This window comes from Lynx canadensis, chromosome D3 (assembly GCF_007474595.2).
Source record: "Lynx canadensis isolate LIC74 chromosome D3, mLynCan4.pri.v2, whole genome shotgun sequence".
Classification (NCBI taxonomy): Eukaryota; Metazoa; Chordata; class Mammalia; order Carnivora; family Felidae; genus Lynx; species Lynx canadensis.
This window is the reverse complement of record NC_044314.2, coordinates 86531401-86780536: the sequence shown is the minus strand read 5'-3', so window position 1 is coordinate 86780536 and position 249136 is coordinate 86531401. Positions and strand designations below refer to the sequence as shown.

General features: G+C 44.3%; 6 protein-coding genes and 3 non-coding genes across 11 annotated transcripts; 4 read left to right on the top strand and 5 right to left on the bottom strand.

Annotated features, from left to right (window-relative positions):
• Nucleotides 1–13702: 13702 nt before the first annotated feature.
• Nucleotides 13703–13890, bottom strand: LOC115498883. Its single transcript, XR_003964000.1, has one exon. It is a non-coding gene; the product is annotated as a U2 spliceosomal RNA (small nuclear RNA).
• Nucleotides 13891–31325: 17435 nt separating this feature from the next.
• On the top strand, nt 31326–158138 carry CLIP1 (CAP-Gly domain containing linker protein 1). Its single transcript, XM_032595412.1, is given in 27 exon segments — nt 31326–31419; nt 67881–68075; nt 72161–72732; nt 90114–90238; nt 90922–91144; nt 95852–96049; nt 96667–96770; nt 99585–99645; nt 100922–100954; nt 104018–104122; nt 107914–108858; nt 110655–110771; nt 113363–113420; nt 114166–114249; nt 115204–115360; nt 116694–116859; nt 116957–117172; nt 123519–123635; nt 125686–125710; nt 125713–125798; nt 130678–130797; nt 145297–145349; nt 151406–151523; nt 151608–151758; nt 152322–152371; nt 155436–155560; nt 155856–158138. Coding segments are annotated over 26 exon segments (4320 nt in total). The 5' UTR covers nt 31326–31419; nt 67881–67990; the 3' UTR covers nt 156082–158138.
• Nucleotides 41237–41309, bottom strand: TRNAK-CUU. The gene has a single exon. It is a non-coding gene; the product is annotated as a tRNA-Lys (tRNA).
• On the bottom strand, nt 59612–59697 carry TRNAQ-UUG. Its single transcript has one exon. It is a non-coding gene; the product is annotated as a tRNA-Gln (tRNA).
• A 1290-nt stretch (nt 158139–159428) lies between the features above and the next one.
• On the top strand, nt 159429–183791 carry VPS33A (VPS33A core subunit of CORVET and HOPS complexes). The gene is given in 14 exon segments (XM_030336180.1): nt 159429–159553; nt 161329–161394; nt 161843–161970; nt 162847–163033; nt 170491–170607; nt 171446–171522; nt 171524–171618; nt 172392–172585; nt 174199–174325; nt 175441–175508; nt 176093–176230; nt 178670–178807; nt 180874–181042; nt 181413–183791. Coding segments are annotated over 14 exon segments (1791 nt in total). The 5' UTR covers nt 159429–159448; the 3' UTR covers nt 181595–183791.
• A 1911-nt stretch (nt 183792–185702) lies between these two features.
• DIABLO (diablo IAP-binding mitochondrial protein) lies at nt 185703–204287 on the top strand. Its single transcript, XM_030336183.1, is given in 8 exon segments — nt 185703–185923; nt 186775–187449; nt 188318–188379; nt 188382–188443; nt 192410–192541; nt 193289–193399; nt 193575–193671; nt 203527–204287. Coding segments are annotated over 7 exon segments (711 nt in total). The 5' UTR covers nt 185703–185923; nt 186775–187399; the 3' UTR covers nt 203724–204287.
• A 167-nt stretch (nt 204288–204454) lies between these two features.
• Nucleotides 204455–208748, bottom strand: B3GNT4 (UDP-GlcNAc:betaGal beta-1,3-N-acetylglucosaminyltransferase 4). Of its 3 annotated transcripts, none has more exons than XM_030336181.2 (3): nt 208302–208748; nt 207902–208003; nt 204455–205751 (listed from the first exon to the last, which is right to left on the bottom strand). In XM_030336181.2, the coding sequence occupies exon 3, from the start codon at nt 205741–205743 to the stop codon at nt 204682–204684; it is 1062 nt and encodes a 353-aa protein (XP_030192041.1). In that variant the 5' UTR covers nt 205744–205751; nt 207902–208003; nt 208302–208748; the 3' UTR covers nt 204455–204681. The 3 variants fall into 3 exon arrangements, 2 of the variants coding, with proteins under 2 accessions (XP_030192041.1, XP_030192042.1); XR_003973188.2 differs by having other exon boundaries at nt 205472–205546; XM_030336182.1 differs by lacking the exon at nt 208302–208748 and having other exon boundaries at nt 207902–208118.
• A 390-nt stretch (nt 208749–209138) lies between these two features.
• Nucleotides 209139–243721, bottom strand: LRRC43 (leucine rich repeat containing 43). Its single transcript, XM_030336888.1, has 12 exons — nt 242587–243721; nt 226309–226569; nt 225211–225321; nt 222711–222850; nt 220323–220561; nt 219522–219709; nt 218682–218920; nt 216580–216721; nt 216294–216449; nt 216000–216185; nt 215635–215668; nt 209139–209343 (listed from the first exon to the last, which is right to left on the bottom strand). Exons 1-12 carry the CDS (start codon nt 242602–242604, stop codon nt 209216–209218), a joined length of 1842 nt encoding a protein of 613 aa, XP_030192748.1. The 5' UTR covers nt 242605–243721; the 3' UTR covers nt 209139–209215.
• On the top strand, nt 234257–236211 carry IL31 (interleukin 31). The gene is made up of 3 exons (XM_030336891.1): nt 234257–234272; nt 234444–234592; nt 235897–236211. Exons 1-3 carry the CDS (start codon nt 234257–234259, stop codon nt 236209–236211), a joined length of 480 nt encoding a protein of 159 aa, XP_030192751.1.
• Nucleotides 243722–249136: the final 5415 nt, after the last annotated feature.

The following is a 249136-nucleotide window of genomic DNA, read 5'->3' as shown; positions in this document are numbered from 1 at the left end:
ATTTTACGGGAGGAAGCCTCCCCAGAACGAGAAGTAGTCGCCTTAGGAAGATGCCCTATTTTTCAAGTGTGTGTTTGAGTATTATGGAGAGCGATGGGTGGAACAGTAAGTTGTTGTGCGGACTTGTCTGCACAGTGACAGATCACCAGGTGTGGGGAGGTGAGGTCATAAGCAAACACTTGTACTTCAGGATGGACTTGGAACAGGGCTGGGGACCGGTTTCTAATCTTTGCCTTGGGTTAAAAGGAATGTGGATTGTAACACAGGTTGCTAAGACAAGACCAGCTGTCATCTCCTTGGGCAGGTAAGTGGGAAAAGGGCACTGCCCTTAGTAAAACACCAAATAACCAATTTCTTCTTTTGAAAGGTTGCATTTCCTTAAGTGGTCAAAAATAGCCTGCTTTCCACTAACAGTGGGATCCTCCTAATTGGTTCTATTCTTCAAGTTTTCTGCTGGAACCATTTGGCCTTTCTGTCTCCTACTTTGTAGGTTGTCATTATCAGGCAAAGCCAACAAGGGTGTTGTAACAATTTTGAATACCCAAATGGCTTCTTGTAAGGCATGACTCACTTTCCCAGAAGCCAATGTGTCCACATAACCTGTGTCTTTCTTCAGCAGTTAGGAAAGTCCTTTTTTTCTTCAGCCTAATGTATCCATTGATTTAATGGTCTAAATTCACTTCAGAATGCTCAGGATGAAATTGTTTTGTTGATGTGTTTATAAGTGTTCCCACTGACAGAGCCATTTCTATATTCTTAATAAATGGGAAGTCTCTGAACAGGCATGTTTTGTAAATTACCAGCAATCTGGTTACAATGTTTATATTGGACTATTAGAGTGGAAAGAAAATGTGACAGCTGTTTAAAAAAGAGGGGAACTATTTATATTTATTTAGGCTCCTAAAGAAATAACTACATTTTGGGGAGAGGGTAGGAGTGGAGGGAGAGTGTAAACTTAAGGCTAAGCCGAAAGACCTATTTATATAGTTGCAGAGTGTGTGTTTGTCATTCATATTTAGGTTTTGAATTCGTGAATTTTATAATTTAGAAAACAGTCCCTCTGTAAAATTCACATCCCATAGCCGCCTACTAGCCGATGTTAAATGTCTATGCATTAGATTTGCCTTCTAGCACATTTTTAGAAGTTTTTTTTTAATGTTTATTTATTTTTGAGAGAGACAGAGGGTGAGCGGGGGAAGGGCAGAGACAGACGGAGACACAGAATCCAAAACAGGCTCCAGGCTCCGAGCTGTCAGCACAGCGCCTGACGCAGGGCTCGAACTCACGGACCGTGAGATCATGACCTGAGCCGAAGTCAGACGCTTAACCGACCGAGCCACCCAGGTGCCCCATAACTTATAGTACATTTTCATTTGCAACTATACCCCTTCATAATTACTTAAAGAGTAAAATGAGAGACTTTTCTTTAAAATCTTTACTTTTTGAATTGTAAGCAGAAGTAACAAAGCCATCAATTTGAAGGGAAACCTCCCGTAAAGAATGCCCACACCATTTTTCCTCATACAGTATAGAATTTTTTTAACCCAATTTTCTAAACCCCAAACTGTTTTTCTTTACCAAAATGGAAATTCTTGATTTTTTCTGATTATAATACATATTTGTTTTATAAATCCAAACAAAACAATATAAAGTCCTTCATGATCACAACATTGAGAGAAAAAAATCATTGTTCAGGATTTGGTATACCTTTTCCTGAGCAAATATATGTTAACTAAGAATTTTTTAAAATGTGTTATAGGTGTGTCTTGAGTGGCTCAGTTGGTTGAGCGTCTGCTCTTGGTTTTGGCTCAGGTCATGATCTTAGAGTCGTGGGATGGAGGCTGGTGTCGGGCTCTGTGCTGTGTGTGGAGCCTGCTTGGGATTCCTTCTCTCTCACCCTCTGCCCCTCTACCCTGCTCACACTTTCTCTGTCTCTCTCTGAAAAAAAAAAAATAATAATAATTAAAAAAATAATAAAATGTTTTATAAATGTGTTTCAGTAAAAGTGAGATTATACTATACCTGTCAGTGTTTGAAATCTAGTTATCGGGAGTTTTAAGGGTTTTTTTTTGTGTGTGTGTTTTTTTTAAATAATCTCCACACCCAATGTGGGGCTCAGACCTTAAGATCAAGAGGTCCATACTCCACTGACTGAGCCAGCCAATCTCCCCTCTAATTCTTCTTCTTTTTTTTTTAATGTATTTATTTATGGGGCGCCTGAGTTGCTCAGTCAGTTAACCATCTGACTCTTGGTTTGGCTCAGGTCGTGATCTCATGGTTTGTGAGTTCAAGCCCTGCACAGGGCTGTGCACTGCTGGTGCAGAGCCGGCTCGGGATTCTCCCTCTCTCTTTCTCTCTCTGCCTCTCCCCCACTCTCTCAAAATAAATAATAAAATGTTTTTAAAAATGTATTTGTTTTTTAAATGTTTATTTTTGAGAGAGAGAGAGACGCATGCGCACCATGAGCAGGGGAGGGGCAGAGAGAGAGAGAGAGAGAGAGAGAGAATCCCAAGCAGGCTCCGTGTTGGCACAGAGCCCGATGTGGGGCTCGACCTCACAAACTGTGAGATCATGACCTGAGCCCAAATGAAGATTTGGACACTTAACCAACTGAGCCACCCAGGCGCCCCACCCCCCTCTAGTTTATTCTTAATGGCTACAAGGTAGCACACCACATTTATTCAATATTGTTTATGATATTTTGTTGTTAACAGTGCTGCAGTGAACATTTTGAAAGGTAAATCCTTCACTTGATCTTAGCCAAAAGGCCGAGAAGCGATGAAAGGTAAATCCTTCAATATTTGTGGAGGTCTGTTTATAGGATGCATTCCTAGATTATCAGATTGGATATCTTATGGGGTTTCTTGTAATTTTCATTTCTTCTGTAGTCTTCATATCCCTTGTTTGTTCTATTTGTTTACTTAACGATACATAGTAACATCATTAAAACATATATATCTTTTGGGGCCTCTGGATGGCTCAGTTGGTTAAGTGTCCAACTCCTGGGTTTCGACTCAGGTCATGATCTCACAGTTCACAAGTTCGAGCCCTGTATCAGACTTTGAGCTGGGCGTGCAAAGCCTGCTTAGGATTCTCTCTCTCCCTCTCTCTGCCCCTCCCCTGCTCACGCTTTCTATCTGTGTCTTTCAAAATAAATAAATAAACATTAAAAGAAAGATAAAAAATATCTTTTGTTAGGCACGCTGCAAAGTTGTGTTTTTAATCCGTCATGTATATTTTTACTTGTTTATGGCACTTTTTGTAGAAGTTTCAAATTGTTATGAGGCAGATCTTGAAATCTTTTCATTTGTGAATGAATAATTTTGGTGTGATCTATTTTCCAAAAGACTTTTTGTTTTGCAAGTTTGCCATCCAATATCCAATAATGTGGTTATTGATTGAAACCGATACTGGAACATTATTTCTGCCCCAGTATTTCAATTGTGTGACCAGTAAGACTGTCTCCCCTTGTAATTCTGCCAAGTTGATTTTCACATAGATGAGTTTATTAATTATTATCTATATTTGGTTCATACTATGCCCTAATAAGTCACTATCTTTTGGATTTTCTTTCTGAATAAACTGAAAAGACAATTGTCTTTCCTTTTATTGGGTTGTTTTTTTCACATATGGATTAAATGGAAAAAAAAAAAAAAACTAGAATGACTAGCAGAATGCCAAAAATATTTTACAACCTAACCTAAAGAAAGAACAGATCATTCAAAAAAAAAAAAAAAAGCTTAGGATCCTAATCCTTTTCTTATATCTGTGGTAATGGGAAATTCTATATAATCACAAATTCTAGATATCAGAAATGCATTTTTCAACAATTAACTATGGCCGATCTGGCTCTATTTGGAATTTCTATAATACAAGGAATTACAGCAAATGACTCGACTTTCTATCATGCTAGACAGCTGAGATGGCTCGTCTGTAGGGCTGACATCATACCGGAGTGAGTGCTTACTGTTTTCAGTGGCAGAACTAGTCCATCAGCCAGAAGCGAGAATGACAAATGAAACTGGATTGGGACAGGTTGTGGGATTAGACCCAGGGCAAATTTCTCACGGGCTCCTAACAAGTTTCTTTCTGTCCCTACCACGTGCCTTCAGTGCCTGTCCAGACCTGTGGTTCTGTAAACCAGGTACAGTTCTGCTTGTTGGATTGTTTCCGTTTCAATTTTTCATACGTGGGGACGCCTGGGTGGCTCAGTTGGTTAAGCATCCAACTCTCGATTTCGGCTCAGGTCACGACCCCAGGGTTGTGGGATCGAGCCCTGCATTGGACTCTGTGCTGAGCATGAAGCCTGCTTGAGAGTCTCTCTCTTTCCCTCTGCCCCTCTCCCCTGCTTATGCTCTCTCTCTCTCTCTCTCTCTCTCTCTCAATTTTAAACAATTAAAGTTTTCGTATAGGAACATACGGAGAACTACTGTGACCCTACTGTATGAGAGAGGTGGAAACCTAATACAGGGTCATGACCTTGAGAATCAAAGATGAGGACAGGGCACAGGCATGTGGGAGGAACAGAATGTGTTGCCTGCACTCCTAACAAAGAAGTGAGAAGTTCTCCCAAGTTCTCTCCAAAAGGTCTGACTCACCACGAAGAACCCGGCATTAGAGCGTCCAGAGGAAAGGCTTCTCAGGCCTGCGTAAGGCATTTGTTCTGACTGTTTCCTCTGCCTGACTGTTTTCCTCCTGAAATCCAAATGGCTGAGTCCCTCAGTGCCTTTTTTTTTTTTTTAAAGTTTATTTATTTGTTTTGAGAGAAGGAGAGAGAGAGCAGGGGAGGAGCAGAGAGAGACAGAATCCCAAGCAGGATCCACGCTGTCAATGCAGAGCCCCACTTGGGGCTCAAGCTCACGAACTGCGAGATCATGACCTGAGCTGAAATCAAAAGTCAGACGCTTAACCCACTGAGCACCCCAGGTGCGCCAGTCTCTCACCGCCTTCAAGTGGGTGCTGACATCTCACCTTCTCAGTGAGACTACCCTGACCGCCTGGTGGAAAACTCCACACACGCAGGCACGCCACCAAATCGCTCCCAACGTCCCTTGACCTACTCTCTCTTTTCCATAGCACTTTTCACTCTCTAACATATTACACGATTACTTGTGGTTTATCATCTGCCTTCCCCAGCTAGAACTTCAGTTCCACGAGGTAGGGATCTTTGTCCACGGATATGTTCCAAGCGCCTAGAGACGTGTTTGGCACATTAGTAAATGCTCAATGACGTTTTGTTGATTAAGTGACTAGATTTGGAAGTTGAAATATCCCACCTGCTTACGGTAATGGAGACGGGCTAACACCCTGGCGGAGAAGTGGCTTCACGCGCAGGTAAGATTCTGACCTCTAAGGTCCCTGCCAACACAGAAGTTGCTCTGTTTCGTCCTCATTTAACCTTCCTTCACCATGAACTGCATTTCATTTTTGGCAAACCAAAGCAATTTCCTAACCTCATTCTTTATTCCGAGTGAAATTATCATCATGTTTAATGTGCTTTGTGTGAATGATTCACTCCTGGGTATATTTAGGATGTACAGGCAGACATAAACCTTACTGCACTCTTAAGAAGAAGTTGTAACCAAGTGTATTTTACAAAGGATACATAAGTAACTGCAGGCACAGAACATAAATGATCTACTGAATATTCATCAGTTGTGAGGGGAATGAATTATGTTGATTTCCTAGTTGGTTTCTCATGAAGCAGTGTTGAATTGTGTCAAATACCTCTTCTGTATTGACATGGTCAGTAGTTTTTCTCATTTATTCTCTTGATACAGTGTATTCCATTAATAGAATTTTCATTTGCTAAACCGACTTTGCATTCTTGGGATAAATCCCATTTGATCATAATGTATAACCCTTTTTCTATATTGGTGGATTCAATTTGCTAGTATTTTGTGGAAGATTTTACATCTATATCCATAAAGGTATTGGTGGGTAGTTTTGTTGTTGTTGTATTGATTTTTTTTTTCTTTTTTAGTTTATTTAAGTAAACTCTACACCAAATGTGGGGCTCGAATTCACAACTTGAGATCAAGAGTCCTGTGCTCCCCTGACTGAGCCAGCCAGGCACCTCTGTTGTATTGTTGTTGTTGTTTTTTCATTTTTTTTTCCATTTATTTATTTTTGAGAAACAGAGCACAAGTGGGGAGGGGCAGAGAGAGAAGGAGACAGAATCCAAAGCAGGCTCCAGGTTCTGAGCTGTCAGCACGGAGCCCGTTGCAGGGCTCGAACTCACAAACTGTGAGATCATGACCTGAGCTGAAATCGCGATGCACGACTGACTGAGCCACCCAGGCGCCCCTGTGGTATTGATTTTTAAAGTATAATGAAGATTAATGAGTCTGTGGGTAGTAATCCAACTGTGTGAGAACTTATATCCTTGAACAATTAAAACAACAACAGCTTTCTTATCCTTTCATTTTTCTGAGTTTTTAGCTGATTATTAACCCTAAAGGCAAGGATATGTTCTCCTAGTATATGGTGATCACATATACATACAAAAGGCACCTAGTAAGTTTATTTCTAAATTTCACATACTTATTATCTTAGTAGATTATTTAAATTCTTTAACTCGCACTAATTTTACCTCAAACATCTGCTTTGTAGGCATTTTACTTTTCTCATTTTTTTTTTCAACATTTATTTATTTTTGGGACAGAGAGAGACAGAGCATGAACGGGGGAGGGGCAGAGAGAGGGAGACACAGAATTGGAAACAGGCTCCAGGCTCTGAGCCATCACCCCAGAGCCCGACGCGGGGCTCGAACTCACGGACCGCGAGATCGTGACCTGGCTGAAGTCGGACGCTTAACCGACTGCGCCACCCAGGCGCCCCACTTTTCTCATATTTAAAAAAAATTTTAAATGTTTATTATTTTAAGAGAGACAGACAGAGTGTGAGTTGGGGAGGGTCAGAGAGAGAGGGAGACACAGAATCCAAAGCAGGCTCCAGGCTCTGAGCTGTCAGCACAGAGCCCGACGCAGGGCTCAAACCCACGAACCGTGAGATCATGACCTGAGCTGAAGTCAGACGCTTAATCGACTGAGACACCCAGATGCCCCTTTTTGTATTTTTTTTTTATGTTTATTATTTTAGAGAGACAGAGCGTGAGTAGGGGAGGGGCAGAGAGAGAGGGAGACAAAGAATCTGAAGCAGGCTCCAGGCTCTGAGCTGTCAGCACAGAGCCCGATGCGGGGCTCAGACTCACAAACTGTGAGATCATGACCTGAGCCGAAGTCGGACCCTTAACCGACTGAGCCACCCAGGCGCCCCTTGTATTTATTTTTAAAGATTTTATTTTATTTATTTCTAAGGTTTTTATTTATTTTTGAGAGAGACAGAGACAGCGTGAAAGGGAGAGGGGCAGAGAGAGTGGTAGAGAATCCCAAGCAGATCCTGCACTGACAGCAGAGAGCCCCATGTGGGACTTTAACTCACCAAACCATGAAATCATGTCCTGAGCTAAAACCAAGAGTCAGATGCTTAGCCAACTGAGCCATCCAGGCCCCAAGATTTTATTTTTAAGTAAACTCTACACCCAACATGGAGCTCGAAGTCACAACCCCGAGATCAAGAGTCACATGCTCTTCCAAATAAGCCAACCAGGCACCTCAGGGCATTTTACTTCTAATAATGTATTTTCTTGATATGAATCATTGATATTTGGCTAATAATTTAGTAATGTTTGATGATCTGTTAAAGACTGTGTCTGTGTGAGTTGTCTGTTGCTGTGTGACAGATGATCCCAAGATTTACCGTCTTGAAACATCAATGATTCATTATATCTTGCGATTCTGTAGGTTGGCTGGGCAGTTCTGTTCATCCTACTTAGATTCACTCATGAGGCTACATTCATTTGGTGGCTTGACTGGGGACAGAGGGGCCAAGATACTGCCCTCCCATGTCTGGGGCCTTGGTACTAGTTGCCAACTGGGCCCCTCTCTCCAGGTGATCTTACATCATTGGATAGTCTACGCTGAACTTACTCAGAAGTAGCAAAAGCATTTGGGGAAGGCAAGAGCAGACACCACAAGGCCTCTTGAGGCCTAGACTGTGACATTCACACAGTGTTACTTCTACCGCATTCCATTGCAAGTCGGCAAGACCAGCTCAGACAGATCCTACCTCTTGAAGACACGAGCTGCAAAAGATTGGGGCTATTTTTCCAAAATCTACTGCCATGCATATTTCAAGCAAAGTATTGTAAGTCTCTTCAGTTCTTTAACTGAGAATTCTCATGCATTGTGTAATCATTGAGTGCAATCTGTAGTCTTGGCAAATATCAATAACTTTTTTTTTTTTTTTTTTTAAGTAGGCTTCAGGCCCAGTGTGGAGCCCAATGCAAGGCTTGAACTCACGACCCTGAGATCAAAACCTGAGCTGAGATCAAGAGTCAAAGGCTTGGGGTGCCTGGGTGGCTCAGTCGGTTAAGCCTCTGACTCTTGATCAAGCCCCACGTTGGGTTCTATGCTGGCAGCATGGAGCTTGCTTAGGATCCTCTATCTTCCTCTCTCTGTCCCTCCCCTGCTTGTGCTTTCTCTCTCAAAATAAATAAATAAACATTAAAAAAAAAATAGAGTCAGAGGCTTAACCAACTGAGCCACTCAAGTGTCCCAAATGAGTGTAACTTAAAAATAATTTTTTTAAATGTTTATATATTTTTGAGAGAGACAGACAGAGCATGAGCCGGGAAGGGGCAGAGACAGAGGGAGACAGAATCTGAAGCAGGCTGCAGGCTCCAAGCTGTCAGCTCAGAGCCCGACGCTGGGCTCGAAATCATGAACTGCGAGATCATGACCCGAGATGAAGTCAGACGCTTAACCAACTGAGCCACCCAGCCGTCCCAAATGAATGTAACTTTTAAACTTGTTTTGAAACTCATCTATTTTGAAAATATCTGAGATTGAAAATAGGTACTTTCCAGAACAGGAAAAACATTAGCAGGATAAGGTAGTGTTTAAAATCAGAAATCACTGAGATAACGTCAAATAGTAACATTACTGAATCAGCCCAATTTTAGTGCACTACAGTTTAAAACAAAATTTTTTTTAAACATTTATTCATTTTTGAGAGTGAGAAAGACAGAGCATGAGCAGGGGAGGGGCAGAAAGAGAGGGAAACATAGAATTTGAAGCAGGATCCAGGCTCTGAGCTGTCAGCACAGGGCCCTACACGGGGCTCAAACTTACGGAGTGTGAGGTCATGACTTACAGAGCGTGAGATCGTGATCTGAGCTGAAGTCTGATGCTTAACCAGCTGAGCCACCCAGGCGCCCCTAGTGCACTACAGTTTTAAAGCACTCTACTCTTACCCATTTGGTCTGCAAGAACAGATCTCACTTCCAAGGAATTATTTGTTTTATGATTGGCCCAAAGTACCCCATTCAACCAATAGGCATCAGTTCGATAAAATTCAAAGTTGAAGGGCACTTGGGTGGCTCAATCGGTTGAGTGTCTGACTTCAGCTCAGGTCACGATCTCATGGGTCATGAGTTCAAGCCCCACATCGGGCTCACTGCTGTCAGTGCAGAGCCTGCTTCAGACCCTCAGTCCCCCTCTGTCTCTGCCCCTCCCTCCCTCCCTCTCCCCCACTCTCAAACATGAATAAACATTTAAAAAATAATTCAAAGGGTGTCTGAGTGGCACAATTGATTAAGCGTCTGACTACGGCTCAGGTCATGATCTCACAGTCTGTGGGTTCGAGCCCCTCATGGGGCTTTGTGCTGACAACTCAGAGCCTGGAGCCTGCTTCGGATTCCTGTGTCTTCCTCTCTCTCTCTCTCTCTCTCTCTCTCTCTCTCTGCATTCCTCCATTTGTGCTCTCTTTCTCTCTCAAAAATAAAATAAATATTAAAAAAAATAGAAAATTAAATTTAAAAAATTCAAAGTTGACACAAATTGAATCCTACCCGTATGAATAAGGTAGGAGATTGTGTGAATATTTGTGCAGCACCTACCAGGTGTAACACACTTCCCTGAGACCCCATTATGCAAGAGGGAGAAGACTTCTAGTCCCTGGAGGAAGGAGAAAGCATATAATTAACTATTAGATGAGGCAGGACATGGTAAACGTCCTATGGTCACTGCAGAGTACCACTGAAAATTCAGAATAGGCTGAGAACACTACCACTTAGTTGGGATGCACTTGATGTAGGCGAAATAGAGATAGGAAGCCCCTTAAGAGTAACCTCAGAAGAAGATCAGATTTCTTGAAGTCATTGGACAGTGGAAGATATGCTTGTTGACATGAACACCTTTTTTAAAAAATAATTTTTTAAGTTTATTATTTAGAGAGAGAGAGAGAGAGAAAGCACAAGCTCGTCAGGGGCAGAGAGAGAGAGAGGGAGACACGGAATCCGAAGCAGGCTCCAGACTCTGAGCTGTTAGCACAGAGCCTGACGTCGGGGCTTGACCTCACGAATCGCGAGATCGTGACCTGAGCCGAAGTCAGATGCTTAATTGACTGAGCCACCCGGGCGCCCCAAAACAGACACCTTTAACAGTTAGAATTGGTCCTCAGATACTGGGTGTTGGACTGTGTTCCTGAATATCCTGAGAGGGGAACACACAGTTGGTACCAGAATCAGAGTCAGCTTATATTTGAAGATGTTACCACTGACACTACCCACTGAACTGGGTTGAATAGTGTCCTCCCAAACCCCCGCTCGTGTGAGGTTCTCATCCAGAACCTCAGAAGGTGACGTTATTTGGAAATAGAGTTGTTGCAGCCATATTTAGTTGTGATTAAATCACACTGGAGCAGAGTAGGGCTTGAATCCAATATGACCGATGTCCTTACAGGAGGGAAATTTGGACACAAAGACAGAGACACACAGAGAGGAGGCCACGTAAAGATGGAGGGATAGATCGGCATGATGTCTACAAACCAAGGAATGCCAGCAGATACCAGAAGCAAGAGAGAAGCATGGAACACATTATCCCTCCAAGTCTACATAAGGAATTCACCTTGCCAGCTTCCTGCTTCTAGTCTATCAGAGAATAAGTGTCTGTTGTTTAAGCTACCCAGTGTTTTGTACTTTATTACAGCAGCCCCAGGAAACTAACACGGTTAGTCGATTGGTATGCTTACAGACCTCCATTATCAGGGACCCACTGCCCTTCTTTGTTGGTGCTCTGTCAGTCACGAGTGGTTTTCCATTCGGGGTCAACTTAGTGATTGCAGCTCCAGCCATCATGTGTGTATTCAGGTCAGCATGAAGTAGAAAAGAAGAGTAAGAGTTTGCTGTCTCCCTTTAAGAAGACTTCCAGATGTTTCCACAGGCTACTTCAGCTTGGCTAGAACTTAGTCTCATGGCCACACCTCACAACACAGGCAGCTTGGAAATATAAGTCTTCATTGTGGATGACCATATGCCAGGAAAAATCAGGTATAGAAACAGGGGAGAATGGCTTTTTGGCGGGAGGTGGGGAGGGACATCTAATAGTCTCTGTGATAGTCTTTGAAAATCAAACCAATGTATGATGAATGGATAAAGAAGATGTGTGTGTGTGTGTGTGTGTGTGTGTATATATGTACGCACACACAATGGAATACTATCAGCGATGAAAAAGAATGAAATCTTGCCATTTGCAACAACATGGATGGAACTGGAGGGAATTATGCTAAGTGAAATAAGTAAGTCAGAGTAAGACAGATACCATATGTTTTCCCTCATATGGGGAATTTGAGAAACTTAACAGAAGACCATAGGGGAAGGGAAGGAAAAATAAGTTACAAACAGGGTAGAAAACCATAAGAGACTCTTAAATACAGAGAACAAACTGAGGGTTGATGGGGGGGGGGGGGCGGGGAAAATGGGTGATGGACATTGAGGAGGGCACCTGTTGGGATGTGCACTGGGTGCTATATGTAAGTGACGAGGAACAGGAGATAAACTTCAGAAGCCAAGACTCTACTGTATATAACGTATATTAGCCAACTTGACAATAAATCATTAATAAATAAATAAATAAATAAAGGTGAAAGAAAAAGAAAATCAAATCAGTGTAGTGAATATAGAGAATGCAATACTCACTTTACCCTGATTATGGTATGTTCAGAATGGGCAGACCTGGGCCAATTTGGGCCAATCAGAGGCTAAGAGAGGCATGCTGGAGGGTGGTGTGTGTGTGTGTGTGTGTGTGTTTAGAAGGCCACCTGAGAACTTGAATGAGGAAACGTATAATATCCATCGCTCTGGCAACATCTTACAACCAGTCTTAGGATGAAACAGACTGCAGGTAGCAGTGAAAGTGAAGAAAGTGTTTTGGGTGCTTGAGAAAATTGTTGAGTCACTGCATCAACCCACCCTTGAAGCCCAACCCCGCTCCAAACTTCTTGTTTTGTGACCAAAAAATTTCCGATTCTTTAAGCGAGGCTCATTTGGAGGAGGTGCTGAAATCATGCTTACTGATGTAAACGCTATTCAAATGTAGGAGAATTTTTGAATAGAGTATGAACCTTAACATAGGAGCAGCCTCAGCAGATTTAAGGACTCTTCTTTTCACTTTAGAAATTTCATTTGGGACTCCAATAGCTGTATCTGGCAGGAACAGATGCATTGTTATTTCCAGGTAGCCTCTGATGGCCTGGTCTGTGATGGAGGAATATTGGTTCTGCATTTAGGAAAGATTCAAGGGGAGGGGGGGGGGGGGGCAGAGGGAGACAGACGTTCTCACACGTTGTTGGGAGGGATGTGAATTGGGACAATCTCTTTTGGAGGGCAACTAAAAAAAGAAATTTCTATGTGCATACTTTCGATTTAGCGTCTATAATCTAAGAACTAATCCTACAGATATATTTGTATAATGCAATTGTTAAAAAAGAAACAACAGGCCCCAAAAAGGAGTCACTGGTGCTAAATCCATGTCAGCAAACCAAAACTTAATACCTGATCTAATTGCAGTTTCAGCCCCTCCCAGGGATGTAACCGTTGACCGCCTCAGGCTGGAATTACCTGGTGAATACTAATGAGGTAATACGGGCAGACCCCTGCAGTCCGCCATAGGAAGGTGACCTTGCCAGAAACGATGCACTCTATGCTAAAAGTTTCTTCCTGCCCCTTCTGCTTGTAAAAGCTTTCCATTTTGTACAGCTCCTCAGAGCTCATTCCTTCTAGATTGGATGCTGCCTAATTCATGAATTGTCGAATAAAGCCAATAGGAGTTTTACTGAATTTCGTTGTTTAGCACAATATGTGTGCATACACTTTGTATTGATTGGAACAGTACATGTAATAGCGAACACCAAAAGTAACCTAAATGTCCATCAGTAGGAGCCTGGGTAAATTGTACTGCACTCATTACCCTGCAATGCAATAATTGAAAAAGAAATGAAACATTCTGTATCTTCTGATTTGGAAACAGATATAGCTAACTCCCTAACGTATGTGTTGACTGAAGAGTATGTGTATGAATATATGTATGTTAGCGTATATTACAGTCCCCAACTATTATGGTTTGAATTACAGTTTTTTTTTTACTTACGGTCGTGGGAAAGGAACACATTAGACACCATACTTCGAATCTGGAATCTGGGTTTCATCCCGGGTTAGCGCGGGACATCTCCCGCGATGCTGGGCAGAGGCCGCAGCTCCCACTCAGCCACACGGTCGGGAGGGCCAACGGGTGGTACACGGACAGCCACCTGCAACACACGCCCCGTTTGTCACTTTCAGTACAGGATTCATCATTACAGGAGACAGTCAAAATTTCCTTATAAAATAGGCTTTGTGGCAGATGATCGTGTCCAACTGGAGGCTCGTGTCAGTGTTCTGAGCATGTTTAGTGTGGACCAGGCTGAGCTACAGTGTTCGGTAGGTTAGGCATATTAAACTGATAAGAACAGATACTACACTTGATCTTAGCCAAAAGGCCGAGAAGCGATAGGTTAGGCATATTAAATGCAACTTTGATTTACGATATTTTCAACTTATAATGGGTTTATCCGGATGTCACCTCATCTAAGTCGAGGAAGGTCTGTATGTATTTCTATATAAATTAATATATATATAACATGTATACATAATATATGTTAACTATCATATTGTAACAATATACATGTTAAATTATATGCATATATGTTAAATTTTATATCATCCAGGAAATATATACATTGTTAGTTGCAATACACACGCAAGTTTAAACACTTTTGGTTCTCTGCCTCACTTCATGCATGAAAATCTACCCGAGGAGAATAAAAGATTTAATGTAAAAAGCAAAACCTAAAAACTTTTATAAGAAACTATAGGGGAAGGGCACCTGGGCGGCTCAGTCGGTTAAACATCAGATTCTTGGTTTCGGCTCAGGTCATGATCTCATGACCCGTGAGTTCCAGCCCTCTGCTGGGCTTTGCTCTGACAGTGCGAAGCCTGCTTGGGATCTCTCTCTCTCTCTCTCTCTCTCTCCCTCTCTGCTCCACCTGAGCTCTCTCTTTCTCTCTGTGTCTCAAAATAAATGAATAAACTTAAAAGAAAATATAAGGGAATACTTTGTGACCTAGAGTTTTAAAAACATCTGTTCATTGAGGGGCCCTTGGGTGGCTCAGTCAGTTAAGCGTCCGACTTTGGCTCCGGTCATAACCTCACAGTTTGTGAGTTCGAGCCCCGTGTGGGGCTCTGTGCTGACAGCTCAGAGCCTGGCCTGCTTTGGATTCTGTCTCCTTCTCTCTTTGCCCCTCCCCACTTGTGCTTTCTGTGTCTCTCAAAAAACAAATAAATGAAAAAAAAATTTAAAAAAATCTGTCCATTGAACAGCACTATTTCTTTTTTTTTTTTTCAACGTTTATTTATTTTTGGGACAGAGAGAGACAGAGCATGAACGGGGGAGGGGCAGAGAGAGAAGGAGACACAGAATCGGAAACAGGCTCCAGGCTCTGAGCCATCAGCCCAGAGCCCGACGCGGGGCTTGAACTCACGGACCGCGAGATCATGACCTGGCTGAAGTTGGACGCTTAACCGACTGCGCCACCCAGGCGCCCCTGAACAGCACTATTTCTTAAAGAGTGGAAAAAATAGGCCATAGACTGGGAAAAAAATTTATACGTATATCCAGAATATATCAAGAACTTCTGCAATCACTTTAAAAAAGTGAAAGACAATCCAACAGAATAATGTACAAAAGATATAAAGAGGCAATCCACATAAGCAGATACATCAAGTAGCCATATGGAAAGATTCTCAAGCTCATTAGCAATAAGGAAAATGCAAATTAAAACCACAAGAGATGATTTCAAATCTTTCAGATGGTCAAATACTTGAACGTCTGATCATACCAAATGTTGACAAGTATGCAGAGAATATGAGGGCTGGGGTGGGGGATGCCCCCTCAAGGTAGAATGTCTGGGGCGCCTGTGTGGCTCAGTTGGTTGAGCCCCGACTCTTGATTTCGGCTTAGGTCATGATCTCGAAGTTCATGAGATTGAGCCCCGAGTTGGGCTCTGTGCTGACAGCAAAGAGCCTGCTTGGGATTCTCTCTCTCTCTCTCTCTCTCTCTCTCTCTCAAAATAAATAAATAAAACATTGAAAAAAAAAAGGTACAATGCCTGAGCCCTATAAAGATCTGAAAATGTCTTGTGTTAGGGTATGTTGCAGTTTTAAAGCAGTCTATATGTGTTTTGACCCCCTGTCTTCAGAAGAGGGAGCTTACTTCCTCCTTCCTTGAGTGTGAACTGGGTTGAGTGACTTACTACTAATGAATAGGTTTTGTAAAGGTGAGGGGATGAACTCCAGACCAGATTATAGAAAACATTGCAGCTCCCTCCTTGCTCACTGTCCTAGATCACTCATCCTGGGGAAAGTCAGCTGCCAGGTTGTGAGGACAGAAGAAGCTGGAAGAGAGGCCTGCATGGCAAGTGTCTGGGCTCCCTACCAGCAGCCATGGGAGCGAGCCCTATCAGGAAAGGATCCTCTAGCCTTGTGTAACTTACCAGGTTTGGGTTTTGTTTTTTTTTGTTTTTTGTTTTTGTTTTTTTCTTTTTTTAGAAAGAGAGAGAGTGTGCTCAAGAAAGGGAGAGGGAGAGAGAAAGAGAGAGAGAGAGAGAGAGAGGAAGAGAATCTTAAGCGGTTTCCACACTCATGCAGAGCCCGACTCAGGGCTTGATCCTATACCCCTGGGATTATGACCTGAGCCGAAACCAAGAGTCAGATGCTCAACCAACTGAGCTACCCAGGCACCCCCTGTTTTTTTTATTATCATCCCCTGCTATAGATGGAATGTTTGTGTCCCCCCCAGAATTCATATGTTGAAGTCCCAAGATGGTGATATCAGAAGGTGAGGCCTTTGGTAATTAGGCCATGAGGGTAGAGTCCTTATGAATGGGATGAGGGTCTTTAAAAAAGAGACCCCCGAAGAGCTCCCACACTCCTGCCACGTGAGGACACAAGAGAGGGAATGGCAGCCACGAGCCAGGAGACAGGCCGTCACTGGATTCTGAATCTACAGGTGATCGGATCTTGGACTTCTAGCCTCCATAACTGTAAGAAATACATTTCTGTGTTTTATAAGCCACTCAGCCTGTGGTCTTTTATTATAGCAGCCCAAACAGATTAAGACGCTCCCTTAAAGAGAAATGTTAAATTATATTAAACTTTCAATATACTCATATTAATTATTTAATTTCCCTCTAATAAGAGAAAGTAATTACTAAAGAATAAGATTTTGTCAGACAAGGTTGAGCTCTAGAGGACCACAAATCACTGTAATATCTGAGATTGTTTTGTTTTGCCCCCACCCTTAAGAACAAATTCTCACTCCCTTGGGGGAAGTAAACCCCCCCCCCACCCCACTGAGAATGTATGTTCTAGCCCCAGTCAAGCCCACCGATGACTACAGCCCCAGCTGATGTCTTGATTGCAATGTCATGAGAGCCTTTGACCCGAAAGATCTGGTTAAGCCTTTCCTGGATCCTTGACCCTCAGAAACTGTGTGAGATCATCTTTATGGTTTTAAGCCACTGCAGTTTTAGATCAATTTGTTACACAGCAATAGATAGTTCAGACAAGGGGCAGTGGTTCAACATATAACGTGTACCATCTCAACTTACCTAAGAGTCAAGCAAAGGACTGTGAAGGACCTTATGTTTTGGATAATGCTACAAAGAAAGGAGATACACTGCTTTGGGTTTCACACAGATACCATGCCACAGTAAGTGTGAGCAAATTATTATTAGGTTAAACCATATGAAGTTGTGCTTTTTTTTTTCTAAGATTTTATTTTTTAAGTTATCCCTACACCCAACATGGGGCTCAAACCTACAACCCCAAGATCAAGAGTCACGTGCTCTACTGAGCCAGCCAGGTGCCCCTGAGGTTGCCATTTTTGTACCCCAAAATAATCAAATGCTAGCAATTTCATGTGGTTCAACCGAACAGTTGCCAAGAATCTGATTACAGAAAAGCACACTCGTCAGTTTTGTAGGAAGGCCTATGAATTCTTTAAGTTTTGATTGTGGTTGACTCCAGTAGCATTGAGCTTTTAATTTACCTGGTCTCAGTTCCCTGATCTGTGAAGTGGGGATAATAACACTTTACTTCCTGTTCTCAGAAGGATACAGTATTACAAGTAATTAGCCGTTGCTGTTCAGATGCAAAGATCTGGAGCAGTGCCTTATTGCTTGTTAACACTCTGGGTGTATTTTTAGCTTGAAGACATGGAAAATATAAGTGGCTGGCTTTCCTGGCAGGTGGTTTTCTTTTCTCTTTTCTTTTTTGTTTTTCTTCTCTCCAGTCCTCTCCTTTTCTTTTCTTTTCTTTTCTCTTTTTCATGTTTATTTATTTTTGAGAGAGAGCGCTGAGAGAGAGGGAGACACAGAATCTGGAAGCAGGCTCCAGGCTCTGAGATGTCAGCAAGGAGCCCAGTGCAGGGCTCTAACTCACTAACCGCAAGATCATGACCCGAGCCTAAGCAGACACTCAACCCTCTACCGACTGAGCCACTCAGGTGCCGCCTGGCAGGTAGTTTTCTAAGGCAAATTTTTACAGGTATGAGTAGCTGGAAAGTCAAGTTTTCTGCACAGAAGAGGTTGTATTTTTCTTCCCCTTGAGCAACACTATTTGACCATCTTCATTTGCTCTGTTTTCTGAAGGAGATGTCATATGTAAATCAATCACTTAGAATTTGTCTTACGACTTTATGCATTTAGCATTAAAGCCTGTGTGTGTGTGTGTGGTCGTTGATCATTTGTTTGTATTTGTACTGCCAAACCAGAAGCACTATATAAAAGATTATAGAATGGAAAAAAATACAAACTAATTTTCTTTTGCACTTAAGCTCCTTGAAATAAACACAGAAATGAGAATTAACTTCAGCAGCCTGAAGCCTTGCTCTATAATGACAAAAGGAACATTCTGAACTAAAATTAACTTCCCCACCAAAGGTGCTAATTTTTGCTTTTATGGTGTCCACATAGTTACAAAGGAAAAAGCACCGTGGTACCACATTTAGAAAATTGACTGAGGATGCCGAGAAGACTTGTGGGTCCTAGGGCCCTGTGGACGAACAGTAAAATGGAAGATTTGATGTGATGGGTTCTAATCCCTGTTTATGATTTTTGATAGAATAACGATAATTTAAGAAATTAAAAAAAATCTCATTAAACTCATTAAGTGATGGAATGTCTTCCTGAGGGGAACAACATGGAAATCATCCTTAACATTTGGGGAAGGTTGACATTGTACTCTAACCATTTTGACTGATGAGATATTGATTCAAATACAGTAGTTGTCCTTATGACTGCTTTGAACTGCAATGTTTTGCTCTTAGAAAGGGACGTAGACGTTTATCCTTTCTGGCTGCCTAGAATCCAAACGCCATTCCAACTTGGGGAATCTTGAGCTAATTCCTAAGCCCCTTTTCCCGATAGGGAACCAAAAAGGCAACGCTGTGCCCTCTCCTGGATCCCCGGCATCTGCAACACAGCCTGGCGACCTAGGCTGAGCCAATCGGATCACCCTGTTGGGATTTAGAAACTTCAGGAAGGAGTACAAAGGCCCAAACCTGGCCAAAAAAGATACCCTGTGGAAGAAAGAAGAGAGTCCTAAAGAGGCCACAAGTGTCCAGTGACACGAGGCCCTGCCGTAATTCATTCCCATCGTTTGCAGTACCCGGTGTCTCCAGTGATCAGCTTTCCCAGGGTCCTGCACCTTATCAGTATCCCCTCTGAAGTTACTTTAAGGTTTATTTTCTCTAATAAAGGCAGGTGTTCTATCTGCCTTCCAACCTCCAAATATACACCATGGGGAAAGGAAAAAAAAAGTACCCTGTTGGCACCACTCCTGTTCTCTTTGTCCTTATTTTCATCTCTTTTCTATGATTCTCCTAAGATTTAAGAAGGCAGTGGCGAGAGGGGCACCCGGGTGGCTCAGTCGGTTGAGCGGCCGACTTCACCTCAGGTCATGATCTCTCAGTTCGTGAGTTCGAGCCCCTCATCGGCTCCATAAGAATTTTAGGATCAACTTTTCCATTTCTGAAAAAGTCTGGTTGGGATTTTGATAGGAATTGTGTTAAATCTGGGAAGCTTCAAGGGGATTCACCATCTTAATACTAAATGTCCCAATGCATGAATATGGGACTTTTCACTTATTTAATCTTTAATTTACTTAATCAATATTTTGTAGTTATTTAGTGCAGAACAGTCTCCTTTATTTATTTTTTCAATTTTTTTAATGTTTATTTTTGAGAGAGAGAGAGAGAGAGAGAGGCAGAGTGCAAGTGGGGGAGGGGCAGAGAGAGAGGGAGACACAGAATCTGAAGCAGGATCCAAGCTCCGAGCTGTCAGCACAGAGCCCAACACAGGGCTTGAACTTGTGAATTGCAAGATCATGACCTGAGCCGAAGTCGGACGCTTATACTGACCTGAGCCACCCAGATGCCCCTGTCCCTCTGCCTTATAAAAAGGTCTCTCTGATAACAAGGCAGATAAGGATTGAAGTCCATAACATGAGTCAGGAAGACCAACAATCAAACGTTGCTGTTATCCAGAAGGAAGGACATTACTTTTTGCATTGCAACTGTCCCATAATAATGGTGGTCTAGACTCCAGTGGCAGGAAGGGGAGAGAGGTATAGATGGATTTACAACAAATATGATAGAATTGACAGAACTTGGTGATTAACTGCAAGAATTGACCTGCTTGCACATGGATAGGAATTAAGGAATTAAGTAGGTACGGGAGGAGTTAGGAGTTCTGTCCTGAATATGTGTAATTTGTGTCTATGACATAATCGATAAATATTTACCGAATAAATTGAAGTGGAGATATCCAACATCCACTGGTGTTTTAAAATATTTCATATTTTAATATTTGTTAATATTTTAATATTAATAATCTCAAGGTCAGGAGCTGTGAGATCATGACCTGAGCTGAAATCAAGAGTCAGAGAGGCCTAACCGATTGAGCCACCCAGGCGCCCCTCCAACATCCATTTGTACATACCAATTTGAAATTCAAGAATTAAGGGCTGGAGATGTGGATCTGGGAATTGTTTGTACAGAGATAGTAATTGAAAATAAGTAAATTGGTGGGATTATACAGAGAAAAAAATGGGTGGCAAGAGAAGAGGGAACTGAACAGATCCCTGAGGCACATCAATATTAAGGAGTAGGTAGAGAGAGTCTTGAAAAAGAGATTGAGGAGGAATAGCCAGTGAAGAAGGAAGAAAACAAGAAGGGTGTGATACTGTAGAAGACACAGGATGAGAAGCAGATATGAAAGGAGGATGTATCAGTTAGCTATTGCTAAGTAACAATCCATCTCAAGACGGGATTAAAACTGCAACTATTTATTTAGCTCATAATTCCGTAGGTTGGAAATTTAGACGGTGTTTATTTGGGTAGTTCTTCTGGTCTCAGTTGGGCTCCCTGAGAGTCCCTAACTGCAGCCAGTTACAGGTTATCTAGGTAGCTCTTCCAATGGATTTTGGCATGAATAATTGTCGCTGCTTTTGAAATATACCACAGAGGGAATAGCCAACAGTGAAGATGCTGCTAATAGATCAAGTAGGTGAAATTCTTGCCTCCACTGCTCAGCTGAAACTCCTATTGCCAGAGTGATCAGTAATAGCCACGTCACTTGGTTCACTAAATGACCCAGTGGTCATCGATGATATTGGCAGTAACAACTTCTAAGCAATGTGGGCAAAAGCCAGATTGCAGTGGGGAAACAGGGACATCAGACATAGAAAGCTTGTTCAAGAAACTTGGCTGGGATGGGGCGCCTGGGTGGCGCAGTCGGTTAAGCGTCCGACTTCAGCCAGGTCACGATCTCGCGGTCCGTGAGTTCGAGCCCCGCATCAGGCTCTGGGCTGATGGCTCGGAGCCTGGAGCCTGTTTCCGATTCTGTGTCTCCCTCTCTCTCTGCCCCTCCCCCATTCATGCTCTGTCTCTCTCTGTCCCCCAAAAAATAAATAAACGTTGAAAAAAAATTAAAAAAAAAAAAAAAGAAACTTGGCTGGGAAAGTGCAGATGTGTTGAAGGAGAGTCTTGTTCTGTTTCACTTGGTTTTTTTGTTTTTTTATTTTTTAATGTTTATTTATTTTGAGAGAGAGAGACAGAGACATCATGTGTGGAGGAGGGGCAGAGAGAGAGAGAGAGAGAGAGAGGGAGACACAGAATGTGAAGCAGGTTCCGGGCTCTGAGCTGTCAGCATGGAGCCCATCTTGGAGCTTGAACTCACAAACTGTGAGATCATGACCTGAGCTGAAATCAGACGCTTAACCGACTGAGACACCCAGGCACCCCTCACTTTGTTTTTAAGATAAAGGAGCTTGATATATTTACATGTTAACAAGGAGTCAGTAGAGACAAATAGGTTGAAGACACTGGAGAAAAAGTATATAATTCATGGGGTTGGCATTAATGTTCAATCTGAGACCTACCCAGGTATGCCAAAAGTTAAACAAGAATATGGTAGGGGTGCCTGGGTGGCTTAGTCAGTTAAGCGCCTGACTTCAGCTCAGGTCACAATCTCGTGGTCCATGGGTTCGAGCCCCTCATCGGGCTCTGTGCTGACAGCTCAGAGCCTGGAGCCTGCTTTGGACTTTGTGTCTCCATTTCTCTCTGCCCCTCCCCCACTCACGCTCTCTCTCCATCTCTCAAAAATGAATAAATGTTAAAAACAATTAAAAATATCAACAAGAATATGATAACCTACCTTCTCTAGCAAATTTCAGAACAATGAGATGATTTGTATGTGAAAATACTACACGTGCTTGTAGATGGATTATGTGCATTACAAAACTTCAAGGGTCACTCGAGGACTCTCCACTGAGGAAAAACTCCTAGAAGCAGCTTTTTGTCTCTCCCGAACCATGTTTACCTTGGAGCAGGACTCAGAACTATGTGGCATCTCCCAAAAGCAAAAAATTTTTTTAATGTTTATTCATTTTTTTTTAATTTTTTTAACGTTTATTCATTTTTGAGACACAGAGAGAGACAGAGCATGAGCAGGAAAGGGGCAGAGAGAGAGGGAGACACAGAATCCAAAGCAGGCTCCAGGCTCCAAGCCGTCAGCACAGAGCCCAACGTGGGGCTCGAACTCACGAACCGTGAGATCATGACCCGAGCGGAAGTGGAACGCTCAACCAACTGAGCCACCCAGGCACCCCAATGTTTATTCATTTTTGAGACAGAAAGACAAACAGAATGCGAGTAGGGGAGAGGCAGAGAGAGAGGGAGACACAGAATCCGAAGCAGGCTCCAGGTTCTGAGCTGTCAGCACAGAGCCTGACGTGGGGCTCGAACTCACTAACCACGAGGTCCTGACCTGAGCCGAAATCGGACGCTTAACTCACTGAGCCACCGAGGTGCCCCCCAAAAGCAAATTTCAAATTCACAAAGCATTAACAAGTGGTGTACGTTTTATGAAGAATTTGGAGTAAGATACAGTTACACACAACATACAGAAAAGCAATGAAAATCCTCAGTAACCATTTCTAGTTTCTTCATAAAGTTCCTTTTCAACCAGTCTGTTAGCCCTTGAATATTTATTTTATTGTTCTAAATAGCTGTTTTGGTTCTTATCAAATATTTTCCCCTGATGAATAGGTGTCTTCCCAGGAGAGGAATTTTTCAGTCTTTCTGTTTGGCCACCTTGGCCTGTTGGGTTTTGTCTTCATGCTCATTAATTACCTCGGGGTAACAACATAGCTGCTTTGGCTCCAGATAGCACATCTGTGTTTGTCTCCATTTAACAGGGAAGGAAAAGCTTTCCCAGAAGTGCCTCTAGCTGACTTTCTTAGGGAAAGTCTGAGTAAGTGAGCATAAATTCTTGGGCACATTGCCATGTCAAATATAATCAGGGTTTATTAGGTAAAAAAAAAAAAAAAAAAAAAAAGGGCTAAGGGATGTTGGGGAGGCAATCGGCAATGTCAGCCACAGCTGAGTTCTTGGGTGGGTGGCTGTCCTGGTTCTGTGTCCAAGTGTGTGCTTGGAGTCTGCAACTCACATATGCTCTTTCTTGGCTCAGTTAGGACTCCGTGCCTCCTCCCGCTGACTCAGCCTCCCCTCCTCCCACCCACACAGCAGGCACCTCTGAGCCTCTGCCACGCTGCGATGCTGCCACAGTGGCTCCCAGAGCAGGCACACACACACTCAACCGGCCATTCATGCCACCGGGCGTCCAAGGGAGGCCCAGAAGCGCAAACCGGATCTTCCTCGTGCCTGACCTTGGCGGCCATCTTGCTAACAATGTCGGCGTGGAGCTACCACGCTGCCTAAGGGGTTTCTTCCAGACTCTTAAATGTAGACTGGGGACAAAGGCTTCTCTTCTTTGCCCTAGATGTCAACCTGTGGGTCTGCCGTCCTCCCCTGACTCTCTTCTTCATTTCTTCCTCATCAACTCCCAGGCCTGGAAGTACAGCCTTCTCTCCTTGTTCTTCTCTGCCACAACCCCTTTCTTCCCATCTCCAGCCTCCTGGCTAAGCCTTAATGCTAGACCAGGGTTTTTTCTGTGCAACACAGCAGAAAGTCGAAAGTCTTCCAGGCCCTTGGTATGACACATGGGAGGTAAAGGAGTTTTTGATAATCCTTTCTCACTTGACAATGCTGGACTATCAAGCCATTCTTCTCTGCAAAATTCTGTTTTGGGTTGCACAACGTGGTGACTGCAACTAATGTCCCCGAGTCATACACTTAAAAATGGTTAAAATGGCAAATTCTTGTTCTATGTTTTTTTTACCACAATTAAAAAATTAATAATGTAATATACTAAAAACCATTGAATTGTATGCTTTAAACGGGTGAATTGTAGGGTGAACGAATTACCTCTCAATAAAGGTCAAAACCTGAATAGTAATTCCTTCTTTTTCTTTGCTCTTCTCAGGTAACAACCCAACTTAGACTCACTCCCATCTCAGTCACTGCAAGTGGATGCCTTAGGCTGTCTAGGCTCAAGCTCAGGTATGACAAAAGACAAGAAAATCATATTAATATTTTGCTTTACGTAAATACTTCCATTAAACATTTGTGTAGACACCTCTCCCTTTCTTATTTAAAAAAAGGGCGCGCCTGGGCGGCTTAGCCAGTTAAGCGTCCATCTTCGACCTAAGTCACGATCTCGCCAGTCCCGAGTTCAAGCCCTGCGTCGGGCTCTGCACTGACAGCTCAGAGCCTGCAGCCCACTTTGGATTCTGTGTCTCCCTCTCTCTCTGTCCTTTTCCCATTAATGGTCTGTCTCTCTCTCTCAAAAAAAAAAAAAAAAAAAAAAAAAATTAAAAATGGCATATTATACACAGTTTTGCCTCTTCTTTTTTGTTGTTGAAACTATTTCCTCCAGGAAAGCCTGAGAACTGTCCCATTGACAACCATTAAGAGTATCCCAAGTGGGGGCGCCTGGGTGGCGCAGTCGGTTAAGCGTCCGACTTCGGCCAGGTCACCATCTCGCGGTCCGTGAGTTCGAGCCCCGCGTCAGGCTCTGGGCTGATGGCTCAGAGCCTGGAGCCTGTTTCCGATTCTGTGTCTCCCTCTCTCTCTGCCCCTCCCCCGTTCATGCTCTGTCTCTCTCTGTCCCAAAAATAAATAAACGTTGAAAAAAAAAATTTTTTTTTAAATAAAATAAAAAATAAATAAAAAAAAATAAAAAAAGAGTATCCCAAGTGTATCCAACTGACCTGTTCACAAGAAACAAACACACCAAGAAAACACACACACTTATCCTCATGTAGCCCGTGAGGCATGAAGTCAGGGAGGTTAATATAGTACTACAGAGTTAAATAAACTAGTTTTAATCTGGTATTAACATTAACCATTTTGGTTTTTTTTTTTTTTGTTTTTTTTAACGTTTATTTATTTTTGAGACAGAGAGAGACAGAGCATGAATGGGGGAGGCTCAGAGAGAGAAGGAGACACAGAATCTGAAACAGGCTCCAGGCTCTGAGCTGTCAAGCACAGAGCCCGACGCGGGGCTCGAACTCACGGAGCGTGAGATGATGACCTGAGCCGAAGTCGGACGCTTAACCGATCAAGCCACCCAGGCGCCCCTAACCATTTTGTTTTTATTAAATATTCTTTTAAATGTTTATTCTTGAGGGAGAGAGAGACAAAGTGTGAGTGGGGGAGGGGCAGAGAGAGGGGGACACGGAATCCCAAGCAGGCGCCAGGCTCCAAGCTGTCAGCATAGAGCCCGACATGGGGCTCGAACCCATGAGCCGTGAGATCAGGACCTGAGCTGAAGTCGGACGCTTAACCAACGATGCTTTTACTGACCATGTGCCCCGTAAAATTAACCATTTTAGAGCATACAACTCAGTAGCATCTAGTACATTCACAATGTCGTGCGACCACCAAAGCTGTCTAGTTTCAAACATTTATATCACTCCAAAAGGAGATCGGCACCCATTAAGCTGGTGCCTCGGCCTCTGGCAACCACTACCTACTTTCTATTTCTATGTGTTGACCTATTCCCGATATTTCATATAAACAGAGGCACAATATGTGCCTTTTTGTCTGGCTTCTTTCCCTTAGCATCATACTTTCAAGGTTCATCCACATTGTAGCGTGGGTCAGTAGTTTATTATTTTTTCTTTTGGCTGGACAATATTTCATTGTATTTATGTACCATACTTTACCTATTCATCTGCTGATGAAATTTGGCTTATTTCTACCTTTTGGCTGCTGTGAACATGGGTATACATGTATTTGTTTGAGTGTGCTTGATTTTTGCTGGAGATAGGAGCAGCTTTTCATGCACTCAACAAATATTTATTGAATTAGGTTTGAACGGCTGCATCAACCGCCGATTTCGCAAATGTTTTGCTTTACTGGAGAAAAGTCACAGAATCTTAAAAATGTTTGTGGTAGGAACTTTATACGTCATCTTATTCAACCCCCTCATCATGAAACTACACGCACTCAAAGCACCAGTCTATTTAGAAGGCCTTAAATACAGTTTACATCATGATGTGTGGCGCCCTACTGATATTGTTCTTTGTTAACTCGACGTGTACAATACAGCTTTTGTTGTCACAAGATGGCTCCCTTTGAGAAGTGATGACAGGAATTTAAATTTAGCTTGTCATTCTTGCATTTCGCTTTTCGAAAAATTCCATGGAACCACTATCATCAGCTTTCTTTCTTTCTTTCTTTCTTTCTTTCTTTCTTCTTTCTTCTTTCTTCTTTCTTTCTCTCTCTCTCTCTCTCTCTCTTTCTTTTTCTTTCTTTCTTTTCATCAGCTTTCTTCTACCTTTTCCTTTCTTTCTTCTTTCGATCTTTTTAAGTAATCTCTACACCCAAAGTGGGGTTTGAACTTACAACCCTGAGATCCAAAAATTGCATTCTCTACCAGCTGAGCCAGCTAGGTGCCCCCTGTCAGTGTTCTTTGTATAAAGTAGATATAGCAGTCTTTTTTTTTTTTTTTTTTTTTTTTTAATTTATCTCCACACCCAATGTGAGGCTAGAAGCTCATGACCCTGAGATCAAGAGTCATATGCTCTATGGACTGAGCCAGCCAGATGCCCCCATACAGTCTTCATTGATTCAGTGATAAAATTACTTTTTGGCCCCAAATAGTGTGTGTCTGCATCATATATTGTGGGATTTATTTTCTGTGTCCTTTCTTTGATGTTGAAGACTGTTTTGCTCCGGATTAGTACCCCCAACCCCCACCCCCCGCCTTTGAGCTGTTGTTGACATATAACATTATATTCTTTTCAGGTGCACAGCATAATGATTCAGTATATATATGGGATAGTCACTTTCTCATTAAACAAACCAGCCATAGGTCCTTACCTTTGCAAGGGAATGTAAATATTTCCTTAAACATTAAAGTTAACTTAAATGTTTTTCTCGTATCTCATTTTGTAATTTTCTCTCTAAATTTTTGGCAGAGCTGAATGAAACTGACAAAAGGCATGGACTGGTGCATTATACCCACTGTGGGCATAAAGCCAGCGAATTCATGGAACAGCGATTACTACACCTTGACTTAGCAAACCAGATAGCAGTAAAAGTCAAGGCTGGAGGACAGGACTTCTCTGCTGTCCCTTCCCAATCCTGGAACGGTGCTTGGGACACAGTAGGGGTTCAGTAAATATTTTTTGGATGAATGAAACTAATTTGACTCTGGTTTCTGAAATAACACTAATAAAACTAGATGTAATTTAAAAAATAATATAGGGGGCGCCTGGGTGGCGCAGTCGGTTAAGCGTCCGACTTCAGCCAGGTAACCATCTCGCGGTCCGGGAGTTCGAGCCCCGCCGTTCAGGCTCTGGGCTGATGGCTCAGAGCCTGGAGCCTGTTTCCGATTTCTGTGTATCCCCTCTCTCTCTGCCCCTCCCCCGTTCATGCTCTGTCTCTCTCTGTCCAAAATAAATAAAAAACGTTGAAAAAAAATTAAAAAAAAATAACATGGTGAAATGATTATTTTCATTTAAATAAAGATTATTTAGATCATTAAAGATTATTTTCATCATGGGACTATCTCTTATGAGTTACATTTTTAAATTATATATAAGTATATAATTTAATTATTATTATTTAATTATCTATCATGGTTCAGGAACTTAAAGAAAAGAAAAAGAGAAAGAGAAAGAAATTTACTTTTAATTTAAGGGATGTTTTTGTTTTGACGGACTTTGTTTCATTTTCTATTTCAGAAGCTCTATAATCCTCACATCTTTATAGCAATTTACAAAGGACTCTCCAACCACTATTTTATAGTGTGTGTTGTTTTTGAATGGCGGGAAAACTATTCTTAAAAAAAATTTTTTTTGAGATTTTAAAATATTCTAAATAGCAATGAATTATTAAATTTCTTTAAATGTTATTTTTGAGAGAGAGAGAGAGAGAGAGCACGAGTCAGGGAGGAGCAGAAAGAGAGGGAGACACAGAATCTGAAGCAGGCTCCAGGCTCTGAGCTGTCAGCACAGAGCTGATAACAGGGCTCGAACCCCACGAACCATGAGATCATGACCTGAGCCGAAGTCAGATGCTTAACTGACTGAGCCACTCAGGTCTCCCCTTTAAAAAAAAGGAGAAAATGCAGCAGAAAATTCCCCCAGTTATTTAGAACCTGAAGTCTTAACACTCCATTTTTTTTAAATAAGAAAGTGTTATTCTGGGGGATGCAGCTAGAGCAATAAATAAGAGTCAACAATCCTTGCTCTCTTGGAACTTACATTCCAGTAGAGGATGAGTAAGGACAGGTAATAAAATAATAAACCTGCAGTACTGTGGAAAACTAGCACAAAAAGAATTAATGCTAAGAGCTGTGTAGAAACAAACCACCAACATCTATCACTTTATAGAGAATATCCTTACTCATTTTAGTTGAGGATCTTAACTTTTTTGTGTGTGGGGGGGGAATCAAGAAATGCATGCACATGGTTTAAAAAATAAGCATATGAGAGTTTTATAATGAAAAGCAACATTGTTCTGCCCACCTTCCCACCCCATCTTACCCAGAAAACATTATTATTATTTTTTTTACAGATTTTATTTTTAAGGGGCGCCCTGGGTGGTCAGTGGGTTAACGCATCCGACTTCCGCTCAGGTCATGATCTCGTGGTTCATGAATTCGAGCCTGCATTGGGCTCTGTGCTGGACACTCATTGCTGGAGCCTGCTTCAGATTCTGTGTCTCCCTCTCTCTCTTGCCCTTCCCCTGCTCTACTCTGTCTCTTTCAAAAATAAATATTACAAAAAAAATTTTTAAGTAATCTTTACACCTAACATGAGGCCTGAACCCATAACCCTGAGATCAAGAGTCACGGTCTTTCCCCAGGTGAGCCTACCAGGTGCCCAACTTCCCCACTTTGTAAAAGGAAGATTGGGAGACCCTACCAGGCTTTCTACTTCTGCTACTTCCCTCCATCTTCCAAAGTCTTGTCTATTGAGCGTTCTAAAACTTTTACAAAAGATATGCATTTAAAAGGGTCAGTGGCTAAATCTAAAAATGGAATAATGTAAATGTTTATTTTGAGGTAGGCCTGAGCATTGTTCTTTAGTCTTAACACCGTCACTCTGTGGGACAGAGCAGTCAGTGTTCAGGTGGCAGGGCTGGGGGTAGGCCTTGGTCACAAAATTTAAGGGGCACTAAACTCACTAGTTTAGAGAAATAACCTTTAATGCAGTATTAAAAAATAGAGAATTAATGCAAATACCTATAAGGAACAAAATATCAGTGTTTTAAAATAAAGACAGGCTCAGTAGAATGAGTAAAGAGACAAACAGAAAGTAATTTATAGTTGCACCTCACCATTAACAATGACCTCATTCTATGGCATCTATGATTATATAGGTTGCTTATTACAGCTGAAAAGCCTTCAGATGACGGGTGTGAGGTGAGCTTTCAGATTAGGAATATGGATACTGGATTTCAGGGGTGCCCCCACCACTTTGACCTGGAAGCTTGCAAATGAGGGCAGTTGTTGAATAAGAAATATAAATTTTGGGGGGCTCCTGGGTGGCTCAGTCGGTTAAGCGGCCGACTTTCGGCCCAGGTCATGATCTCGCGGTCCATGAGTTCAAGCCCCGCATCGGGCTCTGTGCTGACAGCTCAGAGCCTGGAGCCTGCTTCAGATTCTGTGTCTCCCTCTCTCTGACCCTCCCTCGTTCATGCTTCGTGTCTCTCTGTCTCAAAAACAAATAAACGTTAAAAAAAATTTAAAGAAATATAAATTTTGTTATTCAAAACGTGAATCGAGGGGAAGGGGCAGCAGGTAAATTCACTTTGTTCAGAACTTCCAGCAATGCCAGTGTGGTTCCCTCCCTTTGCTCTGGGCGAGCCTGTTGGTCCAGCTGAACAGTGCTTTGAATAAAGGTCAGCCAAGAGGTCGCCCTCCTGATTATTCTTTTCTACCGCGGGGAGGAGGAGGGGGCCCTGGGCCCCTTATCCACCCCTGAGTCGCTGCAAAACCCTGGGCTTCCCTGACAGCTGCAAATTCCTCCCAGGAGCCACAAAGCTTCTGGGGTTGCCATGGTCCATGAGAGTGAAATGCTGGCCGCCCTCTGCTGCAGCAGCCCTGAGCAGGCTGTTGCTGCCTCCTCTCCAGTCCCTTTCAAAAGCTTTTAAAGGAGATCCCTGCGGGGAGGAGGGAGGACGGGACAGTAACCAGGGCTTTCGTCCAAGCGGCTGGGGCAAATAAAAGAGGCTTTTCTCAAACGAATGGAGCAAGTGCTGGGCTTGTTTCAAGGGATTTTTAACACCCGGTCTTTCCCTGGAGGAAAGGAGAGTGCAGAGATGGTCCTTCTCAAGCTTCAGTTTTTGTAGGCAGCTCCTTTCAGTTTTTTCCAGGGATTCCGCACCCTGGGGCCTTCCCCGGAGGGAGCGGAGGGCAGAGAAGACACTCCCTAAACTTAACCTGCTGTGGGCAGCTCCTCCTAGCTTATTTCCAAGGATTTCTCACCCTGGGTCTGGTGAGATAGATAAAAGAAAAGAAAAAGAGAAAGAATCAATCAGCCCCACGCTAGCAGGCTGCGGTCAGCACTGAAAAGAGCTCTCGGGTGTGACTTGCCAATTCTGGGCACACTTTTCAGAAAACGCGCAACTAACCGAAATGACCAGAAGCCCCAGGCCTCGGGTCTTCCTTCACACCTTCCTCCCATTCCGGTCCTCAATAGAGTCTGAAGGCCGGACGGCGGGCGGATGGAGATCGGCTCCCGGCAGCGGCGGGTGGGACAAAGGGGCGCGGGGTGCGGGGCTCAGGGGGGTGGGTCGGGGCGGAGGAGGGGGAGGGAAAGGGGCTAGAGGAGAGGGGAAGGGGGGGGGGAGCGGAGGCCGAGCGCGAGGGAGGAGCACGAGGAAGAGTTTATTGGCGGCGCGCGATGCCGGCCCCGGCGGCGGCGGCGGCGGCGGCGGCGGCGCGTCACGCTCTCCCCGCCCCGAGCCGAGGAGCCGGGAGGCGGCGGCCGCGCGGCTGCTGCTGCTGCTGCTGCTGCTGCTGCAGTGGGGCAGGTGGCGACGACTGGCGGCGACCGAGACGGCGGTGAGCGGGGCGAGGCGCGGGCCCTCTCCCCTTCCCCGGTGCCCTCCTCCCCTTCCCCTCGCGCCGGGCCGGGCCCGCTCCCGTCCTCCGGGCCGGGCAGTGAGGGGCCGGGCCCGGCGTCCGGGAGGGCCCCGAGTGCCCTCGCGGGGCCGCTCCCGAGGGGAGATCCGAGGAGTCCCGAGCGGGTGGCACTGGAGGCCAGCGGGGGGCCCGGGGTGCCCCCCACCGGAGCCGGAAAAGTGGCCGGCCCTGTCAGCGCCGAGCCCGGCCTTCCCTTCCTCCGTCCGCCTCAAGATGGAGCTTGGAGTCCTTGCCCCTGCGCCGCCCCAGGCGCCGCTCCCTCCCGGGCACCCCGCTCCGCTCCCCTCGGCCCTGGGGGTGGGGGTGGGCGTTGGGGCGGCCCGGACCCCCCGGGAGGCCGAGCCCCGGGGGGACCTGTTGCCCCCGGGCGCTGCCGCCGGTCTCCCGAGCGTTCCTCGGGCCCTGCCACCGGGTGCCCGCGAGCCGGAATGGAGGGCACCCTGGCCGTGGCCTCCGTGCGTGCGCCGGCCGGCGGGCTGGCCGGCTGGCCTCGGGCCTGGCTGGCTATGGCTTTTGTCCCCCCACCCCGCCTCCCCTAGGTGGGACTGATTGTCGGAGAAGGTGGGTGACAAGAGGTGACCGGGATTTCTGAAATAACACCACTGCCCCGTAACCGGAGCCTTCTCCCTCCGCAGGGGATTCGCTCGGAAGACAGATGACACTTGTTTAGAGGTTATTTTAAAAGCACAGCCTTCTGATGCCTCCTACTTCGGAGGTCCTGTGCTTCAAAAATGTGATTTTGAATTGGGGATAAACCCTGAACTCGGCTGTTTCTCCACTTCGTGTGGCTTTTCCATCTGGCAGGAGCCGAGCACCACCCCCTCCTCCCTTCACAGCCCCACCTCTTTGGTATGAAGAAATTACACGTCAAGTCTGTAATCTTCTACCTGCCTGTTTTTAGCAAAAACTTGGCGGCCAATTACCGTATTTAAAAAGGAGGGTGGAGAAAATTGAATTTTTTTTTTTTTTTTTTTTTTTTTAAGCAACCTTGCCTTCTTCCTGTTTTAGGTCAGGACAGTGCCTGGCCAGTAGGAGCTCAGTATTAGTGTTGCTGCTGTTGTGGTTATGATTCTGGTTCCTGTTACTATTTCATTATTACTATAACCTGTGGTATCCACAAGTCAGGCGAACAAATGTGTTTGACTTTTGGGTTTAATGATGACCTTTTGCAAGTTGTGTTTCTTCTCAGCCTTGGGGCATTTTTTTTTCCCTCTGGAAATAATAACAATTAACATTTATTGAGGGCTTCGTTCGTCGGGCTCTGGGCAAGTCTTTTATGTTTTATCTTCTTAATCATCCTAACTCAATGAAGGTGCTATCATTATCCCCATTTTACAGAAGAGGCATGGAAAGGTCAAGTCCCTTGCCCAGGGTCATACAGCTAATCAGTGGTGGTGTCAGGATTTGAGCTCAGGTATTGACTCCAGGTGCTTAGTTATTAGATTCGTATAGTGAATCTCTGGCAAGGAAAAAGGCTGGCTTTTATTAAAGCAAAGGAAGTAGGTGATTGCTAGGACAAGGCTGGTGCTGGGTTTTTGAGGTTCAGAGAATGTGTAAAGTATATCTTAGGCCCCCTTATTCAAAGGAGTGAAAACCGAAACTGGGTGGGACCCTCAAGTAGGTATTGTCTGCAGATAAAGATCATGCCCTTCCCTACCTTTCCAAGAATTGCTTAAGCTTCTGCTTGTGCTTAAGCACAACATAAGCCGATCTGGCTTCTGTTCTTTAGGAGTTTAGAATTTGGTGTCCTTCTTATATTTAAAACATTTTTTTTTTTTTTTACCCAGTGTCTAACATTTAGTCTCTTGCATCCCATGTGACCCCTGCATAAATTCACATGAACGTAACTCAGTAATGTTTGACCCCCCCCCCTTTTTTTTTTTAATATGTTTCCCCACTTAGTGCGAGTGAAACAGAGGCAGAGAGAGGGAGGGAGGGAGAGAATCCGAAACAGGCTCCCCACTGTTAGCTTGGAGCCAATTTGGGGCTCAATCCCATGAGTCGTGAGATCATGACCTGAGCCAAAATCAAGAGTTGAATGCTTAACCGACAGAGCCACCCAGGTGCCCCTTGACCCTTGCTTTTTAAGTACTGTCTCTGTTGGGATTCTAAGCCCAATAAATGGTTAATTAGAGATGAACTGGTCCTCTTGTGCTCCATACAGAGGCAGGCATCTTTGAATTTGTCACTTATTGGCTGCCTGGTGTTATTATTTGTAGATTTATTTCTGGCTATATATATATATATATATATTTTTTTTTCATTCTGGAAATGTATGTGGTAAGGACCTTCCACTTTATTTTTCACTTTATATTTTATTTATTTAAAATTTTTTTTAATGTTTATTTTTGAGAGAGACACACACACACAGAAAGAGAGCGAGCAGAGGAGAGGCAGAGAGAGAGGGATACACAGAAACCAAAGCAGGCTCCAGGCTCTGAGCTGTCAGATCATGACCTGAGCCGAAATCAGACGCTTGACTGACTAAGCCATCCAGGGATCCCTATTCTTATATTTTTTTAAGTTTATTTGTTTTGATATAGAGAAAGTGAATGGGGGAGTGACGGGGGGAGTGAGAATCCAAGCAGGCTCCCCGTTGTCAGTGCAGAGCCCCGTGTGGGGCTATTTTATTTTTTAAGATTTTTTTTTTTTTTTTTAAGTAATCTATACACTCAGTGTGGGGCTCAAACCCACAACCCAGAGATCGAGGGTTGCATGCTCTACTGGGGCACCTGGGTAGCTGGTCTAAGTTCATCTGACTTTGGCTCAGGTCATGATCTCACTGTTCTTGGGTTCGGGCCCCACGTCAGGCACTGTGCTAACAGCTCAGAGCCTGGAGGCTACTTCAGATTCTGTCTCCCTCTCTCTCTGCCCACCGCCCCCCCCCCCGCCTGCTTGTACTCTCTCACTCTCTCTCAAAAATAAACATTTTAAAAAACTTGCTTAAATTATTAAATAAATAAAAGAGTTGCATACTCTACTGTCTGAGCCAGTTGGGCCCCCCTTGTATTTCAGTTCATAGGATCCTCTGCAGGATTCTGTAGAATCCTGTGTTCGGTAAATATTACTTAGTTGATAGCAAATATGAGGTTCATAGGTTGTTGAGGTTGGTTTTATAGGAGTCAAAGCTCAAGAAAAAAGCAGAGGGTAGTGTGGTAAAGTTACGTGGAGATGGCTTAATATTTCTTAACATTGAAAGGAAATTTTATACTTTAACCATACTACTTTCCATTTTTCTATTTTATCCCAGTTTTCAGTTTCTTACTTGTACAAATGAGGTGTGGGGTTGAGTGTGTTTTTCAGATAGAAAGAATGGACAGTGGTGTTGATTAGTTGTGACGGGCCTATAGTTCTTTACAGTATTTTTGAAGTGTTGTGATATTCTCCCCAAAGGCAGCAGGTGGGGCTCTGGAGTACCTATCTCTGGGCTGTATTAAGTCTCATTTGGTATTCACTCAACAGATATTTATTGAGCACTGCTGTGTGCCGTCCTGGGTGCTGATGATATAGCAGTGAATAAAACTGAAATCTTTGCTCTCTTGGAATCCCCCCTTCAAGTAAGGGAGGCATACGATAACCATATTAATAAAATGTATGCTGGACAGTGACACATGGTAAGAAAAAAAAAAGTCAGGGAAGGGGAAATATGCAGTTTGGAGACAAGAGTTAGGGTAATGGAAATTTTAGATAGGATGGCAAGAGGAGACCTGGCTGACTATGTAACTTTAGAGATCTAGAGGAAGTGAGGGAATGTAGATCCTTGAGGGAAGTGCACAGGAGGAAGAGGAGTAGTAAGTGCAAAGGTCCTGAGGTGGGAGTTTGGGAGGGGACAGGTAATTTAAGACTATATAGGTTATAGTCCTTAAAATACGTGTTTATTAAAATACTTTAAAATAGTGAAAGATACAGAATAATAACATGTTATTGGTTTTGTGGAAGCAAAAGTTAAATATGAGGGAACTGAGGCTCAAAGAATTTTACTAATTTGTCTAAAATGCCGCACAGCCAGTGAGTACAGAGCTAGAAATTGAACCCTGCTTGATGGTATTTTAAGCAATGTGCAGAGTTTGTTGGCTGTGGCACCTTAAATGGCTGGCAGGCCAGACCAGTACTTGATGTTCAGCCTTGCTAGTGAGTGTGTATACTTTGTTTGCTATTTGTATGCAGGATCTTTGCTCAACCCTGGGAGGCCTTGTAACTGGCATTGCATATATAGCTTTTTCCTGGAATTGTGCTCCTGGCAGCAAAGCCTTCCTTTTTAGTCTTAAAAGTTTCATGTTCAAAATCTCTGTTTAATACAAACCTTCATGTAAGTCTCTTCAATCTTAATTGGAAAGTATTGTCAGTATTTCTCTGGATATGAATTTTTTAGATAACTACTTAGGGGGGCTTTAAACTATTACAGTATCTTACATATTTTTAATATACATAGTGTATGTTTCCCATGTAGATGTAACTCAGAGAATCCATATGCTTTAAATCAGCATTTGAGTTACAATGCTCTTTTAAGGGAAAACATATTGACTGATGGTACTGCACAAGAATTTCAAGTAAGAGTGACCTCTTCAGATTTCAATCAGGGGAACAAAGGATTTTTTTTTTTTTTTTTTTTAAGTTTGGCAGATAGTAATTAACCAACCTTGAATTTGGCTAGGACATCTGGGTTAATATCCTGGTCCTGGCACCAAGTACCAAGGAATCTTGGCCACAATTAGTAAAGAGCTTTTTTTTTTTTTTTAAATCTCCATCTGGCACTTCCAGAAGGACACATTCCACTAGCACTAACTCAATGGGTGGGTCTGGTTTTTAATTGTCTATCTTAAGTGGTTCAGCAACAAAATCTTAAAAGTATTCTTCGTAAAATCTTTGAAAAGAAGAAGTAGCCCCATTACAGATCCATAGTTGGAACTCTCTTGGGTATCTCTTTCCCTGGGGAAATGTATTCTCTACCTCTTCTCCAGAATCATAATGAAAGTATAGATATTTTGCTGCCCTAATGTTTTATGTAAGCCTAAGGTCTAATATACTTGTGATTTGAATTAAGTGGTTTGATATTTGTATTCTCTTTTGCTTACTTATATCTGAGTATAGCTTGGATAAGAGCCCAGTTTTAACTGCCCATTTTTTACAATTAAAATTGCTGAGTCCTTGATTTAGTCTCTGAAGTTAAAGACCTGAAGATCCAGATGTTCGGTGTGCAAATCATTTAAAGTTTGGGTTCGATATGTAAAGGGATGGCAACTTTAATGAGTTTTTTTTCCCCCGGATTCTACAAATCCCTTGTCATGTAGTACGCTGAAATATTTGGCATATTTTTCCCCCTCTCCTCTCAGGAAAGGTAAGAGATATTGGAATATTTCCCTAAAAATCTTTTAACCAAGTCTTTTGACCTCCTGCCTTCTCTGCCTTAACTGATTTACTCCTCTAAGAATGATTTCTTATTGGAGACGTTATGTTCTAATACCTTAAGGCAGGAAGGATCCTATTGAGACTTTTCCAGACTGTAGAATAAATAAACTTTATAGGCTTGGTAATTTTTTTATGGCCTGAGTGAAAGAAAACTATTATCACTAAGTATCTTTCACACATGGGTGACTAGAAAAAACGTGTGTGTATCATGAAACCATATTGCTGATTTCTGTTGTAGGGCATATATGGCTTACCTAGGCTGTTACATTGAGAAGCTATTATCAGAGTCAACTTTAGATTTTAGAAAAAAGTTTCTAAACATTTATAATTAAGTGAAGTGATTATTTTTCGGATATTCTCAGGTGTTATTTTCCGTATATACCGGTTTTAAATGGTCCTTAACATTTTAATATATATTAGTTGTCTTCTAATATGTGGATTCAATGCATAACGTATAAAACAAACACATAATACAAAAACACAGAAAAAAGCAAATTACCTATAATCCTACTGCCCAGAGAAAATCATTTCAGTATTTTAGAGTCTGTCCTTCCATCTTTTATCTTAAAATTTTTTTTATTAAAGATTTTTTTTTGAGTAATTGCTGCACTCAAGATGGAGCTCAAACTCAAACCCCGAGATCAAGAGCCGCATACACACCCTCCCCCCCGCTTTTTTTTAATACTTAAAAAAGTATGTCTGGATTTATATTACTATTTTTAAGTAATTAGAAGTGTAATATTTTCACTGGAAGCACTCTCAACAAACCAGCATGGGGAATCAGAACTACAGTGAAAAAGTTTGAGGTCCTGGATTTGCTTTAGCCCCAGCTTGGGCAAGTTGTTAGCCTTTCTCTATATGCTTGTTGCTCTGTAAAATGGGGGTGACCACTTGTCCTGGCCACCCTAGGGGTTTGCTGTATTGATGCAAGGGATTTGGCTTTGTTGAACTGGAGAGCTCTAGATAACCTTGTCAGGCGGGTTGGGGTAAACAGTAGTGCAGAGGGAGTTCGTGCTTTCAAATACAAACTGGCCAGAGAACATCAAAAAGGCCAGTCCTGTATTGCTGCTTGTCTGTTTTGTTTTGTTTTGTGCATGGTTAGGTTTATAAAAAAGCTTTTCAGGTAGATGTGACTAATAGAAAGTGTCCTGTGGGGTGGCAGAGAGCCCCAGAAATGCCCGTTCATCAAACATGTGTTGAGTGCTCTGAAGGCCCTGCTGGGTACAAGCAGCTCTGTGTCTTGCAAGGTGAGACCACTACTATGGGTGAGGTGGGACGGGACCCTGGAAGATGATCAGTTCATTTGGCTTGAGGGTGTGTGTATGGGAGGGAATCCAGGAAGGCTTCCCAAGTAGGAATTAGCGCTTGTGTTTGGCATTGATGGAAATCTGGGGTTTCGAGGCAGAGGTAGTTTAGGTAAGACATTCTAGGCCAGATTGGCATAAAGGTAGCATGTTGAGATAGGAACAGATAGGCCTGTTGCTCTATTTTGAGGGCAAGTACAGAAAATAAAACTAAGGAGTTTGAGTTATATCAAGGAAAGGCCTCCCTGCCCTGATGAGGAGTTCATCCTGTTGGTCTTTAGCATTTTCTAATCACTGAGTTGTCTGTGAGTCTTTTTTCTGTTGTTTGGTCAAAAATACCCGGTTGTAGGTGATAAACAGGAAAATCTGCTGGGTAAACGATCTTCTTCGTGCAGATCATGCAACCATCACCACGATCAATTTTAGTATATTTTCTTTCTACCAAGAAGGAACCCTGTACCACCAGCCCTACTCTCTTTCTATAGACTTGCCTATTCTGGACATTTCACATAAATGGAATCCTACAATGTGACTGACTCATTCCACTTAGCAGAATGTTTTCAGAGTTCATCTGTGTTGTACCTGTATCAATACTTTATCCTTTTTCGGGTTAAATTCTATTCCATTGCGTGGATATACCACATTTTGTTGTTCGTCAGCTCATGAACATGTCGGTTTCCACTTTTTGCCTATTACGAATAATGCCGTTCTGAACATCAGTGTATAAGTTTGTGAGTGGACATATGTTTTCATTTATCTTGGGTATATACCTAGGAGTGGAATTGCTGGTTCATATGGGAGCTCTACCTTTTGAGGAACCACGAACTGTTCTCTAAAGTAGCATCATCAATGAATGAGGTTCCATTTTTTCCACATCCTTGCCAGCTCATGGTTTTTTGTTTTGTTTTGATTACAGTCATTCTCGTGAGGGTGAAATGTGGTATCTCATTGTTATTTTGATTTGCATTTGCCTCATGGCTAGTGATGTTGAACACCTTTGCATGTGCTTATTGGGCATTTGGGCAATTGTTTGGAGAATATACCAATTATCTTTTATTTTGGCTTTCAGAATTTAAGTGTAAAGTAAGTGCAAACAATAGTATGTTACTGTTTAGCAGAAAAGTATACAGAAGAATGCCAAGTATCTTTTTTTGCTCCAATTGTTTTTATTGTGGTAAAATACCTGTGATGTAAACTTTACCATCTTAGCCATTTTTAAGTTTACACTTTGTGTACATGAAGTACATTAGTGTTGTTGTGCAGCCATTAGCCACCATCCTTTTCCAGAACTCTGTTCATCTTGCAAAAGGTGAAACTCCATTAAACACTAAATCTCCATTTCCCCTTCTCCCTGGCAACCGTCATTCTACCCTTCTGTCTGTATGACTTTTTTTTTTTAATAAAAAAATTTTTTTAAAGTTTAGTGTGGTGTGGTGTGTGTGTGTGGTGTGTGCCGTGTGTGTGTGTGTGGAGAGAGGAGAGAGAGAGGAGAGGAGGGAGTCCAAAGTAGGCTCCACGCGCTGTCAGTGCAGAGCCTGACGTGGGCTGGAACCCACGACTGTGAGATCATAACCTGAAGCTGATGTCAGAGTTGGACACTTACTGATTGAGCCACCCAGTCACCCCTCTATGACTTTAAGTACCTTATATAAGTGGAATCACAAAGTATTGTCTTTTGTGAGTGACTTGTTTCACTTAGCCTAATGTCCTCAAGGTTCATCCATGTTATAGCAGATGTCAGAATCTCTTCCTTTTTAAGGGCTGAATAATATCTGTTATATGTATAGACCATATTTGCTAATCCATCATGTGTCAATAGGTGCTTGGATGCTTCTGTGTTCAGCTGTTATGCTTATTGCCATGAATGGGGCTGTACAAACACTGCTCTGAGGCCTTGCTTTCAGTTCTCTTGGATAAATACCCAGAAGTAGAATTGCTGGGGTCGTATGGTAATTGTTTTCAATTTTTTTGAGGAACCCACCGTACTGTTTTCCACAGAGGCTGCACAATTTTGTATTCCCACCAGAAGTGCGCAGGGTTCCAATTTTTCCACATCATTACCAACACTTGCTATTTTCTAATTTTTTGGTGGTAGTCATCGTAATGGATATGAGGTGGGTCTCCCTGTAATTCTGATTGGCATTTCCCTAAAGATTCGTGATGTTGAGCATCTCTTCATATGCCTATAGGCCATCTGTGTGTCTTTGAAGAAATGTGTATTCAGGTCCTTTGCCCGGTTTGGAATTGGGTTTTTATTGTTGTGGAGTTTGCCAATTATCTTTAAATTTACATACCCGTCAGTCACTTACTGAGTACCTGCTGTGGTGAGGCACTACCCAGATGTTGGAGATACAAAGTTGAGTGAAACAGGCACACCGTCTGCTCTGGGGGAACCCAGAAGTGGTAACGGAAGTCGGGTCACGAACAAGAATTCAGTCCTTTTGCCTGACAAGAGATCCTGGCTCTGTTACTTTATGGAAGACCTTCTACAAAGTGCTTAACCTTCTGGAGCTCAGTGTTCTCATCTGTAAATGGGGGATAATAGCCACTTCGTGTAGTAGTTGCCATGCAGATTCAATGAATTAATGTGTGTAAAACTCACTGAATGTTAGAAGTCTTCTTCCCCTTCCCTTCGGTCCGTTGTGTCTTCCTGGCTGCTCATTGTACAGAAGGGGGGAAAGACCCACACTTACCAGTATGGAAAATTAAAACCTTTGTTCCTGGCCGTGTTTTCAGAAGTTAATTTGAGTAGGAGTGTCTTGCCATTATTAAAGGGCACATTTTTAACGAACAGTTGTCACTGAAGAACTTGTAATTTATGAGGAGTTAAATATTCAGCTTGGAAAAGCATCTCTTCCTCATGTCAGAACTTGTGCCTTTTGCCAAGTTTCAGGCAAATTTGTATATTTGTGATGTTTGTCAGTTTTTATATTGTATATTTGTATATTTGTCAGTTTTATTTCCCAGAGTTTAATTAAAGGTGTGTGTGTGTTTTTTTAAGATTTATTTTTAAGTAATCTCTGTACCCAACATGGGGCTCGAACCCACAACCCTGAGATCAAGAGTCTCATGCTCTGCTGACTGAGCCAGCCAGGCACCCCAAAGGTGGGATTTTTTCCTTCTCAGGTCTGATAGAACCTGCTGTGTGTCTCTGTGGAAGATTACCTAAGCATGGAAAAATAACCAACAATGAAGCTGGTGTTCAGATCCAATGAAACCATGTCTTAGTCTCTGTTTACAGCATCTAGGATGGTTGTACAGAAAAGCATCTTAGGGATTCGGGAGGAAAATTAGTAGAGTTGTATCTTCTCTTGAAATAGCCAGGTATCCCTCAGTACTCTGAAAACAGGAATGTGATTTTTTTTTTTTTTCCATTGAATCCAAAGACCTATAGCAAATGTTTAAACTTGCTTATTTGCAGAGTAAAAACAGAGAGATTTTTATAAGAGAGAAAAAAAACCCAAGTAAGCAAGTCATTGTTTTGTGAGTTAACCTTTGTGCCGTTTTTCTTGTTCAGAACAAACAGCTGGTATGTGTTTGCTTTAGTATGGGCAATGTTTAGACTATTTAAGGGCAAGCAACAGTATTTATTCCTTTGTGAAAATTGGAAAGGGACACCAGTTTTTAACTTGGCTGGGGATTGACTCATCTCATTACTGTATATAAACAGATCAGAGATTTTATTCATCAGTACACTTGAGGGGCAGGAGTCTTTAATATGGAGATTGAAGGTTTTATGTTCCAAACTGTTAAGTGACCTTAACAAGTGATTTCACAGGGCACCTGGGTGATTCTGTCCGTTGAGCGTCCGACTTCAGCTCAGGTCATGATCTCACGGTCATGGTTTTTGAGCCCCGCATCAGGCTTTGTGCTACCAGCTCGGAGCCTGGAGCCCGCTTTGGCTTCTGTGTCTCCCTCTCTTTCTGCCCCTCCCCCACTCGCACTCTGTCTCTGTTTTTCTCAAAAATAAGTAAATGTTCAAAAAAAAAAAAAAGTGATTTTACTTTTTAGAATCCATTTCCTTCAGTGGTAAAATGAGGAAGTTGAACTAGATTGTTAAGGGTCTCTTCTGATGCTAAAATTTTATGGTGCTATATTAAGTACATTTGCTCCTTTTGACACATTAGTATAATTGACTGCTCTCGACCTATTAAGTAAGTTCTTCTGGGAGATACCAACCAGGCCTAGTAGTTTTTGTCCCTTTGAAGATCTGCCTGTAAGCTGGTGGTATTAGAGTTACAGAGTCATAGGAATTTTGTAGAAACTTGTGTAAATGAGAATAGCTTAATTTATTCAGCTTTCCATGTTCCCTTTTTAAAAAATTCTTTTGCAGATGGAAGAACTTTGGAGGCTGCTTATTTTCTGTTAAGTAGCAAGAACGTAAATCTTCACTCAAACTGAGCTGTGTAAAGGCATTCGTAATTACAGGCGGTTGCATCATGGCACAGAGTTTCATCTTCTAGAAAATCACCTAATGCTCCAGATCTCTTTGCCTGGTTGGATTTCATACCCCTCCTTCTCCTTTTTAAAACTGCTATTTTGAAAAAAAAAAAATTAAAAAAAAAAAACAAAAACAACAAAAAAAAAACTGCTATAGACTGTGAAGTTCTGGGCGCAACTGTATTGTGCCCTATTTCATACATTGAGTCTTAAAAATACACACTTTTTAAGCACAGAATAATTTTTGAAATGGTCATGTCTGTCTATCGATACCCTGTTCTGACTTCATTCAGCAGACATCCTGAACTGAGTCTTGAATCACTTATGTTCTACTTCTGACTTTGATAGAGAGATGTGGTAAAAGTTTCTGCATTAGTATCTTATTGTATGATACTCTCAAACCAACACTTGAGATTGGTAGACTGATTTCATAAATTGCTTTGTAAGGCCTCTACCAGTTAGAGATTGGAAGTACAATTTCCTTATGGCACCTTTTGAATTAAGGCATCAATGAATCTTCTGACCCTTCCTAAAGGACCCTGTGTCCTTTAGTGTCTAAATGTGGTTTTCACATTGATCAACAAACAGTGACTATGCTGTTTACTTATCTTTTATCTCTTGTACTCTATCCTTGCTAGAGATATGCACTTTGTGTTTTGAATCTTTATGCTAATTTTAAAGCTGTTTGACTCTGGCTTATTTAAAAAGTTATGTGTTGTGTATTTTGTTTTCTCTAAGTCTTAGGCTCATGCTACTATATATCAAGCATTTTTTTATACTGTGTCTCAGTATTTCATGATATTCTGTGAAGAACACCACTGTTTTCAGAGGCTCTGGCTTCCTGAACAAGTTGAGACCTTGCTCCACCCTTTTAGGCATATGCCTTGGAAAGACAGAGTCAGCTCTCAGGAAGATGGATTCTCTTTCTTTTCTTTCCACTTTGGAAAATTGTTCTCTTCTCGCGTGTATTAATTTCTGACAGGGCTGCATGGCCTTTTCTCCTGGCTGGTGTTTTTCATTATTCCGAGTATTTTAATCCTCTGCTGGAGATGGCGGGCTCAAACAGAGGGGGTGGTTTGGAGCGTCCCTGTCATCGCAGGCACCAGCCTCCATAGACTTACGTGTCATGTTTAAGATCCTGTTGGCCGTTAGGCCAACCTGCTGGTTGCTGCTGAACCAAGTGGCTCCAGAACCCTGCTTGCTCTTCTCTCTAGTTTACCTCACTTGTTACTGCACTGATTTGAAGCAGTGGGTCTTGTGTGGCCTGTGCCCTCCACTGTGTTTGGTGGCACCTTGCACATTTTTCCCTGCTCAAGGGGCAGGCTTCTGGGAGGCCGGAAACCAATGAGGACCTTCAGCAGCTTCGTGTCACTCATCATCAGTTCATACTGACTGACTCTCACGCGCTTGCTCGTGACATTCTGCTCTGGAGGAGATGCTCTCCATCCCCTGACCAGCGTTCCGTGTCTTCATTCAGAAGATTAACAGAGTTTCTCAAAAGTGAAAATGTGAGAGATTTTTTAAATCTTTAAAAATTTTTTTAAATGTTTTTATTTATTTTTGAGACCGAGAGAGACAGAACATGAGCAGGGGAGGGGCAGAGAGAGAGGGAGACACAGAATCCGAAGCAGGCTCCAGGCTCCGAGCTGTCAGCATAGAGCCCGACGCGGGGCTCGAACTCATGGACTGTTAAATCATGACCTGAGCCGAAGTCAGATGCCTAACCGACTGAGCCACCCAGGCACCTCTGGATCTTAAATCTTAAACTATAGCCGCTAGACTGTTTCAAAGTCAGACAGTTTACTAAAGTTGAGGGGGAAAAATACCAGATTAGTAAGAAATGAGTAGCTGACGCTGCAGGTGCACCCTTACCCTCTCTTACTGCCCTGCAGTTTTGCCCTCCAGTCCCCAAGCCTCCCTTTCCGTGTGTTCCTACCGGCCGTTCCTCGCCTCTGCCTTGGTTTCCTGCCGTCCAGAGGGTAGCAAGCGCGGTGCTGTGCTGCTTCAGTAGAAAAATGCTCTCACTCCCTTCTTTGTACTTGAAATGCCACTCCGGCCACGTTGGCCTTAAACCTGCCAGTCAGTGATTCTCCGGTTCCTCTCGTGTATCTCGAGACACGCTTATTAAATTTTCATATGTAACTCAGTACTGTCTGTAGTGTCTGTGCTTTGCTTTGAGTTTTGTGTGGGTTATTTTCAAACTCGTAGTATTGAGCTATCAGGTTTGCTGGCCTGTGCCCCGTGCTATAAGCAAGACCTCTTTCTACATTACATATCCCCGGTCAAACATATTTTAAAGATCCTGTTACTGCAGGTGCTTACCCCTCCTCTTATCTTAACGATAAAATTACTCAGTTTTATATTCAAGATTTTACATTTTTCCTTTTCCTCACATATGTTAGGAGTTAGGAAGGTGAATATTGCACACACGGGGAGATTTTGGGGCACCTGGCAACTTTATTATCAGTGCCAAGAGGAAGGCTATTTACTTTGTATTTTGCCTTAAGCACGTATTCTGGACCTGTCCAGTCCAGTAGCCACAAGCCACATATGGCAGTTGGGCACTTGAAATGTGCTAAGTCCAAGCTGAGATGTGCTCTAAATATGAAAATACACAAAGGGTTTCAGAGACCTAGTAGGAAAAAAAGTAATGTGATACAGCCTATTAATAATGCTAATACTGATGACATTTTGAAAAATTACTTTGGATATATTTGGTTAAATAAAATATTACTTCAGCTGTTTTTAGTTTTCCAAATTCTGTTACTAGAAAATTGAAAATTATACATTTGTCTCACATTATACTTTTATCACACAGTGCTGGTCTAGAAAGTATGGTACTGTCAACATAGGTAATGATCTAACTTGATACTTACAACTGTGGTGTCCCACTCACTGGAGGTAGTAATCGAATAGTTTGCCTGTAGCATTGTTGGGCTACTTTTATTTTATTTTTATTTAAAAAAATTTTTTTTTTCAATGTTTATTTATTTTGGGGACAGAGAGAGAGCATGAACGGGCGAGGGGCAGAGAGAGAGGGAGACACAGAATTGGAAACAGGCTCCAGGCTCTGAGCCATCAGCCCAGAGCCCGACGCGGGGCTCGAACTCACGGACCACGAGATCGTGACCTGGCTGAAGTCGGACGCTTAACCGACTGCGCCACCCAGGCGCCCCATGGGCTACTTTTAAAAGAAGCCCCTGGGCTGGGAAATTCTCTATTCCTGTCATCTTTGTCAAAGGCTTAGAGAAAGTGAGACAGAATTACTTGATGCTTTAGTTTGAAAACTGCAGTATCGCGTCATTTTACGGGTTTTTGTTTGGATGTTGAGTCAGTTCAGAACTTTTTTGTACTCTTACTACGTACTGGGTACTTTCTTAGGTCCTTTGGATGCAAAGACAGATCTTACCCCTGACCATGAGGAACTTAGTCATCGCATACTATGAGGACGAGACAGGAGTGTGATGCATCGTTCAGTAATAGAAGAGCTCCCAGTGGCTGGTGTAGTGCAGAGGAGGAGGAGGTAGGGCAGGGACAGTGGTCAGGAAGGACCCCACGAGGAGGTGATGCATCTGCTTAAATTCTTTTAGCGAACGTCCCAGAAGCCCTGCCCCAGGGGAATGCTCAGGGTGGTGCAAACACAGACCATCCTCGGGGTGTGAGGCGTGACTGTGCAGTTCCCACCCCAAGAGTGTAAGCTCAGGTCAGCCAGGAAAGGAGATGTGTTGAATTGGCCCCACACAGGCCCATCAGCTTATTGATGGGGTTTTGATGATCGTCTTCGCAGTTGAAATACTTGACCTTTCCTGTTTTACTCAAGAATTGAAGAAAATATGTAAATGTTCTTCAGTTTCATCTTCTCCGTTTTTTTTTCTGTACATAGATGTGAAGGTGAATGAAACTGAAATGGGGGAAAATTGAATGACTTGCCTTTCTTTGGTGGAAATACGAACAGTTTGGAAAGCTACCAGAGTGTTGTGTAAGCGTGTTCAGTGGCTGAAGCAGACCAGCTCAGGTTACACTGCATCTCCCGTGTTGGGGGTGGGGACAGCGAGTGACACAGCATACAACGGACACTTACATAACCATGACTCCAGGGGATAGGATTAAGCTGTGAATGGACCTCCCAAACTCCGGAATATGATATTAGAACACAGCCTTTGAATTTTTCTCTCAAGCTTGACTTGAAAGTGAGCTTCAGAAACCTATCAAACTAGACTTTCCATTACTCTCGGACCTTCTTTCCCCTTCCCTTCTGTTATTAAGTTTGTGAACTTTGATCATTTTAGAATTAAAAGGCAGCACGGAAATCTCCGAGTGCAGCTGTCTCTAGGTAAGTCATGTAACTTGTCTGGTGCTGGGTTTCCTGCCCGTCCCCAGCAAAGCAGAGTTGAAACCTGGGTCTCCAGATGCCTCTGTCCTTAGCACACAGCCGGTTTCCAGAGGCTCAGTGTCCGACTCCCTCTCCTGGCAGATTAACCTCATTGCAGGTTCTTCAGCTGTCCTTTGCCTCCTGACGGAATTTCCAGAGTTAGTAGATAAAGGAGGATTTTTGTTTGGCTCGTGGGGCGAAGTGCACCTCGAGGGGACCAGGTGCAGCATGGGATGTGATTTGCCGGGGAAGACACGATGCCCTCCTGGAGGGTGCCAGGTGTGCCGAGCTTGCGGGAGCCTATCTTATCAGAGGAGGCTTCTCTTCACAGGTGGCAGGGTACTCTTACTTTGGCAAAGTTACAGCCACTGTGGCTTTCCTTTCACTTTGGATCCTTGCCCTTTCACTTAGGGAGTTTGGATTTGAAATCCAAAATAGTCAAACCACAAAAGGGTGGGGTTGGAAATGGGTTTTACTTAGTAACCTCCAGTTCTAACTGAGGATACTGAGGTCTGGAAAGGGGTTAAATGCTAGTGCAAGGTCATCCAGCTGGGACGGAATCCACGTGTTAATTTCCCAGTCTCTCTGTTGATACTTTTATTTTTTTAAGTCATAACATTTTTTATAGCAGTAAATAAAAACAACAATAAAACAAAAATGAGTAAACTAAGCCTTAAAAGAATCAGAGAATTATGAAGAACATTATTGCTTTCATTTGAACATGGTTTATATCATGCTTATTTTTGGGAAATTGCTTATTTTAAGGAGTCTCTTGTTTCTGTAAATTGCTTAAGCTTTTTTTAGGTTATAAGGGAGAAGGCGGAGTTTAGACATTACTAAAATACCTCCTATAATAAAAACTTTATATCATGGAGAATTTCAAATGTGCACAGAAGTAGAATACTGCTGTCATCTAACCGGACAAGTTGTCAACTCATCAGTCGTAGCTCACATAACTTTAAGCGTGCTGTAGTCAGACTTGTGTATTTTTTACACCTATTTTGCCCTTGCCAGTAAAATGTCTTTTTGCTTTTAAGAAAATATGGTACTTTTATTTATTATTCATAGAATTATGCTCTTGTGGTGTGAAGTATTTCTATCTCAAGTGCTTATCCTAAAAATGTTTAGAGAGAGCATGCTTGCCAATGGGGAGGGGGCAGAGAGAGGGGGAGACAGAGAATCCAAAGCAGGCTCCATGCTGTCAGCACAGACCCCAACATGGGGCTCAAGCCCACAAACTGTGAGATCATGACCTGAGCTGAAGTCATTTGCTCAATAGACTGAGCCACCCAGGCACTGTATCCTAAAAATTTCTTTGAATTGACTTGGTCGAGATGATTCTAAAGCAGAGTTTTTATCTTTGTTACCACATTAAGAAGAGCTAACTTCTGTGACAGACCCCATTAATTTTAGTAATTAGGTAGAAGGGTTTTTTTTAAAAAATATTTATTTTTAAAGACTAGTTAAGTTTATTCATTTATTTTGAGAGAGAGAGAGAGAGAGAGTGAGTGTGAGCAGGGGAGTGCAGAAAGAGAGAGAATCCCAAGCAGGCTCCACGCCATCAGCCCAGTGTGGGGCTTGAACTCATGAACTGTGAGATCATGACCGGAGTCAAAACCAAGCATCAGATGCCCAACTGACCGAGCCACCTGGCCACCCCAATGTTTATTTTTGAGAAAGAGAGGGGAGGGGGGAGTAAGGGGGAGAGAGAGAAAGAGAGAGAGAAAATATGAGTGGGGGAAGGGCAGAGAGAGAGAGGGACAGAGGATCTGAAGCGGGCTCTGCTGACGGCCAGAGGGCCTGAGGTGGGGCTCGAAGTCAAAAACCACAAGATCATGACCTGAAGTCGCACACTCAACCAACTGAGCCACACAGGTGCTCCGAAACAGGTAGAAGTTCATTTTCAGTTATGGGAAAGTCCAGGGTGGGTTTTTACTGATGGGCGAATAGGAGAAGTGATTCGGAGATCCAGGCTTCTTCTGTGTGGTGACCCCACGATCCTCGGGCCATGCTTTTGTGGTTGCCCAGTTCGCCTCCATCAGGCCATCAGAGGGCCAGGATGGGGGTGCATAGGGGAAGATAGTAGGGGCTAGGCCTAGGAGTGACCGATGGGCCATGTGTCTTCACAGCCCATTGGCTAGAACTCAGTCATGTGACCATGCTAGCTGCAAAGGGAGCTGGGAAATGTGGTCTGTGACTCCAGGAAGACAAATCAGCTTGGTGAACACCTAGCCACCGTGTGGGTGTGCATATGCACCTCTCATGCTGGCCCTGTGTGCTGCATTCATGTTCTTGTGTGGAAGCAGCACAGCAGAGTGTTTTCTTTGTGGTTCAAACCATTTTACTGTGGCCTTAAAAATCATTAGTGTTTTGGGGCGCCTGGGTGGCGCAGTCGGTTAAGCGTCCGACTTCAGCCAGGTCACGATCTCGCGGTCCGTGAGTTCGAGCCCCGCGTCGGGCTCTGGGCTGATGGCTCGGAGCCTGGAGCCTGTTTCCGATTCTGTGTCTCCCTCTCTCTCTGCCCCTCCCCTGTTCATGCTCTGTCTCTCTCTGTCCCAAAAATAAATAAAAAACGTTGAAAAAAAAATTAAAAAAAAAAAATCATTAGTGTTTTTTCCTTCTCAAGAAATTACATCTATTCATTAAATAAAATTTGAGAAACCCAAGGAAACACAGAAAAGATACAAAAACTACCAATAATCCCATCACCTGGAGATGATTATTAATTCTTTGTTACATTTCCTTCCAATTCAAGAGGTTTTTTTTTTTTTTAAGTTTATTTATTTATTTTGAGAGAGGGAGGGAGGGAGGGAGAGAATTCCAAGCAGGCTTCATGCTCTCAGTACAGAGCCCAGTGTGGGGCTTTATCTCATGAACTGTGAGATCATGACCTGAGCTGAAATCAAGAGTCTAATGCTTTACTGACTCAGGCACCCAGGTGCCCCGAATTCAAGAGTTTTTAGCTGCTTAGAAATAACAGTTTATTTTTTTAACATTTTTGAGAGAGACAGAGCATGAGTGGGGAGGGGCAGAGAGCGAGGGAGACACAGAATCTGAAGCAAACTCTAGGCTCTGAGCTGTCAGCACTCAGGCTCAAACTCCTGAAACGTGAGATCATGACTGAAGCCGAAGTCAGATGCTCTACCAACTGAGCCACCCAGGCACCCCTAAATTTTTATTCTTTTTTTTTTTTTTTAATGTTTTATTTATTTTTGAGAAAGACAAAGTGCAAGCTGGGGTGGGGGAGAGAGAGACAGAGACACAGAATCTGAAGCAGGCTCCAGGCTCTGAGCTGTCAGCACAGAGCCCGATGCAGGGCTGGAACACACAAGTGGTGAAATCATGACCTGAGCTGAAGTCGGACGCTTAATCGACTGGGTCACCCAGGCTTTTTTTTTTTTTTTTTTTTTTTAAATACTAATTCTTACTTTGTGCTGACTTGTGAACTCTAAAATTCATCAGAGGGCGAAGCTACAACAGTTACCAACGGCCTGGCAATTTTGCCTTTTCTTAGCAAAAAATACACCATTGCAGAGCTGTGGTGAGGCTTTGTTTACACTTTTGGCATTTTCAAAATGAACTTCTAGGGGCGCCTGGGTGGCTCAGTCAGTTGAGTGTCCAACTTCGGCTCAGGTCATGATCTCATGGATAGTTAGTTCGAGCCCCGCATTGGGCTCTGTGCTGACAGCTCAGAGCCTGGAGCCTGCTTCGGATTCTGACTCCCTCTCTCTCTGCCCCTCCCCCTCTCATGCTCTGTCTGTGTCTCTCAAAAATAAATAAACGTTAAAAAAAAAAACAAAAACCCAAAATGAACTTCTAGTTTGCACATCATAATCTCCTCTTAGTGAATAGAGTAAAAATTGGGGCTGGTGAAGTTAGATTGTCAAGGCAGAAATAACATTTTAAGTTTATGATTTGCTTCCTACTCAGTTTTTAGAATTCTTAAGAACTGCTTAATTTTGCAGGAGAGAATACTAAGAAAAGGTGTTTGAAAATGAGCCAAAATTAAAACTTACCAGCTTGAAGTATATATGAATGTGTTTCTGGTGCTGAGCTGAGAACTTGGGTGGATGTGCTTTTCTCTACATACCTGCACTGTTTATCCTGGTCAGCAGTGCAGAAAGGTGTTACTCATCTGAGGTGGGAGAGCCCTCTGCATATCTTGTCATCAGCTCCAGATTCAGGGATCTAGAACCTTCAGGGTTTCCTTTAAGGTGGTGAGGTTGCATCCTAGAGGTAGACCTACATCAGAATTCCTCTTTGTGATATCATCCTCATGACCTCACAGGCAGGGTTGCTCAAAATGTTTGTGCAACTTTTGGCAGGATATGAGCTGAGACCTGGCCCGATTCTACAGACACCATGAGGTACCAGATTGTCTCATATTGGTAGATGGTACTGACTTTCCTGCGACTTCTGTAGATTAAAAAAATAAAGACATTAGTGGTAGGCCCTCTATATTTTACTGAAGCTATATAATGGTAAGAAAATCATTGTTTAAAATATCCTCTGGCAGGACATTTAAAAACAGAAAACTCAGTAGTAGAGCAGAAGGATTTTACTGTGAATGGGTATGTGGTTAATCAGTGGCTCTATTTGCTATGTAATTTATCAGTTTTTCTGTTTCCTGCAAATAGTCCTGACATTTTTGTTGTTTGAAAACTTGCCCTGATGCTGAAGATGGAAACAATTTGAAATGATTAGACTTGGTGATCAGACTTTGTGTACATTATGACCCAGAGGCTTGCTTGAATTCAGACGCATCACAACAGAGAAGTTGTCATCATTTGTTTTTGAATATATTGTTTTGCTCTTTGTACTGGTTTTAGTTGGAGTTGGAAGAGAAAGCATTGCTTCACACAAATGCCCAGAAGTATAGTCTCTGATGGTTAACACATAGAATTTTCTTTTTTTTTTAAATTTTTTAAACACTTACATTCAAATTAGCTAGCATATAGTGCAACAATGATTTCAGGAGTAGGTTCCTTAATGCCACTTACCCATTTAGCCCATCCCCTGTCCCATACTCCCTCCAGTAACCCTCTGTTCTCCATATTTATGAGTCTCTTATGTTTTGTCCCCCTCCGTTTTTATATTATTTTTGCTTCCCTTCCCTTATGTTCATTTGTTTTTTATCTTAAAGTCCTGATATGAGTGAAGTCATGATATTTGTCTTTCTCTGACTAATTTCACTTAGCATATTACCCTCCAGTTCCATCCACATAGTTGCAAATGGCAAGATTTCATTCTTTTTGATTGCTGAATAGTATTTCATTGTATATATACACCACATCTTCTTTATCCATTCATCCATCGATGGACATTTGGGCTCTTGCCATACTTTGGCTATTGTTGATAGCGCTGCTATAAACATGGAGGTGCATGTGCCCCTTTGAAATAGCACACCTGTATCCCATGGATAAATACCTAGTAGTGCAATTGCTGGGTCATAGGGCAGTTCTGTTTTTGTTTTTTTGAGGAATCTCCATACTGTTTTCTAGAGTGGCTGCACCAGCTTGCATTCCCAACACACACATAGAATTTCTTAAGGATTGTCCTCCTTTAAACAAAAACTTCAAAAACCCGTTCTTCCTATATAGTAGGTGCAAGCACTTGATAAATTAACCCTCCCATCTTTTTTAAAGTAGGTATTGGGACTCTTCTAACTTTGATTCTGTAAGCCATGTTGAGAGATTATTAGGCGATCAAAAAATTTTTTGTTACTGCTTTGTCCTCTTGCAAAGCATGTCAGTATTAGACTCAACATCGCATTTTTTGAAGTAGATTTCTCTTTAAAGTGTTGTCCTATGTATTTCTCTCTGTAACAGCTGTATGTCCCAATTTTCTTAAACATGTAGGACTTACAGTCTTAAAACATTGACTTTCTTTGAGACTAGGAGCCCTTCATGCGTCCTCTAGGTGTGTTCCCTTTCAAATGTCTCTTTAACTGGGACGTCTTTGAGACAGCTTCTTAGAAATGAGCCATCCTGTAAACATAGGTTATAGATACTTGAAACTGCAAATTTGAAGTGAATTTTAGCTACAGGGACATTTAACTGCTTTAGATTAGTTTTCATTATTACAAACATTTCTGTGTTTTCAAGATATATTCTTATGTAGGGAGAATGGAACTGAATATTTGATTAAAAAACTTTTTTAAAATTTATTTTTGAAAGAGAGAAAGAGAACGAATGGGGGAGGGGCAGAGAGAGAGGGAGACATAGGATCCAAAGCAGGTTCTGCACTGAGAGCAGAGACCCTGACATGGGGCTCAAACCCAAGAACCATGAGATCATGACCTGAGCTGAAGTCAGACGCTTAACTGACCGAGCCACCCGGCACCCTGAATCTTTTTCGAATTCCTATTCCCTCTGCAAGATCTCTTTCATGGAAGGGTTATCCAGGTGGGGTCTGAATGGTAGTGGGTCAGTCATAGCAGAGGGGGAGTGATCCCGGAGGTATCTTACAATGACAGTTTGGTAGTTTCCTGGGGCACTTGAAACAGTACTTGCTCATTGTGCTTTGCATAGTGTTAGATGGCTCTGGCTTCACTTCCAACCTTGGAATTGATTAGTCATGTTTTTATTTTGATTTTTCTTCTTTCCAAGGTATTGGTAATTAACCCATTGGTTTTTTTCCTAAAAGCAATTTTTATCTTTATCTGGATGTTTTTATGAGGCAGAGATAGCTTATTAAAAGGAGTAACTGCAGGGGCACCTGGGTGGCTCAGTCAGCTGAGCGTCTGATTTCTTCAGGTCATGATCTCATGGTTTGTGAATTCTAGCCCCGAATCCAGCTCATTGCTGTCAGCGCAGAGCCTACTTGGAATCTTCTGTCCCCCTTTCTCTCTGGCCCTCCCCCAGTAGCATGTGCATTGTCTCTCTCAAAAATAAATAAACATTAAAAAAATGCTCTCTGTTTAAAAAAAAGTACAGTAAGCTTATTGTTCTATATTTTGAGAAGGGTGTTGTCTTGAACTGTAACCACCATTTCTGGAAATCTGTTCAGAATGAAAGACTGACATTTATGTAATTTCCTGTTAAAATACTGTGTAGCAAGAGAAATTCTATCTGATAGGAAAGTGGGGTGCTTGGATTCTTAGAAATAATAGCTATTTCGGTGCTTACTATGTACTGGCATTATCCTAATCACTTGGAACTTCCCTAGGTGCTGATCTTTTCCAGTATCTAACATCTAACACACTAAACAAATGTGTACCAAATCTTGATTTCCCAGAGGGTAGAACACATTTTTTTGTTGGGTGGAGGAGAGTATTTCTACTTTCTGGAATACTAACTTGGAGTAAAGCTGACATTCTCAAAACATGCAAAGCACACTTCTTTTTGGGAAATACGAAAGAGGATAAGTCTTCTAAGGTTATTTGCTTCCCTGAAATAAATATCTTGTCCTTTTAAAATTTGTTATTTAGGTCAGATCTCAGAGTTAAATCATGAACTAGGATATTAATCTACTTCAAAATTGTTGCTTGAGGCCTGACTTTTTTTTTTTTTTTTTGTCTCTCAAAATAAACCTGTAGGTTACACAGGGAAAAGAACAAAGCCCTGTTCCTCTCGTGTTGATGTTTAGCAACAAAGCTTCCAGTTAAGTGAAATGTAAACCTTTTAATGAGAAGAGAACCAGAAGAGTTGGTGCCACCGAACCATCTATGTGTCCTGGATCCCTCCCTGCATCTCCCATTTGAGAATGTACTAGCAAAATAGTAGCTATCTTTGTTCAGAAGTGAGTTTTAGCGATAAGTATTTTACAAATGGTTCTTCGCTTGAAAAAATACTGGAACTATGGCATTAGTCAATGATGTAAATATAGGATTCTGGGGGTTAGTGTATAGTCTGTTGCAGTATTATGGTTTGGAAATTGAGATTATAAGTAATGTGACTGGCTTTAAAAATGGGGCACCTGGGTGCCTCAGTTGAACATCCAACTCTTTTTTTTATTTATAAATTCAGGTGATTTGGATCAGTTTTAGGTCTCCCATCCCTACTTTTTTTTAAATTTTTTTTTTTTAATTTTTTTTTTTTTTCAACGTTTATTTATTTTTGGGACAGAGAGAGACAGAGCGTGAACGGGGGAGGGGCAGAGAGAGAGGGAGACACAGAATCGGAAACAGGCTCCAGGCTCTGAGCCATCAGCCCAGAGCCTGACGCGGGGCTCGAACTCACGGACCGCGAGATCGTGACCTGGCTGAAGTCGGATGCTTAACCGACTGCGCCACCCAGGCGCCCCTCCCATCCCTACTTTTAAAAAAAAAACTAATTTAGTTTTAAATTTATATCCAAGTTAGTTAGCATATAGTGCAACAATGTTTTTAGGAGTAGATTCCTTAATGCCCCTTACCCATTTAGCTCCCCCACCCATAACCCCCCCAGTAACCCTCTGTTTGTTCTCTATATTTAAGAGTGTCTTATGTTTTGTCCCCCTCCCTGTTTTTATATTATTTTTGCTTCCCTTCCCTTATGTTCATTTGTTTTTTTACCTTAAAGTCCTCATATGAGTGAAGTCATTTGATATTTGTCTTTCTCTGACTAATTTCACTTAGCATAATACCCTCCAGTTCCATCCACATAGTTGCAAATGGCAAGATTTCATTCTTTTTGATTGCCTAGTAACACTCCATTATATATATTATGTGTTGTGTATATATCTTTATCCATTCATCCATTGATGGACATTTGGGCTCTTTCCATACTTGGACTATTGTTGATAGCGCTGCTATAAACATTGAGGTGCATGCACCCCTTCGAAACAGCATACTTGTATCCCTTGGGTAAATACCGAGTAGTGCAATTGCTGGGTCATAGGGCAGTTCTATTTTTAGTTTTTTGAGGAACCTCCACACTGTTTTCCAGAGTGGCTGCACCAGTTTGCCTTCCTACCAGCAGTGCAAAAGAGTTCCTCTTTCTCTGCATCCTCACCAACATCTGTTGTTGCCTGAGTTGTTAATGTTAGCCATTCTGACAGGTGTGAGGTGGTATCTCATTGTGGTTTTGGTGCGTGTTTCTCTGATGATGGATGTTGAGCATTTTTTCATGTGTCAGTTGGCCATCTGGATGTCTTCCTTGGAGGAATGTCTATTCATGACTTTTGCCCATTTCTTCACTGGATTATTTGTTTTTTGGGTGTTGAGTTTGAGAAGTTCTGTATAGAGTTTGGTTACTAATCCTTTATTAGTCATTTGCAAATATCTTCTCCCATTCTGCCGGTTGCCTTTTAGTTTTGCTGATTGTTTCCTTCCTGTGAAGAAGCTTTTTATTTTGATGAGGTCCCAGTAGTTCATTTTTGCTTTTGTTTCCCTTGCCTCTGGAGACATGTTGAGTAAGAAGTTGCTGCGGCTGAGGTCAAACAGCTTTTTGCCTGCTTTCTCCTTGAGGATTTTGATGGCTTCCTGTCTTATGTTTAGGTCTTTCATCCATTTTGAGTTTATTTTTGTGTAAGGTGTAAGAAAGTGGTCCAGGTTCATTTTTCTGCATGTTGCTGTCCAGTTTTCCCAACACCATTTGCTGAAGAGACTGTCTTTATTCCATTGGATATTCTTTCCTGCTTTGTCAAAGATTAGTTGGTCATATGTTTGTGGGTCCATTTCTGGGTGAGCATCCAACTCTTGTTTTTGGCTCGGGTCATGATCTCATGGTTTGTGGGATTGAGCCCTGTGTTGGGCCCTATACCGACAGTGTGGAGCCTGCCTGGGGTTCTCCCTCTCCCTCTCTCTCTGTAAGTAAATAAATATTTTAAAAAATGAGAAAAGGGGCTCCTGTCTGGTTCAGTCGGTGGAGAATGTGGCTCTTGATCTCAGGGTCATGAGTTTGAGCCCCATGTTGAGTGTAGAGATTACTTAAATAAATAAATAAATGAAAAAAGTACACCAGAACTTAGGTTTTGTCATCTAGGGAAGTGTTGTTCATTTATTACAGTGATAGAGCCATTAATAATTCTGGGAACTCTTGGAATTTTCTGTGTGCCTTGGTTACATTTTTGCTATGTTAAGTAGTTGCACATCTTATTATTTTTTTGCACATCATATTTTAAAGTTTTTTTTTTTTTTTTAATTCAAATTTTGGAAACAGCCAGTAGTGTTTTTTTTTTTTTTAATTTTTTTTTTTTTCAACGTTTATTTATTTTTGGGACAGAGAGAGACAGAGCATGAACGGGGGAGGGGCAGAGAGAGAGGGAGACACAGAATCGGAAACAGGCTCCAGGCTCTGAGCCATCAGCCCAGAGCCCGACGTGGGGCTCGAACTCACGGACCGCAAGATCGTGACCTGGCTGAAGTCGGACGCTTAACCGACTGCGCCACCCAGGCGCCCCGCCAGTAGTGTTTTAGAGTCAAGTCCAATGAAGAGCTTTGAGAGATTGAGTGGTCATTACCACTTTGGGTCACCAGTAAAGTACAACTTAACAAACTGTCTCTGAAGTTAATTCTAAAAGAGGAGTCAAGGATACTTTTGACCAAAGCAGTATTATTGAGATAACCTTAAAATTTACTCAAGTGATTACATTTGACGTGGAGATCCTTCCTGGATGGAGGAGGTTCTAGAACAGTGCTGTTCAATAGAACTTTCTGGCATGGTAGAAATTGTTGTATATGTTGCGCTGTGGTTATTGAGCACTTGAAATGTGGCTGATGCGACTGAGGAGCTGAATTTTTATTTCATTTTGTAAGAATTTAAAGTTTAAACAGCACATGTGGCTAGTGACTACCATCCTGGGTAGTGCAGATCTAGAACATTTAGCTTTCAGTGTGCCTTACAGACCAACATGAACAGTTGATGGTAAGACACTCTAAAAATCTTTTTTTTTTTTTTCATTTTTTTTTTTTTTCAACGTTTATTTATTTTTGGGACAGAGAGAGACAGAGCATGAACGGGGGAGGGGCAGAGAGAGAGGGAGACACAGAATCGGAAACAGGCTCCAGGCTCTGAGCCATCAGCCCAGAGCCCGACGCGGGGCTCGAACTCACGGACCGCGAGATCGTGACCTGGCTGAAGTCGGACGCTTAACCGACTGCGCCACCCAGGCGCCCCTAAAAATCTTAAAACAGTTATTTTACCAGCAAAAATGAGTTGATTCTGGAATAGCAGAGAATTGCAATTCAAGATAAGCAGGCGGTAGCAAAAACCATAGGCCAGTCCAAGTAAGCACGTTATTCTATGGAGAAGGTGGAAGTTGGGAAGGGTAAATTTTTGAGAAGAGTCCATTGGAGAAAGGTAAGAGTTCAGGGTCATGACTGTTCCTCATTGGCTGAGTGAGGTAGTCAATTTCTTGGAGGAGATGCTGTATACATCTTATGCTGTTGGGGCCTGTAATTGAGGATTCTTTCCTGTTGACAATTGTGTTGGGATTGGTCATTGACAATTCGTGACTGATACTGCTTGAGAACTCCCCCTCCTGGCCTCCTGACTCCATGTTAGTGAGGTTTCCCTTTACTCATGTTCACATTATCAAGGCAAAGTAGTTCGTGGGATTTCTGGTCTGCCCTACCATACGTGCAGAGTAGTAGAAAGGCCAGAGTTGTCATGTATGTTCAGTGGTATCTAATTTTTATAGCCCCTGCAAATTTATCCTTGCTAAGGTGTTATGTATGTGAAGGATTTGAGATGAGAACCTTCCTCTGTATTTCCATTTTGATCACTGACTTCAGATGCTCATGGCTCCCCTTCCTGAAATTTAAGACCTGCCCCCGGCAGCCCCCATCTGTTACTTGTACCCACGGTTTGAGTGAGTGAAGACTTGGCATGCCACGAGAAAAAGCCTGCCAACCCTTGGTTTAAATCTTTGCTTGACAATGATAGCCAGGTTAAGATCACTGAAATGAACAACTGAAATAAATTTAGGGTTTAAGAGGAAACTCCAGACATCTTTCATTTCCTACCACTAGAATCTTGAAGTAAAAGCTGATCATAGTAAATTTTTTTGATTGAGTTCTAAAGCTCTTGTCTAACTTGATTTATTGCAAGAATCTTCTGATGTTAGCCAAACCAAGCTGCTCAGTGTTTTACCCACATGCTTTATACCTTTCCTCCTCCTTCTTCTCCTCCTCTGAAGTCTTTTCTCTGGGACTTCTTAATATCCTGACTGCTGACACCTGTACAAGGCTGTTACTTTCCTTTGAGCCCTTGCTGAAATCCTTCCTTGCCATGAAGCGTTTTCTTTCTGCCTTAATCCACTCCATCCTTCCATCTTCTAAAAACACTTCCAGGATCATTGCATGGTTTGGTATTTCTTGTAAGTTACATTGTAATCTTAGTTATTTTTCATGTATGTGGGTCTTTTCTTCCCAACTACATTATAAACTCCTTGAGTTTAGGTCTATGCCATGTATTTTTCTGTCACCTGTAGCAAGCACCAAGTATAATCTTTTAAAATACTGATACACTCTGACTGGTGTGCGTGTAGAATTATTGAAACAATTAAGACTATTTTCCTCATTCATTTTCTTTTTTTCTTCTTTTAAAAAAATTTTTTTAATGTTTGTTTATTTTTGAGAGAGACAGAATGCAAGTGGGTCAGGGGCAGAGAGAGGGAGACACAGAATCCGAAGCAGGCTTCAGGCTCTGAGCCGTCAGCACAGAGCCCGATGTGGGGCTCGAACCCACAGAGCTGTGAGATCACGACCTGAGCCAAAGTCAGGCGCTCAACCGACTGAGCCACCCAGGCGCCCCTCATTCATTTTCTTTTTTTTTTAATTTTTTTTTTTACATTTATTTATTTTTGGGAGACAGAGCACAAGTGGGGGAGGGGCAGAGAGAGGAGACACCAAATCTGAAGCAGGCTCCAGGCTCTAAGCTGTCAGCACAAAGCCTGACGCAGGGCTCGAACTCACGGACTGCGAGATCATGACCTGAGCCAAAGTTGGATGCTCAACCGACTGAGCCACCCAGGCACCCCCCTCATTCATTTTCTTTAGTGAGCATTGTTTATAAAGTACTGTGGGGAATATAACAATGACTAAAAGACAGTCTGGTGGAGCGCATAGATGACACACACAACTTAGTGTGCCAGGTGCTAGGAAGAGGTACAGATTCAGTACTACAGGAAGTTACACATTTTCATTGGTGAGCATTAGAGAAGGGTTTGTGGGGCAGATGAGTGCCTGAATCTGCCCTTGTGTAAGGTTTCAGCAGATGGAGGTAACTAGACTTGGAGAGGGCATTCAAGGCTGAGTGAACCACCTGAAACGAAAGCACAGAGGAGTGAAACGCTGAGGCTTCTGTAGTGGTATTTGGGGAATCGGACACGTGGATGGTTCATGTGCATGTAATTGAGAAAATGAACCTCAGGTGACTTTTATTGATTGTTCGGCAGTGAGTGGTTCTTGAATGTAAGCATCAGAATCAACAGAAGGGCTAAAAATACAAGTAGTTGGTCCCCCACCCAGAGTTTGTTTCAGTAAGTCTGGGGTGGGGGAGGGCCCTGATAAGTTTCTAGGTGATGCTGATGATGCTGCACATTTTAAGAACTAATTTGGAGTACCATTCCATCTGATAACCAACTTAGAGAAATGCCTGGTTTACATATATAAATACCCCAATATTAATGGATAATTGTGTTCTTTTTGCATTATGTACGTAAAGTCTTCCCACAAATTTTAAGTTCAGTTATATCACTCACCCGCCAGCACAGCGCTGTGCCAGTGGTAATACAGTAGTAAATACTGTACTTGCTAACTTGGCGTCCGCATCTGTGACTGTCTGAGCCAGAAGCACATGCTTCTGGAAGCCCTTAGGGAATGGGGGTTTTCAACCTTTGCAACTCTAAATACAAAGCACAAATGGATAGAACAGCAGTTCTCAACACTTTTTTCCTTAGGACCCTTTTACATTCTTAAAAATTATTGAGGTGTCCAGAGAGCTTTTCTTTATTTAGGTTTTATCTATTGATGTTTATACCATTTAGAAATTAAAGCTGGAAATATTACTTCATCAGAAATTAGAAATCCATTACACGTTACATAAATTTTTAATGAGTAACTTTCTCTAAAATAAAAAGTTGAACGAAGATGGCATTGTTTTTACATTTTTGCGAATCTGTCTTTAATAGAAGACGGCTTAATAGGAGACAGCTGCTTCCTCATTCGATCTGTAGTGAATCGTTTTGGTTGATGCACATGAAGGAAATTGGCCTCAACGGATGAAGAGGAAGGGAAAGGAGTATTTTTAAGAGCATTTTCATTATGGATTTTCTTCTACCAAAATTTGATAGGTTGTAGTTTATTAAAAGTGGAATCTGAAACCATATGAATGAACTTCTATTGTTACATAACAGTCCATTGGTTTAATTTGTGCTTTGAATGAATATTTTACCCATGAGTGATTTTGTAACATTATGCATTGTCCGTTGAAAAAGATTGATTCACTGAGTTACGGCACATTTCCATATTCTGGCACATTTCATTATAATATCAAAAAATTACATTTGTTAATCCTGTTGATTTCATCAGAGAATTCTTCAGTATTGGGAAACTGTCAAGCTCACAGTGGAGGATATGTTTTCCAAAATTTGAAGTTTCTCTTGAATACCTAGAATTTATCTTTGTTTTTTTTTAAATCTGTGCTTATATTTTATTTAATTTATTTTTGTAATTTTACATCCATGTTAGTTAGCATATAGTCCAACAATGATTTTAGAAGTAGATTCCTTAATGCCCCTACCCATTTAGCCGATCCCCCCCCTCCACAACCCCTCCAGTAATCCTGTTTGTTCTCCATATTTAAGAGTCTCTTATGTTTTGTCCCCCTCCCTGTTTTTATATTATTTTTGCTTCCCTTCCCTTATGTTCATTTGTTTTTTTATCTCAAAGTACTCATATGAGTGAAGTCATGATATTTGTCTCTCTAATTTCGTTTAGTGTAATACCCTCTAGTTCCATCCATGTAGTTGCAAATGGCAAGATTTCCTGCTTTGTCAAAGATTAGTTGGCCATACACTTGTAGGTCCATTTTTGGGTTCTCTATTCTGTTCCATTGATCTGTTCCGTTGATTGTTTTTGTGCCAGTACCATACTGTCTTGAAGTATGACTTCAAGCTTCTTATACAGCTTGAAGTCTGTAAAATTTATCTTTGTTAACAAAGATAACCCTTCCTTGAAGGGACAGGGTCACATAGTTCATTTTCAAGAGAATGTCTGCCAGATTACCCAAGCCTCAGTAGCCATAGTTGACCAGTCATTTTTTTCAGGTACAATAGATGTTCCCTAAAGAAGTGGCTAATTGAGCGCGTTTCTCTGTTGTACAAGTTCTTCTTTGAGACGCAGTGGGGCACAGCTGAGGTGCTTCCTGTCTACTTGCCATGTTGCTGCAGAGTATTAAAAAGGCATGTATTTAAGGGTTGGATTTCTTTTAAATTTTTTAAAATTTTAGTTTATTTTGAGAGAGAGAGTGCACAAGAGCATACTACCTCTTCATTACAGCGGAGGACGGATAATTTCATACTATCTCTTCCTGTGCTTCTGGGTTCACCTCATTTAGCCCAATTCTTCACTCCTTCTTTTCTTCCCAAACTCGAACTCACCTTCTGTAATTCAGGTTGTAATGATCAGTCTTCTATGTCCCCATCCTCTTCTGTGAACAGTCTCCTTCCCTCCTTGCCTTATCTGACACTTGCCTCTGAAGACTGCCTCCCACCTCCCCTGTAGCCCTCAGGGAGGTAACTCAGGGCCAGGCTGGTGTGATTGTTGGCCTAAACTGCTTCTCAGGCCTTCAGAAGCCCCAGCTCGTCTACCACCTGGTGTACCCCTGCAGCTGACTTGCCCTGACTTCAGTCTCTCTCCCTGATTCCTTTTAACTTCTCCACTCCCTTTATCCGTGGACTCCCTGGTCCTTTGTAAAATCACTTCCACACTCAGGCCACTGTGTTCCATCTCCCTGGTCAAAACCTTGAAGCTTCTCACTCTCACCTCTTATCTCTCGACTCAAAGGGGAGGGAGCATTAGTATCCCTTGGGAGTGTTAGCAGAACCCGAGGCCCCATCCCAGACCTGCTGAGTCAGAATCTGTAGTTTAACAGGATGTCCGTTAAAGCACCTGGTACCCTCGTGATTACCACCCTCCATCCTGTTGAGGTGTCTCATCCCTCACTACTTTTCGCTGTCAGAACTACCCTATCTTCACTTTCCTTCACCCATCTCAGATTCCCTGTCTCATTTTTTTTTTAAGATTTATTTATTTTAAATTAAAAAATATTTTCATTTTTTTTAAACGTTTATTCGTTTTTGACAGAGACAGAGTACGAGCGGGGAACGGGCATAGAGAGAGGGGAGACACAGAATGTGAAGCAGGCTCCAGGCTCTGAGCTGTCAGCACAGAGCCCGACACGGGGCTCGAACCCATGAGATCATGACCTGAGCTGAAGTCAGAAGCTTAACTGACTGAGCCACCCCCGTGCCCCTAAAGATTTTATTTATTTTTTTTTTAATTTTTTTTTTTTTTAACGTTTATTTATTTTTGGGACAGAGAGAGACAGAGCATGAACGGGGGAGGGGCAGAGAGAGAGGGAGACACAGAATCGGAAACAGGCTCCAGGCTCTGAGCCATCAGCCCAGAGCCTGACGCGGGGCTCGAACTCACGCACCGCAAGATCGTGACCTGGCTGAAGTCGGACGCTTAACTGACTGCGCCACCCAGGCGCCCCGAGAGATTTTATTTTTTTAAAAGTAATCTCTACACCCAACATATGGCTTGAACTCACAACCCTGAGATCAAGAGTTGCATCCTCTGCTGACTGAACCAGCCAGGCATCCCTCCCTGTCCCTTTTTAATCGCTCCTTGTTTTTCCCTTCCATTTTAATTTAACTGGCAAAATTTTGATTATGAGTGAACTTAGCTCCCCACCTTTTTGGTACCTGTGCCTGAGCAGAAGCTTGTTAGTGGAAGAAAAGGTTAGTAGAGGAAAAGGGAGGCTGGTTTCGCTTTAAGTTTGTGACCGCAAATCTCATGTTCACTCTGCTGCTTGGCGTTCCTGCTATATTTCCCCAGTAAGCTCCCATTTCTTGCTTAAAGACAAATATTTTTTGTGTTCAGCTTTCATTCTGAGCCTCCCAGAGGTCTCCCTGCTTTTTGCATGGGCCCATGAGAAAATGGAAGAGTGCCTTTTTCATAGTAGTTTCTCAGGAAATGTTTGTTGAATGAATGGATTACTCTCTTGGAGGAAGATTGCCTTCAGAGAGCTGATCTATTAGGCAAAGCACAGGGTCTCAAAAGTGCCACCACCACTTCTTTGAGTGACCTTGAGAAAGCCACTTAACTGCTCAGACCTTCATTCTCTTTGCCCATGAATGGACAACCATTGATAACCGGTCACCCACCTTCCAAGTTATTTTGAGATGCAAGTAACTCAGTGTTATCTTTGTGCTTTTGGCACTCTTGCTCCTCTACACGTGTCTGTCATCTTAGTAAGACTGAGTCCTAATGTTTTTACTTGTGGTGTGCGGTCCTTCCTAACTTTGAATGTTAGGTTCAGTGGAAAGAACTTGGGATTCTGGAATCAGGCCTACTTACTGTTCATATCTCTGCTGCTCAGCCAAATGACCTCAGGTGGCCAGTCATTAACAAGTGAGGAAATACATCTGTTAATCTGAGGTGTTGATTCATTTGTTACGAAAGGACAGTAATTGTTGATCCATAGAATTGTAAGCCTCAAGTGGGATAATAATATGTATACAAACTATTTCTAGATTATAATACTGTGTCTATTATGGTTTGTACATTTTGGGAGGGTTTGTACAGAGGAGAAGGGTGGTTTGTCTTATTTTAGGTCCAAAACTCTTGAGATTCGGTAAGCACGAACATCAGAAATTCAACTACCATCAGCATATTAGAGAGTCAAGAATGCCTTTTTTTTTTTCTCTCTTTTGCATGTATTTTGGAAGTGATTAGTTTTAAGGTGACATTCACTGACCTTGAAACATTATATGGAGATGTTGCTTCTTGGTCATTACGATTTGTAGGTACCATGACCAAGACTTTGATCTTTTGTTTCTCAGTGAATTGATTTTTTTGAAGTAAGCCTGACCTGCCATTCATTAATAATACATGAAGAAGAAACTTGAATTGGGAGATTAAAAAACCCAGCATTGGTCGTGGTGTTACTAATTCTTTTATCTAGACAGACTAGACTTTTCTCCTTTGTTATATCTTGGTCACAGTTCCCTGTTTCGGGATTCAAATGACTCGTATGGACCAAGAGGCAGAGGCATTCAGTTAGGCCACAAAGTCTAGACTTCAGGTTTATAGCTAGCTAAATGTAGGTTCCTAATAACCACATGCTCTGTTCTTTTGACTGTGGCTTGTAGATGCTCAGATTTTTGTGAGCTCAGGGTGTTGAGCTGCAAAGTTTGAAATTGGCCGAGGCTTCCTTGTTGCTGATTATGGTGTTTTTCACAATCTCTCTTGAGGGAGGAGTGCTTGACCAGAGCCCAAGAACTCACTGTTCTGCCTGAGTGGAGTATTTTAAGGAGCACGTCATGCTCTCTTCTTACCATCGTAATAACTTCCCCAGGACCATTGTGCTCTGTCTGTTCTGTTCTCACCTACCTGACCCTTTCACCTTATAATGTTGGACCAGGCAGTTTCTGACCTTAGCCTGTCCCCACCCTCTTCAGATTCTCTGCACATGTCAGTAGTCTTTTTCAGCTTACAGGGGACTCAGCCATTCCCTTCCACCTAAGGCAGTAGCAAGAACAAGTAAATCTGCTTGAAACTTACAGGCTGTGTATGGTGAGGGTCTGACAGTAAAGCAGGTGGCTTCAAACCTGACTCTGAATCAGCTCCCCACCCTGGCACATGGACTCCCACACCCATTGCCACCATGATGGCAGGGATGATGATGATGGTGGTTATAGAAAGGAGTCCTGGAATTTTGTATTAATAGTCAAGATTGGCAATCATTGTCTTCCAGTAAACAGTGGTTCTTACTCTGTTAATCAGAATCTTCAAGCCACACAATTTACCTTTCACATTATTAAAAACACCTTGTACCATTTTGGACCCTTTCAAGATTCATGGGGAATCTGCAGATGGAGCCTAATGAGGCAACTGTCTTGGTTTGATTTCTGTCCAGTCTGATTGTCTTTGAACAGAAAAGCTGACATGGCTGTATTCGTTTCCTAGGGCTGCCGTAACAAATTACCACAAACTGGGTGGCTTAAAACAACAGAAATGTGTTCTCTCACAGTTCTGGAGGCCAGAAGTCAGAAATGGATGTGCCAGTAGTGTTGGGTCCTTCTGGAGGCTCTGAGGGAGCATTCCTTTCAGTGCCTGTCCCTGAGATTTTGGTGGCTGTCGGCTATCCTTGGCTTTGGACACATCACTGCAATCTCTGCCTCCATCTTCTTGTAGCCTTCTTGGTGTGCTCTCTTGCTCTAATAAGGACACTCGTCATTGGGTTTAGGGCCCAGCCAGCTAATCCCCAGGATGATCTCAAGATCCTTAACTGAATTACATCTGCAAAGACTCTTATTCCAAATAAGGTCACGTTCACAGGTTCTAGATGGATATATCTGGGTGGGGGAGGGGTGGGCACTGTTCAGTCCACTCTAGGGGGCATAGCAGGCTCTTCTGACATCCCCGGCCAGATTTTTTGCTGCTGCTCGTCATTGCTTGTAAGAGAGACAGACTGGCAGGGGCGCCTGGGTAGCTTAGTCAGTTGAGTGGCCTACTTCTTCTCAGGTTATGATCTCAGAGTTCACGAGTTTGAGCCCCATATCAGGCACTGTGCTGACAGCTCAGAGCCCGGAGCCTGCTTCAGATTCTGTGTCTCCCTCTCTCTCCGCCCCTCCCCCACTTGCTCTCTGTCTCTCAAATAAATAAACATTAAAACAAAACAAAAAGAATGGCAGAGTGACATCCATCTGTGCTTCCTCATCCCAGCTCTACTAGCAGAGAAAAGTGCAAAACAATCATTTGACAAGAGAGTCAGTAACATTTTTTTCATATTCTGTTTTTAGGTGTTATGTCTAGAAATCTTTTCTCATATTCCTAAATTCCTAAGTTTTTCTCCTCTCTTAGAATAAGACAAGATCCTATTTTGCCTGGGCCCAAAATTGCAGTTTCATACCTGGTCTTGAGTAAATCAAAAGTGTATTGTGTTTCTCTGTAGATAGGACAAAAACAATTTTCTTTCACTTCCCAGATACAGCTTTTTCTTACAGAGTTGGAACCTCTCTCTAGTTTGAGATGTATATGGTTTTGTATTGAGCTTTGCATAATTCTGTGAACTTAAAAAGGTACATTAATACCAGCTTGTGGTCATAAAACTTGAGCAATATACAAATGAATGCAATAAAAATTTGAAAGCCCCCTTCTTTTCCTTTTTCACATTTTTCTGAATCCTGTTATGTGGATGTGTGGATTTTAGGCACTGTACTGAGCTGGTAATATTAGGTAAAGAAAAATGAATGTATTGCTAGGCTCGACTACTTGTTTGTAGGGTGGTAAACTGCTTCTAAATCCATTTCAGCCGCATCTTGGTGTCTTTATCTAGAGTTTTCTAGGTTACATGTGGAGATAGTGTATCATTATGTATAAAGAAAAGTTTAGCTTGTGAAACTGCTTTAATAATAGATGTTATTTCAGGGTGCCTGGGTGGCTCAGTCGGTTGAGCGTCTGACTTCGGCTCAGGTCATGATCTCACAGTTAGTTTGAGCCCCGCATCTGGTTCTGTGCTGACAGCTCAGAGCCTGGAGCCTGCTTCGGATTCTGTGTCTCCCTCTCTCTGCCCCTAACCCGCTTGCATTCTGTCTCTCTCTCTCAAAAATAAATAAACATTAAAAAAAAATGATACATGTTATTTCTACTTTCTTCCTCCTATAGATTCTAAATTCTGTTTATATTTTTCTTTTTGCAGGTTTAACCCAGAGACTGACTTCACCATAGAAACACCCATAGTTATATCAATGGTTGGGGCAAGATAGTGGCAACAGGCAAAGGAAAAATAGCTTTGACATCCTAAGGACAATGAGTATGCTAAAACCAAGTGGGCTTAAGGCCCCTACCAAGATCCTTAAACCTGGAAGCACAGCTTTGAAGACACCTGCTGCTGGTAAGGCTTTCTGTTTTCCCTTAGTAGAAATCAATTAGAATCCTATTTGAAAACTTTAAAAAGACAGCCTTATAAAACTTCATATTCTTGAAAATATTTGAAAAAGGTTTAATTAAAAGACCTGGAATTTTATATCTAAAAATCTTAAACAAATTTTTTTTTTAATGTTTATTTTTGAGAGAGAGACAGAGTGCGAGTGGGGGAGGAGCAGAGGAAGAGGGAGACACAGAATCTGAAACAGGCTCCAGGCAGAACCTAATGAGGGGCTCAAACTCATAAACCGTGAGATCATGACCTGAGCCAAAGTCAGATGCTTAACTGAACCACCCAAGTGCCTGTATGTCTAAAAATCTTAATAAAGAGTTTACTTTTCTTGTAGGTTGTCTTTTTTTTTTTTTTTTTTGTAACTTAGTTTATTTAGGGGTACTTGGGTGACTCAGTTGGTTAAGTGACTGTTGGTTTCGGCTCAGGTCATGATCTTGTGGTTCGTGAGTTCAAGCCCCACATCAGGCTCTGTGCTGGCAGCACGGAGTCTGCTTGGGATTCTCTCTCTCCCTCTCTCTCTGCCCCTCCCGTTTGCTCTCTCTCTTGCTCAAAATGAATAAATTAAAAAGAAAATAAACTTAATTTGTTAAGTGTTAAGATACACTACTTTGTTTTTCTCCCTATGTCATTTTGAACTCATCTGGGCCTTTCTCCTTGGGGTTTAGGGTTGTGTGGAGAAAACAAAGACGAGTCTGGTTTAAGAGATTTAATGACACTAACCGATCTGAAGTTGGCCATTGGTTTCAAGGGAGCAGGCAGTACAGTGGCCCAAATCTGGCTTATGCGGGAAATCATCCCCATTTCATAGATGAACCCATGCCCTTGACCATCTTCAGCCTCTTCCTCCTCTGTTCTCCATCTCCTCCTCCACCATTTCAATTTATATCCCATAATGGCCACCTAAGGTCTTTAATAAGAGAGACAGGAGAGGGTATCTGATGCTTGCTTTTATGGTCTTTTAATGTGATTTATACACTATTAGATAGGTTATCAGCCATCCCAGACAGATGTCCACCGTAAAATATTAGTCTAACCTTGTTTCTTTAAGTTTTTCCATAAAACCTCATTGATCTTTCATGAGGGCAGGGATCTTTGTTGTGGTTTTTTTTTTTTCCCCACTACCCAAATCCACCCACATACGTGGAACATTGCCTAGCTCATAACAGGAGCTCATTAAATATTTGTTGACTGAATAAAGGTCCCAAATTATTTACATTTTGTGTAATGAGGATAAACCCATGTTTTCCTGTGTTTTTATCAGAGAAGCCATAAAACATCTTAGATGAGAGGCAAGCTTTGCTTTGGCATCTCTTATTCTCCTTCCCCTCAAAATCCTTTCTCTCTTTAGGACCCCTTCAAATGCTGCCCCTTCCTTGAGCCCTTCCACAGTTATACTCACCCTTGTTTTAGACAAATTAAAAAAAAAATTCTTTTAATGTTTATTTATTTTTGAGACCGAGACAGAGCATGAGTGGGGGAGGGGCAGATTGAGAGGGAGACACAGAATCCGAAGCAGCCTCCAGGCTCTGAGCTGTCAGCACAGAGCCCGACTTGGGGCTCAAACTCATGAACGATGAGATCATGGCCTGAGCTGAAGTCAAATGTTTAACTGACTGAGCCACCCAGGTGCCCTCTCACCCCTGTTTTAGAATTGTCTTTTTCACTTTTAGCATTTTTTTTTAAATTTATTTATTTTTGGGACAGAGAGAGACAGAGCATGAACAGGGGAGGGTCAGAGAGAGGGAGACACAGAATCTGAACCAGGCTCCAGGCTCTGAGCTGTCAGCACAGAGCCCGACGCGGGGCTCGAACTCACGGACCGTGGGATCATGACCTGAGGTGAAGTCGGCCACTTAACCGACTGAGCCACCCAGGCGCCCCATTTTTAGCATTTTTTGTGCACACCCTTTAGCATATAAAGTCCTTGGGTGCAGGAGATCAGGAGAAATTCACTTGGTTTCCTCAACAGTATTCGGCACACACTAGTTGGTTTGTTGTTGTTTTTTTTTTTTTTAGAGTCAAGCAGCCTATAAACATTAAAATTTAATATGCTTAAAAGGAAATAATTACCAGTTTGAGCACTTTTATGAGGATTGTTTTTCAGAAACTCATGCTTTCAGCACTCTGTCAGGAAGAATTGTTCATGTACAAAGCTGGAATAGATTCTAAAAAACTGGGCTGGCCTGCCTTTGGCAGATGATTATCTGTTTGATCTGAGAGCGTCTACCGTCTTCTAAAAACAACAACAACAACACAAACCCTTCATCAATCAAAACTCCACAGTCTCCTGTGTAGGGTAAAGGGATGTTCCTCCTCCTCAGGCCGTCCAGACAATTCTGTTCTTTGATCTGTGCATGGTTCACTCTTTCTGTTGATCAGGCCTCAGGCCAGATGCTACTTCTTCCAGGAGGCCTTTCCTGACTGCTCTGCCTAAAGCCACTGTCTCCTCCACCGCACTTCCATCACCTGAAATCACCTGGTGTGTCTTTTGACTGACCCCACGTCTCTACTCTGGGCTCTGTAATGGCATGGGCTGTGCTGTCGTGCTTTGTCCCCTCGTGAAGAACAGTGCCTGTGACTAGGTGCTGGAGTGGTAGAAACTCAAAGAAAAGAGGAGCATGAATAAATACATTATTTCATTTAATCTTTATTTTTTTGAAGTTTATTTATTTTGGGTGGGGGGAAGGGCAGAGAAAAAGAATCCCAAGTAGGCTCCGCAAGGTCAGTGCAGAGCCCAATGTGGGGCTTGGACTCATGAACTGCAAGACCATGACCTGAGCCAAAAGTGGATGCCTAACCGACTGAGCCACTCAGGTGCCCCGAAAACTCTTTAGATACTACTTTCCTCTTACAGATGAAGAAATTGAACTCAGAGATCATGTAACATCCTAAGACTGCAATATGCCTAGTAAATGGTAGTGTGCTTAAGGGGCACCTAGTGGCTCATTCAGTTAAGCGTCTGACTCTTGGTTTCTGCTCAGGTCATGATCTCGTGGCTTTATGAGTTCCAGCCCCATGTTGAGCTCTGTGCTGACAGTGTGGAGCCCTCTTGGGATTCTCTGTCTTCCTCTCTCTCTCTGCCCCTTCCCTGCTCCTGCTGTCTCTGTCTCTCTCAAAATAACCAAAAAAAAAAAAAAAAAAAAAAAAAAAAAATGATAGAGTGGTTAAGATTGTGGACTTGGCCAGTTCATACCAAATATTTAATGAGCACTTGCTGGATGAATGCTGGAATTTCCAGTGTAAATATCACATTTCTGGCAAAATTTAACTTCTGTTTTTGCCACAGGGTAGAGATTACATAAAGTCATCTTGCCTTAGCGAGTTTGGCCAAGTGCTACCTTTTTTTTCCCTTGTGATTTCCACATCTCTGCCAGCAAAGGAATGGGGTTTATCTTGTGTCTTGGAGTGAGGTGGCAGGGCTGCAGCTCCGAGTCCCCTCCTTCTTCAGGCATGACTGCGAATCTCTGCTTCCGAGGTCCTGGACTTGTCAGCCTTCCCTGACTGCACCCACGTGGGAATAGCGCCCGTCTCCGGGGATCTGAATGGGTGTTTGCTCCTGATGTGCAGGGAGGAGGGGAAAGGAAAAGATGAAATCAAACCTGTATTATGATCTATGGGAAAGGGACTTTTCCCCCGCCCTTGGACTTTTTCCAGTCATAATTGCCGGTAAGGATTAATCCCACCAGCTCACTGAGTTTCGACAGCATTGAAAATGGTAGTGGTGGGTCAAGTACTTTTATCTTTTTTTGTTGTTGTTTAATTGATTTAAGTAATCTCTATACCCAATGTGGAGTGCGACCTCACAACCCCGAGATCAAGAGTCGTACGCTTCACTCAGCCAGCCAGGTGCTCTAATGGGTTAAGTACTCTTTGCCTCCTTGTTAAAAAAAAAAAAAAAAAAAAAAAGGGACCGCACACCTTAGAAATGCTGTGCTCCTGTTGCTTTGGGCTTTCTCCAGTTTATTTTCCTTTAAGGTAGAAAGGGGTGGTCTGCTCAAATATGAAAGTGAATCTTCTCTGATCCTTTCTTCTGTTTGCAGTTGTAGCTCCAGTGGAAAGAACAACATCCAGTGAAAAAGCATCAAGTGCGCCATCCTCTGAGGCACAAGAGGAATTTGTGGATGACTTTCGAGTCGGGGAGAGAGTTTGGGTGAATGGGAATAAACCTGGATTCATCCAATTTCTGGGAGAAACCCAGTTCGCACCTGGCCAGTGGGCCGGGATTGTTTTAGATGAACCCATAGGCAAAAATGACGGTTCAGTGGCAGGAGTTCGGTACTTCCAGTGTGAGCCTCTAAAGGGCATATTCACCCGCCCTTCGAAGTTGACAAGGAAGGTGCAGGCAGAAGATGAAGCTAACGGCCTGCAGACGACTCCTGCTTCCAGAGCGACTTCGCCTCTGTCCACCTCAACGGCCGGCATGATGACCTCGTCCCCAGCAGTCCCTTCAAATATCCCCCATAAATCGTCCCAGCCAACAGCAAAGGAACCTTCAGCTACGTCTCAGATCAGCAACCTTACAAAAACTGCCAGTGAATCTATCTCCAACCTCTCAGAGGCCGGTTCAATCAAGAAAGGAGAAAGAGAGCTCAAAATTGGAGACCGAGTATTGGTGAGTCCATAGACCTTTCCGAGATCATTGTGTTGAACTGAGACTAGTTACTGATGAATGGTTGAAATGCACACAGACAGGCTTGGCATCTGTTCTAGAGGGACCGCTCATTTATAGAGAAATTCGTCAACTTTTCTAATTGTTGGGTTTATGTGTGAAAATGCAGCAAATTAGTAATTGGCTATATAGTATGAACATAAATTTGCAATGGTTAGTTGAAGTTTTATCTACCAGTTTAGCCAAAAGAATGTTGAATTTATTATTTGTAACTATCACTTGACAAAACAAGCTCAGAAGTGGACTTGGAAAGTTTTTTCCCCCTGGTTCTTAATTTTTGCTTTAAGGATGGTGTGTAGGTGTATATAAGATCCTGCTTTTTTAGGTGTCTTGAAAAACTCAGACAAAACAGGATGTCATTTCAGAATTTCTGTGCCTCTGAAATTACCAGGTTCAGATCTAGGAAAAGGAAGGAAATGTGCAGTAGTTTCTGTTTACTAATAGGCAAGAAACACAACATGTAAGGTGTATGCTGTATGTAATTCTAGAACCCCTGAATTTATGACAGTGATTGATGTGTTCTTTGTTTTAAACAAGAAGCTAAAAACACCAGCTTTGCCTTTGTGACCTCAGCAAGTTATTTAACTTCCCAGTTTCCTCATCCGTAAGAACATAATAATAGTACTAACTAACCTCCTAGCATCATTGGAAGGATTAAATTAGATAACGCATTTAAACTTTTTTTTTTAATTTTTTAAAATTTTTACTTATTTTTGAGAGAGAGCGAGCGAGCGAGCATGAAAAGTGGAAGGGCAGAAAGAGAGGGAGACACAGAATCCGAAGCAGGCTCCAGGCTCTGAGCTGTCAGCACAGAGCCTGATGCGGGGCTCAAACCCACAAACTTCGAGATCATGACCTGAGCCAAAGTCGGACACTTAACCGGCTGAACCACCCAGGCACCCCAACGCATTTAAATTTCTTAGCAGCGCCTGGTAGACAGCAAACACTCGAGATGGTAACTCTTTTTTTCACTGATGAAAATTTAAAGCTTTCCTATTTCACTCTGTGAACACTTCAGTTAGTTCGGTTAAGGCATGAAGTTGGTCAACAGTCTCTAACCCTTTGCTCTTCCTTTTCTCGTGTCTGTTGAGCAGCGGTAGAAGTAGCCGGACGTGGCAGCTTCCAGTGATGCAATGGGAAGACGGGGAGAGCTGTTAGCTCTTAGTGTGCCTCAGGTGGTGTTTCCACAGTGCTCTGGAGGAGCCCCGTGGAACTGAGGAGAAGGAGGCTCGGAGAAGGGTGGTCACTAGTTCAAGGGCTTCCAACCCGAAGAGGGGTAGACGTGCAATTTAAATTTTGGTCTTTTTACTCAGGTGCCTGTTGTGGAGAGGTGATGATTGACAGTATACTTTTTTTTAATGTTTATTTTTGAGAGAGCACACATGCACACAGGAAAGGGGCAGAGAGAGAGGGAATGTTTCAAGAATCCCATGCACGCAGAGCCCAATGCAGGGCTTGAACTCACAAACTGTGAGATCTTGACCTGAGCTGAAATCAAGAGTCGGACACTTAACCGATTGAGCCACCCAGGCGCCCAACAGTATAATTGTAAAACTGGAAGCATTCTTTGTGGTTTTGTTGTGTTACAGATAGGAAACTTACACCCAGGGAAATGAAGTGACCACCTACAGGTCACACAGTGGGTTCCCAGCAGATTTTAGAGTTAGGACCCAGGACTTCTGCCCCCCAGGCCTGTAGCACCATGAATCCAGGAGACCTCACATACCTGTGGGGGCCTTCTAATACCTCTTACCTTCAAGGGGTTCCTTCTGGATCCCTTTGTTTCAAGGTCAGTGTGTTCCCTCTTCGGTTAGTCATGAATTTCAAAGGCAGATGTGTCAGAACTTAGAGCATGTTAAGACAGCTTTTCCATGCGATGCAACTCAACCCATATCTCATTTGTTTAGCTGCAGTTCCCTTGCTGTACCAGTTTTGGGTTTGATACAACTGCTCTTTTGTGGCAATAAAGGTTTTTTGATACTTACTTTTTTTCTTTTTCTTTCTTTTTTTTTTTACTCTGTAGATAACTGCTGCCATGAATGCCTTTAAAAATTTTTTGCTGTGTGTATATATCTTACTTTCACAGGGTAAATTCATAGAGGTGGAATTACTAGTTTAAAGGGTATAAACATTTTTAAGGCTTATGGTACATACTCACATAGTAAGCTTTGGTTAAATCAGAAACCTGTTACCTTAGCACAGGACTGCTCTGTAGATTAGATTGCAGGTTATATGCAATGCCAGACTAAGTGCTTTTTGTCAACAACTTCTTTCTTTCCCATTGGAGAAAGCACATGGCACACTTTCAAAACCAGAAACTCTCCCTTTCCACCAAGCAAAGTGAGTTGATTGAAATCCTGGTCCAGTGGTAAACCACTTGACTGCTAAAACAGCCGAAATACATGGTCAGCATGGTTTAACTCACAACAAAAGTCTCTCACGAGGATGCTGTGATTAAAGTGGACCTGAAGGATAGGAATTGGGCTGCCCAAAGGAAGTGGTGGTGGGCAGAAGGAGCCTTCTGGCTGAGAGAGGGGCAGACTCCCTGAGATGGGAAGGCGTTGGCATGTTTGAGGAAGAGACCAGTGTCCTTCCCCAGGTGCAGTGTGAGGTAGGAGGTGAGGCTAGTTAACTATGTGGGGTCTGCAGGGACAGGTGCCATGGAGCCTATGAGGACAGGCTGTGTTCTCGTTAGGAACAATGAGAGTAGTATTGGATTTGTAGCTTGGGAAGATCACTCCGACTGCTTTGTACAGAATGGACTCGAGGTGGGTAAGAACGGGTTGGAGGTGACCTTTCTTTGAAGAGGTTGGACGTTGAAGGAGAGTACAGAGGTCCGGCTGATGGTCAGGCTGATGCTGGAGGAGTGCTGGGTCTCGGGAAGATTTTGTTTATTTTCTTTTTTTTAAAGATGTCAACATCTGGAGTATTTATATTCTGACTAAAATGATCTGGACCCAAGGAACAGGTTACAGACACAGTAGAGAGGGGATCAGTGGTGGACAGAAGTTCCTGGAAGGAGATGTCACCCCAAGCTCATACACAGGAAGAATTAACTGGCTTGTGAATTAAGAGAGGGAGACTTCCTCCATTTTTATAGGAAGGAAGAAGGTGAATCTGCAGACACAGGTTGGAGTGTAGAGGTTTGAATGGTGTACTGCTAGGAAAATTTTAATGACATGGTCAGAACTAGCATACTTGGAACAAAATTTAACTTGAATCTATGAGAATTTTAAGTCTTATGAGTGTATTACTGGAACCAATAAAATTATTTACTGCCTTTGGTTAGTATTTCTAGGAGAAATTACAAGAGTACCTTAGAGCCACAGCATTTTAGAGCCTGGATGGGATCTTTTGAAATCACCAAATGCCTCACTTTGCTTATAATACTGAAGCCCAGAGAAGAAGCAGGACTTGCCTCAGGTTGTATAGGTTTGTGATAAATGTGTGTGCGAATGTCCCAGTTTCTGTGTAACACGCCGCTTTGTTTAATAGAAATCTTTGATTTAGAAATATGAAACATTTTTGCTTCAAGATGAATTTATTAAGGAAACTAGATATGAAAATCTGAAATATTTGATACAGAATTTTCCTAATTAAAGTTGGTTACCAAAATCCCACAAAACTAAGATCATCAGATCACTGTTATGTGAGGCTTGTTCTAGAATGTTCCCACTCCCACCCACAGGGCCCTCGTGACTTCTGCCATGTTGAGCTGGTACAGAGAAGCCGGCAACTGAGCTTGCCTTCATACCCCCACCCTCTGTAACTTCACTTCTTCAGCCCATTGCAGGAAGAGCAAGAAAGTGGATTTCTGCATTGGGTGTGGTGTTTAGCCAAACGACCTGTGTAAGATCCCAGTAGGAGCTCCGGAGCTATGACTGTATCAGGCAAGTGTTTCTTAGGAAGGCAGTTAGGGCTTGCCGAAGCTCCCCCTTGTCACCTCTCCCCTGCACCGTGCGCTCATAGTCGCCAGCAGGATCAGTTAGCCATGGAGTAAGTTGTGCTGATTTTGGTAATATCTGGAAGCCCGAGGAGGGTCCGTCAGAGCTGCTTGTAACAAACCCATGTGTGTCCTTCCCGTCTCTCTCTGGTCTCTGTGCTCCCACGTGTCCTCGTGAATATTGCATGGATCTCCCCGAAGATTGCTTTAGCCCATCCGGTGTGATGAGCTGCTTTGGCTTCATACTGGGGCTCACTGGACTCTCAGAGACCTGCCTCATTGCAGACTGGGAATCTCTAGGGTAACTAATTGCCCTGAATGTTTTTGAGATGGCCTTGCTGCGTTTTTGGGTATATTTGATATTTCAAGGAGGTGATGTCAGATTCTTGAGAAACACGACTGACTTCCAGCTGTTGTGTTTCAACATGGTTGTCTCCATATCTGGGACTGTATGTTCTGTGCCAAATTCTTAGCCTATGACCATATATGAGAAGGAGACTTCTAAGCACTTTATTTTTTAAAATGACAAGTTTAATGTTCTTATAAGCTGCTCCCAGAGCTCTTACACTAACAGTCCTACGGTATAGATCTGTAGGTCTTTTGGATACTGTGAAAGAAGAAAAAAGTCTTCCTGAGAATTAAAAAATACCTTTATTCATAAGATTTATTTTGTGTGTGCTTGAACCTTAAATAACTATAGTTCATCTAGTATATACTTTGTGTGTCTCTCTTGATTAGTTCAATGTTATGTTTGTGAGATCTATCTGTAACTTATTAATTTAAAACACACATATAGCAGGGTCATATTGTGTAAACACCACTTCACAATATACTTCTGTTGACTGGAGGCATTTCTATGCTAGTAAATACAATTCTTATTTAAAATAAGAAGGGGTACCTGGGTGGCTCAGTAGGTTAAGTACCTGACTCTTGATTTCGGCTCAGGTCGTGATCTCGTGGTTCATGAGTTCAAGCGCCGCATCTGGCTCCATGCTGATGGTTGCGGAGCCTGCTTGAGATTCATTTTCTCTCTGTGCCCTTCCCTTGCTTGTGTGCTATCTGTCTCTCTTTCAAAACAAATAAACCTAAAAAAAAAAAAAAAAAAAAGTTCTCTTTGGTATCACACTCTTTGGAAGCTATTGCACCTAATTTTAAAAAAAAATTTTTTTTTCAACGTTTATTTATTTTTGGGACAGAGAGAGACAGAGCATGAACGGGGGAGGGGCAGAGAGAGAGGGAGACACAGAATCGGAAACAGGCTCCAGGCTCTGAGCCATCAGCCCAGAGCCCGACGCAGGGCTCGAACTCGCGGACCGCGAGATCGTGACCTGGCTGAAGTCGGACGCTTAACTGACTGCGCCACCCAGGCGCCCCTATTGCACCTAATTTAATCATAGGCATTAGATTGCTTCCATTGTTTTCCCTAGAAATGAAGTTTCTGTGTAAAGGAATATATAAACATTTAAAATTATAATATATTGCCAAATTATAGTCCAGAGCACCATTACCATTTTATGTTTACATAAATATGACCCCACTAAATGCCCTTTCTAATAATTTGATTTCTTCTGGTTTCCTCAGTCCTCTTACCAGGGACTTAGAAGCCCCAAATCTTCGAGTCTGGTTGTCACATTGTGCTTATATTGGGCATTTGTTCATCACCTACCTGGGCAGGTTCTTGTGGAAGTTGTTCTTTACTGTGGCCTCTCTGTACCTTGATTGCTGGATAGTTTGTTATTTTGAAATACAGAAAGATCTGTTATTTTGTATGCCGCAAAGTTGAGCAGACTCTAGATGTTCACATTATGTTAAAAACGTTTTGGAGAGGCATCTGCGTAGCTCAGTTGGTTAAGCATCTAATTCTTGGTTTCGGCTCAGGTTTGTGAGTTCGTGCCCCACATGGGACTCTGCTTTGATAGCGCAGAACCTGCTTGGGATTCTCTCTGTCTCTCCCTCCCTCCCTCCCTCTCTCTCCCCCTCCTTCTCCCTCTCCCCCTCTTCCCCTCTCCCTCTCCCTCACTCTCTGCCCCTCTCCTGCTCACTCTCTCCCTCAAAATTAATAAGTAAATGCTTAAGAAAAAACGACAAATCTCTTTTTGGAGACCCTGGCTGACTATGGGGATCTTTCCCAGCATAATAGATTTTACTCGGGGACCTACAGAGAGCCTCACAGTATTGGTGAGACGCTGGCTCCAGCAGCTGCCTCCTCTTTGTCAGAGCCAGGGCCAGTGGAATCACATCCTAGCGGTTCATGGTGGGTGCAGGTGCCCTTCCTCCTCCTCCCTGCTTTTACTTGTGAGAGGGTAGAATAAGTGTGCTTTTCCCACTTTTACTTGCAGGGCTTGAGGGTGCATAAAGCCATCATGCTAGATGGCATGTTAGATTTCGTGTCTTGGGTTTCATCCTCCCCCTCCCCCTCTCTAGCCCTGTTGTCCTGCACTGTCTGAAGTGGGCTGGCATCACTTTCACCTGGACTTCCAGACCACTGTCCAGCCACTACCTGTCTCTCCCCAGTTCTGTTCTCCACACAGTTACAGAGTGGGGCATCTAAAATGTAGACCTGATCATGCTATTCCTGCATAAAACCCTTTGTGGTGCCCTGTCTGTCTACACCGGTGGGTTTGGTTTTGGTTTTGGTTTTGCAGCGTTGGGAGAGTTTTCTCCAGGGCTTAGTCCCTGAGCCTGGCTAATTAATGTGAGATTATGTTCTTTTTTTTTTTTTTTTAATTTTTTTAACGTTTTATTTATTTTTGAGACAGAGAGAGACAGAGCATGAACAGGGGAGGGTCAGCGAGAGGGAGACACAGAATCTGAAACAGGCTCCAGGCTCTGAGCTGTCAGCACAGAGCCCGACGCGGGGCTCGAACTCACGGACCTCGAGATCATGACCTGAGCCGAAGTCGGCCGCTTAACCGACTGAGCCACCCAGGCGCCCCGAGATTATGTTCTTTTTGCAAACATAAGATATCTTACAGAGATCAAAGCTGGTATCTCTCTAGCCTTGAGAACTTTGTGTAGGCCCTTGGGGCTCCGGAAGTTCTGGTTGAGAACACAGATCCCTCTGTCCTACTGTGGGACTGGGAGAGAGGAAAGGTCAACTACTGCCCAGGCCTGAGTCTAATGTTGGAAAGCCTGTTACTAGAGCACATCTTCTAACTCTTAGTATTGCTTTCATGAAATCGTTAAGCAGAATTAATCAAAATATCTTGAACCTGAGATTAGAGAGTTTGGGCAAAGAATTTTTGAATAGGGGTTTTTAGAGAAGGAAAAATGTAGAAGTCTTCCTTGCAGCTTCTCAGGGATTGGTAATGGGTTTGTTTGACTTCTTCCTAGTTCCCAGGTAATCCTTTCCAGGGAACACTTGTTTAATATACATACACGGTATGGTTAGCTGTTACATGTTGGCTTATTTCTTGTGGTAGTATTCTAGAAATACTATGAATGATGGAGTGAAATAGTTACAAGTTAATCTGGTTGGTGAGCATACTAGCATCTTTATACATTTTTATGTGTCTTTTATTTTTAAAAGTAAGATGCTGTCTGATACCCAGGTGGCATTTCAGTTTTCTGCCTTGCCAGCCCCTTAAGGGAATCCTATTCTTGCTGCTATGACATACATCCATTACCCCATTTATCATCTTTTTTTAAAGCTAAACCTGTCTTTTATGTGGGTATAAAAAATAGCTGGTATGTATATTTTTAATCTTGTTCTTTCTTTTTTTAAAATTTATTTTGAGAGAGAGTGCAAGCGTGAGTGGGGAGGGGCAGAGAGAGACATAGAGAATCTCAGGTGCTTTCAGGGCAGAGCCTGACACGGGGCTCAATCTCACGAACTGTGAGACCATGACCTGAGTCAAAATCAAAAAGTCTGATGATCAACCGACTGAGTCACCCAGGCTCCCCTCTCTATTGTTTTTAAACCACTCTATATGGAGGTATAGTATACTCATCCATTGTGAGTGTATAATTCAGTGGTATTTAATAAATGTATAGAGTTATAAAATCTCTGCAGTCCAGTTTTAGAATATTTCTAGCACCCTAAAAAGTTCTCTTTTACCAGTTGGCAAGTCATTTTCCACTCCCAACTCCAGCCCCAGGCAATCACTGACCTGCTTTCTGTCTTATTCCTTTCCTGATCACTTTCTATAAATGCCATTATATAACATACAGTTTTTTGTGTGTCTGGCCTCTTCCATAACATAATGTTTGAAGGTTCATCGTGTTGTAGCTCTTTGTTTTTCATGGCTAAATACATTCCGTCTTATGGATATATCACATTTCATTATCCATTTGCCTATATATTTTCTTAAATTTTTGTTAAAGGAATTCCTGCTCCTACTTCAAAATGTCCTGATTTTGGTACTTACTTATAAGCCTGTGTGAAAAAGTCAATAGTTCTGTGCCCATGCTCTGATGTAACAGGTTAACCCTCTCCCCACCCCACCCCCTTTTTCTTTCTGTTTCTTGGTATTCTCATAGGCTTTACAGAAGGGAAGATGAATTTTAAGGGTTAACATGCAAGTCAAACAGCTTTTTCTTCTTTTAACCATCGTCTTTATAATTATGCCGTCTTTTTATTTTACCTGTTTGTTCTCAGGAGAGTTATAGAGTTTATGAGAGGATACCTGTTCCACATCATCTGCGCTTGTCGTATTATTTTTCTAAGGGGGTTTACTCACTATCATACATTACAGATGGAGAGACTGAAATGATGACATGGAGTGAAGAAACAATGACGTTTACTTAGCCCAGGGAACCGGTAATAGCTGTATTTAACACCTGCCGTCATTCAGTAAATATGCTGAGTCTCTACTCTGAAGATTTGGCACTGACCGACACACTGCTGTCTAACAGGGCTTCCCATTGCATTAAAATAAAATCTGAATTCTGTCCCTGCAGGGCCCACGTGCACCCTGCCCACCCTTCTGACCTCCTTTCCCTCAACATGTCTCCCTTCCCCACTCCATTCAGCCACGCTGGCCTCCTTGCTGTTTCCAACCCCCAGACTCATTCGCACCTTGGGATTTGCTCTTTGTTCTGCCCCTGGATCTTCACATGGTTAGTTCCTAGTAGTCATTTGAGCCTTGGCTCAAAGGTCACCTCCTTGAGGATCCTTTTCCTGCTGCCCCGGCTAAAGATCCTTCACAGGCACTATCACATCACCCTATTTTGTTTTGTTTCCTAACCCTCTACACTACTCAAAACGTTCATTTTGTTTATTTACTTGTTGATTGTCCATTTTCCCCTGACCAAAATTTAGGCTCCGTGAAAGTCTAGAGACTTTGTATGTCGTTCACGATCATATCCCCAGCACTTACGATAGTGCCTGACACATAGTAGGTGCTCATAAATATTGTTAAAGAACCAGAGGGTTTTTAGTATAGCTGTCACGTACCCTCGAAGAGGGGGAGTAGAATTGTAAAGGATGACCACAAGAGGTGCAGTTAGGAGCCGGGGTAAAAATGAGGTAGGAAGGTATAACCCTTCTCTGTGGGAGGCTTGCTCCAAAAAACCATCCCAAGTGGGGTTGGCTCTCTAGTTGAGGTAATACAGAATACCCGTGCTGGCACCTTCATTTCACAGCTGATTAAGTTTTAAGTCAGGGCTAAATTTGTACTTGGTAAATACCAATTAGCCATATTTACTTATAAACTTTTTATAAATAAACTGCTTAACTCAATATGGCAAACAAGAGGCCACCTCGTGAAGTTTCATTGATCATAATATTCCTGTGAAACAGTCCCTCGTTACCACTCATTGAACATTTGCTAGCTTTGGAAACGAGGACACAGATTACGTGGCACATTTGGGATTGGTGATAAATAGATGGGAGAGTTCAGAGAGCATTAAGTGTTTCCTCTTTCCTGTTTGTGGACTTGCTCATTAGCTGGCCAAATTCGTCAGTGTTCTTCTTTGTCACAGGAGCACCGGAGTTTGCAAGAAGAGTATTTGTATGTTCGCACAGCATTTTGTAGAAGCCTCTTAAAACTACGTACTACTTTTCACTGGAATTGGTGGTCTCAGTTTCTCTCTCCATCAGTGACCAACACTGTTCTGTTTATATTTGTATCCCAAGGACCTAAGCACTCAAATATATATTGTATGAGTGAATAAGAACTTACAAATCTGAGATTTTCTGAAGTGTGAAAACAGTGGCTTTGTTTTTCTTTGAGGTCCTAGTTTAAGTTAATTTTGTCTCTAGTAGTGAGTTCTTTTTTTTTTTTTTTTCCAATGTTTATCTTTCAGAGAGAGAGAGAGTAAGAGAGCAAGAGCGTGTGAGCAGGGGAGGGGCAGAGAGAGAGGGAGACATAGAATCTTAAGCAGGCTCCAGGCTCTGAGCTGTCAGCACAGAGCCCGACATGGGGCTCGAACTCAGGAACCACGAGATCACTAACTAAGCTGAAGTGAGACACCTAACTGACTGAGCCACCCAGGTGCCCCTCTAGCAGTGACTTCTGATTTTCACTTAGATTGACCACAGTTTAGGAGTTAATATGCTCGTTGTCTGAAAGTAAAGGGAGTGAATGGTAGTTATTCGTGTCTGTCATGGAAATCTAGTTTTTTGTATTTATATTAAAAATTTGTTTTCTCTAAAAATCCTGATATCTGTCTCTAAAACATAGATTTGAAAATTGTGTCTTATATCTAATGTAACCGCATATACTAAAATACTGTGGATTCTCTGGAACACTTGAGAAGTAATACTAACTTCATAAAGTCATGTGTTTGTTTTGTTTTGCTTTTTTATTTTCAAGAGAGAAGGCATGAGCAGGGGGAACGGGCAGAAGGAGAGAGAGAGAATCCTAAGTAGGCCCTGTGCTGTTAGCTCAGAGCCTGACATGGGGCTTGATCCCATGACCTTGGCATCATGACCTGAGCTGAAATCAAGAGGCAGATGTTCAACTGACTGAGCCACCCAGGCACCCCTATAAAATCATATTTAAATACTTAAAAAAAAATCTGACTTTAGAATGATTAAGTAGAAAAGGATTTGAATGAATGAATGACTTCCTGTCTCTGTTGAAGATATTTTGAGCAACTACTGATGATCTTTTACAAGAAGAGGGAAAGTATGTGGTCTGTCATAGGAGTCAAGAGTTTGAGGTTTGGTGGGAGAAAAAAATAAAAAAAACGCTCATTGGTAGGAACCAGTAGTCATCCATTTCAAACAAAGTTTGTGGTATGGTATTTTTTTCTTCAGGGTAAATGTGTATTTTACTACCTCCCTTTAGAGAAATAGTTGCTTATGTGCTATTTGTGGTGTTTAAAATTTTTTTTAATTTAATTTTCTTTTTTTATAATAAACAAGACATTTATTTTTCATACTCATTTGGGGGAAAGGAAAAAAGCCAATTTGCCTTATCCAATGATGATCTTTCTGGAAGAGTGTCCATTCATTCCATAGAATTGGATAGGTTGCTTGATCTGAGGATTTTGGACTTTTCACTCATAAAGAGAACTTCCTCTTTGAAGAGAGTGGTCAGAGGGTGAGTCTTCATGAGCAGCTTTGCTGGTGCACAGACAGAGTGCCTCTCTGAGTGAAGCTTTTCCCACACTGGCCACACAGTAGGGTGTCTGTCCTGTGTGGATTTTGCCATGTGGGATACAAGTCTTCCTGGTGTGGAAACTTCTGCACTGTGTACAGGCATAGGGTTTCAGGCTTGTGCAGACTTTGAGGTGGTCAGTTAAGCTTAATTCAGCTTCCTTACTTTTTTATTTTTTAAAGAACAGAGGCTTTAATTTCTTAAAAATGTTTATTTGTTTTTAAGAAAGAGGGAGAGAGAGAGAGAGAGAACGAGCGAGCATGCCAGCAGGGGCGGGGCAGAGAGAGAGGAGGGACAGAGGATTTGAAGCAGGCTCTGTGCTGACAGCAGGGAGCCTGATGCGGGACTTGAACTCAGGAACCATGAGATCATGACTTCAACTGAAGTCAGATGCTTAACTGACTGAGCCACCCAGGTGCCCATAAGCTTCCTTTCTGATTGAAGGCTTTTCACCACTGTGAACTTTTTTCTATGAACAGCAAGGTGATTTTGATTCCTGAAGCTTCTCTGACAAATAGCACACTCATAGGGTTTCTGTCCGGTGTAGAGTCTTTCATGAACGGCCAGACTACCTCGTTGACTAAAGCTTTTCTCACACTCCTTGCACTGATAGGGCTTCTCTCCTGTGATTACCGTTGGCCATGAAACTTTTTCCACAGTGGGTACACTCAAAGGGGCTTTGACCAGTGTGGATTCTCTCGTGCAAGGTTAGACTAACTCCTTTGTGCCTGAAGGATTCTCCACATTCCTGACCTTCATAGACCATCTGTCTTACTCCTGGGGAATCTTTCCTGTGGTATCTTAGAATCTGGGCATTTTGTTCTAGCTTCTCTCTTCTTAAAAAATTCTGGAAATCGTAACTTGAGGATCCTGTGGCATCAGAGTGATCATATTTGTGGTTGGGGCTTCTATCATCACATTAAAAAGTGCTACATTCTGGATACATCTTCCATGACAGTCCAGCAGGGTAGCTGTTGGAAATGCAAACATGTCCGTGCCTGCTCAGTGTCCTTAATCACCACCTGTTCATGTGATTCTTCCATGGGCTGTCCTTAAACACCACAGTGGCCTACACCAGCAGACAGACAAAGCCTGGTGCCGAGCCCACAGCAGCGCCTGCCTGTTTGTGGTATATATATTTTATAATGTTTATTTATTCTTGAGAGAGCACGAGTGGGGGGAAGGAGCAGAGAGAGAGGGAGACCTAGAATCCGAAGCAGGCTCCAGGCTCTGAGCTGTCAGCACAGAGCCCGACGTGAGGCTCAAACTCACGAATGGCGAGATCATGACCTGAGCTGAAGTTAGACACTTAACGGATTGAGTCACCTAGGCACCCCTGTGGCTTTTTTTTTTTTTTTTAATCTTCCAAATGAAGCCTGTGGTTTGCTTGGGTTATTTACTGACCACAGCCTGCTTGACGCCTCTTAGAAAAATGATTGTCATGACAGTAAACTTAGACTCACCCCCAAAGAATTCAACAGATTATCTGATGAGATTGTTTCATCTTTCATGACCTGTGTCCTGTTCATGTGATGCTGGGTAGATGGCAGCTCGGAGTGATGTGATCTAGGAGGGTGGAGAACACTGAGGTCAGCTTTATGTAGGTGACTATTTGTAGGTTCCACGAATACCAGTAAGAGTATCATAAAGTCAAAGTGCCAGATGGAGAACTATTATTCCGGTTCGCACGGGCAGAGACTCGCTGTTAGCATCTCTTGGAGCCTTACACCGTCAGACACCGCTCTGAGCAATTTTATGTGAGTTGGTTTACTTGACCCTCACAGCAGCCCTAAAGTCATCACCATTTTACTTATGAGGAAACTGAGATTTAGAAATTAAGCAACCTGACCAGTTAATAGAGCTGGCATTTGAATCTGTCCAACTTCAGAGCCCTTGCCGTGTGTCAGCATATTTCTTTCTTTACTCACTTCTGAGATGTCACATTCAACCTCAGCCACAGGAGATCTTGTTCCTTTGGTCAGTTTATGTGGAAAAGTGGCGTTTTCTGTGTAGGCTCCAGTGGAGACGGTCACCTTCCATTTATTCTGCAAATGTTTTTCTGAGGGTCCGCTGTGCTGTGCTGGGCATTGCGGGTTGCAGGGCCAGATACAACAGGGCTCCTGCGTGGAGTTTTCTCCATCTCTGTCTTGCCTCGTTGATACCTGTCATGATACCAGGATGCTTCTGTAATGTCCTGGCGCTGCCTGCCCTCTGTCACCCTTCACATGCCCTTCCTGCCTGAAGTGCCTTAAACCGTCTCCCTTAGTTCCTTAAATCAGTTTCAGTGTCTCTGAAAGTTTTTCTTTCAGAGGAAAAGTACATAGTCTCGAGGGGCACCTGGGTGGCTTAGTCAGTTGAGCGTCTGACTCTTGATTTTGGCTCAGGTCATGATCTCACAGTTGTGGGATCAAGCCCCACATTGGGCTCTGGGCTGACAGCACAAAGCCTGCTTGGAAGTCTCTGTCTCTCTCTGCCCTTTCCCCCATTGCACGTGCTCGCTCTCTCTCTCTCTCTCTCTCTCTCTCTCTCTCTCTCAATAAATAAACTTTAAAAACTACATAGGCTTGAGGCTTTAATGTTTTTCCATCTTCAACAAAGGGTTAAAGCTGAAAAAAAATCTGCCATCCCAAACTCCTAGAAAGCTATATGCAGAGAAAATTAGAAACAAATGCCTTTAGTATTAAAAAGCAAGACAAAAAATAAATGTAGTATTGGTCTTAAACGAGAAAGGCGGGGCGCCTGACTGGCTCAGTCCATAGAGCATGTGACTTTTGATCTCTGGGTTGTGAGTTCAAGCCCCATGTTGGGCCTAGAGCTTACTTAAAAAAAATAACAGGGGCACCTGGGTGGCTCAGTCGGTTAAATATCTGACTTTAGCTCAGGTCATGATCTCACAGTTTGTGGGTTCGAGCTCCTTGTCAGGCTCTGTACTGACAGCTCAGAGCCTGGAGCCTGCTTCAGATTCTGTGTCTCCCTCTCTCTCTGCCCCTCACCTGTTCACACTCTGTCTCTCTCTCTCTTTCAAAAATATACATTAGAAAAATAATAAAAGTAAATAAAAATAACACTAAAAAAAAGAAACTAGGAAGGAAAGAACAATAAACAAAAAGGAAGTAGGAAAAAGGAAATAGTAAAGATAAAATGTGAATTCAAGAAAACAGAGAACATCAGAAAGAAAAGAAAAAAAAAAAACCCTAAAAGCTGGTTCCTTTTTTAATTTTATTTATTTATTTTTTTTACATTTATTTATTGAGAGACATAGAGAGACAGAGCACATGTTGGGGAGGGGCAGAGAGAGAAGGAGACACAGAATCCGAAGCAGGCTCCAGGCTCTGAACTGTCAGCACAGAGCCCGAAGCGGGGCTCTAACCCACAAACCATGAGATCATGACCCGAGCCGAAGTCTGACGCTTAACTGACTGAGCCACCCAGGCGCCCCAAAGCTGGTTCCTTTTTTAAATTTTTTTTTTTCAACGTTTATTTATTCTTGGGACAGAGAGAGACAGAGCATGAACGGGGGAGGGGCAGAGAGAGAGGGAGACACAGAATCGGAAACAGGCTCCAGGCTCTGAGCCATCAGCCCAGAGCCCGACGCGGGGCTCGAACTCAACGGACCGCGAGATCGTGACCTGGCTGAAGTCGGACGCTTAACCGATTGCGCCACCCAGGCGCCCCCAAAGCTGGTTCCTTTTTAAGATCGGTAATAAATTACTGTCCCAAGTTAATATAACTTGTTTTAGAATTAGTCAAAATTATTTATTTTTAAATGTATTAAATTAACTAAACCTACTTAACTATCAGTAGGGGCTGATTGAATAAACTGGAACACATCCACACAGTAGAGTGACCGCAATTGCAAACAGAAGGAAGTTCTCTGTATTCTGCATGGTGCAGCACAGTGCATGTAGAATGCTAGCTTTTGTGTAAAAATAAAAGGGAGGAAAAAGAACATACGTTAACATTTGCTTTCATCTGCAAGTATAAATGCCAGGAGGAAGGAGGCATTGCTAATCAGTAACCATGCTTCCCATGTAGTAGGAGTGGGGCAGGTGTGGACAAGAGTTCAGTAAGGGAGACTCTTCCCTCCATGCGTATTTTTAATGTTTGTTTATTTTTGAGAGAGAGAGTGTGAGCGGGGGAGGGGTAGAGAGTGAGGGTGATGGAGAATCCAAAGTAGGCTCTTCACTTATAAAACTGCTCTAGAAAAGAAACAAAAAAAAAAGTTCGATGCAGGGCTCAAGCTCATGAGCTGTGAGATCATGACCCAAGCTGAAGTCGGACATTGAACCCACTGAGCCACCCAGACGTTCCCATGCATATTTCTTTTAGAATTTTTGGAACCATGAGAATGCATTGGTTATTCGAGAATTAATTTAAGTTTGTTATGTATAAAGGTTTGTTTTTTTTTTTTTTTTCCCCAATCAATAGGAAAAAGGTGAACAGCTCAAACAAAAAGTGAGGAAAGTGCCTATCGCGGTACCTCCGTGTTGTGGGATCCTAGCCTGCTGCACTGTGGTGGGGGGAGTGAACCAGAACAGCAGGGTCTGTCTCGGGGTGTTGAGAATACAGGCAAAACATTTATTTTCTTTCTTGTAATGTTCTTAAGTTCCTGCAGTGACTCCTCTCTGTAACAGAGGCAATTTCTAAAGAAGCAATTAAGATAAAGGAAGCCTAGAACAAAGTAAGAAAATTAAAAAAAGGAAAGTCAATCTGAAGAGTAGCAAGGGAAAACAGCGCTAGCAGATGTGACACAGATTATAAAGCAGCAGTAATTGTAATGCTGTGGCAGCAGCACAAATCCTGAACTTTCAAAGCTGTAGAAAGACTCACGCGCGTCAGTGCGTTCTTGTGTGCCCATGAGAGATTGTGGCAAAATGAGTATTTGAAGTAGAAAAGTAATGGAAAAGGAAGGAATAATTCATAAATGGTGGTTGGTAATTTTGGAAATAATGTTCGCATAGTACATCAAACGGCTGGGACAGAGTTACACATTAAAGAAGACTGACAGCTTTGAGCAGTTCATGTCAAATAAAATGTGAAGAATAGTAATCTTAATAGTCATGAGGAAACAGCCTCACAGTGGAAAATATCTGTAGAGTGAAATTATTTTAAAGAATTCACATTTTCGTGCAGCATCTACTTAGGCCAAAAGCAAATGCGTGTAGATGTGTATCTGTCCTTAATATGGACGCGTCTTGTTTTCCGTGGATAAAGATGTAAAGGAAGTATGAGAATACAGACACAGCAGTTGTCACAGTGTAGGAGTATAGATGAATTTTGTTTTCCCTTAATGATGTGCCAATTTTATTTTTGTAGCAAATGCTTATTTTTTTAGTGTTTATTTTCGAGACCGTGCGAGTGGGGGAGGGGCAGAGAGAGGGGGACAGATCCAAAACGGGCTGTGTGCTGACAGCAGAGATCCTGTTGTGGGGCTCAAACCCACGAACCGTGATATCATGACCTGAGTCGAAGTCAGTTGCTCAATGAAAGCCACCCAGGTTCCTCCCAAATACTTATTTTGAAGCTGGAAAATCCCTCTGGAATAATAAAGTATTTTTAATGAAGGGACAAATTAATTTGGTGGAGAGCCCAATGACTATATATTATTTAGGCTATTTCATTACTGGGACATATCAGATCACTCTCATAATATAAATCATTCAGGTAAACTTTACCAGTGTTTGGAGAAAGCTCTTTAAAAGCTGAAGAGAAGGCAAAGAGAAGAAGCCGTCAAGGGTAATGGTGGAGAGTTCTGTACTTAATTGTCAGTTGCAGCTGCAAAGGATTAAGCTATAGAATTCTGTTCACCTCTTTATTTTTACATTCTCTTTTTCCAGGTTGGTGGCACCAAGGCTGGCGTAGTCCGGTTTCTTGGGGAGACAGACTTTGCCAAGGGGGAATGGTGTGGTGTGGAGTTGGATGAGCCTCTTGGGAAGAACGATGGGGCTGTTGCTGGAACCAGGTTTGTTTGGAGTTGGAATCTTGCCTCCCTCTTGCACATATAAACGCTCAAGCAGATCTCACCAAGAGCTGCACTTTTATTTCTTAAGGCTCACTTACTGATTTTTTTCCCCCCACCAGAATTGGAGACATTCTTTTAACTGTTTCTTTTAGTAATATGTAATGCATCTGAGTAAATTCTGAACAAGCATTCAACTTATTTATTTTTTTTAGAGTAGTTTTAGTTTCATAGCAAAATTGAGAGGAAGGTATAGAGTTCCCATATGTCCCCTGCTCCCAACGTGCACAGCCTCCCCAGCTATCAACATCCTGCCACCCGATGGTACGTTTGTTACAACTAATGAACCTAGATTGACACATTATAGTTTGAATCCCTCTGTTACAGGTTTATCAGATAGTAGATCTATTTATTCCCTTGTACTTCAGTAGATCTTTAGTAACAGATCAGTAATTTTGTCTCTGTGTATCAGATTGTTATTTTTTAGTGTGTTTTCTAAAACATCCTGGAGGTTACCAGCCTACATACATGTGAATGCTACATGCTGGTTGATCACCCCAGCTTTCTGGTAGAATTCACAGCAAACCAGTCATGAGTTATGACCAGAAAACTATGCTTTTGCTTATAGTTGTTATTTCTTGTAATTAAGTCTTTTTGGTCACTGCTTTTATTGTTATTTTCTAAAGGTATTTTCAGTGCCAACCCAAATATGGCCTGTTTGCTCCTGTCCACAAAGTAACCAAGATTGGTTTCCCTTCCACGACACCGGCCAAAGCCAAGGCTGCCGCCGTGAGGCGAGTGATGGCGACCACGCCCGCCAGCCTGAAGCGCAGCCCTTCCGCCTCGTCTCTCAGCTCCATGAGCTCAGTGGCCTCCTCCGTGAGCAGCAAACCCAGCCGTACTGGATTAGTAAGCCTCCCCGTCCTCACTGCATGTCTCTCCCTTCCAGGCACGATAAATGCCTGCTGCTGGTGGACCTGCTTTGCTTTAGGAGCTATTAACTTGCCTTGTACTGAGTGTTAGTTGTAGCTTGTTGGAGGTCCGTTCCAGATGTCATAAAACAAAGCTTTAGCAGGAAGACAGATTTTGAAATAGGGTTTTGAACTCTGCTTCCAGGTTCTTGAGGCTCTAAGATGTATCTAGTTCTTGGTGAGTCTGTAGTAACTAGTGTTGAGTCTAACATATGGGGTGATTTTCTCTGAAATTATTTTGGGCACAAGAATGACAGGAAAAAGGGAGGGATCGTTTTCCTCAACAACTTAGGTCTCTCTGACTTGAAACAATTTGAAGGAACTAAAGTATTCTGAGAAAAGGCGTGTTCTTAGAATTTAGGTAGCATGTTAATACAGTCTAACCCACCGAGAGCGGTTAGTGTGTGGGATGTTCCTGTCTTGCGCCAGAGGACACACGGCAGAACGAGCAGAACTTGCAAGGATGCTAGGAAGTGCCACGCTGTGTCTCCTTTCTCCATCTCTTCCTCTCCCTTCCGCTTCCTCTCTCCACCTTTTTCCCATTAAGTCAGTAAAAATAGAATGATGAGAATTAAAATAGGCAGTGGTGGCTCATTCTGTTTGTTAATACAGTGTTTTATTAGGGTCAGAACAATGACTTCTTGTCTCCTGCCAGTAAATTTATTTACGTGAAGTGAGGCAAACACTGTTTAGATTTGTAATGGCAGCATAAGACTGCGCTGCAGACTGAATTCTGGATCTCTGTGTTAATGACCGTAAACTACAGACAGAAGGGAGAATGTTAAATGGTGTGATCGGAAGTAAGGCTGCTGGCCTGCGGTCTCGTTTTGCCTTCTCTTCCACGGTCCACAGTCCTTGGGAAGAGAACGGGGGAGGATTCTTTGCTTCTAGTGGGGGGTGGGGGAGGAGTGCTCCTCTGCCAGCCAGCTGGACTTTCTCTTAAATTCAGGTAAAATAAATACCTGCTTGGACTATTTCATTTCACATATGAAAAGAAAGTCTACATCTTCAAGAGAAAAATTACAAATGGACTTTTACAAGAAAAGCTTGATGAGAACAATGACATAGAGGTGAAGCCACCCCTCTTTGGACAGAGCATCGTTCAGCAAACTCACATGGACATCTAGTCTACTTTGCTAATCCAGGAACAAGTCCATGCAAGTGTGTTCTCTGGATTAGGAATTCTTTCTTGAGTCACTTTTATTATGTTGTAATTGTAAGTGTCCATTTCTTTGGAAGACAACCGAGCTCTCCCTGCTCCCTCCCAACCTCTCCTCTTTTCAGACCAGTCCTGATCGTTCTTAGTTCACCTCACTCAGTGAAGAAAAGTGACAAGAGAGAAAGGAGTCTTCTTGTCTTGTAAAACAGCTTGTTTTTGTATATCTTTATTGAGGGTGGCTGTAGTTTCTAAACCAAAAATCACCATAAAAGAATATGCCAAAAATACAGAAAAAGTGACTTCCTAGAAATATATCTCCCCAGAATAATCCCATGCATATGTATGGAAAGGTCTAATGATTCTTGAATGTAGAATCCTCCGAAGTACTGAGCACAGAGGTGCCCAAATGCTCTGATTTCCCAGCCCCTTAAGAGTTATTTTTTCATAGGGCCTCCGGGCGGAAAGAAATAGCAATTCTGTTTATGAAGCAGCTAAGGACAAACAAGTTAATATTTATGTTCTAGCAAGTTAGTAGTTGTTCAAAAAGAATGATACACATTAATTGAGAGAAAAAAGGATTTTTTTTTTTTTAATTTTTTTTTTTTCAACGTTTATTTATTTTTGGGACAGAGAGAGACAGAGCATGAACAGGGGAGGGGCAGAGAGAGAGGAAGACACAGAATCGGAAACAGGCTCCAGGCTCTGAGCCATCAGCCCAGAGCCTGACACGGGGCTCGAACTCGCGGACCGCGAGATCGTGACCTGGCTGAAGTCGGACGCTTAACCGACTGCACCACCCAGGCGCCCCGAAAAAAGGATTTAAAAAAAAAAATTTTTTTTTTTAACGTTTATTTATTTTTGAGACAAAAAGAGACAGAGCATGAACAGGGGAGGGGCAGAGAGAGAGGAAGACACAGAATCTGAAACAGGCTCCAGGCTCTGAGCTGTCAAGCACAGAGCCCGACGCGGGGCTTGAACTCACAGACCGTGAGATCATGACCTGAGCCGAAGTCCGACGCTTAACCGACCAAGCCACCCAGGCGCCCCGAGAAGAAAGGATTTTTAGTTAATTCGTAAATAATCAAGCTTAGTGTTAGCTTGTATGGTCCTGTTGGGCACTGTACATGCTTGTCAAACCTTGGAGTCTTATTGAAAACTGCCACCTTCGTTTCCTCTGACACATTGATTGTGTCACTGATTTGCACAGTATTGGCTTTTTGTCATGGCAGCAACCAAGGCCTAGCTTTGGGAAGGCACAACGTTATCGAAAGGAATATAGTCCAGTTGCCTCAAACTCCATTGCCCCAAGCTGGTAGTTTGCACGGTGTCCAACCGGTGGTGCCGTGTTTCCCTTGAAATTTGAAAATCTTCCACAGTGCCCAGTGACTTGGCTGCAGCACCCTGGGTTATCTCTGTGCAGGGAACCTCAGATCTACTTTACCCAGGAAGAAAAGTTAGTACCGAGAAAGTATAATTTTAACCATATAATGAAATTGGAAAGTCAAGGTCAGATGGTTAAAAGAACACTCCCCCCTGCCCCAGTATGTTTATGTAATTCAAGAAATTTCACAAAATAGAAATAAGCAGAAATAGAAACTCTAAGAGTAAAGGAATCCAGTCAAGCCCCAAACTGTCTAACTATTAATGACAGATCCTCACTCTGTCTGCCTCCTGGACGAGGGCTCAGATAGACGCATGAAGAGCATTCGAGTGGCAAACAAGGCTTTGATTGCAGGAGATGAAGTCAGGGCTGACTTGATCCAGATCCAGCGATCTGATCTCTAAGTCCACGGCCTTGGACAAATGCTTGCCAAGGGATGAGGCCTTTCCTGAACTCCCTCCCAGCCCCTGGAGCCTCACTTGGAAGAATGCTGTTCAACTTGCACACATTATCCCTTGCCATAATGGGAGGTTGTTTTCTCAGTGTTTTTATCTGAACGATTAGCCTCAGTGTGGAGGAACAGCACAGAGTAACAGAGGCCCCGGGCGGCTTTCTTTCTCCACCCCTCCCCCCTTCGCGTTTCTGCTCTGCCTTATTTTCTGTCTCCTCCCCTTCCCTCTCCAATCCCCTTACCGCTCCTCCCATCCCCTCCTCCTCTTTCTCCACAGATTCTCTTTCCCTCTTTTTCCTCCCTCTGCATGTCCTCTGTCTCCCTTTCTCTTACGCGTGGACTTGCCCACACACATGCACACTCACCCCATACACATGCACTTTTTAAGGCAGATAGAGTTTTCCTCTTTGTCTGATATTCATAAATCCCTCTGGTGATTGGGATTCAGGCCTTCAAGTTCTGGATTCCTGGGTGAGATCTTCTGTGCCTTTCATTTGTTTAAAAAAGTTTTTATTTGGGGCGCCTGGGTGGCGCAGTCGGTTGAGCGTCCAACTTCGGCCAGGTCACGATCTCGCGGTCCGTGAGTTCGAGCCCCGCGTCGGGCTCTGGGCTGACGGCTCAGAGCCTGGAGCCTGTTTCCAATTCTGTGTCTCCCTCTCTCTCTGCCCCTCCCCCGTTCATGCTTTGTCTCTCTGTGTCCCAAAAATAAATAAAAATGTTGAAAAAAAAATTTTTTTAAAGTTTTTATTTAATAAATTTAATTAAAAATTAAATTAATTAATTTCAAGTATACAATTTAGTGATTCAACACTTCCATCCAACACCTGGTGCTCATCACAAGTGCCCTCCTTAATCCCCATCACATCACCTATTTCCCCCATTCCCCCCTCCCCCCTGGTAACCATCAGTTTGTTCTCTTAAGAGTCTGTTTCTTGGTTTGTCTCTTTTTCTTCCCTTTGCTCATTTGTTTTGTTTCTTAAATTCCACATATGAGTGAAATCATATGGTATTTGTCTTTCTCTGACTTGTTTCTCTTAGCATTATACTCTCTAGATCCATCCACATTGTTGCAAATGGCAAGATTTCATTCTTTTTTATCTGTGCCTTTCATTTTGAAAGAAAGATGAAGAAAATCCTGACAAAATCCAACTGTTTAATCAATAAGAGGACGGTTTTTGGCTCCAAGGGTGACCTCTTGGTTACTTAATGGTAGTTAGAGAAAGTTGGAAAGTCTCGACCTCAAGTCTGAGGAGCAAAAGACTGACCAAAACGTCACAAGAAGAAGAAAACTACTAATGAAGCTCAGGTGGTAACAGAAGCTTGTTAAATGGGTTTGTGGAATTTTTCTAGATTCCTACAAGGCCCTGTCAGCTGAGCTCAGGGTACCTTTGACGTGAGCCACTTATTCTCCTTCTAAACATCTTTCTGATTGTTCCATGACTTCTCACATTGATGTGTTGTTTGTGAAATTTACAGTCAGGAGGCGCACGCTGTCTTGCTTCCTTGATGAAAAGCTTTTCCTAATAATTGGCAAGCTTGGGAGCAGGGGCAGCACCTTCGCTTTGCTGAGGAGACGCCTGCCATGCATGCCTCGTGCCCTCCTTGCATCCCCGATAGCATCATCGCCCTTCACTTCTTTAACTTTCCTTTGCAGTTGACTGAAACCTCCTCCCGTTACGCCAGGAAGATCTCCGGCACCACTGCCCTCCAGGAGGCCCTGAAGGAGAAGCAGCAGCACATTGAGCAGCTGCTGGCTGAACGGGATCTAGAGAGGGCGGAGGTGGCCAAGGCCACGAGCCACGTGGGGGAAATAGAGCAGGAGCTAGCTCTGGCCCGGGACGGACACGACCAGGTGAAGTCTGGTGCTGACCTTGTTTCGGAGATGGTGATGGGTTCTAAGCTGATCTTGTGGAGATGGTGGAGCTTTCTAAGTTGAGGGAGGAGGCTGAGCAGCGTACCTCGTGCTTGGAGCCAGGGAGCTAGTCTTGGGAGCACTGGAAATGAGTAGAAATGTCTTTGCTGGGCTTGTTTGAAGCTGTGACCTGGGGTACCACTTTGTATCGTCATAAAGATGCAGTTTTGTTCTTCTTGAGTCTACCGTAGTCCTTCGGTCTTTACATCCAGGCCTCTTGGCCTGTGTCAGGGGAACTTGTTTACTGGGACCTTACCAACGATTGCAACTCCTGTTTTGTAGATGACCTTCTGTATGCGTTTCAGCCGTAAAAAAGATGAGCGTTGTTGTACCATTGCCCTCTTTTGCTTTAATGGTGTGGTTTTTCATCATCTAGTTTCCAGGAATGCGGCCGAGAAGTAACCTATTAAAGATTATAGAAAGCATTGCACTGTGAAAAGGTTTTAGAGTCATACCCGCCCACAATGGTACCACTTAGCTGTAGCTCTTTGGAGGCATCCCTGGGCCTGTGTCTGGGTCCGAGGGAGGCCACTCACTGACACCCTTGTCTTTCTCAGCATGTCCTGGAATTGGAGGCCAAGATGGACCAGCTGCGAACGATGGTGGAGGCTGCTGACAGGGAGAAGGTGGAGCTTCTCAACCAACTTGAAGAGGAGAAAAGGTGACCTCAAACTGTTCCTTAGTGCAAGTGTGGCCTTTTCCTTCTAAATGACCTTAGGAAAACATTCTTATTAAGGTGTCAAGCCGTAGAACCAAAGGAGTGACTGTGTGTCCGGTAGAAATTCAACTCTTCATCTTGTGCCGGGAGGGTTTGCTTTGATTTGACTTTTTTTTGAGAAGTTTGGAATTATCTAGACAGGGCCTGCTAAATTTAACAGCTGCTTATTGAGCACCTGCTGTGTGCCAAACATCCTCTTGAGGTTGGCCTTAGTGTCGTGAAGTCGATTCAAACCCTGCTTCCACCTGGAACCGTTTTTGGTGAGAAGACATTTTGGGTCCATGTTACCTAGTATGTATGTATTTTAAATGTTTGTTTATTTATTTATTTTTTTTTATTGTAATTGTTATGATGGCTGTGTGTTTATTTTTTTATTTAACATTTTTATTTATTTTCGAGACAGAGAGAGAGACAGAGCATGAACAGGGGAGGGGCAGAGAGAGAGGGAGACACAGAATCTGAAACAGGCTCCAGGCTCTGAGCGGTCAGCACAGAGCCCGACGCGGGGCTCGAACTCACGGACCGCGAGATCATGACCTGAGCCGAAGTCGGATGCTTAACCGACCGAGCCACCCAGGCGCCCCAATGTTTGTTTATTTTTGAGAGAGAGAGAGAGAGCGTGCGAGTGAGGATGAGTGGGGGAGGGGTAGAGAGAGGTGGGGATAGAGGATCTGAAGTGGGCTCCACACTGACAACAGTGAGCGCAATGCGGGTGTTGAACCCACGAACAAGATCATAACCTGAGCTGAAGTCAGACTCTCAACCGACTGAGCCACCCAGGCGTCCCCAAAGTGACCAAGTATTTATGAAACACCTGTGTATCTAAATAAAACTCTTCTGTCTGGTAAGTGATACGAGGGCCCTGTCCTTGAGAAACTCAGTACCTTGTTAGGAAAACATAACTTCCATGTGAAGCAATTAGAGGATTATCCAGGTCAGGATGGAATCACGTGCTAAATGGTGTGAGACAGAGCAAGTTTGGTTCTTAGAGGCTTCTTGAGGCTGTGAACTAACACAGTCTCTGAACAAGGTGTCTGCATGGAAACCATTGGAACATTTCTGGACAAAAGGACGTTTGTCCTGTCTTGCATTTAATGCCGCCATCTTGTCATTTCTGATGGTAGCAACTTAATTCATTAGCCATCTGGTCTGTATGTTTAGGACCGTGAGAGGCACCACTGAGGTACGGGATACAGTGGAGGTATAATAGAGTCTCTTATCAAGGAAATTATCTTCTTACTAGAAGGAGAAGTGCTATATATAGGAAATTTTCTTCACATCCTAAAAATGGCTACGAATAAATGAGATATAGTAATAGGCCTTTCTAGGCCCTTCTGAATACCAAGGCAACAGTACCATTTGCTTTGGTTCTTAAACCAGCTCTTGATCTGCTGACTGCTGGGCAGGACAAATGTCCTCCCACACTTCCAGTGAGCTTGAGGGGTATAAATTATTTACGATTATATTTCTGATTTAAGAGTAGAATTTTTATTTAAAAAAATTTTTTTTTAATGTTTATTTGAGAAGGAGAGTGCATATGTGAGCAGGGGCAGAGCAGAGAGAGAGAGAGAGAGAGAGAGAGAGAGAGAGGGCATCCTAAGCAGGCTCTGTACTGTTAGCCCAGAACCCGACATGGGGCTTGAACTCACAAACCATGAAATCGTGACCTGAGCCAAAATGAAGGGTCGGATGCTTAACTGACTGAGCCACCTAGGCGCCCTGATTTTTTTATTCTTAATTTTGCCAGAAAGGCTAGTGAGTTTGACAGTTTTGGTTTTTGCACATAGGTTATGAACTTTGTCCCCTTTTCTTCCTTACACTCACTTTTGTGAAGATTTGTAATATGGATGTTACCTGGATTTTGTTAATCTTCAGGGTATCCTATTGACTTGGTGATAGCATTGGTTGAGACCCACACCCAAATTAGAGATTTTAAAATGGGGGGGGGAGGGGGGATGTGACTCAAATTGTTGATAATCTCATTCTCCCAGTCTTAGAACAGGTACTGGTATTGTCCTGGGGCTTTCTGTGTGGGTAGCCTGCTAACCTCACCATAAAATATCAGATGTAGGGTGGTATAAAGAGAGATTTGTTTTCTTTTTTTTTTCTGAAAGAGAGAGAGGGTGCAAGTGAGCGAGGGGCAGATAGAATCCCACAGGGTTAGGGAGAGAGAGAGAAGTGGGGTTCGCTTGGGACTCGTGTTTTATGCAAAGTGGGGCTCGCGTTCACCCAAAGTGGGGCTGGTGCTCGCCCAAAGTGAGGGCTGGGGCTCATGCTCACCCAAAGCAGGGCTCACGGACTGTGAGATCATGACCTAAGCCAAAGTCAGGTGCTTAACGGCCCAGGAGCCCCAAGAGAGATTTGTTTTCTATGCCACTTTTCCCTGTGTTCTGTTACTGTAAAGTAGAAATTACAGACTTGGAATCTCAAACCTATTCCTGTGGTAATCCGACCTTTTCCCTTTAGGCTGATCTTGTCTTGATTAGGTTCATTCTGGTGGTTGCGACAGAAGAAAACCAGTGGATTTTTCTCAACTCTTAACTCATGTCTCCTGGAATCAGTATCTGGCTAGACTTTGAAGTTTCCTAAATAGCAAAGAGCTGTTAGATTTATAAACTAGGTGCCTAAAAATGTATTTTCTTTTCTTCCACTATCATCTGTTACATTCACCAGGGTATTGATTATAGATTCCTGTTTTGGTAAGGCAAATATATTCCTTGGTTACCTGAAGTGCTTTGTTTTGATTTTGTTCCACAGGAAGGTTGAGGACCTTCAGTTCCGTGTTGAGGAAGAATCCATCACGAAAGGCGATCTTGAGGTAAAACCCCTCCAGCTCTCTACAGCTCTCATGGGTACCAGTATTGACAAGTACGGATGGGATGATCCTGCCAGAACAGGCGACAGAGGGACGGGAAGGAGCCTGGGTCTCTGGCCAGCTGGGCTATGGGCCTAGCTTACGGCTCAGGTGCCAGCACACGTCCTTGTCCTGTGACGGTGCTGTCCCAACTCCAGTGGCCCAGTCAGATTTTTGCTACTCTTTCCTCGTGCTTCAAAATCCAAAATCTTGAATTGGAGTTTATCAAGTCATAAATCTGGCAGTGTGTCCAAGTGAGATTCTAGATACTCCTCTCACGGTCAGAAATGGCATTTTAAAAAGCATGTTTAACCTCATCATAATAGAGCAAAACAAAGTTTTTTGCTTTATCTCAGCTTTGCTTTTCAACTGGGCAGAATAAATTTTTCATAACCCTGTAAAAGGAATAAATGCGTGTTTTAGTTGTTTTTGTGAAGTAATTACAAGAGGATAAAACAAGATCAAATTGTATTTCAGCCTCTTTGACTTGCATGGCATATTTTAAATTTGCAGAGATTTCCTTTAGCATCAAGTTTCTCGTCTTTTAATAATTATCATCAGTTTTTTTTAATTAGATGCCAGAATTAAATGATTTTGATGCTCTTTAAAAACCACTGCTAGATATATGACAGATACAAATTCTTAAGTTGTTCAAATTCTGCAGATTTCTGGTATTGAATTAATATTTTAGTAAAAATTGCACTTGCCTGTGCAGTTCTCAGAATATACATTTTTATTAAGGGTATACATTACATATTGTTAAGAATATACATTACAAGCTAAGAGTCTGTTGATGGCCACACCATGCTTACGTTTCAGGGGCCCTTCCAAATAGGAACTGATTTCTTTGGCAGTTGTCTTTACAGTTGACAACAGAGAGCAAGGAAAACATTTTCTGAGTTGTAGGCCCAGAATTTAATGGATTATTAATAATTCAATAGTCACCTTCTTTACTCATTTCATATATAGTCACATTCCTTTAGTTGACTTTCGTGTTGTTTCCATCCATTTAAAAACACCCCAAAGTCTCATATCATCATCTTACTCATGGGGAACACAGCCCAGGGTTTGTTGGGGAGGTGCAAGTTAAAACCTTTCCATCAGCACTGAGTTAGTATAGTCTGTGTGATAAACTCACTTGAAATTAATCAGAGTTATATTGAAACCCTAACACGTATGGAAACTTTAGTGGAGTCTCTCCTTTTGTTGTTGCTTAATTTTTTTATTTTTTTACTGATAGCAAAAGAGCCAGATTTCTGAAGATCCTGAGAATGTAAGAGGGCACTTAACTGTGTGGAGATTTCCCTTGTTAACACAGATTGATGACAGATTAAAATGCTTATTGATATACTCAAATACTAACTGCGTAATCTGACCTGAAACATTGACCTTAATATTTCTGTGCATGTGGCTTTCACAGCAATTACGTTTGTATCCAGAAGAAATTGTATGTAATGACTAAGCTCTATAAATCTACGTATTTAATGCATAAGCAAGTGTTTGTTGATAAATTTTGCCAAAAAAAAAAAAGGATTTTATCTGGGTGCTTGGCCTTCTCTTAATTCATAACGTCTTCTAATTTTAATAGAATTATTCCAAAAGATGATAGCTAACAGAAACATAAAACATATTAGCTGGAGGGATTACAGAAATTTCTTCGGAAAGTTTGCCCCAGTGGTCTGATTTTATTCCAACGAGAGCAGAAGGGCATTCTGAGCGCCAGAACGGATTGCCTTTTTGTGAGCTCCCACTGTCGGCCAATGTCTGTCAGTGCAGGTGACAAGAAATTCAAGCGGCTGCTTGTTGCTGCAGTATTTTCCCTAATTGGTGACACTAGAGAGGAGCATTCTTCAGTGAAGATGCTATGTGCTTTAAATTTATTATTATTGAAATGAGATTTTCTAGTAGCTGTGCTACCGGGCTTGAAGGTGTTTTTTTCTTCCTCCCTCTGATTAAAATCAAACACCCAACACAGATCTCACCTAAATGGCCTCGAAAGCACCCTGTGAGCTGTGCATCTGCCAGCTGGGAGGCCAGTTGAAAGAACCTAAACGCTTTTGGCTTTGTTTTACCACCATAAGGGAATAAAATCAAACCGAAGCTTTTTCTTCCTACCACCACCTGGCAGCTGAAATAGACAATTCAAGACCGAGCTTGTAAAAAAGCCTGCGTTCTGAAGGTTTCCTTTTTGTGAAGCTACTTCAGTGATCTGGGTCTCTTCTGTCCTCCCAAAACAGGCTCCCGCTGCATCCGGTGTCAGTCTGCATGGGACCTCCCTCCTGCCTTTCTTGTGTGCTTCTCGCAGAGCCTTTGCTTTCCCTCTCAGTCCCCGTCCCAGGACTTTCCTCTTGGGATGCTCTGTCTTCCTGGGAGAAAGGAATACTTTTAAAAGGAGGGCTGTCCTGTCCAGTGTAACGTTTTTACCGCACACCATGGCACGGACGTGGATCTCTCGTTCCCCTGCTGCTGATTGCTCACACACAGCTGTAGAGAGTCCAGCTGGTTTGTGTGCATACTGGCCAGCAAGGAGGTACAGCAGTCATCTGGAAGATCTCAGAGTGGGAAGGAGGTCACGCTGCAGTAGATGCTTGCTTTTTTATCTGGAAGTAGTGACCTTTCACCCAGAGGACACTGAACTTGGAGTCAAGAGGTGAAGAAAGGTTCTGTTGCCTTTTGCTTTTTACTGTTAGTTTTACTGTTCAGTTCTTGAGGCTGTGACCCCAATTACACAGATCTGGATTAGATTTGTTTTTTCTTGTAAAAGCAGGTAAATTGAACAACTTCTGTCTGAGGCACATGTGGACCAAGGGGACTATCCAGACAGTTAGGTTTTGAATTTTTTTTTCCATTATTTTTGTTGAGTGTAAAGAGCTGAAGCAGATGGAGAAATTAAAAAAAGGTTTTTTTTGTTCACCTTTTGAATATTCCATGATGGTTTATACATGGTTCACAAGCAACGTGACCTTTGGAATGTGTTGAAATCCCTAGAGAACCACTGGAGTTAGTAAGGATGTTTTCAACATAAAATATCCTACCTTCTACTTAAGCTCTGCGTTACTTTCTGTTACTTTATTTAGAGTGTGTTGTCATTTTCTCATTGCCTGTAATTGTCCAGACATAGATCTGACCAGTTAGAACCACAAAATACTACAATTAATATAAGTAGTTAGAAGCTGCTGGGAGCAGCTCTATCAGTAGGTTTTATCAATCAGTTGATTATGCTGGTAACCTGTTGAGTGGACAGGTGAGTGGGGAAAGAGGTACATTCAGACTGATACCTAGATTATTTCAAATTGATTAAGACTCTGCTGTTAGAAAGAGATTGCTTTCTGGGTTCTCCATCAGGTAATGTCTAAGTAAGTGATGATGGGGAGTCTCTGGAGTTTCGAAACACATTAGGATCTGACCAGCTCCTTTTGCATGGAGCTCAAATGAATACCTTTGTGCTGAACCACCGTTTCTCACTTCTGAGCTGGTAACTACTTCATCCTAGGATCAAGAAAACGAGCCCTTTATCAGCTCTAAACTTCTCTCCTGATCTGAGTCTCAGGGATGTAGCATAATTATTACTGAATTTTCCCCTCGTAAATATGATCTCCTCCTTTTTTCCCTGGTGACAAAATAGTTTTTGGAAAACCCACTGTTGGAAGGAAACTAGGGAATTAGGAAATGTTGCTAAAAACGTCAGTCCCGTTTCGCTCATCTCCACAAAGGCCACCGGTGTGATTTTCTCAGCTCTGGTTTCTAGATTCCCTTCATTAGGTTTAACTCTCCACACTTGTTCACATCAAATTGCATGCCAGAGTGCTAGGATCTGCTCTAGGGACTTACCGAACTCTTACAAGATTTATGACATGTTTTGCATATTTAGGGGATTAACAAGTGATCATTTTGAGGGTCAATTCACTTTTCAAAGTCACTGAGTCAGTTACATACACATTGATGTCAAATAGCTGTTGTGGGGAGGAGGGAAAACGATAGTTTAGAGGAATATTAACTATTCTAATTTGTGCTGATAAACTTCACTTATCAATATAACTTATATTTGGCTGCATGCATCTGACACTTTTCATCTTGCCTCATATGTTTTCATTTGTTTTCTTTCTCAGTAGACTAGCTTGTGTCCCCTGCCCACCTCATCCTTTTGTCCGTAGCGTTCATCCTCACCCCCAGCCTCCCCATCTCAGTCCATCCTCTGCCCTTCTCCATTCCCCTTTTTGTTCATCCTTCGGCGGAAGGTACTGGTGGCTCAGCCTGCATGCCGCTCTCTCTCCTCTTGTGCTGGCATGTCATGGTGGCACTGTTGTGTTCTCTTCCTCTTCCTTTTTACTAACAGACGCAGACCAAACTGGAGCATGCCCGCATTAAGGAGCTTGAACAGAGCCTGCTCTTTGAAAAGACCAAAGCTGACAAACTGCAGAGGGAGTTAGAAGACACTAGGGTAATGGTTTTCACTGTTTAATGAAGCAGATCCATATATGTGAATGGTGATGCCTCGGGGGACGTGCCTTGCAGTTGGCCTAAGCCTTGACCCAGTGGTTCCACCTGAGTTTGGTCTTGGTGCCGTTCAGGTGTTTGTGAGCTTAGGCTGATGGTTAGACACAGGTGTTTCATGTCGAATCCTACGTCAAAGGTAAAGACTCATACCTTTGGTTAACTCAGCCAAAATCAAGATCAGAAACAATACAACTGTATAGACTGCATGGACGTCCACAACCACATTGGAGGCTTTTTGTATTACTACCTTGAAATACGTTTCTCCAGTTTGCCACGAGCAGTCAATTGTCCTCTTGTTCTCATATGCCCAGTGACAGGGTTTTCTGAATAATTTTTTGCTATTGTTGTTTTACTTTCCCTCTCTTTTCCTGCCTTCTTCCCTGACCTTTTGGGGGAATTGAAACGCTGGCTCTTTTGAATGAGAGTTAAGGGCTTTGATCCCATTGGCCTTTTTTTCTTGATAGCTGGTATGTCTTGTATTTCCCTCCTTTCTGTCACCAGTAGGTGAAAATCTCAGCAAGCAGGAGGGAAAAGTGTGCTGGGACCAGCATGGCTTCCTACAACCCCAGCTCACTGTCTTTGGCCCTCCGAGCCAATGCATTAGTCATGTTTTCATTTATTTACATATTAAAGCACTTATATAGTGCTTACTCGGGGCTGGGCACTATTCTGAACACTGCACCAGTATTCACTTACTTGGTCTCACCTCAATCCCAGGGGAAGTGGTATTATTGTCACCATTTTACAGATGAGGATACCAAGAGATGGAGAGGTTAAATAATTTGCCCAAGGTTACACAGCTAACAGTAATAGTGGAGCCAGGATTTGTATCTAGAGCAATGGTCCCCAAGTCTGTGCTCTTGACCACCATAGGATGGAGTCTATTATGGAGGCAGTTTTGTGCTGAAATATTTAAGAAATAATCCAATACCTTTACATATAAGAGGACATGTGTCCACACACACACACACACACACACACACACACACCTTTTAAATCACGAATTTGACTGTCAATGGCTAAATTGTTCAGATTAACTTTAAAATTTCAAAAATCAGTGTCTCTGATCAAATTTGGCATGATTTTTTCTTTTGAATTATTAGCACTTGAGGAAATTTCCTTTGCTGAGAAATCATTGATCTAAAAATCTAGATAATTGAATGATTTTTCTTCTCTAAATCATAAGTTTTTGTTTCTTAAGAAGAAAGAAAATGTTCTCAGTTGGCCTCAAGAGTAAAGGTACTGCCTGTGTATTTGGTAAGAAAAAAGTCCTGGTAGTTTGGTGCTGTTTCTTTGTTACCTGAGAGCCAAAGATCTGATCTGGGAAATACAAGGGACTGATGATAACATTGGGCTCCTTTAGTGAGAATGGCTGTTGAAGGAAGGATATATATGTATATGCACATGTATATACATATGTATGTATGTGTATGTATATATATATATGATATATATATATATATATATCATATATATATATATATATATTTTTTTTTTTAGCCCATGAATTCTTCCCATGTAGATAAGTTAGTAAACAACTTGGGTGGATTTTTGTTTTGTTTTTGTTTTTGCTGTCGATAAGAAGGTATCCATTACGACATGGTTTATCCAATTATCTCAGGTTTAACCTATTTTCTTTCTGTAACAAGTCATGTCTTCTATTGATCCTCACTCTTGCTTGGCCAAGTGTGAAGCCAAACAGTGAGCCTCTTGAATTTCTTATCGCCTACCTTCCTTTTAGGAAGTGCTTTAGAATTCCTAAAGGCCAGTAAGGCCAGTTTATAAGCAAGCTTCTGGAGACAGAAGCAAGACTAAGAAACGATACCTGACTTTTATGGCCTGACCCTGGTGGAAGAGGCAGACACGTGGTTTCGCCCGAGGGCAGACTTGGGGAAATAAAATGAAAAACAGAAGTGCTGTGAAAATGCTACAAGATAATCACACTATTATTTTGACTTATTTTTTTACTTGATATTTCCTCAGTTTGCTTTATAGTGACTAATTACAGATTCTTATCCTATTGGATTTAATTTATGTTCCTGACCTTGAAGCACTGGGGTTTATCAATGTTTTGTACCTTATTTTGTGGCAACAAACTCTCGGGCACCCTGCCTCAGAAAAAAGTATATAAATAAATTAACCTCTTGAAGCTGGAGCATCTATAACCCTGAAGCATAACACTTACAATCAGCTTTGGAATAGTTACGGACTTGCTTATGCAGTTTTTTTGGAGACCCAGTTGGCTTCTTTTCCTAGTCTTGGGTGGACGTCTTAGTGTCTCTCCATATCACAGCCTGTAGGTGTGCCGAGAAAGTGAAGGAAACAACGGTGACTTTCTGTCCCACTAGAAGGCAGTGAGGGAGAAGAGCCTTCAACCTGGAGGAGTTGTAATCCTTAAAATTGGTTTTTAAATCATTCATGTTCCCTTCTTTTTCCCAGGTTAGTCCAATAATTCATTTTTATGCCCAAAGGTATCATTTCCCACATATTTTGTGTGTTACTCTGACTGGCTAACAGGTATCAGAGAGAATTAATTTCCTGAGAGTAAAAGGACACAGTTTAAGAAAGTGTTTTTCATAGTCCTGGGGAGTTTGTTTAAAAACAGATTCTTGGGTGCTATCCCAGAGCTCAAATAGAATCAAAACATGGGAAAGTACTGGGACATACATATATATGCCTTTTAGACATATATCCCAGGAGATTGATTTGCATACTAAAATCTAAGAACCACTGGGTTAGGGGAACAAGATATGTACATTAAAATGCCAACAGAATTATAAAATCTAAAAAGCGTAATCTCTAAAGATTCTTGTGTATAATTGCAGGTAAGTAGTAGTTCTCATTTTGTCTTCCTAAAAAACAGGTTAATGAATTATTTCTTCATTATCCAGGTGAAGCTTTTATTCTAAAGTTGATGTGGTATTAATTGAAACATTTGATAGGTAATTTCACACATTTTTATACCAATCATAGCCGACAGAAGTATAATACTAACCATATATATGTAATTGAAAATTCTGTGCTTCCCACACGAACATACTTTTTTAGTAGACAAACAGAAAAAGAAAATGAGTAATATATTTTATTTAAACTGGTATATCCAAAGTAATATCATCTCATTATGTAATCAGTCTAAAAATTATTAACAAGGTGTCTTCTGTTCTTTTTTTTCCCCCCGAGTCTTCAAAATCTGTGTATTTCACACTGCCAGCACCTGTCACATTTCAAGTGCTCAGTAGCCCCGTGTGCTACTATACCGGACAGCACAGAGCTTTAAAATCAGCTGCATCAGGTAGATGAGCATTTACACATCCTGGGTGAAGCAGAGTAGGGAAAAAACAGGTAAAATGAGGAGGATTCTTTCTTCCAGCAGGCAGATAAAACGAGAAATTGGAAAGCTACTGTTTCCCTCAACTTACCTGTCAGATGATGGGCACTTCTCTAAAGTTTCTTTAGAGGAAAAAGAAATCGCTTGGAGCAAGTTAAATTCCATATCAGTTTTCAGTTGCTTGAGCATCTCAAGATGGTGGAAGTTTGCCCAAGATGATGACTTAGTTTGGAGCTCTCAGAACTGGGCTTCCTCTGTGATGGCAGCTAGAGGTGGGTGAGCACGAGGGCTTGCTGTAGCTCACCGCTGCCTGAGGTGGGGAGTTATTAAAGATCTTCAAGGTTAAAGGAAATTACCAGTGATGGGTTATTGACATGCTTTGTTTCTCTTTGGGCTGCGGTTACTAGGTGGCTACAGTGTCAGAAAAGTCCCGTATAATGGAGCTAGAAAAAGAGCTAGCACTGAAAGTGCAGGAGGTGGCTGAGCTGCGGAGGAGGCTGGAGTCCCAGAAGCCCACTGGGGACGTTGACATGTCGCTCTCCCTTTTGCAAGAGATAAGCTCTTTGCAAGAAAAATCAGAAGCTGCCCATGCTGACCACCAGAGAGAAATCACTTCCCTGAAGGAGCATTTTGGAGCCCGTGAAGAGACACATCAGAAGGAGATGAAGGCTCTTCAGGCTGCCACAGAGAAGCTTTCCAAGGAGAACGAGTCCCTGAAAAGTAAGCTCGATCATGCCAACAAGGAGAATTCCGACGTGATAGTCCTGTGGAAGTCCAAGCTGGAGACGGCCATCGCGTCGCACCAGCAGGCGATGGAGGAGCTAAAGGTGTCCTTCAGCAAAGGGGTCGGAACGGAGACAGCAGAGTTTGCGGAGTTAAAAACACAGGTGGAGAAGATGCGACTAGATTACCAGCACGAAATAGAAAATCTGCAGAATAAACAAGACTCTGAAAGGTCTGCTCACGCCAAAGAGATAGAAGCCCTAAGGGCTAAGCTGATGGCTGTCATTAAGGAGAAGGAGAGCAGCCTAGAAGCCATCAAGGCGAAACTGGACGAAGCAGAAGACCAGCATCTAGTAGAAATGGAGGACACCTTCAACAAATTGCAGGAAGCTGAAATAAAGGTAAAGGAGCTAGAGGTCCTACAAGCCAAATGCAGTGAACAAACCAAGGTTATTGGTAATTTTACATCACAGCTCAAGGCTGCCGAAGAAAAGCTCTCGGATCTTGATGCGCTTCGGAAAGCCAGTTCCGAAGGTAAATCGGAAATCGAGAAACTTAGACAGCAGCTTGAGGCAGCTGAGAAACAGATTACAAATTTAGAGATTGAAAAGAATACTGAAAGTGGCAAGGTTCGTATTGGCGTCCTCCATCCTTTAAGTTTCCATCTGTCCGTCCCGCTTTGCATTGTGTGTTACTTTTGAGTGGAGCTCGTTTACCTTCCAAATTCCCGATTCTATTATATAACACATTGCTTTGTGCCGGCAAATTTCCCAGCTGCGTGTAGCATCCTCTGAGTATCTTGAGTGTGGTTTCTTCTGAGGAGATTAGAGAAAACACTGGCTCAACTATGTGAGTTTATTTTGGTTTCCTGTTATCTGGAAACTTTAGACTTTGTCTCTGGGCCAGGCTGTACGCTTTCCTGTTGAAGCTTGGTTCTGGTCTGTCATCTTTTTAAAACAGAGAATTCCCTAAGGTGATGGTGTTAAGATAAATAAATGGAGAGGAAAGAAATTTAAAAGATTACCTCCTCCCTTGCCATTTACGTAATTGTCTTGTCCATAAGGTAATATATAAAAACAGACTGTGGACCTTCAGGCTTGAGTTTGACTAATGGAAATTAACACTCTATGATAAGTAATACTCACAGCAAAATAAGGTTAAGAGCCTGGAGCCCTGGGCATCGCTACTTCTTTCTCCTTGGAGCTTTTCCTATACCACAGTGAGATCATGTTCTATTCCCCACCTTTTTTTTTTTTTTTTTTTTTTTTAATTTTTAGAAGTTTATTTATTTTGAGAGGGAGACAGAATGAGTGGGGGAGGGGCAGAGAGAGGAGACAGAAAATTCCAAGTAGGCTCCCACTGTCAGTGCAAAGCCCGATGTGGGGCTCAAACCTACGAACCATGAGATCATGACCTGAGCCGCCGAAACCAATAGTTGCAGGCCTAACCAAGCCGCCCAGGTGCCCCTGTTCCCTACCGTTTTGAGGAAAGATCTGACAAGTATGCTTTTGGTCAAGGTGCAGGAAATTATATGGAACGTTTGTCAGCTACATTCCTTTCTAATTAGCCTTTTCAAATATTCCCTTCATTTTTAAGAACCGTTTGAGGGATGGATGCTTTCCCAGCCCTCTTGCCACTAGCGGGAGTACTGGTACTGATGAGGAATGTTAAGAGCTTTTTGCAGGAGAAACTGCTTTGTTAGCAAAGGGTTGTAAAGTTAAACGGGGAGATGTGAAGACAGAAGGAAAAGTCACTAAGTAACTAACGTTAGTTGAAGATAACAAGCTAATTAGAGGAAGTTTTTCTCAAATCTCCTCACTTAGATCCAAAATACCAATCAAAACACAAAAATGAATTAGTAGAGCAGTATGAAGCTAACTAAGGGTTGGTCAACTTTTTTTACATCCAAATTTAATGAAAACCAATTTCTGATGACTGTTGTCCAGTGGATTTTAAAATTCTTTATTTTTTTAAGTGTTGAAATACTTTAAGCATATACAAAGATAGAAAATAACATAGGTCACATGTATCCGTTATTCCTACTTTATGGATTTTAAAGTCCAGAAAATGAAATTGCTTAACTTACCCACTTAGAAAGTAAGTGTCTGCGCTTTCTGCTTTAGATCATGCTGATACTCCAAATTTTGGTATAGAAAAATACTTTGTTTTGTCTATTTTAAATAGCCATTAGATTGTGCTACCTAGAAACGGATTGTGTGAAAAGTCATTGGCTTCTTAGAGTTAACAACCACAAAAAAAAGAAAAGCAGTAATTTTTTTACCCATGCCTTTATTCCTTTCGGTTTTGTTTGGTTGTGTTTGTTTCTTGTATGTTTTTTAGGTTTCTTTTATTTTTTCTTTCTCATTCATTCTTTTTTGTTTCCTTCTGTTCGTTTACTCCTGTGCCACGTCACTGTGTACGGTAGGCTAGTAACATTTCCAGGGAGCTTCAGGGGAAAGAGCTAACACTAAATAACCTTCAGAAAAACTTGAGTGAAGTCAGTCAAGTGAAAGAGGCTTTGGAGAAAGAACTTCAGATTTTGGTAAGTACCTGTTGGGAATCTGACTCTCAGGGTTTCTGGCCATTTGAATGGTTCCTGTTTTAAAAACAAAAATCTCTGTAAGGAAGTATTGTACCTGTTTCCTTCCTCTTTCAAAGTATTGATTGAAATTGAGTGTATTAGTCATTGGCTGATGACCTTGAAGGGAATGGGATCAACTCGACACTCGCAATAAAGGTAGGTATTACTTTTTCCTTTTTAAAATCTAGCCTTTGCTTCTGATAAATGGGTTGCTTTGGCATATTATTGACTGCTTAGTTTTGCTAAACACAGGGACCTTCCAAGTTACACACCCAACACGTTAACTTTCATTTATAATGAGGTCTTGACTGCTTTCTCGTACTTTCCAGAGAGCTGTCCCGGACCATTGGCATCCTCTGTTAGCAAGGCAGGGTGCTGTCTAAGTCTACGAATTCAAAGAATCATCTCTTACAACTCTGTTCATTCCACCCCAGGAAATTACATTTCTTTTCACATATATCCTCTTGCCTTAATCCCAAATTGTGAGACATTTTTTTTCTTAACTTTTTCTTACCTTTTCTCAACTGTTCTCCTTACTTCCTGCATCAGAAACTGAACTTACAAGGCACCTGGGTGGCTCAGTTGCTTGGGAGTCAGACTTTTGATTTTGGCTTCGGTCATGATCTTGCAGTTCGTGATTTTGGGCCCTGCATTGGGCCCTGCACTGACAGTGTGGATTCTGCTTGCGATTCTCTGTCTCCCTCTCTCTTTGCCCCTCCCCTGCTCTCACTCTGTCTCTCTCTAAATAAATAAATAAATAAACAAACATAAAAAAACCCAACAACCCTGAATTTAGTCAGGGCCAGCGACCATAAGCACACATCATGGAGAGTTGAAGGTTATGGAGAAACTGGGTAAGAGACACATGAGTCAGGAGGGGACAGTTGTCTTAGATCCTCCGTATACCATCCTCTTCCTCACTTCCTACACTTCTTTGCTAATACCAGGGGTGAATGAGTATTTGCTTTTTTTTTTTTTTTCCAATGCCAATATTACAAACTTCTTCTTCAAATGTTAAATATATAGCTGCACTGTTCATTCTGGTAGCTACTGTTCACATACGGCTATTTAAATGAATTAAAATTAAGTTCTTCGCTTGTACCAGCCACATAGGAAGTGCTTAATACCCACATGTGGCTAGTGGCTACCATATTGAACAGTGCAGTATAGAATATTTCCATCATGGAGGATAATTCTGTTGGACAGTTTTGATGTACAGTATTTTAGCTACTTTTTTGAGAATAAGTTGGCCTGGGAATGACAATTTTCTAATATGGTATCCTTTAAGAAAATGTGTTTTGAATTTCATACCATTTCTCTGCCCTCTTCCCCAAGCTTTACTTTTTTTTTGTAAGTTAGCATATCCCTCTAGGTACCCTGTAGAGAAAACTTGCCATCTAGATCTGGCTTTGGGAATAACACAGGTAGACAATGTGTGGGCTTTGGTGGACTTGTGTGGTTCATGTACCCGTTTTTAAAATAATTCTAAATAGTTAGAAACACTCATTTAGAAATGTTGTTGGTGTATCTAGTTCAAAACTCATCTCAGGGAAACCAGGAGAGTGTTTTTATCTACTGTCATGTTTATTTATTTATTTTTTTTTTAATTTTTTTTTTCAACGTTTATTTATTTTTGGGACAGAGAGAGACAGAGCATGAATGGGGGAGGGGCAGAGAGAGAGGGAGACATAGAATCGGAAACAGGCTCCAGGCTCTGCGCCATCAGCCCAGAGCCTGACGCGGGGCTCGAACTCACGGACCGCGAGATCGTGACCTGGCTGAAGTTGGACGCTTAACCGACTGCGCCACCCAGGCGCCCCTCTACTGTCATGTTTAGAAAAGAGTGGGTGAGCAATGCCCCTTTTTGGTTTTAGAAATAGTTTTTTTTTTTAAGTACATTTTATTTTATTAAAAAATGTTGTTTAATGTTTTATTTATTTTTGAGACAGAGAGAGAGGCTGATCGTAAGTAGGGGAGAGGCAGAGAGAGAGGGAGACAGAACCCAAAGCAGGCTCCAGGTTCTGAGCTGTCAGCACAGAGCCCGACGCGGGGCTCAAACTCACGAACTGCAAGATTTGACCAGAGCTGAAGTCAAATGCTTAACCGACTGAGCCACCCAGGTGCCCCCAGAATTAGTTGATATGGTTTCAAGATGTTAGGTTCTCATTACTCACAGATATAAAACATTTCAGAATTCTGATCACTGTCTTAGCCAGATAACTGAAGGGAAGTTCTGCTAATTGAGGATGGCAACATGAAAAAAGCATTCACATGTACCACATGTACTTACGTGTGCACATTCACACATCTGTACAGATGTATGTGCACACCTAGTTATGCACACACATAGAAACCTCATTCACTTGTGTATGTACATGCACAGTATACATATGGTAGCACTTGGTGTCTACACGTTTTGAGTGTAAGCTCGTTTTGATGAAACAAAATCAGTCACATAAAGTAGATAGTGTTGTAGTTATCACTGAAGTTTTCTATTTCTATAATTTGAAATCTTTCTCATCTGAATATCCAATTCTTTTTTTTTTTTTTAGAAAGAAAAGTTTGCTGATGCTTCAGAGGAGGCGGTCTCTGTTCAGAGAAGCATGCAAGGTATGTTTTACTAAAGTATGAGCAGATGGCTTTAGAGAATGTCACATTCTCACCCTGAAGATGGCGTCTGGAATACACAGAATAGATGCTCCTGTAGTCTGATGTCCCTCTTCTGGAAGCTCCTGCAGCCGGATTGCATTAGCTTCCTGAAGCCTCAAACTCCCATTAATTCTTTCTTCTTTTGACTTGAAGCTTATTCTATATTAAAATTAAATATACTTGGGAAAAGTATTATCTTAATCCTCAGGCATTGATAACTATTGAGTTTTAGCTGGAAGTAGGAAAGAGAAGCCTAGAAAGGGATGCGTGGTGTCTGCTTTATTTATTTATTTATTTATTTATTTATTTACTTACTTATTTAATTTTTTGAGAGAGAGCACGAGTTGGGTAGGGACAGAGAGGGAGACACAGAATCCGAAGCAGGCTCCAGGCTCTGAGCTGTCAGCACAGAGCCAGACACGGGGCTTGAACTCATGAACCTGAGCTGAAGTCAGACACTTAACTGACTGAGCCACCCAGGTGCCCCGCCTGGTGTCTGTTTAATCCACAGATGTGGGGAGGCAGAAAGAGACGCATGCTTACTCCTGTAGGTCCATTATGCAGTGGTTTGATGTGTGGTGGGACTTTCTAGCATTTCTGTCCTCTCAACTCCCAAGCATATTATTTGATTTGGTTTAAGACAGCCAGCCTCTAGATGGCTTCTTAAGTATGAAATATATTAAACTTTTAACTTTATCCTCCATAGAAACAGTAAATCAGTTACGTCAAAAAGAGGAACAGTTTAACGCGCTGTCTACCGAATTGGAGAAGTTGAGAGAAAATTTAACAGGTAAGATAGCTCTGGTTACTAAGCACTGGATATAGTAGGTTTCCTAGGATTTGTGGTAACCATAGTACATTACAATAACATTTACTCAGGGGTAACTTCTTCACTCAATAGTGTGATATGATGAGATCAAATACTTGAATACTTGTTTGAGGTCTATAAATTCCGCACGTGCTCTCTGCCCTGTTTTCAAATAAGTCAGAATCCACCACATTTCACCATTCCTACCACTGTCCTTGACTCAGGCCACCCATCATTTTTCACGTTAGCTGCTCTAACAGCTCACTGCCTGCTCAGCCTGCTTCTGCCCTGCCCACTTTGGTCCATTTGTAGCACCCCAACCAGAGCGGTCCTTCCACCATCAAGTCAGGTCGTGTCACTTTTCTGCTTGAGATCACTCAGTAGCTCCCCTCACATGCAGAGTAAAAACTGCAGTCCTTACCAATGCCAGGCCCTGTTACCTCTCTGATTACATCCCGTAATCTGTAATCTCTCTGATTACATCCCGTAATCTGTAGTCTCTCCGATTACATCAAAAGGCCCGTAGTACCCTTCCCCTTGTTGATTCTACTTCAGCCATATTGTCCTCTGCATGGCAAGCATTTTTGTGCCTCGGGGCCTTTGCACTTGGTGTCCCTCAGCTCCTTCAGGTCTTTACTTAAATGTTACCATTCAGAGAGGCCCTGCCTGAGATTTTAACCTTCCCGACTCCTTCGTGGTTCCTTTCTCTACTTATATTTTTTTCCCTCTTGGCAATTAACCCTATTTTTATACTATTTATTTTCTTTCTTGATCTTGTTTATTGTCCGTTTTCTTGGCTAGAATATAATTTTCATGAGGGCAGGGATTGCTGTATGCAAATATTCCCAGAACAAGCCTCGGAATACAGGATGTAGTCAAGAAATTTTTGTTGCCTGTAACACTGTGGTGCAATTTGTTTTTCCTATGTATATTCAGATATGGAGGCAAAATTCAGAGAGAGAGATGACAGAGAAGAGCAGTTGGTAAAGGCAAAGGAAAAGTTGGAAAACGACATTGCAGAAATTATGAAAATGTCTGGAGATAATTCTTCTCAGCTGACAAAAATGAACGATGAGCTACGTCTGAAAGAAAGGTATGTACGAATGGTTATAGGGGCGCCCAATTTAGGTTGGCCTCTGAAGTAAGGTCTCGGAGGGAGCGGAGCCAGAATTCAGGGTGGTTCTGTCTTAAAGTTTCTTGTCTCTCTTCCTTCCTGTCATTACCCCGGTGTACCCTTCAGTCAACTACTGGACCTTCTAAGGAATACAGTATTGTGGACTTTTTAATGACTTGCAAAGAATTTTACCAAGGGCAGTGACATCTTTTACAGGCGCTTAACAATTTTTTAACCTGTTTCAGTGTCACGAAGGGTAGCCCTTACTACAGGCTTAGTAGGTATGTGCCCTGCACTGTGCTGGGTGTATTTTCTAATTCTTGTAACAATCCTGTGAGGTGAGTGTCTTACTCCCATTTTGAAGAGAAAGGAATTGAGGCTCAAGAAGGTGAAGTCAGTCGCTTGTGTTCTGGCCCCAGAGAGCTCGCGGCTCTCGTCGCTGCGCTGTTGGTCCTCAGCGCTAGCTTCTTTTATCTTCACCTCTGCTGTTGTCTTTATTCTGAGGTTCTTGTTGCTTTGATTTTTTTTTTCTTTTAATAGCTTCCATACAAAAAGCAAATGTCTTATAAGGCAAAAAGCCTTCAGAGGACATTTTAGGGCCAATGAGTCTGAAAGCGTGACTAGTTGACAGGCCGGCGTGGGGTGGCGGGGCAGGTGGCGACTGGGCCTTGGTTGGCCGCCTCGGGTCAGACCCGCTGTGAGGTGGGTGCAGTTGCACAGGCGGTTGTGGCACGGTGCCCTCGAGGAGCTCCATCTCTGCAGGTGTCGGACAGGTGTAAAACCCAGAGGGACCGCCCGAGTTTCCCTCCTCCGTTCTCGGAGTCGTCTGATAGCCTGTTCTCCAGGTTTGTGTCTCGAGTCTTTGTGTACATCTTTGTTGGACCACATTAGGATCTCGAAGCTAGTTCTTCAAGTTCTGAAGTGTCATTTTGTATCTTCTGTACTCAAGCGGCACTAGAATGAGTTTTTGATAATCTAGTCTGCTAAAATTTTGAAACTTAACTAAAATAACTCATTTCCTCATATATGTGTACTTTTCACTCATTTTTCCTTACTGATCTATTGACATAAAATGATAAACCTTCACAATTACAGTAGTTGTCGCTCCAAATAATGTATTTATAACTGTCACAATTGTTAAAATTATTCTTCAGGGCAAGTCAGGTTAATTTTTTGTTGTTTCAGACGTCATTAAGTTATTCACAACTTATAATCATTAATACAATTATTAATACTATCTTTCTAAGCATATCTTTGGAATTCAAAGCATTCTTTTGAAAGCTCTGACCCCTTGTATTGAAACTTGTTCTAGAACCGTAGAAGAATTACAGCTAAAGCTCACAAAGGCTAATGAAAATGCAAGCTTTCTGCAGAAGAATATTGGGGAGGTAACTCTCAAAGCGGAACAGTGCCAGCAGGAAGCAGCTAAAAAGCATGAGGAAGAAAAGCAAGAACTGCTGAGGAAATTGTCGGACCTGGTAAGGAGGCAATAAATGGGACTGTGTGTTGGCAGGAAGGTGAGGGGCAATGCAGATGCGGCTAGATGACTCTCTCCCTCATTCGGGCTCTCTGCAGGAGAAGAAGGTGGAAACGAGCCACAACCAGTGCCAGGATCTGAAAGCTAGGTACGAAGCAGCCAGTTCAGAGACGAAGGCGAAGCACGAAGAAACCCTGAAGAGCCTACAGAAGATGCTGCTGGACACAGAGGAGAGGCTGAAGGCCGCACAGGAGGAGAACAGTGGCTTGTTGCAGGAGATGGTGGAACTGAAAAAGCAAGCCGACAAGGCCAAAGTATGTTCTGGGAGACGGTTCAGTCGCTGTGTTGCGTCGAGGCTGCAGTGGGGCTTAGAGAGTGTCAGCGGATGGGACGGGGCACGCTGGCCTTTACAAATGCTGACCTCTGAGGGCTTGGCGGGATGGCGAATTACGTTTTCCTGGCTTCACGTGTTTTCTGCCAGCTGCTGGTCCTTCTCGGGGTGGCGGCCACAGTACAGGGCTTTCCGCTGAGTGTCCTGTGTAGCCATCAGCCCCCCACCCCATGCTGCTTGCTCCCTAGCTGTCACAGAGAGTCTCCTGTTGCCTGAGCTGTGTTTGCCTGCTTGCAATAGACTTTGTGTCGTGGCCTCTAATCTTGGCCATCTTGCTGCTGCCTTGCACTGGGGTTAGGAGGGACATCTTGCAGCAAAGCGAGAAGCAGAGGCCGCGTGAAACAAGTGAGCATTGGAGAAACAGAGCTCCTAAACGGCAGATTAGAAGGGAGGAGTCTAGAAAGGGCTTTTATATGTCCCTGGAAGGCACTCTGAGCTTAATTGATAAGGAAGCTGGATGCAGGGGCTGGGAGGAAACGTTCTGTTATTAAATAGAGTAGAATGTGATACGTTGAATTTCATTTTATGGTGTCAGGATCATATCTGCAACCCAGTATATTTTTGGACTCTGGTAGCTTAATGAAGTTCAACCATCCTTCTACTGTTTAACTTTTCCCTCCTACTATTTAACTTGCTCAAAGAAAAGTAAATACTTGTCTTCAATTACTTTTAGTGTTTATACAGGAGTTTAGTGAAAAGGAAATGTAAGAGAGCATACATAGGACTTCAAACAATTCCCACCTAAAACTTGTTAATTAAATTGGACCATGACATAATTTATGTTATATATAAGATGCCTCCATTTTTCTCTCTCCTTCATGCTGGCCGTCAAGGATTTGTGTTCTCCCTGTTAAACAGCTCCAGTTTTACGAGTCATTTAACACTGGATATAATTTCCAGATTTTTTATCTTTATGGATCCCTTTATCTGGACAGACTCCAGGTTTTTTTTTTTTTTTTTTTAATGTTTGTTTATTTATTTATTTAGAGAGCTCCTGTGGGTGACAGTGGGGGAGAGGCAGAGAGAGAACCCCAAGCAAACTCTGCACTGTGAGTGCAGAGCCTGATGCTGGGCTTGAACTCAGGAACTGTGAGATCATGACCTGAGCCAAAATCCAGAATTGGATGCTTAACTGCCTGAGCCCCCCAGGCACCCCCAGACTCCACTTTTTTAGTGTTTCCCTTAAAAAAATGTTGCAGTTTGACGAAACCATGACATTCTAGAAGTTTCTGTTAAGTCTCATTAATTTTGCTTACTGGTGTTTTGTTTTTTATTTTTTACAAGGGTCATTTGGTTAAGATTGTTCCCCCTCCAAAGTTGTCTTGATATCCAGTTTCTGTGGATTTCAGTATTGGTCAGCAACAGTGGCTCACAGACTATTTTATGAATCTGATGAGCCCTTAAAGTATTCCCTTCCTAGAAAATTTATATGCTCAACGCACTTTATATAAGATTTCAGGAGGTTCATGGAGTCCACAGAACTTCTGTGTTTCCTAGTTTAAGACTCAGTGATTTGTAGTCATGCTGTCCAATACACTAGCTACCAGCCACATTAATTTGAATTTTAGTTGTTCAATTTTAATAAATTACAAGTTTAGCTCCTTATTTGCACTCCCCACACGTCACGTGATCACCAACTATGCACATGACCAGTAGGCTACTATATTTGTGCAGATAACATTTAGACCATTGCAGAAAGTTCTGGACAGTGCTGGTATAGATAATGTGGTCAAGTCATTTTATAAACCAGTATATTAAAAAAAATTTTTTTTACGTTTGTTTATTTTTGAGAGAGACAGAGCATGAGCAGGGGAGGGACAGAGACAGAGACACAGAATCCGAAGCAGGCTCCAGGCTCTGAGCTGTCAGCACAGAGCCCGACACAGGGCCCGAACCCACGAGCTGTGAGATCATGACCTGAGCCGAAGTCGGATGCCTAGCTGACTGGGCCACCCAGGCACCCCTAAACCAGTATATTTTTTTAAACTCATTTTATTGGGCCGCATGGGTGGCTAAGTCGGTTAAGTGTCTGACTTTGGCTCAGGTCGTGATCTTGCGGTTTGTGAGTTCAAGCCCCACGTTGGGCTCTTTGCTGACACATCAGAGCCTGGAGCCTGCTTTGGATTCTGTGTCTCCCTCTCTCTCTGCCCCTGCCCTGCTCATGTTCTGTCTCTCTCTTTTAAAAATACATAAAACATGAAAAAAAATTTTTTAATCATTTATTTCAGTCACCCAAACCTAGCAAATTGGTCTGTACTTTTAATAAGTTGTAATATTGGGATTAAATCAGCCAGGCCAGTGACTGTCCTTTGGTAAGCTGATGTCTTATAGTTAGTTTGAAAAGCAACAATTTACTTTCCCCCACCCTTCCCCTCCCCCGCTTTTGGTTAAAATATATTCACTTTTTGTAATTCTCTAGATTGTATTTTTAAGAATTCTCTGAATTCTTCCTACAAGAGAAATAATTGGGAAGTTAGAAGGGCAGGAAAGAATTTCATGCCCTGATGTCAAAGTCAAACTAACCATTTTTATCTCGTAGGTACCACTCAGGGATGATTTCAAAAGTGTTTCAGAGATAAAATAAACCAGTAGGTAGATCAGCACTTCCCAAAGCTAAACCTGCCTTGTGTTATCCTTTAATGGGCTCTTTTCATCTAGTTCCCCACTTCCCCCCATCCCCTTGTTATCCAGGTAGTTTCTAGGACATTTATTGCAAAACATTTTAAGCTTGGGCGATTTAGGTTGCATTAAGCTATTTGGGCTCGCATTTGTCTGCTTGATTTCATTTTGTTTCCATTCTTTCCACCTTTTATTTCTGTAGTCGCTAACTTATTTGTTAACATCAGCCAAAAAAGAAATTGAACTAATGTCAGAAGAGCTGAGGGGTCTGAAATCAGAGAAGCAGCTTCTTGCACAGGAGGGAAATACTTTAAAGTTAGAAAAAGGTTCACTTTTATCAAAATTGGTAGAGGTGGAGGCCAAAATAACTTTACTTCAGGAAGATCAACAGAAACTGTGGTCGGTAAACGAAACTCTTAATTTAGAAAAGGAGAAAGTCTTAGAAGAAAAGCAAGATGCTGAAAAGCTTTATCAACAGGAGCAGCTCCATAAAGAATCTTTAGCTGTTGAGAGAGAGAAATTACTACAAGAAATCAATATTGCGCAGGAAGAGCTTTTGAAGATCAGTATGGAAAATGACGCTTTGCAGGCTTCCAGAGCAAGCCTGCGGGCACTCACAGAAGAGCTCCAGCTCAGCAAAGATACTTTGATTGCTGAGTCTAAGAAGGATCAAGAAGAAAAAGGTCACCTAGAGGATCATATCCAGAAGCTCACTACTGAAAACCTTGCCTTGGCTAAAGATAAAGATGAAGTTATTCAAAAGCTGCAGAGCTCTTACGAAGAGCTAGTCAAAGATCAGAAAACCTTGGTGCAGGAGATTGAAGATCTCATGGCTGAGAAAAAGTCAGCTTTGGAGAAGCAGTCAGATCTTGATAGCGCGTGCATAGCCTTAAAGATGGAAAGAGAAAATCTTCTCCAGAACAACAAAGAGCTGCAGTTTGAGAAGGACGTGCTTCTTCAAGATCGGGAGAAGCTGAGAGCCAGCCTGGAGGCCGCCCTCCAGATCAAGCAGCTGCTCAGCACGGAAACCAGTGGGCTCCACACACAGCTAGACGATGCCAAGAGGGCTCTGAGGAAGGCTGAGCTGGACGTGAGGCAACTGCAGGCTACAAATAGCAGCCTCACAAAGCTCCTGGAAGAAATCAAGACCAGTCGGAAGATCACAGACTCCGAGTGCATCCAGCTTCTGCAAGAAAAAGGAGCCTTGGCCGCCTCTGAGAGAAAACTCTTGGCTGAAAAAGAAGAACTTCTAAGCGAGAACAGGCTCATTGCCGAAAAACTGAAGAAGTGCTCGGAAGAGGCCACCCATATGGAGATGAGCCTGAACGAGAAGATCACTTACCTAACTTCTGAGAAGGAGGTGGTATGTCAGAAAATTGCTAAGCTCAAAAAGCAGCATGTCAGTCTCTTGAAGGAAAAGTCTGTCCTGGAAATGCAAAATGGAGATTTGCTTGCAGAAAGAGAGAACTCCATGAAAACCATAGGAGACCTCAAACAGAAATACGATCAAGAGTCTGAAAACAGAAGAATCGTCGTGCACGAGAAGATGAAACTCCTTGGTAATCTCGACACTCTGAAGAAGGAGCTTCAGGAGAGGAAAAGGGAAAACCAGTTGCTAGCAGCCACCAAGTGCGATCTCTCTCTGATGCTGAAAGAGGCTCAGGATGCCAGACAGAGTTTAGAGAAAGAGCACACGAGCACCCTGCAAGCAAAGGAGAGTCTGAATGCTGAACTTCAGACTTGCTGTTCTGAAAAGAGCATCTTGCTGTGGGATGGGTTGAATCTGCAAGAAGAGTGTCAGAGATTAAACAAGGAGATCCAAACAATGCAGCAGTCCTTCCTCCTGGAAAAAGAAGCCAGAGCGCAGGAAACTGAGTCATCCCTGTATGAAAACAATAAACTTCATGGCAGGTTGGTCCTCCTGGAGCAGGAGCTGGAAGAGTTAAGAGCACGCACTTAAGCAGCTTCAGTCTGAAAATTTTGTGCTCGTCCAAGAGAAGACCAAGTCAGAGCAGAGAGTGGTGGAGATAATTAAGGAAAGGAACTCCTGAGCGCAGAGAAGAAACGGCTCGACTCGCTGCCAACATAGAGACTCTGAAGAAAAGATTTCGCCACCTTATCCAAATCCAAGTTAGAGCTGCAGGAACTGCACAGCTACCTCACCAAGATCCTGGATGACCTCCAGCTGAAGCACGAGACGACCCTGGCCGATCGCGCCAAGGTGGTGCAGGACAACAAGAACCTCCTGGCCGAGAAGAGAGACATAATACTGACCAAGGAGGAGCTCCTAAAGGAGAAGGAAAAGCTGGCGGAAAGCTACTTCATCCTTCAGAAAGAGATTAGCCAGTTGGCCAAAACCAACAGCCATATCTCAGCCAACCTCCTAGAATCTCAAAATGAAAACCGTATTTTAAGGAAAGACAAGAGCAAGCTCACCCTTAAAGTTAGAGAGCTCGAGACTCTTCAGTCATTTACGGTAAAGTGGGAGGGTCAGGGACCAGCACCTGGACTACTAACACTGTGCACTAACTTCTAGCGGCCTCCTGGAGAGGATAGGCACCCCACTGATCCACTGCTCCTATGTCTCAAGCTGTCTGTTACCACCTGAAGGGGCCACTCGTTACTAAATCTCTAATCGCAGTTGTTTACTAAATCTCTAATCGCAGTTGTTTCCGTTAGAAAGAGGTGTGAACTGTGAATAAAAAGGATATCTTTTTTAATTTAAGGAGAAATTTACCAGAAAAAGTCAACTGTGGTTCTGAAAGGATTAAGAACAGTAGAAAAATGGGCACATATTGAAACATAGTATCTTCTGTTTGGCTTTTAACTGTTTTGTTGTGTCTGTCCTTCTGGACTTGGAACCCGCCAGTGAAATCTCCATGGCTGGCGGTCGGGAAGATACACTGCAGAACTCCTGGAAGCTTTTTTAGACCACGTGAAATTGTAAGCAAGTGCCTTAAACATCTTTAATTATTTTTTATGAAAAACAAAAAATAAACAAACAAAAACATTGTTTTTAATGATTGTTTTTCATATCTTAGCTAAGGATTTGTCTCCATATGCCTATTATCTTTTTTATTCACAGCCATGTTTATATTCATTACCACAGCTTCTCTCAGAGACCTTTCCATTTAATCCTTCTCATTAAACACTTGAGCCTTATGTTAATAACTGCCCAAATAATTTTTATTTTTCCTTGAGAAATTCCCCACCTAAATTATAAGTGATTTCAAAAGCCCCACATCTGAAATAGCAAGAATAGTGTTTCAAACACACAGCAGTAAATATGATTAAGAGAAAATTCAGCTACGTGAGGATGTTGGTCTTTACTCTCCCTGAATGTTTCTGTCTGACATTGGTCAGAATGATGAGTGTGACTGTCAGCGTAACTTGGGAGCTTGGAAGATGTAGGTTGGAATGGTCTGAAAATCTGCCAGTTGCATATCGCAATTGGCTTGTTTGAAGAATGGCATGAAAAGGGTCTGTGGCTTTGTTCCCCTTTGGAGTAAAGACCTTTCGTGTCTCGGTCTGTTTGTTTCGGCATTGGTTTGGTGACTGGGCCTTAACCACACGAGACAGCGAGGGCTGCCTGAGCATCCCTGACGGGGTCGGGGGTGACCTCATTTCTCACAGTATTTTCTTGTATTTAGGCTGCTCAAACAGCAGAAGATGCCATGCAGATAATGGAACAGATGACCAAAGAGAAGAGTGAAACTCTGGCCTCCTTGGAGGATACCAAGCAAACAAACGAAAAACTACAGAATGAAGTAATCAGATTTAAATGGCTTTTTGTACAAAGGACAGCTTACGACTTCATGGAATATTTGATCACTAACTCAGGATTGTTTATTTTTTGAAGTGTGGCCTTACACAGGTTTGATCTGTTAGCAGAGTCGAATGTACACCAGAGCCATGATAATATTAAATAAAGTGTAATCCTTCATTACTTATTTAGTAGGATCAGCCTTTGAAATAATGAGGGGAAAACCTGAATAGTGTGGCTTTTTTATGATAACTTCAATGATGGAATTGAAGAGAGAGGTACTCGTAATATTCTCTAGTTTTGTGTCTTTTATCTTAAATCACATACATTTTTTTTTTTTATTTTCACTCTCTCCCACCTTGAGCCACCAAATTCCATTCCTCGGCACCAAGTTTGGCGTAGGCCTTTTCTCGGTGTCATTCAGTCCTGATTCCCTTTTGTGTCATCTCCAGGCAGCCACTTCTGCGTCTCAGATTTGTGGTTTCAAGATCGCTTTTATTCTGTTGAAAGTAGCATTTCTCATTCTTGGACCTATTTTTGATTCCTTCCTCCCCACTCCCAGTTCATATCAGCCCCTTCTTTCTTTGGGAAGCAGTTACCTCTCGGTCCTAAACAGATTGATTCTCCAAAATAGTTAGGTGAAGTTCTGCCTGGCTTCAGATGTTTTTAAAAGGGATAGTCAGGTGAGACGTGAAGGAATTAAGCAGGGGAAGGGCTGGCCACATTGAATAGCTGCTCTGTAAAGCATAGGCCTTCTCACTATGCAGGTTCAAAGATGGAAATCTGTCAAGGCATGCACGTTTTAAGATACTTACAGGGTAAATAAACTACACACCCCGGGGGTACATTTACAGAACTGATGGTCCTAATAGAAGAAGAAAAAACATTAAAAAATCAGATGGTAATCACAGAAGTTAAATGAATAAGAAGATTTTAGGGAATGTATCTCATTTTTGAGGGTTAGAATCAGGGAGAATTGTGCACTTTCATGATATAGCCCTTGGTGTCCTTGTTATAACCAGAATGTAAGACTGGCTAAATCATTTTTTTTGGACCCTTTGTGATACTTGGTTTTTCTTGTTCTGTGAATCTGGAATTCCAGACTCACTCTATTAATTGTAGAGGCATTAAAAGGAACATTGTGGCGTTTAAAACCATCGAGACACTTGTCTAGGCCTCCTGACTGTGGCATGTGACGTGGCAGAGGTAACTCTGTACAAGATGACCACACAAGTCCCAGGAAGCCACTCTGGGGCCAGGAGCACGCCTTGGGTCATGGACAGCCCGAGCGAGCTCCCTGTGCTTGGGGAGCCCCTGTGCTAGGGGCTCTGCACCTAGAAGCCCCAGTCACCTGCCAGAGCCCGTAGTTGGTCACGTCTCTGTCGTTCTAGTGATGTGTTTGGCTCTCCTATCAGGGCCAGGCCCTAAGCTGGCTGCATCCCCCATGGGCAGGTGATGGGGCTGAATGTATGAGTGCTTTTCAGCCTCCCTGCCGGGCTTTTTCCTCTTCAGATCAGAGTTCAGATGGATAACCAAATCTTTTCCCACCCACAAATACTTTAATTCAACTGTTTTTTTGTAATGGGGACTCAGTACATTAGTTCTAATGTTGACAGATACATCCGAAACTACTAATCTATGGGGAAGGACAGGGGTTTTAGTTTTTATTGCAAAGAATGATTCTTGCTGATGTCATGCCTTTGCAATTTATTTCTCGTGTTTGTTAAGAGGGGTCATACTTGAATAGCAAGTTCAATGATGAATACTGAGAATTATATACAAAGTGGAAGCAAACCTTTGTTGTAATTCATGTAGCAATTTAGTTTGACACTTTGGCCAGGTGTACGGAAAATGTCTGACTAAATGTAAGCGGAGGTTTGCCGTGTATAGTAGACGTGGTCATTTGCCGTCTCCTCACCTGGTAATCCCCCCCCCCCCTTTTTTGTACCTGACTAATTTCACCTATCCAGGCACGTTTGCATGAATATGTCTATCCAGTCCTGCCACTGGAAAATGAAATAATTTCATCAAGTTTTTTTTTCTTGGTCTTTAAGTTGGATACACTTAAAGAAAACAACCTGAAAATGTGGAAGAGCTGAACAAATCAAAAGAGCTTCTGACGTTTTTAGAGAATCAAAAAATGGAAGAATTCAGGAAAGAAATGTAAGTTCATGTCCTTTGAGAGAAACTGTGGGACTTTAATGTCACAAAAGTGAAACGATACTAAGGATTTAAAAATAACTTGACAAACACTTGCTTGAAGTAAAAGTAATCACCACCCTCTCTGTCCCCCGAACATGCTTTAGCATACCTGGGAGCCCCTATAACCGTTACGCTGTGAGGAAGCAGACGTCAAGATAGTAGCTGAGTTAAAGAAGCCAAAACGAAAAGTGTGCTTGCTGCCTGAGAAGTTAGGACCCTTTATAAATAAATCTCTCAAGATCCTTTCTATAGGAGATAAAAAGCATGTCACTTTCGAGATTGTTAATCTTGATTTTAAGAGTAATTGAACCTCTGGCATGGAAGTCAGGTGAAAGGATTCTGGAAGAATCTTTTCTTTTTCATATTGTATTCATTTTTGAGAGGAGAGAGAGAGAGAGAATGAGAATGAATATGAGCAGGGGAGGGGCAGAAGCAGGTTCCAGGTTCTGAGCTGTCAGCACAGAGCCCGATGCGGGCTCCCAACTCACGAACAGTGAGATTGACCTGAGTCAAAGTCCGACACTAACTGACTGAGCCACCCAGGCGCCCCTGGAAGAATCTTTCTAATCCAGGTTATCCATCAGTCTGCCACCTAGACTGCCACCTGTCTGCCAACTGGCCAGACAGGCTGGCCATGTTTCCTTTGTCAACAACATCTCCAGATCCTGCCTTTCAGGTCTGTTTTCAGGTCTGTTAATTGTTGGTGTTGATCTGGCTTTTTCAATGATCGTTTCGGTTGTAGATTCCATGTTGCTCTTCGTGTTCTGAGAGCTACACTCTATATCAACTGTGTGAACCTGGAAATGTAAAGGCAGTTAACTCCAAGTGAATATTGGAGTGTGTCTTCTGTGCTAGGAAGGATAAGAAGATGGATTTATATGGTCCCTGCCCTTTAAGGGTTTGTATTATTTACCCGCCCCTTCTGATCGAACAAAGAGATTAGCTTCAAACAGAAACAAAAGCATCAGTTCCAAGTCTCCCTCCTCAGTACGATTTGTTGATCAAGCTTGGGACTAAACTGGTACATGGTTCAGGTTCTTCTGAGAGTTGGTAAAATCCTCCAGAAGGAATCTCATGTGAGCAACTTAGGCAGTGCATGATTAATCCCTTCCTCAGTCTTAGTTTTTTGTGTGTTTTTTTTTAAGTTTTTGTTTATATTCCAGTTAGTAAACATACAGTGTAAGATTAGTTTCAGGTGTACAATATAGTGATTCAGAACTTCCATACTCAGTCTTAGTTTTTAATGATACTTCTCTAGACAGTGATTCAGCAGTTCCCCAAAATTCTGTTCACCTGCACAGATTGATCAGTCGACAGTTGTGATTGTGGCCATCAGGATGGGCTGAGCTTCTTGGCCTTCTCAGCCAAATCACACAGATAAAGGTCCCTGTGATGGGAAACAAAGTCATCGTCAGTTCCAAGAGGGGGCTGCAGATCTGGTTTGGGACATTCCCCTGTGACACACGTCATTATGCTGCCCTGGCGCTTTGGGAGCACTGTTGACTTTAGTTCATTTGTGTCACACGGGCAGCTGGTGAGGGAGGATCTGAGCAGCAGGAGAAGATTCCCTAACCAACCTCCCACTGCCATAATCCCACCTCTGAGCTCTCTGGGCTGTACTAGGTAATGGAGGGCAGGGCCGGTGTGGACTGAGCCAAGACAGCTCTTGGGATTTAGATAAAACTTCGCTTTCCTGCAGGCCTACTTGGAGTCTCTCATGATGGTCATTGCATTGGTCTAGTATTGAAGTGGTCAGCATCCTCACTGAGTCTGTGTCATGTCACCCACCTCCAGTTAGTATGGGGTGGTTTTATCTCCGTTAAGAGATCATTTTTGCCCTTCTTCAAATGACTCCGTGGAATAATAAAATCTTAGCCTCCTAACTCTGGACGCGAAGGATCAGGGCAAAAGACTGAGGCTTCTGCTGCTGCTCCTCTAACCATGGCCTGTTCTCTTCCCTAGAACCATTTTTCCCAGATCTCTGATCCCTGAGGGTGTAGTTGGGGTGAGGAGGAACCAGGACCACCAGCAGACAGCCTGGGCTGCTTTTGATTCTCCGCCTTTTTATCTGGCCTACCAGGACTGAGGGGATTGCATCTTTTGTCAGTAACCTGGCACACGGTGGCTGGGGTTCTTAGCAGGAGGAAGGACCAGTAGGACACAGCAGTGACAGGCATCAGAAGCTGGTAGAGGGAGTAGGAGGAGTAGGTTTGAAAGAGCCCCTTGCCCCCGGTGACTCATTGTTCCCCTGCTGTAGACGTGGCCACATTTCAAGGACCACTAAAATAAATGTACTACGTAATGGGACTGGTGCTTCTCAAAAAAAAAAACCAAACAAACAAAAAAAACAACCAGTTATTTTACTGTTCCCTCAGCGCTCAAAGCTAGAGAATGAGCAGCTGATTATTTCCCAGCATGTATCTGGGATGCTTTTGTTGTCTTTAGCACTTTTCCTGGTATTTCCCGCACCTTAGATAGGACTTTGATTCCTGGAGGAAAATGGATACCAATGTAGGCACTGGAGTTCTCATTAGAACTACCTCCTGTGGAATATTGCCCCTGGCTCTGGAAACCCAGCGCTTGTAGCTAAATACTCCTTTTCCTCCGTGCCATTTACTAGACTGGTTTTAGGAAAACTCTTGGTTAGCCAGCTCCTATTTTCAGGTGGACAGAGAGAATAAAATGGTTTCTCAGAGTGTAATTTTGGATGTTAGGGAAAATGATATAAGCGGCTTAATTTTTGTCTTTACTCACCTGGCACAGTAATAAATCTAGAATATAGAATATACTTAGCATGGCAGTTGATTGATAACAGACTTGTAAGTAGAATGTTTGCAATGCAGTCAATGTTAACAATATGTATCTTGCCTCTCAGATTAAAACTGGGATAGTCTTCTGTCGTGTAGAAAAAAAAGCAGCTTAAAAAAATTGTTAGAAATACTTGGAGGTATTTTGGACTTATTCCCTGGAGTACTTCCGGAAGTTGGGCTATTAGAGCCTCCTTTCTGTACCCACTATGCTCTAAAGAAAAACGGGAAGGTGTTTCTATGTTGGAATTAGAGCGGAGGTCTGTCTGCCAGTTTTAACTCCGGTTCTCTTGCTTCTACAACTTCCTGGCTTTATGATTTGGAGAAAAATCTCTCACTTCCCTGAGCTTCAGTTTTCTCATCTTTAAAATAAATAATAACATTAGCTTCCTTGGCTTTTGAGGATTAAATGAGAAAATAAATATTTGTGAAACATTTTTATAGATCTTAACACATTGAATGTTGCTTTTACAGATCACTGCTTTAAGACGTTTTGAAATTTCTTTGACTCCTTATTTTAATTTTCTTTACTGTGGGCTCTTAATAGCAACAAGGATTCCAAAAGCCATTACAAGATGCACATCTTTAAGACAAGAGTAGGATTACATACTTCTCATTGACAGGCCATCCAGATGCCGAGACCAAACAGCCCCTGAGGAAGGCAGTGACCTCCTAGGAATAAAAGATTTGACCTCAGATGATTTCATCCTAAGTAAAAACTTCAGATTTGTCAGGAATTGATGGACTTTTGCCAGAAGATGAACTTGAGCTGTAGTGTGTGTGTGTGTGTGTGTGTGTGTGTGTGTGTGTGTTGATCCATAATTAGAATCAACCCTCTTAGCTTTTGTATGACCTGAGGCTAAAATTCCTTCTCCATTTTTTCCTCACTTGCTAAATAGACATCTCAGTGAAACACTCATTTAATTTAATGTGCTAGGAAAATTTTGTGTAGGTTTATTCCCCTAAATCTTACCCCGATATGCATATTACAGGTGGATGGAGAACTAAAACTCAAAAAACTGGAGATGCCAGCATTGCCACCCATTAGACAATTGAAGTTAAAAATAGATGTGTTCCTCTATCAGCAGATGGATTCATACCCAGATGACTTGGTTCAGGATTCAGCCACGTATGACAGCTCCCTAAATGGAGTTTAGCCAGCACAGACTTAAAATTCACCAGTGGCATCAAAACCCTCTATGACAGAAAACTAAAATCCAGTGATCAAATAAAGATTTTTAATACCCACATATAAAGGATAATAATTTGATTTGTGTATTTTGGATAATTTTAATATTGGGAAGATGTTTAATATACTTACCTTGTTCACATTTCATATGCTGATATTCATGATAGAGGTTAACAGGCTATATTTTTATTTGATTCTTTTAATTACAAATTAGCATTGTGGAAAGAATACAATCAAAGTGAACCACCTGTTATGTAATTGGAAAACCGCATTTCCGTTAGGCATTTCACCTCGAGTTGTCCTAAAAATACTCAGATTCACGACAGTACTTGACTCTGACAGATACCGGCATACCGGCAAATGGGACCATTAGATTTTTATTTCTGCCAGAAAAAAACACATTACCGATTTGTGCGGTCAGTACAGAGTGCCTTGGCAGCAAAGTAAATCACTTTATCAACATACTGGGTTTGAGCATAATTTTCTAATGGAAATAGCCCTAAAGACCAGAGGACTGACCATTTCATTTGTCATTTATTTTATGGTAGCATGGATTTTTGGATGGGGAGTGTTCAGAAGTGGGTAAGTGTGGGTGGAGAGAGGGTGGATATCGTGTTTATTAGGCTTTAAAAAATAATGTAATAATTGTGGGTGGCAGTCCGCCTCCTGAGAGGTTAAAGCCATTTAGCCTCTCCTGCACGTAGATACCACTGCCTCCTGTTATTATAGATCCTATCAGGCACGTGACCCAGATATATTTTCCTCAGTGCTGTGAAGCCGGTCGTCTCCCACAGTTTCCTTGCCTGTCTTGTTTCTATGGTAACCCTGCACTCACTGTCCTTGCAGAGAAAACCCTCAAGCAGGCAGCAGCTCAGAAGTCCCAGCAGCTTTCAGCATTGCAAGAAGAGAACGTGAAACTTGCTGAGGAGCTGGGGAGAAGCAGGGACGAAGTCACGGGTCATCAGAAGGTCAGTGGGCCTGGAGGGGGGTGCGGGGGGGCGTACCTTGCTCTCCGTGCTCCTGTCTGCTGCTGTTGGCAGGGCGCTTGGAGGCCCCTCAGAGAGGTGCTCGATGTGGTCGGGTCCTTCCAAATGGGATTTCAACTTGTCTGTGTGGTAGGTCTCCTTGCTTTTCAAGTGTGCTGCTGTAGGACTTAGGGGAGGAGTGACAGATGCTTATGGAAAAAAAAAAAAGTAGCAACACTGGAAACTTGAGCAACTAGAAAATAAGACCTTTATTAGACCACCTCATGGCAATGCATTTCAATGGAAAGGAACAATATCTTCTCCCTACTATTGCCTGGATTTCAAAATTACTTTCCTCTTAAGGTTCTTTTTTTCTTTCATCAGAATTTGTTTGAAGGAAGCACATTCTCAGAATATGGATTTGGTGTGGGGGTTGGCAGCTGTTTTGAAATAGAACTCTGCTTTTCTTTAAAAAAATTTTTTTTAAGCATTTCCTAATGGAACTGTGTATGTGTGTGCACTTGTGTGCGTTGAATGTGATTTGCGTTACACCCGGAATGAGCCGTAAGCCAACCATAACCCATTTGCTTCCGTACTTAAATCACAGAGATTTCTGATAAGTTTATTAAGCACTGAAACAAAACTGATTTTAAAGAATGACATATCCTGCTTTTTATTCTTTAGTAGTTGAATCAAAGTGCTAAATGGTAGTCCTTTCTGGCCTCAGCAGAAGCTTCAAATGATATTTTTAAGAGAATTTTACCATGTGGTCATCAATTCATGGTTTACACTTCAAGAGAATTTTTTCCCCCAGGAATACTTGGCAAAGATTCCTTCTCACTTGGGATGGAGTAATCTGGGGGTAATTGTATTGAGTACCCATTGACATGGCAGTTTGTGGCGGAAAGCACTTTTTGGAGAGTTGATTTCAGACTTTAAAGTCTTTGTTACAGCTTTCCACAGCTTTCTTACTTCACAAAAGGAATGCCACATCTCTCCAAACTCCAGGATGATGATGATGATGCTTTTGGTGATACTAGTTCATGTTTATTGGCTCTTACTATACGACAAGCACAAATAAATGATAACTGTCATCTCAATCTTTACAATAATTCTAGGCGATGGCACTGCCATATTTCCGCTTGTCAAAGAGGAAACAGGGATATGAAGATAGTAATTTGCTCATCCTCATTCAGCTTATAGTCAAGAAATGTTTGCCATCTTCTGATTTGGGTCAGGAAAAGGATCAAAATGGATTGACTTAAATAGGGTCAGCGCCCTCTCCTTTAGTCAGTATGTGAGAAACTGGAGTTCATGAAAATAGAAGCCCTTTGACCAGATGAGGTCCTCTTTTTCCTGGCACAAACTAGAGCGTCTAAAACATTGGGCAGCTGCTCTGTCATCACTGTGTCTGTAAGTTCTTGCAAGAGCAGGGTCTCTGAAAGGTGCATCTCGTTTTGACCTCATGGAACATCTCCGGTAGAGAGAGTGGATTCCATACATGGGAGGAGCACAGAGAGATCCTTCTCGCGTCTCATGTGTGCCCTTGACTGTTGACTGCGTTTCTTGCTTGTGTGTCTCTGTAGGGAAAACAGTGGGAGGAGGCATCTTGCTACCTTGGCCAGGGCTCTGCCGGGCTCCCTCACCCGTGTTCTTCTCTTCTGCATGTTGGCATTTGAATTGCCTTCCTTTTGAAAAGGTTTTGCCACTAGAAATTTGAGAGTCAGTGACTTTGAAGGGTGTTACAGAACAGCACGTGCAAGAAACAACTAAGAAAAGTGACTTCCCTTTAAAGGACAGATTGTTAGGCCCTTCATAGTTCTGTGCTTTACTCAGAAGAGAGAGATAAGTGGGTATGAACTAAATAATAGGCTTCAATGGTAGAGCTCGTTGACCATGATAATGATTATCAAGGAAGATTATGGGTAATTCTTCCCTTGAAATAAATAAAAGTATATATGTAGTGTCTATGTGTGTTTATTTCAAAAGACTGGAGAGAACCACCCATTTAAAATGATTTAGAAACAACCTTAGTCTACAGAAGACTGATTAATTCATCAGCTCTATTCTTACTGTATAATCTCCACAAATCTGGAGTACTGCTTACTTCTGTAAAATCACACATTCACATTATTACTTACTGTAGTCAAGCCAAACTATTGATCAGCTATGTTTAGAAATATACTCCAGAGCCACCTTGTTTGGCAGAAACCTTGGTTTTAGAAAAAAAAAGGAATTCTTAGAAAGAATTTTAATTGTCATACTACAGAAACATTGAGTGTTTCATTCTAGGATTAAAACAGTGGAGGTGAAGTTGACAGGGGATGGGTAACACTGACCTAGGACCTGGTTCTTCCTGAGTCCTTTATTAAGTAGCATCGTAATTCACCAAACATGTACCAAGCTGATGGTCTTGCATGTTTCACAGAATCGTCACAACATGCTCTGAGACAGGAAGGCTATTATTTTGTAGACCAGCTGACACTCAAAAGTGGACCAACTTGCTAAGGACACACAGCTAGGCGGTGGAGCTGAGACCTGTACTCCTGTCAGACTAATTTGGAGGCCTATTTCCGTACTTCTATACTGAGCATAAAGCTTATTTCTACTTGATAATTAAGATTAAAAAAAAAGAAAAACTTGTGAGCTAGGATTGGTGTGGGTGGATGGGGTCAAACAATGCTATAGAAATGCCCTCTCGATGTGTTGGTATTTTTTTTTTCCTGCCTCAAGTATTTATTTTGCTTAAAAGCCCAAGACACCCCAGAATCTGTTCTCCATCTTAGGCATCTCACTGGGATTATTTGCTAAGGATTTTACTTCCTTGAGAAGCCCCCTTCACTATGGGGACTATTTGATTTCCTGTTTGTCAATTGGATGTGAGGTGATTTATCAAAATAAAAGAATCCCTGACTCCCGTGGCAGTGGTATTGTAGAATATTCTTTTTATCAATTAAGAAGATGTAGAAAATTTGTGAAATTAAGAGGGTTAGTCATGAGCAGCACTGGTTGGTCAAAGTTGGGCAGTGATGTCAGTTTCCACTCTTAGGTAGAAATTCTCATTGGACTTGATTGACGAGTGGGTATCGTGTGCCCCCGTGAAGAAGTATTTCAGTAATTAGAAGGACTCATCTACTTGTTGATAGTCCTCTGGAACAGAGCTGGCAAATCCAGAAACAGACCCACACGTGTGCATTCTTTTTTGTCTGCTGTCCCTACCAGACATTCTCCTTTCCAAGGAAAATTGTGTAAGCCGCCTTTCCCAAGTGGGAGACTACTTTTGTGGGGGGAGGGGAGCAAAAACCAGGGTCAGCTGGGATTGTAAGGGGCATGATTTATCTGGCATCAACAGTGACAGAAATCTTTAGAGACTGTCACAGAGTGCCTTGTCTTTGAAAAGAGAGTATATTAGATTGAAACATATGCAATTGCTTTCATTTTGCAATTTCCTAGTGTTCACTCTAGTAGTTAACATAACCTACTTCTTGATAACTGACGATTATGAAGATTGTTGTAATTATATAACTGCCGTTGACTGCTTCCACCTTCGCTTTGACGCCTGAGGGCTGACTAGTTTCATGCTGCTTCAGGGGTTGTGTGTGTGTGTGTGTGTGTGAGTGTGTGTGAGTGAGTGAGTGAGTGAGTGAAAATACACGTAACATAAAATCTACTGTTGGAACCATCTTACAGTGTACAATTCAATGGTATTTGGGACATTCACAGTGCAGTGTGGTCATTACCTCTGTCCAGTTCCAGAACATTTTCATCACCCTGAAAGGAAACCCCATACTTGTTTAAGCGCTCACTTCCCATTTCTTCCTGCCTCCCAGCCCCTGGCGACCACTCATCTATTTTCTGTCTCTATGGATTAGCTTGTTCTGGATGTTTCATACAAGAGGAATGATAAAACACATGACTTCTCTCACTTCTCTCACTCAGTGTCGTGCCGTCGGGGGCCCATCTGTGTTGTAGCAGGTTGTGAGCGCTTGCTTGCCTCTTGGCTGAATGGAATTTTATTGAATGCGTACCCCTCATGTTGTTTCTGCCTCTGCTTCAGGTGTTTCGGGTCTCCTTTCTCCATCCAAATGGTCACCTGTCCCTGCTGATGCCTGTCTGCCTCCCTGCCTATGGCCACTGTGTCTTATTGCCACTTGGTATCTTTAGTGGGTGGGGAAATCCTTCTCACTTCCTTAAAAGCTCTTCTAAATCTTGCCACACTGGTCATACTTACAGTCCTGTCTTCTTTTCTTTACTTCCAGACTTTTAAAAAGAGTAATATTTTCTGCCTTCAATTTCACCCCCATTTTCTTCGCAATCCCCTGCTGTCTGCTTTTCGCCACCGCCAGTGCACCACTGAAGTGACTCTCGCCTGAGTCATCACTTACCTAGTGACAGCACAAGTGCGTGGCTTCCTTTCCATCCTTTCTGAACATTTGGCGTCTCCACCTACATTCTTGACTTTCCTCCTTTGACATCTTCCACCCTCTTGGCTCATGTTTGTCCTGCCACCCCTGGTCAGTTGCCATATGCAGGTCCGCATTTACATTTTTTCTGTTCCCATGTGGGTAAACGTCTCCTCATTGTTAGGCCCATCCTCTAGCCTCGGGGGCGGCTGCTGTCCAGGACTCTGTCATGCTGAGAATGCCATGTTGTGTCTCCACACAGGCTGTGAGATGGTGGGAATCACAGGGCATGCTGTATAGGTTCGAATGAACAAATGAGTGATTAAATGCATACCTTGCTTTTAGCGGGGCCTCAGGATGCAGAAACCTTGACTGCCTTTTTTTTTTTTTTTTTTTTTTTTTTTTTTTTTTTTTTTTTTTACATTATTTCATTTACTTCGAGTTTCATAGCTTTGTTTTAGAGAGTTGTGGTTGCCGGAAATGTGATGAGTGGGGCATTTGCCCTGTGTGGATAGAGGACGCGCACAGCGCAAAATCAGGCAGGGTCTGGGAGAGTCAAGATTAATGGAAACTATACAGAGCATTATTTCCTTTCATAGAGAATACTAAAAATAATTACAGTGGTGTGAACTCTTCTATAGAAATAGTCACCTTAAGTAGTAACTTTTGAAATGTCTGATTATCATTTCCAACCTCACACGTATTCCCCCTTGTAAGGACTGCAGATACCTGAGCTGTCACTATGGGAACAGTGCTGATTTCTCTCCCCACTCCCCTTCCCAGTTATTTGCAAAATGAGATTACAGTTTGTTGATACAGGACAGGGATCAGATGCCTCAGTAACCTTCTGACAAAGGTTACAACAAATGCAGTCTCCAAAATTTGAGGTTACCGTTGAGATTGATTTATGACTAATAGCCTGCAAATGTTAAATAGGCCTGAACTTGCAGACATGAATGTATAGAAAAGGAATGCATTCTTTTCTTTTCTTTCTTTCTTTCTTTTTTTTTTTTTTTTTAACTCTCCTGCCCAATGTGGGGCTCTAACTCACAACCCAAGACCAAGAGTCACATGTTCTACCGACTGAGCCAGCCAGGTGCCCCAAGGCAACACCATTTTTAGCTTGTCCTGTTTTATTTTGGAAAACAGTGGTTATTAGCCATCGTAATTTTAATCTGGTCTCCGGAAACTTCTGGGCAAGTAGGGCTGAGTGAAGCTGATCACAGAATCTTTCTCCTTCGATACCTAATGAAGTGAACACACTCTTCTATTAAAAATGTCTCCAGGAAAATCTCTCCAGCAAAGCCAATCGGCTTCATGCTTTCAGTAAACATTAAATTTGGCAACCAAGAAAAGAAACAAGATGGTGGTTTGACTCTGTTGACACTGTTCCCAGTGGTAAGAGAAAAGAAATGTGTAGCAAAATCCTGAGAATTTTATTCTGCTTCTCTCCATCCTTGAGCCCCAGTCCAGTTTAGGGAAAATTAGATGGAAGAGGTGAATAGTCCGAACAGTCACAGAACAATCTTTGAGGCTAGAAGTTCTCTTTGACCATCTCAGAATTTTACCAGAGGCAGGAAGAATTGCTGGGCGTCATTTTCCATAGTGAGTCTAGTCAACAGAGTGGCTTAAGTAAAGGATATGGAGGAGGGGGTTCCTCTCAAATGATAATAAGTCCACAGGAGGGGAGTCCAGGTGAGTCCTCTACTCAGGAATGTCCTCAGGGAACCCTGTTCTTCCTTTCTGCTCTTCTTTCTGCTACCCTTACTGCACATAGATGGTCACAGGGCATTGGTGAAACTTTGCTGGAGGAAGTAGGGGAAATCCAAAGTGGGGAAGGGCAGAGAAAGTCCTTCTCTTTACGTGATTGTGTCTTTCAGCTTGAAGAGGAAACTCCTATCCCTGTAATAGTGTCACATAATCACCTCCAGCCATAAATGAGTCTGCCTTCCCATCTTTGGGAAGGGAAGGCAACAGAGATGAGACTAGATGTTAAAAAGACAATTTTGTGTCTGCCTGAGACTGAAGCCTGAGGACACACTGCTGTGGGAATAGGATTACCTTTGTTCAGAGGGGGCACTAAAGAAAAGTCCATGAAAGAGACCTCCAGCCCAGATGCTGTATATCCCCTTCGCTGTGCTCCCTCCCTCCTTGCCCTCCAGCTATAAACATGTATAGACTGCAGTGCCCAAATTGTAGCTTGGAGATGAAGATTAAAGGTCTCAGATAAAATAGGAAGGGTGTCAGGGAAAATTAATTTGCATCACATATGAGCAAACAGACGGTCTCAGTAGAGCTGCCCACAGTAAGATGAACACTTGAATGCCTATCGTACTGAAAGAAGAAAAAAGAAAAGAAAGGAACACAGGAATCCAAAGAAATGAGGAATTCAGGCCGCGGAGAGAAAGCATTACCCAGAGTGGAATATTGCTTTGTGTTCTATAAAAACGCCAGTGACTTAAATAAAGCGGGTGTTCAAAGAAGAGATGACACAAGTGGAACAGAGAACGTGACAAGTCAAGGAAACAAGTGAGGACCAAAACAGCACCGTGTCGGGACTGAAGTCAGAAACAGAGAAGAGCCTAATGAACATTTAATGCTAAACATCTGGAGGGAAGGCTTGAGGTGGTTATAACAAAGAAGGAAACAGAGATACTAAAGAATAAGAGGAAAGGTGATAGCTTTGGAGGACAGAGGTCATCTGAATGAATATAATTAACAACTCTGAAAACTCTGAAAGAGGGAATTCAACAGAATTCAGAAAGAAAGTGTTAGGAGGTAAAATAGGGAAATTTCCCCCGCGTGAAGAACTGAGTCTACATATAGGAAGGACAGTAAGGGGGCGCCTGGGTGGCGCAGTTGGTTAAATGACCGACTCTTGGTTTCAGCTCAGGTCATGATCTCACAGTTTGTGGGTTTGAGCCCTGTGTCGGGCTCTGTGCTGACAATGCACAGGCTGCTTGGGTTTCTATCTCCCTTTCTCTTTATAAACTTAAAAAAAAAAAAAAAAAAAAGAAGGACATAGTAGGATGTAGGGAAACTCAATTAGAGAATCTTGGGTGAGGGGGGTGGTAGTAGTGGAGGAGGATATTGGTCCAAAGCAACTGACATAAAAAAATAACACTGGTTATTAATGAAATTGGAGAATATAGAGATAATTCTTGAGATGCCCAGGCAGGAAAGGCATATTCCTTATAAAAAGGTTAAAAAAAAAAAAAAAAAAAAAACAGAGGGCGGTGGCACCCAGGTGGCTCAGTTGCTTAAGCATTCGACTTCAGCTTAGGTCATGATCTCACGGTTTGTGGGTATGAGCCCCTCATCTGGCTCTGTGCTGACAGCTCAGAGCCCGGAGCCTCCTTTGGATTCTGTGTGTTTCTCTCCCTCCCCTGCCTGTGCTGTCTCTTTCTCAAAAATAAATAAACATTTAAAAAAATGAAATGGTCTCCTTTCCTGAAACGGAGGTATTTTTAAAAAATATACTAACAATAAAATGAAAAGGTAAAAAAAAAAAAAAAAAACCCAACCCACAATTCAGTGCAGCCACATTGAATGCGGAGACAACTGTGCCACAGTGTTCCCAGAGTTCTGAGGGATAGAAAATAGGATCAGGAGTGTCCTATCCTGGCAATTATTCACAGATGAAAGGACAGGTAGATGTTTTCAAAAACATCTGAAAAAATATCATGAAAGAACTCAGAAGCTATGGCATCTACGAATCCTTCTGAAAAGTAGCTGCTTGCTGATAAAATCTGGCCATGAATCAAAATACAGGACTTATCTAAAGAGAAATTGTGGCAAAAGGACTAGTACTGGTGTGAGCACTAAATGCAAGTAAGTAGACAACTAAGCTAACAGCTCAGGGAGCTACAGGTATAGAATAGAATTGTGTTTTAACTTTATTTGGAAATTATTTCAAACTTTGCAAAAAAAATTATAAAATAGAACACAGAATACTCAAATTCTCTAAGGACTTGTTTTTACCTTAACCAAAGTGCAGTTACCAAATTCAGGAAGTTTTAACACTAGTATTCAATGTACAGGCCATTTTCCTGTTCAGGCAGTTGTCCCAGTAAATGACCTTTATAGTTTTTCCCCATCTCTGGCTCAGTATCCAGTCCAGGATCATGCATTTCTTTCTCCCTTTCCCCTCCCTTCCCCTTCTTTTCTTTTTTAAAACTATATTTTTAAAGCAAGAGAGAGCACAGGTCGGGGAGGGGCAGAGAGCAGGAGAGAGAAAGAATCCCAAGCAGGCTCCACACCCAGCGTGGAGCCGACATGGGGCTTGAACTCACGAACAGAACTGTGAGATCATGCATGACCTGAGCCGAAATCAAGAGTCAGACGCTTAACCGACTCTGAGCCACCCAGGTGCCCCCAGGATCATGTATTTCATTCACTGACTTCAGTCTCTTCTCATTTTCTTTATCTGGAATGCTGCTTCTGCCTTTTTTTCAGTCAAAATTTTATGACTTGACTCTTTTTTCTTTTAAAGAACAGGCCAATGATGAGGTATAAAATCCTTCATTTTGGGTTTGTGATGTTTCATCACGATGGTTATACGTTTTTAGCAGGAAGATAATTGATGTTGTATCCTTCCAAGAGTCATGTGATGTGCTTTATCCCATTTATTGGTGGTGTTAATTTTGATCATTGAGTGTAAGTTTAAAACATTTGCAAGGTAAAAAGAAAAAAAGGAAAGAAAAAGAAAAAACATAGACAAATATAAAGAGAGAAGATGTCTAACAAAATTTGAGGTGGTAGAGTGGAAAGAAAATGGAAGAAAGCAACCACGAATAAAAATTAGAGACTAATTGACATGTGTGGGCACTGTGTAAAAAGAATTACTTCATACGTATTGGCCTCGCTCAGTCACAGTCCCCTGCCCTATGGCCACACAATCAACAGCATTCTTGACAAAGAACCATCCTATCCATGTGTGTGTGTATTAGAAGATACAAATATATTCATATACATATATATTTATATATACATACATATATATATATATATATGTGGTTACAACAGATTTTCAGGATACAAGGTTTAATAGACAAAAGTCAGTCATTATGTATCAGCAATGAGCAAGTGGAGTTTGAAATTGAAAACTTAATACCATTTACATAAGCACTCCCCAAAATGAAATACTTAGGTAAGTTTAATAATGTATGGACAGCATCTGAGGAAAAACTACAAAACTGTGATGAGCAAAATCAAAAAAGAATGAAATAAATGGAGATATCCTTTGTTCATGGATAGATACTCAATACTGTCAAGATATTGACTCTTCCCAACGTGATCTATAGATTTAACACAATTCCAGTCAAAATCCCAACAAGTTCTTTTGTGGATATTGACAAACTGATTCTGTAGTTTATATGAAGAGGTTAAAGACCCCAAATAACCAACTCAGTATTGAAGAACAACAAAGTTGAAGGATTGACACTACCTGATTTCAAGACTTAGTATAGACAAATAGGTCAATGGAATACAGAGCTCAGAAATAGACTCACATAAATATAGGCAACTGATCTTTGACAAAGGAGGAAAGGCAATACAATGGAACAAAGATTGTTCAACAGATAGTGCTGGAACAAGTGGATGTCCACATGCAAAAAGGTGAATCTAGACACAGGTACTACCTCTTTTGTGAAAATTAAGTTGAAATGGATCATAGACCTAAATGTAAAATGCACAGCTATAAAACTCCTAGAAAATAAAATCAGGGAAAACCTAAATGACCTTGGGTACACTGGTGACTTTTTAGGTACAAGACCACCAAAAGCATGATCCACAAAAAGGATTGATAAGCTGGACTTTAATGAAATTAAAAACTTTGCTTTGTTAAAGACCATGTGAAAAGAGAATGAGAAGGTAAGTCACAGATTTAGGAAAAATATTTACAAAAGACACTCCTGATGAAGGACCGTTACTCAAAATATACAAAGAACTCTTAAAACTCAACAATAAGAAAATGAATAGCTCAATTACAAAATGGACAAAAGTCCTGAATAGACACACCACCAAAGAAGATACATAGATGGCAAATAGCATTTGATAAGTTGCTCAACATCATACGCCATTAAGGAATTGTGAATTAACAATGAGATGATATGATACAACTATCAGGATGGCCCAAATCGAAAACATTTGGCAACACCAAATGCTGGTGAAACTGTAGAGTAACAGGAGCTCTGATTCGTTGCTGGTAGCAGTGCAAAATGGTTAAAGCTGCTTTGGGAAGACAGTTCAGCAGTTTCTTACGAAACTAGACATACTGTTACCATAAGATCCAGAAATGGTGCTCTTTGGTATTTACCCAAATGAACTAAAATATAATCCACACAATATCCTGTGCATAAGTGTTTATAACAGATTTATTCACAGTTATCAAAACTGGAAGCAACCAAGATGTCCCTCAGTAGGTGAGTGGATAAATAAAAACTATGGTCATCCAGATGATGAAATATTACTCAGCACCCAAAAGAAATGGTCTGTTAAGCCATGGAACCACATGGAGGAATGTTAAATGCATATTACTAAGTGAAAGAAGCCGATTGGAAAAGGCTACATATTGTATGGTTTCAAAGATATGACATTCTATCAAAAGCAAAACTATGGAGACATTAAAAGATAGTGGTTGTTAGGGAATAAGGGGGGGGGAGGGAGTTATGAATAGGGAGAATACTAAAGATTGTTGGGGCAGTGGCACTACCTTTGGTCATACTACAATGGTGGATACATGTCTTCATATATTCATCAGAACTCAGAGAATGTACAGCACCAAGAGTGAACCTAATGAAAACAATGAACCTTGGGTATTAATGATGTGTCAATGTGTGTTCAGTGCCTATAACAAATGTACCACTGTGGTGTGGGATGTTGATAATGTGGGAGGTTGTGCGTGTGTGGGGGCAGGGAATGTATGGGAAATGTTGATACTTTCTGTTCAATTTGCTGTGAACCTAAAACTCTCTAAAATATAAAATTTATTAATTGAAAAAAAGTATGTAATTTACCTGTAATAAATGTAAATGGATTAAACACTGATTAAAAGAGGGTTGGCAGAGATTGTCAGGATGAATTTTTTAAAAACATGATCTAACTATATAAGATTATATAAACTATATAATGTTTATAAGAGACACAGCATAGATTCAAAGACAGAAATGGGTTCAAAATAAAAGGACGGAACAAGATATTACATGCCAACAGTAACCAAAAACAAGTTGGAGTGGCTATACTAATATCAGACAAAATAGGCTTTTGAGACAAAACTTTTTACCGAAGACAGAGAAAGATATTTTATAATAAAAAAATCAAAATGTAACAATTATAAATATATATGCACCTAATAATAAAGCCCCAAAATATGCAAAGCAAAACTTGATAGAATTAAAGGAGGAAAGACAATTCAGCAATAAAAGTTAGAGACTCCAATACCTTATTTTGGTAATAGATGGAACAACAGCAACTTGTTGAGAGAAGATCAACAACGAAATAAAAGCTTGAACAACACTATGAATCAGCTAAACCTAATAGTCATCTATAGACTACTCCACCCGAGAGGAACAGAATACACATTCTTCTCAGGCACACATGGAACATTCTCCAGGAGAGACCATAAAATAAGTCTCAGTGAATTTAAAAGGTTTGAAATCATGTGAAGTAGGTTTTGGCTTGTGTGATTCAAAAATGTCAAGGCCGGGGCACCTGGGTGGCTCAGCCGGTTAAGCACCCAACTTCTGCTCAGGTCATGATCTCATGGTTTGTGAGTTTGAGCACCACATCAGGCTCTCGAGCCTGGAGCCTACTTCACATTCAGTGTCTATCCCTCTCTCTGCCCCTTTCCAGCTTACACACTCTCTCTCTTTCAAAAATAAACGTTAAAAAAAATTCAAAAGGAGCCCTGGGTGGCTCAGTCCGTTAAGCGTGTGACTTTGGCTCAGGTCATGGTCTCACGGTCTGTGGGTTCAAGCCCTGTGTCGGGCTCTGTGCTGACAGCTCAGAGCCTGGAGCCTGCTTCGGATTCTGTGTCTCCCTCTCTCTCTCTCTGCCCCTCCTCTGTTTGCACTCTGTCTCTCTCAGAAATACTAAAAAAAAAATTTTTTTTTTAATTCAAAAATGTCAAAGCCACAAAAGGGAAGAATGAGGAATGAGTTAGGTTAAATCTGACCTATTAAATGAACTTATTATCCTAGATTGGATACTGGACCAGAAGAAGAAAAAAACATTTCCTTTAAAAAAATCAGTACCAGGGGCGCCTGGGTGGCGCAGTCGGTTAAGCGTCCGACTTCAGCCAGGTCACGATCTCGCGGTCCGTGAGTTCGAGCCCCGCGTCGGGCTCTGGGCTGATGGCTCGGAGCCTGGAGCCTGTTTCCGATCTGTGTCTCCCTCTCTCTCTGCCCCTCCCCCGTTCATGCTCTGTCTCTCTCTGTCCCCCAAAAAATAAATAAAGGTTGAAAAAAAAAATTTAAAAAAAAAAAAATCTTTAAAAAAAAAAAAATCAGTACCATAAGTATTCCAAACTTCTGTGGAAATTCAGGCACAATTACTCCCTCCAAGAAAGAGGGGGACTCTCTCCATAACTTGTTCTTGAAAGTGTTGAATGATTTTTCAGATGTTTATTAATCATTTGTATTTTCTCTCTTGTGAATTACCTGTTTTTATCCATTTATCCTCACTGTAGGTATTTCTCAGTCTGAAGTCTCATTGATTTTTTTTTTCTTCTGTTTTAATTTTTAAATTATAAAACAGCTTGTTTAAAAAATAAATTGTATAGGGGCACCTGGGTGGCTCAGTCAGTTGAGCATCCGACTTCGGTCAGGTCATGCATGATCTCTTGGTTCGTGAGTTCGAGCCCCACGTCAGGCTCTGTGCTGACAGCTCAGAGCCTGGAGCCTGTTTCAGATTCTGTGTCCCCCTCTCTCTTCGCCCCACCCCTGCTTGTGCTCTCTCTCTGTCTTTCAAAAATGAATAAACATAAAAAATTTTTTTTAATAAAATAAAAATAAACTGTATAATGGCCATAAAGGAAAAAAAGGCCCTTTCATCTCCGCGTCCCACTCTCCAGATGTTCTCCCTCTTATTTTAGTTTTTAAAGCTTGTCTCCCACCCTTATTCTCCTTCCTTGTACTCTTTAAAAATTTCTAAATATTTTTTGTGAATTACTCGTGGAACAAAAGCATACATCTTTAATAGACTAGGAAAACAGAGTTTGCAGTGGAAAAACTGTATGTTAACCTCAATAGATTGTGTGATAAGTGTAATTTTAGGTTCAACACACACGTTTATGTCTATTTAAGAACTTTAAAATTCTGAAGATCTCATAGTAAAGTATAGATATAATTAATACATAATCAGAAATAAGACCATAAACTACATGCAGTGAGCTAATAGCTTAAATTCTGGGCTGTTGGAAACCGTTCCATAGTCTTTGGTGTTATCCTTTGATTTGGAAAAGAAAGCACGCAGGAATGTGTTCACCTGTGTGGAACACAGCTTTCACAAGTGTGAGCTGAAATTGATATGTCACATAATAAACTCTGCATGGTACAGATTGGGGGGGGGGTGAGTCATCTCTCACAGGATTAACTAACTGAACCTTTTGCATTTATCTGTCATAGAATAATAGAATTATAGAAGTAAACACTCCTTAGAACATCTCTTCTAACTTCCTTACTTAATGGGTGAAAACCTAATGCCTGGAATGTGGTAGACGTGAAATGAGGCCCATACGGCATAAACAGCCTGTTCCCAGCCATCCAGGAGTTAGTGACACTTGATCTGTGTGATTTCAGTGAAGGAGCCAGCATGTTAACAGCGAAGCTTTCACTCGTTCATTTAACAAATGAGCGAAACATTTATTGAATGTTGAAGATAGGGCACGTACCGAAGAAGGGGAGTCATTCAGGTCCTAAATGACTTGTAAATTAACGACTGTACGTGATGTAGTAACCATTTGTTCTTTTTTCGTTGCCAGTGAGGAAGGCCAATTGCTTTAGCTGCCCTGGAGCCTGGGAATGTGACATGTGGAATGAGAAATAGGCCTCTCTGTGGACTTTTGTGACTACTGAACTTTTTTGTGTGTGTTTTTTTCCAGCTAGAAGAAGAGAGATCTGTGCTCAATAATCAGTTGTTAGAAATGAAAAAGAGGTAGGCTTTCTTTTTGTGTTTATTGTTGTGTGTGTGTGTTTAATGAGGAAAATGTCAGAACATGACGTGTATGGTGACTGTAGAAAACACGTCACCTCCTTATTGTTCAGAAGATTGGATTGTGATGGTTTGGTGCTCATAACCGGTAATGATGAAAATTTATTTGCAAAAGTTACAGTCTAATTACAAAGACAAAGGACAGGTTAATTTTTAAGCCATGGTCTGTTGAATTTATTCAGAAATGTTCCAAAATCAGATTGTCTCATTATACCGCTGTTACCTCTTCTTTTCAGTAACTGAAAATGCTGTAATCTTATGTAGAGTAATTGATCTGCATATAAATACTGATTGCATTATATAAAAATTTGAACATTTCAATAATAATGTGTTAGCATCAATTTGAATGTTTCTGTTTTCTAAGAAAGAGCTTTCTTCTCTGTTACTCTTTGATGATAATCAAATGACATTTAAATGGAAACCTTCCAGCACTTTGGAGTAAGGATAAATGGGGCCACAGAAATAACTGTTTAGAAGCCTGATGCTTACGTATCTTGACAGTCTCTGTCTGCTCTTGTAAAATGTGCAGTTTGTGTCTAGAGAACTTCTGTGCTTTACGCTGCGTGCCGGGCAGATGGGTGGGTACTGTTGCCGAGAACCACAGCCCTGATGGTGGTTTGCTGAGTAGATGTGCGTCACGACAGTGACGTACTTTTCTCTTCTTGAAAACAGAACTAAACATAATTCTTTAAGAAGAGCTTAATCAAGAATCCACGCTCCTGCAAAGTATTTTATTATTCTTTCTGGTCGGGAAGAGGAAGTTTCTCTCCCTGACCGCTGACACACGTGTTTTACTCTGGCAGTCTGCTCCTGCCAGCATGGCGGTGGCTTAGGAATTGAGGGCTTTCTTTAGCCTACAGAGATATTGGGATCCACAAGGAACATTCCAAAGGACATTAGGCTTCAAGTCCAGGAGTGCCTTTCCTCCTTTCTTGTTTAATTAGGAAATACTTCGATTCATTCTTACTTAAAGTTTCCTACCAGAATATACACAGAATGCATCACTGCCCCCACCCCGTCCTTGTGTAGGCAGCCGGCTCTGCGAGGGCGGGCCTCAGGATATTTCCATTTTACATAAATAAGGCTCCATTTCTTTAAAGAGAACCTCCTTATGCAGTTATCAAGGATATGTGAAAAAAAATTGATAGGGCTCGTTCCTGTCACATTCTGCCAGGAGAGCATGGGAAAAAGGGGCTGGTGTAAGGAAGCAAGTACTGACATTATCCCTTTGTGTTCACAATTCACAAACTTAATCTCAGGACAACCCCGCAAAATATATGGCGGGGCCTGCATTTATAAAGGGTGAAAGGAGAGCCCAGAATGTTGGGCAACTTAGCCAAGAACCCAGATGCAAGCGTAAGACAGAGGGTGTCAGATGTTTATGCTGGCTCTTTTCTCACTGTACATTTATTTATCGTTAATTTTAAATCTTTTTTTTTTCCTTTAAAGAATAAAGCTGCTATGCTTCGTTAGTCTTTTCCATGTGACTTTAAATTACATGCCTTTCAAAATGTGAGCAGGCCTGTGACTTTTTTCTTGGCTTAAAAAGGTAGAACAAGTTTGGGGGCTTGTTAAGGCCACTTCTTAATTCACCATCTTTGCTCCCATTTTAATTCCTGGATAAGTTTAGGAGAATGTCTCCTGAAAATCACTCTTTATATCAATAAATGCTGATAAACATGGTAATTGTTTCTGAAAGTGAAAATTTTGAAAACCTAACTTACCCTATTTAGCGCTGTTTTTTGGTCAAATTAATCCTCATGGAAAGTTGTGTCTATTTCTGAAATCTGAATGCAGATCTATTTTAGCTAATAATTTGGGCCCTTAAGTGTCCTCTACTTCTCATTAAGTAGTAGGGTTCTTGTTATGTTGCATTTTTAAAGCTTGCCCAGTAACACTGTAAGGTATTTGCTTCATTGCTAGAATTTATTTCTTAGGTAAGTAGTAAGGAAAGAATCTGGGTAATATGTTCCCTGGAAGGGAAATGCCCTTAGAGCCATTCTTTCACACCGTGTTTATCTTCCCTTCTTGATACCTTAAGTGTCCTCTAAAAGCCAGTGTGATAATGGATTCCTATGTAGATCTGTGTGTGTAATAGTTAAGTAAATTTAGCATGGAGTACTGAGAAGAATTTGATAACGCTCTTAATTTAAGTCTGTAAAGTACTTAAATCGTAAAGATATTTGCAATGTAGTTGTTGATGCAAGAACTGAGATCTTAGTCAAGGGCTTAATTCAGAAGTGATCATTGAACATACATAGTCAAGATAGTCTGTAAGTGTGGCATTGAAATGGTCATTGTATTGAAGTGCAGAACTTAACTTCTGACCCTGAGGCACAGACTGCTTCTCGTTCAGTAGTAGGGTCTTCCTGTATTTGCTATGGTTTTTTGGTACCTAAACATTAAATTGCAAGCAATCTGTAGTTCAGGTTTTTCTCTTCACTTAAAAATACAATCGTTATTTTGGAAGCTGGTTTCCAAGTCGGGTGGACCTCTTTCAAACCAGGCTCCAAGATACCTGACCCAGCAGAGCCAACCTCGAATTGCTCTAACTGACCTAAGTGGACAAGTGTGCTCCCCTGTCCACTAAAGCCTACAGCAGATTTGGGAACATGTTTGGCCTCCCTCCCTTCTCTAGGCTTTTTGATGTCAAAGCAGGGACTCTGGAGCTCAAATGTTAGATGTGGACTTCTTGGAGTCAGAATTAATTCTGTTAGAGTAAATGCGGGATAAATGTCAGGAATGGAAACTGGTTGGCGACCCCGTCTGAGAGACCGGGTCTGAAGCGGTCCCGTGCTACTCCAGCTCGTTAAGCTCAGTGTGGGTTGCTGACTGTCTGACTGTCTCGAGCTTGCGCTACTTATCAATGCTCATTTCACCCTCTCTTTTCCCTTCCCTACTCCTGCTTCCTTTGCTCTATCTGTGTGTCTTTAATGGTAAGACTAAAGAAAGTCTATCCACGTTATAATAAATAAATTTCATATATTTTTAGTAAAACAACTTGTTGTATATATTTTTTTGGCTGCCTTTGTCCCTCTGTGTCTTGCTTTTGTTTTGTAAAATATTCCTAGCAGCATACATACACACACACACACACACACACACACACACACACACACACACCGGTTTTAGATCTATATACAGCAAAGAGCTTCAGTGAAAATTTAGTTCTCCTTACATTACCTGCATTTTTTTCGTGTTTCTAATGTTTGGTTCTTGCTATCTTGCATTTTTTAAGCTTGCCCAGTTACACTTTAAGGTATCTGCTTCATTACTAGAATTTATTTCTTAAATAAGTAGTAAGGAAAGAATCTGGGTAATATGTTCCCTGGAAGGGAAAGGTATCTGGCCCTTAGAGCCGTTCTTTCACACCGTGTTTATCTTCCCTTCTCGATACCTTCAGCAGCACCAAGTCCTTCTAGCCAGCATGGCTTCAGAGTGTAGCACAGGCGCTCCTGTCAGTGTGGTTTGTGACTCACATGTCAGTAACGTTGGCATATATGGTATAATTTCGTCCCTCTTGGTTTGCACAGTAGGATTAGGGCTTGGAAATAGCCCAAGAAGCCAGCAGTGAAGACCGGCCATGAAGACAAGCTGCCAAAGGCTATTTGTCCTGTCATTTGATGTATAAATCACAAGGCAGATCCCTCTCCTAACCATGTGTCTCTTGACAACTTGTCCAAGACACGTTCAGCCTGCCATCTTCTTCGAAGGCGGCCTCACTTAGGGGTCGTGTGTACGTGAGAAGCAAAGATTCCCGTACCTTTTACCTTCTATCATCTGCTGGTGTCTTTGTCCCTGCCTGCCACAAAGACTCTGTGAGATTCTGGTTGCCTAGAGTTCTGATTATAGAAGAACTTAAATCTGTTCACCAACCCCATATCCTGGTGTTTTTCAGTAAAAACAGTAAAACTATATTTTTCAAATTGGAGTTGGATTTCTCACCAAGTGAAGCTCTTGAAATAGTTTCTACAATGGAAGAAACTACCAAATAAGTTTAATTGAAACTTAAGGAGCCCAGGATTTTGTGGATAACTGTGGATAACATCAGATATTTACTTTCCAGGTGGAAGAACACCTATATATTCCTCCCATTGAAATCTTTGCTTTGTTTTAACCTAAGCAAGACCCTATTTCCTAGCGAGGTATTCCTCACTTAGTAATTTAACAGCACCAATACCCACCCCTTCTCCAGTGTTCATATCATGCTTGGGTGTTGAATTCAAGAAATTTCTGTAAGTCTCAGATTCTTTTCTTACTACTTATTCTGGACTATAAGTGTAAGCCACACAATGAGATAAATGCAACACTTATATTTTCATCTTTGTGTAGAATTTCAATTTACCATAAATCATGAGAATTCTGTAATTCGTGTGCCGGATATCTTGGGTCTCACTAACCAGACATACATTCTGCCATCTCTAACCTGGGCCTCAGTTTCCGACTTTTCCAGTCAGTTCTCAAACAGACTGAACCATGTGACATGCTCGTGTTTACCCCGTCCCTCCTTCTAGAACCGGGAGGGATTTGACTTCTTGTTCTTGAAGTTTTGGACTCACAGGTGATCATCTACATTAATGCAGTGTTGTAGGTTGGAGGGTCTGAGGACTAGCTGGGAATTTCTTCCAGTCATGTTTTTTCTAAAAATTTTTGTGAAACAAGGACTTTTTTTTCCCCTCTTGTTTCACACTGCATGTAATTTTTTTAAAACTTTTTTTATTTAACAATTTTGGATTTACGGAAGAGTTGCAGAGGCAGTACAGAGAGTTCCCACATAGCCATCGCCCCACATCCCCTGACACACACACATTGCACACTCCCTGGACATTGGTCCAGACTGAGAAAGTAATGTTAGTTCAGTATGCTTAGCTAGACTCCAGACTCGGTTCAGATTTCCCCAGTTTTTCCACGAATGTCTTGTTCCTCTTCTGGGATTCGGTCTAGGAAACCACACTGCATTCAGTGGTCATGCCTCCTCAGCTTCCTGCAGTCTTTGCTGGTCTTTCGTGGCACTTTCTGAATGCATATAATTTTTGCAACAAAAATTTAGATACACACACGTAAACACAGAGTAGCCTGCCCTTCTGGGTTATATCTATTGTGTCTTGCCCTCCTTCCCTGTCTTTCCTTCATCTTCCCCTTCTTTTTCCCACCCCTTGACTCCAGGATAAATGTGTCTCTCTCCTTAAGACCTGGTCCCCCTCCCTCTGCTGACAGACAAATTCGGAGTCAGGCTGAGACCTTGAACCAAGTGCTCTGCCCGTCTCCCTCCAGACTCCCCCTGTGCTTTCATTCTACACCCGGAAATCCATGTTAACATTTCTGTTCCAGCCTTTATGTAATTACCTGTCATTTCTATGAGCAACTTAATGTCCTTTTCAGATTCTGTGGATGAAAAGTAATAATCCTTCAGTATGAATAGCAGTAATAATCTTTGCTACTGTTTTGGCCCATGAGATCTCAAAAATACATTCTTGGAAGTTGCTAAAAGTAACAAATTAGTGAGAACCAATTGATACCTCCAGCATAAAACTGCTCTGCATGACATCCGTGTATAATCGCTTTGCATGTGTGTATTTTAATTGTTGTTATTGCTTGGTAATAATTTATTCAAAAAGTAACAGAATTCAGCTGGGGTGGGGGTTAGATTTTTAAAAGAATTCTTTGGGGGTACAACAGTCTTGTTCTGTTTTTTTTTTTTTTTTTTTTTTAAATTCTACCTCTTCCAAAGTTATTAACATGTTTCTTTAAATTCAAATGGATACAATGATATGCAGATTCTGGCATGTCTATGCATAGGTAAACTTGTTCTCCCTCACAGTGAGTAAAATTTCAAGTAAAATTTTGCAAGCATAATAGCCGTAACCCCCTTTTAAACTTCCCCATGATACTTTTTTCTTTACGTTAACTCAAGTTAATCGCGTGTTTGTCATAGGGCAGTTGGACGCTGACCACTCTCTCGGTTGATTTGTGGAATTTTTAACTCTTTGGTCTTTTAGAGAATCCAAGTTAATAAAAGAAACCGATGAAGAAAAAGCTTCCTTGCAGAAATCCATCAGCATTACTAGTGCCTTACTCACCGAAAAGGATGCAGAGCTGGAAAAACTGAGAAATGAGGTAGAGTACCGCCTGCGGCCTCTTTCTGTTCCCGCCGCCTCTTTCTGTTCCCGTGGGAGCCTCAGCTCACCTGCTGTGTTTCAGGTCACGGTGCTCAGGGGAGAGAGCGCCTCCGCCAAGTCCTTGCACTCAGTCGTCCAGTCTCTGGAGTCCGACAAGGCGAAGCTTGAACTCCAGGTAAAGAACCTGGAGCTTCAACTCAAAGAAAACAGGAGGCAGCTCGGCAGCTCCTCAGGTAAAGTGCCGGCCGCCTCCTGCAGCTGAGCCGTTCCTAGTGAGGTGCCCTGGGATGGCAGCTGTTGCGCCGCCCCCGGCCTCGGCCCGGCTGCCTTTGGCTCTCCTCCCATTGACGCAGATAAGGGTCATGACACAGGTCCTCTGCCCAGGGACGTGCCCGCCATCCCCACCTCTGAAACGCGGGCAGCAATAGAGGACGTGCGACCGCGAGGGCAGCCGTCGGCTCTGAAATGCGCTGCGGTAAAGGGGAACAGAGGTGGCCCCTTCGTGAGCACGTGCTACTTGCTTGCTACTTTAACTTCCTGGTGGGTGTGATGGGCGCCCTCACCAGCCGTGGGCCAGCCGGGCGGAGAACACCGAGGGGGTAGGGCCAGCATCTGGCCAGATCCCTTAGGGCTCCAGATGTGGGACAGGAACCCATGAACTGTTCTCAGAGAGGCACATTTGGGAATTTCACTTGGAAATACGTGTCTATCACTGGCCCATTTGTTATAGTAACTCAGGAAAACAAGATTGCAGTTTTTGTAAAATCCGCCCCTCCCCCCCTTTCTTTGATACAAGGTAATACTGATACTCAGGCAGAAGAGGATGAAAGAGCCCAGGAGAGTCAGGTAATATTCCTTTCCTTTGCGTGGCTTGCTTGACATTTTTTTTAGTTTTTATTTTTTTTTAAAGTTCATTTTGAGAGAGAAAGCACAAGTTGGGGAGGAGCAGAGAGAGAGGGTGGGGGAGAGAGAGAGAGAGAGAGAGGGAGGGAGGGAGAATGAATATCCCAAGCAGGCTTCGCACTGTCCGTCCAGAGCCCAACACGGGGCGAGGGGAGGTCTCACGAACTATGAGACCATGACCCGAGCCGAAATCACTCAACCGACTGAGCCATCCAGGTGCCCCTTACTCACTGTTTTGTTTGGTTTTGTTTTTTAATTTGTTTTCAGTTTGTTTATTTTTGAGAGAGAGACAGCACGAGTGGTGGAGGGACAGAGAGAGAGAGGAAGACAGAGGAGCCAAAGCAGGCTCCACACTGTCAGCATGGATTCTGATGCGGGGCTTGAACTCATGAAACCATGAGGTCATGACCTGAGCCAAAGTCAGATGCTTAACTGACTGAGCCACCCAGGGGTCCCTACGCACTGTTGTTAAAAACCACTTAGCCTTTTGCATACGTAATACATTCATATGGTGTAAACAGTAAATAATAGTAAAAGTGTATATGGTAGAAAGTCTCACTCCAAACACCATCTCTCTTCTCAGTTCCCAGACCTCCAAACAGGGAATCACTCTTATTAGTATCTTCAACAAATCTTTTCAGAGATTTAAGAACATGTCCTATCCTTTTTTTTTTTTTTTTTTAACACAAATGGTGGCATATTACATAATCTGGTCTTTTTTTATTGCTGTATAGTATGCATTATGTGGATGTACTATAATCAGTTCCTTGTCAGCTGACAGGACATTTGGGATTTTTTTAAATCTTTTTAGGTGTATTATGAACAATGCTATAATGAATTATCTTGAATATCTGTCATTTTGCAGATATTCTAGTATTTTTCTAGGATAGATTCGTAAAAGTAGAATTACCCGATCAAAAGATTCCTTGCTCCTCTTGACCTTAAAAAGACAGAGTTCTTTTTTGTTAATTTTTTTAATGTTTGTTAATTTTTGAGAGAGAGGAACACAGAGCGTGAGCAGGGGGCAGAGAGAGGGAGACAGAATCAGAAGCAAGCTTCCGGCTCTGAGCTGTCAGCACAGAGCCCGATGTGGGGCTCAACTCAAGAATCGCAAGATTGTGACCTGAGCCGAAGTCAGGTGCCTAACCGACTGAGCCACCCAGGTGCCCCAAAAAGACAGAGATCTTGAAAGCTGTTTCCCTAAAGCCAAAATTATCAAAACAGACTTAGCCTTAAAAATGGGATTATAAGGAGGCAAACTGTTTGTATTTGGAAATATAATTGCACATAGCAACTAACTTCCACCTTCAATTTTAGCACTATATGTTGGATATATTTATCCTGTTCAAAATTCAAAAGTACAAAAGCCAGCATGTTCATATTTATTTTACCATTCTTTTTTTTTTTTTTTTTTTTTTTGAGAGAGAGAGCGTGAGTAGGGGAGGGGCAGAGAGAGAGACACACACAGAATCTGAAGCAAGCTCCAGGCTCTGAGCTGTTAGTAAAGAGCCCGACATGGGGCTCGAACTCAAGAACCATGAGGTTATGACCTGAGCCGAAGTCGGGACACTTAACCGACCGAACCACCCAGGTGCCCCCATCATCTTTAAATAAAAGCAAAGTTCAGTGAGTTTGTGATTTGCTTTAGTCATCTGCTATCTATCTCTTTTGAAAGATATGAAAGGATTCAACAGATGCACTGACTCCCCCTGGATAGTGTTGTCTGCTTATTCTGTGTGTCCAAGAAGCATAGACTCCATTAACAGTGTTTTCTTTTCCCCTCTCCTTTCTGCTTCCATTTGTTTCATCTGCCGCTGCCAACACTTTTTCTTCCAATCAGCAAATGGTTTGTTTTATGTTTCCTAATTTGTGAGCGTGTGTGTGTGTGTGTGTGTGTGGTTCCCCACTATACCTACATCCATTTTGTGGCTTTTTCTTCTTCCTGAATTGTAGCTCCTAACAGGATAAAGTCTTAGAAAACGTAAGCCTCCCGTCAGTATTGGAAGGGGTATTCTGCAGAGAATCACAAAGCCAGTGATTGCTAGCTTTGTTTCATAACTTGCCCCGGCAGGGGAATAAGGCCAAATATTTCTTTTTTTTTTTAATGTTTTTTTTAATGTTTTTTTATTTTTGAGAGAGACAAAGACAGAGTGTGAGCAGGGGCGGGGCAGAGAGAAAGGGAGACAGAATCCGGAACAGGCTCCAGGCTCCAAGCTGTCAGCACAGAGCCCGACGCGGGGCTTGAACTCACAAACCGTGAGATCATGACCTGAGCTGAAGTCAGACGCTTAACCGACTGAGCCACCAGGCGCCCCAAGGCCAAATATGTCTTTAAAACATGAAATACATAATTTTTAATATTGTAAAGTAGGACTTAGGTATTTAGAGTGATTGGACCTTTTTATTATAAGTAGAAGAGGGGAAAAAACATTTTGTTTTTAGAGCGCCCTTGATTTGAAAGGAGATGTTAGGACCAGAGTGTCTCCTCCTGATGGTCACCTTGTTACCCCACTGCTCAGTGAATCTTGGTACAGGTGCTGGCCACACGTGTGCTACCTGGGCTCTGCCCTGTCACTGTGTGCCAGAGTGTCTCCTCAGCTGAAGGGAGCCGGAGCCCTCTCTTGAAAACACCTTCGTTTTGCTCTGAAGATGACGTTTGTTTACTGTGCCACCATGACCAATGAGTAAATGTTAAACGGTGGTCTGAGGAGAATTTCCGTGAACTTTTTCCAATCTACAGAACATCAAAGTTCTGCATCTGTTCTACAGTTCAATGGGACAACTAATTGGTTCCGCTTTTTGTAGGGTCTTGCTGGTGTCCATGTGTATATATAAAGCGTTTAAACGTGGGCTCAGGAATGGCCACTATCTCCCCCTCCTGTGAGTCCAGCACACCCTGTAGCCATAGCGTGAGAGTATACTTTCATACCACATCCATCCTCCAGCATACACACTGTAGACATTTTACTCATCTGTTTCTCTCCCCCCCCCCCCCGGGACAAATCAGATTGATTTCCTAAATTCAGTAATAGTGGACCTTCAGAGGAAGAATCAAGACCTCAAGATGAAGGTGGAGATGATGTCAGAGGCAGCCCTGAATGGGAACGGCGATGACCTAAACAATTATGACAGGTATTTTATATTAAGCAATACTAACCAGAACCTTAGCTCCATCTAAATAAAGGTTTTTAAAAGTAGGTTCCAGGGGATTGGAGAAATCATTGCCTTGTGGTTACTTGTCCACAAATGGAGTTCCACAAATCTGGCAAGAGAATGATACACTGCGAATGGTTTGATGTGAAAATTCTAATGTGGACTGTAGAACTTAACACTCAAGGCTCCCAGACGTGGCCATAATTCGTTCTTATTTTTTGTTATGAGTGATACTGTCTCCTGAGTTTCTGATTATGCACGTTAACATTTGTAGCGATGACCAGGAGAAACAGTCCAAGAAGAAACCTCGCCTCTTCTGTGACATATGTGACTGCTTTGACCTCCACGACACAGAGGATTGTCCCACGCAGGCGCAGGTGTCAGAGGACCCCCCCCATTCCACACACCACGGCAGTCGGAGCGAGGAACGCCCGTACTGTGAAATCTGCGAGGTGTTTGGGCACTGGGCCACCAACTGCAACGACGACGAGACTTTCTGATGAAGCCCCGGCCCCTGCCCCGCGCCCGGCGCCTCCCCCGCACCGGCTCCTCCCGGCACCGGCTCCACCCGCACCGGCGCGGAGGCAGCTGGACACCAGCATTGTGCGGCGGCCTTCAGCGGAACTCACGTTATTTTTGACCCCCGTCAACAAATCGAAGAGAATATTTTGATCTTCAGTACATCACCCTTTTAGTCCCCCCCCCAGAAGTTAATAAATACTTAGTAGGTGAGATTTCACCTCTAATTTGTCTTCTTGATTTTTAAAAGTTCTAACAAGACGTTGCACCAGATGCCATTACATTCACTGTCCCTAGGGAAGCCTCATAGAACAATTCCTACCCTTACAATACCTTATTTAAGTAACTTTAAATTATGCTGTTACTTTTCATATTTGCACTAAAATTTTCCAGGCTGCATTTGTATATTTAGATGTTTTGGTTAAGCTTTGACACTGGAATGAGTTGGAAAAATGTGCCATTTTGCATTTTCAACTACTCATTTAAAGTATTTTATTCTTAAAGAAGTATCTGAGCTCTTTGCACTACCTGATGTCAGTAGTGCCTTTATTTCAGGCTTGATAATACTTAGGTGTGATTGTAAAATCATGAAACAGGTAACAGGAGGGGAAGCCCCCAAACTGCTGTGGGGACATTTTATAATCTATATGCTGCACCTACTTACTCTACTGTGGTGTTTTGTTTATTGGTTTTTGCATAATTTCAGCTTCTATATATTATATGTATATATTTTTAAAAAATCTATATTTTGGGACAAAATACAATGTCTTTCTTTTCAGATTTTTACCTTTATGAAAAAGAAAACACATCAGGACATAATGGACTAGGCCCGAAATGATATCACGTGGCTTTGCAACTAGTTTTTTTTTTCCGTTTTCATTTTGTTTCTTTATCAGATATAAATACCTGGGAGAATTTCCTCTAAATCTTTTTCTTTCTTCAGCAGATATCCCCAGCAGTCAGTTAATTAGATAATAAGCCACTATTAAAATACCTAAATTAACCAATCTACAACCTTTACAAGTTTTTTAAAAACTGTTTTTAGATGAATGTACGATGAGAAATTCAACATTGATAATTTTGGATTTTCTTATCACAAAAAATAAAATGAAGGACCTCAACCATCAGAAGTTTATCAACCAGTTTGAATCTATTTATCTCACTTGAATGTCTTCTACAATATGTAAAAAGTAATGTATCTTCCGTGCTACATGTATAATAAGAACTTCTATAATTGTATATATGCCTTTGATGTATTTTTTCCCTCAAGATTATCAAATGTGTGTCTGACAAGTGAAAAATCTGTAATTAGTTAAAATTTTTGGTTATAAACATTATAATAGGAAGTGTTTCACAAACAAAATGTAAAGCAGTATTAAAATTTGAGCAAACGAGTGTTCTGTATCTACTTTAATAAATGGTTATTCTTTTTGCCAGTGGTAGTAAACATATTCTTCCCAGGTTTATTTGTCATAATGTTTTCTTTTTCTTTAAATGAGTGTGCACTATAGATCCAAATAGTAATTTCTACTGCAGTCTTGTTGATAAACAGCTTTTAAGAAATTGATATATCCTCATCTCAAAGCATCCTATGACCCACTTAAAATAAATACCTAAGGTTGTTATCCATTGCTATATCACACTGTATTACCTGACAAAATATAAATGGCACCACGTAGCACCAACTACCTAATAATCCGTGATGTTTTGGAAAGAAACCCTGAAAATTGCTGTGATATTTAGCAAAATGATTACTGAACCAAACATTTGTTTTATGAGCACAGACTCCCCAACAGGTCGATATTTCCAAAGCAGAGTTATTAGTTGAACAAGAACAATACTTTTACCTCCTTAAATGATACCTTGACACTAGTCCTTGACTTCACTACTAACCATAGGGAATTAAAAGACTCAGACTGTTTTAACTTATTGTGGTAATCGTTTCGCAGTATATACTTACAGTCAAATCCTGTTGTATACACCTGAAACTAATACGATGTTATATGTCAATGATATCAATAAAAACTACGGAAGAAAACACTAAGGTCTGCAATATTTATAGGGCAACTACCGCAGTATAGCAACGTTTCCAAACATCGGATCCCTATACAAGTTAAACACCCATGTTGATCATTACCTAGCATTGTGATCCTTTGGGAGAAGGATAGTTGATCATCCTGCTCTTGCTCATTTACATGCGTGCATGCTTGGGATTTCACTAGCCTTGGGCATCTCACCTCTTCACCGTAAGTTTTTGCCCTAATATAAGAGTTTGTGACAAGGCCTGCTGAGAACATTTATTTTCACGGTGCTAAAATAATACACCTTTTCAGTTGGGCAAAAAAGTCTGTACCTGTGGTAAGAATTTGTGATATAGATTGAGAATCACTGTGAAAACCGGGTTGAGAATTAGGGCATGAAACAGTCAGCATTGAGTAGAAACACGTTATTTTAAAATTTAAAGGGTTTTGATGAAATCATGGAATTGAGAGTGCCAGTGTGTATGTATGATTGATTGGTTGCTTTTCAGCATCATCCCCAAATTCTGCTCTTTGTTTACTCAGACTCATGGGTGAGTCCTTTCTTCATAACAAAGTGTACGTAAAGGACTGAATAGAGCCATCCACTCGAAGAGCAAATGTTTTCAAGCCTCTTTCACATCCCAGACAATTTCCACCCTCGAAGTATTAAAACGAATGAATCATTCTAAAACAGTAATTATTAAGCAATTAAATTCCAGGCACCCTGCTAAGTTTTTAAAATGAAACACGACGTAAATTCCACCCTCTTGATTCTCACAACTCAAAAGGTAACATACGAATTTTATTAATGGAGTGGGAACTGGATTCCACATGGGATATTATCTGTGTGAAATACAATGCAGTGAATCTACTGGCAAGAGCTAAACAGACAAGTTTGTCGCAGCCGTTGTCTTTTCTTGGGTAAAATTTAGCCTACAAACTAAAAGAGCAAAGCGGAGGGCTTTCTGACTGCTATAATTTAAAAGATTTCCATGATAGCGGGTACGCTTGCTGCTACGAAGCAAGTCGCGATTTTTAAGCGGAAGAAGTAGGACCCAGTCCCCGTCTCTCAACTCAATTCTCAGCGACCAACGACTCCTGGACTGAGGCAGGGTCTCGATGGGGCCGGGGGTCTTGGGGAGCTTCGGAACCGATGCAGCAGAGGGAAAGCAGCGGGCGCCTGATTCAGCAAAGACTGTAGGCGCAGGCCCACCTCAGCTTCCGGGTTGGCTGGGGAGGTGGGGGGAGGGGGCGGTCAGCCGTCCTGGTCACGTGAACGCGCCGTCACGTGACTGGCGTTCGTGGGCTACGCCTAGGGGGAAGCAAGATGGCGGCGCACCTGTCCTACGGACGAGGTGAACCTGAACGTGCTGCGCGAGGCGGTGCGTCGCGAGCTGCGAGAGTTCCTGGACAAGTGCGCGGGAGAAGCAAGGTGAGCGATGGGAGGCGGCGACACTGCTTTCCAAGCCCCCCGTCCCTCCTGGCCCAATCCGGTGCCCGAAGACCTGAGCTCCTGGTGCACGAGGTCCCTGGGGCTTCCGAGAGGGGAGCGGGCAGGGACCAATGCGCGGGGGAGAGGGCGTCTGCCGGTGGGGCTGGGGGCACACGGCAGGAAGTCGGGCGTGGCATCGCGATTGCTTTGTTGCAGCAGAGTAAGCCACTGTGGTATCCCAGGCCATCGTGAACCTATTTATGTCAGGTGGCCCTCAGATCCAGAGGGGCAGTTCTGGTGCACCCTGGGAACAGGACGAATGGGGCGGGCCCGGCCCAAGGATGTCGTGGGCCAGTGAAATGCCTTACAGCGATCATGATGTCATACCTTTAAAGCCTGTGTAGCACTAGCATCTTAGAACCTGCTGCTCACAGTATTATGAAAGAGGTTGTAGTTATTGGCGGTTTTAACGTGACTTTTCTAGGGTTGTTTCTCCTGTTAGACGTTTACTACACCCAGCTCACGACTGGGAAATTGTAGATCAAGGACTTAATAGGATTTCGTCTAAGTTGTTGTCATCTTTCTCCTCTCTCCTTAGGGTTTATTTGTCCCCCTAAGTAATGGCAGTACAACTCCGGAAGGAAAGGAAAACTGGGAATCTCAGGAATCGGTTTTAGGAAGAACAACTTCAAGAGATGGAGTGGGTGCTAGCAGCCATTGAGAGAAAAAGGCAGGCTAAGCCCTAGGTGCCAGTTCAGGCTCAAGAAATGATACTGAAATCTGAATAACATCACGGATTGGATCAATGGCAATATTGTGTGTTTTGTGTAATATTGTGCTGTGGTTTTGCAAAACTGTTACCCATGGGGGACACGGGGCAGAGCATGCAAGGGCTCTCTCTGTAATATTTCTTACAAATAAAAGTTAATCTACACTATCTCAGTTAAAAATTTCAGTTAAAAAGGTGAAGAAGAGGGTGTGCCTGGGTGGCTCAGTCGGTTAAGCCTCCCACTTCAGCTCAGGTCATGATCTCACGGTTTGTGGGTTCGAGCCCTGCTAACAGGGGTCTGTGCTGACAGCTTGGAGCCTGCTTTGGATTCTGTGTCTCCCTCTCTGTCTGCCCCTCCCCCACTTATGCTCTGTCTCTGTCCCTCAAAATAAATAAATAAGGGAAGAAGAAGAAATGACACTGGAGATTAGCAGTAATAATGTTCATGGGAGCCCAGAACAATGACCCGTGAGTTGTCAGCTGAGTTCTAGACTGGGGTTCTAGTCCCCTTATACTATATGTAAGGTCCAAAGTCCCTATGTGGCCCTGGACATGTTACTTAAACTTCCCAAACCCTTTAAAACTTTCCTCTTCTGTCAAAATAAGATTCGTCATACCTACATCCAAGGTTTTAATTTTATATAATTGGATTATGTGACATTTCCATGTAAAATGCTAGACTGAACTATTGCCATTGGCAGTTTCCATTTGGTTCAATCTACTCGTTAATACCATGACACAAATACACAACACACTACAGTTCCTTCTTCCTGTTTGAGGATGGTGGTTATGTCTTAACTTTCCCGTGACAACAGTAACATCCTTGTCCAGATCCTGTTTTTCTTTAGATCTGTAAGATACGAATATGATTAGAGCCAGTTAAAATTTTTGCTAATTCAGTTGGAAGCAAATATTCCTACTACGTCTTCTGACTGCTGTCTTCTGTTGATATTGTTGAAATTCCTGATATTAACCCTAACAAGAGAAAGTTTCTCCCCTCCTACAGGCAATAGTTTGGGATGAGTACCTCACAGGACCATTTGGCCTGATTGCACAGTATTCACTACTGAAGGTAAATGAGCTATTTGGGTTTTGTTTGGGGATTAATAATTCTGTACTTTAGTAGTAATAGGATTTTACATTTTTCCTGAGTAATTGACTTGCAGAGTTCTTTGGTCTTTATAGACACTGATGCTGATGCATGTCTAACATTTTTTATACAGTGGCCATTGGCCAGTGATTTTATACTGATCCTAATTCTAGAGAAATTACTAGCATTGTGCTATGTGACCATCACCTGGTGTCATTGACAGGTCATCATGTGAGTCATTTGAATTCAGATGCAATAGCAGTGACTTAATCCTGAAACTTTGTCCTTTATACATCTGGCTTTGGGGAATCTAAATTTTGCTGATGAAGCATTATGCACTTTTGGCTGGGAGTGTTTATGATGACTGAATCTGGATATGATAGGTTAAGTACAGGGTTTTTGTTAACCTTTTGTGTATGTGTTTTCTTAGGAACATGAAGTGGAGAAAATGTTCACACTTAAAGGAAGTCGTTTGCCAGCAGCTGATGTCAAGAATATTATTTTTTTTGTCAGACCCAGGCTAGAGTTGATGGATATAATTGCTGAAAATGTGCTCAGGTATCTCCCAGAGCTTCTGTTTGGACCAAAAGAGGTTGATCCTTCTCAGGGTTTTAACATACCGAATTCTTCCTTGCAACCTCCTTGTCTTGGCAGTGAATCGGAAGGTGGTCTTTTAGAAAACTGGGCAGGCGTGAAAGAACGTAAGAGGGGAATGGGAAGCTCCCATGAACTTGTTCAGACAGTTGGAGAAGGGGGTCATCATATAACCCCGTTTTCAGGACAACTAAAAATTTGGACCTATTATCGGTGGGAAGGACCCTGATTAAAACTACAAAATCTCTAATGGTCATCTTTCAATACACTGTATATAGTGTGCTCGAATTTCATAAGCAAAATAAGTATGAGCCGATTAAAATTCAACGTAGCATCCAATCTATAGAGGAAGTTCTTAGCCCAGTGTGCACTCTGTGGTACAGTTGATTGAAAAGGCCCTTAAAATCTTAAAAGCATATGGGCTATTTTGGGAGGCCCACTGTCAAGGAGACTAGAGGTGGAAGTCAAGAGTGATCTTTCTTTTTCCGTAAGACTGTGTCACTGCATTGGTTTGGTTAAAGAACCATCTGTTTTCAGTAAGGCACGGACATCCTGTTTCAATTAACCTGAGAGCTTAATGCCCCATAAATGGTTTAAGAGAAAGCTAGAAAATGCTTCACAAAACACTGGCTGTGAATCAACGCCTCTTTCCTCTCAGGGAAAAAAAAGAGAGAGGGAGAGAGAGCCAACTATGCAGCAGTTTGAGTGCGTTTATCCGATGCCCATTTATTTAGCGCCTGCTGTGTGCCAAGCAACAGGCCAGGCTCCAGGAATAAAATAGATGAAATAGCCTACGACTCGAAGGCACATGCAAGCTAACAAGTGTTACTTCTCTTGCAGTGAAGACAAACGTGGCCCAGCAAGGGATTTCCACATCTTGTTTGTTCCACGACGAAGTTTACTGTGTGAACAGAGGTTGAAAGACCTGGGTGTTTTGGGATCCTTTATTCATAGGGAGGAGTACAGCCTAGACCTCATTCCATTTGATGGGGATCTCTTATCCATGGAATCAGAGGGTGCATTCAAAGTAAGTTTGACATTTAATTTCAGACTTTATTATTTTATTTATTTATTTATTTATTTTAAGTTTACTTTGAAAGAGAGACACGCACATGCCTGCATGTACAGGGGAGGGGCGGCAGAGAGAGAGGGAGAGGGAGAATCCCAAGCAGACTCTGAGCTGTCAGTGCAGAGCCCGATGTGGGGCTCGATCCCATGAACCGTGAGATCGTGACCTGAGCCGATGTCAAGAGTCAGACGCTTAACCAGTTGAGACACTCAGGTGCCCCTGTGCTTAATTTTTTTATAACAGCTTTATTGAGACAAAATTCACGTACCATAAAATTTACCCTTTTAAAGGTGCAGTTCAGGGGCGTCGGGGTGGCTCAGTCGGTTGAGTGTCCGACTCTTGGTTTCAGCTCAGGTCATGATCTCATGGTTGGTGAGACTGAGCCACAAGTCGGGCTCTGTGCTGACAGTGAGGAGCCTGCTTGGGATTCTCTCTCTCTCTCTCTCTCTCTCTCTCTCTCTCTCACTCTCTCTCTCTCGACCCCTCTTTCCTGCTCATGCACTCTCTTTCTCTCTCTCTCAAAAATAAAGTGTGCAGTTCATCAGTTTTCGGTATATTCACAGAGTTGTGCAACCATCACCACTGTCTAATTTTGGAACATTTTTATCATCCCGTAAAGAAACCCTCTGCCCATTAGCAGTCACTCTCTCTCCCCCAAGCTACTGGCAGTCCCTAGTCTTGTGCCGTTTGTATGGATTTGCCTGTTCTGGAGATTTCTTATTTTTTTTTTTTTCAACGTTTTTTATTATTTTTGGGACAGAGAGAGACAGAGCATGAACGGGGGAGGGGCAGAGAGAGAGGGAGACACAGAATCGGAAACAGGCTCCAGGCTCCGAGCCATCAGCCCAGAGCCCGACGCGGGGCTCGAACTCACGGACCGCGAGATCGTGACCTGGCTGAAGTCGGACGCTCAACCGACTGCGCCACCCAGGCACCCCTGGAGATTTCTTATTAATGAAGTCATATACATGTGGTCCTTTGTGTCTGGCCTCTTTCTTAGCCTCATGTTCTCCAGGCTCATCCACGTTGTAACAGGTGTCAGCTCCCTTCCTTTTGATTGCCAAATAGTGTTCCTTTGTAATGATCTCCCACACTGTGTTTACCATTCATCTAGAGTGGACGGATCATGATTTTTCACTTGTCGGCCATCACGATGCTGCAAACGTTAATACAAGGTTTTGTATGTGCATGTGTTTTCATTTCTGTTAGACATACCTAGAAGTAGAATTGCCGGGCCATATGATAAAACTCTGTGTTTAACGTTTGGGGGATCCACAGTGACTGCACCATTTTCTGCTCCAGCCAGAGGTAGATGAGGGTTCCAGTTTTATATCCTCACCAACCTACCATCGTCTGTCTTTTTGGCTTGCCATCCTGGTGAGTGTGAAACATTATCTCATTGTGGTTTTGATGTACATTTCCATAGCAACCAGTGATGCTGATCACCTTTTCACGTGCTGATTGGCCATCGGTATGTCTTCCTTTAAAGAAATGTCTATTCGCTCCCTGACACATTTTAAAAATTGGGATATTGTATCTTTTCATGAGAAGAGTTGTAAGAATTCTTAGTATGTTCTGGATGCAAGTCCTTTTTTATCAGATACCAGATTTGCAAACATTGTCTCCCATTCTGTGGGGTTTTTTTTCACTTGGTAAAAGTGGGGTCCTTCAAAACACACACACAATTTTTTTTTCCCACCACAAAAAATGTTTCTAAGTAAGCTTCACGCCCAGCATGGAGCCCATTATGGGGCTTGAACTCACAACCCTGAGATCAAGACCTGAGCCGCGATCAAGAGTCGAGTGAGCCACCCAGGCGCCCTTCCTGACAATTTTTAATTTTGAAGTTCAGTTTATCTGTTTTTTTCCTTCTTGTCACTTATGCCTTTGATGTCCCATCTAAGAAGTCATTGCCTAACCCAGGGTAACGGGTTTTCTTCAAAGAATTTTATGGTTTTAGTCTTACATTTAGGGCTTTGACCTATTTTGAGTTCATTTTCATTTTTTTTCTGATGTGAAGTAGGGATCCAACGTCATTCATTTGCGTGTGGCTGTGCATGTGTTCCCGCACCGTTTGCTGGAAGGTGATGGTATTTTCCTCATTGAATTGTCTTGGTACCCTTGTTGAAAATCGGTTGTCCGTAAGTGTAAGTGTTTATTTCTGGTGTCTCAGTTCTTTGCCTTAATCAATATGTCTGTCCTTATGTCAGTACCATACTGTCTTGATTATTGTGGCTTTGTTGTAAGCTTTGAAAGTGAGAGATGTGAGTCTTCCAAGTTAAAGTAGTTAAATATATCACTTTTATTCTTTTAGCTTGTGCTTTTTTTTTTTAATGTTTGTTTATTATTTTTGAGAGAGAAGGAGAGATAGAATGTGAGTGGGGGAGGGGTCGAAAGAGAGGGAGACACAGAATCCAAAGCTGGCTCCAGGCTCTGAGCTGTCAGCACAGAGCCCGACACGGGGCTCCAACTCACAGAGTGGTGAGATCGTGACCTGAGCTGAAATCGGACGTTCAACTGACTGAGCCACCCAGGCGCCCCATTAGCTTGCTCTTGAGTGTTAATAAATCCTTTTCCACCCTGAAGATATAGAAAATCGTATATTTTCCTTGGAAAGTCTTGAAGTTTTGCTTTTTATATTCAGGTTTTTAAGCTAGTTTGAATTGTGTGTTTTATGGAGTGTGTGGTGTGAGGTAGGGGCTTGTTTAACTTTTTCCGAGTGGGCAGCCCGTTGTTCCAGCAATGGTTTTCTCCACGGAGTATTTTCAGCATGTGTTTAGAGTGAATGTGCACGCCTTTTCCAGTTCTGAGAGTTTTCTTGCAAATGTAATTTTATGTATTTGTTTTATTTACCATCTTTATTTCAAAGAACATTTTCTCTCATAAGAATGTTACCTTATCTGGGGCGCCTGGGTGGCTCAGTGGGTAAGGCCCGACTCTTGGTTTCGCCTCAGGTCATGATCTCACAGTTTGTGGGTTCAAACCCTGCATCGAGCTCCATGCTGATGGTGTGGGCGCTGCTTGGGATTCTCTCTCTTCTCCTCCCGTGTGCGTTCTGTCTCTCTTTCTCTCTCTCTCTCAAAACAAATAAACTTTAAAAAAAGGAGTATTACTTTACATTTAATAAAATGATTTGAAAGTGTTTGAAAACATTATCCTTGCACAGTGATACATTTCTTTGAGTAAGAAACAGTACAGAGTGAAAAATAAGCCTCCCTGTTCTCAAGCTGCCAAATCCCTCCCAGAAGCAATCACTATTACTAATTCTTTTCTTTTTTCAGAGATGTTTTACATAACTGCAGCTTATAGTATATGTAAAATACCCTCCTCACTTTTATACAAATGGTGTCATATGCTATGTAAGTTTGGTATCTTGCTTTATTCTCTTAGTAATATATCTCAAGGTTAATTTATACCATACATGAAAATGCTTCTGTATTTTTAATTTTTTTTTAATGTTTATTTATTTTTTTGAGAGAGAGAGACAAAGTGTGAGCAGGGGAGGGGCAGAGAGAAAGGGAGACACAAAATCCAAAGCAGGATCCAGGTTCTGAGCTGTCAGCACAGAGCCTGATGCAGGGCTCGAACTCAAACCGCGAGATCATGACCTGAGCCAAAGTCGGCCACTTAACTGACTGAGCCACCCAGACGCCCCGTTTGCTTCTGTATTTTTATTTGAAGTTGCATAGTGTTCCATTGTTTGGAGGTATCATGATTTATCAAACCAGTCTCCTTCTGAAGGACATTTCGGTGTTTCTGACCTTGTGCTGTTGGAGGTGGTGCTATAGTGAATAGTCCTGTACACGTCTGCCCCGAAGCTGTAGGCTTTAACTGTGCTTTACTCTCCTTTGACATTTGTCTTTTAATTTTGCTTGTGGTAGTTTTTGCCATGTGTGTTTTTCAGCAGAGTCACATTTGCCCATATTTCCTTCCTAGATTCATGGGCTTGTGATGCTGCTGGTCTGGACACTAGAACTTTTTAGAACCTCTGATGTTGTACAAAAAATTATTTGGAACTTTTTCTCCCCCAGTGCGTTGTTACAGTGATCATCGCCTAAAAAGAGTTTACTTGGGGCAGTAGATTTCATTTGGCCGCACTGATTAATTTGAATAACGAAGAGACCTTCTTGGCTCCTTTTTTGCCACATTCCCTGATGTTTTGCTTATATACTGAATCTCATCCAAGGACCGTACAGATTCCCCCTCCCCCCAACATTTTGTGTGAAGAACCTCAGACATACAGAAAAGTTGAAAGCGTTCTACAGGAAACACCCACATACCCATCACTTGGATTCCAGCACTGCCATTTTGCTGTATCTGCACCCTCATGTATCTGTAATGCTGTGTCCACATGTAATTAATTCACATCCGTGTAATTAATGGGAGTTGGTAGCAGCTGAGGAAGACTCGTCCTGGCATGAGGAAACTTGCCCAGAGGAGAGATTTCCTCTTTGTGTTTCGTGATTTGCAAAAAAAAGGACAATTATTTTCTGCTGCAAATTTCAAGCTCTTGGTTTTGTACGTTCACCTCAGATTCTGTTTAGAAATCAACGATTTTGCCTGGATGGTAAAGCCCCAAGTTCCACCTGATGCTAAATGCAACCCCGATTTCTTTTTTTTTTTTTTTTTTTAATGTTTATTTATTTTTGAGAGAAAGAGAGACAGAGCATGAGCGGGGGAGGATCAGAGAGAGAGGGAGACACAGAATCTGAAGCAGGCTCCAGGCTCTGAACCGTCAGTACAGAGACTGATGCAGGGCTCGAACTCACAAACTGTGAGATCATGACCTGAGCTGAAGTCTGATACTTAACTGAGCCACTCAGGTGCCCCTCAACCCTGATTTCGGATGGAGTTGATGTAATTTTTACGTATTTATGTGATTTTAAGTAGTGAGCATAATTTAGTGGTTTTTGGCATCAAAAGGCACATGGAGATCTTTCTGTGCTTTGGGGATGTGATTGTAACCTTCTCCATCATTGTACTGTGTGAAATGTGGGAATCAGAGGTCAGCCCGTTGACTGGGCCTGGCCCGTTCACAGCACTCAAGAACAGTGCTTAACGTATTGTGGCCTTTGTATATACACATACAAATCAGTGTCTATAAATCTGTCTCCTTTGTAAACACTGTAGGTATGTGGGATTTGGAGGTCAAAGAATATGTGTATTGAAATGTTAATGATACTAACATTTGTCCCTCTCCAGATGTCCTCCTGGCTTGAAATTCCACAAACTCACAGTAGAGTTAGGACATTTAACACACATAATCACCCCATCACCAATGATTTTAGAGCAAAAAATTCAAGATTAATATCTGTTAACTTTTCATTTATTTATTTACTTATTTTTTTTAATTTTTTTTTCAATGTTTATTTATTTTTGGGACAGAGAGAGGCAGAGCGTGAATGGGGGGGGGGCAGAGAGAGAGGGAGACACAGAATCGGAAACAGGCTCCAGGCTCTGAGCCATCAGCCCAGAGCCTGACGCGGGGCTCGAACTCACGGACCGCGAGATCGTGACCTGGCTGAAGTCGGACGCTTAACCGACTGCGCCACCCAGGCGCCCCTTTATTTACTTATTTTTGAGAGAGAGCGAGTGTGCGCATGCACGCCCCAGGAGACAGAGAGAGGTGGAGAGAGAGAATCTTAAGCAGGCTCTGTGCCCAGCTCAGAGCCCGATGTGGAGCTTGGTCTCACGACCCTGAGATCGTGACGTGACCTGAAATCAAGAGTCAGACGCTTAACCGGCTGAGCCACTCAGGCACCCCGTTGTTAACGTTTAAATCTTTTTTTAAAGATACACTTGTGGGGGCACCTGGGCGACTCAGCCGGTTAAGCATCCAACTCTTGATTTCAGCTCAGGTCTTGATCTTGTGGTTTGTGGGTTTGAGCCCTGCATCAGTCTCCATGCTAGCAGTGTGGAGCCTATTTAGGATTCTTCTCCCTCCCTCTTCGCCTCCCTCTGCTGATGCACTCGTGTGCACGTGCACGCATGCGCGCGCTCTCTCTCTCTCTCTCTCAAAATAAATGAATATTAAAAAGAAAAGAGACTCATAAAAGAAATACCTGTAGTGGTAAAACTTTTTAAATTAAAAATACGAATGCTATTTGGGAGGTGTTCCCTAATTTTTTCTTCCTTGAATTTTGATCTCACTTCCGCTCCAATCAGGAGTTCTAAGCAATTTTGCCAGAAAGTGTCTCCAGACCTTCTTGATCTTGGCCTGGCCCGTTCACTGCAGTGTTAAAATACCCCAGACCTGGAAGAGCCATCATCCTTCACTGCTTCCAGTAGTGACCACACACTCATCAGTGTCTTTGGGGGACAGCCCTCCTCCCTCCCCGGGGGGGAGTGCACTAGTGCTCTACTCTGTCTTCCCTGATTCCTCTGGTGTCCTTTCCCTCCTGGCTTTGGAGGCTAGAGACACGTTGGGTGGGTGGGTGGAGGGCAGGTGTCTGGTGCTGTGTACCATTTTGACTTATGAATGGGTGATATTTGTGGGGGGGAAGTCCAAACAATTCCAAATGATAAAAACTAACATTTATTAAGCACTTACTGTATACTTTAAGTGCTGGGGTTAAATGGTTTACATGCATTTTCTTCTCACTCCTTATGCTTTGTGGACGATATTCCCTTCTACTGATAGGTAAGCTGAGGCACGCAGAGGTTTTCTCACCGGCCCAGGGAGCAGCTGGGAAGTGGCCCGGCTGGGGCCCAGATCAAGGCTGCCTGAGTCTAGAACCGTGCCCCACCCCCCCGACGAGGATCAGATCTGAGTGTTTCCCCTCTTACTTCCCAGCTGGTCTTGTGTGCATTTTATTGGCCTTTACAAAATAGACCTTGTATATTTTATGTCAAAATATATTTTCTAAAATGAGATCATAATCTAAAGATTCTTCAGCCACTCCTTTTCACTTCTCAAGACGTTAGGACCTTTGTTTGTTGGCAGCATATGTGAAAACCTCGTGTTTGTCAAAATGGCTAAGTACCCTGTCGTGTGGTCCTCTGGGGCTCCAGGGGTCAAAGAGTGTGTGCCTTTATGGGTATTAGCATAGGGCCTTCCCAGAATGTCCTGCCAGGGTCTACACTCCCCATGGTGAGTGGGAGAACCCATTCCCCTTGTAAGTCTTTGTTAATCAGTTTAGTGACAAGCTCGTAAAGTACACCTGGTGTGCTCGACGAACACTTTTCTTCCAGAAGGCTCTGCCAGTTGCTTCCACAGCTGCGTCTCCATAGCACCGCTGTTGGCCTTGTGCTCTAGACTCCCAAAGAGCAGCTTGACAAAACGGTCTTGCATCCCCCGCTTTCCAGGCAAAGCGGGAAATGAGTGGAAAACCCCAGTACCAGACAGAGGCGGGTGCCAGCCGGCAAGCACCCTATGACTGTGGCCTGGCAGTAACCACCCTTCTCCCCCCCCACAGGAATGCTACCTGGAGAGTGACCAGACCAGCCTCTACCATGCAGCCAAGGGGCTGATGACCCTGCAGGCTCTGTACGGGACAATCCCCCAGATCTTTGGGAAAGGAGAGTGTGCCAGGGTAAGAAGCGACATGTGTTTCTGGGGTGAAGGAAGGGGTGCCCTGCTACCCAAAAGGGGAGTGATAGCAAGCTGTTTCCAAATAAGTACAGCCAGTCCTGTTTGTGAATTCACCTAGTTGCTGAACTGTACTCGTAACCCCCCAGACCGATAGTCACGGTGTTTTGTGGACAGGTCCAGGGCAGCAAAAAATTTGAGTTGTCCAATGTGCCTGTTCCCAGCTGACATCTCTGCCTTCTTGTTTCATCTCTTGGACTATAAACGGGCACTATATAGTGCCGTGTGCTACTTAACGCCATATTTCTTGCACTTTTGTGCTTTTTATCGGTGATCTCACTGTTTCACATGGCCCCACAGGTAGTCCTAAAGCACTGTCCGGTGTTCCCAAGCTCAGAAAAGTTCTGGTGTGCCGTACGTAGAAAATACCTATGTTGGCTAAGCTTCCTTCGGGCATGAGTTACAGTGCTGTTGGCTATGAGTTCATTGTTGGTGAATCAACAGTTATATTAAATAAGGTGTCTTTAAATAGAAACGCACATTGATTAGTTGATAAAAATGTTGTCACCAGAGGCTCACGGGAACTTAACCCCGTATTTCCCCTCAGAGCAGTGGCTCCGTATTCGCTAAGTCAGTGGTCATGGTGACTCTCCAAAAGTACCATGAATAACGAGAACAGACTGTGTCTGAGCTCATGCCTCGTTGAGTAGTGGCCGGTGTTGGGGTGCATGTACGTGTTCGAGTGGGTGGCCAACAGCAGACGCTCTTCTCTGTCTTGAGCTAAATTTGAAAATCAGCTGATTCCCAGGAAAGTCCCATCTGATCCAATGTTTGATTTCCAGCAAGTGGCCAATATGATGATCAGGATGAAGAGAGAGTTTACAGGAAGCCAAAATTCAATATTCCCTGTTTTTGATAATCTTGCTGCTTGATCGAAACGTGGATTTATTAACGCCTCTTGCCACGCAGCTTACGTATGAGGGACTCATTGATGAAATTTATGGCATTCAGAACAGTAAGTAAAGCGACATCTGTGTTTACTAACAGGTCACTGGATACAGACATCCAGAAGGTTTCTCCTTTTTTTTGAGATGCTGTCTTTGCATGTAAATCAGAGGACATTTGAGAAAATAAAAATACTGACTTTCGGCTTTCAGACAAAGTCCAAGCAAAAACTGCTGTCGTCGGTGCCACAAGGGCTGGCCAGGTGCTTTGTGTGCAGGACTGTGCTTATCCCCGTGAGCTGTGGCCATGGGTTAGATTCAGGTGGCGTTGCAGTTCGGAGATTGTAGACCCTCCCGGCTGGCAGTTGTTCAGGAAAGCTTGTCGGAGAGGCGGCATTTGCCCTGGGTTTGCGGAGAGGGCACAGCGTGGGGCACACCATGTCATAAATGCAGGGACGCTACAGGGGAGATTGCTGTGGGGTATATCCAGGGAAGGGCAGGTAGGTAGTCGAGGTTGGGGACACCAGATGGAAGACTGGGGAGGCCAGCTAGCAGTTGGGTGCGACAGATTATTAGGTCAGAGGTCACTTTGGCCCACATGATGCTTGTTTCTGTCAGCATTTAAAATTTTAGAAACGTTTAGTAATAATCCTGATTGATTTATTTGTGACCAAAGTGTACCTTGATATGGGAAAAACTGAAACCTCTGTGCCATACGCCATTTTCCCTAAAGCCAAGGGCTTCCTTCTCTCCTGAGCTGGAGACTTCTGTTTTGAGCCTGGGCACTTGATCGGTTCTGCCGGTAAATTCACCCAGGCGCTTGTCTCCTTCCATTGTGGCTCAGGTTATGTGAAGTTACCTCCGGAGAAATTTGTACCTAAGAAACAGGGCGATGGCGGGAAGGACCTTCCCACGGAAGCCAAGAAGCTTCAGCTGAATTCTGCAGAGGAGCTATACGCTGAGATCCGAGACAAAAACTTCAACGCGGTGGGCTCAGTACTTAGCAAGAAAGCAAAGGTGATCTCCGCAGCGTTTGAGGTGAGGCGGTCTGGCTGTCTTGCTGCGCCCAAGGTCATGGGCTAGACTGCCTCTCCCAGGAAGAGGGGCAGAGCCCCAGAGAGACACCCCCCTCCCCGCCCCCGCCGTGAAGCAGGGCGACAGCGTCATTGCACATTTCTCTCCTAAGGAGCTGTGCGTTTGGTCCTGGGGGCCCCACAGGCCTTCTTTTAGAACTCGTTCCCAGACCCACAACAGAAGGTTTTGAGCCCGCTCCTTTTTTGCAGGGTGGCAGGAGCTGGGTGTGCAGTTCACAGACTTGTGTCGTAAATATTTGCTTTACCCTCTTCTTTTTCGTGATTCCTACCTCACACAAGATGGAGCCAGCTGGGCCATAAATAAAAGATCCCCTATAATAGAACTTGCAGCTTGGGTGGAAGCTCGAAGTTTAAGCCAGCGGGTAGGTGACGGGGGAGCCCCGCAGATGTGGGAGGTGATAATGAGAGAGGCAGTTTCATTATCACCTTCCTGCCTCCTCTTGCCCGGCCACTGAGTTATTCTTGGGGGAGCTCGTTTTGGAAACATGGAAATTCAGGAAGATGTTAAACCCTGAATATTTAGACTTTGGAAACATAAACTGGGAGAATTTTTGAAAACGAATTTCCCACCGGGTATATATCAGATTTCATCTTTCTTAGGGATTATATTTATTAATTGATTGTCATATATATATATATTTTTATGTTTTAATTTTGAGAGGGAGAGTGCGAGCAGGGGAGGGGCAGGAAGAGAGGGAGACAGAATCTGAAGGAGGCTGAGCTGCCAGCACAGAGCTCGAACTCACAAACCGCGAGATCATGACCTCAGCCACCCAAGCGCCCCTGATATTCATATTTCTGAAGTTCTTTTTGGTTTAAATGATTACATTTTGAAAAAAAAAAAAAAATCACTAAACGAGATTGACTTTTCCATGGACGATATTCAAGGTTGAGATCCAGCAGTAAGAATGAGTTTTTTTATTATTATCATAGAGGACACTTCTTGCTGCTTACGTTCCCCTCTTGACAGCATTTCTGTGTTTTACTCAAAGCGCTTGTGGGTAACCTAATAGCGTCCCCCACGAATACTCCAGTGTTACTCCAATGTCTGCAGATACCACTCACAATCTGAGCCTGGGCAGAGGAGGAGAAACCCTCACATGTTTGCTCTCTGAACTACCGACACGGTCATCAGGCACCACGAACTCCTCTTTTTTGTTTCATTCCTAACGTGGGAGCTGGGTGTGGCCTGCTTTATTTGTATCCCGTTCTTTCTTTCACATCGATAAATGAAACATCCTCTGAGCAACGCACAGAACGGAGCGCTTTAAAAATACCTTCCCCATGGGGCGCCTGGGTGGCGCAGTCGGTTAAGCGTCCGACTTCAGCCAGGTCACGATCTCGCGGTCCGGGAGTTCGAGCCCCGCGTCGGGCTCTGGGCTGATGGCCCGGAGCCTGGAGCCTGCTTCCGATTCTGTGCCTCCCTCTCTCTCTGCCCCTCCCCCGTTCATGCTCTGTCTCTCTCTGTCTCAAAAATAAATAAACGTTAAAAAAAAATAATAATAAAAAAAAAAATACCTTCCCTGCCCGATGGGTCTGCTGTTCCATCCATTTCAGGAAAGGCACAACGCCAAGACGGTCGGGGAGATCAAGCAGTTCGTGTCCCAGCTGCCCCACATGCAGGCAGCAAGAGGCTCGCTCGCAAACCACACGTCGATCGCAGAGTTAATCAAAGACGTTACCAGTGAGTATCCCGTGGAGGGAAGGTTTTCATCTGGGGCCGACCTGCGCACACCAGGGTCATTGGCACTGTGACGCCTCCTTGGGAAAGGCAGCTCCGTTTTAACATGTTACTTGCAGCGTTAATTAAGTGTGTGCACGTTCATAGTTAAAAGTGTTCCGTTTGTAGTTAACCCATTTTTTCCTGTTACTAAAACTGTAATCCTAAAGCAAAATACTTGGAAGAGTGATAAGAGAAAAAAACTCTACTGCAAGTTTGCCGCCATAATGAGGCTCTGTTTTTTCAGTCTAGTGTTTTCCCTCTTGCTGAGGGTTATTTAATCAGAGCAATATGACGTTTCCACATTTGTTTTTGTTTTTCCCTTGAAAACCTCCTGCAGAATGGGTAGAGAGCTCACACGCTGAGTATTTTGAAAGAACTCAGAAGAGATATATTAAACCAAAGACGAGTTTATTCCTAAAACATGGGTGCCCCGTATTATGAACTGTGCTTTGAACCTGAAGTAGAACATGGTATTAGAAAATCAGTCTTTTGTTTTCATGTCCGTTGAAATCAGTTAAAACTGGTGGAATTTGCTGATGGTAGTGAAATGCTGGGGAGATTAGCTTTCCCTGTTAGGGCACAGTTCTTGAGATCTGTGTTGAGTCCTGAGGATCGCCAAGGGGTACAGCGGTCAACTACGTCTTGATGGAATTTAGGAGGATAGTGGTGTAGGATTTTCCATGTTTTTAGAAGATTGTTTACAGATGACAATTTATTCGATTAAAAAAAATTTTTTTTTGATGTTTATTCATTTTTGAGAGAGAGAGAGAGACACAAAGGGGCAGAGAGAGAGGGAGACACAGAATCCCAAGCAGGCTCCAGGCTCCAAGCTGTCAGCACAGAGCCCGCCACGGGGCTCGAACTCCCGAGCCATGAGATCATGACCTGAGCTGAAGTCGGACGCTTAAGCAGTTGTGCCCCTCAGGCGCCCCTCCGATGACAATTTGAACCTTTTGCTTGCTTGCTTTTTTTGCACGTCTCGTTTCTTCATCATCTTCTGTGTAGAAAAACACAGTGTTCCAGTAAATTAACATTTACTTAATATCTAAGTTGCAAATTTGCTAATTACATTTTAGCCTCCGAAGACTTCTTTGATAAACTAACAGTGGAGCAGGAGTTTATGTCTGGAATAGACACTGATAAGGTATGTGAACAGTCAACTAGCAAATAATTGATGATTTGTCGGACGTAAGATTATAGCTAGAAGAGCAGCTGCTTTGATTCCCATGCCTAGCCTAGGTATTTTTGAGAGCGAGTGCAGAATGTGAAAATCTGGGCTTCACCAAGTAGCAGTTCCTTAACTTTGCTCTGTGCAAGGTGTTTTCTGCAGTGCATGGAGTGATGGAGACCCAGCCCCTGAAATCAGCAGTCTTTAAGGCCTGTAGTAGATAAATTAAGAGATTTGCTTTCTGAGGGAATTGGGTCATTTAATTCCTTTAAATATCCACTTCTGTTCATGTATTTAAAATTATTTCATTCATAGAAATTCCTCTTTTCTCTAGAAAAGTTCCAGACCATATGGTCCATAAATCGCCGTTATAATTGAAATAGATGCAGTCACACATGCCCCAGCCTCCCCGCAGCCTCTCAGGAAGTGGTCTGCAGTGTGTGGACGGGCGTTTGCATCGCTAAGTGCATCCTCCACTTTGAAAAATAATAGTAAATATTAAGTTCTTTAGGTCCCCAAAGCGGACGGTGGTATGCATATGTGTATATATTTGTTTCCAGGTCAACAGTTACATCGAAGATTGTATTGCCCAAAAGCACCCACTGATCAAGGTGTTAAGACTGGTTTGCCTCCAGTCTGTGTGCAACAGTGGACTCAAACAAAAAGTTTTGGATTATTACAAAAGAGAAATTCTCCAGGTCAGTATGCTTTAAGTTACTCATTTACCAAGGGAGGAAACATCTTTTTAAAAAATACTTCTTGGTATTTTGAATACCAAAAATACTTCCGAGCGCCTGGGTGGCTCAGTCGGTTAAGCGTCCCAACTCTCGATCTCAGTTCGGGTCTTGATCCTCAGGGTGGTGAGTTTGGGCCCTGTGTGGGGCTCTGTGCTGGGTGTGAGGCCCACTAAAACAAAAACAAAAGCCTTTTTAATTAAAGCTCCTATTTGATACATTGTTTCCACAGCCTTTATATTTTCTAACAAGTAGAGGGGTTGTCCTTGGTATTGATCACTGTTTACTGTGTTCGCATAATGACCTGATGTTTATCGAGCATTTACTGTGTGCCAGGCTCTACTGAAAGAGCTTTACTGGGGCTCCTGGGTGGCTCAGTCGAGCTGGTTAAGCGTCCGATTTCGGCTCAGGTCATGATCTCGCAGTTCGTGGGTTTGAGCCCCGAGTCAGGCTCTGCGCTGACAGCTCGGAAGGTGGAGCCTCCTTCAGATTCTGTGTCTCTCTCTCTCTCTCTCTGCCCCTCCCCTGCTTGTACTCTGTCTCTCTCTGTCTCAAAAATAAATAAACATTAAAAATTTTTTAAATGAAAAAAACAAAGAGCTTTATTGTATTCATTCGTTTGACCTTCACTGCAGCCCTGTGTGTTAGATGCTGTTATCATCCCCCTTTTATGGATGAAAACACTCAGGCACAGAGTAGTTACATAGCTTGCCCAATGTCACCCAGTCAGTAAGTGGCAGAGCCAGTGCCAAAACCCAGGGAACTGGGGTCAGGTGCCCATGCTCTTAACTAGATTGCATTTGATTCAGGAAGGGACCTTTTTGTAAGTATTCTGATAATAATTCCTTCGCAGACTTATTTAGAGTAAGCCTGTTTTACTTCATAATTAGGAAGAAGCCACCTTTATTTTAAAAAATTCTGCCCTCTGTTTGAAAACGTCTCAGAGAATGTTTATTTGCTATTACCATCCACGGTTAAATACATTGTTGTTAAAACTTTAAATACATGTTGTTAAAACTAAACGCTCATTCAGTTTTTTTTGTTATCTCTCGTTTTGTCTTTTATTGTTCATTTTTATTTTTTATATATTTATTTTTGAGACAAAGGGAGACAGAGCGTGAGCAGGGGAGGGGCAGAGAGAGGAGACACGGAATCCGAAACAGGCTCCAGGCTCTGAGCGGTCAGCGCAGAGCCCGACGCGGGGCTCGAACTCACGGACCGTGAGATCATGACCTGAGCCGAAGTCGGACGCCTAACCAGTGGAGCCACCCAGGCGCCCCTCTTGTTTTGTTTTTAAAAAATTACACAGATAATACACACGTTCTTATCACATAAGAGTCTGGTAAGGTGTACCTGGAGCCAAATGGGATCCTTTTGCCCCTCGCTCACACCACCTGCCTCCCCAGATAGGACCAACAGTTTGTTTGCGTGCTTCCAGACTCTTCTTTGCACTTTTGTACAAAGAATATTTACGTACACAGACTTGGGGGTGAGACTGGCTGGATCCGTGTCTCAGCTCTGCTGCTCATTAGCTGTGTAACCTTGGGCCGGTTCTTTAAACTCCTCCATCAAATGGAGACGATACTACCACCTACCTCACTGGCTTATTAGAAAGATGACTGAGTTAATGTATGGAAAGCTCTTAGAACAGATTACTGCCGCCCCTGCTCACAGGAAGTATGTAAGTACTGACCATTGTTACTATTACCTCCTATATCTTTTTTAAAACAGAAGTAAGATCCTACGGTACATAGTGTTCTATTGTGATAGTTTTTGTCCTTAATATACCAGATCTTTCTTGTCGGGATGTGTAGATGTCCCTCGTTCTTGTTTTTTAATATCTAATTATATCTCATATAAATACATAATTTATTTGTAAATTGGAAGATGTGTATTGCAAAGTACATAACACATTTATTTATTTTTTATTTATTTATTTATTTGATGCTCACTTAAGTTGTGTCTATAAATTCTGACTTTAAAGTAAAATCTTTAAGGGCTCCCGGTGGCTCAGTCACTTAAGCGTCTGACTTCAGCTCAGGTCATGATCTCACAGTTTGTGGGTTCAAGCCCTGCGTTGGGCTCTGTGCTGACAGCTCAGAACCTGGAGCCTGCTTCGGATTCTGTGTCTCCCTCTCTCTGTCCCACTCCTCTCCCGCTCGTGCTTTCTCCCCCCCCCAAAATAAACATTGAAAAAAAATAAAAATAAAGGAAAAACTTTAAATTCCTCTTCGAAACAGTGAGCTGGGTTCATTTTAATGGGTAGGCAGGTCTCATCCCCTGCGGACTTTGGTAACGTGACCTCGAGTACAAACCGAATTGATTTGTGGGAAGTGCTCTTTTAGAAAGTGGCAGAAACCCTCTTCCTGATCTGACATCAATGCCAAACGACTTCTCTTGCAGACGTACGGCTATGAGCACATACTGACCTTATACAACCTAGAGAAGGCTGGCCTGCTGAAACCACAGACGGGGGGCAGAAACAATTACCCAACGATCCGGAAAACGTTACGCCTCTGGATGGATGATGTAAACGAACAGGTAAGACACACCCCTCCACTTCAACTCAGTTTACCTATTGTTAACAGTTTATTGTGACCACATGTGGTACTTGATTTACACATCCACCATGCATTTTCTAGAAACGGTTTTCTAGTGTGTTTGAGAAAGTAATGCATTCGCGTGTTCCATCTCCCAGAATCCCAGCGGGGAGCGGAGAGGGTGCTCTCACACTGGGTGGTTTGAGGAGAGTTTCGGGAGATGTGGGCAGGGTGGGAACCGGTGAAAGGAGTCGGTGGCGATTCCTTGCCAGCCTGGGCCCGAGGGCAAGGAGAAGGAGCTGTCGCAGAAACCCGTTCCACAACCTGGAGAAAAGAGCTGTGTGGAGAGGCCGCCTGACAAGATGAGGGATGAGAGAGGCCTGTGGTCGAGGGACACAGCCAGCCTCCAGCAGTGTCGCCAGAGGAAGCCAGGGCAATAACCCTGACGCCATGCTGCTGCCCACTCCCCAGGTTTCCATCCGGTGCCTCCCATTGGCCGAACCCGAATCGGGCACGGGAGCACGTTGGTATAGAGCCTGCGGGTTCGCCTCCTGGACACAGAGCACCGAGGAGGGCGGAGGGATCGAAAATATTCAGCACGTGTGGTAAAATGTTGGCCAATACAAAAGTAAGACGAACAGTGAGGAGCCAGGTTCCCTCCACACCTAACCCAGGTTTTCCCTCAGAAGGAACCACTGTAACCGTTTTTTTTAATCCATCCTTCCAGGAAGAGTCTTCTGTATCTACTGACATTTTAACATAAATGATGAGTATTTTCAGGGCGCCTGGGTGACTCCGTCGGTTAAGCGTCCGACTCGGCTCACGTCATGATCTCGCAGTTTGTGAGTTCAAGCCCCGCATTGGGCTCTGTGCTGGCAGCTTAGAGCCTGGAGCCCGCTTCAGATTCTGTGTCTTTCTCTCTGCCCTTCCCTGCTTGTTCTCTGTCTCAAAGATAAGATAAGATGAGATAAGATCGTATTTTCTACCACTGACTCTCAAAGCAGAGTGCACTTTGCTTTACATTTACTATTGATGCCAGTCTTTCTAAATTTCTTTTTCTTATTTTCTGTTTTTGGACTTTCATAGGCACTTTATCAGGCTGCCTCCTGCAACAAAAGCTAATAATTAAAAAGCCTCCTCTTCCAGTGGCAAAATTGGATTATCTTTCCCCAGCGGGAGTATAGATACTCTTGATTTCTACATTGTACAGCGTAAACACTATGCTAGTTCCACTCTCTCACTGTTCTTTTTTTTTTTTTTTTTTTATGTTTGTTTTTGAGAGAGAGAGAGAGAGAGAGAGAGAGAGAGAGAGCGCACATGAGTGAGGGAGGAGCAGAGAGACAGGGAGACAGAGGATCTGAAGCAGGCTCCGCGGGACTCGAAGTCACGAACTGTAAGATCACGACCTGAGCTGAGGTCGATTGCTCAACCGACTGAGCTACCCGGCGCCCCTCCCTCACTGTTCTGATCTGCCCCTCCCCACCCCAACCACCACTTACCACTGTGTCTTGAAGATCTTGTGATCTACTTCATTCTTTTTTGTAAGTTTTTTTTTTTTAATGGTTGCAGAGCGGTCTTGCAGATAAACCTTAATTTACGACTTGCCAGATTTCTCCTGCTAGAAATTCAGGGTGTTTCCAGTCTGTTGCTAGCACCCACGGTGTTAGTTTACCGGTTTGCGCTTTGGTCTGTGCTGGTACAAGCCCCCTCTGTAGGGTAAATACCTAAAAGTGGGACAGCCGAGTTCAAGGGGTGGGCTCGTTGTTACTCAGCTAGAGAGCGCCGGCTTACCCTCCAAGAAGTTTCTTGCCAGACCAGGTAACCTCGTTTCGTGGCCAGTACCTAGAGATGCTTTGAGTGGCGTTTTCAAGATTTGAGTGGGAAGCGAACCTCTGGCAGCTAAGAATCAGGCCCAGCCGGGGTGGACTGGAGCAGGGCGTGGCCGGCCTTGATTTGTGTTTCTGCCCTCACAGGCAAATCGCGTATTTTGGGGTTCCCCGTAAAGCCACTGTTCAGTGACTCTGTGTCTCTATGTCTATAGGCTTTTTTCCTTTAATTATTTAACAGAATCCCACGGACATATCCTACGTGTACAGCGGCTATGCCCCTCTCAGCGTGCGGCTGGCCCAGCTGCTGTCCCGGCCGGGCTGGCGAAGTATCGAGGAAGTTCTGCGCATACTCCCAGGGCCCCACTTCGAAGAGCGGCAGCCGTTGCCCACGGGACTGCAAAAGAAACGTAAGTCGGTGGCCAGCATCTGCGACCGCGCACCGCCGGTGTGGTTTTCGTGGATTATGCGGTTGCCCCGTAAAGTACCCGGGAGTCAGAGTCCGGCGCACCTCTCGGTTGCTGGTGGAGGGTGTGGGCACCGGAACCCGCCCTCCCCGCAGGAGTGACAGCTCTTAACCTCTGAGTTGAGGATCTCCGTAGTTAGAGAAAACGGTGAGATCCAGATCGAGTTCCTGAGTGTCCGAGGAATTGTCTGCACCAAGACCCAGTTACAGTTACCATTTTTTTGCTCCTTACACACGATGCCGTTTTTTTCAAGAGGCGGGATGAGAAACACCCATAATAAATAATTCTTCATTTTGAAATGTTTCCATTTTAGGTCAACCGGGAGAAAACCGAGTGACTCTGATATTCTTCCTCGGGGGCGTAACCTTTGCTGAAATTGCTGCCCTGCGATTTCTCTCCCAGTTGGAAGATGGAGGCACAGAATATGTCATCGCCACCACCAAACTAATGAATGGGGCCAGCTGGATCGAGTCCCTAATGGAAAAACCTTTCTAGGGTGCCCAGAGTCGAGTGAACTGCAGAGGAAGCTCGTTTGGCCGCCACAAGGAAGGGAGACCTCACTGGAGAAAAACGGAAGAACACAGAATTTACTTCGGGGTCAGCTTCTTAAATTACACAGTTTCCTCCTCTCTGCTTCTCTTTTGTGTTTCTAATTTCCGGAAGAAAGAAGACCAGAAGAGAATCAACCTGGGTAAAAGAAACACCAGTTGTTAACGTCCTAAGCTCAGGATCCTCCTTAGAGACTTCTGGAAGCGTGCGAAGGACAGTGGGGATGGATCGTCTTCTGCAGCTGCACACGGGGGGCCAGTGCTTCAAATAAGAAGGCAGGGACTGAGGAAGTAAAAACGAGAACTAGAAAGGCTCACCCTGACTGAATAGTACCGTCTTTCCCGTCATGCCCAGGGCAGTGGCTGAGTGTGGAGGCAAGAGCTCGTCTCGTCTCAGAGTTGAGATTTCTTTCTCCTGCAGAGCCTGGCACGTTGTATTTGGTGTCACCCCCTCCGTCATATCTGATCGTGAAGGCAAGTGTTGATTCCTTGTGCTTTCTGCTTTCACTTCCTCCGCTTCGATAAAGCCAGAGGCCTGGAGGGACTTCTTTCTCCAGATCAAAGCTTACGTGTCATCTGTCTGACCAGCTAAACTCCTGTGGCTCCCGTACTTCTCAAGGGCTTGTTACGTTGAGGGGCATGAGGATTGGGGAGCAGCTTCCTGGGAATTTTCTTAGACACTTTTCCAAGACACTTGCTTAGCACACGTCTTATAAACTCCAAGACGTTTCCGTGGCAGATGCCTCCACCCGGGGCTTCAGTTTTCTTCCCCGGCCATCACGGGCCCCAGCCTCCAGCTGGTCCCACCCGGAGCAGTCGTGACATCAGCATTTGCCGACGCCATCTCCACGGTAACTGCCCCCGCGTACTTCTGTGCGGCCGCTCCACACTCGGCCTGTGGCAAAACACGGCTCCGCTTCAGTCCCTGGTCCGGTACCTCAGCCTCTTCTGGTGCAGCTCGTCGATGGTCTTGGAGACCAGCTGCTCCTGCAGGGGGCGGTTAGTTAGCCGTGGGGCGGAGGAGTGGGGTGTTGGTGGAGAGGCTGGAAATCGGCGTGCGTCCCCTGCCTCCCTCCTGCTCCGTCCCAATGCCTGGAAGAGTTAAATCCAAGAAGGGGACCAAATGGATGGCTTCGTGGCCCTTGCACAAGTCTCCCTCTGCCGGGGGACCACGGTCAGCATCCCTTCTGAGGCAGGGTGTGGTTTCTGTTGTTCGTTAGTAACCATACATTTTTTTCCTCACTTTGTTTCATTAATGAAATTCTGTCAGCACGTTGCATGTTATGAGTGAAAGAGAAATTCTATAATAAATCTCTTTCAGAGTGAGGTGTAGAAGAGGTCATATTTAAGAGATTTCCTTCTCACGCATTCAACTTGGCCTTGACCTTCAGTGTTTGGAAAATGGTCTTAAAAAAAAACTATCCCTGGTTTAGAAGGTCCTTTTTCAAATACTTGTTATCCCAGGGAGACTACTTTATACCTTCCAGCCCCAGCTGTTGTCAGCTTCAGCTGCCTTAGAGAATGAAATCCACCTTGCCTCTCAATGTTTTTGGCTCATGGGATTCAATTCAAGTCTGGTCAGGTCTCCTTGGCTGGGGTTTTTGTCCTATGAACAGATACTCAGCTGTGTCTCCTGTGTCTGCATTCACTCGTGACTCTGTACTTGGCTTGCTCAGAGCATAGTTAGGTCAGCTCCCAAAATGCATCTAGCAGAAGACTTAAAAACATCAATTGCTTCATTTGTATGCAAATAGAAAGTGGGGGATAATTGTATATTATCCGCCTTTGTGTAAGTTCACTTAATACTTGAAGCAGCCTTTGTCTCCAAGGAGTATGCCCTTACTGAGAAAGGGTAGGTGAATGGTACATTTATTCCTGGAGAGGGCGGATTGTTTACATCATGTCTGGACTTTTGTCTAGTTAGGCAGACAGTTCTGCTACACCAGCAACTCCATAAAAAAGAAGTCTGCATAGATAAGTATACATAAGCACTGTTCTGTGTCTTACTGTACACTTTTGAATTTTAGCCAACAGGGAAGCATTTGTAGTTGAACTGTAGAGCAGGAGAATCCAGGCATGCTGAGAGAGACTGGGGACGGATCTTTTGGTTTCTTGGTGCATATAAAAGTTATGTTTACACTGTACTGTAGTCTCTCCAGTGCGCCGTAGCGTTGTGTCTAAAAAGATACATAATTCTCAATTTAAAAATATTACTAAAAATGCTAGCCATCATCTGTGCTTTCAGTGGGTTATGACCACAGATCACCATAACAAATAATAATGGTGGAAAAGTTTGCGATATCACGAGAATTACCAAAACGTGACACGGAGACACATTTGATCTTAGCCAAAAGGCCGAGAAGCGATGACACGGAGACGTAAAGGAAGCAAATGCTATTGGAAAAATGGCGCTGGCAGACCTGCGCAATGCAAGGCCGCCACAAACCTTCAGCTGTTTAAAAAAAAAGAAAAAAGCCCACCATGTCTCCAAAGCACATCGAAATGAGGTGTGTCTGGGCACCTGGGCGGCTCAGTCGGTTAAGCATCTGACTCTTGATCTCGGCTCGGGTCGTGATCTTACAGTCTGTGAGTCTGAGCCGCGCCTGAGGCTCTGCGCTAGCACTGCAGAGACCGCTTGGGGTTCTCGCTCTGTCTCTCTCTCCGACCCTCCCTGCTCGCTCTTGCGCTCTCAAAAAATAAAATTGAAGATTGGCATATCGCCACGAGGAAGTATTTGTATTCAGCAGAAATTCAAGAAGAAATACTTTTAAAAAAAATACCAAATGCACTGAGTGTCTAAAGCAGACCGAAAGAGAGGCTGTGGTCAAGATGGCAAGGCATAGAAATGCAGCATCACGTGAACTGAATCACGGAGAGACTGAATTATACTCTACAGCCAGATGTATTATACTCGCATAGTTTGAGGACCTCCTGTAGAAAATAGAGGATGCCTTTCTGTCAACCAGTGATCTAAACAAAAAGGCAGTATGTCCACTTCCTCGGTTGGTCTTTTTCTAAATGATGCATGTGAATTTCAAGCCACATAATGTTTCTTCGCTTCCATTACTTCGTGGTGACCAGAGTCTGCAGAGGCTAGAATACTTAACTGCTCTGAGACGTCCATTTGAAGGACAGGAGAGTGTAAGGAGACAGAGCTGAGCCTGCTCTCCTAGCCTCTCTTTTCATCTGTTGCTGTGGGTGGGGTGAGGGCATAAATCTTAGCCATACTTTCCTGTCACTAGGCAGGACACAGAAGCCCTTCAGATGACCAATTCTCTGGGGGAGCAATTACTACTCACTGGCTTCCTGGGCAGCTTGATAATGTTCTGCTCCTGTTTTCAGCCAGGCTGCGGCCGGGGCAGTGATTTGATAATAACAGACCCTAATTAAATTAAGGAGCCATTTGCTTGTGGATGATGATGTTGATAAAAGGGTTGATGTCCACACTCTCATCTATTTTTAAAGGTCAAAAAACAGTCTCTAATCACAAACTACAGCAAAAAGCAAAATAATCCGAACAGTATAAAGTTTGTGCTTTCCCTTCGTTGTCCATCGGGAAAGGGTCTGTTATTTGCTGACATCCTTACTGGCTGTTTTGCATCACATTTGGAGTTGAAATTAGAAGTAGGCTCGTTGGGAAGGTGACTGTATCTCATCTCTAAACTGCTAAACTCTGTAAATTACAATCAAGCACTCAGGAGCTCTTGGTTCTCTAAGCTCCCGTTTCTCACATACATGCACGCTCGCACTTACATGTTTTTTCAGACAACAGCTTTTGCTTTAGTTGGAAAGTTGTAAGTGAAAGTTGTATATCGGCTCTTCTACTCTGAGACACAGAGTAGGACGGGGTTCCTCGATGTAGGGTTAGAAAAGGATTTGCACTATATCCCACCCCGCGGTGTTTAGAAAAGCAAGAACAGAAGGGACATGAAAAATCCCCTCGTGTACCACTTGCTCAGCCCATCTGATTGGGGAGCTTGCAGGCATCGTTTAGAGCCTGTGGGCTGTGGCAGTGAAATGGGCGGAGGGCAGGCCAGGGTTGCCAGTGCCCCGCCTGGCCTGAGACGGGCCGTGCGCAGCTCCCTGATTGCTCAGGGACCACGGGGAGACTCTGATTGGTCTCTAGACCACACCTAGTTGGTGAGCGCAGCTGCTGCCTGAATATCCCACAGCTCTGCCGAGGCCACTGGAGTACGCACACGCCTACCTTTAGACACCAGACCGGGAGAGGAACCGTGGAGCTGCTGCAGCGGAGGAGTTGTGGAAACTTTGCTGAGTGAGTAAAATGGGGAGAGAAGGAAGCTAGTGGCTGGGCCTGAGGGGAGGTTGCTGGGCAGGACAGCAATGGAGATAAAGAGATTGTTGCCACTGATTCCATCAGCGGTGGAAGATACAGGACTGGAGCAGATGCACAAGGGACAATGGGAAGGAGATAAGCCCAGAATCAAATTGATGCCCACTTCTTGGCACTTCTGCAACACTGGCTGGCCAGAAGGGCAAGCGTGCCAGGTTATAACACAAAAGACTCTCAAACTGCATGTTATCAAGCCTTGGGGTCCAGGGAATTGCTGAGGGGCTTCAATGAGGACCTGCTGCCTTCTCCCGCCCAAATGGGTCCCTCTCCTTTTCCCCTCCCAGGCAGCAGGGGCAGCTGGGGCCGCAGCTTGATGGAAAAGAAGCTTTACTTCATTAGGCCATTAGCAGCATCACAGCATTAAAATGCAGGAGGTGGATGGGAAGAGAGAGCCAGGGATGAAGACTAATGCAGCAGCGGAGACTGGGAACAGACAGGCTTCTCTCTCCTCACAACCCAGATCCAGATTAGGAGTCCTAGAACAAGGAGAACTTTTGGTTTAAAAGACTTCTATTAGTATAAATGCAAAGAGGGCGTCCAGATGGTTGTTAGGGAGAAAGTCAGCACTTGGGGCTTTCTCAGCCTAGGGCAGCATGTTTACTCTTTCGAGGGCCAGGAGCTAGCCTAGCCCCCCTGTATCCACATTGTCTATAACACCGCCTGGCTCAGCAGCGCTTGCGGAGTGGCCAATGGAGGGTGGGCTTACGGGGAGGTGGGGGGGGGGACCGTCTTCTTTGCGCGTCCAGGGACTCCAGAGTGCCCCCGCCCCGCAGGTCCTCGGGCCTCCCGCTCCCTGCGATGCCGGCCTCGTCCACCATCCACGTGCTGCAGCTGCTGCGGGAGCTGCTGGCCTTCGTGCTCCTCAGCTACACGGTGCTCATCGGAGCGCTGCTGCTGGCCGGCTGGACCACCTACTTCCTGGTGCTGAAGTGACAGCGCCCGCAGCCCCGCCCCCCGCCCCGCCCGCCTCGTGCCAGCCCCCAGCGGCCGGAGCCACCGCGCGCTGCTCCGCCTCCTGCCGGACACATCCCACCCCCCGACGGAAGAACGCTGCGCCTCGCCGCTCGGGCCAGGGCTGCCTCTCGAGGCAGGGCCTCGCCCGGGTAGGTATCCAACTTCCTCTCACGACGGCCGACTCCGCTCCGCCCGCTCAGCGCCCTCAGGCCCGGGGCCCGCCCAGTCCCACGCGGAAGCTGCGGCGGTTGGGCGCTCGTCGCGGCCGTTACTGCCGTTACCCTAAGCCCCGCCCCTTCCCTCCAGACTGTCCAATCCCAACTTTTCTCTCGGGCGGGGGTGCGGTCATGGGGCCAGGCCCACTCAAGAAGAGGCCGCGCCCCGTCCCCCGCTCACGAAGTGGCGTCACTTCCGGCGTGTGCGTCTGGCGTTCGCCGCCGCAGGATGGCGGCCCTGAGAAGCTGGGTGTCGCGGAGCGTAGCCTCCCTCTTCAGGTACTTCTGTGGTCGGGTGCAAGGGCGGTGCGGCAGGGTGGGAGTCACCGCAGGGGGGGCGCCATGGCCGGGATGGCAGCGGCCGCCTAGGTGGCACGCTTTTGGCTTCTCGGCAGAGCGGGTCCCGGCGTCCCGCCCCTCTCAGATCCGAGGACCTCCCGACTGTTGCCCCGGGCTGGAGGGCAAGCCCGGGGTCTGTTTCTCACTGACGGCTTTCCCGTTATTCCACTGGCCGAGTGCCAAGCCCCACAAGCTCGGGCTGGCTTCCTGGAGTGCCTCGGCCTGCCAGCGAGTCCCCGTTAGCCCCTCGGAACCACTGGAGGGAGATAAGGGGAGAGGCCCTGGCGGGGGGCCGATTGTTCAAGGAAGTGTTCCCTGAGGGCAGGAGGGGAGTTGGTCGGTCCCCGCGCGGGCACTGCCGGGTGCGTCCTCTGCACACCGGGGAGCCCTTCGCGGCACCTGCGGACTCCAGGTGTTGCCTGGCGGGGACTCTCGGGGACACCTGGAAACCTCAACCCGAGTTCCGGAGCTGAATGCTGCCTGCAGAAGCGTTTATTTTGGCCTGAGGTTTTTAAAAAAGCTTTGAGACCGCCTTTTAAACTCCATACCCGCTACCGGTTAAAGTCCGAACCACCGGGCTCGCCTCCCCGCGCGGCAGCGGTTCACGGGAGTTGGGTAGCGGTTGCCCTTTCGATCGAGTCCTGGCCTGTCCAGTCCGACGCGCTTCCTCATGAGCCCTGTCATCTGGCGGGCCGACCCAGCGCCTCATTTAGGCTCCTGCTCGACCCGGTGTGAGTTTTCAACCCCTGCAAACGAATTGAAGAGACTTACAGATTGGTAGTTACGCCTTATTAAATTTGACTTCTAGGTACAGACCGTGTGTTCCTGTCGTGGCTAACTTTAAGAAGCGCTGCTTCTCAGAACTGATAAGACCTGGCACAAAACTGTGGCAGTTGGATTTGGTGTGACCCTGTGTGCAGTTCCCATCGCACAGGTAAAAATACTGTAGTGTCACTGTTTCTTAGTGTACTGTGCCCTCTTGAAGTCTCGGGGGTGGGGCGCACTGAACCATCAGACAAGCTCTTAGGTTCACCCAGTGCTCCTACCCCCATGCGACCAGTTTACTTTCTACCATACCAGCGTTATTTCTTCATACTGAATAAATATATAATACTCCCGTTTAATGGTCCCATTTGGTAGGAACAGTATGTCAAATTGTATAAAGAGGGGAGAGGAATAAGACGAGGGTATTACAGTCTATCAACAGAGTAGTCTTTCAACAAAAATTTATTGAGCAGCTTTAATGTGCCATTGCTAGAAATGTAAGAACAAAACAAAGTTCCTGCTTTCATAAAATTTACATTCTAGGGAAAAGGGGAGAAAATAAATATAAATGCCAGGTGATCAGTGCTGTGCAGGAAACAAATAGAGTAAGAGAACAGGGAGTGCTTGGAGGGAGTTGTTTTGTTTTTAGGTAGGAAAGCGTAGCCCAGGAGGGCTATTCTCAATAAGGGGATGTCTAAATAGGGATCAGAATGAGAAAATGAGCCATGGAATGTCTTGGAGAAGAGTTTTGCCAGGCAGAAGGAATTCTTGAGTACAAAGGGGTAGAAGCAGGTGTATGTCTGATATGTTGATGAACAGCAAACAGGTTAATGTGGCTGGAGTGGAATGAGAAAAGAGCATAATAGATGGGGCCAGAAAATTAGCTGAGGATCAAGCGCAGCTTTTTGTCCTTTTTGGCATTGTAAGGCTTTAAATTGTATTCCGAAAAGGAAGGCACAGAGGATTTTAACACAAGGCTGTTACGATCTCATGTAAGTTTTTAAAGGCTGCTGTGTGGAACTAGGAAGACCAACGGGAGACTGTTGTTCTAGTCCAGGATTGGAGCAGGCTGGCAACAGTTTAGGTGGGGAGAAGTTGGACCAAACGCGGTCAGCACGAGTTGCCGATGGATTGAATGTGGAGTATATGCCAAGGTTTTTTTTTTTTTTTTCTCAACGTTTATTTATTTTTGGGACAGAGAGAGACAGAGCATGAACGGCGAGGGGCAGAGAGAGGGGGAGACACAGAATCGGAAACAGGCTCCAGGCTCTGAGCCGTCAGCCCAGAGCCCGACGCGGGGCTCGAACTCACGGACCGCGAGATCGTGACCTGGCTGAAGTCGGACGCTTAACCGACTGCGCCACCCAGGCGCCCCTATGCCAAGGTTTTTTAAAAAGCCTAAGCAGGGGCATCTGGGTGGCTCAGTCGGTTAAGCACGACTTCTGCTCAGGTCATGATCTCACAGTTCCTGAGTTCGAGCCCCCCATCGGGCTCTCTGCAGTTTGTGCAGAGACATCTTTGGATCATCTGCCCTCCCCCTGACCCCTCCTGTGCTCACGTTCTCTTTCTCTCTCTCAAAAATAAACAGTAAAAAATGAAAAGGCCTAAGCCACTGAAAGAATGGAGTTGCCATTTATTGGAGTGGAGGGGAGTGGGTTTTGGGAGGATGAAATCGAGAGTTTTGGAAGTGACAGTCTAAGATGTCTGGTAGACATCTAGGTGCTCTCAAGCAGACAGGTGATATGAAAGTGGCACCTTATTAAAACGATCACTGGTTGTGTGCTTTTGGGGAAAGAGCAAACCCCATTTGGCAAAATATGTCTGATACTGACGTGTGTGTTTATCACAACAAGAAGATTGATTTCACTTCCCACAAGTCCTTTCAGCATCTTCTGAGGCTTACTCCTGAGACCGCACCTTTTTGTTCCTCACGCCAAACCTCATCTCTGCTTGTGAAGCATGTTAATCCTAAACCCTGACTTGAACACTGGCCCTTTTCTGCCATAATTAAGACAGCCTTCCTTCCTTCAAAAGAATATTTTGGGACTGTCCTTTCTCAGTTCATACACCTTTCTTAAGCCCCAGTTACCTCAGTCCCAGGCCACATGGCAGGAGCCTCTGGTCCTTATCCTGTAGGAATGGTAGTTCCTTTTCTGTTCTTCAGAACCTGCAGTGGCTCTCCATTGTGTGCCCCTGCACTCGAGTGTCCTCGCTGGTCTCCCCTTCCTTGTGCCATCTGTTGTAACCAGGCTAGATCCCTAACCATCCCCCGCATGCAACAGATGTATTCTTTTCTCATTATCTCTTCTTCCCTGGGCTGCTTGACAGTTCTCATCCTAGCTGTCTCAGGCCCAAGTACCACCTCACTTTAAAAGCCTTTTCAGAGTTTCTGGCCAACAGTGATCTCCCTCTTATCCCTTGTGTTGTACATTTTGATATTTGGTGATAATCTATCTGGCACTCTCCTGAGTCAGCAGAGCATAGTGGAAAGGGTACAGACTTGGGTGCAGATGTGGTTTGAAGTCTAGATATGTGGCTTTTGGGGAAAGTTTATAAAACTATTCTGAGTTTTCATTTCCTCATCTGTAAAAAAGAAGTGATAATACGTGGACCGTTGTAAGGAACAAATGAAATGCATTGTAAAGTGAATCGTGAAGACGTCAGTTAGAATATATAAAAGTTAGCTTCCAGTGAACAGTATATATTCTTCCCAGTCTTTCTAGCCCCTGAATGGAAGGTACATAAGGAATACTTATTTGATTGAATGAAAGATAAATATGGTAAATGAAATTCTGGATTTGTTCATGTGTCAGAGATAATTCTTGACGGCTACTTTCAATGGGCAGCGGTTCTCTGGGCTTACACTCTAAATAGCAAAAACAAGACAACATAGGATTGAAGGAATTGGTTTCTTTGTTCTGATACGATCAGTGCTCTGTTGAGGAAGGAAAAGGCAGAGTCAGGGATGACCCGAAAGTAAAGCATTCCTATGAAGCCTTTGGTAATTCAGCGTAAAACAAAGAGCATCTTTCCAAAAGTTCACATTATGCCACTTGGCTTTTCAGGAAAGACATTAGTACAGTAACAGCTTTTTTTTCTTCGTAAACTTGAAAATCTTCTCCAGACATATTTTGGTTATTGAGATCAGGTACTAATGTAGGTCTTTTTTTCTTTTTCTTTTTTATTAACGTTTATTTATTTTTGAGAGAGAGCTCAAGCGGGGGAGGGGCAGAGAGAAAGAGGGACAGAGGATCCAAAGTAGGCTCTGCGCTGACGGCAGCGAGTCCAGTGTGGGGCTCGAACCCACAAACTGCGAGAGATCATGACCTGAGCCGACGTCAGACGCTCAACCAAGCCACCCAGGTGCCTCTGTAAATCTTTCTTAAAAGAAAAGTGGCTTAACACAAACTTTGCAAAAGCAGGGGAGACCTGTATTTAGTTAAGGTGGCTACATTACCTTAACTCTTGAGAAGTTATATTGGCTTTTTTTAAATAATAACTGAGGTCAGAGTGAAGAGTCCCCAAACCCCACCCAAGACTCTACTATTCATTCTGCCCAGAATTGCTCTCCCCCATCCACCCATTGACTTAGACTCTGCTTAATTGTCATCAGCTCTGTGAAGCCTTTTCTAAGCTCTTTTCATTCAACATAGAAGAGATTGTTTTCATGTGTGTGCCCCCACTGTAGCCTGTATGGACTTCTGCCACAACTCCGTGGCACTTGTCTGCGTTAATTTCTCAAGTTCTCTGTTAGCCCCAGCTCCTCCCCTTCCCCATCTGAAATCTTTGAGGACAGAGAATATATCCTATATATCTTCATATCCCAGGTATCTAACACTGTGTTCATGAATGAATCACAACTTTCTGAAATTTGTTGGTTGTAATTACTAGACCTATTTCATGTAAAGAAGTGCTTGGCTTTTTGGAGCGGAGCAGAGCATAAAGAATAAAAGTGGACAGAAGGCATACTCTGGAGTTACTTCCGTATATTGTCTTTATTAGCCCAAATAGAGCCTAACGAGAAAACAAAGCAGCAGCTGCAGTGTGACAAGTGTTTTTCACTTGGCTATCTATGATGAAATTCTCGGTTGGAGCTTTAGGTTAGAAGTTGAGTGAAAATGTTTGTGTCTTTCAGAAATTGGAGCCTCATTCTCTTAGCAATGATGCATTAATGAGGAGAGCTGTGTCTTTGGTAACAGATAGCACCTCCACCTTTCTCTCTCAGACCACGTATGCTTTGATTGAAGCAATCACTGAATATACTAAGGTAAGTGTCCTCTTAAGTTTTGATTGTCTAAACCAGGGGTTAGCAAATTATTGCTCATAGCCCAAGTCTAGCCTGATGCCTGTTTTCGTAGTTCTACTGAAACGTAGCCAGACTCATTTGTTTTTATGTTGTCTATGACTGTTTTTGTGAATTGAATAGTTTCAACAGAGACTATAGGGCCCACAAAGCCTAAAATATTCACTCTCTGGTCCTTTACAAAAGTTGGCTGAGGCTTCGACCTAAGTCAGTGGTGTTTAGACTTTTTCCAGGAACTCTTTAAAAAAAAAAAAAAAAAAGTCTTTAAATACAGCATCGCAGTATAAGACCAGAGAACAAAGCTGATTGGGTTCAGTTAGGGCTAAAGGGGTGCAGAGTCTAACACTTGCAGCACCAGGGGCTTCTCTGTGGGAATAGTTTCAAAACCACTAATCTAATAGGTATCATTTATAGGTTTATTATACCTTTATTTTTCGGCAGCTTTCCCCCTCAGCCTTCTGGGCTTTTCTTCTACGTTGTATTCTCTGTGTGAACTGCTAACAATCTTTTAAAAACACAGAAGTGGACTAGTGGGTACACTCGTGTCCTAGAATAATGCCTTTACCTCATACAGTAGTGCGATTTCAGTGAGATGGAAGGACTGAAGAGCTGGTTGGCTATAACAGGACTTGATTTCCTTGAGGTGTAATTCTCACTAATCCTAGTATGTCTCACCTATTTTACTCACGCTTATTTATTCTGTATTTGTAGGCCGTTTACACCTTAATTTCTTTGTACCGACAATATACAAGTTTACTTGGGAAAATGAATTCACAGGAGGAAGATGAAGTGTGGCAGGTGATCATAGGAGCCAGAGTTGAGGTAAGAAAAAGTTATTAGACATTTCTGTATTAGTGCCCCTACCTCATCCTGGTATCTAAGTTAGTAAATTAAGGTGTCTGACCAGTAACTGTTCTCCGAATCTACTACTCTAAGTCCATTTTAATGTGCTTATGAACCTCTCGTTGTTGTCTGAAGTGCTGTGTTTAATTTACAGATGACTTCAAAGCAACAAGAGTACTTGAAGTTGGAAACCACTTGGATGACTGCCCTTGGTCTTTCAGAGATGGCGGCAGAAGCCGCATACCAGACTGGTAGGTTCCAGTTTTCACTACCAGTGTGCCAGTTGAGTTTTCATCTAGCTGTAAAATGAGGGATTTAGATTAGACAGTCTAAGGCCTGTGGCTCTGACTGAAAAAATGTCTCCATCTCCAATCGCCAGGTAGTCTGTGTCTAGAAAATGGTGCAACTGCTGCCAATTAGAAAATGATTGCGTCCAAATGGTTTTTAGGCTTTTTTTAAAATGTCTGTTTATTTTGAGAGAGAGCACAGGGGAGGGACAGAGGGAAGAAGAATCCCAAGCAGGCTCCGCACTGTCAGTGCAGAGCCGGATGCGTGGCTCAAACCTTGAGATCGTGACCTGAGCCCAAACCAAAAGTCAGGATGCTTAACTGACTGAGCCACCCAGGTACCCCAGATTTTTAAGCATTTGTGTTTTTTGTGGGTTTTTTTTTAAGTTTATTTGAGAGAGATAGAGGCAGGGAATCCCAAGTAGGCTTCATGCTGTCTGTGCAGACCAGATGCGGGGCTTGATCCCACAAACCGCGAGATCACGACCTGAGTGCAGATCAAGAGTTGGACGCTTAAGCAGCTGAGCCACCCAGGCACCCCACGTGTTTTATTCTTTTCGTAACACCAATATTTATGAATAACTAGTCATAGAGGGACACAGTTGGAGGAGACTTGAGATCATCAATCTGTGTGAACCTTACTGAAACCTGGAATCCTAGTCAGTGGCGGATCCCAGACAAATAATAGCTACTCTTTATTGAGTATATGTTGTAAGTATTTTATAGGCACTTTCAATTTAAGGAACTTGAGGATGATCTTTCCCACTTTACAAATGAAGAAAATGGGGAGAGAGGGTTAAGAAACCCGTGGAGATGATGTGGTATGGTAAGTAAGCAGCCAGACTGGGATTCAGCCCAATTCTAATGCCTCCACTTTTGTATCCCAGTCATTCACCAGGATGTTTTTTGAACCTCACTATCCATCCAGTGGGCTTGAGCTGAATGTTTTTTAATTTAAAATATTTTAAATAAAACTAGTTTAATCTTACCTGAATTCGTTTCAAACCAGAAGCCTAGGGTCAGCTCTTTTGTTTCCTGACTTCGGGATAACAAACTAGGGGCTCTGGTGCCACATCTTAAAAAAAAGCATATAATATATGTTTGGTTTTTTTTTATGTTGATTTGAGAGAGTGCATGAGCAGAGGAAGGGCAGAAAGAGAGAATCCCAAGCAGGCCCCTCACTGTCAGCACAGAGCCTGATGCAGGGCTCAATCATGAGATCAAGACCTGCGCCGAAATCAGGAGTCACCTGCTTAACTGACTGAACCACCCAGGTGCCCCACAACATATGTATGTATTTTTTAAAGTAAAACAAAAAAGAATTGTTAGTGAACTAAAAGCAGAATTGGAATGAAGAGTGAAACAGCAAATATATGAAAGTAGCACCATAGCGGTGCCACAGCAGAGGTGGGAGATGTGCAGTGAACAGGGAGATTTGCTGAGGTGTTACAGCACGAACATTCCCAGGCAACCTTCATCATCCAGGCAGGCTTAGATTGAGCTGGAGAAAAGGGAAAGTGTAAGCATTATCTGGAAAAAGACCTTTTCATAAAACTGATTAAAAAGGCTCACAATTTAAAATCATGGCAAAAAGCTCAATATGAAATATACAAAGAATCCTAAAAAAAACTATAAGAATCAGTCTTATCAGCAATCCTGGATGCAAGGTGACAAATCAATAACCTAGAATTTTATATCCAGCCAAATATTATTTCAGATATAAAAAGACTCAAAAGTTTACCAACCACATATGCTTTCTGGAAAAACTGCTTTGTGAATAAAGAAATTAGTTTAAAAAGGAGCAACTGAGATAAAAATAGTGAAAAAAATTTAATAAAACTTGTCAAAATTTGAGGGTTTTTTTTTTTTTTTTTTAATGTTTGAGAGTGAGAGAACACAAGCAGAGGAGGGGCAAAGAGAGAGGGAGACACTAAATCCAAAGCAGGCTCCAGGCTCTGAGCTGTCAGTGCAGAGCCTGACACGGGGTTGAACTTACGAACTGTGAGAACGTAACCTGAGCTGAAGTTGGACACTTAACCAACTGAGCCACGCAGGTGCCCCCTGAGTGTTAAATTTTTAAATCAGTTCAGGGAAGAAGTGAAAGCATGCTAAGAAGAGATAGACATTGGCTTAACATTAGACCTTGTTAAACAAATGAAAACTTGATAAAGATTTAAAAGAAAATGAAAAGTAAATAAAGGAACAAGTACCAACATCAATAATTGCAATAGCTAAGAATATGTTCAAAAAAATCACAGCAAAAACGATTTACAGAGATACCTAAAACAAAATGTATAGGAAGGTTGAAAGTTATAAAAAGCTAAACTGAGCCATTATTAAGAAAAAGAAAGCTATCCCAAAAAGCTCTAGCAGAGCGATGTCAGAATCCGAAAAAGGATTCAAGACTAAAGGCATTAAAACAATCCAGAAGATATCAGTCATTAAGCAATTGCCTGATAAGGAATTCAAAGTGATTGTCATAAACCTACTCACTGGACTTGAGAAAAAGGGGATGAGCTCAGAATTTCAACAAAGAGAAAATCTAAAAAGAACCAGAGATAAAGAATTCAGCAATGGAAATAAAAAATACACTAGAGGGAATCAACAGAAGATGAGAGGAGGGAGAGGAATAGATCAATGATCTGGAGGACAGGGTGATGGAAAACAAGCTGAACAGCAAAACGTAAAAATAGGTTAAGGGTACTCGGTGACTTTATCAAGCATAATGACATCCACATGATAGGGATCCTAGAAGGAGAAGAGAGAAGATGGCAGAAAACCTTCCTAATCTGGAAAAGGAAACAGACATTCAGGTCCAGGAAGCATAAATAGCCCCTAACAAGATGAACCAAAAGAGATCCACACCAAGATATACAATTAAAATGGCAGAAAGTACGGGGAGCCTGGGTGGCTCAGTCACTTAAGTGTATCTGACTTTGGCTCAGGTCATGATCTTGCAGTTCATGATTTCAAGCCCCGTGGCGGGCTCTGTGCTGACAGCTCAGAGCCTGGAGTCTGCTTCAGATTCTGTGTCTTCCTCTCTCTGCTCCTCCCCCGTGCTTGCTTGCTCACTCTCAAAAATAAACAAACATCAAAAAAATAATCAGCAAAATAGTTACATGCAAGAGATACCCCATAAGGCTACTAGTTGATTTTTTTCAGCACAAACTTTGCAGGCCAGAAGGAAGTGGCATGTGTTGAAAGTGCTAAAAGGAGAAAATCTATGACCAAGAATACCCAGCAAGGTTATCATTCAAAATATAAGGAGAATGAGTTTCCCAAACAAGAGTTAAAGGAGTTCATCACCACTAAACCAGCCTATGGGAAATGTTAAAGGAAATTCTTTAAATGGGGGTGGGAGGGAGGCCATAACTAGAAGAAAATTATGAAAGGAAAAAATGTCACACGTAAAAGCCAATATATAGTAAAAGTATTAGATTATTCACTTACAAAGCCAGTATAGAGGTTAAACCACATAAGTAGTAAAAATTGATACAAAAATGAGTCAAGGGATACACAAAAAGATGTGAAATGACATCATATACATAAAATGTGGAGAGAGTAAAAATTTAGTGCTTACAAACTTAAGAAACCAACTTAATATAGCCTCTGATGCATATAACATGTTATATATGAACCAAATGGTGACCACAAATCAAAAACCTATAATAGATACACACAAAAACAACCACTAAAGAAAGCCATCAGGGGCACCTGGGTGGCTCAGTTGAGCGTCCAACTTTAGCTCAGGTGATGATCTTGCAGTTCGTGGGTTCAAGGCTCACCTCAGGCTCATTGCTGTCAGCGCTGAGCCCGCTTTGGATCCTCTGCTCTCCACTTCTTTCTGCCCCTCAGCCTCTTCCACTCTGTCTCTCAAAAATAAAAATTTTTAAAAAGCCATCAAATTCACAAGGGAAAAGAGCAAGAGAAGAACTATAAAAACAACCAGAAAACAGTTAACAAGATGGCAGTAAGTATACACCTATCAATAATTACTTTAAATGTCGGGACTAAGTGCTCCAAAAGACACAGAAGACCCACTTATGCTGCCTACGAGAGATTTGCTTATGACCTAAACACACATACAGACTGAAAGTGAAGGGATGGAAAAACATATGCCATGCAAATGAAGTGGGAGGGTGGGGGGGAAGCCAGGGTAGCAATACTTCTATCAGAAATCGACCTTGTTAATTTTTTTTAAGTGTGTTTATTTTTGAGAGAGAAAGCATGAGTTGGGGAGAGGCAGAGAGAATCCCAAGCAAGCTCCACATGGTCAGCACAGAACCTGATGTGGGGGTCAAACTCATGATCTGAGCTGAAGTCAGACACTTAACTGACCAAGCCAGCCAGGCGCCCCCAGACAAATAGACTTTAAAACAAAGCCTGTAGCAAGAGACAAAGAAGGATATTACATAAAGGAATCAATCCAACAAGACATAACAGTTAACGAATATGCACGCAACATAGCACCTAAATACATACATCAAATATTAACACACAAAAAAGGGAGAAATTGACAGTAATATAATAATGGTAAGGGATTTTAACACCCCACTTACATCAGAGGATAGATGATTCAGGGGCGCCTAGGTGACTCAGTTAAGCATCTCTTGATTTTGGCTCAGATCATGATCTCACAGTTGATGAGACTGAGCCCCATGTCCAGCCCTATGCTGACAGCACGGGGCCTCCTTGAGATTCTCGCTCTCCCCCCCCCCCCACCAATAAATAAACACTTAAAAAAAAAAAAAAAAAAAAGGATAGATGATCCAGACAGAAAACAGTGGCTTTGAATGACACATTAGACCACACGGACCTAACAGCTAAACACACAAAACATTCCATCACAAAACAGAGTATACAGTCTTTTCAAGTGCACATAGAACATTCTCCAGGAAAGATCACATGTTAGGCCACAAAATTAGTCTCAGTAAGTTTAAGAAGATTGAGATCTTATCAAATATCTTTTCTGACCCCGATGAATTGAGACTAGAAATCAATTTCAAGAAGAAAATCTGGAAAAATACACAAACACATGGAGGCTAAACAACATGCTACTGAACAAGTGGGTCAACCAAGAAATCATAGAGGAAATAAAATACATGGAGAGAAAAGAAAACACACTGGTCCAAAATCTTTGGGACTCAGCCAAAGCAGTTCTAAGTTTACAGTAATATAGGCCTCACTTAAGAAAAAAAAAAAAAAAAAACTCAAAAAAACCTAACCTTACACCTAAAGGAGCTAGAAAAAGAAGAACAAATAAAACTTAAAGCCTAGTAGAAGGGAACAAAATAATAAAGAGTGGAGCAGAAATAGGAAATTTAAAAAAAAAAGGAAAGATCAATGAACCCAAGAGCTGGTTCTTTCTTTTTTTTTATTTTTTTTTCAATGTTTATTTATTTTTGGGACAGAGAGAGACAGAGCATGAATGGGGGAGGGGCAGAGAGAGAGGGAGACACAGAATCGGAAACAGGCTCCAGGCTCTGAGCCATCAGCCCAGAGCCTGACGCGGGGCTCGAACTCACGGACCGCGAGATCATGACCTGGCTGAAGTCGGACACTTAACCGACTGCACCACCCAGGCGCCCCGAGCTGGTTCTTTCAAAAGACAGACAAAATTGATAAACCTTAGTCAGACTCCTAAAAAAAAAAAAAAAAAAGAAAAAAGGACTCGGTCACCTGGGTGGCTCAGGTCATGGGTTTATAGGTTTGAGATCTCAGTTTATGGGTTTGAGCCCTGCACCAGGCCCTGTGCTGACAACTCAGAGCCTGGAACCTGCTTCAGATTCTGTGTCTCCCTCTCTCTGCCCCTCCCCCTGCTCGTGCTCTGTCTCCCTTTCTCAAAAATAAACAAACATTAAAAAAAAATCGGAAATGGAGAATACCACAGAAATACCACATACCGATACCACAGAAATACAAAGGATTATAAAAGATTATGAAAAATCATATATCAACAAATTGGACAATCTAGAAGAAATAATAAATTCCTAGAAACCTACATCTTCCAAAAGTGAACCAATAAAAGATAGAAAATTTGAACAGAACAATTACTAGTAATGAAATGGAATCAGTAATAAAAACTCCTGGGGCACCAGGTGGCTCAGTGGGTTAAGCATCGGACTCTGGATTTCGACTCGGCATGATCCCGCAGTTCATGAGATTGAGCCCCACAATAGTGGAGAGCCTGCTTGGGATTCTCCCCCTCCCTCAAAATTAATATTAAAAACAAAAAAACTCCCAACAAAAGTCAAGGGCCAGATGGCCTCACCAAATTGAATCATACTAAACTTTTAAGGAAGAGAGAATACCTGTTCTTCTCAAACTATTCCAAAACATAGACGAAAATTTCCAAATTCAGCCCTCCCTGATACCAAAACGAAAGACTCTGCAAAAAGAAAACCAGAAGCCAGCAGTACTTCTGAGGAACATAGATGCAAAAATCCTCAATAACAACATTACAAAAATCATTCATCAAGGTCAAGTGAGCTTTATTCCAGGGACGAGAGGGTTGTTTGATATTTGCAAATCGGTGTGATACTTCACATTAACAAGAAGGATAAAAACCATATGATCAACTCAATAGATGCAAAGAAAAGCATTTGACGAGGGGCGCCTGGGTGGCGCAGTCGGTTAAGCGTCCGACTTCAGCCAGGTCACGATCTCGCGGTCCGGGAGTTCGAGCCCCGCGTCAGGCTCTGGGCTGATGGCTCGGAGCCTGGAGCCTGTTTCCGATTCTGTGTCTCCCTCTCTCTCTGCCCCTCCCCCGTTCATGCTCTGTCTCTCTCTTTCCCAAAAATAAATAAACGTTGAAAAAAAAAATTAAAAAAAAAAAATAAAAGAAAAGCATTTGACGAAATATGACATCCATTGATGATAAAAACTCTCAGCAAAGTGGGCTTAGTGGGAGTATCCCCAAATACATTAAAGGCCATACCTGAAAAGTCCACAGCTAACTTCATCCTCAGTTGTTTAAAAAAAAAGATTTAAGAAAATTTACAATTGCACCCAAAAGAATAAAATACCTAGGAATACATTCATCCAAGGAGGCAAAAGATGCATACTCTGAAAACTATAAGGCATTGATGGAACAAAGTGAAGACACAAATATTGGGAGGAAATGAACCAAAATGCTAATATAGTCTGGATGGTGGAATAATGGATGATTTTTAAATTATATTATAATCAGTAAATATTCAACACTAACAAAAATATATCATGAAAATGTAATAAAGCAAAATTGAGATTTACAAGGAAAAGTTACGTTTTATACACATCTCAGAGACTCACAGATCAAGACTAAAAAAAGTAAAGCTGTGAAGGGTCGGAACAATGATTTTTAAAAGCTTCATCAAGTATACATAGTAAAAAGGGGCGCCTGGGTGGCGCAGTCAGTTGGGCGTCCGACTTCAGCCAGGTCACGATCTCGCGGTCCGGGAGTTCGAGCCCCGCGTCAGGCTCTGGGCTGATGGCTTGGAGCCTGGAGCCTGTTTCCGATTCTGTGTCTCCCTCTCTCTCTGCCCCTCCCCCGTTCATGCTCTGTCTCTCTCTGTCCCAAAAATAAATAAACGTTGAAAAAAAAAATTTTTTTTTTAAAAGTATACATAGTAAATATAAAACTTTGCCCCCCTTCCAAATACATTCTTCTCAAACAAATAGAGCACATACAAAAGTTGATTTTATGCCAGGTGACAAAGCCTCAGCCAATTCCCTCTTACCCCTTCTCTGACCAAAAATCAAAATAGAAATGGAAAAATATTTGAATCGGTGATGACACGCACAGTATGCAGCAGACATAGAGAGTTGCAGATAAAGTAGCTGCTAAAGAGACCTGGGGCACCTTCAAAGAGGTATGTCATAAGTTCAAAGAACAGCCATGAATGACAGGGAATACTCAGTGTACCGAGTACTGAAAATGAAGAAACTAAACTTGTAACCCATTTAGAAATAGGGGACTGTACACCCAGTGTAGAACAAATGAAATAAAAGGTGTAAGAAGATAAAAATAATCAGAAAGGCAAAATCAGGGTGCCTAGGTGGCTCAGCTGGTTAAGCATCTAACTCTTAACTCAGGTCATGATCTCACCATTTATGGGTTCAAGCCCCTCAGACTCCTGGCAGACAGTGTCAGGAACTTGCTTGGGATTTCTGTCTGTCTCTCCCTCTCTGCCTTCCCCCGCTCATGTGCTCTCGCTTTCAAAAGAAAAAGAAAAAGGGCAAAATCTGGTTCTTAAAAAGAAAAAAAATTTTTTTGGCAAGTAGGACTTTTTAGAAGGCAAAAGTAACATTAGAAAGGGCTGTTACAGATACGGAGGGTTTTTAATTATATCAATATTATAGTCTTTATGGAAACCCCACATTGGCCAAAGAAGTAAAGAATCAAAATAGAGCCAATAACCATAAAGGTTGAAACAGTATTCAAAGACTCTGTGTCCCAAAAGTGGACACTAAACCCAGCTCTTTTGTGGGATAGCTTTATCAGATCTTTCAGGAACATATCCTACGTTACAGAAAGTGTATCAGTACACAGAAAATGATGGCAAGCCTCCCAACGGTTGTATAAAGCTGGCCTAGGCCTGATCCCAAACTGCACTAGGCCAGTACCGAAACAAAAAAAGAACTATGGTCAGTATCACTTAAGAATATACATAAAAGTAAGATATAGCCATTTACCGCAAAATACAAAATACTTCAACACTGGAAAAAAAAAACTATCAATATAATTTACTACTTGAGATTATCTACAGTAGATTAAAGGAGAAAAGCCAGCGGTATAATATCAATATAGGCCCCAAAAGCCTTCAGTAAAATGTAATACCCATTTATGATTTCAATCCCAGTACAGTTATGAATTCAGTTTTATTTACATGATAACCAAGGTTAAGTACTCCTACTTAATGAACTATGAGAGGCATTCCCATCAAGGTCAAAATAAGATGCTTGCTATTCTCCACTAACTTTTAACATTGTGCTGAAGGTTCTTATTAATACAGTAAGGTAGAGGGGCGCCTGGGTGGCACAGTCGGTTAAGCGTCCGACATCAGCCAGGTCACGATCTCGTGGTCCGTGAGTTCGAGCTCTGGGCTGATGGCTCGGAGCCTGGAGCCTGTTTCTGATTCTGTGTCTCCCTCTCTCTGCCCCTCCCCCGTTCATGCTCTGTCTCTCTCTGTCCCAAAAATAAATAAAAAACGTTGAAAAAAAAATTAAAAAAAAAATACAGTAAGGTAGAAAAGAACCACCCAGATCATCTATAGATGAATTGATAAGTGTGCATATCTGTATGATGAAATATACTAGTAGCAGGTAAACAGAATGATAGAGCCTGAAAACATGTTTAAAGAAAAAGCAAAATTGTAAAATATGTTCAGTACCTTTTGTGCCATTATATAAAGTAGCAAAATATTTCTCTGTGCATCCCATATGTACGAAAGATGAGAAAGATGCTCATTAAACTTCCAGCAGAGGTTATCTCTGAAGATTAGGTAGGCTGATGAAAGAGATCTTTGACAATTTAATGAGCTATTAATTTGTCAAAAAGAAATGTATTACTTGTGTAAATTCATAAGATGTCTATACTAAGAGCTGTGTAGCTGTAGAGATGCTTGTGGGAATCAACATTTAGTAATTATTAATAACGAGAGCGGATAGCTGGAGAAATATGCAGACCTGAACGTGGAGACAGTTCTCTGTGGTGCAGAGAGGGAGGGCAGGGCGAGTCTCCAAGAGGGGCTCAGACGACAGGGAGCCCCAGGCTTTCCTTTTCGCCACCGTGCCTTCTACCCTTCCGCCATTCAGCCTAACCGTGCCATCTCTTGGCAGGAGCGGATCAGGCCTCTATAACTGCCAGGAATCACATTCAGCTGGTGAAGTCCCAGGTGCAGGAGGTGCGCCAGCTTTCCCAGAAAGCAGAAACCAAGTTGGCAGAAGCACAGACAGAGGAACTCCGTCAGAAAACCCAGGAGGAAGGGGACGAGAGGGCGGAACCGGAGCAGGAAGCCTACCTGCGGGAGGATTGAGTGCCTGAGCTGCCCAGCCGAGTCTGCCGGCTCCGCCCCCGGGGCCACGATCCGCTTGGCTCTCCGCACAGAGAGGAGTCAGCAGGTCCTGCCCTGGCCCATCGGGCCAGAGGCCATAGCTGTGAGTGCCTGACCCATTTCCCCACGGACCTGGTTCTTAGCCCTGAGGCACTGCGCGCCCTGTTTAACATTTGACCCCCCCCCCCCAGCTTTCCACCCTCCACAATCTTTTTACCTCCCACCCAGAGCATCTCAGCAGCCTGGCCAGAGAGAGGGTCCTTCTTCCGTCCTGCCCACAAGTTCAGTAGCAGTTTAACCTGTTTGCAGTCGTATTCGCATTCTCAAATCTGATTTAGTCTTTGCTCCCTCCATAGGGATGGGAGTTTTGGGGGGAATGGGGAGCCTGTTAAGATTTTTTTTTTTTTTAAGTGTTTCTAATCCTTTCTGTGATCTGGCCCCTCTGCCTGTAAGGACACCTGAGGCCCAGGAGCCAAAAGTCCATTTTTCTTAAGGAACTGAATGCAGAGTGTTTACCTGGTGCTCAACAGGACATATTCCAACACACGCCTCTTGTTTCCTTCTTCCTCTATTGTATCTGAAGGAGAATGGTTTTGTTTTTTGCACTTCAAAAAATGTCTGTATTCTGGGGCCCTGTGCGGCCTCCTTTGCCTCCCAGCCTGGCAGAGCCCCTAGGGGGTCCGGGAACCACCGCACCCCCACCCTGCCACGAGAATTCTGGCAGCCTCTGCTATGCCGAACTTTGCTCCCATTCAACACATGCTGGTACAGGTTAGCCAGGGGTCAGTGTTTTTAATCAGTTCTCAAGGTCTGGGTGGGGGTTACAAAAATGAAGAAATGAAGTCAGCATTTCCCGTAGACCCTCAGGTCAAGATTCAAGGTTCTCACGTGTCATCATGATAGGAAAATCAACACTGGGTCCACTCACTCAACCCACCCCTCAGAGTTGGGGCAAAGGGGCTGCTGCACACCTGAGCCCCTCATCCGTCACCAGCGCCCACATGGTCCACATCTCCAGGGGGCTGAGGCGGTGCACGAGCAGGAGCCCCCTGTACAGGCAGGGGTCTAGGGGGTCCAGGGGCCGCCGTATTCCAAATGTCTTGAAGCCAGCGTGGTGCACGGGACTCACCCCCAGCTTCCTCAAGCACATGCCCACGAAGACGTCGTCGATGGGGAAGAGTTCAGCCTCCTCCACGGCTGCTTGGAGGCGCCGCACGGTGGCTCGGGACATGACGTAGCCCCCACCCCCGGCGTAGGGTGGGTAGTGGCGGGCCCTGTACATGGAGGGGGGGATGAAATATTTGACCTTGGTGTTCCTGTTGGGCAGGGCCTGGCGGATAACATCTCCCACCAGGAGGTCTCGGGCTGGGTCCCGGCCCTCCAGGAACTCCAGCACATTGGGGACGTGGACAAAAACATCGTCATCTCCCTTTAGCATGAAGTGGGCCTGGGGGCAGGCAACTGCCACCCAGCGCTGCAGGTGCAGCTCCTTGAGCGTCAGGTTGAAGAAGTCCTCGGCAAAGTCCCACTGCAGGATGTCGTCGAACTCCCGGCTCTCGTAGGCCAGCAGCTGGGCTGGGGGCGCAGGCCCCGCCACCCCCAGGAGGAACACCAGTTTCAGCTGCCGACCCCTCGCCCAGCCCCCCACCCGGCCCCACGTGCTGCGGATCGCCGCTCGCCGCTCCACGTGGCCGGGCTGCGACTTGATGGCCAGGAGCAGAAAGGTGTCATCCGAGCAGCCGGAAGGCTCCAGCAAGACAGAAAAGTTGCGGCAGTGGCGATAGGTCAAGAAGAGGCGGTGGCGGCTGGGCAGAGACAGGGAGACGTTAGCCACTGTGCGGTTGGGGAGACACTGGCTGCGGCGGGGCCCCGGGGGAGCCCAGAAGGGCTGGCGGGCCGCGGGGCCCCCCACTGGCTTGGCCTCCTTCTTCAGGAAGAGCAGGCCGCTGAGCAGCAGCACAGCCAGGCTGCACAGGACCAGCCAACCCAGCCTGCGAAGCATGGCAGGTCCTGCGAAGAGAGAGCCGTGCGAGCCGCCGGCCACGTCCCCGGCCGGCCACCCGGCAGCCGAGTCCCTGCCGGCCTCCCTTCCATTAGCTCTTCTCGGTGTGTCCTGTGCCCCCTTCCAGAGTCCCTCTCCCAGGGGACAGGTAGGCACACCTGCTGTGCCAGCCTTTGCCTTCTGCTGTCATCAGAGGGCTCTCGGGTCAACTTTTTCCCAAAAGGACTTTTTTTTTTTTTTTTTTTTTTTTTTTTTTTTGAGAGCAAGACAGAGCAGGGGAGGGGCAGAGGGAGAGAGAATCTTAAGCAGACATCATGCTCAGCTCAGAGCCCGACAAGGGGCTCCACCCTGGGATCATGACCTGAGCCGAAATCAGGAGCTGGACGCTGAGCCCACCGAGCCACCCGGGCGCCCCCGACTTGCAGCCACCTTAAAACTGAGGCACCATGGGGTGGCCTGGCTGGCTGGGCTGAGTCCGAAGAGCGTGCGACTTTTTTTTTTTTTTTTAACGTTTATTCATTTTTTTTGAGACAGAGACAGAGCATGAGTGGGGGAGGGGCAGAGAGAGAGGGAAACAGAATCCCAAGCAGCTCCAGGCTCTGAGCGGTCAGCACAGAGTCCTATGCGGGGCTCGAACCTACGGACCACGAGATCATAACCTGGCCGAAGTCGGACACTCAACCGACTGATCCACCCAGACACCCCACAGCATGCGACTCGAGTTTGAGCCCCGAGTTAGGGGTCAAGATTACTTAAAAAATAATAAAATTTAAAAAACTGAGAAACCATGAGCACTTGCACCATGTCCCAGGAAACTCAAGTATCTTATAAAAATGGCACGGAGCTAGTTTAGTTTCCAGTGAAATACATTCTAAGCATTTAGGGCCCTTGAATCTAAAGTCAAACCATTTCCCCTGAAATAGTGTGCACCGTGATCTGCTGGCGGCAGGCCCTGTGCAGGATGTCGCAGAGATGACCTCCGAGGTGCTGCCCCAGGGCCTTTGCTCCTCCAGAGAAAGGGAGCCACAGGGACCCCAGAATACACCCTTCAGGTCTGTCTGAAGCTTCTTTCCCCAGTTTCTTGGAAGTTTCTTCTTTTCCCCAGGTTTTTGGGGGGAGTTACTTAAAATGGTGTTTTAAGAAAAAAACCACTTGCACAGCAGAGCATGAAAGGAGAGCTGGAGCTCTGCCTCCCCCGTGGGGCCCCTCTCCCATCCCTTTAAGCTCTGCTCTTCTCCCAGCAAGTATCCCAGCGATCCAAAGAGAAAGCCCAGAAACGGGAACTAGCAGAGTAGCCTGACCAAGATCAAGTCAAGAGTAGCACAGCCAGGCCTGGAGCCCCTCGTCTTCACTTCCACTGCCACGCGATCCTGGTCCTACAGGCCTACACCTCTATCCAGTCTGCCGGCATTGGCCTCATCCCCGTGGTCCTGCCGCCGCGGCTGCCACAAACGCATCTCTTCTAGCCGCTAGGGATGCAGAGGCCGGCAAGACAGGCAGGGCCACAGAGAAGAGACAGACCAAAAACCAAAACCAATACCAACTTGAGACGGTGCCGAGAAGAAATTAAACCAGCGTAACGGAACACAGTGACTGGGGAAGATTATTTCAAACTGCAGCAGCTGAGAAAGCTCTCCTTGATAAAGGACGTTTGACTTCAAGGGTACTTATTTTGAGAGAGCGCATGCACACAGGCGGATGGGGGAGGGGCGGAAAGGGGGAGAGAGACTCTCAAGCAGGCTCCCCGCTGCCAACGCAGACAGGACCTGACTCCCGGCTAGATCTCACCAGGGTGGGATCAGGACCTGAACTGAAACCAAAAGTCAGGCGCTTAACAGACCGAGCCCCCCAGGCACCAAGACAAAGGACATCTGAACAAGAACCGAATGCAGCGAACCACAGAGATCTGGTGGGAGAGTGTGCCAGGCAGAGTTAAACAGAGCTCCGGGAGTAGGAGCAGTGAGACTTCTCTGAGGACGGGAGTGTCCTGTGGCTGGAGTATTAAAAGCAAGGAGCAAAGTGGAGGAAGGTGAAGCCAGAGCACGGGAAGGCATACATAAAAGGGCCATCGTGAGGCAAGGGGGGGAAGCTTGGGTTTATTGTTATCCTCGGTAGAGAGCCACTGGAGGTAGAGAGCAGAGGTGGTGACAGAATTTACCTCGTGTGAAAGTTTCCTCCTGCTGCGGCTTAGATGATGGGTTTTGTAAGGAGACAGGAAACCGGCCAGGAAACTGTTGCACCGCCAGGTGAGCTACGCGGCCTTCAGGCGGGGAAAAATGACTCTCAGGTGTGGGCGATGAGCCCGGGGACGCGCCGGCCCCGTCGGCTGAGAACTCAGGGCGCAGGGCCAGCGGTTTGGTTCCGGAGGCCGGTGCGCCGCGGCCCCGCTCGCCTCGGCCCACAGCGCTCCCGCTGCGCGCGCACACACCCGGGCTCCCCCGCACGCCGGCCCACGGGCAACTCCCGCCCCGCCCCGCCCCGGCCTGGAGCACGGTCCCCCTCTCGGGCCACTCCTCTGCTCCCCACCCTACACGCTACTGTGAATCCTGATTCAGTACCTGCGAATGTAGGTCTCCTTCCAAACTGAGAGCCCCCAAGAGCCTGGTTCTTAACCCGGCGTGGGCTTCAGCGAGGGCACAACCCCCACCCCCGCAAGTGTCGTGCTGAGTCCTAAGGGTCTGCAGTTGTTTCTGGGGTGACAGCCGCCTGGGGTCCTTGGGGCTCGACGACCCAACACGCTACGACGAGGGAAAGCGCCAGCGACCAGTTCATTCTTTCCACGCCGCGGTCTCTAACGGGCTGTTGTGGGGGCCGTCGGCCGGCGGGGTCGCCAGAGCAAGGAGCGGGGGGGCCCCGCGGCGGACGCCCCTCCCGGGCCCGAGGACCCGCGACGGCGCTGCCCGCGGAGGCTGGCCCGCTCCACAGCGCCCGGTTCCGGCCTTCCGAGCCCCGACGGGCCAACAGCAGCCGAGGGTCTCCGGGGCAGCAGGAGGCCGCCTGGCCCCTACGGTCCACCGCGGAGACGACCCCGCCGCCAGACCAGGCGTCCTCGCGGACGCGCCGGGGTGCAGAGGCACGGGCAGCCCCGGCCCTCTCCGGCACAGTGAAGACACCCCTGAGCCCGCAGCGCGGCCCCAGGCGCCCCCGGTCCCGCACAACCCGCCCCCCGCGGACCTACCTGAGCCGGGACGCCGGGCCAGGCACGGGCGTGGAGCTCGAGCGGCCGAGCGCGGACGCGAGCTCTAGCCTCGCACCTCCCGCTCCGCTCCGCTCGGCCGGTGGGCGGGGCCCGCTTGGGCAGCGGGAGAGGCGGGGCTGCGGGGCCCCGCCCCCTCCGGGCTCCTCCGCGCTCCCGCCGCACACCTGCGGCCGCGGAGGCCGCCCCGCCGCCCCGGCCCACCCCCCGCTCCCGGGCGCGGCGGCCACACGGACGCGGAGCTGCGGTGGTCAGAACAGCCTTTAATCCCGCGCCCTACAGGGCGAACTCCCGGAGCGCCTCCTCGGCCGTGCGGCACTGGTTCAGCTGGATCTGCACCTCCACCGTCAAGGGCTGGGGCTGGTAGTCGCCGTCGTACACTGCAGCCGCAGGTTTGGTCTTTTCTGAGGAAATAAAAACGCGGGTCTGTGAGTCCCGAGGGGCGTGCGGGCTGCTTCTCGGCCGTCCTGGACGGGCTCGTTCCGCATCCCCGAAACGCAGAGCTGCCCTCCGAGCCAGGGGGAGCGCGGCTTCGTTGTCGGCGTAGTGAGGAACACACTTCAGTCACCCCTCATCAGATCGTTTAACCAGGCTCAGCTGTTGGAGCTGCGAGATGAACTAGCCACGTGTCTGGGAACACCGGTTTCTCTTGAAAGAACACCGACAAACCATGGTTATTCGGACGCGGATATTTGGTAGATGTTTGCTAAAAAGCAAACGAAGGAAGCCTGGCATTGCGGGGAAAACAACAGAAAGCATTTTGATACATTTATGACATTTGAGCTTTCGAGTAGAAATTAGAATTTTGGAACATCGCATCTGCCACCGTGAACTTAACAGTTTCCCAACACTCCAAGACTTTTCTAATCATATGGGTGCTGATGAAGAATATGATTTTTGGATAATGTGTAATGAAACGTGTCAACGGTTGGAAGATCTGCATAACTCTGTGAACCAGCATTTTACAAATAACCCATGTCTGACGTCACAGATTGTGCAGGGGCAAGATAGCCCTTCAAAATGCAATGTGAAAAAAAAAAGCAATGTAGACTAATGGATTTTAAGGTAACTATGCAAAAACGATAGATTCAGTATTCACACTGTAACAGGCTTTAAAAAAATAGTTGTCAAATTGTGACATAATATCTAAGATACCAGTTATTTGAAAGCCTATGAAAATAGCCCCTTTTCCAGTTTCATGCCCATGTGAGACTGGATTTTCTTCATACACTACAATCACAGCAACACATCACAAGAGATTAGGGGCTGCGGGAGCAGCTATTCAAATGCAACTATCCTCAATTAAGCCAGACAATAAAGAAATTTGCAAAAGAGTAAAAGAAAATTAAGACCATCTTGACCCCGTAGCTTGATTATAAATCATGCCCATTGTCCATATTTGTATGGGCCCTGAAGTCCAGCAGTGTACATCCTTTGTTCTTTTTCTTAAAAAAAACTTTTTTTTTCAATGTTTATTTTTGAGAGACAGCACAAGCGGGCAAGAGCAGAGTGAGGGAGACACAGAATCCAAAGCAGGCTCCTGGCTCCCAGCTGTCAGCACAGAGCCCTATGCAGGGCTGGAACCTACAGACTGTGATGTCATGACCTGAGCCCGGAGTCTAATGCTAACCAACTGAGCCACCCAGGTGTCCCTCTTTGTTCTTTTTCAAAGCTGTTTTGGCTATTCTACATCCTTTGAATTTCCATATTAATTTTAGAATCAGCTTGCTGATTTCTACCAAAAAAAAAAAAAAAATCCCCCCAGAATTATGATTGTTATCAGGTTGAATCATAGATCAATCTGAGGAAAACCAACATCTTAACAATCCTGAATCTCCCTATCCATGTACATATTTATCCATTTAAGTCTTTGATTTCTCTCAGCAACATTTTGTAGTTTTCAGTGTATAGAACTTCCACATCCTTAGTCAGATTTATCCCTATTTCATATTTTTCAATGGCATTTTAAATGGTATTTTTAAATTTCAGTATCTAATTGTTTATTGCTAGTATATGGAAATACAATTAATTTTTGAATACTGATCCTGTATCATGCAACCCTGTTAAACTCACTTAATAGTTTTAGAAGCTTTTCTAATTATAGGTATGCAGTGCTATAGATTTCTGTATAAATACTGTTTTAGTTATATTCTATTAATTTTGATATTTTATCTTTTCATTTTCATTCCGTTCAAAATATTTTCTAATTTCCTTTTTGATTTCTTCTTTGACTGATAGGTTATTTAGAAGTGCGTTATTTAGGGGCGCCTGGATGGCTCAGTTGGTTGAGCGTCCGACTTCTGTGCTGACAGCTCAGAGCTTGGAGACTACTTCAAATTCTGTGTCTGTCTTTCCCCCTCTCTCTTTCTCTGCTCCTCCCCCACTCGCACTCTATCTCTCAAAAAAATAAACATTTAAAAAAGATTTTTAAAAAGTGTGTAATTTAGTTTCAAACAATTGAGAGATCTTACATACTTCTTTTACTGATTTCTAATTTAATTCCCCTGTAGTCATAGAGGATAGGATACTTTGTATGTCTTGAATTGTTTTAAACTTATTGAGACTTTATTAATAGCCCAGATTATGGAATATCTCAGTTCTTTGTGCACTTACAGAAGGTGTATTCTCATGTTGTTCGGTGGGGTACTCTACAGATGTCGGTTACGTCAAGTTGATTGGCAGTGTGATTCAGGTCTCCTACATCCTTAATGATTTTCTATTTGTTCTATCAATTACTTAGGGAGGTGTATTGAAATCTCTGAATATAATTTTGGATTTGTCTATTGCTCCCTGTAGTTCTATCAGTTTTTGTTTCATATATTTTCAAGCTCAATTATTAGCTGCATACTTAGGATTGTTACATCCTCCTGACTCCTTTATTATTACAAAATAACCCTCTTTACCCCTGGTAATAGTCTTTCTCTGAAGTCCATTATGTCTGATATTAATAGTTGCTCCTGTTTTTTTATTAGTGTTAGCAAGAATATCTTTCTCCATCCTTTTAATATTTTTGTATCTTTATATTTAAAGTGGGTTTCGGGTAGGTAGCATATGGTTGCATCTTTTTTATCCAATTTGATCATCTCTGCCTTTTAATTGGGTGTTTAGACCATTTACATTTAATGCGATTATTGATATGATTACATTTAAGTCTACCATCTTATTTGTTTTCTATTAACTCACATGTCCTCTGTTTCTTTTTGTTTTATTCTTTAAGAATAACTATCTTTATGATCCTTCTTTTTACTCCTTTGTTGGCTTCAAGTGATATTATACCACTTCACATAGAAATAGGAACCTTACAATGATACACTTCCATTTCTTTCCTTACTCCCACTTCTAGCCTTTTTGCTATTATTGTACATTCTATTGGTTATATATATATATATATATATATATATATATACACACACACACACACACACACATACATTTTTCATTAAACAATTAACTATAATTTAAACATACTTAAATAAGAAAGGAGTCTATATTTACTTACAATTACCATTTTCAATGCTCTCAATTTCTTTGTACAGATCCAGATCCATCTAGTATTTTCTTCTCCTTAAAGAACTACTTTTAACTTTTCTTGTAGTACATGTATGCTGGTGATGCATTCTTTCAGCATTTGTCTAGAAAAGTGTTCACTTTGCCTTTGTTTTTGGAGATAGTTTTGTTGGGTAAAAAATTTTAAGTTGATGTTTTTCTTTGAGACTTCCTCCACTGTCTTCTATTTGACATTTTCCTGATGACAAATCTGATGTCATCTTTATCTTTGTTCTTCTGTACATAATGTGTCTTTATCACCAACTTTTAGCAGTTGTATTATTATCTAGCTTGGTTTTGTTTTCTTCATGCTTCTTGTGTTTAGAGTTCACTTAACTTTTTGGATTGGTATATTGATATTTTCCATCTAATTTGGAGGAAGTGTTTCAGCAATTATTTCTTTAGATAGTCTTTCTGCCCTCCTCACTCTCCTTTGGGGACTCCAACTGCATGGACATCAGTTCCTTTGAATTTGTCTGAAAATTCACTGATGCTCTATTCATTTTTTTCCAACCATTTTTCTGAGTTTAATTGTGGATAGTTTCCACTGCTTCCAGTTTACTAATCTTTTTTTTTTTTCTGAATTGTCTAATATGCCACTAATCCCACTGAATGTATTTTTAATGTAACATGGTAGTGTTCATCTCTAAAAGTTTAGCTTATCTTCCATATTGCTACATACCGCCACCAATCTTTCCTTTAGCTTCTTAGATATATGGAATATAATTATAACTTCTTTAATGTCCTTGTCTACTAATTCTAACATATGTCATTTCTGAGTCAATTGTGAACAATAAATTCTCATTATATATTAAATTTTCTTGCTCTTTCTTTTAATGCCTGGTAGTTTTTCTATTGGATGGAAGACATAAATTTTACCTTGGGTACCATTTTTGTGTTCCTTTCAATATCTTTGAGTTTTGCTTTAGTACATGTTTAAATTTGATCGTTCAAGTCTTGCTGTCCCTTCCTGCTCAAAATTTGTAGTGTTCCCCAGGGCACTGTGCTCAATCCTCTTCTCTGTCAACATAAGCGCACATATTTTCATGACTTTAAATACCACCTATAAGCTGATTCATTCATTCATTCAATGTCAATGGCCTACTATGCTGGAGGCTGGGGACTGTCTGACTTTAAAGAATGCAGGCATAGCCCCCACTCTCTTGTAGTTTCAGTGTAGTGGACAAGATAAAAGGTAAACCAGGACACATATTCATATCTCTGTAGTTAGCATGGCGCTGAGTACCAAGGATGAAAACAGGATACCCTGAAGAAAACAAGGAAGCCCACACTAATCCAGGGATCAACTCCCCCGAAGAAGGCAACTGAGGCTGAGATCTGGCAAAACAAGTTGCTGAGTAAAAAGAGTGGCAAGTGCAAATGGAGTATTCTAGGCAGAACTCTTGGGGGTGGGGGGGGAAGAGCTTATAGAACATGGACATTTGGATTTTGTGATGAGCCAGCAGGAAGTCATGGAAGAATTTCCAGCAGTAGAGTGACACAACCAGATCTGCAAACAAAATCGTCCCGGCTGCTGTGGGGGTGCTGACAGACCGGCCACAGAGCGGGAGGAAGGAGGTGCAGCAAGGTGGCAATTGTGATTGTCTAGCGTGGTGGCAAAGGAGATGGAGAGCGCCCCGGGTGACAATGGGCAGGTGAGGGAAGGGCTTCTTAGATGCTCCACACACTTCAGCTTCACAGGCCCTGGGCCCGAGTCTCTCCCGTCCACCCCCGGCCCCACGGTAACTCACACCTGTCTTCTCCACACCATCTCTGCTGCCCATTTCCAAGTCAGGAAATGACTTAGCACTTCTTGCCTTTTACAGGGTTTGGTTTTGTTTTGTTTTTAGGTGAATTTTTTTTCATTGAGATAAAATTCTCTTAATATTCAACATTTGAACTCTTTTTAAATGTACGCTTCTTCTGTCGCTTTTAGTGTATTCACAATGTTGTAGAATCATCACCATTATCTAATTCCAGAACATCTCGTCCCCCCAAATGGAAACCCAGTACCCATTAGCAGTCACTCCCCACCCCCAACCCCCAACCCCCACAACCACTGATCCATTTTCTGTCTCTATGGATTCACCTGTTGCGGGCATTTCACACAAGTGGAATTATACAGTACGTGGCCTTTGGCATCTGGCTTCTTTCACTCTGCATCCCGTTTTCAAGGTTCCTCCACGTTGTACACACGTGGCGCTTCATTCTTTTCTGCTGGGTGATCCGATGCATGGATACCCGTGTCCTCTTCAGGCGCTCCTCCGCGGATGGACACTGGGCTGTTTCCACTTTTTAGCTGTTGGGACTAGTGCTGCTCTGACCTCATCTTACGCCTCCTTGCACCTCGCAGTAGCCTCCCAGCTGGTCCCCTGCCTCCTAGCGCTCCTTCCAAGCCAGCCGGTTCTTTCTAAAATTCAAATCTAAAGCTTACCTATTTCAGACACTTCAGTGACTGCCCCTTGCTCAGTCCAGGCTCCTCATTGGGCAAAGAGGGCCGGACGACTGCTGAGCCAGAAGGATGCTGGGCCAGTCCCATCTTCAGTCCCCTATCCCACCTCATCCTGGCTCCTACCCCAAACTGCCTCTCCTGCCCTTCACATAACCCACAGCAGGCGCTCTTTTCTCAGAGATGCAAGAAAGATGTAGGGTTTGGTCCTCAGAGCGGGCATGGCCTTCCCACTGGCCAGAAGACACAGTTCTCCATTCTTCCATTTCTTTGGTCCCAAATCAGGCTGATCCTTCCCCAGGTCCTGCTACAGTCTGAATGTTTGTGTCCCTGCAAAATTCACATGTTGAAATTCTAGCCCCCAAAGTGATGGTATTAGGAGACGGGGCCTTGGGAGCTCATGAGGGTAGAGCCTCAGGAATGGGATTAGCGTCCTTACAAAGGAAGCTCCAGGGAGCTCGCTCACCCTTTCTACCATGTGAAGACATGGCAAGAAGGTGCTGGCTAAGACCCAGGAAGAGGGCCCTCACCTAACGATGCTGGCACCTCGGTCTTAGAGTTTGCAGTCTCCACGACTGCAGGAAAGAAATGTGTGCTGTCTATAAGCCTCCTGGGCTGTGGTGTTCTGTTATAGCAACCTGAATAGACTGAGGTCCTCAATAAACGCTCCCTGCTCTCAGTTACCACCGTTAATTCTTACCTTTTTTAGCTCTCTTGTTCTTGTTCTTTGAATCCTGAGAGGAAGAACCACAACAAGAGATGCTTACTGGACTTGGTGGGCACCGGGGAAGGGGTGCTGTCCTATAGGAAGGCAGGGCAGCTCTAACCTGGCTCCCCACACCTGAGAAGGCTGCCTGAGGAGCCAGTAACCCAGAGGGCTGGGAGCTGGGCACCGCCGCATGGCCTGGGGAGAGGCCTTCCTCCTCCCCAGGCATCCCAGGGCCCTGCCAGTACGGGGGCTTCCAGAGGAGGTTGGGAGGCTCAGAGATGCGCCCCCCCCCCCATAACGCTTCCCTGCCCAGCACTGGTTTGATGGGGAGGGGTGTGACAGAGGCCCTACTGTACCCTGAGGGACGTCAGCCTGTCAGTTTCCAAAGTGCGGATCACCCCAAAGTTGCACACTTCGGACACAAGTGGCTCCCCCGCCAGCAGGGGCTCCAGGACCACCAAGCCACTGCCCAACACCCGCAGGATGGGCGGGTCCTGGCGGAGCTCCTTAGGAAGCTCTTTCTTCTTGGATCCCTTCTGTTCCTGTGGAGAGAGGTCAGGAGAGTGGACGGGGCCCAGCAGGGACAGTGCCCAGAGTGCCCACGGCCGCCGCCGCCACCACCTCGGGGCACCTGGCAGCCCGGCCAGTACCTTTGCCACCTCTTTCTCCCTTTTCCCTGCCGTGTCCTTCCCGTCTTTTCCCTTCTTGTCTTTCTCCTTCTTCCCCTTCTTGTCCTTCTCCCCTTTTCCTTTCTTGGCAGGCAACGGGACGTCAACAGGAGGCAGCACCGCAGGCCAAGAGAGAATCTAGGGGACGGCGAGGCGGCCACGAGTGAACACAGGCCAGCCTGGGGCTGGCTGGGACCTTGCCGACGAGGGAGCGGGGCCCCACGACAGAAGACCGGGAGACAGGAAAAGGGGGATCCCGGCCACCCACCTTCTCCTCCACGATGGTCACAGTGGTTCCCGCCAGCAGGAAAGCCTTGAGTGGCACCAGGTCCTTGAGTGTGTGCTGCATCTCGTAGCTGCAGGGGATGACATCAGTCCAGGGCTTGCGGACAGTGCTGAAGAGAACGGTCCTTGGGGAGGGGGATGAAGACAGGGGTCCCATCACCCGGGAGGCTGTGGCCGGGGACCAGGACCAGGCCTTTGAGAAGATGTGCACACACGTGCACAGCGGGAGATGAGGCCAGACACAAAGGATTACTGCCCGATGCATTTAGATTAAGGTCAAAGAGAGGCAAACTAGTTAATGGTGGTAGTTGAGTTGACCGTGACCCTTGGGGAGGAGGCAGGGGCCTAAGGAGTCTTCCGAGGTCCTGGTATGTTGTTACTTGTCAAGGGCAGTGGCTACCTGGGTGTCCTCATCATTTGGCTGTAAAGTGGATATTTCTCTATGTGTGTGTTACACCTCAATCGTTTATTTTTTTTTAATGGTAGAACAGATCTGTATGTCCACAGCCACATGGAAAATCAGCAAATTTCAAATTGATATACAGAAGTCTATTTTTTTAAAACAAAAAAGATATGAGTATATATGTTTATATATATGACTGTATAAGAAAAAAATAGGGAACTACGTGCACAAAACTATTAAGAATAACTCACTCTGGGGGCACCTGGGTGGCTCAGTGGGTTGAGTGTCCAACTTTTGATTTTGGCTCAGGTCATGATCCCAGGGTCATGGGATCGAGCCCCACATTGGGCTCCATGTTGAGTGTGGAGCCCGCTTAAGAGTCTCTTTCTCTCTCTGTCTCCCTCTGTCCCTCTCCTGCTCTCTCTCTCAAATAATAATAAAGAATAATTCACTCCGGGGCCTGGCTGGCTCAGTCAGTAAGGCCTGTGACTCTTGATCTTGGGTTCCCGAGTTCAAGCCCCATGATGGGCATAGAGCCTACTTAAAAAAAGAAGAAGAAAAAAAAGAGTAATTCATTCTATAGAATAGGTTAGATGGATGCAGAAGAAGAAACTTATTTTCTCATGTACATATTTTTCTAATTTACATATTTTTAAAGCAGAATTATTTGCGACTTTTTGTTTATGTTTTCAAAAACTCAGCACCACCAAGAACCACAAAGTCGTCGGCTGTGGTTGACTGAGGAGCCTGGCACGGGGGGTGGCTGGTTGTCCCCCACCTTCTCTCTGGCAGCGGGGATGGCCGCTTGCCTGGTTCTGCCACCTGAGGGAACACAGCACAAGTGGATGGGCCACTGCAGCTTTTCCATATTCTCCACAAACCTTATCATTTACCCTCAGTTGAATTTTGTAAAAAATAAACCCAGGGGCGTCTGGGTGGCTCATTCGGTTAAGCGTCTCACTCTTGATCTCAGCTCAGGTCTTAGTTCAAGCCCATGTTGGCATAATAATAACAGTAATTATTATTATTATTAAATAAACCCAAACCAGGCTCCATGTTTTGAAATTAGTTACAAAAATCAGTTAATAGAGCTTCAATACCTAATGAGAAGTGACCCTAAAAATTCTTCATCAAAAGGTTCTTCATCAGATAAGACAACACCTGTGGGGGCTGTGAGGCCAGAGGGGCCTTAGGAGGGTAAGGAAGAGCCTGCTGCTCAGGCCGCAAGAGCCACACCAGGGGTCGGATGCCAGGACACGTTCCACGTGCCAAGAAGTTAAACTGAAAAGCCTCTCAACTCTGAGGGCTAAAACGGAAAGTGCTGTCCTCTCGGGTGACTAAGAAATGCCCGCGTGCGCGACACCTGGCGGCGGGACACCTGGCGGCGGGACACCTGGCGGCGGGACACCTGGCGGCGGGACACCTGGCGGCGGGACACCTGGCGGCGGGACACCTGGCGGCGGGACACCTGGCGGCGGGACACCTGGCGGCGGGAAGGCGATGCAGCCCTGCCGGGCGGAGGGAAGGAAGCGCGGGGGGTAGGGCTCGGAGTGCCGGGCCTGCACAGCCGGGAGCGCAGCCTCGGCCCGTCCCGCGCGGCCCGGGGGCGGGGGGGGGGGGGGGGGTGTGCCCTGCTGTTGGACGAGGAAGGGGCTCCCGCAGGGCAGGGTCTCCGTCCTTACCCTGGGGAGGGGCAGAGCCGGGGGTCTCTTCGCGGCCGCAGCTTGGCCAGCTCTTCCGCGGAGTCGGCCGCCCCGGGCAAGGGCGCCGACCCGCCCGACACGAGCGAATCCTCGCGCTCTCCCGACTGGGCGGACAGCCCGGACTCCGCAGAGTCCTCGTGCTCTTCGAAGATCTCTTCGGGAACGTCCTCCGGAATGTCCTCGGCCAGCTGTTCGGCGCTGGGCGAGGGCATGACGATCTGCGGGAGAGACCACACACCCGCCCGGCCGCGGTGTTCAGGGTTCTCAGGGCGCGCAGCGCGCGTGCGCGTGAACGGGTGTCCGCGCCACGGTGAACTTGCGGAGCCAGCGAACACACAGACTGGGGCAGGAAGGGTTTTCTTAATGCCCCTTCTCAGAGAACTGCCTTAGGGGTAAGAACAGTTAACAATTTCTGCAGAAGCTGGGGTGTCCTCCGTTGCTCCTGGCCGAATGACACCCTGAGGTCTGCTTCCGAAGGGAAGGGTGATGCAGTAGGGGAGAAGCATGCCGCGGGGAGCAACCAACCTGGTTGTAAACGCTGTTTCCTTGTGAGGCCGTTTGCTCATGTTCAAGGGCAAAGGAAGGAGGTGAAGGAAAAGAGGAGGTTCAAGAAAGGGGCTGAACGAGCCTCTTCCCTTCTCGGAGGAGGGTGTGAATCAGAAAGCTCCCTGTGAAGGGGTTTCCTGGGCCCCAAGAAGCTGAGAAGCTGTTCTGCCTGCGCAGGACACCTCGCGGACCCCAGTGCAGCCCAGCCCTCCCTCCCCCCCCCCCCCAACCCCAGTTCCGGGGGGGGGGGGCGAGAGCCCCCGGATCACACACCTCTGCCAGGACACCACCATATTCACTTCCTTCTCCTTCTTCCTCTTCTACAAAATCGTAGGTCACATAATAGCTGTAAGTGATAAAAGGGCCTTGGGGCCCTGGTTCCGGGTCTAAGACAGAGGTGTCCTGAACCCCCTTGACATTTCCAATGGTCACCACGAGCTGTGCCTGCCGTGCCAAGAGGTCTGCAAGGGAGAATGGGTAGGAGTGAGGGGGACGGCAGGCGAGCCGGATTCTTGCGTTCTCTCCACTCAGTGGGGAGCCTCAGAGTTTGCAGACTTGGGTTCAAATCCCAGTTCTGCCAAGTTCCAACAGCTGTTTGGGGGTAAGTCCCTTTTTGGTAAGACACCCCTCTTAAGCCTTGTTTTCTGGGTCTGTATAATGGGAACGGTAGTAGCTGCTTTACAGGATGGTTACAGATGAAGAGTACATGTTATCTTAGCACCAGCCTGGCTCACAGTAGGCAGAGCTATTATCACCATCTTGACCTTGAGAAACCTCTGATGCAGCTTGTGGCATGGGCCACAAGGGGGTGATCTCAAACCGCCACAAAAGTAAAGAAGTTGATTTAAAGAATGTTTCCTGTTTGCCTCCTTACTGCTTCTGTCCCCAAATCCCAATCACAGGCATCAAAAGTCTGGGACAGAACTCTGACCGAGAAGGTGAGCTACGCCTGATTAGGGTGTGGGTCAACTGGGGAGCTGCAGGGACAGACCGCTAGTTCGATGGTGGACAGGCAGCAGAGGCTCGAGGGGTCAGATGCCGGCCCCTCCCCACTGGGCACATCAGCTCCCTCACCCCCACTGCGGCCGAGCCCCCGGAACTGATGCTTCTCGCTGGGAGACACGGTGATGTCGTCCAGCACGCAGAGCTGGGACAGGCTGTCGATGGTGAAGCCTCGGTAGTAGGGCAGCAGGGCCAGCGGGTTCCCCTGCAGCACCAGCAGCCTCAGGCGGCGGAGGGTGCTGAGGCTGGCCATCATGCCCTGCAGGTCCGTCAGGTCGTTGAAGCTCAGGTCCAGAGAGACGAGGTTGGGCCTAGAAGGGAAGCAGGACCATCTGGGGGTCCAGAGGCAGGGTGAGCAAAGGGATGGGGACGTGTGCCCGGCCTGCCTTGCTCAACACCCGCCGGCACTCCGCATCCAGAACAGACAGAAGGCCTGTGCTGAGGGCAGGTTAGGAATTTCAGCCCACCCTCGACTCCCAAGTCAGGCGCCCTTGACTCAAGTTAGCCACCCTGTCGGGAAGCGCTTCTTGGTTCTACTGCCCCCCCTCTCTCCACGACACTGCCATCCTCGCTGCGACAGAGATGGCCCTCGTCACATCCTGCCTCCACTGACTTCCATTTACACCGGTCTTTTCTTCTTGGTCCCTCCCATAGATCCTGACACAGTGTTGTGCCACTAGAAGGTTCTCAACAAAGACGGACAGACTGGCAAGGAAGACAGATGGAAGCCTCATGGGGAGGGGCGGTGAGTAGGGGTAAGAGAGGGAGGTGGATATGGGGATCTGGGATGAGGGGTTTAGAAGCTGGAGGATGCCTTCCAAAGCCCGGCTGGCTCACGGTCATAGGAAGCCACGTGATTCCTTTCTTGGGGCACAAGAGTGAAGAACATGCCAGTGAGGACAAAGGAGGCACCCTCCATGCCAGTCTGGAGAAGAGGGCCACACAGGGGGCAGGGGTGGTTCCCCAGTGCGCACACTAGAAAGCAAACTGGTTTCAGCTCTGAGAGCAGCCGCGAGAGAAGCGCCAGGGGCGCTTCATCAGCACTTTGTTGTACCCCGGGCCTCCAGCTGACCGAGCTCAGCCATGTCCCCTCCCCTTCTGCTCTCCTTTTGCAGCCTGTCCCGCCCGTGATGTTGGCTAGCCAGTCAACGGGAAATACCCAAGAACATTTCATGGGGACCAGCACACGGACCGTATCCCGTGTCAGCCTTCTTCAAGAAGACTGAGAACGCATCGGCAAAATCGGTCCACGAAAAGGGGGCCCTCCTTTTAATTTCAAAGCAGTGAAAATCAAAGGTTTCACATACATGTTTTTATGAAAGCCACACTTGGCATCAAGCAGGTTACCTACGTTTAGAATAAGTATGTTTTCCAAATTAAAAAAATCAGAACACCCGGTACCCTGTCCACGGTCTGAAATCAGCCATCACAGAAGTCTAACACGTACACCTCCCTCCTGGCAGCCGCCGTCAGTGGAAGAAAGAGGTGCAGAAGCGCACGCGGCCAAGACTGTGTAGAGAGAGCTTGGCAAGGGTGGGAGAAAGAGGAGGAAGAAGGAAACTATGGCCAGAGTCGGGCACGTTCCAAGAGCACGTACAGTTGGGCCACCTGAGATCGTTCTCCAGGTTACCTAGAAAAGCAGGGAAGTGATGCTGGCCTATGTCCTCTGCCCCTTCCGGGCTGTGAACCTAAGCCCATGGCTGCCCAGGACGCTGAAACCCTGGGAATCCTCACAGCACACCCCGAAAGCTTCCTCTGACGGCCTTTCACAGGTCGCCTCGGGTCCCCGCATAGTCCTCAGACCCGGGGTTTTGTCTCCCACCGCTCAGTCCCCAAGGAGACAAGTCACAGCAGGAGCGGTCTGTAGGGCAGCTGGGGGCGATTTTGCACGGCACGCACTGGGCACTATCTACAAACACTTTGGTGGTTACAACTGGGGCAGGGGTGCTACTGGCATCTAGTGGGTGGAGGCCAGGGGTGCCGCTCGACTTCCTGTGTGCGCAAGACAGCCCCACCACCGACAGGTTCCCACTCCAGTGCCGGCAGTGCCCAAGTCAAGAAACCCTGCTCTAAAAGCATCATAGCAAAAGGTTTGCTTTTGCTTCCTGCTATTTGTAATCCTTCCCTGGGCTTCGGTGGAAATGTTTGCTTATTTAGTTAGAGAAATAAATCCTAGGACTGGAGCTGGCAGCCAACCAGCAGTTATTATAGAAAAGAGCAAAGTTAAAAAAGAAAATAAAAGAGCAAAGCTAAAAAGGGAAGGGAAGGGAAGGGGAGGGGAGGGGAGGGGAGGGGGAAGGGAACGGAAGACAAGAAAAAAAAAAAAAAGAGAGCAAAGCAGAGTCCATCAAGGCACCAGGGTGCAATCATCCAAACCTAACACTAAGCCCTTCTCTCTCTCTCTCTCTCTCTCTCTCTCTCTCTCTCTCTCTCTCTTTCTGTCTGGGACTCTGGAGTTACCAGTGGTTGGAGGTGACATAGAGACTTTCCAGGGGGCCCAGAAGCTTGTTGTGACCCAACCCCAAGTGCTGGAGTCGCGGGGGCGGGGCAGCGCACAGACACTCCATGCTGCGGATCTCGTTGCCATAGAGCTCCAGCACCTGAGAGAGGCAGAAAGAATGGTGCCTGTGAGCCCCAGTCCCTCCATCCTTCCTTCCCTTCTCCCTCCCTCCCGCTGTCCCTCCTCCTCCCTCCCTCCTCCCTGAGAAACGGGGGAGGACCGTGAAGCATTCAAGCCAGGCCACCCCGGTGTCCATCCGGACTCACTTTAAAATAGGGGAAAGGGGCGCCTGGGTGGCACAGTCGGTTAAGCGTCCGACTTCAGCCAGGTCACGATCTCGCGGTCCGTGAGTTCGAGCCCCGCTTCGGGCTCTGGGCTGATGGCTCAGAGCCTGGAGCCTGTTTCCGATTCTGTGTCTCCCTCTCTCTCTGCCCCTCCCCCGTTCATGCTCTGTCTCTCTCTGTCCCAAAAATAAATAAACGTTGAAAAAAAAAAATAAATAAATAAAATAAAATAGGGGAAAAACAGGGCACCTGGTGGCTGAGTCCGTTGAGCATCCGACTTCAGCTCAGGTCATGATCTCACGGTTACTGAGTTCCAGCCCCGCGTGGGGCTCTGTGCTGACCGCTCAGAGCCTGGAGCCTGCTTCGGATTCTGTGTCTCCCTCTCTCTCTGCCCCTCCCCCTCTTGTGCTGTCTCTCTCAAAAATAAATAAACATTAATTTTTTTTTAATATGGAATAATATTTCTATAGCAGGTGTTGGAAACTTTCTTTTCCTTTTGTGAAGAAAACTTTAAAATTTGGCACGGGACGGGGGGTAACATAGCATTTTGGCAATTGCTCAACCCACAGCAACATGTCACTGAGAAAGCTAAAGGGCCCCTGGCTGGAGTAAGGGATGGACTTGAGGAGAACAAGGCATTCTTGCACTTCTGCTCCAAGGTCTCACCTGAGTTCTTCCGAAGCCTGGCACTGAGCCATATTTCTGAGTCCCTTTTGCCACTACATCTACTAATTTCCACATTTAACTTAAAATGGAGAGCATTTGGGGGAACCTGGGTGGCTCAGTCAGCTAAGCATCCAACTCGGTTTCAGCTCAGGTCATGATCTCACAGTTTGTGAGTTCAAGCCCCGCATCGGGCTCTGCACTGACAGCACAGAGCCCACTTGGGATTCTGTTTCCCTCTCTCTCTGCCCCTCCCCTGCTCATTCTCTATCTCAAAGTAAATAAAAATAAAAACTTAAGCCTGGAATAGCATGCATTTATTTATTTATTTATTTATTTATTTATTTATTTATTTATTTATTTTGAGAGAGAGCATGGCCTGTGCATGACCTCGGGAGGGGCAGAGAGAGAGGGAGAGAGAATCTTGAGCAGGCTCCACGCTTAGCGCACAGCCTGATGGGGAGCTTGATCTCACGACCGTGAGATCATGACCTGAGACAAAATCAAGAGTTGGACGTTTAACTGACTGAGCCATTCCGGTGCTCCTAGTTTCTTTTCAAATGATTATTTTTATGGTGGCAAAATATATATAATTTGTCATGTTACCTATTTTTCTTTTTTCTTTATTTTTTTATTTTAGAGACTGTGCACATGAGCGGGGGAGGGAGTGGGGGAGGGATAGAGAAATAGAGAGAGAGAGAGAGAGAGAGAGAGAGAGAGAATCTTCAGCAGGCTCCAAGTTCAGCATGGAGCCCAACACGGGGCTAGATCCCTCAACCCTGGGATCATGACCTGAGCTGAAATCAAGAGTCAGGAGGCTCAAACGACTGAGCCACCCAGGCGCCCCCATTTTACCTCCTTTTAAGTGTACAATTCAGTGACATTAAGTTCACTCACACTGTAGTGCAGCTGTCACTGCTACCTACTTCTGAAATTTTTCATCACCCCAGACAGACTGTACCCCATTAAGCAACAACTCCACATCGCCCTCACCCCTGCCCCAGTAACCTCTGATCTACTCCCTGTCTCTGTGGAATTGCCTCTTCTAGATATTTCATGCAAGTGGAATCAGCTAACATGTGACCTCTCGTGTCGGGACTCTTGTACTCAGCATCACGTGTTCAAGGTTCGTCCATGTCCCAGCACGAATCGTTCCGGTTTATGACTGAAGAATATCCCACCACATGGAGGGACCGCATTTTGTTTGCCCTTTCTCGGCTGGTGGACATCTGGGTTGTCTCCACCTTTCAGCTGTCGTGAGGAGTGCTGCCGTGAAGACGGGCCAGCAAGAATCTCAGTCCCTGCCTTCACTTCTCTGGGGCATACACCCAGACACGGAACGGCAGGGTCCTGTGGAGATTCTACTTTTTCGGAACCTGGCCTCCCTCTCCAAAGCCTGGGGCTGGTCCTTGGCATCCAGCCACACTGGCCAAACCTTCGGTGGGGAGGGCAGGGGCAAGGCCTCTGGGCAGAACCAACTCGAAGACCCTAAATGGAGTCTGAGCTCTTTTACCTTGAGAGTTGGGGGCAGGTTGACAGCATCAATCTCCTGGATTTGATTAGCACTCAGTACCAACTCTTCAAGATTTAGAAATTTCAGGAGGTCTTTATCCACCAGGCTCACCTGGAAGGGAAGGAAAGGAAGTTGGAGCTCTTGCGGGTGAGGCAGCTTTGGAGCAGAAACAGGGTCCACGGGAGGCCACCGACAGGAGGCCACCTGCCTCCTGAGGGAGTCACCTCGAACACCCCAACCCCTTTCGTCTCCCCTACCGACCCTCTTACAGCCTCTCCTGCACACTCCACCAGGATCCCTGGGCTCCGCCTCCGCAGTGACCTCTCAGCCCCCGCCTCACTCCCCGGAGGCGCTGTACAGCTACCAGCCCAGTGTCCTGTGTCCCCAGTTGGACTGTGTGCTCCCAAGGGCAGGGATCCCATGTTCTGTGCTGTCTACCCCTGAGGCCTTAAGGAATCACTAGTTTACACACAACAGGATCAGACCGGAAGTTCAGAGGCCTATCTGTGAACCTTCAGTTCTCTGTGGCCTCAAAGACATCAGGGCCCTTCCTGGCGACTGTGCCAGTGTGCCCAGGATTGAGGCGTTCCCGGGACACTTTCAGCGCTGATGCCCGAAAGTCCCAGGAAAACTGACAGGAGTTGTTCCCGCCCCTCCCACCTGGTACTGTGTAGATCCCCAGTTTCTCTGGGAAAGGGGAAGCCAATGTAGGCAGGCTGAGTTTGCAGATTGGGGCTCTGTTATCGGTAGAGGCAAAGAAGGCTTCTCAGTAACAGAAATTAATACAGTACCATGCCAACCCTCCCCAACCCCGGGCCCCCACAGTTTAAGTAAAACCAACACAGACACTTCAAAGGTCTCTCCGAGGACCCAGGAGCCCCAAGTCAGAAGTCAGCTGTAGAAAACACACCTGGATTCCCCGGGGGTGAAGGAAGAAGACACAGAACAAATGAGCAGCTGGCCCTGGCAGGTGGAGGCGCTGGTGAAATTAATTAGGTCCGAGCTACCTCCCCATCCTTCCTTCTACTCACCACCTAGGTCTCACCACTAAGCTCTTTAAGGGGCATGGCCTCCTTGACATCAACTTCTGGCACTCACCTGCTTGTCCACCACTCGTAGGGACCTGAAGTAGGAGTAGAAGAAGGTGTCCTTGAGCATCAGGGGATTCCGGATGGCCAGTTCTCTCAGAAAACGGTCCTCTGCACTGGAGCCCTCCAGCAGAGCCCAGGGGGAGTGGGGGCTGCGGACCAGGCCCAACAGGGCCTCCACCGTCTCCTCCCGGGGGCTCACGGCCTCCTCGTCTCTGGGGATCAGCTCCCTCCATGTTCGCCAAGTTCGAGGAAGAAAACGTGACTTATTCTGCAGCAGTGGAGGTGGAGAAGTTCGCTACTCGTGACTCAGCCCTCTCAAGGATTCGAGACTCCCCAAAAAGAGTAGATGGTAAGATAGGACCATCAGGGATCAAGAGTTTAGAAGTTTAAGCAGTGAGTAATCAATACTTCCGACTGATCATCAGCCATGGATAGAACTACAAAGAACTGCATTCCTGCCTTTAGGAATTTACTCAAGCTGGGAACCCTGAAGAAGCAGGTGAAAGCAACCTAACAGTTAAGAAGGATTTATGTACTAAAAGCTAGAGGCGCAAAAGGCAATCTGGGGGATGTATTAACCAAGGAATGGCTTTCGAGGAAGAAGTACCATGGCTGAAAAGGTGAATTCAGAATTTAGAGGCCACAGGGGATGGGGAAAGGTTGGGTCCCAGAGCTGACTTTCTCCCAGCCCTTCCCCCAGGAGAACTGGAGACATCGGTGAAACCCAACAGCACCTTGCACAGTAGACACTCAACAGTGTTTGTTGAGGAGACAAACAAATCCATTAGTTCCTTGATTGGTGCCTTGGTTTTCTCCTCTATGAAAATGGGCACACAGACCTCCCCTTAGCCCCTACCAGTGTGGGGGGGCCTCAGCTTCCCAGCAAGCAGGAGGGGAACATTCCAGACCCTCAAGATATTCCAGGGCACATCCTGGGGGCTGCAGGTTCTCAATGGCCTGCTCCTCATCCCCATCAGGAGCACTGGCTGATGGGGGTGGGGTGCGGGCAGACGCACCTGCTCCAGCCCGCAAGAGCCACGACTTGCACCCCAGGGCGAAACTTTAGAAGGGAAGTGTTTCCGGCCTCAGAGACCAGGAGCCAGGAGAGGAGGGAGGGGGCCGCTTCTCCCCCAGACCCACCGGCCTCTGGAGGCAGCAGAACCGGGCCTGCTCAGGACCACGCCTTCTGCGCTCTGGGGCACCTGAGGGTTGAGAAGCTCTTGGCCCAGGCAAAAACTTTCCACCTCAAAGGGAGCCTGGTGTTTCTAACGGAGAAGCCCTACCCCCGGGTCAGCCCGCCGGGCTCAGGTCTAGGCGGGGTCCCGCCCTCCTCTGCGGGTCAGGCCCGCGGGGTGGAGGGGGAGGGGGAGGAGCTCTCCCGTCGGCCCCTGCGGCGTCCCAGGGTCCGACCCCAGCTCAGGACGCTCCCTAAACTCCCAGATCCAAACCTCCCCTCAGGCTTCTCCGGATCCGCCAAAGCCTGTGCCGGCGGCCCGGGCCGCTCGGCGCCGCAGATCCCCGCGTCCCTCCTCCGGCCGCCCCCGCCTGCGCCCGCACCCAGCTGCCGGTGCCGCACGGGAACTCGCGAAGACACAACTGCCTCAGGTGCTCCCGGACCGCGGCGCTCACGGTCCCGCCGGGCGTCTCCATGCCCGCGCGGCCGCCTCGCCTGGCCGGTTGCTAGGCAACCGCCGGGACACACGTGCGCGCTCACCGGGGCCGGGCGCGCGATCCTCCCGGCGGGGGCGCGCGGCACGCAGGCGCTCCAGGTGAACCCAAGACCAGCGGGGGTCTGCGGACTTTTCCCCGCGGGCCGGGAAACCGAGACCCTGACTCAGACGGGGACGACCTGGGTTTTTGATTCTGACCCTTTTGCGCCCGCAGCTGCAAAATGGGACAATAGTACACTTCCCACCCCCACCAGGGGCCATAACTGCTGTAGCTCCTAGCAGGCGCTTCCCACCTGAGAAAAGTGCTGATTATCGTTCCCATTTGACAGATCTAGGAAAGAGAAATGAGCCCAAGGTCAAACAGTCTCAAGATAAACCAGTGGATTCCAATGTGGATCGCTTTAACCCCTGAGTCCGGGGTTTTAAATCACTGTCTACATATATAACCGTTTTAGCACCAAGACCCCATTATAGACGGAAGCGAGCTCGCACATCATCTCTCCATCCTAAGTATCCAGCATCTAGCCGACTGCTACCCAAACAGTAAGGGCTCCCGGGCACACGTTTGAGAAACAAATGGGATGATTTGGTTCCTGTAATTTGGAAATGCAACATCTTTACTGAGCTATAATTTACGAACCCCCAAATCCACCCGTTTAAAGTCTGCAACTTTGTGTGATTTTTAGTATAGTCCCAATGCAACGGTATTCATAGCGCAACTATCACTGTTATCTAATTTTCAACTTTTTTCTCACCCCAAAAGGAAACCCCATACCCACGAGGCAGTCAATCCCCATTCCCCCTTCCGTCCATCCCCTAGCAACCACTAATAGGCTTCTGTCTCTATGGATTTGCTTCTCCTAAATATTTCATATTAAATGGAATCATACAATATTTGCCATTTTGTGTCTGGCTTCTTTGGCTCAGCATCATGTTTTCAGGGTTCACCCATGTTGTAGCAGGTGTCCGTGCCTTATTCCTTTCTATGGCTGAATAATATTGCATTGTATGAATGGACTACATTTTGCGTATCCATTCACCCACTGAGGGACATTTGTTTTCACTTTTTAGCTCTTATGAAAAATTCCGAAACGTTCCTGTACATGTTTTTATGGCAACATATGTTTTCATTCCTCTTGGGTCCATACCTAGGAATGAAATTGCTGAATCATATGGTCACTGTATGTTTAACAGTTTGAGGAAACTGTTTTACACAGAAGCTCTGCTATGTCACCTCCCCATCAGCAATATATGAAGATTCCGGTTTTTTAATATCTTCACTAACACCCATTATTTTACTGCTTTGTTTTGTTTTTATAATAGACATCTTAGTTGATGTGATGTATCTCGTTGTGGTTTTTATTTGCATGTCCCTAATGCCTGGCTAGTGATATGGAGCATCTTTTCATGTGCTTTTTGGCCATTTGTGTATCTTCTTTGGAGAAATGTCTTTCAGATTCTTTAGTCATTTAAAACGATTTTTTGTCTTTTTATTGTTGATTTTTAAAAGTTTTTTTTTAATATATTCTGGATATTAGCCCCTTGTTTTACATACAATTTCCAAATATTTTCTCCCATTCCATGGTTGTCTTTTCAATTTATTGATAGTGTCCTTTGATCCACAAAAGTCTTTAATTTCAGTGAAGTGTCATTTATCTATTTTTTCTTATGTTGCTTGTGCTTTTGGTGTAATTTTAAAGAAACTATTGCGTAATCCTAATAAAATTAAGTTTGAGTGTTCTTTATATATTTTGTCAGATTTGTGGTTTGCAAATATATTTCTCCCAGTCTAGACTTGTCTTTTCTAAACAGTGTCTTTAGAAGACCAAACATTTTTAATTTTGACGAAGTCCAATTTATTGATGGGATCCTTCCGAAAACACCCTCTGTGGTAGACATCTTTCATCCTTTTTGACTGTGTGTCAAACACCTTTACTGTATCAGAACACCTTTACTATTATTATTATTAGAGAGAGAGAGAGAGCATGTGCAAGTGGGGGAGGGGTGAGGGGGAGAGAGAGAGAGAGAGAGAGAGAGAGAGAGAGAGAGAGAGAGAATCTTAATCCACACTCAGTGTGGAGCCTGGCTTGGGGCTAGATCTCACCATGATAAGATTATGACCTGACCCGAAAACAAGAGTCAGATGCTCAACCAACTGAGCCACCCAGGTGCCCACACCTTTACTTTTATTAGAAAAATTCTCCAGAACTGGGCTATAAGACAAAATAAGAGCCACATGTCCTTTTAAAGAATAAGATAAATATCCATGAGTGATATAAGCAAATCAGAAAGATGAATTGGGGATGACTCCTGGGATTTTTTTTTTTAATTTTTTTAATTTGACGCTTATTTATTTTTGAGACATAGAGAGACAGAGCATGAATGGGGGAGGGTCAGAGAGAGAGGGAGACACAGAATCTGAAACGGGCTCCAAGCTGTCAGCACAGAGCCCGATGCGGGGCTCGAACTCACGGAGTGTGAGATCATGACCTGAGCCGAAGTCGGTCGCCCAACCGACTGAGCCACCCAGGCGCCCCGACTCCTGGGATTTTAATGAGGCAACTAGGTGGTTGATCTGCAGTGAGGGAAAAGAAGTCTCTAGAGGAGTAATCAAGAATCCTGTCTCGAATGACTTAAGTTCAAGATGCCCATTGACATCTATCCCATGTCAAGTCAGCAGCTGGATAGGAGTTGAGAGCACAGGGACGAGATCAGCTCTGGGTGGCCCATAGAGCCCAATGCACAACAGAAGAAACAGTTGGGAACCCTCGTCCACCCCAAGTCCCCCTCCAGCCCCTGCTGTCTCTTTCCTCCTCTGATCCAGTCTTCTGGACAGACTGGTCGGACAGCCCTTTTACCTCACTTCCCAAACTGCCACAATATGGCTCCTGCCCTAACAACTTATTCAAACTCCCCAAGCAAAGTTCCCAGTGACCTTATGTTGCCACACCTAGTGAATCCCTTCAGTCTTTATCTTATTTGACCTCTCCATGGCTTATGATGGTGCTAATTGTATCCTCCTCCTTGAAAACCACTTTTCATCTTGGTCCATGGCGTGTTTTCCTAGTACATTTCTCTCCCTCCCAAGAGTGTCTTCTCAGTGTTGTAGACTGAGTGTCATCTCCCTCTCCCTCTTCTGTTAATAGATGTGGACCCCTGGACTCCACACTTACCTTACATGTCTCTTGTTGGTCATCTCTTGTAGGATTACAGTTTTCTCAATTACAATGTACAGATGGCACCCAAAGACGGCACAATATACAGACATGGCACCCATGACTCCAGTTCCTTCCTTCAAGCTCCAAATCCGAATGTCCAAAGGCTCACTGTCCATCTTTACCTGAGAGTTCCATGACGCTTCCAACTTACCGTGTCAAAACTGAATTCTTCACTCACCTGAGCCCTGTGATCCCCTCTGCTTATAGCACCACAATCTGTCCAGTTACCCAAACCACCAACCCAGAAGCAGTTCTCAACTCCTCCTTCTCCACTATCCCCATGTCCACTCAACCACCATCTCCTGAGAACTTTGCCTCCTACAAATTTCTCCACTCTATCCACACCCATTCGTCTCCACAATTACTATTACCTTGACTCATATGCTTGGTTTTGGACATATCGAGGGCAGGACATTCCACTGGAGATGCCCATTAGGCAACCGAACATTTAGATCTGGAGTTTGAAAGAGAGAGACATTAAGGTTTGAGGAACATGGATCGACGATGGGGCCCTTGGAGACATGCCCATTAAGAGATCAAGAAGGAAGATGATTTGGCCTAAGAAGGCATGGTCAGAGGGCCGCAAGGTATCGGGATCATATTATTATAGAGTAAAGAGGAAAAAGAGGTTTTCAAGAAAGAGGAAGTGGTTGGCATTACAGCGTGTCATGGAGGGGTCAAGTAAAATGAAGGCTGAGAGGAAGCCAGTAAGGTTGGCAACATGAGGCCACTGAAGACTATATTGGTCCTCAGTTGCTTCCATAACAAATGCCATAAAGCCAGCAATATAAATCTATGAAGTTACTTCCTACAGTTTCTGTAGGTCAGAGGTCCAGCATGGAGAAACTGGATTCTCTGCTCAGGGTGTTACCAGGCCAAAGTCAGAGTAGCAGCTGGGGCTGTGGTTCTCAACTGGGGCCCGGGGTCCTCCTCCAAACTCACTGATTGTCGGCCAAATTCGTTTTCTCCTCATGCTTTCCACCTAGCGCCCTCCCTCTTCAAGCCAGCCAATAGTGGTTGAGTCTTTCTCATGCTTTGAGTCTCTCTGCCTTCTTTATTTTTAAGGGTTCGTGGAACTACATTGGACCCACCCGGTAATCAACCTTTCTTCAGGTCAGCGGATTAGTAACCATTAGTAATTAATTCCATCTGCAAAGTCCCTGTAATGTAATATAATTATGGGAGTAAATACCAGAGGGTGAAAGTCACATGGGCAAAATTCTGCCTACCGTGGACTTTGCTAGAGGATTTTGAATAAATTGTTAGGGTAAAAACCATATTGTGGCGTTTGGGGAAGTGAGGTAAATGTGCATGTAGACCATTCTGTTAAGAAACTTGGATAAGAGGAAAGAGACAACAGGGACTGGAGGGGAACTAGGGATTAAGGGTGGAGGAAGGGGGTTTCTGACTCTTTTCTGTTGTGTGTGTTGGATTCTGTGGATGGCTCTGGTCTGGCTTCCTTCCTGTGCTCTTGACTCCTATCCAGTTGCTAACTTGACATCGAATGCCCAGTGGGCGTCTTGAACTGAACTCATTCCCGATGAGACTCTTGATTTCTCCTCTCCAGGCTCCTTTTCCCTCACTGCAGATCAACTACTCAGTTACTTCACCAAAATCCCAGGATTCATCCCTGATTCCTCTCTCGGATTTACCTCCACACAAGGCCATCAGTCGGTTCTGTGGACTCCATCTCTCTCCTCTCTACCCTGGTCCAAGCCACCATTACCTCTATCTAGACAGCCACATAGCCTCCTAACTGGCCCCTCTATTCCATCTTGGATTTACACAATCCATTCTCTACTCAGGGGCCTCTCTCATTCTTCCTTCTTAACCGACTGAGCCACCCAGGTGCTCTATTCTTCCTTCTTAAAGTACACCAGAGCCTATACTCGCCTCCCTACTCGCCTCCCTGGACAGCCGTCCAGCAGTACCTTGTCACACTTGGGATAAAATCCAAGTTCTTTATCATGGCCTCAGAAGGCCCTCTGTGTCCTGGCCTCTGTCTACCTCTCTACCCCACTACCCTCCCCTTCTTTTGCTTCACTCCAGCTCCCACGACCCATTTCCCATTCTTGGCCACACCAAGCTCACTTTTGCCTGAGGATTTTTACACTAGTGTCCTCTACACGTGGAACACCCTTTCCCCAGATCTTCCCACAGGGACACCTCCTCAGAGAAACTATTCCTCGTCACTTAGAGTATCTCACCTACCACTCTCTCCTTCTCCCATCACCTTGTTTTATTTTTATAGTTCTTATTACCTTACACTTTCTTGTTTGCTAATGTGTCTACTGTCTGCCCGTTGCCCATCAGAACACCAGCTATCAGGGCAGGGACCTTGTTTAACTTCTTTGCCACCATTCCTAAGACCCTAGAAGAGTCTATTATTCAAAATATGAATTAGCACCTTCAACAAATAACTCTGGAGCACAGACTCCGGTTCTAGGCCTTGTCGTTGCAAAGACACAGTTGACAATCCAATGATGTTCAAGGCCAAGCAGAACGGAGATGAGGCCTTTGACTCACCATATTCACTGTGGTTATCGGGGCCATCCCCGCACACTGGCATGGGCATACTTCAGAAATTTCCAAAGGTAATACATTTTGAGAAACCTCATGCCAGTCTGACGCCTACGCATACTCACTGTGACCCTCCCCAGAAATTCCCTGTGGGGCACTGACCCTCAGCTCCTGTAAATCACCTGTTCCTGGGGAGTTAGGCCTGTCAAATCTGGGCTTCAAAATTTCTTCTAGTCAAATCGACAAGCTTTTTCCCAGAAGAAATGGCAAAGATGTGTGTGCTTTCCTGTGTCTGTACTGAGTCAGGCATCTGCCCACCTTGAGGGTAACCTCAGCATTTCCTTCCAGTCCCGCTTTCACCCAGCCTCGTGGGGCAGAATATTGAAAGTGTTTTCTGGAGAAAAGCTGAGCAATGATTTTGCCATGGGCGGGACGTTGATCGCTCTTTTCCCTCACAACTGGCCCTTTATATATCTCCCAGAGTCCATGGCGAGCACATCTAGCTCCAGAAGCTGTTGCCGGAGCAGGCCCTGTGTGCTCTCTCGCCATGCTCTCCCACGCAGGTACTACTGTGCCCTGATGCCTGTTTCATGAGCGTGGTCTTGTCCCGTTGGATAGAGAAGACTGTGGAGGGGCTTGGCCAGTGGTTGCTCAACAACGGCTTCAGTGGTTGCAACTGGGGTGGGCAGGGGGCGTCTGGCCGCGTGGCCCACAGCATCATTTTCTTTCTCCAGGACCCGCCAGGTTTGCCCTGTTTCTGCTCTGCTGCATGGAAACCTTGCTGCCCTCCCATATGGCACCCACCCATCGACTACAACCAAGTGACGTCCGAAAAATAATCTTGGAATTACGGCCCATGTCTAAGGGACTTTTGCAAGACTACGTAAGTGCCCTTACGGATTTCTTCTCCAGGCCATTTCTTTAAAATGCCTTCCATTTGCCCCTAGAAGAGGCCTACTATTTTAGACCCCAAGCTAGGGCTGCGGATACACCAGGAAGAGATGGGAACAACTAGACAGGATACAATGGAATTTTCATGAGGGTTGGAGGCAGAGATTAGCCCAGACAGTCTGAAGTTCAATGACTTCTCACATACTATAGGATCTGCTTTAGTAGGCCTGTTCATTCTTAACATACCTAGTTCACGGTAATGTTACATGGATTTTCCTGCCTGTAGCACAACCCTAGGGACGGGCCATCTTGCCTGACCATTTAGTTGCCTGCAAAGGTCAACCTCAGCTGTAAATGATGTCTCAGTGAATTCAGGATATCAAAATCCTCTTGTGGGCGCAGAGAGTCTCTCTTACCGCAGAGAAGGGCAGTGAACAAATTGGGGGTCTGTTTGCATGCTACTGTATCGTTTAATTAGGACCCAGTCTGCTTCTGCCAGAGGCTGTGCTGCCTCCGACCCCCATTGGGAGGAAAGTACGAGGTTGAATAAATGTAAATACTCTTCCATTTTCTCAGAGTTGTCTTCAAGATAGAACCTCTTGGGCAGCTTTGATTAAACGAACAAATAAAAGCCAACACCTGGAAACAGCTCACAGAATTGGCCTAGCCCTTCCCTTCCACCCCCTGACATTTAAGCCTTAGCCTTGGCTTTAACGGGCACAGAAACAGAGGTTGTTACAGCCGAGGTGACTCTGCAGTTCAGGCTGGTGAGATGCTGTTAGCATTTCAGCTGAACCCCAAATCTCTTAGTCCTTGGGAAGAGGGACAGGAGAGGGTGTGGTCCGGAGTCCTCAGGATGTTTGGAAAAACTCTCCCTGGCATCTTGGAGGCCTTTCCAGACGTGCACACATCCCCCTGATGAGCTGGGGATACACTGGCTTTAATACAGAGTCACAAAGAGCAAGAAGCAGGACGGAAACCCAGATGCTTTCCTATTCCCCCTCTCTGAGCCCCAGAGCAGCTAAGAGAGGATTCCTGGGGAGGTGTGTGGAGGCCTGGGTCGCATGGAGCAGGGGAGGCAGTATGGAGCAGTGGTTATTGGTAGAGGCCTCCAATATGGGTAGAGGCAATAGTGGTGACCACAGCCTCACACGATGGTGGCACCGATTACATGGGATGGCAAGGGGGACGTGCCCACCCAGCCCATCACAGAGGGAGCATTCGGACGTAAGCACTTTGACTTCCAGCCGTTACTGCGGATGTAATGTTCACCCGTGTCTCTTCCTCGTCCCACAGCTGAAGAAGGAGATGGGGTTGCCAGAATCTAACCATTCCTCGTTACCGTGTCTCAGCTCTGACTCCCAACTGCCGCACATCAATGGCTCCGCCATCCTGCCTTATTTCAGGGCGATCAGACCATTGTCAGATAAGAATACGATCGATAAAATCATAGAACAGCTGGACAAACTCAAATTTCAACGTGAACCAGAAGCAGAAGTTTCTATGCCTGCAGACAACTTTGAACGTAAAAACTTCATCTTGGCCGTTTTACAACAGTTCTCAGCGTGCCTGGAACATGTGCTTCAATCATTGAATTCTGGACTCCAGTAGGCCATTCAAGGCCATCTGGCTGAACCTATTCCTTTTGGAATGGTGGCAATGTCTGAAGCCTTGAGAAAACATAACTGGCAGGCTAAGGGTGACTGCTCTGCTGTAAATTATTCCAATGAATAATTTCAGTGAGTCCCCAGATGGGCTAGTCCCGGGAGGACTGAGGTATAAACGTGTGAGTTAACTTGAAGAGATGTCAGGTTATGACATTGTTCTCCGTCTTGGCATTTATAGAATGTTTTTCCTCTGCAGACTTAAATCTTATCTTCATTATGCCTTTGCGAAGGCAGAAGGCGATACCCGTGTTAATTTATTGGTTTTTATTGTATTGAGAGTGTTAGTGCTCCTCAGGAACTATTTAATAAATTATATTGAGTTTTTCTCATGATCTGCTTTGGATTTTGTGAGGGGGTTAAAATCAGTGGCTGGGAATCCAGGCTGGGTGGCGTTGTGGCTGAGGGAGCGTGGGGCGTGCTGTGGAAACAGATACCGTTTCTCCCCATGGGACAGGCTCAGTAGCAAATAAGAGTAATTCTAGCAGCGACAACCATTTACTGAGGATTTTCTTTATGCCAGGCCATGTAAGTACCGTTACTGTCCTCTTTTTATAGGTGGGGGAAACTGAGGCAAGGAGTCATTTAGTGACTTGCCCAAGGCCACACTAGCTGTTAAGGCAGACTCACGCTTGCCCTTCACCACTCTGCCCAACCTTTGTCCCTCTCTGGGCAGTGACTGGGTCTTAGGAGCACTTAATGGCGTGCCCGGTACAGAGCAATCATTCAAGTGTCTCCTGCACGGTTCCAAACTGGATTTCCAGTGCCTCTGCTCCTGTAAAGTCCTGTTCCATCATTGCCTCCATGACTTCTAGGTAGCCAGGGCCAAAGATTTTTTCATTTGAATGAATGTTGAGTCCAAAGTCGTTAATGGTTCTTTGAGATCATTTGGACTAATGGCTCTCAAAGCACCAGCAGCGTGGGCATCACCTGAGGGCGTGTTGGAAATGCGCATGCGTGGGCCCCACCTCACACCTACTGAATCAGACGCTTTGGAGGGGTAGTCAGTGATCCGGGTTTTAACAAAACCTCCCCGTGATTCATATACACGCTGGAGCCTGAGAACCACAGATCCTGAGTTGAACAACACCTTCATATTCATCTTATTTGGGGGAAGATGAGGCCCAAAGAGATCCTCTGATTTGCCCGCGTTCTCATATCGGGGGTGGGGGGGTGGGGGTGGTGGTGGTGATGTTATGGGACTCTGAGAGCTGCAACTCACCCGGGAATTCCCTTTCTTACTCTTGTGGGTATTTCTACTTCAGCACCTCCCGGGGCTCTGAGGCTACACACATCGTAGCCTCCAATGACAGTGTTTTGGTCAGCCTTTCCCAAAATATCCACCGTGGTGCTCGTCTGTCATTCTTTTTGACTGTCCTATATCAGAACACATTTACTATTGTTAGAAAAATTACCCCCAAGCTGGGAAATCAGGCAAAAAAAGATGACCACGTGTCCTTCCAAAGAGTAAAATAAATATCCACTAGTCTGCAGTGATATAAATAAATGGAGGAAAAGGGACAAATGTTCCTTACAGAATTCTAACTAATAAACATAGAAGGAATGAGGGAAATAGAAAATCACCATTAGAACACCTCAGTCGTGGGGCGCCGGGCTGGCTCAGTCAGTAGGGCATGCAGCTCTTGATCTCGGGATTGTAGGTTTGAGCCCCACATTGAGTGTAGAGATTACTTAAAAATAAAATCTTAAAAAAAAAAAAAAAGAACACCTCAGTCATAATTGCTGTGGGCAAGATCTACAGATGAAGGCTAAAATTAATGGGTGAACTGCGAAGAAACAGGAAATTTGCTTCACGACAAAGTATCTTCCCACAAATATTTACTAGTCATTTGGCAGTTTTAACATAGCAATGCAAATTCTTTGATATTTCCCTTCCAGGAGGTGGAGGGGAACTTCCCTCCTTCTGATGTAGGCTGGATCTGTGATTTGCTTCTAAAGCACTGAGCACAGGAGGGCAAGACAGCCACACACGAGGGAGAAAGCAATAGACAGCACCCCTGCGTGAGGCAAACAGAGCAGCCGGTGGATGTCAGGCACCCCTGATCTACCGCGGTGGGGAGGGTGGCTCGTCCTCTCTGTGGGACTCTTCCCCCAGATCCACATCCACCCCTTCGTGAGAAAACACCAGGCAAACCCGAGTCAAGGGACATTCTACAAAACCCCTGACCACAACCCTTCAAAGCTGTCAGCGTCAGGAAAATCAAGGGGAGACAGAGAAACCTCCACCTGGGGACCAAGGAGACATGAGGGTTGGGTGCAGTCTTGGAGGGGATCCTGATAAAGGACATTAGTGGAAAAACTGGTGAAAATTCAAATTAAGCCTGCACTTATGTGAATTTCTTAGTTTTGATCAATGTACCACAGTTATGTAAGACGTTCCCATTTAGGAGAAGCTGGGAGAAGGGAATATGACAACTCTGTACTATCTAGAACTTTTCTGTATAACTACATTTATTTTAAAATAAAACACTTGTAAAGGGACACCTGGATGGCTCAGTTGGTTAAGTGTCCGACTTCGGCTCAGGACATGATCTTACGGCTCATGAGTTCGAGCCCCGCGTCGGGCTCTGTGCTGACAGCTCGGAGCCCGGAGCCTGCTTCAGATTCTGTGTGTCCCTCTCTCTCTGCCCCTCCCCTGCTCTCTTCTCTCTCTCTTTCTCTCTGGCGCGCGAATGCGTGCGGGTGCTCTCTCTCACCCTCTCTCTCTCTCAAAAATAAATATTAAAAAAATAAATAAAACACTTGTAAAAGTCCACTTCTTCAGTCCCACGAGCCACATTTTAAGTGCTCCAGAGCCACATGTGGTGAGTGGTTCCTATACTGACAACACGAACGTAGAACATCTCCATCGCCACGGAAAGTTCTATCAGACAGCACTGCTCTCAGGGGATGGGGCATGATTTGTTTGGCATGATTTATTCCTGAGTAGGTCCCAGAGTCTGTGAATTTGTGGAAATTGCAGAAAATGTGTAGAATTTGTAGAAATTCGTAGACAATTGATAAGGTACAGATCATTCCTCTCTGGTAGAGAAGTAACCCCAGAGGTGAAGAGGGTTTTAGTGGCGGTGAGGGTGAGGCAGTCAAACGCCTCCCTTCCCATTTCGTTCCAGCACTCGTTTCCCTCAATGACGATGGAGAGACAGAGAAAAGGAGATGTCACCTTCACATATTATCCTTTGAGCCAGTTGTGCTGTGCTGACTGATTCCTTCACTGATGAGGTAAATAAAACTTTGGCACCTAAGTTACCTGGAATTCAGCTAACAAGGACCCACACGTAATTGGAATTTCTTTCGGTGATAATCTGCCAAAACCCGGAAAGAGGCAAAAAGACCATCAGATTCTGGCGTTTTGTCAGAAATTTAGTATCTCCTCCATCTACTCATTTCCACGGTATGTCCTGTGCTCAAGACACTCCAAAGTAATGACTTAAAAAAAAAACCCAGTATCACTGACTCACAGAGGAAAGGAAAACAAATGTTCCAGAGTCACAGGGAAGCAAAAACTACTAGGATCTAATGCGATATGATTAATACGACACTCTCTGAAGCTGAGTAGAAGCTTAAAGTCGCCCGATTTATAAAGGAAGAACAGGCAACATCAAGCTTTAAGAAAAACATTTTTAAGTAAGGTCATCTTCTTGTTCTGGAGAATTAAGAGGTGAGAGGAAAACTAAAAAGGAAATAGAAGGGGTAATCAGATAACGAATGAGGAGGAGGAGAGAGAAGAGAAGGCAAAGAAGTGGTTAAATGTAAACTAAGAAATCAAATAACCAGTAAATGTGAAACTAGGCTGAACCTTACTAGTAACCAAGAAAAGCAAATGAATAGGAGGTCATATCAGCACAGGCTTTACACACGATAAGGCCTGATGGTGCGAAAGGCCTACTCAGCCGCTTCCGGAAGTAGGTGTCTGTCTCGCAGAGGATTCCATCCTGCTGACCCTCTCCTGCTATTCTCTCCTGGTGGAATTTCCTAAGGAGCTGATCACAGACTGGACACAGACAGACACACACCCGGGGGGGGGGGGGGGGGGGGGGGGGGGGGCGGGGGCTAACAGCATTCGTGACAATATCAGAAACACACGAGGAAACCTGCGTCAGGGAAGGTCATCTGAGGAGCAGGTGCCAAGGTGGGAATCTCCATACCAAAGGCTCAGCAGTAGCAAAACTGTGAGGGGCAGCGGAGGCGCAGGGGGGACCGAGGCCAGGCCCCGGGCCCCCGTGGAAAAGAAGGCTGGTGGCAGCATGTTAGACTGAAGTGCTTTTCTTTTCTTTTAATGTTTATTTATTTTTGAGAGGGTGGGGGAGAGGGGGAGGGGCAGAAAGAGAGAGAGGGAGACAGAATCCAAAGCAGGTTCCAGGCTCTGAGCTGTCAGCACAGAGCCAGACACGGGGCTCGAACTCAGGAACCGCAAGATCATGACCTGAGCCAAAGTCGGAGGCTCAACCGACTGAGCCACCCAGGCGCCCCCTGAAGCACTTTTCTAAGACAGATTGGCGAGGCTGTGGGGAAATGTGCCGAGTCACTTGTCAGAGGAACCGCGTGTCCCTCAGAAACAAGCAGAAATGTCAGCATCCCTGACGCGGTCCCTGGCTGGGAGAGGCCTGTGGGGGACACAGTGCCCCCGCATGATGGGCAGTGGATTTCTGAGTCCATCGTGTGAGCTCCCCCTGAGTTCTAGAGAGAGAGCCTATATGGACAGAAAGCAAGACTGGGATAAGGCCAGGATAATTTTCTTTCTATTTTTATGTAGTTTCCAAATATTCTAAAATTAGGAATGTATTATTTTAGGAATCAGGGAGATAAACACAGTTTCCCATTTTGAAAAAAATAGCCGTGTGAGAAAAAGAGGTTGAAACATGGGGCGTTTGAGGGGTTTTACAAGGACCAGGGAAGGTAACAGTCTTTGGCCCAAGGCTGTTCACTGGAGCAGGGGGTTTGTCTCTTCTCCCCGATCGCTGAAAGCAGCCTGGGGTCCGCTCTTCACAGCCCTGAATCTGCGTCTCAGACTCCCAGCTGACAGGCACAACCGAAGCAGCTGGGCAGGGGCACAAGCGACCTCTAGCGTAACCCACGTGGTGCGACTTCCCCCTGCCCTTTTGTGAATGATCCCAAACTATAGTAGTTTATAATGAGAAGGAATACTCAGTATGACACTTCTAAGGCTCTTTCAGACCCCAACTTTTTTTATCTTTTTATTTTTTAATGTTTATTTCTGAAAGAGAGAGAAAGACAGAGTGCAAGCTGGGGAGGGGCAGAGAGAGAGAAGGAGACACAGAATCCTAGGCAGGCTCCAGGCTCTGAGCTGTCAGCACAGAGCCCAACACGCGGCTCGAACTCACAAACCATGAGATCGCGACCTGAGCCGAAGTCGGACGCTTAACCGACTGAGCCACCCAGGTGCCCCCAGATCCCAACTTTCTTAATTTACTTATTCAACGGCCCCGGAAACATTCTGCCTCCAACAGCATTGGTGTTAATAAGAGCAGATGTTCTCGGGTACCAGATTCTGGTTTAGGTTCTGGTTCTAGGTTCTGGTCCTGTACTTTCTGTATGCGACGTAACCTTAGACAAATTATGTCGTCTCTCTAAAGTATGCAACCTGGTAGTGTGTGCGTATATGTATATGTGTATGTGCGTGTGTGTATGTATGTTCAACCATCACAGAAATCTGATTCCAGAACATTCTCAAGCACCCCCAAAAGAAGCACTATACTCCTTAGCAGTCATTCCCTATTCCCCTATTCCTCCTCCAGCTCCTGGAAACCACTAATCTACTCTTTTTTTTCTTTTTCTTTCTAAGTTTATTTATTATTTTTAGTAATCCCTACACCCAATGTGGGGCTCAAACTCACAACCTTGACATCAGGCAAGAGTCGCACGCTCTACCAACTGAGCCAGCCAGGCGCCCCACCACTAATCTACTTTTTGTCTATGGATTTGCCTATTCTGGGCACTTAATATAAATGGAATCCTACAATATGTGGCCTTGTTTTTTTCAATGTTTATTTATTTTCGAAGGAGAGAGAGAGCGTGAGTGGGTAAGGGGCAGAGAGAGAGGGAGACACAGACTCCGAAACAGGCTCCAGGCTCTGAGCTGTCAGCACAGAGCTCGATGCGGGGCTCGAACCCACGGACCGCGAGATCATGACCTGAGCTGCAGTCGACGCTCAACAGACTGAGCCACCCAGGTACCCCCCGCCCCGTCCCCCGCATACCCACCCATTAAGCAGTCACTGCTACTCTCCCTCCCCCACTGGCCCTGGCAACGCTAACCTGCTCTCTGTCTCTGTGGATTTACCTCTTCTGGGTGTTCCATACACGGAATCTTACACTGTGTGGCCTTTTGTGTCTGGCTCCTTCAAGGTGGCATGGTGTTTTTGAGGTCCATCCTTATGGCAGCATGGGGTCAGGGCTCATCCCCTTTGAGGGCAGAATAATACTCCTCAACTCTGTTCGGTAGTTTTCAGGGTAAAAGTCTTGCACTTGCTTGATTTATTCCCAAGAATTTTCTTCTTTTTGACGCCATCGTACGTGGAGTTGTTTTCTTAATTTCTCTTTTGGGCTGTGTATTGCTAATGCCCAGAAAGGCAGCTGATTTTTGTGTGATGCTCTTGTGTCCTGTGACCTTGCTGACCTCATTTGCTGGCTCTACTAGGTTTATGTGCGCGTGTATATCCTTCAGGGTTTTCTATATATAGCATGATGTCATCTGTACACAGAGAGTTTTAGTGTCTTTTTTTTTTTTTCTTCCAGTTGGAACGTCTCGTATTTCTATGTGTCTCCTAACTGTGCTGACTAGAACCTCCAGGACAGTGTTGAATCTGTGCCCGTCCTAGATGGAAAGCATTCGGCCTTCACCAGTAAATACATTAGCTGTGGGGTCTCCTCAGACGCCTTTATCGGGTTGAGGACGTTCCCTTCCTCTCCTGCTTTGTCGAGTGTTCTTATCATGAACGGTAAGCCTGAGTTCACGCCTGTGGAAAATAAGGATAACAATTCTTACCACCCAGGGTCTTTTGAGGATACAAATGGCACCACGGTAGAAGCCTCCAGGCTGGCTGCTGGCACATGTTATTGCTACCAGACACACCCAGGTCTAGAGCTCAGATTTGCACTTGGTGATAGCGCTGCTGGGCAAGTGGTGTGCTTCTCTAAGCCTCAACTTCCTTATCTCTAAAGTGGGGATGATAATAGTACCTGCTTCATAGGGTGTTGCATCACCTGTGGCACGCAGTGGTAGATGCGACCTAACCCACGAGCTGGCTAGGCACCAGGGACACCGAAACTACGTGCTACGGTAGATGGCTGATAAAACGAGACGTGGTCCCTGTCCTTCGGTGGGGGCAATGACGCGAGGGCAGTACCGAGAGTGACGTGACCAAGCAGAAGGTGCCACATGACGTAAGTGACAAATGGAGCACCGGTGGTAGTTCGAAGCCCGGCGTGGGGTGGCGGCCTGCAGAGAGGGACAGAGCGCAGGGCCTCCCGGGGGGCAGGGCACAGAGGGGGGAAGCACGGGGCGTAGCTAACGGTCACAGGGAGTCCGCTTAGCCTGGAACCTGGGCGGTGTCACTGGCAGGGAGGACACTTGGAGTTAGTGGTCCACTGAACGCCACGCTAAGGACTGGGGGACTTTATTCTAGAAGAACAGGAAGTTCTGAAGTGCCGGGAGGAAGGCACATTTTTTAAACAAGGATGAATATTAGCAAGCCGAACGCTAGCTATTTCCTGACTTTTTTAGACCTAAGCTGGGAAGTTAGGCTCCTTCTCAACTCTGGCAGTTCTGATACTTCTCAGCTCTGAAGCAGCTGTTCCCCGGCACGGGACGGCGCCCCAGGCAGCGACATTTCCCAGAAAGAATTCACAGCACACGACCTGGTGCCTGAGAGAGAGCCAGGCAGGATGCCGCGGGGCAGGGGGAATCGGGATGCCGCCAGGGTATCAAAGAGGGGGGATGGTCTTTTGCGGTAGCGTTGATGACGCGCAAGAGAGTCGGGCGAGGGTGCGATGTTGGGCCCGGGGAAGGTGGGGAGGAGCTGACTGTAAACGGGGCTCGCTTCAATCCTTCAGCGCGAAGTGGGGCCGGCACGATTTTATCCGCATTTTCTAGACAGGGACGCTCAGGCCCAGAAAGGGTGTCACTCGCCCGAGGCAGTCGGAAGCCAGATGGCGAAGAGTTTGGACTTTATTCGAAACGCAGCGGGAAACCACTGGAAGTTTGAGTGGGGGAGACAACGCAGTGTCTTTAATAAGGTCACTCCAGGGGTGCCGGGGGGGCTCAGTCGGTTAAATGTGTGACCTTGACTTCGGCTCAGGTCACGGTCCCGCGGTTCTTGAGTTCGAGCCCCGCTTCGGGCTCTGCGCTGAGCATGGAGACTGCTTGGGATTCTCTCTCCCTCTCTCTCTGCCCCTCCCCCCCTCCCCCTCGTGCTCCCTCCCTCTCTCGCTCTCAAAACAAATAGACATTTTTAAAAACACAAGGTCCCTCTAGCTCTGTGGGGAATGGGTGACGCGGAGCGTGGAAGATATCACGGTGGCCCCTCGAGGTGGTGGCAGGGGGAGTGGGGAGAAGAGTGGACTTGTGATGATTCTGGAGGGATCACTGACAGGATTTACCGACAGATTGAAGGTGGGGCGTGAAGGGAGGGAAGAACCGGGAGGGGACCGTCTGCAGTTTCGGCTTGAGCAATGAGCAATCGGGCGGCTGGCAACACTATGGAGCGAGACGCAGAATATTTGGGGATGATCAGGCTTCGAAGTGGCAGGGGAGACAGAAAGTTAACGGGTGGTTAGAGGCAGAGAGACTTGAGAAAGAGAAACGGGTACATGGAGAGGCGTGAGTCAATTGGAAAAGGAGAACACAGCAGACAGAAGAGATAAGGATGAGAAAAAGCCCCGGTGGGGAGAGGGGGAGGCTCGTCAATGCAGGTGTCGCTGGGCCTCGGCCTCAGGGGAGCGGTGTCCGTGAGGAGCGTGCGCTTCTTCCCTGAGGGATCTGCCCCCTCTGCCCGGCTAACTCTGCCTGTCCCGCTGGCTGCTGGCTCGGCTCAGGCACCTGCCACGGGGACATTCCCGGCCCCCCCCAAGATGGGCTGCCGGGGCTCCTTCAGGACCTCAAGGGCACCCTGTGCTGACCCCCATCACTCAGTATCAGGACAGAGTTGGCGGTGTCTCCAGTAAAGTCACTGCGCTGTTCCCTGAGCTGAGCTGAGATCTGGCCTTTAGCGCATGCTTCTTGATCGAAGACTGGAAGGAAAGGGGGCACAGTGGGGCAAACCCCTGGCCGGTGTTGGACGAGAGGCACAGAACCGGAGCAGCTTATGTGTATCCCAGGGAAAGGTCGGTCATTCAGTGACACTGATGGGCGGGCTGGGGACACCAGGAGACACCAACAGGCTAGAATCTGGGCTGCCGGATGGGTGAGGGGCAGGTGGGAGGGGCTGCTACCCTGCCGCTCACACAGGCCCCACTCCCACGACGACAAGACGACATTTGTAATGGAACCAGCCAGCGCTGTTTGGTCGTCCCCCAGGAAAGAAAATCAGTCAGACTAGATCAAGAGATTAGATTGTTTGCTGCACCATACCCATTAAGGCAGGAAAGTAGGCTCTTATCTTAGAAAGCTTTTCCCTCTTTAAACAATAAGGGTTTTCTAGCTAATGATTCTGTGAAACAGAAAATCTGATCAATAAGAACTCCCCAGTCCCCAGGTTTCGTATTAACTGTGACTTTGTAGCTTTTGACAAAGCCTTTAGGAGCCTTTAAATGACCAACACTATTGCAGGTATGCAATTCTGTAAATAGTACTAAAAAGCACATTTACTATTTTTAAATTTTTGTTTAATGTTTATTTCTGATACAGAGACAGAGCATGAGCGGGGGAGGGTCAGAGAGAGCGGGAGACACAGAACCCGAAGCAGGCTCCAGGTTCCGAGCTGTCAGCACAGAGACCGAAGCGGGGCTCGAACCCACAAACTGGGAGATCATGACCTGAGCCGAAGCCAGATGCTTAACCGACTGAGCCACCCAGGTGCCCTAGGGAAATGCTTTCAAATGTCAGTTAGAGATTGTTCTATTTGCAATCTAAATTACTAAAGCTGATGTTCTACATTAAACATGTAAGGGGTACCTGGGTGATTTAGTCAGTTAAGCATCCGACTCTGGACGTCAGCTCAGGTCATGATCTCACGGTTTGTGAGTTCAAGCCCTGAGCGGGCTCTGTGCTGACAGCACAGAGCCTGCTTGGGATCCTCTCTCTGCCTTTCCCCACTCACGCGAGCTCTCTCTCTTTCTCTGTCAAAAATAAGTAAATAAACACTAAAAAAAAAGGAAAAAGTTAAACATGTTAAGGTCAACCACTTAACCTCAACATCTACATCAGCTTGACATCTGCACCTGCTGATGGTCCCCCTCCCCCTCTCCTGAATTCTCACCACGCCCGCATACCCCCACCTCTCTGATGCAAATGTGAGGAAAGGGCAGCTGGGTTGCTGGAATGCTGGAGGGCTCATTCCAGCAACCCAGCTGGAGGGCTCATTCACCTGTGCACCTGCTGTGCGACAGTTCTGTGCTAGGCACAGCAGTGACCATCAGCACCGGGTCCCTGTCCCCACTGGGCCTCAGGGCCTGTTAGGGAAGATAAATGATAATGACAAACTCAACAGGTGTGCTGAGCAGACACAGGGTGCTCTGAGGCCTGACTCCATGCACGTGCTTCAGAAGACCTGAGGTCTCAGAAATGGGACTGGAAGAAAGAATGGGAGTGAGCCAGGAGAAGGCGTGGAGATGGGGGGAGGCTTGGGAAGAGGAAAGAAGCCTTGGAAAAACCTTAACAGTGAAACAACATGCAACGGAACATGGTACGTTCAAAGAACCGAAACGAGCGAAAATGAGGTGGGGAAAGTGAGCAGGGGCCAGAGGGGCAAGATGGGGCGGGGTGGGGGAAATAGACACCAGGGCTTGGCCCTCATCTGGAAGGCCCTGGGTGGACTGAGCACAGGAGTGACGTGGCTGGACCTGGGCTTTTCCAAACTCACACTATGATGAAGACCACAAGACAGAGCAAGTGGGGCCCTGTTATGTGAACTGGTTGAGAAATAACGGCAACCTGGATCTGGTGACAGCAGTGGCATGGAGCAAAGTGGGTAATGTATTTGGAAGAGATTTAAAAGATGAACTTGACCAGACTTGGCATTAGGAGAGGTGAGGGGGGGGAGGGGAGGGGAGGGGAAGGACAAGTCAAGGATAATCCTCCCCATTTGGTGGGTGGAGAGGCTATTTACAAGGTAAAAAATAAAATGATTCTTCAGACTTCTCTGATCCATGTGGCCTTAATACCTTGGCAACTACTTTGATTTCTTCTTCTATGAAATGGGAATAGCAACACCACCAGGTTGAGAATTATCCAGGGGCACGCATGCCCCACGGAGCCCAGAGCCTGATGCGAAAGAAGTCTCTAGAACACTGGCCTCACTCCCTCTGCTCGCTCTGTCTCCCTTCTCCCAGTCTATCGAAACTTAACCCTCTTCTCCGAATTATGTCCCTAGCATTTTTTTTTTCTCAAAAGTCTACATTTATTTTGAGAGAACGAAGAGAGTGCAGGTGCACAAGAGAGGGAGGGGGCAGAGAGAGAGGGAGAGAGAATCCCAAGCAGGCTCCGTGCCAAGCCGGACTTGAGGCTGGATCTCATGACCATGAGATCATGACCTGAGCTGAAATCAAGAGTCAGATGCTTAATTGACTGAGTCACCAGGCGCCCCGTCCCAAGCATCTTTCAAGATTCCACACATGACATGGAGCTGCGTTCAAAAACTTAAAAAGAGCAAAGCAGACACCTGTTGCTCAATGGAAATTGAGTTTCTTCAGCCCAGAGGAGTCTGAGCACCACTCACTTCTTTCTAGGGCCTCCTGTTCTCAAGACCTAAAATCTTGCTTTGTGTCACTGAGACTTTTTCTTTGGGGGAGGCATCAGGTTTGATCAGACAAGAGCCGGTGTATCAACCCACAGCATTTTAGTCAGAGATTCAGATCTGGGCCGTTTGGTGAGACAGGCTGGCAGCTCCATACAGGAGCTAGGCCGCCCGCAAGAGGTAGCACGAGTTGGTTGGTTCACTGGGTCACCTTCCAGGCACAAGTGACTGCAGTGGGGGACGCAGGAAGATGGTATGGAAAAGAGAGAAGCTTCTAAATTAAACACAGATCATCAAAGTCTTCTCAGCACGGCAACGGGACATCTTTGCTGCTCAACTTCCCTGCGTTTTCCACCTATGGTTTTGGGTCCATGGTCAGCAGGGAGACCACAGCTCCCTGGGGCCATCACCATGACTCAGAAGACTTTCAGCCCTGGGGCCAATGTTAGCCATTCTGATGATGACCTATACTTTTTTTTTTTTAATTTGTTTTTTTTTAATTTTTTTTTTCAACGTTTTTTATTTATTTTTGGGACAGAGAGAGACGGAGCATGAACGGGGGAGGGGCAGAGAGAGAGGGAGACACAGAATCGGAAACAGGCTCCAGGCTCCGAGCCATCAGCCCAGAGCCCGACGCGGGGCTCGAACTCACGGACCGCGAGATCGTGACCTGGCCGAAGTCGGACGCTCAACCGACTGCGCCACCCAGGCGCCCCTAATTTGTTTTTTTTAATGGTTGTTTACTTTTGAGAGAGAGAGATAGAGAGACAGAGCTTTGAGAGGGGAAGGGCCAGAGAGAGAGGGAGACCCAGAATCGGAAGCAGGCTCCAGGCTCCTAGCTGTCCGCACAGAGCCCGACGCAGGGCTCGAACTCACGAACCGCGAGGTCAGGACCCGAGACAAAGTCGGACGCTTAACCGACTGAGCCACCCAGGCACC

What these genes read in the sequence shown, in the direction of transcription:
- B3GNT4 (XM_030336181.2), bottom strand. Translation starts at nt 205,743, where the DNA reads ATGCTTCGCAGGCTGGGTTGGCTGGTCCTGTGCAGCCTGGCTGTGCTG.
- IL31 (XM_030336891.1), top strand. An exon ending in AGGGACTTTTGCAAGACTAC is followed by an intron (nt 234,593 to 235,896) that starts GTAAGTGCCCTT and finishes CTCGTCCCACAG; the next exon opens with CTGAAGAAGGAGATGGGGTT.
- LRRC43 (XM_030336888.1), bottom strand. An exon ending in GGGAGAAAGAGGTGGCAAAG is followed by an intron (nt 216,186 to 216,293) that starts GTACTGGCCGGG and finishes CTCTCTCCACAG; the next exon opens with GAACAGAAGGGATCCAAGAA. An exon ending in GAACAAGAGAGCTAAAAAAG is followed by an intron (nt 209,344 to 215,634) that starts GTAAGAATTAAC and finishes TTATTTCCTCAG; the next exon opens with AAAAGACCAAACCTGCGGCT.